This window comes from Rhodamnia argentea, chromosome 3, assembly GCF_020921035.1.
Source record: "Rhodamnia argentea isolate NSW1041297 chromosome 3, ASM2092103v1, whole genome shotgun sequence".
Lineage (NCBI taxonomy): Eukaryota > Viridiplantae > Streptophyta > Magnoliopsida > Myrtales > Myrtaceae > Rhodamnia > Rhodamnia argentea.
Genome location: NC_063152.1, coordinates 10,382,038 through 10,594,788, shown reverse-complemented (window position 1 = coordinate 10,594,788; position 212,751 = coordinate 10,382,038). Strand labels below are relative to the sequence as shown.

General features: G+C 40.8%; 17 protein-coding genes and 1 long non-coding RNA gene across 34 annotated transcripts; 13 read left to right on the top strand and 5 right to left on the bottom strand.

The window, feature by feature from the left end:
- Positions 1 to 4,675: 4,675 nt before the first annotated feature.
- Positions 4,676 to 7,239, bottom strand: LOC115726869 (GDSL esterase/lipase At4g18970-like). Its single transcript, XM_030656937.2, has 5 exons — positions 6,787 to 7,239; positions 6,428 to 6,552; positions 5,607 to 5,846; positions 5,211 to 5,451; positions 4,676 to 5,082 (listed from the first exon to the last, which is right to left on the bottom strand). Exons 1-5 carry the CDS (start codon positions 7,022 to 7,024, stop codon positions 4,826 to 4,828), a joined length of 1,101 nt encoding a protein of 366 aa, XP_030512797.1. The 5' UTR covers positions 7,025 to 7,239; the 3' UTR covers positions 4,676 to 4,825.
- A 9,994-nt stretch (positions 7,240 to 17,233) lies between these two features.
- LOC125314265 (cytosolic sulfotransferase 12-like) lies at positions 17,234 to 18,710 on the top strand. The gene is made up of 2 exons (XM_048276186.1): positions 17,234 to 18,277; positions 18,371 to 18,710. Exons 1-2 carry the CDS (start codon positions 17,283 to 17,285, stop codon positions 18,519 to 18,521), a joined length of 1,146 nt encoding a protein of 381 aa, XP_048132143.1. The 5' UTR covers positions 17,234 to 17,282; the 3' UTR covers positions 18,522 to 18,710.
- Positions 18,711 to 27,305: 8,595 nt separating this feature from the next.
- Positions 27,306 to 28,410, top strand: LOC125314199 (cytosolic sulfotransferase 12-like). Its single transcript, XM_048275736.1, has one exon. It carries the CDS (start codon positions 27,355 to 27,357, stop codon positions 28,375 to 28,377), a length of 1,023 nt encoding a protein of 340 aa, XP_048131693.1. The 5' UTR covers positions 27,306 to 27,354; the 3' UTR covers positions 28,378 to 28,410.
- Positions 28,411 to 36,324: 7,914 nt separating this feature from the next.
- On the top strand, positions 36,325 to 37,673 carry LOC115750369 (cytosolic sulfotransferase 12-like). The gene has a single exon (XM_030687668.2). The coding sequence runs from the start codon at positions 36,325 to 36,327 to the stop codon at positions 37,348 to 37,350; it is 1,026 nt and encodes a 341-aa protein (XP_030543528.2). The 3' UTR covers positions 37,351 to 37,673.
- A 25,775-nt stretch (positions 37,674 to 63,448) lies between these two features.
- On the top strand, positions 63,449 to 64,924 carry LOC125314197 (cytosolic sulfotransferase 12-like). The gene has a single exon (XM_048275734.1). It carries the CDS (start codon positions 63,475 to 63,477, stop codon positions 64,630 to 64,632), a length of 1,158 nt encoding a protein of 385 aa, XP_048131691.1. The 5' UTR covers positions 63,449 to 63,474; the 3' UTR covers positions 64,633 to 64,924.
- A 10,602-nt stretch (positions 64,925 to 75,526) lies between these two features.
- Positions 75,527 to 77,606, top strand: LOC125314084 (cytosolic sulfotransferase 12-like). Its single transcript, XM_048275538.1, has 2 exons — positions 75,527 to 75,614; positions 76,220 to 77,606. Exons 1-2 carry the CDS (start codon positions 75,527 to 75,529, stop codon positions 77,266 to 77,268), a joined length of 1,137 nt encoding a protein of 378 aa, XP_048131495.1. The 3' UTR covers positions 77,269 to 77,606.
- A 10,318-nt stretch (positions 77,607 to 87,924) lies between these two features.
- LOC115750370 (pentatricopeptide repeat-containing protein At2g13600-like) lies at positions 87,925 to 100,005 on the top strand. The gene is made up of 2 exons (XM_030687669.2): positions 87,925 to 88,118; positions 98,916 to 100,005. The coding sequence occupies exons 1-2, from the start codon at positions 87,925 to 87,927 to the stop codon at positions 100,003 to 100,005; spliced, it is 1,284 nt and encodes a 427-aa protein (XP_030543529.2).
- A 642-nt stretch (positions 100,006 to 100,647) lies between these two features.
- Positions 100,648 to 102,048, top strand: LOC125314198 (cytosolic sulfotransferase 12-like). The gene has a single exon (XM_048275735.1). It carries the CDS (start codon positions 100,756 to 100,758, stop codon positions 101,788 to 101,790), a length of 1,035 nt encoding a protein of 344 aa, XP_048131692.1. The 5' UTR covers positions 100,648 to 100,755; the 3' UTR covers positions 101,791 to 102,048.
- A 16,243-nt stretch (positions 102,049 to 118,291) lies between these two features.
- On the top strand, positions 118,292 to 119,790 carry LOC115750398 (cytosolic sulfotransferase 12-like). Its single transcript, XM_030687717.2, has 2 exons — positions 118,292 to 119,387; positions 119,481 to 119,790. Exons 1-2 carry the CDS (start codon positions 118,396 to 118,398, stop codon positions 119,629 to 119,631), a joined length of 1,143 nt encoding a protein of 380 aa, XP_030543577.2. The 5' UTR covers positions 118,292 to 118,395; the 3' UTR covers positions 119,632 to 119,790.
- Positions 119,791 to 125,238: 5,448 nt separating this feature from the next.
- Positions 125,239 to 128,508, top strand: LOC115750397 (pentatricopeptide repeat-containing protein At5g04780, mitochondrial-like). Its single transcript, XM_048275732.1, has one exon. The coding sequence runs from the start codon at positions 125,358 to 125,360 to the stop codon at positions 128,139 to 128,141; it is 2,784 nt and encodes a 927-aa protein (XP_048131689.1). The 5' UTR covers positions 125,239 to 125,357; the 3' UTR covers positions 128,142 to 128,508.
- Positions 128,406 to 133,643, bottom strand: LOC115750405 (MACPF domain-containing protein NSL1). Its single transcript, XM_030687731.2, has 7 exons — positions 132,937 to 133,643; positions 131,675 to 131,913; positions 131,352 to 131,556; positions 130,825 to 130,899; positions 130,518 to 130,701; positions 129,989 to 130,155; positions 128,406 to 129,244 (listed from the first exon to the last, which is right to left on the bottom strand). Exons 1-7 carry the CDS (start codon positions 133,195 to 133,197, stop codon positions 128,546 to 128,548), a joined length of 1,830 nt encoding a protein of 609 aa, XP_030543591.1. The 5' UTR covers positions 133,198 to 133,643; the 3' UTR covers positions 128,406 to 128,545.
- A 9,633-nt stretch (positions 133,644 to 143,276) lies between these two features.
- On the bottom strand, positions 143,277 to 155,908 carry LOC115750396 (ethylene-responsive transcription factor 12). 2 transcript variants are annotated; one of them, XR_007197872.1, is made up of 2 exons: positions 155,187 to 155,908; positions 143,277 to 143,297 (listed from the first exon to the last, which is right to left on the bottom strand). XR_007197872.1 is itself a non-coding variant. In XM_030687714.1 (1 exon), exon 1 carries the CDS (start codon positions 155,829 to 155,831, stop codon positions 155,280 to 155,282), a length of 552 nt encoding a protein of 183 aa, XP_030543574.1. In that variant the 5' UTR covers positions 155,832 to 155,908; the 3' UTR covers positions 155,076 to 155,279. The 2 variants fall into 2 exon arrangements, 1 of the variants encoding a protein (XP_030543574.1); XM_030687714.1 differs by lacking the exon at positions 143,277 to 143,297 and having other exon boundaries at positions 155,076 to 155,908.
- LOC115750420 (ethylene-responsive transcription factor 4) lies at positions 143,598 to 144,663 on the top strand. Its single transcript, XM_030687760.2, has one exon. It carries the CDS (start codon positions 143,693 to 143,695, stop codon positions 144,362 to 144,364), a length of 672 nt encoding a protein of 223 aa, XP_030543620.1. The 5' UTR covers positions 143,598 to 143,692; the 3' UTR covers positions 144,365 to 144,663.
- Positions 155,909 to 162,972: 7,064 nt separating the features above from the next.
- Positions 162,973 to 173,604, bottom strand: LOC115750386 (receptor-like protein 4). The gene is made up of 9 exons (XM_030687701.2): positions 173,420 to 173,604; positions 171,290 to 172,342; positions 169,612 to 169,759; positions 167,059 to 167,130; positions 166,806 to 166,877; positions 164,027 to 164,098; positions 163,866 to 163,943; positions 163,581 to 163,762; positions 162,973 to 163,305 (listed from the first exon to the last, which is right to left on the bottom strand). The coding sequence occupies exons 1-9, from the start codon at positions 173,490 to 173,492 to the stop codon at positions 163,184 to 163,186; spliced, it is 1,872 nt and encodes a 623-aa protein (XP_030543561.1). The 5' UTR covers positions 173,493 to 173,604; the 3' UTR covers positions 162,973 to 163,183.
- LOC115750388 (auxin-repressed 12.5 kDa protein) lies at positions 173,398 to 192,651 on the top strand. 3 transcript variants are annotated; one of them, XM_048276529.1, is made up of 4 exons: positions 173,398 to 173,415; positions 191,485 to 191,619; positions 191,867 to 192,092; positions 192,384 to 192,651. In XM_048276529.1, exons 2-4 carry the CDS (start codon positions 191,508 to 191,510, stop codon positions 192,418 to 192,420), a joined length of 375 nt encoding a protein of 124 aa, XP_048132486.1. In that variant the 5' UTR covers positions 173,398 to 173,415; positions 191,485 to 191,507; the 3' UTR covers positions 192,421 to 192,651. The 3 variants fall into 3 exon arrangements, with proteins under 3 accessions (XP_048132486.1, XP_048132485.1, XP_030543564.1); XM_048276528.1 differs by lacking the exon at positions 173,398 to 173,415 and having other exon boundaries at positions 191,401 to 191,619; XM_030687704.2 differs by lacking the exon at positions 173,398 to 173,415 and having other exon boundaries at positions 191,432 to 191,619; positions 191,873 to 192,092.
- Positions 178,232 to 186,824, top strand: LOC115750368 (protein FRIGIDA-ESSENTIAL 1). Of its 10 annotated transcripts, XR_007197865.1 has the most exons (8): positions 178,233 to 178,638; positions 180,390 to 180,882; positions 181,032 to 181,267; positions 181,347 to 182,932; positions 183,032 to 183,156; positions 184,028 to 184,179; positions 186,057 to 186,104; positions 186,361 to 186,824. XR_007197865.1 is itself a non-coding variant. In XM_048276454.1 (5 exons), exons 1-5 carry the CDS (start codon positions 178,353 to 178,355, stop codon positions 183,059 to 183,061), a joined length of 2,631 nt encoding a protein of 876 aa, XP_048132411.1. In that variant the 5' UTR covers positions 178,233 to 178,352; the 3' UTR covers positions 183,062 to 183,422. The 10 variants fall into 10 exon arrangements, 1 of the variants encoding a protein (XP_048132411.1); XR_007197871.1 differs by having other exon boundaries at positions 178,232 to 178,638; positions 180,393 to 180,882; positions 186,057 to 186,824; XR_007197869.1 differs by lacking the exon at positions 184,028 to 184,179.
- A 2,837-nt stretch (positions 192,652 to 195,488) lies between the features above and the next one.
- On the top strand, positions 195,489 to 200,969 carry LOC115750389. 5 transcript variants are annotated; one of them, XR_004016473.2, is made up of 9 exons: positions 195,489 to 195,798; positions 195,888 to 196,072; positions 196,641 to 196,726; positions 196,861 to 196,972; positions 197,539 to 197,943; positions 198,064 to 198,925; positions 199,201 to 199,424; positions 199,609 to 200,325; positions 200,481 to 200,969. It is a non-coding gene; the product is annotated as an uncharacterized LOC115750389 (long non-coding RNA). The 5 variants fall into 5 exon arrangements; XR_007197875.1 differs by having other exon boundaries at positions 196,641 to 196,711; positions 199,201 to 200,325; XR_007197876.1 differs by having other exon boundaries at positions 198,064 to 198,898; positions 199,201 to 200,325.
- Positions 200,970 to 202,747: 1,778 nt separating this feature from the next.
- LOC115750367 lies at positions 202,748 to 207,489 on the bottom strand. The gene is made up of 9 exons (XM_030687666.2): positions 207,312 to 207,489; positions 207,041 to 207,143; positions 205,383 to 205,441; positions 204,627 to 204,708; positions 204,345 to 204,490; positions 204,005 to 204,178; positions 203,440 to 203,913; positions 203,148 to 203,368; positions 202,748 to 203,077 (listed from the first exon to the last, which is right to left on the bottom strand). Exons 1-9 carry the CDS (start codon positions 207,409 to 207,411, stop codon positions 202,748 to 202,750), a joined length of 1,689 nt encoding a protein of 562 aa, XP_030543526.1. The 5' UTR covers positions 207,412 to 207,489.
- Positions 207,490 to 212,751: the final 5,262 nt, after the last annotated feature.

Genomic DNA, 212,751 nt, shown 5'->3' with positions numbered 1-212,751 from the left:
TTGAAGATGATCTTTAAGCAAATGCAGATGTCTTTAGTCTCGGTGGCTTTAGGGAAAGGCAAATGGTGTTTGGGAAAATATCCTTTGAAATGCAAATTTGGGTTAAGTAATATTTGGCCAAAAAAAATTTGCAAAAGGCTATTAGCTGTATATTTCTTTATTTTGAAAAAAATCAAAGCCTTTCATTGGCCGGCTAATGGCTCCAACCGTTGGCAAGCCGGATCTAGCGCCAGCGCCCTCTCCGATCTTTCGCCGATCCTTCGCCGATCACCCCGAAAAAGAAGATGAAGGGCAACAATATAGGGTTTCACTTTTAAAAAGGGATAAAAATGGATTTTTAGTAAGATTTTGAGAGAAAAATAGACAACTCACTAATTTTCATTAACGGAGCCTTCAGCATTTCGAAAATGCTTAAAGCCCAATACTGGTCCCTACCAGATTTTCAGCTTTTCCAAGGCTAATATTTGGCCAAATGCCCCTTGAAAAGGCTTGCCAAATACCTCAGTATTTCCCCAAGAGGCTTTAGAGGCTCAAAGCTCATTGAGAAAGTTGAACCAACCGCTCCCAAACTTGAGCTACTCGAATATCCCGTTGTGTTAACATCAACAATTCTCAACTCTACATACTTACAAGCCTCATTCAGGCTCTTTTTTAAATAAAAGAAAACTTAAGTTGAAGATACACGGAAATGTCTTCAGAATTACATAATACGCCCACAATATTATTCGAACTGTTTACAAGATTTTTTTTCAAAAGTGGAGTTATGCATCCGACATCATGTCTCTATACGCCACAACAAAATGGGAGAGTTGAAAGAAAACACCGACACATCCTCAATGTAGCACGTGCACTATGCTTTCAAGTGAATTTATCAATTCGTTTTTGGGGTGAATGCATATTAACAGCTGCTTATTTAATCGATTATACTCCAACTACATTATTATATGGAAAAACTCCTTTTGAAATTTTGTTTGGGAACCTCCGGATTATAGTCATTTGCTATGCTCATAAGCCGTCAAAGGGCAGAGATAAATTTGAAGAAAGGGCAAGAAAATGTGTAATTTTGGGATATCCATATGGCATGAAGGGTTGGAAGGTTTTTGATTTGGAAACGTAAGAATTATCAGCATCTCGTGACGTTGTTTTCTATGAAGAGAATTTCCCATTTGCTCATAAACCCGCGAATGAGGATTGAGACTCTCTTCCCCTTTGACAACAGCTCATGTGGTGGGTCCTATTGATGAGGGGGAGGAAGACAAGGTTCCAAGCCAAGTTTGTGAAGAAACCGGGCAGACAGTGATACAAGATTGTGATATTGCAGTCCAAGTTGAAGAGCAACCCAGCGAGTTGCTAGATGACCATATTATGATCCCAATTCGTCCTACACAACAGAAAAGACAGCCAGCTCATCTGCGAGATTATGTGTGCCAAACACTCCACACGAAGGCCCTAACTCCTCAGCCCACTCCATCGATATCTTTAGGTACGGTCTATCCTATCGAGAAGTTTATTTCTTATAAACAATTTATTGAGCCTCACATCGCTTTTTTAGCTGCTGTTGATTCCGATATTGAGCCTAGGAGTTATATTGAAGCTATTAAAAATCCTTTGTGGAGAGAAGCGATGGCTGCAGAAATTAAAGCGTTAGAAGATACAAGACTTGGACTTTAGCAACTTTACCGGAAGGTATGAAACCCATAGGGTGCAAGTGGGTTTACAAAATCAAGCATGGAGTCGACGGCAGTGTTGAGCAATACAAAGCTCGTCTTGTTGCAAAGGGATTCACCTAGATAAAAGGCGTGGACTTCCATGAAACCTTCGCGCCGGTGGCTAAACTAGTCACCGTACATTGTCTTCTTGCGGTTGCATTGGCTCGCAATTGGGAGTTACATCAGATGGATGTTAACGACTTAACAATGCATTTCTCCATGGCGACTTGGATGAGGAAGTTTATATGAAGCTTCCACCGGGTTTCGGGAAAAGGGGCCATCGCGTTTGTCGATTACAAAAGTCCTTATATGGTCTTCGACGGGCATCTCGAAACCGGTTTTCAAAATTTTCTGATGCATTGAAGGAGTATCGTTTTACTCAATCATTAGCCGATTACTTGCTGTTCTCATAATCTCATGGCGACACTTTTCTCGCTACGCGAGTATATGTTGATGATCTAATCTTGGTAGGAAATAATTCAATACTGTGCGCAGCGCTGAAACGGTACCTTGACGAGTGTTTTCATATCAAGGACCTAGGACAATAAAAGTATTTTCTAGGAATTGAAGTAACACAAACGACTTCGGGGTTATGTTTGTGCCGGATAAAGTATGTACTTGACATCCTATCAGAATGCGGCATGCTAGCGGCTAAACCGGTGACTACCCCGATGGAACAACAACACCAGTTAGCTACGGTTGTTGGACCCGCCTTGATAGATCCAAGTCGCTATCGACGATTAGTGGGACGTCTACTCTATCTCACTATCACTCAGCCTGAATCATATTATTTTGTCCATGTACTTTCCCGGTTCATGCGAGAACCGAAGGAGCAAGACTGGGAAGCAGCTACACGAGTTCTTCGATATGTTAAGCAAAACCCGGGATAAGGGATTCTATTATTAGTCCCAAATTCACTTCACTTGACTGCCTTTTGTGAGTTCGATTGGGCAAGTTGCCCGATCACTCGGCAATAAGTTAGTGGTTACTTTGTCATGCTCGGTGGTTGTCCCTTATCCTGGAGAACTAAGAAGCGGACCACGGTTTCTCGATCCTTTGCTGAAGTTGAATATCGCTCTATAGCACTTGCGACCGGTGAACTGATTTGGTTACACACTTTACTTGTCTCCCTTGGAGTATTGCATGACAAACCGATGAGTCTTTTTTGCGACAACCAAGCAGCTTTATACATTGCGGCAAATCTGGTGTTTCACGAAAGAACAAAGCACATCGAGATTGACTGTCACTTTGTTTGTGAATATGTACAATCGGGCGATATTAGAACCGAGTATGTACCCACTGGACTTCAATTGGCGGACATTTTTATGAAGGCATAAAGTTGACATCGATTTGAATTTCTTGTTAGCAAGCTGGGCATTCGTAACCTCCATGCGCCATCTTGAGGGGGAGTATTACGGAAGATTGCTAAAGATTACATTCTGTTTAGTGTATCTCTAGGATTTACTTTTTATTTTTTGTTAGCATATTATCTAGTATATCTTTTATAATTAGCTGGAGATATTTTGTAAATATTCTCTTTTCCCTTTTTTTGTTTAGCGATATGTTATATAAGTATCTGTATTCCATGTCAAATATATATGAAAATGAAGCAAATTGCGCTCTCACAAATTACTTGCAGTCAAGTTCCTATATCTTTTTTTTTTTTTCTAGTTGAGTCGAGCTTCAGTGCAAATTCTAATGCTCGAGTCAAGTGACGAGCGTCGGATGTGTGAATCGAGTCAAGCTTGAGTTTGATACTTCATAGGCTCGGCTCTATTGCGTTGGGGGAACACTTATGTAGCTTTTCTCCAAGATTACTTTGCTAGGAAACTTGTGCGATAATGCATTCATTCTTGGCATTAAACTTTTGGTCCCCATGTCGGTGTGTTGGGCGAGACATCAGTACAAGTCGACTAGCAAGTTAGCAAATTATTGCACGAAACGACTTTCCCAATTTGGATAGTGAAAAGTCTTGAGTTTGTGACACGAAAACCATTGTGCACCTCTTTTAGATGTGCTTCAACAACTCTCTGGATCACATGACTTTGATTTGAGATTTCCAAATTCCAATTGATTCAACTCAGTTTTACTGTTCAAAGAGAAATTATTGTTTATATTAGTTTATCGGTGGCCTGGTGGACAGAACTAATTACGTTATAACTATTGAAAATTTGTGTTTAATAGTGATTGATTTGGGTAGCACACTTGCTTAATATGTGTTTAGTATGGTCTGGTAGATGTCTATAAGTATGCAATTCAGCCGGTGGAAAATTACAAAAAAAAAATCCTAAACTTATTACAATTGTGTTAATTCAATCCAAAACCTTTTTTTACTAATGCAATGGCAAACCTTTTGCATTCGTATTAGTTCAATCCTAAACATCTTAAACATCTTGCATTTATGCCGATTCAGTCTTTTCGTCCAATTTTGGCCAAAAATAGGCGACATGGCGCGGTCAACGCTAATGTGGCCATTTTTTAATTTTTTATTTATTAAAGGGTGTCCTCGCCTTTGCCGGCCGATGTCAAGCCTCACATGAGGCCGACCTCCCCCAGAGACGACAAGGCCGGTGGCGAGAGGCTCGACCTCATCTAGTGACGGTTGCCGGCGAGGGTGAGCTTCACCGGCCCTCGCTCCGGCCGGCCGCCGGGCTCGGTCGCCTGCTGTAGGAAGAAAAAAAAATAAAGAGAAAGAAAATAAAAAAATTTATAAATACTAAAATATTACTAAAAATTGGCTACGTCGGCGCCGATCATGCCAAATCAGCGATTTCCTACCAATATTGGCCAGAAGAATTGGATTAGCATAAATACAAAAGGTTCATGATTTAATTGGCAAAGTGTTTAGGATTGAATTGGCACAATTGCAATAGGTTTAAGACTCTTTTGGTAATTTTTCTCTAGTTTTGTACAATGCAATTAAAACAAGAAAGTAAATCTAGCTACATTTTCATTAAATGATGATATGGGATGACGATTCATATTTCTATTGATTACTCAAGCCATAAGATTATGACACATTGCACCTTATTGAATTTTCTCCGACGAAGCCTTCTCTCTCTCTCTCTCTCTCCAAATGATGAACAGCAAAATGATAGGGCTAATTACATCGCGAGCTACTTGTCGGATGTGATCGAGCCAACAGTTGGCAACGCTGTAAATGACGCTATGTCGAGGCCAGGATCAGAAGGGTAAGCATCGGAAGCAAGCAAAGCTCTGTAACCAATTGCCGCAACTTCCATATGCACCGTCTCTGTAGGGTGGAATCCGTCGTAGTACGACTGCAGCGACCTGTCTAGGCATGGAGTTCTGAAGGGGATGCACTGGTCATCCTCCTTAACCTCACAACAGGTTGAACACGTAACTGGGACAGCTGAAATTCAGACAAACGCGAACAACTCGTTTAAACCAACCAATCATTGATATGTTCCTAGCATTGCTCGAAAAGGGTTGTCTCAACACAAGACTGTTAGAGAGAGTGAGAGAGAGGCGCATAGATACCTGGAACTGCAGTAGTGGAGATTCCGTAAGTGTTCACGTAGATGAACCTAGCACCGGTAAGATTGCGATTCAATTCATGTATGAGGGGTTTGAGCCTGTCGTTGAATGGCATAACCTCACCGTCGAGCTTGTCGACGCACAGAGACCCTTCGGTCCCATATTCTGATATTTCTGCAGGGGTGCAACCTATCTCACTCAGTCCAAAAATTGCCAACCTCCTTGCTCCATAGGAATACAATGTCTGGGGTTTGAAAAGGGTAACAGAAAAAATCAGATCCAGTGAAACTTTCCATGTTCCAAGTAATAACCAAGTGAAACTTACTAAAAAAAAAGTGAATAGGTGCTAATTTACCTTAGAATTGAAGATATCCAATCCGTATTAGGATAAAATATTACCTTCAACTGCTGTTCGTATTGCTCGATCAGTACAACGGCGTATTGCTTGGGCGTGTAAAGCTTGCTGGTCGGGTATATGTCCGGCATCCAGTAGTTGTTGATGTAATCGTTGCTTCCCATCCATATAGTGTACACGCACTTGTTTAAGTATGTCGCAGCATCCGCTCCCAACATTTCTCTGATGCGCGAGATCGTGACCATATGGTTTTGCAATTGATGGTTCAAGCTAATGCGATCGCCCTATTTGAAGAGCGTGTACAAGATATCAGTTTGAATATAGGTATAAATAAAAGAGGCAGACCTAAGGGGAGCGGGCAGACGTGGCCAAATGGACCCGTGGGCCCGTTGACCGGGCCCATGGTTCCAACCCGGAACCGCCGGTTACGATCCGGTTTAAAAAAAAAGAAAAAAAAAGGAAGGAGGCCGGGTGAAAAGAGCAATTGGGCCTTGGAACCGGCGGTTCCGAACCGGAACCAGAACCGGCGGTTCCGTGGAACCGGCCACCTCTAGGAGCGGGTGTTGACCATCCTAGCCATCAGATACTTAGCACAATCTTCATAACCGGTGTAGGTGTACTGCCCATTTGTGAAATTTTGTTGTAAAGTTTCTTAATCCTCTCCTCCCACGCCAAGATTTTACAACTTCGTTGTTTGCTTCTTTGGCCGATATAGTCAGCAAATTATATCTGCTTGTGTCGAAAGATTTGCTTCGATCGTGTCGATTATTTGCATGCTTGAACCAAGGACAATTTATTAGCCTCTAATCTTAACTACCACAAACTGAAATGCGTGCTAAGTATGTGTGTCTGCAAATTTGTTTACCAGTTGTCGTCCCGTTTCATCTCGAATGCCCGCCCCACCAGATGCATAGTTCACACCGCGGAGTATGTCGCCACCTTTTGCAGTAGCAAAGGGTGGAATGTACTCATCAAACCCCAGGAGTTCAGCTGCAACTCACAATTAACAAAAAAAATGAAGGAAAATAAAATGAGCAGCAAGCCCATGATCGCATGCTTCTGATATAGCTCCAGGATTTGGAGCACTGTGATCTTAAGAAAAGCATGAATTTCCATGGGAAATCACGATACTGTGTTCAAGCCACGTTCACATTGTGCTTATACAAGATTTGACGTGATTAGTTATAAGGGCCAATGGGAAAAAAGAAAGGCAAGAAATCGGACCGATGATGTCTACGAAGTTTCGACCGTTGGTGAACCGCCCGGTTGCGCCCTCGTGGAAGTCGATCCCATAGGGAGGATAATTCGCTTTCGCATCGGTGTCGAGATCGTTGTTGTTCCCGTTATCAGCGAGCGAGTCTCCAAATATGAAGTAGCAAGGGACTTGAGGAGCTCCGACAGCAACGCTTCGCGGAATCGACGAGATCAGAAAGAGAACAGATAGAATAACTCTCCATGCCATTTTGGGGAAAAGAAATTGACGCTTTCTTCATGAACAACACGTGAACATATTACATAAGTGGCAGGCAAAGAGTAAGGACTAAGGAGAGGTTTTAAGCTGAAAGTGCTTGGTGACTGGCGGTGATGAGCAGAAAAGAAAGCAAGAACATTTTGCACATGGCAAGAAAGCAAGATAGCCAGCGGTCGGTCAGTCCATCAGTAAGTCAATGGCTGGGGCGTGACTTCGTGCATGCCAGAGGCTGCTGCTTCTTATAGTCTCGAATGAACTGGCTACTGAACTAGTCTTTACTCTTTTTACTTTTCTTTTCATTCAAGCAAGTAAAACCATTCTCAAGGAAGAAATCTCGTGACGAGAAGTGAAGGGTATTAAATTTACGGCTCGGTTTTTTGTTTTGCGAAATATTAACAGCTTCGAACAAAATTTTCCTAATTTTAGTCGTCGTTATCGCTTATAATAATAAGCCAACAAAAAATGTTTTAGTTTTAGCAACACCTCATGCCTAAACGTTTTTTATGTTAACGAGACTATCTTCCGTTACCTCTTTTCCTAAGAGATTTAGATGATCGGAATTATTAGAATTAATTCAAAATTATTTATTTTCCACGAAACAGACGGACTGATAACAACTCTTGCCTAAACGTTTCTGTCGATAATGAAAATATTTTCCGTTACCTCCAATCTTTTTCAAAGTATTCATTTTCGGAGAAACGAATTCTCGAGAAAATGATTGATTTGAAAAACATTTTGCTAAAAACGATCGCCTGTCTCACTTGAAATATCAAGTCAAGGAAAAATGTTTGTCATTGACAACAATTCATATCTAAATTTTTTCATGGACGATGTAAATTTTTCCGTTCGTTTATATTTGTAAACAATACTATCCATCATGTCTAGAAAAAAAGATTTTGAAATCACCGAGCTACTTTTGTCTTCGACTGAAAATATCTCTGTATACTTCGTGCGCATGGGGGGTCAATAGTAAACAACGGATCCAATTGGTTCAGGGGAAGGACCATAGAGTCCGCCCATTGAATGTGAAATTAAATGAACTTGAGTTCTTCAACCTCCTCAACGACCGACAGCCAATTGAGAATGCCCGAAAGGTCTCCTTCAATCGCAACCGCACATGTCTTAAAACCACGACGTGTGCTTCCTACTCAATCAGAGGACAGATAAATCCACCATAAGTCCAATAATTTATCGCAAAAATACAATTAAGTTCTTGACCTGCAGAGAGAGATGGTTGTTGAGCCTGATAATGCTGGCGGTGAGAACGCGAAGCCTGGACTCGAGTCCAATAATTGGGTTAGCCAAAATCTTAAAAAAAAAAAAAAAAGAACAAGTCTACTGAAATCTTAAAACTTGTCAAAAAAGTGTAATTGAATCTTAAACTTTGAAAAAGTGCAATCAAATCTTAAAACTTTTCATTAAATTGATTGAAGTCCTAAAATATTCAAAAGGTGCAATCAAATTTTAAACTTGTCTTTTCCTTTAAGTGAAAAGTTTATCAGTTTGAGTCAGAAAAATGAGAATGGACATCATTTATATATAAGGACCTGAGCAGGTCATGCTCAAAGGGAGATAGGGGAAGGAACTCCCAAGTATGATAGAGGAATCTTCCCATAAGTTCTCTCCGTAATCAATCTCTCCACGAAAGAAAAATGTTTAGAGAGAATTTAGGGGCCTCTGGCTGGGGAAGGTAGACCTCAGGTTAGCTTTGGCTGGTGACTGCTAGGTAGGCAAGTATAATAGACTTCCTCACCTGGAGTCACGGGGGGAAAACTTCAGTTTCCTGCTAGATGAACCAGTACTTTGCACAGTGTCAGTTATCTGCTTGTCCACCTAGTACCCCCGATTACTGAAATCCTGAAATATTTAAGAAGTGTAATCAAGTTTTAAAACTTGTCTTTTCCTTTAAGTAAAAGGTGTATCAGTTTGAGTCACAAAAATGAGAATGGACATTCTTTATATATCTAACGGCAACTTGTTGGTTGGTGCACCAAACAACGGAGAATGAAGTTCCTGTTTTCTTGCCATAAGCTTCATTATCGCTATATCGCTAGTAAATATAATTGCTCGGGATACATGAGTTCTGGGCCATGGCGGACACATCTTGTAAAAACTCTGAGCATGTTGATAATCACAATTTCATGCTTGCAAAGCCAATCTTTGACAATTGGCCAAAACATGGAAAAGCCACTTCGGCAGCTTCAGTCAATGCAATTTTGCATCCTATGATTACTCGAGCCAATCTTGTTCTCCACATGTTTGTTTCTTTTTCATATCTTCATAGACTTAGGCTCCACTTGTTTTGCGAAAAACATTTTCTGGTAAAATATTTTCCTCATTTTCCTGTGATTGGGACATGCAAAATGAGCGGTCAAAGAAAACATTTTGCGGTCAGCGGAAAATCCTTCTAAAATTGAGAAAAATGACTTTCGATTCTGATTTTAAAAAAAAAAGGAAATCATTTTACACGTCATTCTCACTCCTCCTTTCCCCAGGAGAACTCTCCATCAGCGAATTTGGTCCTCTCTTTTCCGAGCCTTTTCTTCTGTCTCTCCCTCCCCCTCTTGAGGCTCAATCTTCTCGAATATAATCTCTCTCCAACGTGAAATCTGCTGGCGGAAACAAAATCAGTGTTGTCGATCTCGGCCATTGCGCTCTCGAGCGAAGATCGATGCGGCTCACTCGTGGCTCTTTGACGATTTACCTCGTTCCGTGCCTCGATGAATGGAAGCAGAGGAGTAGTAGCGGCAACGGTGGCTCGATGTCGGAGGTGAATTGGAGATTGATTGCGTGGCGTTTGATTGGAAGATGCTCTACTTGAAGCAACTGAGCTTGGTGTTGTGCATGGGGACTGGGCAGTAGTGATAGTTGTTGTTTCTATTGTTGTTCTTCGTTGTGTGGTTTGGTTGTAGGGTGAAGGTGAGGTCCTCGATTCCGCATCTCGTGCATGCTTTTCTGATAATTTTCCTATGGCTCGGGGAAGGACCTGAACGGAGGTCAACGAGAGGTGCCGAGATTGAGAGCTCATTTCGCACTTTCTGACAAGTTTTAAAACTTAATTGGTCTTTTTGAAAGTTTTAAAGCTTTATCGTATTTTCGTGATAAGTTTTAGGACTTCTAAAGCATTTATTCCTAAATTAAATGTGGAGCCGATCATGAAACCGCACATGGTCAAAAAGCTGCCAATTCTTCAAAAATGACAATTTAAGGAGAAAATTTACTGTTAAAAATATAGCGCGCAGAAACTAATTAGGATCTTTCAAATTAAGCCAATACGAAAGCACGGAAAAATAATGAGGAATTATGAAGGATACTAGAGATTACGTGGTCCAATCAGAATATCGATATCTACATCCATGGGGAGAGCCAACAATAACAATCTATTATAATCGGAAAATCGAAATTACAATTTCTTAATACGCTCGTATTTTTCGTATTTAGATTATATCCAAATTTAAAGTGTGTACGGCCGAAAATGAGAACGTCGGTACGTTCTCCTCTCTTTTCCGTCGTGCGACTGTTTTCTTCTAAGTTCTCGGCTTTTTTTCTTGTGCGGCTCTTGGTCTCGAGTACTGTGTTCGTGCGACTGCGCCAGGTAAAAACCCAAAAGGAATAAAACCCTACATTTTTATATAATTTACTTTCCTCTCCTTTTTTGTTTTTTCTTTCCTGAGCCCCACCTTACTTTCTTTCTCCTTGTTTGCAAAGGACGACTGACACCAAAAGTAAGTGAAACCCTACGTTACACTTCCTTTTCTTTCCCTAGCCAAAAGGCATTTTTAGCCCCACAACAAATATTATGATAAATGGTGTATGGGCCTTCTTTTGTCCTGTAGCGCCCCACGTTAATCCTGTAGAAGAAGTCCACCGAACGCCGTATGAACAAAAATTATCTTTTAGTTAGTCGGCTCAAATTCGAGACATCATATGACACTACCTTGACTCGAATTTTGAAGCCAAATCATAATGCTCTTGATCCATGCTGCTCTCCCAACGCCCGAAGAGCGCTCATTCTCTACAGACACCAATTGTGCTCAAGCAGAGCTTGAACTTCGCTAAAGGAACATTCTTAGTCATCATGCCCGTAGAGTTCTCCGACATTGCTATCTTCTTCACAACAATCTTACATTTCGCTAAGACATCTTGGATGAAATGGTACCCAATGTCGATATGCTTCGTTCGCTCATGATAAATCGGATTAAATGTTAGATAAATCGCATCTTGGTTGTCATAGTGTATATAACACTTTTCTATTCTAACATAAAGTTCAAGAGCAAAACTTTTAGCCATATCACCTTTTTCGCTATAAAGGTCGGTGCCATGTACTCCACCTCAATTGATGATAAGGCAACGTGATTTTGTAAGGACGCCTTCCAACTAACTGCTCCACCTACAAGCGTAAGCACGTACCCTGCTAAAAACCCGCATTCATCCAAGTCACCTGCATGATCGAAATCCACAAAACCAGTGGTCTCTCTACTATTATTGTTCCTCTAGTACACAATACCAACGTCTGTTGTCCCCTTCAAATATCCGAGGATCCATTTCACGGTTTCACAATGAGTTTTACCATGACGCTTCGTATAACGACCGACTATGCTCACTGCTTGTGAAATATCAAGCCTAGTGCATACTATAGCATACATAATACTACCCACGGCACTAGAATAAGAAACACGAGACATATGCTCCTCCTCTTCCTCAATCTGCGGTGATAACTTAACCGAAAGTTTAAAGTGCTTCGTTAATGGAGTACTCATAGATGCTGCTTCTTTCCATTTATAAACCCATTTACTTTCGACAATCTTCTAGCTCTTGAATACTTTAACTAGCTCTCATGTTTGATTTCGATGGAATGATTCCATATCTTCACTCATAGTTGCTAGCCACCGAGACGACTCAAAATTGGCCATCGCCTCGGAGTAAGATAAAAGCTCATTTGTTTCCACCTCATCACCTATAGTCAAAGCATAAGAAATATTTGTATAACCATAACGTACCGGTGGTTTAATTTGCCATATTTGTCTGCGGCTATACTATGCTGTGGTTGTACTAGTTGTTCACTATCACCGACTTCAAAAATTGCGGTCTCATATGTAGTTTCAACATCTATTACCTTCGAGATCTCTAGAGTCTCCACTTGAAGGTCCACCTCACTACTAACATCATGATCTATCCGCTCTGCGGGTTGTGTCTCAGAACTCTTCTCTCGAAGCATTACGGTCTCGTCGAAAATCACACTTTTGCTGATTAGAAAATCGGGTGATCCGGGATCGATGCACCATAACCGGTAGCCTTTCACCCCATGTGCATAACCCAAAATATGCACTTCTTCGACCTAGGCTCAAGTTTACCATCACTCGCATGAGCATACGCAGGACATCCGAATACTCGTAATCCGGAGTAATTAACGGGTTTTCCCGACCATACTTCCTCTAGAGTCTTCCACTCGATAGCAGATGATGGAGATCGATTAATCGAGTAACAGAGCATGTTCACCGCTTCGGCTCAAAATTCCTTGCCTATTCCAGCATGCAAAAGCATGCTCTGAGCCCACTCAAGTAAAGTTATGTTCTTCCGTTCTGCTACATCATTCATTTGTGGTGTCCTACATACTGTGCAATGTCTCACAATCCCTTCTCTCTCGCAGAACTCGATAAAATCTTTACTACAAAACTCCATGCCGTTATCGGTTCTCGGGCACTTGATCTTTTTATCTAACTGATTTTCAATCAATGCCTTAAATTTTTTGAACCGATCAAACACATCAGATTTGTGCTTTAGAAAGTATACCCATACATTCCTAGAATAATGGTCGATAAATGTCGAGATATAACGAGCACCTCCTTTCGAATGAACCGAAAACGGGCCCTAGACGTGTGAATGAAAATATTCTACTGGTTGCTTGGTCGAATGAATTCCTATAGTAAACTTAATCATGTCTTGCTTCCCAAAGATGCGGTGCTCACATAAGTCTAACTTACTTGTCTTCTGACTCTTTAACAACCCCTGTCACTCAACATCGTCATACATGCCTTACTCATGTGCCCAAGACGCATATGCCATAACTAAGTTAAATCAGAATCTGACTCACCCGATGAAACTACGGCGGCTCTTGTCACGGTCTCTCTAGTAGATGATAAAGAGAACTCACTTTCTTCCTTTTCATCGTTGTCATGGCACCGCGAGAGATCTTCAACGCTCCACTTCGGCGGTATACTTACGCTCGATATCATCGAGCATCCCTAGAGAAATAAGGTTCTTCTTGAGCTCTAGTACATATCTCACGTCCGTCAATGTGCGCACTACGCCATCTCGCATATGAATCCGAACCGTCCCTATCCCACAACCTTGCAAGCTGCGTTATTCCCCAACGTAACTCTACCAACATTTGTAGTCTAGTAAGTAGTAAATCAGCTTTTATAAGGCGTCATCTAATAAGAACATCCCGAATCTAGCACCCATTCTTCTCCCGACGAACCCGTAGTCACATACAAGACAGCTTACGCATCACTTGTGCTCTCCTCAATAACATTTGCCACACTGCTTGTGACTTTTTGCTTATCGCATCCGTTTATCAATTTAGAACAATCTCTAATGATGTGGCCCTTCTCGTGACACTCAAAGAACTTCACGCGTCCCTTGGACCTTCTATAGCGTGATGTAGACCTGCTTTTACCTCTACTACTACCGGACGCCCGTTGTTGGTCTCTACCTCGAATCACCGGTTCCCGCACTATATCTTGTGCTAGATAGTCGTCTTGCAACTTTTTCTGCCACTCCTTAGAAAATAAGATAGACTTTACCTCTTCCGAGGTAATCGTAATACGCCCCTGTAATAGTGAATCAGTAAAGTGCTCCCATGACTCTGGTAAAAAAGCCAACAACATCACGCCATGCTCTTCATCATTAAGTGTCTTACCGATTTTCTTCAAATCCATCATGAGTTTATTAAATTTATATAGACAGGGTTCGATAGACGTACCCTCAATATATCCGAACTAAAATATCATCTTCAATATATATATATAAGCGATTGTTCAAACCCTTCGTTACATAAAGCGCCCGAAAGCTCACAATGTTGCAGTATCCTTCTCATCGCAACCCAAAGTTGTTCCTCCCGTTAAAATTTTCAATTTCAGCTTTTACTCCATACATAATTGCAATAACATGATATGCAGATAATAATCAAATAAGCAAAAGTTTCAAATCACAATCCGTAATATCCGAACCCAGCTACGATACCAATTGTTGAAAATATAGCGCGCGAAAACTAACCTGGATCTTGCAAATTAAGTCCATACAAAAGTATAGAAAAATAACGATGAACGATAAAAGGACACTAGAGATTACGTGGCTCGGTCCGAATATCAGCACCTATATCCACGGGGAAAGCCAGCAAGAACAATCTACTATAATCGAAAAATCGGATTTACAATCTCTCAATACGCTCGTATTTCTCGCACCTAGATTATATTCAAATTCAAAATATTTACAGATAAAATAATTCAGTTTGATATAATAAACTCACTGCACAAATTGGCAGGTTCAAGCCCAAACAAATCGCACACTTACGGCCGAAAATCCGAACGTCGGTGCGTCCTTTTCTCTTTTCCTTCGTGCGACTGTTTTCTTCAAGTTCTCGGCTTTTTTTTCCTGTGCGGCTCTTGGTCTCGAGCACTATGCTCGCACGACTGCAACAGGTAAAAAATTAAAAGGAATAAAACCCCACCTTTTTATATAATTTACTTTCCTCTCCTTTTTTTTTTCTCCCCTGGGCCCCACCTTACTGTCTTTCTCCTTTTTTACAAAGGTCGACTGACATTATTATTAACACAATCAGGACACTGCAAAAATAATAATAATAATAATAATAATAATAATAATTTGATCTCTAAACTTTCGAAAATATTGATCGTGAATAACATGAAACGCTACGATCCATCTAAAATCGTACGGCCCGAGCTAAGCAATTTAGCGATGCGAACAATTCGCTTCTGAAAATGTTTTTTTCCGTTCTTTCATATAATAAAAGCGTTTCAAGTACTGCCCCTTGAAATATCTACATGCGCGTACAATTGTATGTATACGAGGTTAATTAATTCGCGACTTCGACATGTTAGGTCGATGATGCGGTCCAAAATGCGACATTTCCATTTCAGCAGCGTGCTTAAACGGGGGTAGGGTAGGGATGTCTTGAAATAATTTTGTAACAGCGATGAAGTGAAGATAAGGGAAAATAGTGTGGGGACAGAGAGAAGGGATTATTTAATTAGATGGATAGAGATGAGCACGTTTCCCCTGGGAAGAGATAGAGATAGAGATAGAGAGCGAGGATAAGGTTTGGTTTTCGTCCAGTGTTGGGCCAAAAGACATTTTTACCCCCACAACAAATGTTATGATAAATGGTGTATCAGCCATGGTTCTTTCCCCTAATCCAGAAAGGTTTCTCCTCATCTGCATGTCTGCATCAGCCATGGCTCTGACCATTAAGTTAAGAATTATCTGCTATTACTTCGGCAACGTGATTCATGGCGAATCAATTAAATTTATGTGATGTGAACTAGATAAAAGCCTCCACTTGTATCAAGAAAATGACAGATTCTTTTAAGTTGCCTCAAATAATTCCGAACAATTATCAACAGATAACATCATTGATCATGACTATTATCGCGTTATTTTCTTGCGAGAAGTAAGTTGTAATCACTCTTTAAGAATGAATGTATTTTGTTAAATAATGATTTGAAATTGAGGCAAAGAATTCTATCTCTTGGTACACACAAAACAAAAAAAAAGGTGGCAGAATTCCGTGCTAGTTTAATAGTGTCCGGAAGAAAAATAGTTTACTGAAAACTTGATCCTTATTTGGTTTTTGATAAGTACCGTAGTTATTTTACCAATGTCCTATTCAGCCATAGAATAAGAACTACTTTATGTTTTACTAGTAGGTTTGGCCGGTTAGTAATATCAAGTTGTGATTTTCTCACTTTTGAATTCCATAATAGACTACCAAGTGTTCTTCAATTTCACAAGTCAACCCTTTTCGTTCTCGAGTAATTTGAAATACTGACCTCTTTCAAGTTTCCAGTAGATTATGAGCTGCTCTCTATTTGAGAAGGATCAAAGCCGACGTTGCGACTTTCCGGGTACGTTCGTTTCGAGAAAAATGGGCGACATGAAAATGATTGCTTATACTGTTTAGAAATATTAATGAACAGAAAATATTTTCATCATCGATAACCACTTATGCCTAACTATTTTCGTAAGCGACAAAAAAAATTATATTTTTTTGTGAGCAATATAAGCGGTTATTTTTAAGAAAATATTTTTTAAATTACTCATTTTTCGCGAAATAAACGCACCCTCAGATTTACGAATATATTATGAACAAATTTCCAATTTCACGATGGGGTCCATTTCTTGTCGGTTAATTACCAGCAAAACTATTATTTTACACATTTCCAATTGGAAGGTGTTACAGCTTTGATTATCCATAAAATTTGGATTCTGTGAGTACGCTCGTTTATTGGTCAAGCTATTGCCGCCAATATAATGGGTTTATACCTTTAAATCACATTGTACATTATCGATTGCTTTCAGTTTCACAAAGGGGCCATTGTGTTACCATTTATCAAATTTCATACTTGGGCTCCAATTGTTTTCCACAAAATAAATAATTTGGAAAATAATTTTCTAAAAATAATTAGTCAATAAGAAATATTTTTATCATCGGCAACAACTTATATATAAATATCTTCGTAGATGATAAAAATATATTTAGGATCGTTTCTGAAAAAATATTTTCTAAAACATTCATCTTCCACGAAGCAAACGATGCTTGGATTTCAATTGCTTTTAAGGTTCACAAGTGGATCCGTTCACTCGTCGGTGAGTTACCAACAAAATAATGACTTTTACGTATTGTTTGGTAGTAGATTATCGGCTATTTTTTCTTTAATTTTACAAGTGAGCTTGTTTAGTTGTTAATGAGTTATCGGAAAGCATTATAATGGCGGGAGTACTAAAAGTTCTTAATTCAAATTTGTGGGACAAATGTAATTACACAACCTTTAACGTACGTACAAAATAGCAGGTATGAGGGGATTAATGTAATACCCAACATACCGTCTTCATATAAGATGTTTCAAGCTTCAGACCTTATCCCAGCAACGATCTTTCTCATCCAAGAGGCCTCCACTAAATATCAACAGACTCTTCACTCCAATTCTCCACCTCCGCCGCCGCCGCCATGCAACCCTCCCAACCTCCTCCTCTTCCTCCTTCTCCTTCTCCACTCTATTTAAAGTACTTGCGAGAGGAAGACATGCCGCAAGCGTTCCCGGACTTCCTCTCCTCTCTTCCTTTAGAAGAAGGCTGGTTCCCCACCTCTCTCCGCTCGTACCAGGGCTTCTGGCTCCCCTCCTGGATCTTGAAGCCCATCCTCACTTGCCAAAACCATTTCCAAGCTGACCCCTCCGACGTCCTCCTCGTCACCAGCCCGAAATCCGGCACCACCTGGCTTGCGGCCATCCTCTTCGCTCTTGTGAACCGTGCCAAGTACTCCGACTCCTGCTCGCAACGATCCCACCCTCTCCTAACCCAAAACCCTCACGACCTCGTGCCCTCCTTGGAGTTCAACCTCTATCTTAAGGAAGAAAATCCCAACCTCGCTGCTTTAGCGCCCCCGAGGCTATTCGGAACCCACATGCCTTATTCCTTGCTTCCACAGTCGGTGAGGGACTCCAACTGCAAGCTGGTTTACCTGTGCAGGAACCCCAAGGACAACTTCGTCTCGCTGTGGCACTTCGTCAACAAGCTGAGGCCGGAAGAGAAAGGCCAGATTCCAATCCAGGAGTGCCTCGACAAGTTCTGTCGAGGGCTGACCCCTTGTGGGCCTTACTGGGACCATGTGCTAGGTTACCACAAGGCGAGCTTGGAGATGCCGGAGAAGGTGCTGTTCATGACGTACGAGCAGATGAAAGGGGACCCGCATGTTCAAGTGAGGAGGTTGGCCGATTTCTTGGGGTGTCCGTTTGGCGAAGAAGAATTGAGAGACGGGATGGTGGAGGGAATACTGAGGATGTGTAGCTTCGAAAATTTGACCGCGTTGGAGGTGAACAAGAGCGGGAAGCTGTCGACCGGAGAAGATAGCAACTGGTACTTCAGGAGAGGCGAGGTCGGAGATTGGGCGAACTACATGAGCGCGGAGATGGGGGAGAGGATTGACGGCGTCACGGAAGAGAAGTTGCATGGCTCTGGCTTGAAGCTTTGAAGTTCTGCTAAACAGAAAAAGCATCAGCAGGCCATTGACTAGGCTCTGTATCTCTCATGCTGTAGGATGGAAGGTCTTCAGCGGCACTGTCAATGGTGGGGCTTAATCTCCATAGAGAGATGCTTCAACTTCAAGGTTGTGATTCTAGTCTTCATTAAGAGCTGTTTTCCTTCTCGCTGGGAGCTTATGGATTTTTACCTTCTGTTATTCTTCTGAAATTCCGTTTTCTTTTTTATTTTTTATATTTTTGCTGTGTGAAGCTTCAGGGCATATGGCCTTCTATATGTGTTGTAGTTTAATGAACATTCTAGTTCATATTCGTATGTGGTCGGACTGATTGTGTTGCTGTAGACGAAGGATGTTTCGTGTCTTGCAGAAAAAGAAGAAGAAGAAGAGAATGCCTCTATTTTGTTTTGCCCTCCAAGCCCCGAAAAGAAATGAAAGATAAATATTCGGGCTGGCAGAACGGCAATTTCAAGCGATACTCACGATTATTTTTTGGAAAATATTTTTCTAAAATCATTCATATTTCACGAAACAAACAGAACTTAGATGTCAATCCTTCTTCTTTTTTTTCTTTCTTCAGTGTGAAGCTTCCGGGCATATGGCCTTCTATATGTGTTGTAGTTTAATGAACATTCTAGTTCATATTCGTATGTGGTCGGACTGATTGTGTTGCTGTAGACGAAGGATGTTTCGTGTCTTGCAGAAAAAGAAGAAGAAGAGGAGAAAGCCTCTATTTTGTTTTGCCCCTCCAAGCCCCGAAAAGAAATGAAAGATAAATATTCGGGCTGGCAGAACGGCAATTTCAAGCGATACTCACGATTATTTTTTGGAAAATATTTTTTTAAAATCATTCATATTTCACGAAACAAACAGAACTTAGATGTCAATCCTTCTTCTTTTTTTTCTTTCTTCAATGTGAAGCTTCGGGGCATATGGCCTTCTATATGTGTTGTAGTTTAATGAACATTCTAGTTCATATTCGTATGTGGTCGGACTGATTGTGTTGCTGTAGACGAAGGATGTTTCGTGTCTTGCAGAAAAAGAAGAAGATGAAGAGAATGTCTCTATTTTGTTTTGCCCTCCAAGCCCCGAAAAGAAATGAAAGATAAGAAATGAAAGATAAGGATTCGGGCTGGCAGAACAGCAACCTTTGAAAAACTTGTAAGGACGCGCTCCGGAGCACACACATAAAAAATCTGTTGGTGGGGCCCACATCCTTCAGAAAACATGTGGCGTTGACTGCGTCGAAGAAAGCACCCATGAAATTTTTCACCGACACGGATTGAGCCTGTGCAGTCTGGCTAGTGCATGCATGGCCAGGAGTAATCCTGTCCAAGAATGGATAGGATCGGATCAAATTTAAATGGCACGAAAATCAAAGAAAAAGAAAAAATTATTTAAAAAAATAATGAATTTGAAAAAATTGAAAAATTTTTAAATATTATGAAAATTTTATCATGTCAGCGACGGCCAGCTAAATAGACTGAATTAGCATAATTACTAAAGATTTAGGAATCAATTGACCAAAAAAAAAAATTGAGACTAAATTGACATAATTGTAATAATTTTAGCATTTTTTTTTGGTAATTTTCCCCATTCACTTGCGGTCTTGAATTTTGCTGAGCACAAATTCCCTTGTTTGCAAGAAATGCTTTGGTCCCTTGAATTTTGTCTAGTCGAACTCACCATTGCGCGCCCGATCAAGCTTCTGTTTTCAAAGAAAATTAAGTTAAAGATAAATGTATTTATCTTGGAAATCACATAATACAATGATAATATCATTTGAACTTTCCAAGGTCAAGTTCGAATTCTTTTGTAAATTAATTGTATCGGTATCTCAATCCATAGTCGAATCAAACTCGAATATAAGTATTAATGCTCGATGGAGCTCGAATCGAGTTTCGAGCATGTGAGTCAAATCAAGCTTAAATTTGGTATTATATTGTCTCTCTCAACTCTCTAGACAATATGAAATTCCAAAGGATGCGACCCAGTTTTTCCATTCACACATGGAGAGAAAATATTTAATTCATCCAATAAAATTTCAAATACAGTCCATCCAACCAATTTAAGTAGGAAATTGATGACATAATAGTCTAGTCAACGCATGCCGTCCTACATGGAACGATTGACGATCTAATGAGTCCGACTCCACTCAAAACGACACCGTTTTTTAAGAATTTTATAATAATATTTTTCTTCTCTTCTCTTCTTTCCTTTATTTCCTTTTTTTTTTAATGTTTTTCTTCATTTTCCATACTATTCATCTTCCTGGAAAAAGCTCAAGGGATAGTTGGGGCCTCAACGATGATCGGCAACCCTCATGTCCGGCTCGCGAGGATGTCATGGTAGCAAGGGTCTTGTTTAGACAAACAATCAATGTTGTACAGCCTTGCGAAATGAGGGATCGAAAGAAAAATATGTACATCTAGGTCGAGCCTTGGTTTATACTAAAATGAGTTGAGAAATCTGCCCATCGATGCTGCCATGTCATTTCATAGGAACCAAATCCAAGCTCATCTTCTTCTACTTCAACTCCCCCAACCTCGGAATCTGCAGATCCCCCCACGAAACTTCCCGCCAAACCCTAATTTCTCTGCTCACACGAGGGTGGCAATGCCTTCGTTGGCCACAAAAAGGGTCGCCGGCCATTACTAAGGTCTCTACAAGCCCCATTGGCTCTTTTCAAGAGATGAACAATGAAGAAAAGGAAAAATAAATAATAAAAATGTCAAAACAACATTTGGAGTGAAGTAGGACACGTCAAATCACCGACCATGGCATAGAGGATGGTTGACACTTACTAGACGACCATCTTCAATCTAAATTGCCCAAATGGACTACACAGAAAAACCATCAAAGGGTTTAGGACTTCATTAGCTAAATTGGAAAATTTTAAACTGAATTAGCTCCCGAACAACATGTTTAGGACTTTTTTTGACAATTGTTCATATGTTGTGGTGGATATAACTAATTAAAACATATATTGTAAGGAAACTTGTATATTTTTTAGTGGGATTTAATGTGGGTAGAATAGATATTCAAAATATGATTGATGTAGTCTAGTAGATATCATTACCGTGCAATACTTTATACACTGGACAATTTTTGTGCTAAAGGGAAACCAATACAAATGGTCCCGGAACTTTAACTCAATGTACAATGTCATTCATAGACTTTTAAGTTGTACAATGTGGCCCCTAAACGATAAAAATATTCAGTATCATTCCTCCATTAATTCCAGTTAATGAAATCTATTGGCATACTTTCCAATTTGTTAAATTTGAACGGTGGACAAATAAGAATTACACATTGGCACCTTAGAATTTTTTTTTTTAACACATGGGCAATAAACGAATTACGACCGAATTGACATAATTGTAATAAATTTAGGACTTTTTTGGTAATTCTCCCAATTCACCAATGGTCTTGAATTTTGCTCAACACAAATTCCCTTGTTTCCAAGAAATGCTTTGGTCCCTTGAATTTTGCCGAGTCGAGCTCACCATTGCGAGCCTAATCAAGCTTCTGTTTTCAAAGAAAACTAAGTTAAAGATAGATGAATTTATCTTGAAAATTACATAATACACTCATAATATCATTTGAACTTTTTCAAGGTCAAGTTCGACTTCTTTTGTAGATTAAGTGTAATAAATTTCGGTATCTTGATCCGTAGTCGAGTTGAACTCGAATATAAATATTAATACTTGTTAGAGCTTGAATCGAGTTTCGAGCATAGAAAGTGCATGTTCCTAGACTATGCATAAGGTGAGCGGCATTATAGATTGTGCTACCCATAATTAAATTCACATGCTATTAGCAAAGAAGTTATATTTATCGAGTCTCTAGTACTTATAGATAGGAGTGATTATGGCGGTGCTCATACGAGATAGATTCCGCATCACTAGTGCTCTCCTCAACAATGTTCGCCACATTGCTTGTGACTTTTTGCTTATCACCTCTATTTATCAATTTAGGACAATCTCTCCCGATGTGGACCTCCTCGTGACACTTAAAGCACTTCACACGTCCCTTGAATTTTCTATGGCATGATGTATACCTGCTTTTACCTCTACAGTTCTTGGACGCCCGCTATTGCTCCCTACCTCGAATCACTAGTCACCGCGCTATATCCTATGCTAGACTGTCATCTCGCAACTTTTTCTACCACTCCTTAGAAAATAAAGCAAAGTTTACCTCTTTCGAGATAATCATAGTACGCCCCTACAACAGTGAATTAGTAAAGTGCTCCTATGACTCTGGTAAAGAGGCTAACAACATCATGACCTGCTCTTCATAATCAAGTGTCTTACCGATGTTCTTCAAATCCATCATGAGTTTATTAAATTCATCTAGGTGGACTCTGATAGATGTACTTTCAGTATATCTAAACCGAAACATCATCTTCAACATATATAAGCGATTGTTCAAACCCTTCATTACATAAAGAGCTTGAAATTTTGTCCACAATGCTGTGGTATCCTCCTCTTTGCCTACTTCTATTAACACTTCATCCGATAAATTCAACATAATTAAATTTCTAGCTTTTCTCATTACCACATCCTTTTAGCATCTATCATTGTTTCAAGTAACTCAACCTTGTCTTCAAATGCTTCTGTTAAACCTTGAGTTGTCAATAACGCCTCTATCTTGAGACTCCACAACCCCAAGTTATTCCTCCCGTTAAACTTCTCAATTTCAGCTTTCACTCCAGACATAATTGCAATCACAAGATTGTACCCAAATTCAAAATATTTACTAATAAAATAACTCAATTGGATATAATAAACTCAGCGCACAAATTGGCGAGTTCAAGTCCAAACAAATCACACACTTACGGCCGAAAATCAGAACGTCGGTATGTTCTTTTCTCTTTTCTTTCGTGCGACTGTTTTCTTCAAGTTCTCGGCTTTTTTTTTTCTTGTGCGGCTCTTGGTCTCCAGCACTATGCTCGTACGACTGCAGCATGTAAAAAATTAAAAGGAATAAAACCCCACCTTTTTATATAATTTACTTTCCTCTCCTTTTTTTTTTCTCCGCTGGCCCCCACCTTACTGTCTTTCTCCTTTTTTACAAAGTTCGACTGACATTATTATTAACACAATCAGGACACTGCAATAATAATAATAATAATAATAATAACAATAATTTGATCTCTAAACTTTCGAAAATATTGATCGCGAATAACATGAAACACTGCGATCCACCTAAAATCGTACGGCCCGAACTAAGCAATTTAGTGATGCGAACAATTCGCTTCTGAAAATATTTTTTTTCCATTCTTTCATATAACAAAAGCGTTTCAAGTACTGCCCCTTGAAATATCTACATGTGCGTACAATTGTATGTGTACGAGGTTAATTAATTCGCGACTTCGACATGTTAGGTCGATGATGCGGTCCAAAATGCGACATTTCCTTTTCAGCAGCGTGCTTAAACGGGGGTAGGGTAGGGATGTCTTGAAATAATTTTGTAACAGCGATGAAGTGAAGATAAGGGAAAATAGTGTGGGGACAGAGAGAAGGGATTATTTAATTAGATGGATAGAGATGAGCACGTTTCCCCTGGGAAGAGATAGAGATAGAGATAGAGAGAGAGGATAAGGTTTGGTTTTCGTCCAGTGTTGGGCCAAAAGACATTTTTACCCCCACAACAAATATTATGGTAAATGGTGTATGGGCCTCCTTTTGTCCTGTAGCGCCCCACGTGAATCCTGCAGAAGAAGTCCACCGACCGCCACATAAACAAAAATATCTCTTAGTTAGTCGGCGTTAATCCTGAAGAGCGATTGACGAACCGATGTTTTTGGTTGGTGGGACAACGCATGAAACATGGACCGGTTTGATCGGGATAAGTATATTGACGAATCTACGTTTATGGTTGGTGGGACAACGCATGAAACACGAACGGGTTTGATGATCGGGATAACTATATTGTTGCTTTGGTAAAATGCGAACTCCTTTGACATTCCGAGGAATTGGTTTGAGGGGTCCAAGCAAACCCCTTTAGCCCAGGAGCTGGGCAGGCGGTCCGGGAATTTCCAATTCAGGAACCGGTAGTCGCTCGTTAAAGGCGTGCTAGTTGCGTGCAAACTGCGACCACCTGCGTTGGTAAAGACACAGACTCAATCAAGTTTTTGAGACTTGCATGTGTTTCGTGAGTTTCTAAATAAATAGGTGTGCGCTCATGCCACTAAATTAAGCAGACGGATATTAGCACGCATTACTTACGAAATATAGTAAAGACCAGTCAATTTAGAGATGATTGACCTACATCAATGCTAAGTTGATTTGGATCAGTCACTTGTAAAGACAATTTAACCATTACTTATAAGTGCTCTATCGGCCTGCAGATATCTTTTATTCCCTCATTTCTACTTTTGCTGATTATTTTTTTTTCTTAATTTAGAAATCCCATTCGGTGGGCGGGGCAAACCCATTAACAAGATTCCCGATAGACGGGGGCAAAGGATCCCATTCAAGCATTTTTCTTGTGCGTTTATTAGGGCCTCATTCTTATCTTCATCGTGGGGCAGAGCAAATTCAAAATCTCCGTAGGCATAGCAAATCATTAGTTCCCAATCATGAAGCGAATGGAATCCGATACATAAATCAGTTAATAAAAGAATAGAAAAAGCTTTTATTGTGTCACTTAAGTTATATAGGAATCCATCACACTTTCACTTTCCAAAAATTAATTTCTATTTCTCTTTTCTTTGCCTTTTCAACTAGGACTTTTCTTTTAAAAAGATCTGATTCTATCCTATCATATTCTATTTTACAAGCATTGTGCACTACGTCTAGGTTGTGAAACCTTGTTCCGTCACACACACATCCCCACCCCCAAGTCTGCCTGAGATGGTAGGGAATCGAACTTCCCACCTCCCCTTTCCCAACTAAATTTCTAATGGTTGGTTTTTGCTTAAATCGACATCACCAATATTTATTTTTGGATTAAGTTTTAGATTTCGGTGATGTTTATCAAGGTAACCCACCAATCAAAAAGTTGATGAGAGAAAAATAGGGCCCTTACATGACTACCATGGAGTTGGATAGGAATAAGGTTAAAAAATAGTTGAAAGTTCTAAATGTTTCATCGATCGGTCGGTTGAGTTCTAAGTGTTTAATATTAACTAGGAGAGTCTTGAATTTTTTTTTTTAAAATAACATGCAATCGCTATCCTTAGAATGTGCAACGATTGACAAATTCAAATCTGCTACTTTCCCCTAATCCGAAAAGGTTTCTCCTCATCTGCATGTCCGCATCGGCCATGGTTCCGACCATTAAGTTAAGAATTATCTGCTATTACTTCGACAACGTGATTCATGGCGAATCAATTAAATTTATGTGATGTGAACTAGATAAAAGCCTCCACTTGTATCAAGAAAATGACAGATTCTTTTAAGTTGCCTCAAATAATTCCGAACAATTATCAATAGATAGCATCATTGATCATGACTATTATCGCGTTATTTTCTTGCGAGAAGTAAGTTGTAATCACTCTTTAAGAATGAATGTATTTTGTTAAATAATGATTTGAAATTGAGGCAAAGAATTCTATCTCTTGGTACACACAAAACAAAAAAAAAGGTGGCAGAATTCCGTGCTAGTTTAATAGTGTCCGGAAGAAAAATAGTTTACTGAAAACTTGATCCTTATTTGGTTTTTGATAAGTACCGTAGTTATTTTACCAATGTCCTATTCAGCCATAGAATAAGAACTACTTTATGTTTTACTAGTAGGTTTGGCCGGTTAGTAATATCAAGTTGTGATTTTCTCACTTTTGAATTCCATAATAGACTACCAAGTGTTCTTCAATTTCACAAGTCAACCCTTTTCGTTGCTGAGTAATTTGAAATACTGACCTCTTTCAAGTTCCCAGTAGATTATGAGCTGCTCTCTATTTGAGAAGGATCAAAGCCGACGTTGCGACTTTCCGGGTACGTTCGTTTCGAGAAAAATGGGCGACTTGAAAATGATTGCTTATACTGTTTAGAAATATTAATCAACGGAAAATATTTTCATCATCGATAACCACTTATGCCTAACTATTTTCGTAAGCGACAAAAAAAATTATATTTTTTTGTGAGCGATATAAGCGGTTATTTTTAAGAAAATATTTTTTAAATTACTCATTTTTCGCGAAATAAACGCACCCTCGGATTTACGAATATATTATGAACAAATTTCCAATTTCACGATGGGGTCCATTTCTTGTCGGTTAATTACCAGCAAAACTATTATTTTACACATTTCCAATTGGAAGGTGTTACAGCTTTGATTATCCATAAAATTTGGATTCTGTGAGTACGCTCGTTTATTGGTCAAGCTATTGCCGCCAATATAATGGGTTTATACCTTTAAATCACATTGTACATTATCGATTGCTTTTAGTTTCACAAAGGGGCCATTGTGTTACCATTTATCAAATTTCATACTTGGGCTCCAATTGTTTTCCACAAAATAAATAATTTGGAAAATAATTTTCTAAAAATAATTAGTCAATAAGAAATATTTTTATCATCGGCAACAACTTATATATAAATATCTTCGTAGATGATAAAAATATATTTAGGATCGTTTCTGAAAAAATATTTTCTAAAACATTCATCTTCCACGAAGCAAACGATGCTTGGATTTCAATTGCTTTTAAGGTTCACAAGTGGATCCGTTCACTCGTCGGTGAGTTACCAACAAAATAATGACTTTTACGTATTGTTTGGTAGTAGATTATCGGCTATTTTTTCTTTAATTTTACAAGTGAGCTTGTTTAGTTGTTAATGAGTTATCGGAAAGCATTATAATGGCGGGAGTACTAAAAGTTCTTAATTCAAATTTGTGGGACAAATGTAATTACACAACCTTTAACGTACGTACAAAATAGCAGGTATGAGGGGATTAATGTAATACCCAACATACCGTCTTCATATAAGATGTTTCAAGCTTCAGACCTTATCCCAGCAACGATCTTTCTCATCCAAGAGGCCTCCACTAAATATCAACAGACTCTTCACTCCAATTCTCCACCTCCGCCGCCGCCGCCATGCAACCCTCCCAACCTCCTCCTCTTCCTCCTTCTCCTTCTCCACTCTATTTAAAGTACTTGCGAGAGGAAGACATGCCGCAAGCGTTCCCGGACTTCCTCTCCTCTCTTCCTTTAGAAGAAGGCTGGTTCCCCACCTCTCTCCGCTCGTACCAGGGCTTCTGGCTCCCCTCCTGGATCTTGAAGCCCATCCTCACTTGCCAAAACCATTTCCAAGCTGACCCCTCCGACGTCCTCCTCGTCACCAGCCCGAAATCCGGCACCACCTGGCTTGCGGCCATCCTCTTCGCTCTTGTGAACCGTGCCAAGTACTCCGACTCCAGCTCGCAACGATCCCACCCTCTCCTAACCCAAAACCCTCACGACCTCGTGCCCTCCTTGGAGTTCAACCTCTATCTTAAGGAAGAAAATCCCAACCTCGCTGCTTTAGCGCCCCCGAGGCTATTCGGAACCCACATGCCTTATTCCTTGCTTCCACAGTCGGTGAGGGACTCCAACTGCAAGCTGGTTTACCTATGCAGGAACCCCAAGGACAACTTCGTCTCGCTGTGGCACTTCGTCAACAAGCTGAGGCCGGAAGAGAAAGGCCAGATTCCAATCCAGGAGTGCCTCGACAAGTTCTGTCGAGGGCTGACCCCTTGTGGGCCTTACTGGGACCATGTGCTAGGTTACCACAAGGCGAGCTTGGAGATGCCGGAGAAGGTGCTGTTCATGACGTACGAGCAGATGAAAGGGGACCCGCATGTTCAAGTGAGGAGGTTGGCCGATTTCTTGGGGTGTCCGTTTGGCGAAGAAGAATTGAGAGACGGGATGGTGGAGGGAATACTGAGGATGTGTAGCTTCGAAAATTTGACCGCGTTGGAGGTGAACAAGAGCGGGAAGCTGTCGACCGGAGAAGATAGCAACTGGTACTTCAGGAGAGGCGAGGTCGGAGATTGGGCGAACTACATGAGCGCGGAGATGGGGGAGAGGATTGACGGCGTCACGGAAGAGAAGTTGCATGGCTCTGGCTTGAAGCTTTGAAGTTCTGCTAAACAGAAAAAGCATCAGCAGGCCATTGACTAGGCTCTGTATCTCTCATGCTGTAGGATGGAAGGTCTTCAGCGGCACTGTCAATGGTGGGGCTTAATCTCCATAGAGAGATGCTTCAACTTCAAGGTTGTGATTCTAGTCTTCATTAAGAGCTGTTTTCCTTCTCGCTGGGAGCTTATGGATTTTTACCTTCTGTTATTCTTCTGAAATTCCGTTTTCTTTTTTATTTTTTATATTTTTGCTGTGTGAAGCTTCGGGGCATATGGCCTTCTACATGTGTTGTAGTTTAATGAACATTCTAGTTCATATTCGTATGTGGTCGGACTGATTGTGTTGCTGTAGACGAAGGATGTTTCGTGTCTTGCAGAAAGAGAAGAAGAGGAAGAGAATGTCTCTATTTTGTTTTGCCCTCCAAGCCCCGAAAAGAAATGAAGGATAAGAAATGAAAGATAAGGATTCGGGCTGGCAGAACAGCAACCTTTGAAAAACTTGTAAGGACGCAATCCGGAGCACACACATAAAAAATCTGTTGGTGGGGCCCACATCCTTCAGAAAACATGTGGCGTTGACTGCGTCGAAGAAAGCACCCATGAAATTTTTCACCGACACGGATTGAGCCTGTGCAGTCTGGCTAGTGCATGCATGGCCAGGAGTAATCCTGTCCAAGAATGGATAGGATCGGATCAAATTTAAATGGCACGAAAATCAAAGAAAAAGAAAAAATTATTTTAAAAAATAATGAATTTGAAAAAATTGAAAAATTTTTAAATATTATGAAAATTTTATCATGTCAGCGACGGCCAGCTAAATAGACTGAATTAGCATAATTACTAAAGATTTAGGAATCAATTGACAAAAAAAAAATTGAGACTAAATTGACATAATTGTAATAATTTTAGCATTTTTTTTTGGTAATTTTCCCCATTCACTTGCGGTCTTGAATTTTGCTGAGCACAAATTCCCTTGTTTCCAAGAAATGCTTTGGTCCCTTGAATTTTGTCTAGTCGAACTCACCATTGCGCGCCTGATCAAGCTTCTGTTTTCAAAGAAAATTAAGTTAAAGATAAATGTATTTATCTTGGAAATCACATAATACAATGATAATATCATTTGAACTTTCCAAGGTCAAGTTCGAATTCTTATGTAAATTAATTGTATCGGTATCTCAATCCATAGTCGAATCAAACTCGAATATAAGTATTAATGCTCGATGGAGCTCGAATCGAGTTTCGAGCATGTGAGTCAAATCAAGCTTAAATTTGGTATTATATTGTCTCTCTCAACTCTCTAGACAATATGAAATTCCAAAGGATGCGACCCAGTTTTTCCATTCACACATGGAGAGAAAATATTTAATTCATCCAATAAAATTTCAAATACAGTCCATCCAGCCAATTTAAGTAGGAAATTGATGATATAATAGTCTAGTCAACGCATGCCGTCCTACATGGAACGATTGACGATCTAATGAGTCCGACTCCACTCAAAACGACACCGTTTTTTAAGAATTTTATAATAATATTTTTCTTCTCTTCTCTTCTTTCCTTTATTTCCTTTTTTTTAATGTTTTTCTTCATTTTCCATACTATTCATCTTCCTGGAAAAAGCTGGCGGGATAGTTGGGGCCTCAACGATGATCGGCAACCCTCATGTCTGGCTCGCGAGGATGTCATGGTAGCAAGGGTCTTGTTTAGACAAACAATCAATGTTGTACAACCTTGCGAAACGAGGGATCGAAAGAAAAATATGTACATCTAGGTCGAGCCTTGGTTTATACTAAAATGAGCTGAGAAATCCGCCCATCGATGCTGCCATGTCATTTCACAGGAACCAAATCCAAGCTCATCTTCTTCTACTTCAACTCCCCCAACCTCGGAATCTGCAGATCCCCCCACGAAACTTCCCGCCAAACCCTAATTTCTCTGCTCACACGAGGGTGGCAATGCCTTCGTTGGCCACAAAAAGGGTCGCCGGCCATTACTAAGGTCTCTACAAGCCCCATTGGCTCTTTTCAAGAGATGAACAATGAAGAAAAGGAAAAATAAATAATAAAAATGTCAAAACAACATTTGGAGTGAAGTAGGACACGTCAAATCACTGACCATGGCATAGAGGATGGTTGACACTTACTAGACGACCATCTCCAATCTAAATTGCCCAAATGGACTACACGGAAAACCCATCAAAGGGTTTAGGACTTCATTAGCTAAATTGGAAAATTTTAAACTGAATTAGCTCCCGAACAACATGTTTAGGACTTTTTTTGACAATTGTTCATATGTTGTGGTGGATATAACTAATTAAAACATATATTGTAAGGAAACTTGTATATTTTTTAGTGGGATTTAATGTGGGTAGAATAGATATTCAAAATATGATTGATGTAGTCTAGTAGATATCATTACCGTGCAATACTTTATACACTGGACAATTTTTGTGCTAAAGGGAAACCAATACAAATGGTCTCGGAACTTTAACTCAATGTACAATGTCATTCATAGACTTTTAAGTTGTACAATGTGGCCCCTAAACGATAAAAATATTCAGTATCATTCCTCCATTAATTCCAGTTAATGAAATCTATTGGCATACTTTCCAATCAGTTAAATTTGAACGGTGGACAAATAAGAATTACACATTGGCACTTTAGAATTTTTTTTTTTTTAACACATGGGCAATAAACGAATTACGACTGAATTGACATAATTGTAATAAATTTAGGACTTTTTTGGTAATTCTCCCAATTCACCAATGGTCTTGAATTTTTCTCAACACAAATTCCCTTGTTTCCAAGAAATGCTTTGGTCCCTTGAATTTTGCCGAGTCGAGCTCACCATTGCGAGCCTAATCAAGCTTCTGTTTTCAAAGAAAACTAAGTTAAAGATAGATGAATTTATCTTGAAAATTACATAATACACTCATAATATCATTTGAACTTTTTCAAGGTCAAGTTCGACTTCTTTTGTAGATTAAGTGTAATAAATTTCGGTATCTTGATCCGTAGTCGAGTTGAACTCGAATATAAATATTAATACTTGTTAGAGCTTGAATCGAGTTTCGAGCATAGAAAGTGCATGTTCCTAGACTATGCATAAGGTGAGCGGCATTATAGATTGTGCTACCCATAATTAAATTCACATGCTATTAGCAAAGAAGTTATATTTATCGAGTCTCTAGTACTTATAGATAGGAGTGATTATGGCAGTGCTCATACGAGATAGATTCCGCATCACTAGTGCTCTCCTCAACAATGTTCGCCACATTGCTTGTGACTTTTTGCTTATCACCTCTATTTATCAATTTAGGACAATCTCTCCCGATGTGACCCTCCTCGTGACACTTAAAGCACTTCACACGTCCCTTGAATTTTCTATGGCATGATGTATACCTGCTTTTACCTCTATCATTCTTGGACGCCCGCTATTGCTCCCTACCTCGAATCACTAGTCACCGCGCTATATCCTATGCTAGACTGTCATCTCGCAACTTTTTCTACCACTCCTTAGAAAATAAAGCAAAGTTTACCTCTTTCGAGATAATCATAGTACGCCCCTACAACAGTGAATTAGTAAAGTGCTCCTATGACTCGGGTAAAGAGGCTAACAACATCATGACCCGCTCTTCATAATCAAGTGTCTTACCGATGTTCTTCAAATCCATCATGAGTTTATTAAATTCATCTAGGTGGACTCTGATAGATGTACTTTCGAGATATCTAAACCGAAACATCATCTTCAACTTATATAAGCGATTGTTCAAACCCTTCATTACATAAAGAGCCCGAAATTTTGTCCACAATGCTGTGGTATCCTCCTCTTTGCCTACCTCTATTAACACTTCATCCGATAAATTCAACATAATTAAATTTCTAGCTTTTCTCATTACCACATCCTTTTAGCATCTATCATTGTTTCAAGTAACTCAACCTTGTCTTCAAATGCTTCTGTTAAATCTTGAGTTGTCAATAACGCCTCTATCTTGAGACTCCACAACCCCAAGTTATTCCTCCCGTTAAACTTCTCAATTTCAGCTTTCACTCCTGACATAATTGCAATCACAAGATTGTACCCAAATTCAAAATATTTACAAATAAAATAACTCAATTGGATATAATAAACTCAGCGCACAAATTGGCGAGTTCAAGTCCAAACAAATCACACACTTACGGCCGAAAATCAGAACGTCGGTATGTTCTTTTCTCTTTTCTTTCGTGCGACTGTTTTCTTCAAGTTCTCGGCTTTTTTTTTCTTGTGCGGCTCTTGGTCTCCAGCACTATGCTCGTACGACTGCAGCATGTAAAAAATTAAAAGGAATAAAACCCCACCTTTTTATATAATTTACTTTCCTCTCCTTTTTTTTTTCTCCGCTGGCCCCCACCTTACTGTCTTTCTCCTTTTTTACAAAGTTCGACTGACATTATTATTAACACAATCAGGACACTGCAATAATAATAATAATAATAATAATAATAATAATTTGATCTCTAAACTTTCGAAAATATTGATCGCGAATAACATGAAACGCTGCGATCCACCTAAAATCGTACGGCCCGAACTAAGCAATTTAGTGATGCGAACAATTCGCTTCTGAAAATGTTTTTTTCCATTCTTTCATATAACAAAAGCGTTTCAAGTACTGCCCCTTGAAATATCTACATGCGCGTACAATTGTATGTGTACGAGGTTAATTAATTCGCGACTTCGACATGTTAGGTCGATGATGTGGTCCAAAATGCGACATTTCCTTTTCAGCAGCGTGCTTAAACGGGGGTAGGGTAGGGATGTCTTGAAATAATTTTGTAACAGCGATGAAGTGAAGATAAGGGAAAATAGTGTGGGGACAGAGAGAAGGGATTATTTAATTAGATGGATAGAGATGAGCACGTTTCCCCGGGGAAGAGATAGAGATAGAGATAGAGAGAGAGGATAAGGTTTGGTTTTCGTCCAGTGTTGGGCCAAAAGACATTTTTACCCCCACAACAAATATTATGATAAATGGTGTATGGGCCTCCTTTTGTCCTGTAGCGCCCGACGTTAATCCTGCAGAAGAAGTCCACCGACCGCCACATAAACAAAAATATCTTTTAGTTAGTCGGCGTTAATCCTGAAGAGTGATTGACGAACCGATGTTTTTGGTTGGTGGGACAACGCATGAAACATGGACCGGTTTGATCGGGATAAGTATATTGACGAATCTACGTTTCTGGTTGGTGGGACAACGCATGAAACACGAACGGGTTTGATGACCGGGATAAGTACATTGTTGCTTTGGTAAAATGCGAACTCCTTTGACATTCCGAGGAATTGGTTTGAGGGGCGCAAGCAAACCCCTTTAGCCCAGGAGCTGGGCAGGCGGTCCGGGAATTTCCAATTCAGGAACCGGTAGTCGCTCGTTAAAGGCCTGCTACTTGCGTGCAAACTGCGACCACCTGCGTTGGTAAAGACACGGACTCAATCAAGTTTTCGAGACTTGCTTGTGTTTCGTGGGTTTCTAAGTAAATAAGTGTGCGCTCATGCCACTAAATTAAGCAAGATGATATTAGCACGCATTACTTATGACATATAGTAAAGACCAGTCAATTTAGAGATGATTGACCTACATCAATGCTAAGTTGGTTCGGTTCGAGATCTTTTAAAAGATCCGATTCTATCCTATCATATTCTGTTTTACAAGCATTGTGCACTACGTCTAGGTTGTGAAACCTTGTTCCGTCACACACACATCCCCACCCCAAAGTCCGCTTGAGATGGTAGGGAATCGAACTTCCCACCTCCCCTTTCCCAACTAAATTTCTAATGGTTGGTTTTTGCTTAAATGGACATCACCAATATTTATTTTTGGATTAAATTTTAGATTTCTGTGATGTTTATCAAGGTAACCCACCAATCAAAAAGTTGATGAGAGAAAAATAGGTACCTTACATGACTACCATGGAGTTGGATAGGAATAAGGTTAAAAAATAGTTGAAAGTTCTAAATGTTTCATCGATCGGTCAGTTGAGTTCTAAGTGTTTAATATTAACTAGGAGAGTCTTGAATTTTTTTATAAAAAAAAAAAAACATGCAATCGCTGTCCTTAGAATGTGCAACGATTGACAAATTCAAATCTGCTTCTTTCCCCTAATCCAGAAAGGTTTCTCCTCATCCGCATGTACGCATCGCCCATGGTTCTGACCATTAAGTTAAGAATTATCCGCTATTACTTCGGCAACGTGATTCATGGCGAATCAATTAAATTTATGTGATGTGAACTAGATAAAAGCCTCCACTTGTATCAAGAAAATGACAGATTCTTTTAAGTTGCCTCAAATAATTCCGAACAATTATCAATAGATAGCATCATTGATCATGACTATTATCGCGTTATTTTCTTGCGAGAAGTAAGTTGTAATCACTCTTTAAGAATGAATGTATTTTGTTAAATAATGATTTGAAATTGAGGCAAAGAATTCTATCTCTTGGTACACACAAAACAAAAAAAAGGTCGCAGAATTCCGTGCTAGTTTAATAGTGTCCGGAAGAAAAATAGTTTACTGAAAACTTGATCCTTATTTGGTTTTTGATAAGTACCGTAGTTATTTTACCAATGTCCTATTCAGCCATAGAATAAGAACTACTTTATGTTTTACTAGTAGGTTTGGCCGGTTAGTAATATCAAGTTGTGATTTTCTCACTTTTGAATTCCATAATAGACTACCAAGTGTTCTTCAATTTCACAAGTCAACCCTTTTCGTTCTTGAGTAATTTGAAATACTGACCTCTTTCAAGTTCCCAATAGATTATGAGCTGCTCTCTATTTGAGAAGGATCAAAGCCGACGTTGCGACTTTCCGGGTACGTTCGTTTCGAGAAAAATGGGCGACTTGAAAATGATTGCTTATACTGTTTAGAAATATTAATGAACAGAAAATATTTTCATCATCGATAACCACTTATGCCTAACTATTTTCGTAAGCGACAAAAAAAATTATATTTTTTTGTGAGCGATATAAGCGGTTATTTTTAAGAAAATATTTTTTAAATTACTCATTTTTCGTGAAATAAACGCACCCTCAGATTTACGAATATATTATGAACAAATTTCCAATTTTACAATGAGGTCCATTTTTTGTCTGTTAATTACCAGCAAAACTATTATTTTACACATTTCCAATTGGAAGGTGTTACAGCTTTGATTATCCATAAAATTTGGATTCTGTGAGTACGCTCGTTTATTGGTCAAGCTATTGCCGCCAATATCATGGGTTTATACCTTTAAATCACATTGTACATTAACGATTGCTTTTAGTTTCACAAAGGGGCCATTGTGTTACCACTTTTCAAATTTCATACTTGGGCTCCAATTGTTTTCCAGAAAATAAATAATTTGGAAAATAATTTTCTAAAAATAATTAGTCCATAAGAAATATTTTTATCATCGGCAACAACTTATATATAAATATCTTCATAGATGATAAAAATATATTTAGGATCGTTTCTGGAAAAATATTTTCTAAAACATTCATCTTTCACGAAGCAAATGATGCCTGGATTTCAATTGCTTTTAAGGTTCACAAGTGGATCCGTTCACTCGTCGGTGAGTTACCAACAAAATAATGACTTTTACGTATTGTTTGGTAGTAGATTATCGGTTATTTTTTCTTTAATTTTACAAGTGAGCTTGTTTAGTTGTTAATGAGTTATCGGAAAGCATTATAATGGCGGGAGTACTAAAAGTTCTTAATTCAAATTTGTGGGAAAAATGTAATTACACAACCTTTAACGTACGTACAAAATAGCAGGTATGAAGGGATTAATGTAATACCCAACATACCGTCTTCATATAAGATGTTTCAAGTTTCAGACCTCATCCCAGCAACGATCTTTCTCATCCAAGAGGCCTCCACTAAATATCAACAGACTCTTCACTCCAATTCTCCACCTCCGCCGCCGCCGCCGCCATGCAACCCTCCCAACCTCCTCCTCTTCCTCCTCCTTCTCCTTCTCCACTCTATTTAAAGTACTTGCGAGAGGAAGACATGCCGCAAGCGTTCCCGGACTTCCTCTCCTCTCTTCCTTTAGAAGAAGGCTGGTTCCCCACCTCTCTCCGCTCGTACCAGGGCTTCTGGCTCCCCTCCTGGATCTTGAAGCCCATCCTCACTTGCCAAAACCATTTCCAAGCTGACCCCTCCGACGTCCTCCTCGTCACCAGCCCGAAATCCGGCACCACCTGGCTTGCGGCCATCCTCTTCGCTCTTGTGAACCGTGCCAAGTACTCCGACTCCTGCTCGCAACGATCCCACCCTCTCCTAACCCAAAACCCTCACGACCTCGTGCCCTCCTTGGAGTTCAACCTCTATCTTAAGGAAGAAAATCCCAACCTCGCTGCTTTAGCGCCCCCGAGGCTATTCGGGACCCACATGCCTTATTCCTTGCTTCCACAGTCGGTGAGGGACTCCAACTGCAAGCTGGTTTACCTATGCAGGAACCCCAAGGACAACTTCGTCTCGCTGTGGCACTTCGTCAACAAGCTGAGGCCGGAAGAGAAAGGCCAGATTCCAATCCAGGAGTGCCTCGACAAGTTCTGTCGAGGGCTGAGCCCTTGTGGGCCTTACTGGGACCATGTGCTAGGTTACCACAAGGCGAGCTTGGAGATGCCGGAGAAGGTGCTGTTCATGACGTACGAGCAGATGAAAGTGGACCCGCATGTTCAAGTGAGGAGGTTGGCCGATTTCTTGGGGTGTCCGTTTGGCGAAGAAGAATTGAGAGACGGGATGGTGGAGGGAATACTGAGGATGTGTAGCTTCGAAAATTTGACCGCGTTGGAGGTGAACAAGAGCGGGAAGCTGTCGACCGGAGAAGATAGCAACTGGTACTTCAGGAGAGGCGAGGTCGGAGATTGGGCGAACTACATGAGCGCGGAGATGGGGGAGAGGATTGACGGCGTCACGGAAGAGAAGTTGCATGGCTCTGGCTTGAAGCTTTGAAGTTCTGCTAAACAGAAAAAGCATCAGCAGGCCATTGACTAAGCTCTGTATCTCTCATGCTGTAGGATGGAAGGTCTTCAGCGGCACTGTCAATGGTGGGGCTTAATCTCCATAGAGAGATGCTTCAACTTCAAGGTTGTGATTCTAGTCTTCATTAAGAGCTGTTTTCCTTCTCGCTGGGAGCTTATGGATTTTTACCTTCTGTTATTCTTCTGAAATTCCGTTTTCTTTTTTATTTTTTATATTTTTGCTGTGTGAAGCTTCGGGGCATATGGCCTTCTATATGTGTTGTAGTTTAATGAACATTCTAGTTCATATTCGTATGTGGTCGGACTGATTGTGTTGCTGTAGACGAAGGATGTTTCGTGTCTTGCAGAAAGAGAAGAAGAGGAAGAGAATGTCTCTATTTTGTTTTGCCCTCCAAGCCCCGAAAAGAAATGAAAGATAAGAAATGAAAGATAAGGATTCGGGCTGGCAGAACAGCAACCTTTGAAAAACTTGTAAGGACGCGTTCCGGAGCACGCGCATAAAAAATCTGTTGGTGGGGCCCACATCCTTCAGAAAACATGTGGCGTTGACTGCGTCGAAGAGCCTATGTGGTCTGGCTAGTGCATGCATGGCCAGGAGCAATCCTGTCAAAGGAATGGATCGGATCAAATTTAAATGGCTCGAAAATCAAAGAAAAAGAAAAAATTATTTTAAAAAATAATGAATTTGAAAAAATTGAAAAAAATTTAAATATTATGAAAACTTTATCTTGTCAGCGCCGGCCAGCTAAATAGATTGAATTAGTATAATTACTAAAGATTTAGGAATCAATTGACCAAAAAAAAAAATTGAGACTAAATTGACACAATTGTAATAATTTTAGAATTTTTTTTGGTAATTTTCCCCATTCACTTGCGGTCTTGAATTTTGCTCAGCACAAATTCCCTTGTTTCCAAGAAATGCTTTGATCCCTTGAATTTTGTCTAGTCAAGCTCACCATTGCGCGCCTGATCAAGCTTCTGTTTTCAAAGAAAATTAAGTTAAAGATAAATGTATTTATCTTGGAAATCACATAATACAATCATAATATCATTGGAACTTTCCAAGGTCAAGTTCGAATTCTTTTGTAAATTAATTGTATCAGTATCTCAATCCATAGTCGAATCAAACTTGAATATAAATATTAATGCTCGATGGAGCTCGAATCGAGTTTCGAGCATGTGAGTCAAATCAAGCTTAAATTTGGTATTATATCGTCTCTCTCAACTCTCTAGACAATATGAAATTCCAAAGGATGCGACCTAGTTTTTCCATTCACACATGGAGAGAAAATATTTAATTCATCCAATAAAATTTCAAATACAGTCCATCCAAGTAATTTAAGTAGGAAATTGATGACATAACAGTCTAGTCAACGCATACCGTCCTACATGGAACGATTGACGATCTAATGAGTCCAACTCCACTCAAAACGACGCCGTTTTTTGAGAATTTTATAATAATATTTTTCTGCTCTTCTCTTCTTTTCTCTTCTTTCCTTTATTTCCTTTTTTTTAATGTTTTTCTTCATTTTCCATACTATTCATCTTCCTGGAAAAAGCTGGCGAGATAGTTGGGGCCTCAACGATGATCGACAACCCTCATGTCTGGCCCGCGAGGATGTCACAGCAGCAAGGGTCTTGTTTAGACAAACAATCAATGCTGTACAACCTTGCGAAATGAGGGATCGAAAGAAAAATAAGTACATCTAGGTCGAGCCTTGGTTTATACTAAAATGAGCTAAGAAATCTGCCCATCAATGCTGCCATGTCATTTCACAGGAACCAAATCCAAGCTCATCTTTGTTGACACGTGATTTTTGATCAGTTTTTCTTTTGAAAAAATCTTTAAAAATCCATAAAAATTCATAAAGTTGGAAAATCAATTTTGGAAGCCTTGGCCAAGGTTAAGGATCCATTTTTGAACAAAAAGTATTTTTCGGCATTTTTCACAATTTTTGATATTTTTGGTATATTAGAAAAATACCCAAAATTCACAAAAAAAAATAGCATTTTCGGCTTAAAAAAAAGGTGGGAAAATATCCAATATTTTTCTTTTAATTCCCTCTTCATTTTGGCCATTGAAAAATTGGAAAATTCAACTTGGGGTCACATGAGCCTTCGCAAATGTGGACCCAAATTGAGCAAAAAAATCATTTGAGGTTTTTCTTTTGTTTTTCTTACTTTGAGTCAGTTATAACATTTGATTCTTACACCTTTAATTGCATTTTGGTCCAATCAATTTCAATTTTTGAGCAGATGGCAAAATGGACTTCTTTGCATTTCCAATATAGTCTGCGATTTTCGATTAGTATCAAATTGATCATTTTAAGAGTGAACCCATGCACATGTGAACCTTGACCCACAAGTTTTTCATCATTCTAAGCACATTGGTGAGGTCAGATTAACACGAATCGGTCGTTAAGAGCCCTAATTGAGCACATCTACATTCGGATTAATATCGAAAATTAGGGGGTTTCGCATAATTCTAAACCAATTCAATTCGAGACTGCCGTCTTTAAATGAAATGCATACTATACGTTCTAATTTTGACGTTAGGTTTAGGGAAATGGGTCAAATAGATGGTCGATTAGGCTTAAAAATACGAAACTGAGTCAACTGGGTCGGTTTAAACCAACCCAGTCGATCCAGTCAACCCATCAAACTAAAGACCAGAGCTCGCCTTCCTGCTCTTCTCTTGGACGCACACATGACACAGGCAAAGAAAAACATCAAATTAGAGGGCCAATTTGCAAGACCCAAGCGACAATTTTTCGCCAAAGGATTACCTATTGACTTTGACGCCGTTGACCGAGAACCACAGAAGCAACTCTGTTCTGCAAATCTCTCGCACGCACAGGGATAGGAGAGAAAAACAAAAAAAAAATCTGTTGGGGAGGATTCACATTCAGTTGCAACAGAGCCACAACAAATAAAAAGGGGGAGAGACAGGAGAGGGGAGAAGGAACACAACAGATCGGAGAGGCTCTCTAAAAGGAACTTCCGCCATTGTCGAAAAGGAAGCTCGAGAACTTGCAGCTCATTTCAAGGCCGATCCAGACGTTGCCGGACACCTCGACTGGTCCTGTTCGATTCCTCTCAGTCCGAAGAACACGCGAAGTATATCCTCCTTCGTCGGAGATCGCCTAAAGGTAATGTTCACCGCTCATCCCGAATGATATGCTCTCATGGCGTAGCTCGTGTCGATGGTCATTTGTTCGAGTTTTCTAGTCCAGATTTCTCTAGAGCTCCTTCTGATTACGTCTCTGTGTTTACCTTGCATTTTCATCCCCAAAACCACCGAGTTGATTTCTCTGAACATTCTCGAGATTGCTGCAAGCCCGTTAGCTCATTTCGCATGAAATAGAACTCGTGCAATCATCAGGTAAGTTCTCCGATCCTCCTACGGTGTTGATGGATAGGTTAGCTTAAGAGATTGATGTATGCTTTAACTGGTTGTTTTCTCGCCAAGACATATATGTTCGGATGGCTCTGGTTCATAGAATTCTAGGTTAGTTCTTGGTATATAACTGAGATATAACGGCTTGGAGAATTTGAGGAGTAGATGCGCATAAAGATCGTCGAGTTTCGTAGATGTTTTTGACTCAGTTTCAAGCTCGCCGGAATCTACATTTTTGGCCGGAAATTGCAGGTCCGGTGAACGTAATTCTGCTGTGATGTGGCTGAGATATGTTGTAGATCTAGTCAAGACGAGTTGATTGGAGTTGTTTTCGTGTTGTTTGGACGTCGGACGGCCGAGATATGGCCTTCCGACAAGGCGCCGGCGAAAATCGCCGGCGCCGGTCGTCTTCTACGGTGAAGCATTGACCGGTCAACGCATACGTGGTGCTGACGTGGTAATCACGTGGCGGCCACATCAGCAATTCGGTTATAAAAGAAAATTAAAAAAATAACAAACTTGATCCGACGGTTAGCATGGTGCCACGTGTCATGATCTGGGATTTTTGGAAAATAAAAAATGATTTTTCAAAATATTCTGATTTTTCAAAAATAAAAAAATATTTTGGGATCGCGCGGCCCAGGTTTGGCCGCGTGTCACATTCCTGATCGTTAGATCGATTTTCAAAATTCAGATAATAAAGAAAAAAATCATTTTTCGAATAAAAATAATACTTTTGATCTGACGGTCATGGACTAGCCACGTCGTCAGATCCCGACCGTAGATCTGATCTAACGATCAAACGACCGTGGATTAGCCACGTGTCTTTTTCCTGACCGTCGGTTTGCTATCAGATCAGAGAGTTGTGATTTCGCCACGTGGCGAATCCTAAGCTGTAGATTTTAACTTCTGATCGGAGCGTCCAGAGAACGCCACGTGGCGCAATCTGAGACGCACATTTCATTTTAGGTGGGAATTTAAAAAATTCGAATGAAAATGTTGGTACGACGTCGTTTCGGTGCCGCGTGGGTCCGGGTGTGAGTTTGGACCGGGTTGACCGATCCGTTGACCGGTTTAACCCGGTCCGATAAATAAAAAATAAAAAATAAATCAAAAAATCATAAAAAAAATAAAAAAAATTTAGGAAAAATTGTAGAAAATTCCTAAAAAAATTCTCAAAAATTGAGGAATAGTCACAATCAACTGGCCAATCCTATTTTTTTAAATTTCTTTTCCCGATCTTTCCAAAATGACATTTCTACCCTTTAGGGGTAATTTGTCTCAAAAAAATTCCAGAAAATTCCAAAAAAATGTCGGAAATTGGGAAATGGGCCAGTTTACGTGGCAATCCTATTTCCGATGATTTTCACTCCGGGTCTTTTCTGAAATGACGATTTTGCCCTTTTTGGCAAATCGTCCCCAGATTTTCTCAAAATTACGATTTTGCCCCTCATGAGCGAATCACTTCCAAATCACTCATGATCTCTTCTTATGCTTTGAATGTCCCTTCCCTAAGCTGATAGAGCTATATTAGGAATGACATGCCGATTTAATGCGATTTATTCACATGTTATGGATTCCTTAATTTGCACATTTACTTTGATTGATTGTGATTGCTAGGATAATCACTCCCATCCGCATGAACTCCTAGATTTAGGATTCGTACCCCACTCATATGCATGAAATCCGAGGTTAGAAAATTCAGTCAACTTAGGTACAGAAAGGGCGTCAACTCTGATAGTTGACGTAACTAAGTCCCCGAACCTACTTCTCTGGTTCTCGCAGAATCGAATAGAAACTCCCGACTATTCGATAGGGTTTCCAATCGTACCTTCCAAGAAACGATTGGTGGCGACTCCTTGACATGCACACATAGCACATGTCACTAGACCGCACCGAAAGGTCGATCCGATTTTATCCTCCGTTGCGATTTGGGTAATGGGCCTTGGGAGAGGCCCGCGTCCGAAGGTCCACACGCAATCGGGCCGGAAGGGCGACCCATTAGCCCTCCGATCCGAGGAGGGTCACGACAATCTTCTTCTACTTCAACTCCCCCAACCTCAGAATCTGCAGATCCCCCCACGAAACTTCCCACCAAACCCTAATTTCTCTGCTCACACGAGGGTTGCCATGCCTTCGTTGGCCACAAAAAGGGTCGCCGGCCATTACTAAGGTCTCTACGAGTCCCATCGGCTCTTTTCAAGAGATGAACAATGAAGAAAAGCAAAAATAAATAATAAAAATGTCAAAACAACATTTGGAGTGAAGTAGGACACGTCAAATCACCGACCATGGCATAGAGGATGGTTGACACTTACTAGACGACCATCTTCAATCTAAATTGCCCAAATGGACTACATAGAAAAACCATCAAAGGGTTTAGGACTTCATTAACTAAAATGGAAAATTTTAAACCGAATTAGCTCCCGAACAACATGTTTAGGACTTTTTTGACAATTGTTCATATGTTGTGGTGGATATAACTAATTAAAACATATATTGTAAGGAAAGTTGTATATTTTTTAGTGGGATTTAATGCGGGTAGAATAGATATTCAAAATATTGTTGACACCTAAATTTTGATTTTTAGAAAATCATTCATAAAAATGAGAGTTATTCATAATTCTCACAAAAAATAAATTTTCGTGCATTGCATATTTTTCGTCATGTCGGGTAGGTCCAGAGATGAGTCAATTAAGCATGATTCCAACGAACGACCGAGTTAAAATCTACCCGAAAGTCATTAGGGAGGGTGTGGAATTTTTACTATGATTTTGGACTCAAAACAACCCGTTTGAGATCTTAAAATTGCAAAAAAGGCCTTAATTAATTACCCATTTTATTAGTTAAGGTCTAGGTGAGTCCGGAATCACAAAACGAGCCCATAAAACATTGAAAAATAGCCCATTTCTCCCTCCTCATTCATTTGGCCGAAAATTGTAAGAGTCTAAGTCCAATAGGACTCTTCAAGATCAGAATTTTCGATCTAACGATCGATTTCTAATTGGAGCTTTTGATCTAACGGTTTAAACCCTACAACTCAAAGCCCTAGTTTTCTCTCTATAAATACATCTTTATGCCTAGGGTTAAAGAGGGATTTTTGGATTCAAAAAATTGAGATTCACGTGAGATTGAGGGAGACCAAGGAAAAGGCACACATGGCTGAGAAAAGGCAAGCGCAAGAAGAGGAGAACGAGGCGCGATCGAAGCTGCTGTCCATAGGCGTTTTTGCATCGAATTGGTCCGAGTTTTGTCTCGCGAACTAAGGTAATCTTCGTATACTTTCAGCCTTGATTCAAGCATGTTTTTTATCTTGTTTTTGCTGCTGTTTCACACTAAAAACCATCGCTGTTTCATGCTGTTTAATGCTAAATTCGCCATGGTTTGATGTTTGATTTAGACTGCCATTAACGATACAAAATTGCTGCTGTTTTTGCCTCTGTTCAATGCTGCTGTTCGCTTTATTCGCATGATGTTTCGCTGCAATTTTCTTGCTGAAATCATTGTTGTTTTCACGTTGAAATCACCGTTGTTTTAGCACTTTTTTGGCTACTGTTTTAGGGAGGAATTCCTGCTGTTTAGGATGTTTTTGCATGCTCTTAAGTACTGGAACTTGCTGCAGTTTAATGACGGAAGCTACAACCGTTAAATGTAAAAACTTGTTGCTATTCATGGTTAAAATCAGCCGCTGTTTAGGGTTGAGGTTCGCTGCCGTTTAGAGTTCGATTTGGCCGTCCCTCGTGTCGTTTGTTTGCCGATGATCATTTTTTTTTTTGGCACTTGATTTTCTGATCATATGCGACCTTTTGCTTGATCCGTCGATATGCTGAAGATTGTTTGTTTGATTTGTTTATTTGGTGAATCCGATCACTTAACTTTTTTTCGAAATTGAGAATATATTGAGCATGTTATCTTCGGTCGATATATATTTCTGGATTTTAATTATCTTGCGGTTCGGATTTCGAAGGATCCGAACCACAATCTTTATCTTGAGCATTTCTGTATAATCTGATGATCCTTGGAAAATTCGAAAATTAGAGTATTTAGGGATAAGAACACACTGGATTTTGAGGCAATCATATCTTGTAGAATATTGATATATTTTCGGAATATTCAAATAACTCAAGATTCAATCCGATTTTTTTTTTTTTAGATATTGAACGCATCTTTAAAATTCGGGAAATTATCTGATATACTTTGAAAAATTTCAGAAGATAATCTTTCTAATTTTTAAAAGATGTTGATCCTTTTTGGATAGGAGCTTATCTCCTTGAAAATTTCAGAATCCCTTAAGGATTTTAAAAATTCAATAAATATTTGCACATCTTTAAACAAAACTGCCCATAACACATGCTCCCCAATTGTGCATTGTCCCTCGGAAAACGTACATTAAAGGCAACATATGACTTCGATCTCGAAGTACGATCGTGCCCGTACGTGTGAATTAGATATCAAATCCTCAATCTCGAGGAGCGGATCGCTAATTCCTAAATAGAATTTCAAGGTTTGCCCTATGTATATAGGGACGACGGTAATTCTATAATACATTCACTTGCTAACCCTAATCTTAGGGGATGTTGTGAATAAAAATCGGAATTTCGGATTTAAAGGTGTTTTATGGGTAATATTGTTTATTTTTGTTCAAATTTCATTGTTTTCATGGTTTAAATAAATTCCTAAAAAATCCCAAAAAAAGATGTCACGTTTTCTTAAGCTAAATCACATTTCTCTTCACTTTTTGCATGAAAATAATGTCTAATAAAATTAGGGCTTTGAGAAATCAATTTCTTAAGTTAAATTAGATGTTACTTCACATTAGAGTAGTTTTTACCTTTATTTTTTCATGAATCCGAAAATACACAAAAATATACCAAAAAAATACCATCCACGTTGCATAGCATTATAGTTTAGTTTGCATTATTATATTTTCCTTGTCATGCATATTTGCCACATCATTATGCCATGTCACGTATTTTTGCCATGTCATTACATCTCACATGTCATATAGGTAGGTTGCATTAGCATTGCATTTAATAAAAGAAAACCCCAAAAAAATTAATTCAAATCATCAAACTAAGGATTTTTCATGAAAATCGGGTACCGAAAGGGCATTAATTGAAAAGTTAATGTAACTAAGTCCCCGAATCCATTTAATCTCCGGTTCGTATGAAATAAAGTATTTTCTCCCTAATACTTTATTTAGGTTTCTAATCTACCTACCATAAAAGATTAGTGGCGGCTCCAATTTAAAATATTGGCATGTAATTGAACCTAAATTGCGATTCGGTAGGACTTGGGAGAGTTTGAATTAGGTTAGTTAATCTAATTAACCTAATAATCCGTTAACCCGAAAAAATCAATTTTTAGGTCGTGATGACTTGGCGACTCAGCTGGGGACCGTAATTTTTTTTTTTTGGAAAAAATTCTGGTGGACTTAAGCCTAAGTGATTTTCATGTTGATTCTCCTTGATTGATGATTTGGATTTGTAATTTGTTCATTTTTTTTTTTTGGTGTTAATTGTTATATTGATTTTCCGACTATCCGACCTTTGTTTTGAATGATTGATAGCTGTGTCATATTGTAATTTAATATCTTGGGAATCATAAACTCTTATGCATGAATTTTCATTTGTTTGCACTGCACCATTTTCAAAACCTTAGTAAAATTTAGGATGGTATCAAGATTGGGAATCTCCTTAGCCTCGATCACGAGGAATGGGTGACCCAATCTTCAATCCCGAGCTTTGGTACGGAGGATCACCCAACCTGGCTATAATCTCATAGCATGGAATGGACCCTCGACCTAAATGAAATTCTTAAAGGCCGAGCATTGACCAATCTAATTTGGTATGGTTCGTCTATAAGATTTCGAACTTTTTAAAAAAAAAAAATCATAAAAAGGGCACACACCTGACACCCGTCACGCGCATGTCCGTGTAATGTCATAATGTTGGTGGGTAAGCTTTCCGATCCTTTTCGTGCAAATTACTTATCCTCATGTACTATTTCGGTCGGTCCATGGCAATTAGGTTGGTCGCGTCTCGATTTACTACTTCATGGAGCGCATGGAATGCAAGAACATCCGAACTGTTCCAATGCCCAAGAAGGGACTAGGCAGTTGGTTTACCCACCTGGACAGCATATCTCGAGATTATGTGGAGCGCAGATTGGGGCGTTTGGTGCACTTTTGTGAGATACGGGTCCGTACCGGGCTTATTCAAGCGATTGCTCATTTTTGGTGCCCCGAGACCTCGACGTTTATATTCGGTAAGCATGAGCTTACCCCTACTTTAGAGGAATATAGCATGCTCATTGGAAAGTCCCTAGATCCGGAACCTATTGGTCCATATATCGGTACTAATCCTCCACTCTTGCTTGCTGAATTTTTGAATATTGGAATAGCTGAAGTTCAAAGAAATTTAAAAGCTAATTACGGGAATTGCTCATTCTCGTTCTTGACCGAATGTTTTAATCAAGCTATTTCATTGCAAAAAGGGAAAATTTTCTTGCTGGCTTTCTTTGGATTAGTAATCTTTCCGCATTGTAAAAATTCGATTAACCCAAAGATAGCTTACTTTGTTCAACAAGTTTGTGAAGAGAAAAATTTCGTCAACGCAATATTGGCGGAAACTTTTAATGTCTTTGAACAAGTATAAGCAAGATAAATGTGGTACTTTTAAATGTTCGGCTGAGCTTTTGCAAATATGGTTCCTTTCTCATATTAAAGGATGTCAAAATCTTGTAACAATCGAAAAGCTCAGAAATTTTTCCTCCCAATCATGGTTTTCAAAGAAAAACAGGATAAAATTCCAGATTACCATTTTTGTGAGTGGATAGGATTGTTAGAGGATCCGGAACCTAGGGGTTTCCTATGGCAAGCTAGTTGGTTCAAGATAGGTATGGCTCGTTTGGCAAGCGCTGGTGCAAGACCAATCCCTTTGCTCGGATTCACCGGAGCTACCGAGTATTATCCACTACGGGTGGCACGTCAATACGGAGTTGTCCGGACCTTACCACCACCCCTAGAGGCCGAAGGTGTTCGGCTCGACTTCACCGTCAAGGTCCCGGAGCCCGAACAATCGGTGATTACCATCCGCTCATTGTGGAATTTTTGTCAGCCATCCAAGCTCAAGTTACCGAGGAAGGAGTTGCTGGGCAATGAAAAGATATATTATGCCACCCCTCAATACATCAAGAAGCATTCAATTCCTGAAGCCTTACAACCGGTAATCCCAGAGGTGCGACCTACGGCTACTCTTCATGCTCAAGTGGAAGATCTCACGCAGGAATTGGAGCGGGTAAAGAGGAAAGCAAGAGAGGCGACACAGGCATTGAAATGGTTGAAAAACAAGAATGCTCTCTTGAAGTAGTAAATCGAGATCGTATTGTCATCGAGTCGTTCAATTATTGGTCTTGCATTTAATTATTTTCTTTCCGATGTCTTGTCATGTTTTTTATTTTCCTAGGTCTTATGTTAAGGGAATCTCGTCGGATGTCAGGCTTGTTATCCTTTGATTACACTCTTAGATTAATAAAACGGGTTTGTTCTCATTCTGACCTTGCTGAGTTGTACGAATTTTTACACCCCTTTCGAGTTAGATTCAATTTCTGCACTCCAAATGAAAAATTCTTCTGAGATCTTGAGCCATCTATTCAAAAAATTTCGTGATGATCCATTGTGTTTTCTATTTTTTATGGAATTAATGGCCGGAGTCAGGCAGGCTGGAATTTGACACGTTCTCAGACTACAGATTCATTTTACGATTTACTACTAGTAAACGTGCCGTATTGTTAAATTTCCAAACATGAAAGTTGTTGATCTATGTTTCAATTAACAGACTGAAAAATTTCGGAATCAAATTCATCATTTAAAGGGGTCCTTCGTTCTTTTAACAACAGGTGGACGAAACAGTTTTCTGAACATAATTTTTGGCAAAGATGCATTAAACTGATTTGATCCATTTAGATCTAGCTCGATCGTCCAACACAAAAGTTGTTAATCAGCCTCTTGGCTATAAGCTGGTAAATTTTCACACCATTTTCACAATCGGATGATTTTTCATGAATAATTTCCCGAAACCCGACGAGGCTGGAACCTGCAGGGCAAGGTCACGAGTCAAGTGCTCATGAGTCTAGTATAGCCATGGATCGACTCGACGTCTCTCACGCATTATACTCATCATATAACCCTCCTTTGCAGGTAATTTATCATGGATTCCCCTCACTTTGCTCAATTGAGGATAACAAAGACAACCGGCAAGGCGGAAGTCATAGCTGTGTTAAGAGAAAAGGTTGAAGAGCTTCAGGCTGTGATGCAGGCGTGGAAGGTTGCCATGAACAAAATAATTGCCATCATGGAACGAGTCGCTCATCTTCTGCAGTCTCAACTTGAGATGATTCAATCTCACCAAGAGCATTTTACCAATCTTTTTATGATGCCTCATCACGATCAACTCCCACGTGATGAACCTCCGGAGCTATTTGGATGGGAATTTACTACACTCCCCACATCTATGACAATCATATGGCCAATCCTTTTGAAGAAAGGTGTGTTCCAGTGGGAACAAACTATCTCTTGGTTTGAGAGCCTCCGGAACTTCAGCTCGTGCAAATTTTGTGATTTCCATTGTGGCCAAGAAGGACACTCCATTGAGGAATGCATCACACTACGTTTTTGGGTCCAGAACATGATCGATGCTGGCGACCTCATGTTCCGCTCATGGGAGTATTGTGGCGGAGACCAAGATATGCTGGTGGTCCCAAGCATGCGTTTGCAATATCCTCATATGTTTAAGGACGAGATACTCCCGCCGCATCATTTTTATTCCCGTGGTGTTACTTGGGACACATGGGATGATTAGCATGACTGGAAGTCAAGAGACCTCATCATTGAAGAAATAGGGCATAGACCCAAATAGAAACCCATTCGATTTTATGCAATTCCCTGCGTGGGATATTTCTTGCTTTGCTTTAGATGTCTAGGTTGCATCGCTTTCTTAGGATTTCCTTTTTCTCGATGTCGCACTTTAGGATTTCCCTTTCAATAAGATGTAATTCATTGATTTACTATCAATAAAATTACAGATGTCTTTCATTAAATTTTTGAATCTTGTCTAAGCATCCCAAACCAACCCGATGACGATAACCAGCGATTGAATAATTTATCATCTATGGTGAGCACCGAGGGTTGGGCTTCTCAAGAATTCTTGTTCCAAGTTTTTCGAAAACAAAAGAGTTTTTCAAGGAAATTCTTCAGAATTGGTTAACACGTGGTTTAACCCTATTTGTCTTACTGATCTATGTGCTATATGTTTCAAAATTAATCTAGGGGCAAGAGGCAGATTCACAACCCGAATAGTGCATGAGGTCCAGCCGACCACCGGGTAACCTCACGTATAAGTATTGAGCCACGAAGCGCATGATCGAGTTAAAAAATCCTTAGCCGATCCCAGTTCTTCGACCATATGAGGCAGACCCATGCTTCGCCCTCATCCATTGCGTGCGGTAGCTCCATAGCCGGACGTTCATCGATCGTCGCCGCCGATCAAATGTTCGACGACCCTTGTATCGGTTGACATTGCTTTTGGCTATCCCCCGATAAGCCCAAATGACGATCCTTGGGGCAATCCTTAGCCGCTTGCTCGATCAATTCATCGGTGCGTCGCATTATTCGAAGGAATATGGAGCCGGTCTAATATATCCGAGAGTTCATGCGCAGATGACCTAGGCCCATAGAGGACCATTCACAGAGTCCCCATTTTCCTAGAGAATTCAAGACCGGAGTTCACCTAAGCATGAAACAAGGGGCATCCTTGATCGTCGAAGCTTGATCGGGGAATGCCCAACTATATGTGTCGGCCAACATGTACGCCAGTCCATCACCGATCGAAGCAAATCCATACTTCGCTCTCGACTGTTCCTTTGATCATGCTTTGTCGCCTTACAAAAGACAAGACGAGCCAAGGCTGCCCAATCTCCAAGGGAGTATATCTTACCTTGACCGATCACTTTTGAAACGATCTTCTATTTCCTTTCTTGCAAGTGCCAAGTTAGGAGACACGTCTTTGATAGCTACCACTCAAGTAGGTCGATAATTGGAGCTTCTCAAATTCTCACCTCGTTTTTTTTTTAGATCCTATTCATGCACATTTTTCTTTGCAGGATCAAGTGTGAGAAAAGTTGTTTGCCAAGGTTTGAAATCGAGTTCCCAACACCGGCCATGTCAGGGGCGATCTCACATTTTGCCAAAGCTATACTCACCCCGATTGAAAATGAGGCAAACCAGCAGCGGACCCCAACTTGAAAAAGGGAATATATTTCTCTATATCATGTTGTTTTCAAGGGAACACTTTCCTTTTTGTAGGAACATGCGACCGACCATGACGGCCATCACCATTGAAAGGGAGCAATCGGAGCATCCGAAGTCTTCACTCAACTCGTTCATATATGTTCTGGGGCATAGATGGAAACGAGCTGGTCCTCGATCCAAGGATTAAACTCCTTGATTTGACCCATTGACATGTTCCGGGGCAACTCAAATCCCCCATCCACAAAAATTTACTTTTATACTTGCATGGTTTGTTTCCTAAGCAAAATGCATAAGATTTTCATGAAACATGATTGATGCTTGGGAATTGCCACATTTGCACGTTTGAAAAATGTTCTCACTTTGCATGATCTATGCCTGATTGTTTTTCATGTTTAATTTACCAACTCTGAATAGGGAGTGTAAGCTATATATGACGCATCGAATGTACAAAATGGGGTATAACAGGATGATGAAAGGCAAGCCATTTCTACACACGTTCCGCTTTATAATCCCCAATGAGTTGAGCAGTAGCTAAGTTCCGCATTCACAAGGCAAAGGGTTTTCTCGCAAATGGTACGATAGCTGAAATGACAGAGGCATTCAGTTCTCTATTCCAAACACTATAGGTTAACCCTTGATTAACCCCTTTGAACGGTGGTCTTATTTCTTTACCCCTGTCAAGAATCACCCCACATCGGGGTCCGGACGAGTTAGTTCCCAAAGAAGAATACGAGGTAAATGGTTAGAAATTTTCTTGCTCGGACTAACATTAATCTTCGGGTGTTTCTTTGCATTTTACTCGAACTTTAACTCAAGTGCCTTAGGATGACGAAGAGCATTCATTTCTCTAGCCTATACATTTCATTCTTTGCATAGCCCACTTGAGCCTGCAAATTCATTTCTTGAACCCCCGTTGGTGATCATTTGCTCATTCCAAAGACAAAGATAGCTTTTTCCCAAGGATTAGAGTTGGAGATGGTCGGGTCAACAGAGAATTCCCAAATGGACTCATTTCTTGTATGCTAAATTTTTATATTTTACATAATTTTTGTTTGTAAATGTTTATTCTTGTTGTAATTCCCGCCTCAAAATCATGGGATTGTAACACAAGGAGAGGCAAATTCAGCCTAAAGGAGAAGGGCCCGCTCTCGAAAAAAAAAAAAGAAGAAGAAAAAAAAAAGAAAGCAAAACAGAGAGATGTCGAAGAGCTCCCAAAGAAAAAAAAAATCTCTTCTCGGAAAAAAAAAGAAAGAAAAAAAAAAGAAAAATGAGAGTCGGGAGTAAGAAAAGCAAATTCCGATCTCATAGAAAATTTCAAGCATAGGAAAAGCAAAGTTCCCGCCAAAAGTATGGCCAATGCCCATTCATTTGTAAAGTACTTCTGAATTTTGAATGTACATTTTTGCATGTTAAGTTGTAAATTTCATGTACATGTTTGCATTGTGTCTCTTGCAAATCCCCGACGGACACTTGTTGTGAAGAAGACTCCCCAAGAAGTCGGTTTGCAAAGTGCAATTTTCAGTGGAAAACTACTATCCCTCATTCAATGATGGCATTCTTTCTCAAGACATTTCCGGAAGACCAAGATCGGTGACTAGTCGGCGATGATCACCAACGTCAAGCCCCTTCTCATATAGTTTCTGAGCCAAAACGAGCCTTTTTGTTCCTCGGTCCCCAATCCTAGCCTACGTTACAACCCTTCAAAGTCTATTCTGATTAGGGCACTTGAGTTGACGTAGAGTTAAATGATTTTAAGCATTGCTCGAAGAAGTTCGAGCAAGATTATTTCTCTCTCATTTTTGCAGGGTTCTTGACTTGTAAACCCGGAGCGGATGACGAAGAAATTCATTTCAGCAACCTTGACTCAACTAGAGTCCCCTTTGTAAACCTTTGACCTAGCTCTCATTACGGTCCTAATCAAGACCTCCCGATCGGCTCGGTCGTATCAATTGCGAGATTACTTGGATCCTTGTCGAATGCGATGATCATAAGATTGAGTGATTTTCATGAATCCCGCAGACAAGATAAATAACTTTTCTTGAGAGTGAGAGAAAGCCCTTTCGGACCGGAGTCCTCCTTTCAACTTACATTTAAGGTATTCATGATGAGATAACCTCCCCGAACAGAGTTGGTAATGCAAACTTGACAGAATAGTTATGCATAAACCATAGTATGAGTCATTGCATCATACACATGTTATTTCCGATATTTGCAAACTTAGCGGGATGGTTTTGCATGAAACCACTAAACAAATTTCAGCATGTATGCTTGCACATGTTATTTTTGACATTGCCCGAACAGATGCATTCTCGATGTTCGAGTCAACTCCCGAGGTCTCGAAATTCATCCAAGGATTATTGAATGAGCAAGTTTTTTTTGGCAACTACCCACCAGGTAATCTTTCAAATCCTCGGGTAAGTATATCTTCAACTTGAACCTTTCCATGAGATTGAGTGGAAGTCCTTTCTGGTTAAAGGTTCCTCATTTGATTTGATCAAACTCGTCAAAAGGATTAGACCGATTTCCTTATTGACAAATCCCCAATGGAGCTTTGCAATGTAAACAAAAATTCAAGAATTTATGAACGCGCCATGTTGCGTTAGCAATTGATCATGTTCATCTCAAGTGATTAAACAAGTACGATACAAGCAATCTACCTCGTTCCTTGGTTATTCATTCGGAGAACCTAGGTAAGTTTTCTGAACCCCTTTGCAAATTAACAACTCTTCCGATGATAGTTGTTATGATTCAATTCAGGCATCTATGCCCCTTTCGTACTTATCGTTTCCGTTCGGTGGTACTCCTCTCAAATATTGTTCAAATCAGGCAATATGCCTCTCCTGTCAGGTCGTGTAGACATATGCACCGGCGATCTCGACATCTTATCAAATCATAACGACGTAGCTCTTATGATTGCAATCTCGAATCGTGTAGACATATGCACTGGCGATCTTGACATCTTACCAAATCATAACGAAGTAGCTATTATGATTTCGGTCTTAGATCACGAAGACATATGCACTGGTGATCTTAATCTTTAGTCGGCTCATAATGACATAGCTCTTATGATTCTCGGCTCTTTTATCAAATCATGACGACATAAGCACCCATGATTTTGATTCAAACCAAAACATAACGACGTAGCTCTTATGATTTTGGTTCCCCTTTGTCAAATCGTGAAGACATATGCACCGGCGATTTTGACATTTTATCAACTCACAACGACGTAGCTCTTGTGAACTTGATTTCACTTCTTTCGACTCACAACGACGTAGCTCTTGTGATCTCGAAGGACACATATATCTTGCGTTGTCTCGCATCGTGGGAAATCTCCGGTAACAGATGGGCCCAGTACCTTAAGATCCTCGCATCAGAAACTTGGAAATTAAGGGAATCATCCGCATTATGAGGTATTTGGTACAACAAGTATTCTCATATGCTATTCATGTGCAGATTTCACATGTTATTTATAGTCTCGCATTTCATGCATCATTTATTTCACATAAAAATGGGATTCAATCCCACCAAAAATTACTATCATTCGCATTAGCAAAATTTAGGTTGCAATCTTTGGTCTTTGAGCGAAACCTCTACGAGCTTCCACTCAAAGAGGGGCAGCTGTTGACACCTAAATTTTGATTTTTAGAAAATCATTCATAAAAATGAGAGTTATTCATAATTCTCACAAAAAATAAATTTTCGTGCATTGCATATTTTTCGTCATGTCAGGTAGGTCCAGAGATGAGTCAATTAAGCATGATTCCAACGGATGATCGAGTTAAAATCGACCCGAAAGTCATTAGGGAGGGTGCGGAATTTTTACTATGATTTTGGACTCAAAACAACCCATTTGAGATCTTAAAATTGCAAAAAAGGCCTTAATTAATTACCCATTTTATTAGTTAAGGTCTAGGTGAGTCCGGAATCACAAAACGAGCCCATAAAACATTGAAAAATAGCCCATTTCTCCCTCCTCATTCATTTGGCCGAAAATTGTAAGAGTCTAAGTCCAATAGGACTCTTCAAGATCAGAATTTTCGATCTAACGATCGATATCTAATTGGAGCTTTTGATCTAACGGTTTAAACCCTACAACTCAAAGCCCTAGTTTTCTCTCTATAAATACATCTTTATGCCTAGGGTTAAAGAGGGATTTTTGGATTCAAAAAATCGAGATTCACGTGAGATTGAGGGAGACCAAGGAAAAGGCACACACGGCTGAGAAAAGGCAAGCGCAAGAAGAGGAGAACGAGGCGCGATCGAAGCTGCTGTCCATAGGCGTTTTTGCATCGAATTGGTCCGAGTTTTGTCTCGCGAACTAAGGTAATCTTCGTATACTTTCAGCCTTGATTCAAGCATGTTTTTTATCTTGTTTTTGCTGCTGTTTCACACTAAAAACCATCGCTGTTTCATGCTGTTTAATGCTAAATTCGCCAAGGTTTGATGTTTGATTTTTACTACCATTAACGATACAAAATTGCTGCTGTTTTTGCCTCTGTTCAATGTTGCTGTTCGCTTTATTCGCATGCTGTTTCGCTGCAATTTTCTTGCTGAAATCATTGTTGTTTTCACGTTGAAATCACCGTTGTTTTAGCACTTTTTTGGCTACTATTTTAGGGAGGAATTCCTGCTGTTTAGGATGTTTTTGCATGCTGTTAAGTACTGGAACTTGCTGCAGTTTAATGACGGAAGCTATAACTGTTAAATGTAAAAACTTGTTGTTATTCATGGTTAAAATCAGCCGCTATTTAGGGTTGAGGTTCGCTGCCGTTTTGCGTTCGATTTGGCCGCCCCTCGTGTCGTTTGTTTGATGATGATCATTTTTTTTTTGGCACTTGATTTTCTGATCATATGCGACCTTTTGCTTGATCCGTCGATATGCTGAAGATTGTTTGTTTGTTTTGTTTATTTGGTGAATCCGATCACTTAACTTTTTTTCGAAATTGAGAATATATTGAGCATGTTATCTTCGGTCGATATATATTTCTGGATTTTAATTATCTTGCGGTTCGGATTTCGAAGGATCCGAACCACAATCTTTATCTTGAGCATTTCTGTATAATCCGATGATCCTTGGAAAATTCGAAAATTAGAGCATTTAGGGATAAGAACACACTGGATTTTGAGGCAATCATATCTTGTAGAATATTGATATATTTTCGGAATATTCAAATAACTCAAGATTCAATCTGATTTTTTTTTTTTAGATATTGAACGCATCTTTAAAATTCGGGAAATTATCCGATATACTTTGAAAAATTTCAGAAGATAATCTTTCTAATTTTTAAAAGATGTCGATCCTTTTTGGATAGGAGCTTATCTCCTTGAAAATTTCAGAATCCCTTAAGGATTTTAAAAATTCAATAAATATTTGCACATCTTTAAACAAAACTGCCCATAACACATGCTCCCCAATTGTGCCTTGTCCCTCGGAAAACGTACATTAAAGGCAACATATGGCTTCGATCTCGAAGTACGATCGTGCCCGTACGTGTGAATTAGATATCAAATCCTCAATCTCGAGGAGCGGATCGCTAATTCCTAAATAGAATTTCAAGGTTTGCCCTATGTATATAGGGACGACGGTAATTCTATAATATATTCACTTGCTAACCCTAATCTTAGGGGATGTTGTGAATAAAAATCGGAATTTCGGATTTAAAGGTGTTTTATGGGTAATATTGTTTATTTTTGTTCAAATTTCATTGTTTTCATGGTTTAAATAAATTCCTAAAAAATCCCAAAAAAAGATGTCACGTTTTCTTAAGCTAAATCACATTTCTCTTCACTTTTTGCATGAAAATAATGTCTAATAAAATTAGGGCTTTGAGAAATCAATTTCTTAAGTTAAATTAGATGTTACTTCACATTAGAGTAGTTTTTACTTTTATTTTTTCATGAATCCGAAAATACACAAAAATATACCAAAAAAATACCATCCACGTTGCATAGCATTATAGTTTAGTTTGCATTATTATATTTTCCTTGTCATGCATATTTGCCACGTCATTATGCCATGTCACGTATTTTTGCCATGTCATTACATCTCACATGTCATATAGGTAGGTTGCATTAGCATTGCATTTAATAAAAGAAAACCCCAAAAAAATTAATTCAAATCATCAAACTAAGGATTTTTCATGAAAATCGGGTACCGAAAGGGCATTAATTGAAAAGTTAATGTAACCAAGTCCCCGAATCCATTTAATCTCTGGTTCGTATGAAATAAAGTATTTTCTCCCTAATACTTTATTTAGGTTTCTAATCTACCTACCATAAAAGATTAGTGGCGGCTCCAATTTAAATTCTTGGCATGTAATTGAACCTAAGTTGCGATTCGGTAGGACTTGTGAGAGTCTGAATTAGGTTAGTTAATCTAATTAACCTAATAATCCGTTAACCTGAAAAAATCAATTTTTAGGTCGTGACAAATATGATTGATGTAGTCTAGTAGATATCATTACCGTGCAATACTTTATACACTGGACAATTTTTGTGCTAAAGGGAAACCAATAGAAATGGTCCCGGAACTTTAACTCAATGTACAATGTCATTCATGGACTTTTAAGTTGTATAATGTGGCCCCTAAACTATAAAAATATTCAGTATCATTCCTCCATTAATTCCAGTTAATGAAATCTATTGGCATACTTTCCAATCTGTTAAATTTGAACGGTGGACAAATAAGAATTACACATTGGCACTTTAGATTTTTTTTTAACACATGGGCAATAAACGAATTACGACTGAATTGACATAATTGTAATAAATTTAGGAATTTTTTGGTAATTCTCCCAATTCACCAGTGGTTTTGAATTTTGCTCAACATAAATTCCCTTGTTTCCAAGAAATGCTTTGGTCCCTTGAATTTTGCCGAGTCGAGCTCACCATTGCGAGCTTGATCAAGCTTCTGTTTTCAAAGAAAACTAAGTTAAAGATAGATGAATTTATCTTGAAAATTACATAATACACTCATAATATCATTTGAACTTTTTCAAGGTCAAGTTCGACTTCTTTTGTAGATTAAGTGTAATAAATTTCGGTATCTCGATCCGTAGTCGAGTTGAACTCGAATATAAATATTAATACTTGTTAGAGCTTGAATTGAGTTTCGAGCATAGAAAGTGCATGTTCCTAGACTATGCATAAGGTGAGCGGCGTTATAGATTGTGCTGCCCATAATTAAATTCACATGCTATTAGCAAAGAAGTTATATTTATCGAGTCTCTAGTACTTATAGATAGGAGTGATTATGGCGGTGCTCATACAAGATAGCTTCTGCATCACTAGTGCTCTCCTCAACAATATTCGCGACACTGCTTGTGACTTTTTGCTTATCACATTTATTTATCAATTTAGGACAATCTCTCCCGATGTGTTCTCGTGACACTCAAAGCACTTCACACGTCCCTTGAATTTTCTATGGCGTGATGTATACCCGCTTTTACCTCTACCGCATCTGGACGTCCGTTGTTGCTCCCTACCTCAAATCACTAGTCACCACGCTATATCCTATGCTAGACTGTCATCTCGCAACTTTTTCTACCACTCCTTAGAAAATAAGGCAGATTTTACCTCTTTCGAGGTAATCGTAATACACCCCTACAACAGTGAATTAGTAAAGTGCTCCTATGACTCTGGTAAAGAAGCTAACAACATCATGACTTGCTCTTCATAATCAAATATCTTACCGACGTTCTTCAAATCCATCATGAGTTTATTAAATTCATCTAGGTGGGTTCCGATAGATGTACTTTCGAGATATCCGAACTGAAACATATCTTCAACATATATAAGGGATTGTTCAAACCCTTCGTTACATAAAGAGCCCGAAGTTTTGTCCACAATGTTGCGGTATCCTCCTCTTCGCCTACCTCTATTAATACTTCATCCGATAAATTCAACATAATTAAATTTCTAGCTTTCCTCATTACCACATCCTTTTAGCATCTATCATTGTTTCAAGCAACTCAACCTTGCTTTCAAATGTTTCTGCTAAACCTTGAGTTGTCAATAACGCCTTTATCTTGAGACTCCACAACCCCAAGTTATTCCTCCCGTTAAACTTCTCAATTTCAGCTTCCACTCCGGACATAATTGCAATCACAAGAGTGTACCCAAATTCAAAATATTTACAAATAAAATAACTCAATTGGATATAATAAACTCAGCGCACAAATTGGCGAGTTCAAGTCCAAACAAATCACACACTTACGGCCGAAAATCAGAACGTCGGTATGTTCTTTTCTCTTTTCTTTCGTGCGACTGTTTTCTTCAAGTTCTCGGCTTTTTTTTTCTTGTGCGGCTCTTGGTCTCCAGCACTATGCTCGTACGACTGCAGCATGTAAAAAATTAAAAGGAATAAAACCCCACCTTTTTATATAATTTACTTTCCTCTCCTTTTTTTTTTCTCCCCTGGGCCCCACCTTACTGTCTTTCTCCTTTTTTACAAAGGTCGACTGACGCCTCGTTTCACGCCACTTCCTTTTCTTTCCCCTAGCCAAAAGACATTTTTACCCCCACAACAAATATTATGATAAATAGTGTATGGGCCTCCTTTTGTCCTGTAGCGCCCGACGTTAATCCTGCAGAAGAAGTTCACCGACCGCCACATAAACAAAAATATCTTTTAGTTAGCCGGCGTTAATCCTGAAGAGTGATTGACGAACCGATGTTTTTCGTTGGTGGGACAACGCATGAAACACGAACCGGTTTGATCGGGATAAGTATATTGACGAATCGATGTTTTTGGTTGGTGGGACAACGCATGAAACATGAACGGGTTTGATCGGGATAAGTAGATTGTTGCTTTGGTAAAATGCGAACTCCTTTGACCTTCCGAGGAATTGGTTGAGCGGTATAAGCAGGAGTTGGGTAGGCGGTCCGGAAATTTCCAATTCAGGAACCGGTAGTCGCTCGTTAAACGCCCGCTAGTCACGTGCAAACCGCGACCACCTGCGTTGGTAAAGACACGGACTTAATCAAGTTTCCGAGACTCTCATGTATTTCGTGGGTTTCTAAGTAAACAGGTGTGCGCTCATGCCACTAAATTAAGCAGACAGGTCTTAGCGCGCATTACTTATCAAATATAGTAAAGACCAGTCAATTTAGAGATGATTGACTTACATCAATGCTAAGCATGGTTCGGGTCACTGACTTGTAAAGACAGTTTAACCATTTAAGCACTTCGGCGTGGCTTATAAGTGCTCTATCGGCCTGCAGATAATCAAATGATTAAAGTGAGACTCTTGAATTACACACGCCAAAATAACCCACCCACCCAAAACCCAAACAAAAGTAAAAGTTCATTGGGCTCTTTTGACTTTAATTGCACAAAGATAAGTGTTACTTGACTATTTATTATATCGGTGAATTTGTACTTTTTACATTGGGGGTATAGAAAAGTTCTCGAGAGAAATTATCCAATCAGTCATAAACTAATTGTATGTATGTATTTTCATTCCTAAACATTTTAATTATGCCATTTTAGTCTTAAACATTTGCATGCAGGTCCAATGTAGCCATTTCGATCAATCTTCGTCGGAAATCGCCGGCGTGATAGTTCAATCAACACAAATCATCCTATGGGACACACCGCCACATCGTCGATCTCCACTGAAAATTTGGGGGAGGGTCGAGACTGCAAGTATGAAAAATGTGTTGCGATGGTGCTGTTGACACTAGTAATCCAAGATGCTTAGTTCATTCTTTTTTTACGCTTAATGTGACAATATTCTACGTTAATGATGGTAATAAGTTTCTTCTTTTATTCCCTCATTTCTACTTTTGCTGATTATTGTTTTTTCGTAATTTAGAAATCCCATTCGGTGGGCGGCCAAACCCACTAACAAGATTCCCGACAGACGGGGGGAAAGGATCCCATTCAAGCATTTTTCTTGTTTGTTTATTAGGACCTCATTCTTATCTTCATCGTGGGGTAGAGCAAATTAAAAATCTTTGTAGACATAGCAAAGCATTAGTTCCCAATCATGGAGCGAATGGAATCCGATACATAAATCAGTTAATAAAAGAATAGAGAAAGCTTTTATTGTGTCACTTAAGTTATATAAGAATCCGTCGCACTCTCATTTTTCCAAAAATTAATTTTTCTTTCTCTTTCTTTTTAGGCCTCCTGTAATGGTTCATCTTTTTCTTTTCTTTACTTTTTCAATTAGGATTTTTTTTTAAAAATTTGGTTCTGTCCTATCATATTCTATTACAAGCATTGTGCGCTACGTCTAGGTTGGGAAACCTCGTTCCCTCACACACACATCCGCACCCCCAACCCCGCCCGAGATGGTAGGGAATTGAACTTCTCACCTCCCCCTTTCCCAACTAAATTTCTAATGGTTGGTTTTTGCTTAAATGGACATCACCTATATTTATTTTTGGATTAAATTTTAGATTTCTGTGATGTTTATCAAGGTAACCCACCAATCAAAAAGTTGATGAGAGAAAAATAGGGCCCTTACATGACTACCATGGAGTTGGATAGAAATAAGGTTAAAAAATAGTTGAAAGTACTAAATGTTTCATCGATCCGTCAGTTGAGTTCTAAGTGTTTAATATTAACTAGCAGAGTCCTAATTAAAAAAAAAAACATGCAATCGTTGTCCTTAGAATGTGCAACGATTGACAATTTCAAATCTGCTTCTTTCCCCTAATCCGTAAAGGTTTCTCCTCATCCGCATGTCCGCATCAGCCACGGTTCCGACCATTAACTTAAGAATTATCTACTATTACTTCGGCAACGTGATTCATGGCGAATCAATTAAATTAATGTGATGTGAACTAGATAAAAGCCTCCACTTGTATTAGATCAAGAAAATGACAGATTCTTCTTTTAAGTTGCCTCAAATAATTCCGAACAATTATCAATAGATAGCATCATTGATCATGACTATTATCGCGTTATTTTCTTGCGAGAAGTAAGTTGCAATCACTCTTTAAGAATGAATGTATTTTGTTAAATAATAATTTGAAATTGAGGCAAAGAATTCTATCGCTCGGTACACACTACACACACACACAAAAAAAAAAAAGGTCGCAGAATTCCGTGAGTTGAATAGTGTCGGGAAGAAAAATTGTTTACTGAAAACTTGATCCTTATTTGGTTTTAGATAAGTACCGTATTTATTTTACCAATGTCATATTCAGCCATAGTATAAGAACTACTTTATGTTTTAGTAGTAGGTTTGGCCGGTTAGTAACATCAAGTTGTGATTTTCTCACTTTTGAATTCCATAATAGACTACCAAGTGTTCTTCAATTTCACAAGTCAACCCTTTTCGTTACTTAGTAATTTGAAATACTGACCTCTTTCAAGTTTCCAGTGGATTATGAGCTGCTCTCCATTTGAGAAGGATCAAAGCCGACGTTGTGACTTTCCGGGTGCGTTCGTTTTGAGAAAAATGTGCGACTTGAAAATGATTGTTTTAATTAGTTTAGAAATATTAATCAACAGAAAATGTTTTCATCATCGATACCAACCTATGCCTAACTATTTTCGTAAGCGACAAAAAAAATATTTATATATTTTTGTGAGCGATACAAGCGATTATTTTTAAGAAAATATTTTTCAAATCACTCATTTTCCGTGAAATAAACGCACCCTCAAATTTACGAGTATATTATGAACAAATTTCCAATTTCACGAGGGGGTCCATTTTTTGTCGGTAACTTACCAGCAAAACTATTATTTTACACATTTCCAATTGGAAGGTGTTAGAGCATTGATTATCCATAAAATTTGGATTCTGTGCGTAGGCTCGTTTATTGGTCAAGCTATTGCCGATAATATCATGGGTTTATACTTTTAAATCACATTGTACATTATCGATTGCTTTTAGTTTCACAAATGGGCCATTGTGTTACCACTTTTCAAATTTCATACTATGGGCTCCAATTGTTTTCCAAAAAATAAATAATTTGGAAAATACTTTTCTAAAAATAATTAGTCCATAAGAAATATTTTTATCATTGGCAACAAATTATATCTAAACATCTTTGTAGATGATAAAAATATATTTAGAATTGTTTCTAGAAAAATATTTTCTAAAACATTCATCTTCCACGAAGCAAACGATGCCTAGATTTCAATTGCTTTTAAGGTTCACAAGTGGATCCGTTCACTTGTCGGTGAGTTACCAACAAAATAATGACTTTTACGTATTGTTTGGTAGTAGATTATTGGCTATTTTTTCTTTAATTTTACAAGTGAGCTTGTTTAGTTGTTAATGAGTTATCGGAAAGCATTATAATGGCGGGAGTACTAAAATTTTTTAATTCAAATTTGTGGGAAAAATGTAATTACACAACCTTTAACGTACGTACAAAATAGCAGGTATGAGGGGATTAATGTCATACCCAACACACCGTCTTCATATAAGATGTTGTTTCAAGTTTCAGACCTCATCCCAGCAACGATCTTTCTCATCCAAGAAGCCTCCATTGAAGGTCATTGTCCCACTAAACATAAACTAACTAACTCTTCCCTCCCATTCTCCACCTCCACCACGGCTGCCACCGCCGCTACCGCCATGCAAGCCTTCCAACCTCCTCCTTCTCCACCCCATTTAAGGTACCCGCGAGAGGAAGACATGCCGCAAGCGTTCCAGGACTTCCTCTCCTCTCTTCCTTCAGAAGAAGGCTGGATCACCACCTCTCTCCGCTCATACCAGGGCTTCTGGTTCTCCTCCTGGCTCTTGAATGGCGTCCTCACTTGCCAAAACCACTTCCAAGCTCACCCCTCCGATATCCTCCTCGTCACCAGCCCGAAATCCGGCACCACCTGGCTAAAGGCCATCCTCTTCGCTCTTGTGAACCGTGCCAAGTACTCCGACTCCGGCTCACAACGACCCCACCCTCTCCTGACCCAAAACCCTCACGACCTCGTGCCCTCCTTGGAGTTCAAGGTGTATCTTGAGCAAGAAAATCCCAACCTTGCTGCTTTAGCGCCCCCGAGGCTATTCGCCACCCACATGCCTTATTCCTCGCTTCCACAGTCGGTGAGGGACTCCAACTGCAAGCTGGTTTACCTGTGCAGGAACCCCAAGGACACCTTCGTCTCGCTGTGGCACTTCGTCAACAAGCTGAGGCCGGAAGAGAAGGGCCAGATTCCAATCCAGGAGTGCCTCGACAAGTTCTGTCGAGGGCTGAGCCCTTACGGGCCTTACTGGGACCATTTGCTGGGTTACCACAAGGCGAGCTCGGAGATGCCCGACAAGGTGCTGTTCGTGAAGTACGAGCAGATGAAAGGGGACCCGCATGTTCAAGTGAGGAGGTTGGCCGATTTCTTGGGGTGTCCATTCAGCGAAGAAGAACTGAGAGACGGGACGGTGGAGGGAATACTGAGGATGTGTAGCTTCGACAATTTGAGCGCGTTGGAGGTGAACAAGAGCGGGAAGCTGTCGACCGGAGAAGAGAACAACTGGTACTTCAGGAGAGGCGAGGTCGGAGATTGGGTGAACAACATGAGCGCGGAGATGGGGGAGAGGATTGACGGCGTCATGGAAGAGAAGTTGCATGGCTCTGGCTTGAAGCTTTGAAGTTCGGTTAAACAGAAAAAGCATCAGCAGGCCATTGACGAAACTCTGTATCTCTCATGCTGTAGGATGGAAGGTCCTCAGCGGCACTGTCAATGGTGGGGCTTCGTCTCCATAGAGAGATGCTTCAACTTCAAGGTTGTGATTCTAGTCTCCCTTAAGAGCTGTCTTCCTTCTCGCTGGGAGCTTATGGATTTTAACCTTCTGTTATTCTTCTCAATTCCTTTTTCCCTTTTATGTTTTTGCTGTGTGAAGCTTCGGGGCATATGGCCTTCTATATGTGTTGTAGTTTAATGAACATTCCAGTTCATATTCGTTTGTGGTCGGACTGATAGCGTTGCTGTAGACGAAGGATGTTTCGTGTCTTGCAGAAAAAGAAGAAGAAGAAGAGAATGTCTCTATTTTGTTTTGCCCTCCAAGCCCCGAAAAGAAATGAAAGATAAATATTCGGGCTGGCAGAACAGCAACCTTTGAAACACTTGTAAGGACGCGTTCCGGAGCACACAAATGAGAGTTCATGTGGCGTTGACTGCGTCGAAGAAAGCACCCATGAAATTATTCACCGACTCGGATTGAGGCTATGCAGTCTGGCTAGTGCATGCATGGCCAGGAGTAATACCGTCAAAGGAATGGATCGGATCAAATTTAAATGGCTCGAAAATCAAAGAAAAATAAAAAATTATTTTAAAAAATAATGAATTTGAAAAAATTGAAAATAATTTAAATATTATGAGAATTTTATCACGTCAGCGCCGACCTGCTAAATAGACTGAATTAGGATAATTACTAAAGATTTAGAAATCAATTGACAAAAAAAAATTGAGACTGAATTGACACAATTGTAATAATTTTAGGATTTGTTTTGATAATTTTCCCCATTCACTTGCGGTCTTGAATTTTGCTGAGCACAAATTCCCTTGTTTCCAAGAAATGCTTTGGTCCCTTGAATTTTGTCTAGTCGAGCTCACCATTGCGCGCCTGATCAAGCTTCTGTTTTCAAAGAAAATCAAGTTAAAGATAGATGTATTTATCTTGGAAATCACATAATACAATCATAATATCATTTGAACTTTCCAAGGTCAAGTTCGAATTCTTTTGTAAATTAATTGTATCGGTATCTCGATCCCTAGTTGAATCAAACTCGAATATAAATATTAATGCTCGATGGAGCTCGAATCGAGTTTCGAGCATGTGAGTCAAATCAAGCTTAAATTTGGTATACACAAGGATATGCGAATATTGCATTCTTGCCCATCAAGCTAGGCCAATTCTCTCTATAAATACAAGGTTCTAGTAAGAGGGGAGGGGGGTCTTCCACGTTATTTGAAGGATAGAAGGGCAAATACATTGAGAGAGAGAGAGAGAATCGAAAAGAAATAGGAGAAAGAGCTCTTCTGTGGGTGCTCACCAAGTCCTTCGTCAAGGAATTCACCACCGCGTGTCAACTGTTGGTGGTCTAAAAAAAGCTTTTACTTGGGTTTGACGGTCCACGGTGCATCTCTCAGCCTTCTTACTGGTCTGCTGGTGTTCAACTTCGCATGTCATCAAAAGCTTGGCCTCAACGAGCTTTGCACCGAAGGCCATCGCAAACCCAATCCAAGACATATGCTCGGACACGTGCGACCCTGACGAGCTGAGACCTCCTCACAAACTCTGATCTTATTTTTTTGTGCAGGTTCAAACCAAGAAAGCAAATCATTCCACGTGCAAGTCCACACTCAAAAGAAGATCACATAAAAGCAAAAGTGAACTTGGGTGCACATCAGGAGATCCTCCACATAGTGATGAAGCAATCCCCACATACCTTACGTCCCTAGCCGCGCGTGAGTTCTCCCAATCGCCGGCCACCCATCATTGAGCTTGGTTCACTAATCGGTCTAAGCTTCGAATTAGGAAACACAATCTTCAGATAAGGTAAAATTATAATCTTGAAATTAGATATTCACTTGCCTATTTTGTGATTTTTGCATATCTTACTATATCTTGCATATCAAGTCATACTTGCATATCTTGAATATTGCATCAAAGTGGATATCTTTTCAAAATACAGGTTGATTAGGAAAATTTCCTTTCCTAATTCACAACTTGTCATATGATCGAGAACGTCCGTCTTTAGGATTATTGATGGAATACTCGATTAGGCAAGGATTTGGGTTCAATCGTTAATCGTAGGATTACGAATTAAAGATTGACTCAAATATTCGCAAAATATTCCAAAACTTGATTGATATATCCACTTTCTTGTTTGACATTGATTGACATATTCACTTTCCTTATTTGATTTGAATTACTTGATTGTCATTTTTTTTTAGAATATACCCGTCGCATGATGTAATCTCAAAAATTCTAAAAATTGGCATTCGTTCACTTTGCATATCTGAAAATTGCATCTTTTAAAAAATAACATCATGTAAATATTGCATATCTAATTTTTTATTTAGGTTAGATTGCATACTAGAATAGAAATTGCATGTTTAAATAGAATCTTATGTTTAAAATAATATATCTTCAATATATTAGGGTTTAGGTCAATGTAAACTCTAAAATATACAAGATAAAAATTGTTTTGACATAGTTCTATTTTAGGAAATTAATTCATCCGAAAATATAAAAAAATCATTCTTTCTTGCCATGTCATCCATGCCATGTCATCCTTGCCACGTCATCTTTGCCATGTCATACTAGGTTGCATTTTAACTTAAATTGCATATTAGAATTGCATGTCTTCGTTTTAATTAATACACGTGTCACGTAGTTAATTTAATCATGGTCCTACTTGTGCATTCCTTTAGTTTGCATGTAATCTAGTTTAGTCTTGCATTTAATCCATGCCATTGCATATAGTATAGTCTCTCATACATTCATATAAAAATCGAAAATTAAAAAAAAAGAACTATCTTGTGTGGCGCATGCTCCTTTGATTATATTGACTTATGGATGTTCATTAATTGATTGTGCACCCGCATGATAACCTTTGTTAGTGACTTAGGTTAAAATCAATTAATGTTGCCTTCTCTAATGATTTTTCATGAAATAAAATGGTACCGAAATGGCGTTAGAGTAATCTGACGTAATCAAGTCCCCGAACTCTTAATCTCCGGTTCGTAGGAATAAAATAGTTCTCCCGCTATTTTATTTAGGTTTCTAATCAATCTACCATAAATGATTAGTGGCGGCTCCAAAATTAAAATATATTGCATGTTAATCAATTGAACCTCAAGTTGCGATTTGGTATGGACTTGGGAGAGTCCGAGTTAGGTTGGTTAAATAATTAACTTGATAATCCATTAGCCTGGAAATTTTCTGAATTTTTAGGTTGCGACATTTTGTTCCCAGAAACAATTTTAGAGCAAAAACAGGAACAAAAAAAAAGTTGGTTTTGAAAAAAAGAATCACTTTTCAGAAACACAAAATAGTAAAAAGTCCCACATCTCTCACTTTTCCTTTTTAGTTCTCTTCTCAATTTCCCTCAACTTAGAATAAAAATTTCGTACAATTACCAAATACGTTCTTATTTTCTAAAACTCATCCAAGAAACAAGATCGAAAAAAATCAATTATAATTAGAATCACTTTTTGAATCAAAATCGTTGCCATGCGGGTTCTAAGTCATCGCATCATCACACTCTCGGGGTGCGAATAACAACTATTCTCTTTTCGGACTTTATTTTTGTCCATTCTATTTCCGTTCTCTATATGAGTTTTTGAGCAAAGATATGCGTTTGATAACAAAACAAATTTTTTGTTCCCGAAACAAAAATTCATTTGATAACAACATAAAATCTCTATGGTTGCTAGCCACTATTAGGGCGTGGTTCATACTCTCCGTCAAGGGGAAAGCATGGATCCTCGCTCCCCGGTGAGCAGTAGGGTCCGAGGGAGCCTCCCCAGTAAGTGTCTTAACGAAGCAACGTCCACCGGTCACTAGAGAACTTTTATAGTTTGAGCTCATATTTTTTCATTGGTACTTTGAGTTTGGGCCCATAAACAACTACTGCTATATATACTTTTTTCCTCTTATAATTGAGGGATGCAATGAGAGATGCGATAAGCTAATTATAATGGAATCCTTTGCTCGACATAACCCTAATTTAAGGATGAACTGGGATAAAATCTTGTGTCTCGATTTTTCTTTAATGCTTTATTTCGTTGTGATTGTGTGTCGAATCTTAACAGCCGATGGGCCTCGGCTGGTGACCGATGGAGGGCAACCGAAGACCCGTGGACAGTGAATGGCAAACGGAAAAGGACCAACGGGAGCCGGGGACCAGCGACCAGCAGCCGGCGAACGGCGACCAACATTAGGGACGTGAGAGAGAGGGAGACTACACGCGAGATCGAGGAAGCGAGTAATGAGAATAATTCTTATTTCTATTTCTATTCTAAAAATGAAAAAGTAGAAAATTTCTACTTCTTATTTATGTTCGGAACTTATTTCTAGGGTAAACATTTATCCTGAAAATAGAAAAATGAAATTGCGTTATCAAAACGAATTTCTCTTCCAACTGTTCCTCCAAATAGAAAAATAGAAAAATGGAGAAATGGAATTGTTGTCATGCATGCCCTGATTTTCCAAAAATTAATTTCTCTTTCTCTAACCTTTTGGGCCTTCTGTAATGGTTTATTTTCTTTTTTCTCTTTTGGCTTTTCCAACTAGACTTTTAATTGTTGGTTTTGCTTAAATGGACATCACCAATATTTATTTTTTATTAAATTTAGATTTCCGTGATGTCTATCTAGGTAACCCACCAACTAAAAAGTTGATGAGAGAAAAATTAAAGCCTTTACATGACTACCATGAAGTCAAATAAAAATTAGGTTAAAAATAGTGTCGAACTTCACACCAAATCATAAGGCTAAATACGCCAAAAGTTCTAAATGTTTCGCCGGTTGGTCAATTAAGTCCTAAGCGTTTAATTAACTAGTAGAGTCATAACACATACAGTGATAGACACTTTTCCACAACAAAATAAACCACGTCGGACCACTTATGAGTTAAATGACTTCTTTGCATAATTTTAAAATGTGTTTGTTTCAATTTGACAAAAGTTAAACATTTAGGACCTTCACCGTACTTAGACACCATTTGTTTCACGGAAGACCGATAATTTGAAAATCATTTTAAAAAAACGATTGCTTGAACCAAATTTGTCAATGGAAAGCATTTTTTTTTGTCGGTAGCAATTTATATCTAAAACTTTTCATGAACGATGAAAATGTTCTTCATTCATTTATTTTTGAAATGATATAAGTGATTATTTTAAGATATATATGTTCAAAATCATTTATCTTCAATCAAATAAATGGACTATCTCAAATATGTTTCTTCCCCCAAGATGAGAAAGGTTTTTCCTCCTCCACATATTTGCATCAACCGACCTAGATAAAAGCCTCCACTTGTATCAGATCAAGAAAATGCCAAATTCTTATTTGTTAGCCACGATAATTCCGAACAGCTTATCAACCAATTCCAGCAACAATCTTTCTTGTCACGCCCCGATCCTCGGGCTCGCCACATCCCTACCAAACTCGCCTCGGATCACTAATGATAGCATCCCGGGTACACTATCGACCAACAAAATTACGGCGCATGCGGAACGTGCAACTCTCCCAAACAAACAAGATCAGTGGAATAAAATAGTAGGAAAAACACTACAATTCACAAAATACGATTTCAATCATAAAGCAAGAGCAAATGAATTTTAACCCTACTGAGTTACACTAAACACATACAACCCCATGCTTAGGGGCTGCTCACTAGGACCTCAAAAAGAAATATGGTCGAGTAAGGTTAAACCCTCATCTACTCCGAAAAATCCTACAACGACCTTTGCCTTAACGTCCACGAGCTCCCCCACTACCTAAAAATGGTTAACAACGACGGGGTGAGAAATAAATCTCGGTGTGTCAACGCCTAAGTCCCGCTAGAGCATTGATTCGCTTAGACGTCCTAACAAATAGTTACGTCAACAAAGAGCAGATATTTCAATCACATGCACGCTTACCCTCAAGGCACACATAATGCGATGCAAACTCGACTCAATAGTCAAACCAGCCAAACCAATTCAACCCATTGGCAAAGCATCACAATACTTGTATGCACAGGACACCACACGTAGTCCATTTATTATGAACAACGACCCGTAGCCAGCACACTAGTCGGTTGGTGCTCTCCTGGTAGGACCATACATCGTTCCTTACTTATGGCGACCGCTTTTGATAGTCCATGTGATTGTCTTCCGGTTGGTCGAGCGGAGTTACATGGACTATCAGAAGCCGTCGTAGGAAGTAAGGGACGATGCCCGGTCCTACCAGGAGAGCACCAACCGACTAGTGTGCTGAACCTACGGGTCGTTGTTGATAATAAATGGACTACGTGTGGTGTCCTGTGCATACAAGTGTTGTGATGCTTTGCCAACAGATTGAATTGATTTGGTTGGTTTGACTGTTGAATCGAGTCCGCATCGCATTATGTGTAGCCTGGAGGGTAAGCTTGCATGTGGTTGAAATATTTGCTCTGTGATGATGTGACTATATGTTAGGACGTCCGAGTGAATCAACGCCCTAGCCAGGTTTAGGCGTTGACTCACCGAGATTTTTATCTCACCCTACTGTCGCTAACCATTTTCGGGCCCTTAGCCGTGGAGGACTAGAAGTGGACGTAGATCTTATTGGAGTAGTTTGGGAAGTAACGTGAATCTCGATCCGGTAGCCTTGAGAGCTGTAGAAAGTGACCCGAAGAATGGGTTTGTAGATATTTCACTTCCTTGGGTTAACAAAGATAATTAATTATAAGTGGTATTTGCTGAACTGTCATGATTTGATTGATATAACTGTCTCTTTAACTATCCCCGATGTTCGATTTGATTTTTGGGAGTTAACGTTCCGCATGCTTAATTGAAGATTAAAAATTAAAGGGGTCGATGACATACCCGGGACGTCATTCTTTTTTACCAAAGGCGATTTGGTAGAGTTGTCGCATGCCCGGAGATCGGAGCGTAGCATTCCCGCCTAAGGTGGTATTAAAGCAAGGTCACCCGGATCCATCCGGTCATGGTTTGGAGTGATAAAGAGCATTGGGATTTGGGATAGTTAGTAAGATTGAAAATCTCGTGCATGTATTTGTTATTTAAGTTTTAAGGCTGTATGCCCGAGCCCTCGTTAGTGTTACTTTGGGGTGAGCAGGACCCCATATGGTGTTTGCTAAGAGTGTAGTTTGTTAAACTAGTTAGATTGAGTTAGGAATCGTTGAGAACGGCCTTTAGAAATTCGACGCCACTAAAAAAAAAATAGGATAGTGTCTACTATAGGATGCTCTGTGTGTAAATTGATTGTAAGTGGTCTCGAGGAGAGAATAGATTTGATCGTACTTTGATGTTATCATTAAGATGAATTGTCCTAGAGCTAAGATGAATGTTGTCATAAGGCGATGTGGTTTAACCCGTTAGATGGGGTCAGTTTAAATTTGATAGTAATCGAGGAGGAACCTTAAGTCTTTTAGCTTCATCGAAGGATGGCGACTCGCCTATTGGAGAGTGGATATCAAGGGTACTTGGCAACCGTAGTGGATGTGTCGGTTGAGGAACCGAAGATGGTGGACATCGCGGTAGTTTGTGAGTTCCGGATGTCTTTCCTCAAGAGTTGCTAGGGTTACCGCCAAAAAGAGGAATAGAGTTTGTAGTAGAATTGGCCCCTAGAACGGAGCCAATCTTTAAGGTATCGTATAGGATAGCGTTGTCGGAACTTAAGGTGCAAATGCAGGAACTATTGGAGAAAAAATTTATCCGCCCAAGTGTGTCGCCATAGGGAGCACCAGTGTTATTCGTTAAGAAAAAGAATGGGTCTATGAGGTTGTGTATAGACTACAAGCGCTTGAACCAAGTGACAATTAAGAACAAGTACTCACCGTCGAGGATTGACGACTTGTTCGAACAGCCGCATGGAGCGTCAGTATTTTCTAAGATTGACCTACGGACGGGATACCATCGTTTGAGGATTAGGAAAGAAGATATACCAAAGACGGCATTTAGTGACTGCCGACGAAGGAATTTTAGTGAATCCAGCCAAGATCGTGGCGGTCATGAAAGGGCCAAGGCCGCCGATAGTGACAAAAGTTCAAAGTTTCTTAGCATCGGCATACTATTATAGACGTTTTGTGGAAAGATTCTTTGCAATAGCCAAGCCCCCGATGCAATTACCTAAGAAGAACGATGAGTCGAAATGAAAAAAAAAAAAAAAAGGAAACGTACCGTTTGGCCGGACTCATGAATATGAGTTGTGAAGAGACGACCGATATTTATGGATTATATAAGTTTGAATTGGTGTGGTATTCTAATGGTTTTAGTTATTAACTTTTATTGATAACCATGAATAGTGGCAAGATGGAGATTCGCAAAGAAGTGAATGAGAACAGGAAATGTTATGCATAGAGTTGAACTGGTGAATGTGCTTGAGATTTAATGATTTACTTGTGAATGATAAGTCACAATGGAAATGATATATTGATGACCTTAGATGTAAAGTTTGCATATTGATTTTGGTGGGTTATAGGTTTGAAATTATGTTGACTTCCGGTTGTTTTAGATATCGATGATGGTGGAAGGGCCCCAACTAATTGATGATGTGAGGTTTGGGAAGTGAACAAGAAATGCTTGGACGATGAGGCAGTTGGATTGTATGATTGTACTTTTGAATTGTCAATGACTAACTTGAGGATGTAGTATAGTGGTCGACAGTAGATGGGACGATAAGTTCGGAAGGTGAGGATTTAAATTTAAATTGCTGGATTTGGTGGTAAGTCTGTTTGGAATTGTGGTGATTGATAATCGTGGATTATAGGTCTGAATTTGTGTGCCACTTTGAAGGTTTAAGTTATTAAATTTTTATTGACGGCTCTGATCAATGAGAAAAGGATCGCAAGGCAGTGAATAACGAACATTTGGACTAAAGGCCAATGTGATTGAATGCATATGAGAATCGTCTGGATCGCAATCGGACATTAGGTTATGGCTTGATCTTAGGAAATGGATCTCCGAGATATAATGGTCGCCCGTGGAGTTGGAAAGTTCGAAATGATAAAGATTGAAGTGGACATGAGTGGTGTGTGAAGAGTAGCGAGAAGGATCATGCACTGCACGTGTTCATGGTATTGAAGTTGGTTTTCAAAGTGAAAATATTTTCGTTAATGCATAATATTGTATTTTGAGCGACCGATAAAAGATTGTGAGGGGATTGAGATGCCGCAGTGAAGTGATACTTCTGCGCCTTGTGGTATTAATGAAGGTTGGCTTGAGCCCCTAATGTAGTCTTAGAGAGAGTCCTCTGCGGTGTGACTAGGATAGTCTTGAAATGATTTGAGGTCCCTATGAGCTAGTTGACCAGCGATCCAACGATATCATGGGGAAGTGTTTATGATTTGAGAACTATAGAACAGTGAGTGGTAGAAACAAATAGGAAAGATTCGTAAGGGCAAGTTATGAGGGAAGGAAGTAGCAGAGCTCACCGCACAAATTGTCGGTCCTCGAGTTTGATAATGACCCAAAATAAGATTAATATTGCGATATGTTGCGATTAAGGGAAATTAGTGATCAGAGTGGATATTGGAAGCATAGTAAGGCTACATAGTTTATCGCGATATTGACTATAGTGGTCTTGCTTGTGTTAAGAAGAAAATCATGTCGAAACCCATCACAAGTAGCTATAGTATCAATCTAGAAAGCACAAGGATATATCGAATTTAGAGCAAGTATTACTAGTGGTTTGGTGTGAAGGCCGGCAAAGCCAAGCACGTGGCGAAGGGTAAGTCAAGGTGCAAGATTATAAGTTTGGGCTTAGGCATTGACTTACCGAGATTTTTATCTCACCTTGCTGTCACTAACCATTTTCAAGCCCTTAACTATGGAGGACTAGTAGTGGACATAGATTTTATTGGAGTAATTTGGGGAGTAACGCGAACCTCAATCTGGTAGCCTTGAGAGTCGTAGAAAGTGACCCGAAGAATGGGCTTGTAGATATTTCATTTTCTTGGGTTAACAAAGATAATTAATTAGAATGTGGTATTTGTTGAACCGTCGTGATTTGATTGATATAACTGTCCCTATAACTATACTTGTTGTTCGATTTGATTTTTGGAAGTTGCACGTTCCGCATGGTTAATTGAAGATTAAAAATTAAAGGGGTCGATGACGCACTTGGGACATCATTCTTTTTAACCTGAGACGATTTGATAGGGTTGTCGCGTGCCCAAGGATCGGGCCGTGACATCCCCGCCCAAGGGGCTAGCTCACACAAAAACAGGCGGTCGAAAACGAGTCGGGCAATAGACTTTTAGATCGAGCCGGTACTGTTCACGGGTCAGGTACTGTTCATGAGCATTGTTCACGATACTATTCACGAGCATGGTTCACAGGACACTATTCACCGGTACTGTTCACGGATACTATTCACGATACTGTTCACCGAACGGAAATTTTGACGGCACGCTCTCGGGACGACGGCGGAGCTGCGATTCCGGCGGCCAGAACACCCAGATCTGGTGGGTCTCGGGTGGCGGCTGGGGAGTCGGGTGAGTAGAAGGCGAGGTCGACGAGGCTCGGGCTTCGGGTCGGAGGCCGGGTGGCGCGGCAGCACGCGACAAGTTGGGTCGGGGTGGGGAGCTCGACGGAGACAGACCGGACGTGGTGGTGCAGGTGGCGGTTGTGGTTCGGGCGGAGGAGGGCCGTGGGTCTCGGCTGGCTAGCGCTCACGGGTCCAAGGTGGTCGACGGCGGAGGATCTCGGACGGCCGACGGGTCGTGAGGGCCCGGCCTCGGCCGGCGGGGCTGACGACGCGACGACCAGGCCGTGCAGCGGCAAGCGGCGACGATTGCGAGTGGCTGAGTGGTGGCGACCGAAGTAGTGATGCAGTGGCTGAAGTGGTCGGGTGAGGGCGCGACACTTCCAAATAGAGAAAGAAGAAGAACAGAGGATGAAGAAGAAGATGGAGCAGGTATTGTCCCTCGCGGTCAACCAGTCAAAGAAGAAGAGAGAGAAAGAGAGAGAGAGAGAGAAGGAGGGGGGGGGGGACAAAGAAAAAGAAAAAGAAAAAGAAGAAGAGATAAGAAAGAGAGAGAAAGTGTCGTTGAGGGGGTGATTTGACTTGGGTTAGGGTTCACCTTGGTCAAATCACACCTTTTTAAATTTGTCTTCTAGCGAAAATATCTTATGGCATTTTGATTATTTGGCTAATTAGGATAAATTAATATATCGATATTAAATACTGAGGACAAAATTAATAATCTAGCAACTAGGATTCGGTCGTGACTAGGTTCAGGCGCAAAGGACTTCGACACTATTACGTGGTGACTAAACTATCGGACCGTAAGCTACTCTAACGGACGTTTCAAGAATATTCAATACCTTCTCTTAAATCTTCAAAAAATTCAGATTTATTCACCAAGTTGGAATTCATGAATAAAAAATTTATCAAGTCCAATTTTTTTACGAACATCGAAATTTCAGGACGTCACATTTCCCATGCAAGAAGCCTCTAGTTAAGGTCATCGTCCCACTAAGTATCAACTGACTCTTCACTCCAATTCTCCACCTCCGCAGCCGCCGCCTCCGCCGCCGCCGCCGCCATGCAAGCCTCCCAACCTCCTCCTCTTCCTTCTCCTCCTTCTCCACTCTATTTAAAGCACTTGCGAGAGGAAGGCATGCCGCAAGCGTTCCAGGACTTCCTCTCCTCTCTTCCTTCAGAAGAAGGCTGGTTCCTCACCTCTCTCCGCTCGTACCAGGGCTTCTGGTTCCCCTCCTGGATCTTGAAGGCCGTCCTCACTTGCCAAAACCACTTCCAAGCTCACCCCTCCGACGTCCTCCTCGTCACCAGCCCGAAATCCGGCACCACCTGGCTAGCGGCCATCCTCTTCGCTCTTGTGAACCGTGCCAAGTACTCCGGCTCCAGCTCGCAACGATCCCACCCTCTCCTGACCCAAAACCCTCACGACCTCGTGCCCTCCTTGGAGTTCAAGCTCTATCTTGAGGAAGAAAATCCCAACCTCGCTGCTTTAGCGCCCACGAGGCTACTCGCAACCCACATGCCTTATTCCTTGCTTCCACAGTCGGTGAGGGACTCCAACTGCAAGCTGGTTTACCTGTGCAGGAACCCCAAGGACACCTTCGTCTCGCTGTGGCACTTCGTCAACAAGCTGAGGCCGGAAGAGAAAGGCCAGATTCCAATCCAGGAGTGCCTCGACAAGTTCTGTCGAGGGGTGAGCCCTTGTGGGCCTTACTGGGACCATGTGCTAGGTTATCACAAGGCGAGCTTGGAGATGCCGGAGAAGGTGCTGTTCATGACGTACGAGCAGATGAAAGTGGACCCGCATGTTCAAGTGAGGAGGTTGGCCGATTTCTTGGGGTGTCCGTTTGGCGAAGAAGAATTGAGAGACGGGATGGCGGAGGGAATACTGAGGATGTGTAGCTTCGAAAATTTGAGCGCGTTGGAGGTGAACAAGAGCGGGAAGCTCTCGAACGGCGGACAGAACAACTGGTTCTTCAGGAGAGGCGAGGTCGGAGATTGGGCGAACTACATGAGCGCGGAGATGGGGGAGAGGATTGACGGCGTCACGGAAGAGAAGTTGCATGGCTCTGACTTGAAGCTTTGAAGTTCTGCTAAACAGAAAAAGCATCAGCAGGCCATTGACGAAGCTCTGTATCTCTCATGCTGTAGGATGGAACGTCTTCAGCGGCACTGTCAATGGTGGGGCTTCGTCTCCATAGAGAGATGCTTCAACTTCAAGGTTGTGATTCTAGTCTTCATTAAGAGCTGTCTTCCTTCTCGCTGGGAGCTTATGGATTTTTACCTTCTGTTATTCTTCTCGATTCCTTTTTCTTTTTATATTTTATTTTCTTGCTGTGTGAAGCTTCGGGGCATATGGCCTTCTATATGCGTTGCAGTTTAATAAACTTTCTAGTTCATATTCGTATGTGGTCGGACTGATTGTGTTGCTGTAGACGAAGGATGTTTGTGCCTTGGAGGAAAAGGAGTACGAATTCGGCCATAGCATAACAACACCCTTAAAAACTTGTAAGGGTGCAAGAAGGACCACGCGTTCCCCAGCACATTGCACACACAAAATCTGTCGGTGGAGCCATCACTCTTCGAAGAGTAACGATGGAGTCAACTCATCGATTTCCAAAAGTTAAAGATAAAGAAGAAAGCACCCATACAATTATTAAGGGTGTTGAAGATGGCCCAACCTAAAATTGATTGATTTATCACCACCTTCTCAAAGGTAAACCACCAAGACAAAGCCCATGGATTGCTAAGCAAACACTTAGTGCAGACTCTCTCAAATTTATATCAATCGCAACTTTATGGTGTCAATTTAATCAATTAAACATACAAATCAATTCATTCTGAGGTTGCCGCTAACCTATAACAGGTCAATCAGAAACTCAAACAAATGTTGGAAAAATATTTTACTTTTGCAAACAATAAAATAACACTAGATAATCAAATGCTATACAAGACCCAAAAAAAAAAATCACAAAAACAACCAAAAAATTGGCCAGAATCGAGTAAAATTCACTTGAACGCAAACCCTAACCATCGCGACTTCCATCACTCAATTCACTTATGGCGATCATCTTAATGCCGAATTGACTTAGGATTTTTGTTGCCCTGGGGGTGCGACCCTTTAGGTCCGAAGGTGGGGGGTGGTTCGCTGGAATATGGCCGAAATCGGTGTTTTTTTTTTCTTGGCCAGAAATTTCCTAATTTTCAATTTATTTAGAAAACACCAAAAATTCATCAAAAACTGACGAGAATTCATCAAACCTTCCCACATGCACAGACGCATAAGGCATATAATAGAAAAATCATGAGATCGCAAATCATGCAGAAATTCAACCTCAACGAATCCTCGGCCAATTTTCATGATAAGAATGATGAAAATGTATCTTGATCCAAAGAGATAACTTCAAGGATGATTCTTGCAGCATAACGGGAGACAATGAAGAATTCTGATTTTTGTCTTTAACCCTTTTTTTTAGGTTATTGAGATACAACTATACGTCGTTATTCGGGTGGACAGATAACCAGACTCTTTTATATCCATCAATAGGTGCCTTTTCAAGTGGTGTCTTCCATCAAAGCATATTAGTTGCACATTTTCATAATCAATTGATTTTTGGCATTTAATTAACTATTAAACCATCAATAAAAAATATCATGTGGATCACATTATTCTTACATTGATGAGTTTTTTTTTTTTCCCTAAAGGTAAACAATACAAATGATCCTTGAACTTTGGCCTAATGTATAATGTCATTCCTAGTCTTTTAATTTATTCAATGTAATCCCCAAGTTAATGGTATATATTTAATCTAATCCCATGACCATATGAAAATATTTAACATTATTTTTTCATTAGTCCAAGATAACGAAATCTAATGAAGTGACTTCCAACATCTTAAATTTGACCGGTAGATAAAGAGAGTTACACGTGGGCACTTCAGATTTCTTTTTATCCACCTAAGTGTACCCGTGTAGAATCTGCCTTGCTTAGGCACTTCGGATCTGAGGATTCTGGAAGGAGAGAGGGATAAATGGTTGACAAGCTTGCTTGCACGAAGAGGGTTTGATGGGTTAAGGCTTATTCGGGCGACTATGTAACTTACATTCCCAAAGGATTAGTGCGTTTTGGTTTTATTTTGGGGGAATGCAAAGCCATTTTCCCACGACTTACCTCCTTATTCTTCTTGTCCTTACACAGCTTTTGGGGGACCAGCAACCCAGAACCAAAGTACTGAGAGCATCGTTGAAAGTGAGAGAAGGAAGAAAAGAGACTGGCCTCTGTTTTTTTTTTTTCAATGACAATATCCCACTTTGAATTTTCTGTTCCTGATTAAAGATAAATGTTTTTACTCGAACAATTCATGTATAACTTTTTTTTTTCCTGATTAAAGATAATTGTTTAAGCTGAATGAATTGACAGTCACATCGGCTAATTATGTTAACTTGAATTATCATAAGGAGGGTATTGGATATTCATATAAATAGTTGTTGGCACTCAAAATTATCCGCCCAACAAAACACGTGCTACACATGTGAGAAATCGACACACATGCAAAACACGTGAGAAATTGACACGCGTGATGAACATGTGAAGGGCAAACATTTCAACAGAGCATGAAGAAACCATGTGCAAAGCGCGTGAAGCTGTCTGTAGGTGTCGATTGATACAAAGCGATAAGCAAGCTGTTGATATCATCAAGAAGAAACATGACTTGTCCAAGTAGCAAGGATAATGCCGCATTGTGAAGCACATCAAGGACAGATAAAGCAAGTGTGGAGCTATTAACATGGGTGCCAGTGAAAGATAATCCTGCCAAAGATTCAAGAACTTTTCAAGAAGCGCAAAAGAAGACGAAAATCTCTCTTTGAATTTCTTGTTGAGAGAGCAATTTTAGAGAGATAAAGATGGAGTAAGTCTCTAAAAATATGGCCCAAAAGTTCATAAAGTATGGAGGACGTGAACATAAGTCGCACAAATGAAAGAAGATTAGCTGATACCCCTATCAATAGTTATTGGGATTTTGGCTTAAAAGTCCAGAGAATTGGAGAACGTGAACACAACCGGCCCGAGTAAACAAGTCAAGTTAAGACTAGAGTATGGACGGTTATTTAAAGCTAAATAACTGCTTGAAGACCTTATCAAAAGGGTTCGTGAAAGGTGGCAAACATGGCAGCTATTGGTGCGCTAAAATCATAATCAACGAAGAGCCCTTATCTCCTCAAATATTATAAATACCACCAAAGAACGACGGATGAGCCCTCTTGCGCGTTAAAATCCTTCGACAAGGCTTTGCTGGTTATGGGTTCTAGGCCCAAATTGACTATGGCCCAAAGAAGGTTGCTTGCGCGAGAATCTTTTATCGAACTTAATCCGTTCGTTTTCCGAAAAGGAGTTCCGGGTCGATTTTGGACAGAGAGTGTCAAATGCAATAGATTTACACAAAAGGGCGCGTTACAAACGGGCTTTCGACAACTTCGACGGCCCAATGCGCAATAGTGACAGTACGTTGACAGACTTCGACGTGACCCCGGAATTGAATCGACAGGATCGGGGAATAACGTATGACACAATGCTGGAATTCAATCGACAAGACTGGACGGGGAATTATAGGACACAATACCGGAATTGAATCGACGGTATTGGACGGGATGGGTGAAGGGTGCAACACCGGAATTTAATCGACGGTGATGAACCTAACGAGTAGACGCCGGAATCTAATCGACGACACCTAACTCTGGATATGATACTCGCCGGAATTGAATCGACGACGGGAATCTCAAAGCTACAGCTAGGCTAGGCTAAAGGCTAAAGGTTAAGAGCTAAGAGCTAGTTTGATAATGCAGGTGTTTTGGATTTGTTGTGTGTCCCCGTATCTTTGCTATTGCGAGGTATTTATAGGCAAGCTCTTTAGTAACCGCCGAGCGGTTTCTTCCTTTGGCCCCACGCTTTGCTTTTTTCCATAAGCCACGTGGATGACGGTTTCCTAGTCTTCGCGCCTTTTCTTTTACCTCGTGGGGATTACCGCCAACCGCTTTGATTGTGGCCTCCCTCCGCGCGCTTTTCTTGTTCTAAAAGGAAGTGGCGCCAGAATTTATCCCGACACGTGGCACCTTTCTGATTGAAACGTTCCTTGCTTCAGTGTTTCTTCCCGTAGCTGATTATCGCTTCCTCACGTGCTTGTCACGAGTCTCTCTTGGATTATTTTAAGTGTCAACATATGCCCCCTTAAAAGATGTAAATCAAAGATTTACCTCTTTTAAAATATCTTCCTCTAGTTTGGTGATCTCCAACTGTACAAATGATGATTACGCTTTCCTTTTGATCTCTTTTCCCGAAACGCAACCTTTTCGACTTCGTACCGTCCATTGGCCCTTTTTCATCTTGCTTTTTAAGGATCTTAAAAAAGCTCCCAATTGTCGTCTTTCTTCATCAGCGGTTTTCCCTTAAACCCTAAACCCTTTTCTCTGAGCATTCCAAGCTTTCATGGCGACCGAAACTCCCGAGTTCCTTCCTCACCAACTCATCGCCCGCTTCGATGGGATCATTAATAGTGATGACGCTGATCATTGTTTCCTCAAGTTGTTGAACTCTCGACGAGAGCACGCCGGTCTCATTCTCGGGCCTAGTCTCCATGATCACCACCATATTCCATCATCTCTTCGGTCTTGCTTTCCAATGCGGGCCGATGAGCAGCTTCTCATTCAAGCTTCTTCGCTAAAGGACATTTGGTCCATGCCGGCTCAGCGATTTAGGAGTTTTCCGTCATTTGATGACAGGGCTTATACTTGGTTCCAAAGGCTTCAAGAGGATACTCCAACAGTTGGCCTCCGGGAAACAGCGCAAATCGGACAAAGACTTGAGGTCAGCATGTTGTCTCATGATTTGAATAGAGTTCTGCTAGGGTCCGTTACAAGCTTTTGGTCCTCCTCCACTAATTGCTTCTTCTTCCCGTGGGGTCCTATGTCTATAACCCTTCTAGATACTTTCGCCATAGCTGGTCTCTCTCCTTATGGGGCCTCGGTCAAGAATCTAGGAAAAACTAAGGATTGCCCCATTTCTGACGATTCTCTTGCTTATGGGAAGTTCATCGATGCCCATAGTAAAACGTCCGGGGATGTTTCCTCGAGGAACGAACAGCCTTCCTTCTTTTAAGTTCTGTCGAAATATCTATTCTTTAGCCCAACACTCAAAGTGTCCAAGGACTATTACGATCTCGCCCTTCTTCTAGCAAAAGGGAATCTTGTTGCCCTTGGCCCTCTTGCTCTTGCATCTCTGTATAGGAGTGTTTCTTATGCCGCTCGGCTAATGTCGAATTCTCAAGAGGATGGTGTATTGTCGGGGCCGCTCTGGATTCTTCAATCTTGGATTGCATTTTACTTCCCTTTCATGTTTGAGAGCGTCCCTTCCTTCAATCCCAACATGGTTCCCTTGAAGCTTGGCATACGACTACTCCAAGCTGTCCCCTTGAAGGTCCCCGGTGATGTTCGACCTTTTCGGTTCTTTCTTCGACAACTTCTATCTCTCGAGGCTGATTGAATAGATTTCTTTCCTTACCGCTCAGGTGAATTCGATTTTTGTTTTAACTCTCGAACCTTAAAACGGTTCAACCACCGTGATTTTTGGACCTTTGTCCTCTTCCCTCGGGACCTTCCAATCAAGCTATGTCTCAAGGGAAGGTTCTATCCTGATTTTGAACCATACTCCCCCCAATACTGCGCTAGGCGGTTTGGCCTTTGACAAGCAGTGCCCATGCCCATCCCTTATCTCATGGATTTCTCATCGATGGACAAGAAGATCTATAACATCAAGATTGATGGGCCGTTCACCTGTCGTGCCGAAATTACCACCATGATGCATCGCCGGTTTTCGTGGGATATCCCAACAATACTTCGCTCCAGCCCTGGCGTGACTTCCGAGTTTACGACCCGGTGGACGTCCTTTGCCTTCGAAAGCCCTTTCGAAGATGCCATCTCATCCATCCTCCAGAGCAGCCGGATACAGCCCTTCGGTCCCGCTTTGAAGAAAACCGGGAAAAAGGGTGCCACCAGAGCCCTCTCGATTGGTGGTCGCAAACGTCCGACGACTGTTTCAGGTGGGTCTTTTTCTTCCCGGTCTTCACAAGATATCTGGCCCGAGGTGATTTTTGCTTTATTTTCGCCGTTAGGTGACGATTCCGACGACGGAGCTGATGAGGAGACGCTCACTTCTCTTAAACGGCGAAAGATGATAGCGAAGAAGAACAAATCTCCGGTGGAATCTCCGATAGTCCCTTGGCCTGTCGAAGCGTCTCCAACTGTTTGTCCCGAAGATCCTTTGGTAGATCTTGATCCACCCGCCGGGGTGTCTAGCAATATTGCCATTGCTGAGGATCTGTTTGCACCCGCGGCTCCTTCGCCTACGTAGCCTCAAGGGGAACCTATTTCGATGACCCTTGCTATTGTCCCGACCCCGATAGTCGAAGCTCCTTTGATAGCTGAAAGTTCCTCAACACCTGAAGATCCTTCATCTCCGGATATTATCTGGGATCTTCCCGCTGCTTCTCTTCTTCTGTCGCCCATCGAAGACGTTCAAGCTCATCCCGCTGGCTCTTCTCGCTCTTCAGATCACCCGAGTATGCCCGAATCAAGCAACTCACCCGACTCAGAGATTTTCAGCAAACTGGGAATCATGTTATCTTGCTCCCTCGACCTTGTTCATTTAGGGGTAGCCTCTTTTGTTGACAACCCATCGAATATTCGAAACATCCAATCCGTGATGGAGTGGTCGGTCAAAGAGGAAATCAGCGCGAAGCTTCCCGAAAGCTTAGTCCGCCGGCTGAAAGCATTCTTGGAGCACTTTCTTACTCCCTTCATGCATTTTCGACGGTGTCGGGACAAGGTGCTTGCTCTGTCGAACTTTCCCGATCGGCTCTTTTCTCCCGGTTCCGAGACCCAAGAGGCGAGGCAACTTGTAACTCAAGGAGAACAATCCCTTCAATCCGTCGTCGACGAGCTTGCTGCTTTAGATAAGAAAGAGGCTACCCTGGAGCAACAAAGGCCGGCGATAGAGAGAGAACTAGAGGAGACTCGAAGTCAGCGATCGACAAGACTTTCTCGTCGATCCTCTATAGAAGATCAACTGAAAACGCTCGCAGCTTCGTTAGAAGAGAGGAAACGAGCCGATTGCGCTCGGGTTATGCAGAGCGAAAGTAGACCGACGTCATACTAGGAATATGTACATAGATAAAAATAAGAAGTTTGAACGTTTACTCGTGAACCGCTTGAGGGAATCAAGGCGGCTTTGTATCCCGATTTTCGTCAATAAAATTTCCCCTTCTTTCTCCTTATTTTCCGTATTGCATTCCGCCACGATCCATGTAATTGCCCACGTCCGAGTAACCGCCATCACAATCCCGAGTCGGTTACTTCAAAATCCCTTATAAATAATGATTGCCTCCAAATGAACTCTGCTATCAAGTTCACATGAGTACTGCGCAGCTCCACGCTTGTCGCGCTTCGACGCCTTCTCTCACAATGAGGCCAAAAGGGAACTTTCTTTATCCTTCATGGATCACCAACCCAAAGAATGGTCACATAATTTTGGGTCCGCATTTCACAAGTTTGCCACCTCCCTCTTCACCGATTAATTGCTTTCCCCGCTTCTCCCAAGAAGTCTTACCCTTCGAGCAATCTATTATCCGTGCCTCGCTTGGTCGTCGAGTAACTATAGATTTTCTTCATACCCAAGCTTCGACCATCGTTTTACAACCGGTACAAACGATTAGAAGGAGAAGCGGCTACCACGTGGGCACAAGCCAGGATAGATGTCCTACTGTCCTTTTGCGGTACATTCATTGATCCTTCGGAGTATGGCCTCGTCGGTAGTTTGTGTTGCTTTTGGTCACCGTCATCGAACTGTTTCTTTTTGCCTATTGGTCCAGTGACCCCTACCCTTCTTGATATTTGGTTTCTGACTGGTCTTTCTCCATTTATCGATGGTGACCCTCAACCTCCGGACGACCAATTTTCCCTTGATATGTCCCGTTGCATTGACCCGCCATATGGCGAATTCATGGATCGCCATGCTAAACCTTCGGGACCCATTCTTCTCGAGGAACATACAGCCTTCATTTTATGTTGGCTTTGCAAATATGTCTTTTGTCTCCCCACATGTCGAATTTCCTCAGAATTTCTTGATATGGCCTATGAACTGGCATGTGGTGTTGATGTTGGCCTAGGCCGAATGTTCCCGGCTGCATTATATCGGGGATTGTCGGATGCTCAATCTTCGCCGATGGATAATCATCCCGCCCCCTTTTCGAGTCATTTATGGATTCTACACCATTGGGTCCGAGTGTACTTTCCTCATATGTTTTTTAATCAAGCGCTCACTTCGACGACCGAATCCTCAAAAAGGGGTGATGTACCCATGGCGTTCAATCGGGCCCTTCGCTGTGCCCCCGACAATCTTACCGCTTTCGATGACTTCCTTACCGAACCGTTGTCTCTCACCGGTTTTGATTTCTCCAGGCTGCACGTCGATAATGATATCTATAGCTCCTCCAGTGCAGATCTCGATTCTTGTCTTTTCCGGATGAGCGTGTTAGCCCCGGCTGACTTAGCTATGAATTTGTCCGGTGGGGGCAAATTCTCATCGAGACTTGAGATTTATAATCCTCATTATTGTGCTCGCCAATTCGGGCTTACTCGGGGGATTCCAATGCCGGTGGTGTATTCCATGAATTTCCCTTTCTCTGGCCGCAAGAAAGAGGTAACCGACATGATGGGCCATATCGAAGTTGTTCATGCCGTTCTCGGGCGCTTTGTATTTGTCCGCTTCTCTGACCATCCTTGTAGCACCTCATTTTTCGACAAGTGGTGGCTCTCCTATCGCTCCTCTTTGTTCTCAACCGGTGCAATGGACGTTCTCTCGAAAGTCTGTCGACACTCATTGGGCTTATCGCATCCTCTAAGAAGACCCGCTTCTTTCATTATTCCGAGCATTATACTTGAGCAACCAATTGATGAAGGTAAACCCTCTGTTGTTATAAGCAATCTGATAATGAAAGTGAGTACTTCCCGCATTCTTGCTTGATGTAATTATTGATCCGACTTTCTTCCCGGATGATTCACCGGCTTCTGATGGCCGCACGGATGACTTACCCAACAAATCGTGGGTTGTTCATATGAACATGGCAAGTGCCTCGACCGGCCCATCGAATACTCTTTGCTGCGACTATTCATACCTTCGCGGCAAGTGGTCACGCCCGCATGACTTACTAGGAGGAGGATATGCCTACATATGTAACCAAGCGCCCGTCGAGGATGAGATCAAAGCTCTCCTTGCTTTTCCGGCCCATTTGCCCTATCCGGTCCAATGTCGTGCCCTTGGATTTGCCATTAATGAACTTTTCCTCACATTTAGCTCGACTTTACGGTCCTTCAGGATAAGGCAGCGTGAACTAGCGATTATCGACAAGTTGGAAACAGATTCCCTTCTTGCCGACAATGAGCCGGCTTATCGACGTAGTGTTCTTGATACCCTGGAAAGTGACGGTTGTACCACCCCGCAAGTACTATCTGCACAATTGAAGGCAATCAAACAGCAAGAGGCAATTTGCGAATCATCGCACCTTAATATGATGCAAGCCAGCCACCGAAAGGAGGCAATTGTTGACGCCAACCGCAACAGTGAAATGCTACTTCATAGTTTCGTCTTGAGTCTTGAACAACACGTATTGTAGTCCGCTGTTGCTAGTTCCATATTAATGCCACCTGTCCTTATCATCTTGTTCTATCATTGAACTGCCGGTCTTAGTGTCAATTCTCCAAAGTTCATCATGACGCGATCTTCTCAGGATCACCCTTTTTCCATGCGGCATTTAATGAAAGGCGTCGTTTCCGATTTCTTCTTCCGAATTCAAATCGTCATGACGGTTCGTCATGGTTAATAGCCAGCGGAAAACCCGCCACTTGCGCCATTATGGTTGCTTATGTGTTTCACCAATCGCGATATACCTTCTCGCCTCGATAACCGTCCACTATCCTTTACCGCCTCGATCGTCGGAAGGTCGTGGGCGGATACTCAGCATCGTGGGGCGAACCGTTCCTTGGCCTTCATCTATAAATAGGGTTACTTGCCCGGAGTGCGTCTTCATCCAAACCCTTCTGCCCTTTAATTCTTAGAGAAAACTTCCTCAAAGCCTTAATGGAGCGTGCTTCTTCTTCTACGACTTCGTCTCCCCCTACATACTTCAGCCGTGAGTTCTCGGCTATCCGGAGGGAGATTATCTCCCTTCCGAGTTACACCTACACCATGCTGGTGGTGAAACCGCGAGCCCTCGATAAACTTCACAACCTGCTCAACCGCTCTGCGCCTCAAAATCTTCCCTCCGACCATCCGTTCCAATCGGACTACGAAGAGTTTGTTACGCTCTTCGACTAAGGGCTGGATAAGTTTCGCCGGAATCTGGCAACCATGTCTCAGCATGATCTCACCGAACATGAAGTTTGGTGTAAGATCGAAGAGATTGAGAACGGAGAAGTGGTGCACAAGGAACTCTGCAACGTCCAAGAAGCCCTCCATGCCTCTCATGCTAGCGTCCTTCAACTTCGGAACATTGTTTCCAACCGCCCGACTACCGGCCAGCGACACCTGCGAAGGCCTCCCAAGGAAACCGAGCAACAGGAACATGAACCGGCTGAAGCCTGTGAGACCCATTCCTTGGCTTCCATTGGGCCCCCTTTGAAGGGTCTCAAGGCCATGTTGGACTCTACCAATGGTCTTCTGCGGGGTCAGAAAGAGCACCTTCGCCGGCTGGAGGGCGAGAAGGACAGCCTGGAGGCGACACCGGAAGAGTTGGCTGAAGCTCATCACCGCCCGCGGGAAGAGAACGACAAGTTGGAGTGCCGGCTGCGGAGCTTCGTGGTTCGTTTCGGGGAGCACTTCCAAAGAAGGTTTGCTGGGGCGAGCGTAAGAGAGAGAGGAAGGAAGAGAGAAAGAGAGAGAAAGAGAGAAAGAGGGGGAAAGAGAGAGAGTGAGGGATGTATTGAAGTTTTATGAATGAATTGGATTTTCTCACTCCTTGTCCTCTAACCCTTCCCGCATTTCCCACATCGATGGGTAGAACTTTTTTAAATACTTCCCGTTGATTGAGCGTTGTAGTTCTCTTCCATCAATTTCCATTACTCGATATGCATTTCCCGGGAGGGCGTCTACTATCAAGTATGGTCCTTCCCACTTCGACGACCATTTGCCGAATTTTTCGCTGTCGAGGTTCATAGGCAAAATAGTCTTCCACACCAAGTCTCCCACGTCGAAACGCTTGGCTTTCACGTGTTTGTTATAAGCCTTGGCAACTCTTCGCTTCTGAGCCATCAATTTTTCCAAAGCTGTGGCTCGGTTTTCTCCCAATTCATCAATATTGGTGTACATCATTTCATCGTATCGCTCTTTAGCCATACCATCCTGGAGTTTTACTCTTAATGATTGCACCGTAATCTCCAGGGGTAACACGGCCTCTTGTCCATACGTTAGCATGTAAGGAGTGACTCCAGTGCTTGATCTTTTGGAAGTTCGATAAGCCCATAACACCGTCGACAACAATGAGTCCCATTCCCTTGGGTTGTCCTCCAAATGCTTTTTAATCAATCCGATGATTATTTTGTTGGAGGCTTCTGCTTGGCCATTAGCCTGAGCGTAATAGGGCGTCGAATGAATCATCTTGATACCCCTCGACTTAGCAAAGTCTCGTATTTCTTGGCCTGTGAAGACCGTCCCTTGGTCGCCAGTAATAGTCTCCGGAATTCCAAATCGATGAATAATTCGCTCTTCGATGAACTCCCTAACCGCTTTTTGTGTCACGCTTTTATATGACGCCGCTTCAATCCATTTTGTGAAGTAATCTGTGGCTACTAAAATGAAACTATGCTTCTTCGACGAGGGAGGATAAATTTTCCCTATTATGTCCATTGCCCAACCTCGAAAAGGCCATGGCTTGATAATTGGGTTCATCAGTGCGACAAGTACTTGCTGGATTGGTCCATGCCTTTGGCACGATTGACACCCCTTCGCGTAATCGATGCGATCTTGGGTGATTGTTGGCCAAAAATACCCATGTCGTCTTAACAACCACTTTGTTTTCAATCCAGCCTGATGTGCACCACAGATCCCTTCATGGACTTCCGTCATGACTAGCATTGCTTCCTCCCGCCCTAAGCACTTGAGAAGCAGTCCGTCGATTGTCTTTCGATACAACTCGTTGTCGATCAACAAATATTTTAAGGCTTTCCTTTTGAAGTCCCTACTACCGTAACCCGGGTTCTTCAAGTAGTTTACCAAAGGGGTTCTCCAATCTTGTTGGCCGCTGGTTTCTCCCGAGCTTTCAGATTGCTCAATCATCATTACCCGGGCATCTATTGATGGTAAGGTCCTTACCCGAGTAATGATGTGGTCCGCTAATTCCTTCGATATACGATATCCCGACGCCATCCGAGCCAATTCATTAGCCTCTGAATTTTCACTCCTCTTGACATGGATTAGCTCGTATTCGACGAACTTCGACAACAATTCTTTTGCCAGGTGGTGATGCCTAATAATGTTTTCATTCAAACATTGATACTCACCATTTAGCCGTTTGATCACCACCTGAGAATCGCCCTTCACTTTAATTGACCTGATCCCCATGTCAATTAAAACATTCAGACCCACGATCGGGGCTTCATATTCGGCTTGATTATTTGAGCATTCAAAGTCAAGCCTGAATATGAGTTTTGTTTTCTGTCGAAAAGGTGATATGACCATGATTCATGCGCCCGCTGAACCGGATGCCACCGACCCATCGAAATATAATATCCAAGGCACAATACCCGGATAATTTTCATCATCCTCGACTTTTAAACCCGAAGGGTATTCGAGAATGAAATCGGATATTGCCTCGCCCTTTTATCGCTTTGAGCGGCACATAAATCAGATCGATTTCTATTAGAGTAAACGCCCATTTTGCAATCCGGCCCCTAATGATTAGCCTGGACAACATGTACTTAATCACGTCTGTTTTACAAATTACATGTACCGTAGTCGGCAACATATAATGTCGTAATTTTGTACAGGCGTAGTACGGTGATAAACATAGTTTTTCGATGGACGTGTATCTTGTCTCGGCATCGTTGAGCATCCTACTTAGGTAGTATACGGCCTGCTCTTTCCCTTCGTCGTTTTCTTGAGCCAAAGATACTCCCGATCGTTGTATCGCCGGCCGATAAATACAACTTTAATGGCCGTCCCGCCTTTGGTGGCGTCAACACCGCGTGGCTTGATGAGATACTCTTTTAACCTGTCGAAAGCCACCCGATGTTTCTCTTCCCACATAAACTCTCGCTCATTCTTCAATTTGAGCAACGGGGAGAAAACTTCGATTTTTCCCGAGAAGTTAGCTATAAAACGCCGCAAGAAATTTAATTTCCCGATTAACATTTGCAGCTGTTTTTTATTATCGGGAGATGGCAATTCTGAAATAGCCTTAGCTTTGTTCATATCTACTTCTATACCTCTCCGATGAACCAAAAAGCCAAGAAAGTTGCCAGCTTTTATCCCGAAAGCGCATTTCAAAGGATTCATTTTTAACTTAAATTTGTGCATTCTCTCAAAAACTTGCTCTAAGTGGTCCGGATGACTTACCTGGTCCGTCTTGACGATGACGTCATCGATGTAGACCTCCATAAACTCCCCAATCATATCGTGGAAGATATAATTCATTGCCCTTTGATACGTAGCACCAGCATTCTTCAAACCGAAAGGCATGACAACCCATTCGAACGTACCAATGGCCCCGGGGCATCTAAATGCTGTCTTGTGAACATCCTCCGCCGCTATGAATATCCGATTGTACCCAGAATGCCCGTCCATGAGGGACATCATTTCATTATTGGATGCCGAATCGATCAACATATCGGCGATGGGCATCCGGTACTCGTCTTTAGGGGTGGCCGCATTAATGTCTCGGAAATCAACGCACACTCGAAGTTTGCCGTTTTTCTTCTTGACAGGCACGATATTTGACAACCATTCGACATACCTTGCTGATCTTATGAATCCGGCTGAAAGGAGACGCTCGATTTCCTCCTTAACTTTAAGGATCACTTCGGGAGCGAATCTTCTAGCGGCCTGTTGGTGTGGTCGAAATCCTCTTTTAATTGGTAATCAATGCTCAACTATGCTCCTCGAGAGACCAGGCATTTCATGGTAATTCCAGGCAAAACAATCCTTATATTTTTTCAATAGGTTTACCATTTGAACCTTGTATCTCCGATCGAGTAGTTGGCTTACATAAGTAGGTTGAGGACGGGCCTCATCTCCGAGATTGACCTCTTCCAAAGGGTCTTGAGCTTGAATTATCTTGTCGTCCTCCTTAATTAGTGAGTCTTCAAAATCTAAAATGCCGTCTGCAAGCTGTCGGGCTTGATCACTTTGCTCGGCCTCGTAGGCCGCATACCTCTCGCCGAGGTTTTGCGCAAATGACCGACTTTCCATCGGAAAACCGGTTGATCGGTTCCACCGGTTCCTTTCTTGGGATCCACTCGGTACTCCCTTTGTCGAAACGGCAGAATGCAATATCTCTTGGGTCCACTTCAGGCGGCTTAGATATGCGAAGGCAATCATCCGGCATCACTTTGTCCCCGTCGGATATACGGGTCCAGGTAACACAAGTCCGGGGATTTGCTTTTACATATTCCACTTTGTCCCCATTCCAAAATGCTAGCATCTGGTGAAGTGTCGATGGGACACATTGGTTTCCATGTATCCAATCCCGTCCCAACAGCAAGTTATAAGATCCGTCGGCGTCGACAACGCAGAAAGACGTCCTCGATGTTTTAGATCCGACGGTCGCCGGTCGACATATACTCCCTTTACTTCAGTAATTTCGCCAGGGAAATCAGATAACTGTATATTCGATGGGATTATTTCGTCATCATTCCTCCCGATTTTCTTGAAGAAGCGGTATGGAATGAGATTTAACGTTGAACCGCCATCCACCAACATTTTCATTACCGGCCGCCCGTTGATCTTGACATTTATATTGAGCGACCTCAAGTGATTTGAGAGATCTTCCATGGGTTTCCTGAATTCCATGGTCTCTTCATCGCTGAAGCAAAACCGAGCCCCTTCCTTTTCTTGCGTCGTTTCTTTATAGCCGCCGTCACCTGAGGTCGACTCGAGTTGAAACTCGTGTGGTAACTTAACTCGTACCATACAAGAGCTTAGGGGGGAAACCGACTCGCTAGCAGGGGTTTTAAATCGAGATTTGGACGCGGATGTTTTCCGTGTCTTTGTATCCTTGTCCTCTTTTTCTTGAGCTGGGTGTGTCTCTTCCGGTCGTCGTCGCCAAACCAGGTTTCTCGGCCTCCGCAGTTTGGTGTGGTTAGGAGCTGCCGCCCATCGAGTCATGACCGGGCCGGAATCTCCTGTTGCCGTAGTATGCGGACCCCTGTTCTTTCTTTGCACCCTTCTCTTCTGAGTTCGGGTCAAAATTTTCTCCTTTTCTTGATCTTCCGTCACCTCATACCATGACCCTTCTACAGGGTTGCTTGGTATCTTAAGAGTGCGTCGACGATGTGGCTCATGAAGGCCTTGTCGAAAATCTCTGTCGAACTCCTTTCCCCATCCATAGTGGACTCTTTCCTGGGGATGTGGGGTTGATGGACCATAGCTTACGTAATAATCAAACTTGCCACTTGGCTCGCCTAAAGTACCAATTGTAGGATCCCCTTCATCGTATCTCTGCTTAAACGACTTTTAAACTCTCCGATGATTGGAACTTCTTCGAGGTCCGGCACTTTCAATGTGAAAAGGCGTCTTATTGCTATGACCGGTTCGACCGCTCTTCCGGTACCGTTCCTCGGGTGTACTCATGTTTCCCAATTTTCGCCTGCAATAAGCGCATAAATTTGTTGGCGTATGGCTTTTACTCGATCGCTTTAAAGATACCATTCCGGTCATCACTGGAAAAGGATCCGCGTCTACATCCATCGGGGGTTTCCCTTTGTCTTCAGCAAATTTGATCTTTCCTTGTCGAATCGCTTCTTGAATGTTCTTTTTAAGGACTAGACAATCCGATGTGTTATGGCTCCATGAGTGATGCCATTTGCAATACTTCTTCCCCGCTAATTCTTCTTTGGACGGTATCTTACGCCCTTCAGTCGGCCTGATTTGTCCGTCGGCCAGTAGTATGTTGAAAATTTCTTTTGCCCGATTCGCATCGAATGAATAGTACACTGCTTCTTTTGCTTTAGCCATTATAGTTGACTTTTCTTTCATCCTTGCTGGCTTCAATGCTTGGCAAGTGTATGGCTTATCGATGGTTAATTGGGCGACGGCCACTTCGACGGGCTCCGTTGATTCTTCGTCGAAATCGGGTGGCTCGACAAAACTTACATCTCCTCTTCGGGTGTGCCTTTTGTCTTTTTCCTTGAGCAGACTTTCGTGCTTTGTTGCCATCGTGGATAATTCGAATAGATCCGCACATGGATGTCCCACCATCCTATCTCGTATTTCGAATTTCAACCCGTTGAAAGCGAACTCAGCGAATGTCTTTTCTGGTAAATGAACTAAACATTTGTTCCTAGCCCGTTTAAACCTTGCAACAAACCGGTCGACCGTCTCGTTTGTCATTTGCTTCATTGTCGACAAATCTACTACCGACAAGTTCGACACCGCTCTTTGAAACCGGCCATGAAACAAACGCTCCATCTGTTCCCATGTCAACACCGAATTGGGTGGTAGTGCGAGATACCATGTAAAGGCTGTTTTCGACAAGGATAATGGAAAGAGCCTTAATTTCCAGTGATCCGCATGTGTAGCATCCCCACATAGTGCTAGAAAACGGTTGATATGTTCATACGTGGACTGATCATCCTCCCCAAGAAAAAGTGTGAACTCGAGTATTTTAAACCCTCTTGGATATAGGATCGTATCCATCCAATCCGGGTACGATTTTCGGTAAACATTAGCCCGGTATCCTACCATTGGGTCAATGTATACGGGTGCCTGGTCAAACACCGGCTGATGGTACTGCGGTTGATATGGCATTTGATATCCAGGTTGTGGAGGATGATATATGGGTTGCACAACGGGCTGAAACATTGGCTCAGGACCTGGTGGTTGAAGGGCCCGATTCATCTGCCGATATCCGGGTCGTATGGCCCGGTGTCCATACTGTCCTTGCCCCCTGGCTTGGGGTAATTGATCTTGCCCCCTAGCCTGCCATTGCCCCCTAAAGGGTATTGCCCCCTGATTTTCGACAATCATGGGTACCGGTTGTTCATTGATAGGGACAGGGTTATGTTGGGCAGCTACTTCCCGACGAGCAATATTCTCGTCTTGTCGAACAGGGTGTCCGTGAAGCATAACAATATCTGCGGGTATAGGATGTCTAGGGAACATACCCGTGTCTGCATTTACCGAGGGTCCGGGTTCGTTAGCCGGTAACGCCTCTCCTCGTTGCAGAATCCGCGGAGGTGCTAAAGGCTGAGTATTCCGTCCCGCAAGGCCTATATTTGGCGGTGTTGTTCTTGGTAAACCGCCACTTGCTGCTGGTACGAAACCATTCCCTTCCCGAGCATAAGGTAGGTTAATTGTAATCTCATGTTGTCCTGCAGCACATTCGTGATACGTGTTGATGATTAATGGCCCGACAACCTCGGTCATCCGCTGTACCATGTGATCAGAAAACTCGTTCTGGACTTCTTCGATGGTCCGCCTTATCGATGTTAGCATGACAGGCGTCATTTCTGGATTTCTCCTTGGCTCCTCAACGTTCTGTCGAGAGACCTCGACGTCTTCTTGATGGGCCGTGGATGACTCCATTCGTTGTATTTCTTCCCGGGGCTCGTCTCCACCACCGTCTATGTTGTTACGTCCTCGTGTGCGTGGCATAGCACTTCTCTCGAACCGACACCAAAGGTCTCACCGGGCGTGCCAAAAAAGATTGTTGCCCGTTAAAATCCTTCGACAAGGCTTTGCTGGTTATAGGTTCTAGGCCCAGATTGACTATGGCCCAAAGAAGGTTGCTTGCGCGAGAATCTTTTATCGAACTTAATCCGTTCGTTTTCCGAAAAGGAGTTCTGGGTCGGTTTTGGACAGAGAGTGTCAAATGCAATAGATTTACACAAAAGGGCGCGTTACAAACGGGCTTTCGACAACTTCGACGGCCCAATGCGCAATAGTGACAGTACGTTGACAGACTTCGACGTGACCCTGGAATTGAATCGACAGGATCGGGGAATAACGTAGGACACAATGCTGGAATTCAATCGACAGCACCGGACGGGGAATTATAGGACACAATACCGGAATTGAATCGACGGTATTGGACAGGATGGGTGAAGGGTGCAACACCGGAATTTAATCGACGGATGCGAACCTAACGAGTAGACGCCGGAATCTAATCGACGACACCTAACTCTGGATATGATACTCGCCGGAATTGAATCGACGACGGGAATCTCAAAGCTACAGCTAGACTAGGCTAAAGGCTAAAGGTTAAGAGCTAAGAGCTAGTTTGATAATACAGGTGTTTTGGATTTGTTGTGTGTCCCCGTATCTTTGCTATTGCGAGGTATTTATAGGCAAGCTCTTTAGTAACCGCCGAGCGGTTTCTTCCTTTGGCCCCACGCTTTGCTTTTTTCCATAAGCCACGTGGATGACGGTTTCCTAGTCTTCGCGCCTTTTCTTTTACCTCGTGGGGATTACCGCCAACCGCTTTGATCGTGGCCTCCCTCCGCGCGCTTTTCTTGTTCTAGAAGGAAGTGGCGCCAGAATTTATCCCGACACGTGGCACCTTTCCGATTGAAACGTTCCTTGCTTCGGTGTTTCTTCCCGTAGCTGATTATCGCTTCCTCACGTGCTTGTCACGAGTCTCTCTTGGATTATTTTAAGTGTCAACAAGCCCCCTCAAACAAATTAACAAATTTATCTTATCTTTAGTTATCACACTGCACTTTATTTTCCTTAGTTGTAGTCTTCGGATGGTTGAGTCAAACTATAGCGTTTATCTTTATCATAAATATTGTGCCATCGAGTCAAACTCTGGTGTATTATCGAAGCGTGTTCAAGGCTTTATCATCGAGTTAAATTCCAGCATTGTTTTGGGTGTGTTGGTTCGTTGTTTCTTGAGAGAAGTTGTACTCACTAAGCCAATCTATCGAGTCAAACTCCGATTTGGTCTACGTTTGTGTATTTTCTTTCTAACCTATCCGTATCGATTTCTTTTGAGTTGTACGTACGAAGTTTCTCTATAGAGTTAAACTCTAGTTCGGATAACATTTGTGTTATTATATTGGAATCTTTGCAAATCTCAAGTGTTGATTTTTCTGATTCTTTGAAACTCTCTTGTCCAAGATCGCTACAAGACCCTCTATCACATTTAAAAACCAAAGAACGAATTTCGGTGAAAGATATTTTGTCGTAAAGAAATTCCGACGAAATAATAAACTAAGGATTACATTGAATATGTACCAATAGTTCATAGACTACATTGAAAAAAAAATTAAATTTTATGGACAACATTACACATTGTATCAAAGTGAAAAGACGTTTTGTCATTTTCATGAGTTTTGCATCTTGTGATGTAATGGCTCCATACATACAATCTATGTTAGCAAAGAGGTTCTTCTACGACATTTCGGCAGCTAACCTTAATCCCCGAAACCGAGGATGGATTTAAGGAGGGCCTAAAAGTTGTCGTATCTCATGTTTTGTACGGAAAATTACCCTGAAAATTAGCTTGAATGACCACGTATAGTATAGGGATGAGCAAATCGAACCGCCCGAACCGGGACAGCTCGGACCGATAGTCCGGTTCTCGGTTCTAGAGGGCGGCGGTCCGGTTCCCGGTTCCATGGATACAGGACCGGACTGGACCGCGCAAACCGGATCGGTCGATTTTAATATTTTTTTTAACTTTTTAATCGTAATGCTAAATCCAATTTTCCCTTCTTTCGTTCCAAACTTTCTTTCCATGGCCTCTTCTCTTCTCCATGTCTTAGGCAATCACGCGATAATTTTTAATCTGAAGTGTTTTTTTATCACAAAGGGCAAAAATCAACTGAAGAAACATAATGTAACAAAACAGTCAAAGAAGAGGAAGGTGGGGAGGAGGTTAAAGAAAGTGAAGGAACCGAGGAAGCACAGAAACTCATCTTTGTTGGCTTTATTTGCTTTCACGTGATGACCTTAAAATCTTCCTCCTCTGCAAAAAAAGAAAAGGCCAATGACCCTATTCCCATGCTACTTGTTTCTTTCTTCCTTCATGAACGTACAAAATATACATCGACAATTTAAAGACAGACAGTGGGAGAGATGCAATGGACCAACCCCCATTTGGTGATTGGAGCATGAATATTATTCAAAAGTCAACATAACAGGTCCCATAGAACCGCCCGAGAATTGGACCGGACCGATGGTCTAGTCCGTGGTTCCGAAATTTGGGAACCGAAACCAACGGTCCGGTTCCCGGTTCTTGAGGAGGACCAGACCGGGACCCCCTCATCCCTAGTATAGGAGCATTTATCCTCGGAGAGATCACCACGGGGCCTTTGAGTTCGAAACCTGATCCCGAGGGTTGTCTTCTTAGCAGCTACTTCTAGGCTTAATCTTTAGGAGCTCCTTCAAAAGCTTTCTCGAATTCCGAATCATAAGAGATCAAAATAGAAATAAGAAATGAAAAATATAATTTTTTCACGTTTCTATTTTTGAAATATAAACAGAAAAAAGAATTTTTCGAGAGAATTACCAAAAAAATCTTAATCCGGTTGCAATTGTGCCAATTCAGTTCTAAACCTTTTTTTTTCCAATTGAATCCTAAATCTTTTGCAATCATGTCAATTCAGTTTATTTAGCTGGCCGGTACTAACGTGGCAAATATTTAATAATATTTTTAATATTTTTTGAAATTATTTAATAATTTTTGTTGTCTTTCTTTTTCTTTTCTTTTTTTTTTTTTGTTGGTTTTGGTAGGCAAGAGGCTACCGGCCATCTGCCGAGGGTCGCCAATCGCCACCCGCCGGTCTTTGGTCAGAGATTGCCGATCACCGCTCGCCAATCACCAAAGAGCCGCCGGTCTTTGGTCAGAGGTTGCATATCACTGCTCGCCAATCGCCAACCGCCGGTCTCTGATTTGACGATCGTCGATCACCGGCCGCCGATGACCGTAGAAATTTTATACTGCTATCAAACGAATTTATATTTCGAGAATAGAAATTTTATGTCGTTATCAAAAGCGTTTTTCTGCTCAAAAACTCGTCCAAAGAATAAAAATAGAAAAATCTATTTCTATCAAAAATAGCTCCCGGGAACAGAATGGTTATTATTCAAACCCCCAGAAGCAGAAGCAGAGAGTAGAGAAAGCATCATAAAAACTGAGAGAAGCAAGAAAAGAGATTGTCCCTTTTTTTGTTTGTTTTTGGGTTGGTGGCCTCTATTGGAGTGCTTGGGCTTTAGTTCTGACACCATAATATCCGAGGTAGAAATTTCTTTTCCCCGACTAGAGATGAATACTTTGCGCTGGCGTGTAATATTTTTTTCTCCACCGTACAAACTTAACAAATTGGAAATCACATTAGCATATTCCGTTAACTTAAATAAATGAAATGTGAATATTTTCACACGGTCTAGGGATTAAATCTCGGAGACTATTTGTATTATTTTTTTCTTTCGTAAGTCTGAAGGCTCCATGCATACAATCTTTGTTTGCGAAGAGGTTCTTCTACTGCATTCCGGGGGCTAACCTTAATCTCTTCAAGCGAGTTTAGTCTGTCTCGCATATTAAATGCGTGTGCAGGTTTGGGGGATTGTAGTCAAGGAAGGAAAGCTCATGGATATTTGATAAAGCTCGGATATGAATCAGACCGGTTCTCAGAAAATGCACTTGTTGATATGTATGCAAAAGCAGGGGATCTTGAAGATGCAATAACTGCCTTCGAGGAGATATCGCAACCTGATATTGTCTCTTGGAATGCTATAATTGCTGGATGCGTCCTCCATGAACAAAACCATCAGGCTTTGGAATTATATATACAGATGAATAGATCAGGAATATTTCCAAACTTGTTCACCTTGTCAAGTGCTCTTAAAGATTGTGCTGGTATGGAGCTAAATTATTTGGCCAGACAGTTGCACACCATTGTGATGAAGCTTGACAAAAAGGCAGATAGTTTTGTCAGGGCTGGACTCGTCGATATGTATTCTAAATGTAGGTTAATGGAAGATGCAAGAATGGCCTTCGATTTGATGGCACAGAAGGGCCTAATTGCATTGAATGCTCTAATTTCTGGATATTCACAAAACGGGGAGGATGTGCAAGCTGTGTCCATCTTTGCTGAGACATACAAAAAGGAGATAGGTTTTAACCAGACAACTTTATCGGTCATTCTTAAGTCAGCCACCAGCATCCAGGCTATTGATTTTTCTATGCAGGTTCATGCCCTTTCTTTAAAATTGGGTTTTGATAATGACAGTCAGGTGGCGACAAGCCTCATTGATGCATACAGTAAGTGCGGGAACATAGGAGAAGCAGCAAGAGCTTTCGAGATTTTTGCTGCTGGAGATTTAGTGGCTCTCACATCTATGATTGCTGCTTACGCACAAAGGGGACAAGGGGAAGAAGCTGTAAAGCTATACCTGGAAGTTCAACGCAGAGGCCTCAAGCCAGATCCGTTTGTTTGCAGTTCTCTTTTAACTGCATGTGCAAATTTATCGGCATATGAGCAGCGGAAACAGGCACATGTTCATGTCCTGAAGTTCGGTTCATGTCAGACGTTTAAAAGAGTCATAACACATACAGACTAGTAGAGTCATCACACATACACCAAATCCTAAGGCTAAATACGCCAAAAGTTCTAAATGTTTCACCGGTTGGTCAATTAAGTCCTAAGTGTTTAATTAACTAGTAGAGTCATAACACATATAGTGATCGACACTTTTTCACAACGAAATAAACCACGTCGGACCACTGTTGAGTTAAATGACTTCATTGCGTAATTTTAAATTGTGTTTGTTTCAATTTGATAAAAGTTAAACATTTAGCACCTTCATCGTACTTAGGCTCCATTTTTTTCGCGAAAGACCAATAATTTGAAAAGCATTTTCAAAAATCGATTGCTTGAAACAATTTGTCAATGGAAACATTTTTCTCGTCGGTAGCAATTTATGTCTAAAACTTTTCATGAACGATAGAAAATGTTCTTCATTCATCTATTTTTGAAACGATATAAGTGATTATTTTAATATATTTATTCGAAATCATTTATCTTCAATCAAATAAACGAACTATCTCAAATATGTTTCTTTCTCCCCAGTACAGAAAGGTTTCTCCTCCTCCGCATATCTGCATCAACTGACCTAGATAAAAGCCTCCACTTGTATCATATCAAGAAAATGCCAAATTCTTATATGTTGGCCACAGATAATTCCGAGCAGTTATCAACCAATCCTAGCAACGATCTTTCTCATGCAAGAAGCCTCTATTTAAGGTCATCGTCCCACTAAACATCAACTGACTCTTCACTCCAATTCTCCACCTCCGCCGCCGCCGCCGCCATGCAAGCCTCCCAACCTCCTCCTCTTCCTCCTCCTCCTCCTCCTCCTTCTCCACTCCATTTAAGGTACTGGCGAGAGGAAGGCATGCCGCAAGCGTTCCAGGACTTCCTCTCCTCTCTTCCTTCAGAAGAAGGCTTGATCACCACCTCTGCCCGCTCGTACCAGGGCTTCTGGTTCTCCTCCTGCTGGATCTTGAAGGCCGTCCTCACTTGCCAAAACCACTTCCAAGCTCACCCCTCCGACGTCCTCCTCGTCACCAGCCCGAAATCTGGCACCACCTGGCTAAAGGCCATCCTCTTCGCTCTTGTGAACCGTGCCAAGTACCCCGACTCCAGCTCACAACGACCCCACCCTCTCCTGACCCAAAACCCTCACGACCTCGTGCCCTCCTTGGAGGTCAAGCTCTATCTTGAGGAAGAAAATCCCAACCTCGCTGCTTTAGCGCCCCCGAGGCTATTTGCAACCCACATGCCTTATTCCTTGCTTCCACAGTCGGTGAGGGACTCCAACTGCAAGCTGGTTTACCTGTGCAGGAACCCCAAGGACACCTTCATCTCGCTGTGGCACTTCGTCAACAAGCTGAGGCCGGAAGAGAAAGGCCAGATTCCAATCCAGGAGTGCCTCGACCAGTTCTGTCGTGGGGTGAGCCCTTGTGGGCCTTACTGGGACCATGTGCTAGGTTACCACAAGGCGAGCTTGGAGATGCCGGAGAAGGTGCTGTTCATGACGTACGAGCAGATGAAAGTGGACCCGCATGTTCAAGTGAGGAGGTTGGCCGATTTCTTGGGGTGTCCGTTTGGCGAAGAAGAATTGAGAGACGGGATGGCGGAGGGAATACTGAGGATGTGTAGCTTCGAAAATTTGAGCGCGTTGGAGGTGAACAAGAGCGGGAAGCTGTCGACCGGAGTAGAGAACAACTGGTTCTTCAGGAGAGGCGAGGTCGGAGATTGGGCGAACTACATGAGCGCGGAGATGGGGGAGAGGATTGACGGCGTCATGGAAGAGAAGTTGCATGGCTCTGGCTTGAAGCTTTGAAGTTCGGTTAAACAGAAAAAGCATCAGCAGGCCATTGACGAAGCTCTGTATCTCTCATGCTGTAGGATGGAACGTCTTCAGCGGCACTCAATGGTGGGCTTCGTCTCCATAGAGAGATGCTTCAACTTCAAGGTTGTGATTCTAGTCTTCTTTAAGAGCTGTCTTCCTTCTCGCTGGGAGCTTATGGATTTTAACCTTCTGTTATTCTTCTCAATTCCTTTTCCTTTTTCTTTTTTTTCTTTCTTCAGTGTGAAGCTTCGGGGCATATGGCCTTCTATATGTGTTGTAGTTTAATGATCAGTCTAGTTCATATTCGTATGTGGTCAGACTGATTGTGTTGCTGTAGACGAAGGATGTTTCGTGTCTTGCAGAAAAAGAAGAAGAAGAAGAAGAGAATGTCTCTATTTTGTTTTGCCCTCCAAGCCCCGAAAAGAAATGAAAGATAAGGATTCGGGCTGGCAGAACAGCAACCTTTGAAAAACTTGTAAGGACGCGTTCCGGAGCACACACATAAAAAATCTGTTGGTGGGGCCCACATCCTTCAGAAAACATGTGGCAAGTGCATGCATGGCCAGGAGTAATCCTATCCAAGAATGGATCGGATCGGGTCAAATTTAAATGGCACGAAAATCAAAGAAAAAGAAAAAATTATTTTAAAAAATAATGAATTTGAAAAAATTGAAAAAATTTTAAATATTATGAAAATTTTATCATGTCGGCGACGGCCAGCTAAATAGACTGAATTAGCATAATTACTAAAGATTTAGGAATCAATTGACAAAAAAAAATTGAGACTGAATTAATACAATTGTAATAAGTTTAGGATTTTTTTTGGTAATTTTCCCCATTCACTTGCGGTCTTGAACTTTGCTCAGCACAAATTCCCTTGTTTCCAAGAAATGCTTTGGTCCCTTGAATTTTGTCTAGTCGAGCTCACCATTGCGCGCCCGATCAAGCTTCTGTTTTCAAAGAAAATTAAGTTAAAGATAGATGTATTTATCTTGGAAATCACATAATACAATCATAATATCATTTGAACTTTCCAAGGTCAAGTTCGAATTCTTTTGTAAATTAATTGTATCAGTATCTTGATCCATAGTCGAATCAAACTCGAATATAAAAATCAATGCTCGATGGAGCTCGAATCGAGTTTCGAGCATGTGAGTCAAATCAAGCTTAAATTTGGTATTATATCGTCTCTCTCAACTCTCTAGACAATATGAAATTCCAAAGGATGCGACCCAGTTTTCCCATTCACATATGGAGAGAAAATATTTAATTCAGCCAATAAAATTTCAAATACAGATCCATCCACCAATTTAAGTAGGAAATTGATGACATAACGATCTAGTCAACGCATGCCGTCCGATATGAAACTATTGACGATCCGATGTGTCCGACTCCACTCAAAACGACGTCATTTTTTAAGAATTTTATAATAATATTTTTTTGCTCTTCTCTTCTTTTCTCTTCTTTCCTTTATTTCCTTTTTTTTTTAATGTTTTTCTTCATTTTCCATACTATTCATCTTCCTGGAAAAAGTCGGCGGGATAGTTGGGGCCTCAACGATGATCGGCAACCCTCATGTCCGGCCCGCAAGAATGTCACAACAGCAAGGGTCTTGTTTAGACAAACAATCAATGATGTACAACCTTGCGAAATGAGGGATCAAAAGAAAAATAAGTACATCTAGGTCGAGCCTTGGTTTGTACTACAATGAGCTGAGAAATCTGCCCATCGATGCTGCCATGTCATTTCACAGGAAATAAATCCAAGCTCATCTTCTTCTACTTCAACTCCCCCAACCTCGGAATCTGCAGATGCCCCCACGAAACTTCCCGCCAAACCCTAATTTCTCTGCCCACACAAGGGTCGCAATGCCTTCGTTGGTCACATAAAAGGGTCGCCGGCCATTACTAAGGTCTCTACGAGCTCCATCGGCTCTTTTCAAGAGATGAACAATGAAGAAAAGGAAAAATAGAAAAGGAAAAATAAATAATAAAAATGTCAAAACAACATTTGGAGTGAAATAGGACACGTCAAATCACCGACCATGGCATATAGGATGGTTGGCACTTACTAGACGGCCATCTTCAATCTAAATTACCCAAATGGACTACATAGAAAAACAATCAAAGGGTTTAAGACTTCATTAGCTAAATTAGAAAATTTTAAACTGAATTAGCTCCCGAACAACATGTTTAGGACTTTTTTTACAATTGTTCATATGTTGTAGTGGATATAACTAATTAAAACATATATTGTAAGGAAACTTGTATATTTTTTAGTGGGATTTCATGTGGGTAGAATAGATATTCAAAATGTGATTGATGTGGTCTAGTAGATATCATTACCGTGCAATACTTTATACACTGGGCAATTTTTGTGCTAAAGAAAAACCAATACAAATGGTTCCGGAACTTTAACTCAATGTACAATGTCATTCATGGACTTTTAAGTTGTACAATGTGGCCCCTAAACTATAAAAATATTTAGTATCATTCCTCCATTAATTCCAGTTAATGAAATCTATTGGCATACTTTCCAATCTGTTAAATTTGAACGGTGGACAAATAAGAATTACACATTGGCACTTTAGATTTTTTTTTAACACATGGGCAATAAACGAAATTACGACTGAATTGACATAATTGTAATAAGTTTAGGGCTTTTTTGGTAATTCTCCCAATTCACCAGTAGTCTTGAATTTTGCTCAACACAAATTCCCTTGTTTCCAAGAAATGCTTTGGTCCCTTGAATTTTGCCGAGTCGAGCTCACCATTGCGAGCCCGATCAAGCTTCTGTTTTCAAAGAAAACTAAGTTAAAGATAGATGAATTTATCTTGAAAATTACATAATACACTCATAATATCATTTGAACTTTTTCAAGGTCAAGTTCGACTTCTTTTGTAGATTAAGTGTAATAAATTTTGGTAGCTCGATCCGTAGTCGAGTTGAACTCGAATATAAACATTAATGCTTGTTAGAGCTTGAATTGAGTTTCGAGCATAGAAAGTGCATGTGCCTAGACTATGCATAAGGTGAGCGGCGTCATAGATTGTGCTGCCCATAATTAAATTCACCTGTTATTAGCAAAGAAGTTATATTTATCGAGTCTCCAGTACTTATAGATAGGAGTGATTATGGCGGTGCTCACACGGATCCGAATAGTATTCAGCTTGAGGTAGAGTTGCAATCAGAAGCTCCTAAGGTAGCGGATACTATCGAAGCAATCAACATAGATGGTGCTTGTAGCGATATGAAGCTCGTAGAGCCAGCAATTGCTATTACTGCTGATATTGATAAGGAGTGTATTCAGTCTCCCGACATCTATGGATGCAATTATGGTTTTACTTTGTCTATGGTAAAGGAAATTGTGTTGAAAAATTCTTGTAGAGCGATTAAAGGTGCAGTGCGATTAATGTCCCGATGAGCTCTACGGTTATGGCGAAGTTCAAGCAAGGATTGGACTTGGAAAACGTCTGTGGCAATTGAGCCCATAGTGGTTGCAAGAGAGTAGCAATGAAGTTCGTATTATTAGCGAAGCCGGTATAGCTTGGTTTAAACGTTGAGCCAAAATGGAGATTGTTGACAATATGTCTCGAGTTTGAACCTGTTTAATGAATCGGGCCCGAATTGAATTATTTGGTATGTGAAACTGACCCGGAATAAGGAATCCGTCTTTTGCGTTGTGAATTGGCATTGATAATTTCTCACGTTGAAAGCCACTGTGGAATTGGGAGTTTGACTAGGAAAAGAAAACAAGAAAAAGGAAATAACTCCAAAGGCGAAGTCAGTCAAAAAAAGCGAAAGAAGGAAGTTACTTCCAAGAGGATTTTGCTAAGATTGCTTCAATATATATATATTGGACTTCCATGAGTTTAGCAGTCAGAAGAGGGTGTGCCAAGAGTGATGCAAAGTTGCGTGATATTTAATTTGATACTTGAGGCTTGGTTGGTATTTGTGAATTGCTTTCAAAAGACTAAGTGTTTAAGCCGATTAAATCTTGTTTTTAGATTTGTGTAATTTTTTCATGAGATCGAGAGATTATTTCATGAGAAATATGGGGCTAAATACTGCGTGAGTTATTGGCACTGAAAAATACTAAGAGTGTTTGAATGACTCGAGTGTGATTTGTAATCTCCGTCGTATCGCTTGATCTATAGCAAAATTTATTACTGCTCTTCTCGTGAATGTAGGTCTCTACGATCAAACCACATAAATTTGATGTTCGATTTTATTTTAGTTTTTATCCTGTCTATTTTATTATTCAATCACTTGTTTCGCGCAACACAATGGATGAAGAAGCGTTATGGATGAAATAAGTCTTCAACGATTGAAGTTCATTAGCTCTCGCACTCGTACTTGAAAATGCTTTGACTCCTTGTCATGGCAGCACAATTACTTAAGGGAAACAAACAATTAGATCAAGTTGTAAAGAAACTGTTTTACCCTCGCCACGTCTGCACAAACGGGAACCCCGACTGCGACTTAAGCCTCACCACTGGTGTTGTCAGTAATGGCAGATTCAGAGTGAAGTGGAGGTCCTAAGCTTCGATCAACATCACCTGCAAGTACCACAACTTCGGAGACTAGTAGACCTAATAGCACGTGGGAGCCACGCACAGCGCATCCAAGCTCTGAGCCTTAGAGAACCCATCGCCGGAGATGCGGCTCTTCTCTGCCACATCACCACCGTCAAGGTGGTGCCATAGCGGAGCCAACTATCCGGCGGATCGAAGCATGGCACGCCAAAGAGGTCGAAGCAGATGCTTCCTAGGAAGGCCTCTATCGGTGAGTTCCGAAAGGAGATCTCAAGCGTGGAACCTCACCAACTCAGGCTTTTTGTGGCCTCACAACCCTCACGATGCCACCCTCTGCATCCTCCTCAACTCCACCCAAGGATACCACATTTTACAAAATGCAGAGAGAAGAAAGAAGAAGAGAAAGGAAAGTGAGATATGCAAGAAAAGAAGGGAAGAAACCTAAGTAGCTCTCGGATGCAGAAAGGTGGAACCCATGAAGGGCAAAATGGTCAGAACACTATGTTGAGGAGTGTTTTAGCCAAAGGAGGAGTCGAAAAAGCACGATCCATGAAGCTCACATCTACTTCTTCATGCTAACAATCAATCGGCTGGATTTCACTAATGAACAGCTCAGAGGTTACAACTAGGTGATGATTCTTCAGAAAAGGAACAGATGAAAGAATAGGAAGATATATGTTTAGCAAAAGCAGTATAAGGATTCACAAGAGGTAGAATAGTAGGTAAGATCTTCTCAACATCATTGAGGTAGGATACCTCATAAAGCCAATCGATCTTGGAGCTTCCAACTTACGAAAAGAATTTAATGTGGCCAAGGTAACTGAAATATCTACTATGGGAGTTGAAATTGGTTCAGTCTGGGTGTTTTCACTAATCATCTGGTGATACCTTCTCTTCAAAGTTTGCTGGTATTATATGGGTGTAAGTTTGAGGTTTTTGGTGTACCAAAAAAAAAATTAAAATAAATATATCACGCGAGTACAAGTTTGAGATTTTTGTGTCACAAAAAAAAAGTTTATAGTAAGTATGTCATAATGAGCATAATTTAAGATTTTTTGTGGTTTTTTCCCAAAATCTTTTTGGACAAAGCCACTGTGATTAGATCATGTGATGATTAGCGCGGTGGTGTGTGTTCAAGGTTGAAGAAGAATATCTTCAAGCTCACTGCCCTATTCTCTCCATCTCTTCTTCTTAGCTCCACCTTTTTTTTTTTGGGATATTTGGCGTTTGTATTTTTATTTGCAAAAATTATGTGGAGCCCACTTTGCACCACATCAGTGCCAAGCATTCTTGAAATATATCGGCATTTTCCGTTACTTAATTTGGACAGCATTAACGGAAGTACTTGATTATGTTAATTAAGCAAGTGTTAAGACTTGATCACACTTTTCAAAAGATTTAGGACTCAATTGCATTATCGCTATAAGTTTTAGGATCTCTGCTGCACTTATCACCGAAACAAAATGCAAATTATCGTGCAGATTCCGAACTATGTGAAAATATTCAATATTGTCCTTCCATTAATTCAAGTCAAAGATGACATTGAATATTTTCATATAGTTCATGAACTAAATTAAACATGTACCAAAAGTTCATGTACCATATTGGACAAATTAAAGTTTGGGGACCACATTACAAATTGGGTTATAGTTGAGCGACTAAAATGAACATGTACCAATATTTTAGGAATCACGTTGAACAAATTAAAAATTCAGGGACCACATTGTACATTTGGTTAAAGTTCAGTGACCATATTAAACAAATTAAAAGTTTAGAGATTACATTACATATTAGATCAAAGTTTGGACATCATTTGTGTCATTTTTTCATCAGTTTATTTTTACTCACGTCAACGTGCAAGAATTGAGCTTTTCCCCTTGTCCTAACCGTGACTAATTTGCTTCAGTCTTTCTGATTGCCATGTGCTGAAACTTCATCTATATTAGAAAATGAGGAAGTTCATAGCACCTGGATCTCATATCTCGACTTAGCATCACGAAGGCTAGTCTAACATGATGCGACTCCTTTGACCTTCCGAGGAATTGGTTAGCCAATTGTAAAGACTCTTAACCATTTAACCGCTTCCTGTGGCTCATGAGTGCTCCATTAGCCTCCAAATAGCCGGAGATTAAAGTCATGCTCTTCTTCCGACCAAAAAAAAAAAGAAGTTATTGGTCTCTTTTGACTTTAATTACACAAAAAAATAAGTGTTTACTTTTTTTATCAAAAAATTATTGGATATTTCAATAGTTTTGAAATATTATTTTACAATGGTTTTGATAAAATTATGATGACAATGATTAGCCATCAATATTTCCAACGGTCGATTTTCTAATGGTCGTATAACGGCTTTCTAACGGTCAGATTTTTAACCATTCATTAATGGTCTTGTAACGGCTTTCTTAACGGCTCTTTTCTAACGGCTATTTCCTAACAGTTCTTTTTCTTTGAATATAAATTCTCAAATCAAACAACTACAAAAGTGTGTCTTAAAAATTACAAGAAGAGAATTCTCCCTTAGTTTACTTTTTCTTCTTCGCTGGGTTATATACATAACGTTGTTCCCGATCCGTTCAATATTCAATACGGAGTATAGAAGAAGGTCTGTTGTATATTGGGAGGATAGCCGCTAGAAATCTTACGCACAAAGTTTCGTACTCCAAGGGGCGGAATTACCATTAAGGACAATGTTTGCACGCCTCGGACAATTATTCTTACTTTTCTCATCTTTTCCAATATTTTTCCTACGATTGTTATTTTTATATGTTATCTAACATTTTTCCAACAATCTTAAGGATAATGCCTCATGGATTCTCAACCTGAATTGCTGTTGCTACCAACACTTTTGTAATTGAACGAGGAATTAGAGATATTGTACGATGAGTATCACATATTGGTGGGATGTTGTCATGGGACATTTTCGCCTTTCAAGAGACATTTAGAGATCGAAAGGGTCGCTCTCAACTATGGTAAGCTTATCATGTTCATCGATATTGGCGTTCGGAACCAGGTATGCGCTCCTCCTCTTTCTCATTGCAAGCTTTAAATGAACTTTTTTCCATGGCTGTGAAGTATTCCGATTTTCTAGAAACTATGTCTTCTTCTTTAAGAAAATTGATTGTAAGAAAATTGATCTATTATGAGAATCGTGGTAATCAGATTGGTAGATGATTGAGTTACTTCAGTACATGCTCTTCATTGCTTCTATAATATTATGATCCTGTCTAATTTTTTAAGGCTGCATTTTATGTAACGAAACTCTTTTACGATTGTGAATATATGGTGGTTTGATGAAGTTTCTGCAAATTTTTGGGGGATTGGTTCTTGTTTGTCTCATTGCACTTTCCGTACAAGAGGACGTCCAAACATCGCATAATAATCGTTCGAAAGAAATTAAGTTAGGAAATTTAAGTTATTGGAATGATGTGATTGTGTTCAAAAGATTCCTTGAATTGCTTGTGCAGTCGCGTAGTTTCGACTCTGAATGGCTACATGGTACTTATGAGGCTATCATCGAGTTAATCTACTTGAGCATATTTATTTATCAAGACTGTGACGAGCTTTGTAACATACGGAAGCTAACTCCAGGTGACGAGAAAATGATTGTCGTCGTTGAGTAAAGCGCTATTTTTTTATGCTTTCAGCTTCTGCCTATTTCTCTCAGTATATATATAAAAATACGATTAAAAGCAACTTTTCTTGTTGAATCCGGAAAGATAGAAGGATTTCGAAAAGTGAAACGTTGGCCTTGCCCATTGAGATTTATAACTTTGATGCGGATTATTTATGCATTCATGCATTATCCTAGTGTCACTTAGTCATTAAAAGTATGCATGATGGTAAAGGCACAAGTTATGGATATTCTTCACTGATATTTATTGTGTCATTTGCTTGCTACATGTGGTCTAGTATATGCTGCTAGAATTATGAAAAGTAAACTTTTCTTAAGCATATTTTATATTGTGGAACCACAAGCTATGACAGCATGCATAATGTTGACACCTAATTTTGTCAGCCTTGCACTTTATTTTTCTCCGCAAAATAGAATAGACCAATTCATGTAAATACACCCATTGTGCCTAAAAAAAAAAGAAGAAGAAGAAGAAAAGATAACAAAGCAGAACAAAAAAAGACGTCCACTTTAGAAAGAGAGAGTACAGTTGCAAATAGAGAATATCTCGAAATATCATCTATAGCAGAGAATATACGAGGATATCGACTGCAACATGAATAATATCTGTGCCAGTAGATAATATCTACACCAAGAGATAATATTTGCAGCAGAGAATGTTGGATATGGTAGGAATCATATCTGCAGCAGACGATAACATATGCAGCAGGGGGCAATATTGCAACAGAATTTGCAAGCGTAAGTTCAAGCTGATACATACGCTGTATCAGAGAAATTGCGTAGCCATCAATTTGTCGCTGAATACGCTGCACCTAGGGAGTTTCGGCTGAAAAGCCAAGGAGCAAAGCACATGGGACAAAAAAGAATGATGACCAGAGAAAGATAGAGGCAAGTTGAAGCTGATTAGTTCTTAGACGCTAATTTGGGCGGCTATACAAGGCAAAAATAGCAGAGATTTTCGACTATGCATAGCAGAAAATCCAGCAGAGAATTTCAGTTGCAGTAGAGGGAATGATGATTAAGAATAAGAAGCAAGTTGCAGCTTGGTTCAGCCAACTCCCAAGGAGCCGCAGACCCATCGCTAGAGAGAGGAGGAGACACAGCTGCAAAAGGAATATTATAAGGTATAATATCTCTGCAGCAGAGAAGTTTGGTTGCAACATGAGATAATCTCTACAGCAGAAATATTTACAGCAGTGGATAAGAAGCAAGTGGCAAGAACCAAGTTGCAGTAAGTTCAGCTTGTTCCCAAGAAGCTGAGGGCCTACCGATTGGCTAACAAGAAGGCAAGCAGCAGAAAACTTCGGCTAAAGACTAGATGCAGAACACCTTCAGCAGGAGAGAGTGATGATTCAACGCAAGTAGCAAGTTTGAGATGATGTGGAGCTGATGTGGACGGCTTTTGGAGCCAGATTGAGGCAACTGTTTAAAAAAAAAATCTGCAGAGAATGAGCAGCAGAATATTTTCGGCCGAAAGGACATCGAAGCAGAGGATTTGGAGGGAGTTGGCCTTTGCAGTACAGGGGAGTTGGATTTCTAAAAGGATGAGAAAAAAAAGGGGAATAGCTGTCAACTATGAGACTATAAAAAGAGGAGGCAGAACGTGAAAAAGGGGGTTGGAAAGGGATCGGTCTCTCTTTAAAAAAAAAACACCACAGAAGGAGATAGAAAAAAAAAAGAGAGAGAATGAGTGAACACTAATTGTATCGGTGAACAGGGAAGGCTGTGGCCGTTGTTTGCTGTTTGAGCTCTAAAACAGGTGGTTCATCCTCCCCTGCTCCTTTTCTCTTTTTTGTGTTCAAGTATTCATATTCGCCGGGCTAAGAGCCATGATTTCCTTGATCCGGCGAACTCATAGTCAAGTTAACATTGTAGTTCGAATAGTATAGAATCTGCTCATGCCATGTTAAAACCGTACATTTTGCTGTTTTTCTTGATTCTGGTTGATTTTCGTTTTTACTTGTGGTCTTGCTGTTTGCTGTTCAAAAACCATGTAGTCGGTCAGTTGGGGTCTCTCGCGTGACCTGCTTCGCGATGCTTTTCTATGTGTGTATATAATCGTCCCTTGAACCGATTGATGCGTTGGAAACTACGTGTAATCTAGTTTCATCTTGGTCGAGCACTTTTCTTCTTCGTAATGCATCCGTGAAAGTTTTCTGACCTGAATCAAGCCTATTCACTTGTTTGGATACAAGCCCAGCTTTTCTTGAAATACGTCAAACTCTTCACTTGGGGTTGGAGTTTCATCATGATTTTGTTTAGCTCAAACTATTCTGTGCATATATTAATTTGCTTCCCTTTTAGAATTTTGCTGTTAGCGATCTTCGAGGTTCGAGATGCGTGGCCATTGAAAACACTCTGTAAGACAGTTTTGAGCAACCTCCTGTAGTACGAGCGTTCGCGGAAATGCTTCAAAAGGGGAACCCTCTTGGTTTATAATCCAATGTTGTTTTAAAACGTTCCATTGGACTTGTGACTTGGATGCTTCTGTTTAACTTTTTATCTTACTAATAAAGAGCCTCAAATTTTTAAGAAAAATAACATAGAATCAGAAAAACGTTTTCTTTTTGTATATATAAAAAAAACTGAAAGGGGACATGAAAAAGAAAAGCAAACATAGGGGTAATCCGCTTTGTGCAAACTCACGTCGTTTTTTATAATTCATACTTGACCTTGGTTTTACATTCCTGTTTCATACTTTTCTATTGCGAAGGCTTTTTTTTCTTTTATATAGCATAGAGTCAGAAATGTTTTTTTTTTTGTTCATAAAAGAAAAGTAAAAAAAAATTCAAAAGGGACGCAAAAAAAATTGGAAGAACCAAACAATCTTTGCTTTTGCATTTCCACCGAATTAGTTTCTTTTATCGTTATTTTGCAATAGGGGTTGACCGATGTCCATTCTTGTTTAGTTTGTTATATACCCAATCGTGTCCGATTATTCGAGTTTGCAATTCATCCGCGTGTTTACTTTTTTTTCTATAAATAGTCTTTCTTTCTTTTTTCATATATATATTTGGTTAACGTCCATTCCGGTTTAGTTTGCTATATACCCGACCACGTTTCATGTCCGATTATCCGAGTTTGCAATTGATCCGCAAGTTTACTTTTTCATTAATGGATAGTCTTTTTTTTCTTTTTTCTTTCCTTTTAGTTAACGTCCGGGATCTCGCTAAAATTGCATTGACATTTCCTTTCTGGTTAAAGCTCCTTCTTATGAATATTAGCCTGAGAACTAAATAGATAATTACATGAAAATGACAACAACAAAAAAAACATCATGCCTGGTCACCTAGTTCCGGTTATAAGTCTTTAAGTTTCGATGTAATGGGTAAAATGCATGGTCATTTTAGGAATACCAATGATTAGGTACCGAAAGGGCGTTAGTTAAAATAATTAGCATAAATAAGTCCCCGAACCTAGATGCTCTGGTTGCATAGAAATTGAGATAATACTCCCGTATCTCGATTGGTTTCTAGTCGACCCCAAAGGCTAGTGGCGACTCTTAATGGTTTGGAATGTCAGTTCATAAAAATGAATTCCAATGTCACACGAGGTAAGATTTGGGAGAATTTGCGCCTAAACGGATAGGTAATGCCTCTAAACCTAAACAATCCTCGGAGGGGAAAGGATAGGTCGCGACACATAGTTAATTTTCCGTTGTATTAAAAGGATACAATGATGCTTGAATCTGTGATTCAACAAAGACAAAATCCAAGAATGGATATATATGTTTATGTTGGTGAAGATACTGTAGTTTGGAAATCAACCAATCAAAATTGTGGGGGAAATGACAATCTTACTAAACCAAAAATTGACTTGGTTAAAGTAGATGATCCCACGACGTAATGGTTATGGTCATTCCTCGAGCCAATATTGTGGCCAATGTGAAAGAATGAGTGGTAGACTAAGGTTCTACCAAGCATATATGTGAAAACATAATGCTTTATCCTCCTACACTTTAATAGGAGAAGAAGGATGAAAATATTTATCTTGGTGATTCAAGAACTACTCAAGTTCTTGAGAAAGGCAATGAAACCTACACGTTATGTGTTTATGCATTATGATTGCCAAGTGGCAATAGCCATTGGAAATAATGAAATGTTTAATGGTTAAAAGAGAAACGTCCGATTAAGACGTGATGTAGTAAAGCAATTGCTTAAAGATGAAATTATGTCAACCGATTATATAAAGTCAAAAGTGGATTTGGCCAATCCTCTGACTATGCATCGAGGGGAATGGGACAAGTCGGTTGAAGAAAATCAACGGTGATGGTAACCCAACCTATGTGATTGGCGATCCCATGAATTAGGTTCATATGGGTAATAACAAGTCACTTGTGGATTTGGTGATGCATTATAAAAATTTATGCCCCTCCCAAGGTGAAAATAGTGCAAGACTGCAAGAAAAAAGATGTTGAGCTAAGCTCTTAATGAATTTCATAGCCATTATTGATGGTGTATTAAACTGCAAAATACACTTGATGGAATCACCTATATAAGTGTGGAGTGGGACCGCTCCTATGAGAATTTTTGGCGAAAATCTCTAGAGAACTTATAAATAAATCAAGCACGTGCATGGCCTATTAGCGCAAAACTGTGTTGAACAACAAACCTTGTGGGAGGGCAATGTGATTGATGAAAATCATAATTCACAAAAAGGAATTGTTGGTTCATAGAAGTTTCAAACTTCACCAATGATTTCGTGAATTGTATTTCATTCTTTCTAGAACTAGTTTATAGCCTAATCAGCACCAGGTCCGATGCATTATTCTCTAATAACTCAACATTATTCTATTTTTGATTTTTCAAAAAATTTTGAAATATGTGAGGGGGTTGTTGGATATTTCAATAGTTTTGAAATATTATTTTACAATGATTTTGATAAAATTATGACGACAATTATTAGCCATCAATATTTTCAACGGTTGGTTTTCTAATAGTCCTATAACGGTTTTCTATCAGTCAGATTTTTAATCATTCATTAATGGTCTTGTAACGGCTTTCTTAATGGCTCTTTTCTAACTGCTATTTCCTAACGGTTCTTTTTGTTTGAATATAAATTCTCAAATCAAACAACTACAAAAGTGTGTCTTAAAAATTACAATAAGAGAATTTTTCCTGAGTTTACTTTCTTTTCTCCGCTGGGTTAAACACATAATTTTGTTCATATTCCTTATAATATTCAGTATGGAATATAAAAGAATGTCTATTGTATCTTGGAAGGATAGCCGCTAGAAGCCTTATGCACAGAGTTTCGTACTCCGAGGGGCGAAATTATCCTTAGAGACAGTGCTTGCATGCCTCAGATAATTATTCTTACTTCTGTCATCTTTTGCAACATTTTTCATACGATTGTTATTTTTATATGTTATCTAACATTTTTCCAACAAAAATAAGTGTTACTTGACACAATGTGTGTGTGTGTGTGTGTGTGTGTGTGTGTGTGTGTGAATTTTCACTTTTTACATTGGTCAATGTAGAAAAGTTCTTCGAGAAAATTACTCAATTAGTCTTAAACTTATGGTACGACTCATGATTCAATCATAAACTCTTCGATTTTGCCAATTTAGTCATAAATCTTTGCCCAAAACTTCAATGTAGTCATTCCAATCAATTTTTGCCGAAAATCATTGACGTGGCAGTCCAGTCATCTATGTGGTACACCACTATGTCAGCGATTTCCAGTAAAAGTTTACTAAAAGAATTACATTGAAATTTTGCACAAAGGTTTAGGACCAAATTAACAAAGTTGAAAAGTTTAAGATAGAATTGACTTGTATATAATAGGTTTAAACCTGTTTGGACAATTTCTCCATAGTTTTTCTATAAGCAGAGTTAAGATACTAACATTCAAGTTTTAGTCTTTCGACAATTGTGTCCTTTTTATTAGATTATGAAATTTTCTTTCACGATTGCAAGTATGAAAAATGTTTTACAATAATGCTGTTGACAATAATAATCCTAAATTTTTTTTCTTGAAATAAAGATGCTTAATTCGTTCATTTTTACACTTAATGTGAACATACTCTACGTTAATGATGGTAATAAGCTTCTGTTTTTTTTTATTCTGTTATTTCTAGTTTGGTTTATTATTATTTTTTGTTAATTTAGACTGGCAAATCCACTCGGGGCTTGCGTGGAAACGATTCCGATTCTCCGATTTTGTTTTCCGGAATAAAAAAGGATGAGAAACATGTTTGATAACGTAAATGATGTTGATTCTAATTATGTTCCCGAAAACAGTTTTGGAGCAAAAACAAGAACAAAAAAAAAGTTAGTTCTAAAGAAAAGAATCACTTTTCAGAAACGCAAAACTGTATAAAATCCCACATCGCTCACTTTTCCCTTTTAGTTCTCTTCTCACTTTCCCTTAATTTAGAATAAAAATTTTGTACGCTTACCAAACACGTTCCGATTTTCTAAAACTCATCTAAGAAACGAAATCAGAAAAAATCAATTTTAATTAGAATCAATTTTTGAATCAGAATCGTTGCCATGCGGGTTCTAAGTCATCGTGTCATCACACTCTCGGGGCGCGAATAACAACTATTCTCTTCTCGGACTTTATTTCTAGCCATTCTATTTCTGTTCTCTAGATGAGTTTTTGAGCCAAGACACGCGTTTGATAACAAAACAATTTTTTTGTTCCCGAAACAGAAATTCATTTGATAACAGCATAAAATCTATGTGGTTGTTGGCCACTATTGGGGTGTGATTCATACTCTTCATCAACGGAAAAGCACGGATCCTCGCTCCCCAGTGAGCGGGAGGGTCCGAGGGAGCCGCCCCGGTAGGTGTCTTAATGAAGCAACGTCAACCGGTCACTAGAGGGCTTTTATAGTTTGAGTCCATATTTTTTCATTGGTACTTTGAGCTTGGGCCCATAAACAATTACTGCTATATATACTTTTTTTCTCTTATAATTGAGGGCTGCAATGAGAGGTGCAATGAGCTAATTATAATGGAATCATCTGCTCGACGTAGCCCTAGTTTAAGGATGAACCGGGATAAAATATTGTGTCTCAATTTTTCTTTATTGCTTTATTTCGTTGTGATTGTGCGCCGAATCTTAACAGCCGATGGGCCTCGGCTGGTGACTAGTGGAGAGCAACCGAAGACCTGCGAACAGCGCATGGCGAACAGCAAAGGACCATCGGGAGCCGAGGACCGGAGACCGGCGACCGACGTCGAGGACGTGAGAGAGAGGGAGATTGCACGCGAGATCGAGGGAGCGAGTAATGAGAATAATTCTTATTTCTATTTCCGTTCCGAAAATGAAAATGTAGAAAATTTCTACTTCTTATTTATGTTCTGAACTTATTTCTAGGGTAAACATTTATCCTGAAAATAGAAAAATGAAATTGCGTTACCAAACGGATTTCTATTCCAACTGTTCCTCCAAATAGAAAAATAGAAAAACGGAGAAATGGAATTGTTGTCATGCGCGCCCTGATTTTCCAAAAATTAATTTCTCTTTCTCTAACTTTTTGGGCCTTCTGTGATGGTTTATTTTCTTTTCTTTTTTTTGTTGGCTTTTCCAACTAGACTTTTAATTGTTGGTTTTGCTTAAATGGACATCACCAATATTTATTTTTTATTAAATTTAGATTTCCGTGATGTCTATCTAGGTAACCCACCAACAAAAAAGTTGATGAGAGAAAAATTAAAGCCTTTGCATGACTAATTGACTACCATGAAGTTGAATAAAAATTAGGTTAAAAATAGTGTCGAACTTCGCACCAAATCCTAAGGCTAAATACGCCAAAAGTTCTAATTGTTTCGCCGGTTGGTCAATTAAGTCCTAAGTGTTTAATTAACTAGTAGAGTCATAACACATACAGTGAACTGATGAGTTAAATGACTTCATTGCGTAATTTTAAAATGTGTTTGTTTCAATTTGACAAAAGTTAAACATTTACGACCTTCGCCGTACATAGGCTCCATTTGTTTCGCGGAAGACTAATAATTTGAAAAGCATTTTCAAAATTCAATTGCTTGAAACAATTTGTCAATGGCAAACATTTTTCTCGTCCGTAGCAATTTATGTGTAAAATTTTTCATGAACGATGAAAATGTTCTTCATTCATTTATTTTTGAAACGATATAAGTGATTATTTTAAAATATATATATTCGAAATCATTTATCTTCAATCAAATAAACGGACTATCTCAAATATGTTTCTTTCCCCCCAGCATAGAAAGGTTTCTCCTCCTCCGCATATCTGCATCAACCGACCTAGATAAAAGCCTCCACTTGTATCAGATCAAGAAAATGCCAAATTCTTATATGTTGGCCACAGATAATTCCGAACAATTATCAACCAATCCCAGCAACGATCTTTCTCATGCAAGAAGCCTCTATTTAAGGTCATCGTCCCACTAAACATCAACTGACTCTTCACTCCAATTCTCCACCTCCGCTGCCGCCGCCATGCAAGCCTCCCAACCTCCTCCTCTTCCTCCTCCTTCTCCACACCATTTAAGGTACTTGCGAGAGGAAGGCATGCCGCAAGCGTTCCAGGACTTCCTCTCCTCTCTTCCTTCTGAAGAAGGCTGGGTCACCACCTCTCTCCGCTCGTACCAGGGCTTCTGGTTCACCTCCTGGCTCTTGAAGGCCGTCCTCACTTGCCAAAACCACTTCCAAGCTCACCCCTCCGACATCCTCCTCGTCACCAGCCCGAAATCCGGCACCACCTGGCTAAAGGCCATCCTCTTCGCTCTTGTGAACCGCGCCAAGTACTCCGACTCCAGCTCACAACGACGCCACCCTCTCCTGACCCAAAACCCTCACGACCTCGTGCCCTCCTTGGAGTTCAAACTCTATCTTGAGGAAGAAAATCCCAACCTCGCTGCTTTAGCGCCCCTGAGGCTATTCGCAACCCACATGCCTTATTCCTTTCTTCCACAGTCGGTGAGGGACTCCAACTGCAAGCTGGTTTACCTGTGCAGGAACCCCAAGGACACCTTCGTCTCGCTGTGGCACTTCGCCAACAAGCTGATGCCGGCAGTGAAGGGCCAGATTACAATCCAGGAGAGCCTCGACAAGTTCTGTCGAGGGCTGAGCCCTTACGGGCCTTACTGGGACCATGTGCTGGGTTACCACAAGGCGAGCTTGGAGATGCCGGAGAAGGTGCTGTTCGTGATGTACGAGCAGATGAAAGTGGACCCGCATGTTCAGGTGAGGAGGTTGGCTGATTTCTTGGGGTGTCCATTCGGCGAAGAAGAACTGAGAGACGGGACGGTGGAGGGAATACTGAGGATGTGTAGCTTCGACACCATGAGCGCATTGGAGGTGAACAAGAGCGGGAAGCTGTCGACTGGAGAAGAGAACAACTGGTTCTTCAGGAGAGGCGACGTCGGAGATTGGGCGAACTACATGAGCGCGGAGATGGGGGAGAGGATTGACGGCGTCATGGAAGAGAAGTTCCATGGCTCTGGCTTGAAGCTTTGAACTTCTGCTAAACAGAAAAAGCATCAGCAGGCCATTAACAAAGCTCTGTATCTCTCTTGCGGTAGGATGGAAGGTCTTCGGCGGCACTGTCAATGGTGGGGCTTTGTCTCCATAGAGAGATGCTTCAACTTCAAGGTTGTGATTCTAGTCTTCATTAAGAGCTGTCTTCCTTCTCGCTGGGAGCTTATGGATTTTTACCTTCTGTTATTCTTCTGAAATTCCGTTTTCTTTTTTCTTTTTTATATTTTTGCTGTGTGAAGCTTCGGGGCATATGGCCTCCTATATGTGTCGTAGTTTAATAAACATTCTAGTTCATATTCGTATGTGGTCGGACTGATTGTGTTGCTGTAGACGAAGGATGTTTGTGTCTTGGAGGAAAAGGAGTATGAATTCGGCTATAGCATAACAACACCCTTAAAAACTTGTAAGGATGCAAGAACGACCGCGCGCTCCCCAGCACATTGCCCACACATAAAATCTGTCGGTGGAGCCATCACTCTTCGAAGAGTAACGGTGGAGTCAACTCATCGATTTCCAAAAGTTAAAGATAAAGAATAAAGCACCCATACAATTATTAAGGGTGTTGAAGATGGCCCAACCTAAAATTGATTGATTTATCACCACCTTCTCAAAAGTAAACCACCAAGACAAAGCCAATGGATTGCTAAGCAAACACTTAGTGCAGACTCTCTCAAATTCATACCAATCGCAACTTTGTGATGTCAATTTAATCAATTAAACATACAAATCAATTCATTCCGAGGTTGCTGCTAACCTTTAACGGGTTGATCAGAAACTCAAACAAACGTTGGCAAAATATTTTACTTCTGCAAACAATAAAATAACACTAGATAATCAAATGCTATCCAAGACCCAAAAAAAAAAAAAATCACAAAAACAACCAAAAAATTGGCCAGAATTGAGTAAAATTCCCTTGAACGCAAACCCTAACCATCGCGACTTCCATCGCTCAATTCACTTCTGGCGATCATCTTAATGCCAAACTGACTTAGAATTTTTGTTTCCCCCAGTGGTGCAACCCTTTAGGTCTGAAGCCGGGGGGTGGTTCGCTGGAATATGGCCGAAATCGGCATTTTTTTTTCCTTGGCCATAAATTTCCTAATTTTCAATTTATTTAGAAAACCCCAAAAATTCATCAAAAAGTGATGAGAATTCATCAAACCTTCCCACATGCACAGACACATAAGGCATATAATAGAAAAATCATGAGATCACAAATCATGCTCTAATACCAACGGTTAGAAAACATACGTGAATCTTTTATGCAAAAATTCAACCTCAACGAATCCTCGACCAATTTTCACGATAAGAATGATGAAAACGTATCTTGATCGATAGAGATAACTTCAAGGATGATTCTTGCAGCATAATGGGAGACAATGAAGAATTCTGATTTTTCTCTCTTAATCCTTTTTTTTAGGTTATTGAGATACAACTATACGCCGTTATTCGGGGGGATAGATAATCAAGCTCTTTTATATCCATCAATAGGTGCCTTTTCAAGTGGTGTCTTCCATCAAAGCACATTAGTTGCACATTTTCATAATCAATTGATTTTTAGCATTTAAATAACTATTAAACCATTGATAAAAAATATCGTGTGGATCACATTATTCTTACATTGACGAGTTTTTTTTTTTTTCCCTAAAGGTAAACAATACAAATAATAATTGAACTTTTGCCCAATGTATAATGTCATTCCCAGCCTTTTAATTTATTCAAGGTGATCCCTAAATTAATGGTATATATTCAATCCAATTCCGTGACCATATGAAAATATTTAATATTATTTTTTCATTAATCCAAGATAACGAAATCTATTGAAGTGACTTCCAATATCTTAAATTTGACCGGTGGATAAAGAGAGTTACACGTGGGCACTTCAGATTTCTTTTTATCCACCTAAGTGTACCCGTGTAGAATCCGCCTTGCTTAGGCACTTCGGATCTGAGGATTCTGGAAGGAGAGAGGGGGATAAATGGTTGACAAGCTTGCTTGGGCGAAGATGGTTTGATGGGTTGAGGCTTATTCCGGCGACTATGTAACTTACATTCCCTAAGGATTAGTGCGTTTGGTTTGATTTTGGGGGAATGCAAAGCCATTTTCCCACGACTTACCTCCTTATTCTTCTTGTCCTTACACAGCTTTTGGGGGACCAGCAACCCAGAACCAAAGTACTGAGAGCATCTTAGAAAGTGAGAGAAGGAAGAAAACAGATTGACCTCTGTTTTTTTTTTTTTTTTTCAATGACAATATCCCACTTTGAATTTTCTGTTCCTGATTAAAGATAAATGTTTTTACTCGAACAATTCATGTGTAATTTTTTTTTTCCCCTGATTAAAGATAATTGCTTAAGCTGAACGAATTGACAGTCACATCGGCTAATTATGTTGACTTGAATTATCATAAGGAGGGTATTGGATTATCATATATATGGTTGTTGGCACTCAAAATTATCCGCCCGACAAAACACGTGCTGTTCATTTGAGAAATCGACACACTTACAAAACACGTGAGAAATCGACACGCGTGATGAACATGTGAAGTGCAAACATTTCGACAGAGCATGAAGAAACCATGTGCAAAGTGCGTGAAGTTGTCTGTAGGTGTCGATTGATACAAAGCGATAAGCAAGCTGTAGTTATCATCAAGAAGAAACATCACTTGTCCAAGTAGCAAGGATAATGCCGCATTGTGAAGCATATCAAGGACAGATAAAGCAAGTGTGGAGCTATTAACGTGGGTGCCCGTGAAAGATAATCATGCCAAAGATTCAAGAACTTTTCAAGAAGCGCAAAAGAAGACGAAAATCTCTCTTTAAATTTCTTGGCGAGAGAGCAATTTTAGAGAGATAAAGATGGAGTAAGTCTCTAAACATGGCAGCTATTGGCACGCTAAAATCATAATCAATGAAGAGCCGTTATCTCCTCAAATATTATAAATATCACCAAGGAATCACAGATGAGCCCCCTTAAACAAATTAACAAATTTATCTTATCTTTAATTATCACACTGCACTTTATTTTCCTTAGTTGTAGTCTTCGGATCCTTGTCGTTGAGTCAAACTCCAGCGTTTATCTTTATCACAAATACTGTGCCATCGAGTCAAACTTTGGTGTATTATCAAAGGATGTTCAAGGCTTTATCATCGAGTTACACTCCAGCATTGTTTTGGGTGTGTTGGTTCGTTGTTTCTTGAGAGAAGTTGTACTCACTAAGCCAATCTATTGAGTCAAACTCTGATTTGGTCTACGTTTGTGTATTTTCTTTCTAACCTATCCGTATCGATTTCTTTTGAGATGTATGTACGAAGTCTCTCCATAGAGTTAAACTCTAGTTCGGATAACATTTGTGTAATTATATTGGAATCTTTGCAAATCTCAAGTGTTGATTTTTCTAATTCTTTGAAACTCCCTTGTCCAAGATCGCTACAAGACCCTTTATCACATTTAAAAACCAAAGAACGAATTTCGGTGAAAGATATTTTGCCGTAAAGAAATTCCGACGAAATAATAGACTAAGGATTACATTGAATATGTATCAATAGTTCATAGACTATATTGAAAAAAAATTAAAAATTTATGGACAACATTGCACATTGTATCAAAGTGAAAAGATGTTTTGTCATTTTCATGAGTTTTGCATCTTGTGATGTAATGGCTCCATACATACAATATATGTTAGCAAAGAGGTTCTTCTACTACACTTCGGCAGCTAACCTTAATCCCTGAAACCGAGGATGGATTTAAGGAGGGCCTAAAAGTTGTCGTATCTCATGTTTTGTACGGAAAATTGCCATAAAAATTCGCTTGAATGATGACGTATAGGATAGGAGTGAGCAAATCGGACCGCCCGAACCGGGACAACTCAGACCGATGGTCCCGTTGTCGGTTCTAGAGGGCGGCGGTCCGGCTCCCGGTTCCATGGATACGGGATCGGATCAAACCGTACAAACCGGATCGGTCGATTTTAATATTTTTTTAACTTTTTAATCACAATGCTAAATCCAATTTTCCCTTCTTTCTTTCCAAACTTTCTTTCCATGGCCTCTTCCCTTCTCACGTCTTAAGCAGTCACGTGATAATTTTTAATCTGAAGTGTTTTTTTTATCACAAGGGGAAAAAATCAAGTGAAGAAACATAATGTAACAAAACAGTAAAAGAAGAGGAAGTTGGGGGGCGATTAAAGAAAGTGCAGGAAACGAGGAAGCATAGAAGCTCGTCTTTGTTGGCTTTATTTGCTTTCACGTGATGACCTTAAAATCTTCCTCCTCTGCAAAAAAGAAAAGGCCAATGACCCTATTCCCATGCTACTTGTTTCTTTCTTCCTTCATGAACGTACAAAATATACATCAACAATATAAAGACAGAGACAGTGGAAGAGATGCAGTGGACCAACCCCCATTTGGTGATTGGACCGTGAATATTAATCAAAAGTCAATATAGTTATAGGTCCCATAGAACCGCCCGAGAGCCGGACCGGACCGGTGGTCCGGTCCGTGGTTCCAAAAATTGGGAACCAAAACCAACAGTCCGATTCCCGGTTCTTGAGGAGAACCGAATCGGACCGAAACCGCTCACCCCTAATATAGGAGCATTCATCCTCGGAGAGATCACCGCGGGGCCTTTGAGTTCGAAACCCGATCCCGAGGGTCGTCTTCTTAGCAGCCACTTCTGGGCTTAATCTTTCGGAGCTCCTTCAAAAGCTTTCTCGAGTTCCGAATCATAAGAGATCGAAATAAAAATAAGAAATGAAAAATATAATTTTTTCACGTTTCTATTTTTGAAATATAAACAGAAAAAAGAATTTTTCGAGAGAATTACCAAAAAAGTCCTAATCCGATTGCAATTGTGTCAATTCAATTCTAAACTTTTTTTCCCCAATTGAATCCTAAACCTTTTGCAATCATATCAATTCAGTTTATTTAGCCGGCCGGTGCTGACGTGGAAAAATTTAATAATATTTTTAATGTTTTTTTGAAATTATTTAATAATTTTTGTTGTCTTTCTTTTTCTTTTCTTTTCTTTTTTTCTTTTTTTTTTTTTTTGGTTTTGGCCAGCAAGAGGTTGCCGGCCATCTGCCGAGGGCCGCCAATCTCCGCCCGCCGGTCTTTGGTTAGAGATTGCCGATCACCACTCGCCAATCGCCAAAGAGCCGCCGATCTTTGGTCGAGGTTGCGAGATCACCGCTCGCCAATTGCCAATCGTCGGTCTCTAATTTGACGGTCGGCGGCCATCGAGGACCGTAGAAATTTTACACTGTTATCAAACGAATTTATATTTTGAGAGCAGAAATTTTATGTCGTTATCAAAGGCGTTTTTTCTGCTCAGAAACTCGTCCAGAGAATATATTTCTATTTCTCACAAAATAGCTCGGGCTTTAGTTCTTACACCATAATGTCCGAGGTAGAGATTAGAGATGAATACTTTACGCTAACAACTCGCGTGTAATATTTTTTTGTCCACCGTACAAACTTAACAAATTGGAAATCACATTAGCATATTCCGTTAACTTAAATTAATGAAATGTGAATATTTTCACACGGTCTAGGGATTAAATCTCGGAGACTGTTTGTATTATTTTTTTCTTTCGTAAGTCTGAAGGCTCCATGCATACAATCTTTGTTTGCGAAGAGGTTCTTCTACTACATTTCGGGGGCTAACCATAATCCCCGAAACGGAGGATGGATTTAAGGAGGGCCAAAAAGTTGTCGTGACTCATGTGTTGTATGGAAAATTGCCATGAAAATTAGCTTGAATGACGACGTATAGGAGCGTTCGTCCTCGGAGGGATCGGCGCGGCCGCTTCTGGGCTTAATCTTCGGAGCTCATCCAAAAGCTTTCTCAAGGTTCGAATCATCCGAGGCCGACCAGACATCACGTTAACTGTCCACGTCGAACCCCGCGTGCTTGCCCGGACGAATGACCAGATGGGTCCTCTCTCAACGACTTTACCTGCCATTTGAATCCACTGCTCTCTCGAACCGTTTCCCAAACTTCGCCAAATCGCTCCGTGCATACACCGGATTCGTCCAGAATCCACAAAACGAGGGCAGTGTCCTACTCGCCTCCTCATACTACTCCAGGCTGTTATCGCAATGTTGTGCGTCCAAATCTCTGGTTCAGGGCAAGTTGGCTCATACCCAGTTGACCAAATTCGGTTTGTCCGAGGACCCGAAGCTCCGTATCCATCTGATTACATTGTACTCGAAGTGTGGGGATTTCGGGTATGCCCGGAAGCTGGTCGACGAAAGTCCGGAACCAGATTTGGTTCCTTGGTCTGCTCTGATATCTGGGTACGCTCAAAATGAGCATGGACTGGAGGCCATTTTGGCCTATCGTGAAATGCATGGAATGGGTGTTAAGGGCAATGAGTTTACTTTCCCTACTGTTCTGAAATCATGCTCCATCAGAGTGGATCTGGTGATGGGGAAGCAGGTACATGGGGTTGTGGTGGTGACTGGTTATGACTCGGATGAGTTTGTTGCAAATGGCTTAGTCGTCATGTATGCAAAATGTGGAGAATTTGAGGATTCAAGAAGAGTTTTCTGCTCGATTCACGTGAAGAATGTGGTTTCGTGGAATGGCTTGATCTCCTCTTATGTGCAAAGTGACTTTTTCAGAGAGGCAAAGGAAATGTTCGACGAGATGATCTTAAGTGGGACAAAACCAAGCGAGTTTAGTCTGTCTAGCATATTAAATGCATGTGCAGGTTTGGGGGATTGTAGTCAAGGAAGGAAAGCTCATGGATATTTGATAAAGCTCGGATATGAATCAGACCGGTTCTCAGAAAATGCACTTGTTGATATGTATGCAAAAGCAGGGGATCTTGAAGATGCAATAACTGCCTTCGAGGAGATATCGCAACCTGATATTGTCTCTTGGAATGCTATAATTGCTGGATGCGTCCTCCATGAACAAAACCATCAGGCTTTGGAATTATATATACAGATGAATAGATCAGGAATATTTCCAAACTTGTTCACCTTGTCAAGTGCTCTTAAAGCTTGTGCTGGTATGGAGCTAAATTATTTGGCCAGACAGTTGCACACCATTGTTATGAAGCTTGACACAAAGGCAGATAGTTTTGTCAGGGCTGGACTCGTCGATATGTATTCTAAATGTAGTTTAATGGAAGATGCAAGAATGGCGTTCGATTTGATGGCACAGAAGGGCCTAATTGCATTGAATGCTCTAATTTCTGGATATTCACAAAACGGAGAGGATGTGCAAGCTGTGTCCATCTTTGCTGAGACATACAAAAATGATATGGGTTTTAACCAGACAACTTTATCGGTCATTCTTAAGTCAGCCACCGGCATGCAGGCTATTGATTTTTCTATGCAGGTTCATGCCCTTTCTTTAAAATTGGGTTTTGATAATGACAGTCAGGTAGCGACAAGCCTCATTGATGCATACAGTAAGTGCGGGAACATAGGAGAAGCAGCAAGAGCTTTCGAGATTTGTGCCGCTGGAGATTTAGTGTCTCTTACATCTATGATTGCTGCTTATGCACAATGTGGACAAGGCGAAGAAGCTGTAAAGCTATACCTGGAAGGTCAACGCAGAGGCCTCAAGCCAGATCCGTTTGTTTGCAGTTCTCTTTTAAATGCTTGTGCAAATTTATCGGCATATGAGCAGGGGAAACAGGCACATGTTCATGTCCTGAAGTTCGGGTTCATGTCAGACGTTTTTGCGGGGAACTCTCTGGTTAACATGTATGCAAAGTGCGGCAGCATAGATGATGCCATTTGTGCTTTTGATGTGATAACCGACAGAGGAATAGTTTCTTGGTCAGCAATGATTGGCGGATTCGCCCAGCATGGACATGGAAAAGAGGCCTTGCGATTGTTTGATCAAATGCTGGAAGACGGGATCGCACCTAATCATATAACTTTGCTCAGCGTCCTCTGTGCATGCAATCACGCAGGCCTGGTAGATAAGGCCGAACGCTATTTCAAATCCATGGAAGAGTTGTTCGCCATCAGACCTACACAAGAACATTATGCTTGCATGATTGATATCCTGGGCCGTGCAGGTAAATTAGAGGAAGCGGTGAATCTCATCGAAACAATGCCATTTCAAGCTAATGGCCATGTTTGGGGGGCCATTCTTGGTGCTGCGAGAATCCATAAGAATGTCGAGCTTGGGAAACGGGCAGCAGAGATGTTATTTGTTCTTGAGCCAGAGAACTCAGGGACCCATGTTCTTCTCTCGAATATATATGCATCCGCTGGAATGTGGGGAAACGTTGCCGAAGTGAGGCGACTCATGAAACACAGCAGAGTCAAGAAGGAACCAGGAACGAGCTGGGTCGAGTTGAAGGACAAGGTTTACACCTTTATAGTAGGAGATAGAAGCCATCCTAGGACCGACGAGATATATGCAAAGCTTGACGAGCTGAGTGAGCTTATGAGTAGAGCCGGGTATGTGCCTACAGTGGAGATAGATCTCCATGATGTAGAAAGAAGTGAGAAGGAGAAGCTTCTTTACCACCATAGCGAGAAACTTGCCGTGGCTTTTGCTTTGATTGCTTCTCCTCCTGGAGCTCCTATTAGGGTAAAGAAGAACCTCCGCATTTGCATCGACTGCCATAACGCGTTTAAGTTCATATGTAAAATAGTCTCGAGGGAGATTATCATAAGAGACACCAATAGATTCCACCATCTTAGGAACGGTTCTTGTTCATGTGGAGATTATTGGTGAAACTAAAATCTCAGAGACATGCTTCTCGATTTTGTTCCGGGCAAGCAACATCATTGCATTCTTATGTCCTGAGTGGATCATAAGTTGAAGCTGAAAGCTCATGGCAGATTCTTTTTAAATTTGTCCCTGCTACTTCTATGGTCAATATCAAGTGATGGTTGAAATTTCTCTCGTCTCTGCCCGCTCTCTGGAAGATTTTAAAGCAGTGTAATTGCTGCTAATCATGAGATGGTGTAATTCACTAAAATCGGAACAACAAATCTCCTCGAAACAAGATAAATATGATTGCACTAAAAATTGACTTGATGCCGGACCGCTTCTCTTGCAGCACATCTTATCTAAGACGTACATTGAACAAATTTACAATGGGTATAAAAAGAATCGTATCTGCTTACTCAGTTTAATCACATTAGCATCACAGACTCTTCTGACATTATCGTCAACAAAGAATACTTGGCCTTGACCGAAATCCTCCCACCTTCTATAGACAGCTTGGCTCCGGTCACCACCCAATACCCAGGAGGGTCTTCCGGGCCCCTCACCATTTCTTTCGTGTCGACAAAATTCGTCATTCTCGGCATCTTCAACGGCAATGGCGGGCCCCCAGGATAAACCGCTGAGTTCAAATCCACCTTCACTGGCCTCTCTGGTGGGATTGGATTCAGTCCCGCGCTGAACCTCGTGCTGATGAATGACGAAACTACTCCAGATTTACGAGATAGACTCGACGGTCCATCCCATTCAGATCTCCGGATCTTTGCAGATGCCACCATAGAGAATCCTAACCTTAGGAACAGAACCTTCTTCATGCCTAAGACCCTAACTTCAAACCTGGCCTTTGTCACGATAGAGGCCGAATCATCGATCAGCGAGCCATTGTATTGCACAGGAGCTGTGCACACATGCGAGAAGATGCTCCACTTGACAGGTTCAAAGAAGGCTCGTTCATCTGGACTACGGGTGGGCTCATAAGTGTGGTCGTCCGAGATCTCAAGGGTGTTGGGGAGATTCGTCAGGTGTTGGAGATGGATGGCTAGATGGTCGCTTTTCTTCCCCTCCAGGTACAGGCGAATACCTGTCACTGGTCGGTTTCCAGTGTCCACCTGCAAGTTGCAAGTTAGAGACACCATTCAGCGAATGTAGTAGTTTACTGTGGCTTGTATTTTGTCAAAATCACAAATACAATATTCACTACATGTAATCACATAAATTAACAGCAGGACCAATCCAAGTTATTGTACAACATAGACAATATGTCTACACCACCGGATTAGTGCCATATCGTTTAGTTGTAAAAGTTAATAATATAGATGGGATTGCCAAAATTAGCAGTCTCAAAGTAAGCAGATTCAAAATCAAGATGATGAACTGGACTGCTGTACTCGGATCCTTCTTTTGCAGATTCAAGTATGTGAAATCCAAAACGGCTCAGCGATATGATGTTCATGAATATAAAGATAATCGAAAGCACTAACTAAAGAATCAACATAAACTGAAAGCAAGGTAGGTGGACAAACATAAGGACGCTGTCTAAAGTAATTCATCATTTCAAGAAGCTCGAGTTGGAGAAGGAATAAAAAGCGACATCTTCATTAGGGTTCTCATCAAGACTTCTATGCAATGGACCGAAATGAAAAATTTGTGGAAACTACATTAAACATCCATAAAAGGAGGCACAGAGCAAAACATGATATTGCACAATGCTACGTCATCATGTACAGACTTAACTAGTCTCCGCTCTCACGATGTATGCTTCAATTATGAAGAGGCATCCTGCATGCACGAAACTGCAATTTTTGGAATTTAGGCATGCGCCACATCTGTATACTTTTTGCAGAATGAATTACCTGAAAGGTGTTAACATAGAGTTTAGGACCCATAAAAGTGAACTGAAGTGATGGAGATAGGTGCTTTCTCCTTCTCGGTCCAAGGGGAAGATCAGCATATACAGGGGCCCATTGCCGAGGCAACTGGAACTCTAGAAATTGATGGAGCTCCTCTATGGGCGGCTTGTCTGGACAATTTAGCAAAAGTAAAACAAGGATTCAGTTAAAACTGACCAGAAGCACTGCCGAGCAAATCGGAGGTAGATGATGTAGCATGTGAAAGACTTTCTCGGACACACAATAGTAAAAATCAAGCAAACACGACCTTCTGAAAGACCATAATAAGATTGACAACATCACAATAGAAGCAAATCAGATGAAACCAAACACAATGAATGGTAACGGATGAACAATACTGTAATTCGGCTCAAAATCAGTTGAATGGTTCAGTTGCCAATTGATACCAGGTCAAGGACATGACTAAAAACATTGGTTCATTACTCTTTAAAAGACATAATAATAGGCTAAGAATTCAGAGAAGTATACACACATCGGAGGTACAGATTGACCGCGTGGCCTAGAAATCCATTTCCTCGTACGCCAGTCAGCAGCGAAGTTACAGGCACGAAGCACATTGATATAACATTGGGAGACTGAGATATTGTCGAGAGCCACTGGTTATGACTTTGACCCAAATCAATTCCGCCCTTCCTGACGCATATACTCACAACGTCCTACGTGAAAATTAGAGATGTTAATGAGCACGAGAACAGCAGAAACCTTATTCTTTTTAAGGCAAACTGTTCAGTGAGTGCAGCTCTAGACATGATCTCCGACAAAAGTATAGAAATGCTTACTTTGTTTTTTGAAGGAGTAACAATAGGCGACCTAACATATAATTGATGTAAATTCCCAGGTATGAGGTCTTCACCCTGCAAAACCATACATGAACATTAAGCTAGGATAGGGTCGGATCACCACCTAGGATTTCTCCGTGACTAGACAAGCCCTTCTCCTGGAGCACTATTGGTTCAGAAAAAGTAGGGCGGAGATTATGTCTTGCACTGCACTGCCTCAGTGCAATCAAATTCAGAGGAAATTAAAGAAAACAAGGAAGTCGATACTAAAGCAACTCAATGTCTAAGCAACAACTTGCTCACAAATGTCCTTCTTCACAAACGTACACTTAACCTAATGAAAAACATCTTCATAGTCCCAAAATGAAGAAGTTCAATTATACAATATTGGTCGATTTCTCACAGAGGGCCAACATTCCATATGAAAGCAATTGCGTCCTTCTGGTGCTCCAGGAGACACATTTAATCATCACTTCATAATGGAAATACTTGAACACGGTCGTGTTGATTCAAAAATTTCTGTGTACCTTCAATTTCGCTGATAATTGAGCAGGATCTGGTAACAAAGTTCCAGTAGTATCTTCAGAAAATCTCTGATCAGCTAATTGCTTCAGGTAGTTCTGAATGTCAGTGGGCTCAAGATGTGAGTTCTGCAACTGCTTCAGGTGAACTACATCTTTACCTCCCATCTTTACCCCGATCACAATATGAGTACCGTATTTCTCAATAAACCTGGAAAATAATGTCGTCAAACACCAGCAATATCTTTGGTATGAGAAATATCATAAGGTCTTTTGATACTTTTGAATTAGACGGTGCCAAAGCAATCTCATGCAGATTAGAACATTACCCGGCAAGGGCGACGGGGTCCCACGAATTGGGCACTTCTTTTTTGACTTGCTTAGAAAGTGTCATCTGAGATCTCTCCAACTCGATGCTATAGAGGGTCATGAACCAACCATCCAAAGCAAGGCTTTTTACAGCTGACGCATCCTTCTGCCAGCAGCCCTTAAAGTCGAACATGGCATTGAATATGCCTGAAGGTATTTTACCAGATAAAGAAAGCTCCTGATTAAAATGCTCCGACATCTGCAATTATAAAGAAGGCGAATTGCTTACAAAACAGAATGCAACAGCCAACCTAAGGGCACTACCTTAGCGCAACAGCATTGCGAGGTCAGAAATCAACATGAAAGTGAAATACCGCTCATGCTTCAATGGTGGTGATGCTAAAATCTGTTTCCTCCACCACTGCTTTACTCTTACTATAATATTACACCACGAGACCAAAAATGCGCAATGATAAGTCATTAACAAGGTCGTCATTCTTAATGGTTCTCATTAGGAGATTTGCGACAGCAAGCTTAACAGTATGAGTAAGTAATGTAAAGAAAATTGCACGGTTGATACGTCAAGCAGTGACCTCAGGCAGGACATAAATTTAGTGATTCGCAGAGTGAGTAAATCAGCTGTCCTACAACAGTTGTTTAACATTTGTCCCGGAAATTCAGTTTTTTGGTTATCCCTTTCACTCCAAGCGACACTTATTCACAATCAATTGCAAACCCTCAAGATCAAAAGGCACCCTCTTGCGAAAACCAGACTCAATAGTAGTCACGGTCCCGAAAATGACATGAAGGCAGGCAAAATTTTTCCTCTTTCCCCAATCAAAACTCCATGGCAGGACATGAATACTCAATCACATTTATTTCGGGAGAATGCTCTTGCATTATGTTAATTTTCGAAAGCTGGAAGTATTAGGAATGGTCAGATGATCAACATGTTGACTAGCCCCAACTAAAAGCTAATTCTACTCGATTTGAACAAACGACAATCTATTCATAAGCGCCCCAAATATCAGTCATCGCTTCAACAGGCTCTATCCCCGGCCAACGTTTGAGAATCAAGTTTTGCGCTCCGGTCAAAGGTCAGCCACTCGAATCATGATGCTTCAACATGACAAAATATGAGCAGAAGCAAGTGTATGCACTTCTCACGAAAAATAAAGAACTCGAACAAGTTCAAATCTTCACTGAAACTCAAATTCATCACCTCACCAGCAAAGTCATGAAGAATAAAAGAAAAAAAACAAAGACCCCATTTTTTTTTCACCTTATTAAACGAGAGCACGTCGGACCGAAACCTTGTGCGCTCGCCCTTATCGCACTTGATGCAGGTGGGCACGTCGTTGACGACCACCCCACCAGGGACCACGAGGTCTCTGACCTCTCTCGCCTCGAGCTCGATCAATCTCGACCCCGAACGACCCGATTTGCAGTAATTCAACCGGACGTCGAACGCGAGGTCGTACCCGAACCCGATCACCGACACCGCCTGCTCCGCGGCCGACTGCGGGTCCATCATCTGAGGCATCAGAACAAAAAAAGAAAGATGCTTCCTTTCTTTTCTTCGCTTCAGCTTCGCATCATTTGGCACTTTCTTTTGAATGGCTTCCCAATGAAGTGTTTCTGGGTTTTGACTCAAAATTCCACAAAGAGAGAGAGAGAGAGAGAGATAGAATTTGAGCAAGAGTCTTCGTAGCGTTTCTTTTATGCTACGCCCGTGAGAGAGATTCAATTCAACTCACCTCGACCTTTTCAAAGTTCCCCAGGAAAACCCAGATACGGAAAACGAAAAAGATGCTCCCTTTTCAAAGTTCAAAGATCTGAAGGAGCTGTCTGAGCAGAGTCGTTCATACTCCAACTCATAATTTCCTGGGGATTTCTCCATCCGTCTAACGCGATTCGAACGACCCAGACTCGTTGCGGGGCTTTGACATTTCCACACACTGTTCAACCAAGATGAAGGCTTATCAGTGTTTTCCATTGGGTGATTTTTTTAACGACAGAACGAGAAATAAAAGATTAAAGTTCGGACAGACAAGACCACGTAGGTGGCTGGCGGCTGTCGTCTTTCGGCAGTCACGTGGCGGCTCGCAGTGAAAAGTTTCTTTTTTTTTTGTTCCGTGGCATGTTGGTCGGCCAAGTTCGTTAAAGGCCAATGACAAGGAACAGCCGCCGAGCCGTTTGGCGAAACGTCGTCGTCCAAAAGCCCGATTTGGTGCGGCTGCAAGTAATCGGCCCCCGAATAAGAAAATATCATTCGCAGTTCCTTTTTTTGGGGATCAAGTTTGCCTTAATAAAGTGAAATTAGGCTAAGAGAGAGCAGTCAAAAAAAGGTACTCCCGAATAAATCGGGAAGCGACATCCCGCCCTTACACGTGGCAAATCGTCTACTCAACAATCAGAGATGGCGTGCATATAATTTAATTTTACTCTAAAGATGAGGCCTCCTAGACCTCCCCTTTTGACACGCCTCGAGCCCTCTATATGCACGCCGCCCATGCGTCCCTCGAGTATGTATGTTTCGCCTCATTGATGACTCCAGTTTTTTTTTTTGTGCCTAAATTATCGTTTATCAAAAAGAAAAAAAAAATAAGTGATTGGCTGGTGCCAAGACAAGAGCTAAACTTCACCCTAATAATGGTTAAGGAAGATGAGCTTCTAGATTCTATTAATTCGGTTCACGACTTTTTTCTTTTTTTCACATTACGCATCTAAGATAGGAACAAGCTCACTAATCCTCGTCCTCCACGGTTAAGAATGGACTTGGTCATGATTTGCTTATTGTTGACTCCGATTGACTTAGGCTTAAGCTCGAATTGGCCTTTATATAATTGCAAACCCCGCATTTAGTGAGTGATTTTTCACGTAAAACAATCGATTAAGTAGATGTTTTGGAGGTTATCAAATGCACTTGACAACATTAAATATTGATATGTTCAACTTTTAGCGCGATTATTAACCAATCACTACCTAACTTTTACTTGATTATTAGCTTCAAGGAGTTGTTAAAGAAACGTAAAATTTGATGGTATGGAGAACAAAAAATGTAAGAAATAGAAGCGAAGTTCCTTGCCGTGGTTACGTAGACGAAAAAAAGTTTTGATTTTTCTTAAAGAATTTTTCAAAGTCACAACTTTGACTTGGTAAAATGTAGTGGCTTGAAGACAGTCATCGTTGATGTAGTTGTTGGAGGTCGGAGGGATTTCCACCTGGGACAATGAAGGCCATCGCCCACAATCCCATCAAATGTATGCAAACTAGTCACTGTCTGGCTCATTTGCATAGAAAAAAAAATCATGGACTTGACCGGTTTATGAGACGCGTAAGGTGTTTTTATAGGTTTTTAGGTAGCCGGGCCTCTTTAATTTTGTAAAAGAATAGTCCTTTTGGTATCTAAGAAATGATTCAAAATTCGACATTAATTTTTTTTTTTCCGTTTGGAATCTACGAAATCTAACGATTATTTCTAGGATCGCCCTTCTAGAGAGGTTTCTTTAATGTTGTTTTTGAACAAATTGTGTTGTCACACACCTAAATCAATTACATTGCACATCGTATTAACTTTGTAACATAAACTAAGAAACTTCGTAACGCTTGACAATTGATGATCCACAAGACATCGTATTTGAGGAATACCTCGTCGCGTGAGGTAAGGATTTGGACCCGACAGTTGTTTGCTTTCTTAATTGAGATTAGAGAGATATAGATCATATGAAATTTTATAACTCGAGGTGACTAACTGTCATGTTTTAGTTTCTTATGCTATAAGAAAATCTCTAACTACAATAAAACGGCAAACAGATTCTCTATCACGCAGGGTGCTTCTATGGATATATTAACTTATCTTAACCGTGTAGCGGATAGAGGAATGTATGGTATTACCATAAATTTGTATTATGGGTCGCTTTGTTTGATGAAAAAATAATTTCCAGAAACTAGTTTTCGAACTTTCAGGCATTTGATTCATGAAGAACTAGGGAAGTGTTTTCCATGGATTTAAAGCAACAAGCTTCGATTGGGGGAAAAACGAATTCATCTTTTGATAAGAAAGAAATCATTTTTCCTGTGTTCGTGCAGCGCGTCCAAGTGAGAAGGATAAGTCCATTTATGTGTATGTTCTATCTCTCATCGATTTCTTTCTTTTTCTCAATACTTCTCATCTTCTTCTTTTTTTTCTTTTTTTCCATAAACTTGTCTAGCATCTCCTAAGTACAGTTCATTAATGTTCATGTTCTTCTACATCCCAAGAGGCAATATTTACAAATATGTTTTCCTTGAAAAAAAAATTCTCGATGTCTTTGTAATTCTTGTTATTTTGATAAATTACAGAATAAAGAGAGAAGATGTTAATTCCATTTCTCGGTCATCACGTGCCATTTTCATCGACGCACGGTATCGATATCGAATTATAGTATTATCAAACAGCATAAGATCAATTTTTCCAACTTGATTTCAGCACCAACAGAAACTAGAAAACGGTTTGGTTCTTCTAAAGCTGAAATTCCCAAAAACAAATTTTCGGGGACAAGAAATTTTCAGCGAAACAAACGGACGGGAACGTGGTTTCGTTAGTCAAATCTCGTTAGTTGCAGCTAGCAATGTCCCACCAGTCAAAGACGCTTCGAAAGGCTCCTAATTTTGTTGAAGTCTGAAACCTTTTGTCCCCATGAGTCCCAAGCAAACATATTGAATGTACGGTTGATGTAAAGGTCAAGGTCACGGCACGCGGGGAGAGTGGAGTGGCGGCTACGTGACGCTCGTGCTGTTTGGCGTCCCTCGGCTTTGTTTGGGGCACGCCGTTCACACCTGCGAGGCTGCGACACGCCCGATCAAATTTAATGGACTCCAGGCCCATCTTGTAATGCCGTAGAGTAGGGCAATAGGGCACGTGTATTAGCTAAGGTTAGGTTTGCATTTGGATTGCCATTTGGCAAAATTAGTAGTCTCTCCGGAACATTAAACGGAGGTCCGGATATTAGAGTTACGCTTTCATCCAACAGCTTGAGTTTTTGGGATAGTTTGATCGTGAGTCCATAAAATTTCAAGAGCTATTGGAGCCGGTGTTATTCCTTTCGTGAATGTGCGTCCATTCCCATTAGTTAACTTTCTTAATGGCGAGGTCAAAAAGGATTCAGCTAGAATTGTGGGGATGAAGTCCCATTTAATACAAACTTATCTCACAACGTGGGCAAGGAGAGGGTTCTTCGTGCCTATAACTAGCATTGATGTTGCTCGAGAATGTTTTATTCGCTCGAATTTGCTCAATGGTTGCTCACTTATGAGCGGTGCCCATGATCGGAACGAACGAGCAATCTTTGGACCCGTCAAGTGGAGCATCTTCTCGTGCGTTTGCACAGCGGATGTTCATTACATCGGCTTGCAGACCAATGATTCCGCCGCAGTCGTGACCAAGGCCTGGCTGGAAGTTAAGTTCTTAGGCATGAAGAAGGCTCTGTTCCTCCGGTTAGGATTCTCCATGGTGCGGTCTGCAAAGATCCGGAGATCCGAATGGGATGGACCGTTGAGCCTATCTTGTAAATCGGGGTTACTTTCGTCGTTCATCAGCACGAGTTTTAGCGCGGCACTGAATCGGATCGCACCAGAGAGGTGACCGGAAGACCCTCCTGGATATTGGGTGGTGACCGGAGCCAAGATGTGTATAGAAAGGTGGAAGGATTTCGGCAAAGGCCAAGTGTTCTTTGTTGACGATATTGTCAGAAGATTCGATGATGATGCTGCTGTGATTAAACTGAGGGAACAGAATCCGGTTCTTTTCCTACCCATTGTAAATTTGTTGTATGTACACTACAGATTAGATGTGCTGCGAGAGAATCGGTCCGGCGGGAAGCTGTCCTTTCATGCAGCCAGAATTTTCCTGTTCGGAGAAGATTTGTTGTCCCTTTTTGGATGATTTACATAATAATCTCATGATTAGCAGCAATTACTTTGCTTTAAATTCTTCCAGATAGAGCCTGCACAGACCAGAGAAATGCCAAACCTCACTTTGCTTTAACCATAGAAGTAGAAGAGGCAGAGCTGAAAAGAATCTGCCATGAGCTTTCGGCTTCAACTTACTATCTACCGAAGGACATAAGAATTCAATTAAGTGTGGGGGCTAACCCACATCGGTGGTGAAATGTGAAAGGTGCTAGTTTTAAAAACTTCGTCCTTTGAACTAACTTTTAGGATGAGATAAGTCCATGACCATCCAAATACGGGTTATTGCTCCTTCAATCCTAAATGGGTTTTAAATAAATCATAAATGAGTTTGTTAAGATAACTATCTTAAGTGAGTTATATATAATTTTTTGAAAAATATTTTTAAAAAATTTTAATTTGTTAATAATTTATTATTCTGTTTTATTTCTTTTTTATTTTTTATTTTTTTGGTTCTCTTCGTTTTTCTTTTTTCCTCCTGTTCCCCCTACCTTCGCCTACTTCACCACAACGGCCATCGGTGAGCTCTAGGTTGCCGACATCGGGCGAGCTTGTGCTCGTCGGGATCCCGGCGACCTCGACACTGCCGATTACCAAGCTGCCGCCGATCGTCGAAACCCTGCAGTTGACGAATGAAGGATGAAGGAGGAAGGAGGAAAAAAACTAAGAAAGAAAAAAAAGAAAAGAGAAAATATAATAAACATAAAAAAAAATACATTTTAAAAAAATTAAAAGAAATTAAATTTGTATCGTACAAAAATGTTTTAGCAATATCGTTTTTTTTTATCAAATTATAAGAAACAAGTATTCTAGGATTTGATTAAATATAGAAATGTTTAAGTACTACGGGTCGGGGTATGAGTCGTTAAGTTTGTATTGCATGAAATTGGGTCAAAACGGATTAAATTGATCAATATGAGTAGGACCGTATTCGATCCGACCCACCCCGTTTGACATCTCATCTTACGATGCCACGATCTTGTTCCTTAACGGCTACTCCTCCCAAACCGCATGCCGGCTGGCCCAAGGTTGTAATCACTCTGTCCTTTCTAGCGGCTCTGATAGGTATGTTGGATCGCGACGTTTTCACACGCATAAATCAATGGGAATTGCACATCAGCGCTATCATTTTTTGAGTAAAATAAGAAACTTCCAACGATACTAATACAGAACAGCAACTCGAGGCCCACTTCTACTTGGGCGCAGGACCCCATCCCTACAGATCGAAGAAGACGAAAGCTAAAGAAGACTGTACAGACGAAGCCCACCATCTGCATCATCGACGACCAGTCAAAGAACACAGAAGAATCGTTCTAGGGTTTCCACGGAGAGAAGGCTCTGAAATCATGGCTATGCTCCTGAAAAAGCCCTCGTCCGCTTCTGAAGTTTTTCCTCAGTCCGACGTCTCCAAGCCGAGTCCAACCAAAAAACAAAGGGGGTAAAAAGGGAGACATATTAAATATGGTTTGATGTGAAGGTCAAGGTCAACACACGCAATGCTGCTTCGCGTCCCTTGACTTTGTACCAGAGCCAGCCAGCCGGCCATTCATGGCGTCAACCGTTCACACCTGCGACGCGCCAGATCGCTGCACGCTTGTAAAGAGATCAGAGGAGTGTAATAATGGTAATGGACTGACTCAGTGATCGAGAGCGTGTGGGATTAGTGCCTAAACTAGGGTTTTGAATTGAGTCCTTCCGAAGATCCGAAGGCTTCTTCCCTCTTTTCGGATTCGTCTTGCGCAGCATGAGCAGATTAAAGCTTGATCTCGAGCGACCGAGCTTATTGGCCCTATCGGTGTTACATAAGCTCGATTAAGGCTCCGTTTGTCTTGCGAAAAAAACGGAACAGGTTTTGGAAAATATTTTCGGAGACGTTATTTTTCAAAAAAAAAAATTATCATATTTTTCGGTGTTTGACCAAGACTTGAAAATGAATCGGAAAATATTTTCCATCGTTTGATAAGGAAAATCTCATTTCATTTTCTGCATCGCCGGAAATTGTCTATGTGGACTCGGCCATCCTACATGGCCAATGACAAGATGAAGAAAGAAGAAAAAATTATTACAAAATTCAAAAATAAAAGAAAGGAAAATAAAAAGAAAGAAAGGAAAGCTAAGAAGAGGAAACCATTTTCTTCACTTTTGAATGTGTTTTTCTCATTGGTGGAAAATATTTTCTATAACAAAATTATTTTATGTGAATTAAACTCTGAAAAATTCAGAAAATCTTTTTTTGAAAATTGTTTTCCACGAGTTTCACGAAAAACTCCATGAAAAAGAATTTTTTGAGAAAACAATTTGTTTGGTTATATGTTACCAAAAACGTTTTTTGGTGTTTGGTTTCATTTGGAAAATAATTTTAATCTCATAACTTTATTTTAGGAAAAAAAAAATCAATTTTTTTCTTTTTCTTTTTTTTTTTCTTTTTTCTACCTCCCCCGAGAGAGCTCGAGCTCGCCAAACCTAGCGAGGCTTGGCCTTGCTCAATACGCCATACAAAACTGCCCTTACTCATTTCCAAAAAACTTAAGATTTACTCATGTAATTTTGGGAAAAGTATAAAAAAAAAAATCTTAAATCTATTCGGTTCTCAACCTTTTAATTCGGTCAATTCAATCATAAACTTTTTGCATTTATGCCAATTAAGTCCATCCGGTCAATTTTAATAGAAAATTGCCAAGCGAACGCCAACCTTTCTACGTGGAGTGACCGGCATCGATGTGGACATTTTTAGATATTTTTTAATTTATTATTTTAATTATTTTTTCATTTTTTTTCATTTCATTCTAGCCGGCAAGAGCCGTCACGCCCATGACCGACAGGGCAGCAAAAGCCCTAGGCTAGGGCCACCTCACCTGCGACCGCGATGGTTTCGCCCCGATCTAGTTAGGGCTTGATGGCCCTCGCCTGCACCCTCACCCAAATATAGCGAGGCTTGCTAGCCTTGGCACGATCGGCGAGGGCCGGCCTTGGCGCGACCAATGAGGGCAAGTTAGCCAAAATGAAATAATAAAAATAGAAAGAAAAAAATTAAAAAATTTATTCAAAATTCACGTCAACACCGACCGTACCACGTAGAATGACTAACGTTCACATCAGCAATTTTCAATCGAATTAGCCAAGTGGACGCAATTGGCACAAATACAAAAGGTTTATGACTGAATTGACCTAATTAAACGGTTTATGACTAAATTGGCACTAATGCAGTAGGTTTAGCACTTCTTTTATTCTTTTCTCTGTAATTTTGTAAGCCAAAAAGCAAAAATTAGTTTTAGTCTGCATTTTTTTTTCTGCAAACAAATACTCCTTCACGCGTAGCTTCTAATTTTAGGATCCCTTAGTCTTAAATTTAATGATCGTTTGATTTTAAAGTGACCTCTTGCTTTGCAACTTTGCAGATTTTCTTATTGAAGATATACAAAGGTTTGGAGAATATGGTTATGGTCGCATACTTAAAATATTCGTCATTGTTTTGTCAGAAGGGTATTCTTTATTTTGCTCGAAATGGAGAGTGACAATGTACATGGATTCATTTTTCATAGACTACTCACATGACAGGAAAAGCTGAAAAAGTCCTAAGCTTAATTGTTAATTCAATTTTCACTTTTATTCTCTACTTTATAGAATGCGAAAGTCGAACCCGGCACTTATGATACTAACGTCCCCACCTCACAATTCCTTTACCAGTAGGGCTGCATGCCTATTGACAATTGTATCAATTAAATCATAAATTTTTTTTATGATTTGTCAATGCAATCTATCATAAAAAAATTTTGACCGAAAATCAACGATATGGATGACAACCATCCAACGGGCACGACCGATGCTGACATTGAGAAATTATATAACTTTTAAAGTTTTATAATTTTTTTTTAATATTACTTTCTTTCTTTGTTTTTTTACAACTTTAGGCCGAAAAGGTCCCTGGGCGATCATCGCCCGTCACAGGAGCAAGGCTGTCAGGGCCCTTCGCATGGATCTGTTCGAGGTCGCGGAAGCGCTCACTCGTGGCCAAGACTTTTAGCCAAGTCCCGCCCCGCCCCGTACCTTGAACTTCGGCCTTATTCGCCGCATCCTTCCTTTGCATAGTAATGCAAATCCCCACGAGGCCAAATTTTTCATGTAAGGAAATTGATTTTTAAAAAAGTGAAAAAAAATTAAATTACTTCAAATTAGTAAATTGTTGTCACCTCCAAAGTTCATCTCCGAATAAATTTCAAGATTTTTTTTTTCCTTTTTTGTTACGTAGAATATACAAAACAAAACACTCCATACCACAAACTTTGAAATATGAAGAAAAAAATAATAACTATAGAAACAACAACAACAAAATATATGAATGGGGTCATGCAGGGTGGTGTCGTGGCAAATCTCGCCAGTAGGGTCTGATCGTGGATCGTCCTGTGCTAGAGTGGCTCGATCAAGTATGAACCCATATCACGCCACGCGTAGAATAAAGAGTGGAGGTGATTAATGGGTGAGTCGGATCCTATTCTCAGTCTCTCCCAGGGCTGCTCCGACCGGTGTGGGCCGGAGCGGTCCCCGCGGGAAGGGGACTATGGCCATCATGACATTGAACCGGAAATGCGCGGGACGACGACGGGGAGAACGAAACGTCGAAGAACCACCGAGCGACACGCGCGCGGTCGCAAGGACGCCCTCAAGTTCTCGAGCACGTGCCATAAATGCACGCGGTGAGCGACACGACAGGTTCGTGTCCCCACGGCATTTAGCTTACGAGCGCGTGAAATTCCCATACACCGCCCCCCACCTGCACTCGATTCCACCGGCCGTAGCCAGCTGCCGGTTCTCCTCCCCCACAAAGGCGCCTCGCCCCCAACAGCTAAAACACACGCGCCGGGGCCCACCGAGTAAGTTATTTTATTTTATTTTATTTATTTTGGGGTCGAAACCGGGTAATTGATTGAAAGTGGCCTTGGGGGAAAAGGTCGTATGTGGTGCGGAGATTCCGCAACGTGGTGCACGTGAAGAAATCAACCAATGTTACGACAAAAAGGGTATCGGAATTCAAGCAGGAAAATTAATTGACACGCGTGCCGCGAGAGCAGTGCTAACGACCGATTATGTTATGTCAATCGCAAGTTATTTTCTCGCGATGCTGCTCCTCTTATTTCAGAATCATCCGATGACCCATTTCTACAAAAGCGGACGGTTAAATCGATCTGGACGAAAGCGGATGCTCGACCTGTGAGATCAGTTACGTGCACCCGCCACCCGGACGTGGACACCTGACGTAGCGAAATTCGACTTGTGAGATCGGTTTTTTGAGCCATCGTTAGAATATTTGATGACGTGCTACGGATGAGATCAACCCGGATAAGGGAGGAGGACGGAGAAAACGGAGCATGCGAGGTTTCGGATTCGACAATGAGATGCCCATAAAGTGGAAGCAAAGGGGAAAAAAAAAAGAGCTTAGGAAAGATTTTCTCCTCAAAATTTGAGAGGAATTTCTCTGCGGATAATCAGGACCGTCGGATCCAGCGAGCGAATCGAGGGGCATAAAATGAGTCGGGATCGAGGAACGAACAAATCCAGCCGCGAAGCGGGGCGGTGCAGGACACGCGCGCGCCGGCCAGGGGGGAGCGCCGAAGAGGTCGTCCACATCCGCGCCCACCGCACGCAATCCGAGAGCTGCTCCCCCCCCCTCTCTCTCTCTCCCTCTCTCTCTCTCTAGAAACCAAACAAACGTAACGGAAAAATTAAAAAGGAAAAAGAAAAAAAAAGAAAAGGAAAAATAATAAATTCGTCATCGTCCACTACGGCAGCAGGAGCAGCCGCGGGGGAGTGATAATGATACCCTCACATCGGTGAGACACAGTCCTCGTGCCACGTAACCACCCAGCAACAGCCGCCCTGGTCAAATTCCTCGTTGACCAACTCTCTCTCTCTCTCTTCAATTACTCGCCGAACCCTCACCCTCTCCGCCGCCTATAAAAATGCCTCCTTTCCCAGTGTCTCTTTGTCAGAACTCAATCCCCACCAAAACAACTCTCTCTCTCTCTCTCTCTCTCTCTCTCTCTCGAGATTCAGCAAAGAGACCGAACGAAATCCATCCCTACGACCTAATGGCGATGAAGGAGAAGGTGAATTCCGGCGCCGCCAGCGGCGGCGGCAGGAGCCTCGCCAGGGAGGCGCACTACAGGGGCGTCAGGAAGAGGCCGTGGGGGCGGTACGCGGCCGAGATCAGGGACCCCGGTAAGAAGAGCCGCGTCTGGCTCGGCACCTTCGACACGGCGGAGGAGGCCGCACGGGCCTACGACGCCGCCGCCAGGGAGTTCCGCGGCTCCAAGGCCAAGACGAACTTCCCCTTCCCCTCGGAGCAGCACCCGGTCCTCCTAGCGGCCGCTGCCAACAACCGCGACAAGAAGGGTGCTACCAACAAGGCCTGCAGCCGCAGCCCGAGCCAGAGCAGCACGGTCGAGTCGTCGGGCCACGACCCGGCGGCCCCGATGGCCGACTCCCAGCCGCCGGATCTCAACCTCGCCTACCCGGGCGCAGGCGGGCTCCCGCTCCCGCTCCAGGCCGCCGCGCCGTACCAGCTCTTCTACTTCGACGCGATGGCGAGGGCGGAGGCGATGAACAACCAGCTCTATCAGCGGCTGATCTTCGACCGGGGCGCGGCCGACGGATCTCGGAGCGACTCCGACTCGTGCTCCGCCGTCGTCGACGTCAACCAGATGCCTGCCCGGGTGCTGTATCTCGATCTCAACGAGCCGCCTCCGCCGGAGTCAGCCTGACGGGGTTCGGCCGGTTCTCGAGGGACGAAACCTAGTCTCGATGGTTCTTCTTTTTGTCGATTTAATTTTAGAAGAAATTAGACAAAAAGTCCCAAAAAAAAAAAAAAAGGGAAACTAGATCGGAAAACGTTCGATTGATCTGTCGGTGGGTGTTGATCTCGGATCGGATCTCGATGTGAATAGAGGCAGATCGGATCAAACTTTTTTCATTTTTTTTTTGCGACGGAAGAGAAAAAAAAACCGACGGTTTTATCTCGTCGTTGTTTGTAGCTTATTAATTACAATAACAATGTTTCATCCTAACTCTCTCTCTCTCTTGCTCGATCAAGACGGATCGGCTCGATTCGATTCGTAAATTCGATATCTCGCGCAGAGGCAAAAACACCTCGGCTCGCCGGATCCGCATGTCGCCGGCCGACGCCGATCGGCTCGACCTCTGCTCCTCACTTCATGTTCCCCTTAGCTAATCGGCGTTCAACAGTCAACAATCTTATTACCACCATAAAAATGTATATATATATTAAAATAAGTCAACAATCTTATCTCTTTCTCCAAACATGGAAATATGATTTGACGAGAATGCCCTTCCTCCACAGAAGATTACGTGTTCAGGTTATGCGCCACTTCTCTTCGGTGGGTCAGGTCTGAGATTCGAGATTAAGCGATGATCTTTTGATTAATTAAATGCGGGATTAGCGAGGGGGTTGGCGATTCTCTAATGTTAATTATTAATGAGAACAGTCAAAAAGTTTTGTCTCCAAAAATCAGTGCAGATTCGGCGGACATTGTTGGATGGAAATCTGTCGTTCAACTTTTGCGGTGAATGTAATTAGTCGGGGCGGATACGGTCCTTACCTTAATCGCGTTGCGCTCTCTTGTCTGAAGATGGAAAGGCAAAGGCTATTAGTCTCTTTGAAGCTCTTGCAACTTTGTTAGCCGAAACCCTTTGGATTAGAAAAGTCTCATGTCAGATAATTAATGTGGTGTTGAGCAGTTAATGTATTTAAATTGGCCCATAACTCATTGGATTAAACTTTTGAGTAAATATGAGTACAATAAAATATCCTAACGGGCTCGGACTTAGTCCCAAAGAAGAACCGGCATGCACCGTTCGAGTTCCAAAGCAAAATACTTAGTTTTCGCGATCGAGAATTCTTCCCGATAATGAGAAGAAAAAAAAAAGGCCTTATTTTTATTTGGGTCCATTTCAAAGAATTAATCCAATCGTATATCAAAAAGTCGATCTAACTCCGAATCTCGTTTCTTTCGACCGACGAATTTCGGTAAAAACTTCTCTATATGTACCCTATTCTTTCACCCATGTTAGTTTGGGAATGGCATCTTCAAGTTGGCCCTTTTGACTAGAGAGTCGTGGCAACTTCACCTTGTACCTATGAATGCTCCAATTATTTACCTACCCAAAATCAATAATCTTTACAACAAAAAAGTAAGTCTAAATTCCCCTTCCCTTCCCTTCCCTTCCCAGTCAAAATTCGATTTACCCAAATGCCCACAATGGTAAAAAGAATCGTGTCATTGGTAGCGGTCCAAATTGACTAGCCTTGGCCTATACCCCAGTGATTCGTGACGTCATAAAGGCACGGGCAGGTGACGTCATCGTGTAGAGATCTTAACGAATTGGTCGGAGCGATTGCTTTTGACGCAAGCCAATGCCAACCTTCCTTCACACGATTCTTCAAAGACTATTAAAAGCTCCCAGACCCATCACGGTACATTTAAGGAAACGGGGTTAGTGCCGAATCGTGCTGGATGGAAACGGAGGCTTCAAATGTGGTAAAGTCGATTGGACTCTCAAAAATGAATCTCTCCCGAGTATTTTGATACTTCTCGAAAAAACTATCCAAAAAGTCATAAGCTTATTGCGTTTTTTTTTTAATTCAGTCATAATTTTTTTTAATTATGTCAATTGAGTCCCAAACATTTTTCACGTTTTGCAACCGAACCCATTCGGCCACTGTTGATCGAAAATCGCCGATGTGGACGCTGGATATTCGTTCGCGGCACGATCGGCGTTGACATGGACGATTAATATTACATCAATATTATATATGTTATTTTTTTTTCTTTTTTCCTTTTCTCTCTTCCGACCTCGGTCAAGGGCACCCTCGCCTGGCCTCAACTTAAAAAAATTAAACAAAAAAGAAGAAGAAGAGAACACAATATTAAAAAATTCAAAAAAATTATTAAAAAATTTACCCACATCAGCATTAGCTATTCCATGTAAGATGACTGGAGCTCGTGTCAGCGATATTCTGTCGAAATTGGCAAGGTGAACTCAATTGGCAAAACGTAAAAATACACAAAACTCAATTAGCATAATTAAAAGGTTTATAACTCAATTGGCAAAAATACAGTAAGGTTATGACTTTTTGGATAATTTTCCCCGTTACTTCTCTATCTAGCGAATAAGCTGTAGCATTTACTTAACTAGGCAGGCTAGCGGATTTTCGATTACGAGAGAGAGGTAGTATGAAACGAGTGGTAGGCAACGAAATCGTCCTTTGTCGAGTTTCAAAACCCAAATTTAAAAATCTATCTAGGTAGTGTGTTGGGTCGAGGATCGCGTTGAGACTGAATCAACAATCCTTACATACCCCGCAATCATCTTTACTTGGACTGGCCATATCTCGGAGCAATATCTTGTAATTAATTACAAATAAGTGTAAAGGAGGTTTGATCTCGAGATTTATTCACCTTACGGAAGGGTTAGCGTCGCACAGTAATAACACTATAAGCGAACGACATTTACCTTATAACTTGAATGCGATTTTGATCTCACCACAAGAAGGAAAAAAAAAAAGAACAGAAAAGATGATCTTAACACAAATCATCTACTAATTTCAAATCCACCAGGTGATGGTCCAATCACTTCAAATTTTCTCCACCGTATAATTATTGCACCTGGACGTCAAATTCATCACGTGGGGACAAAAAAAAAACGCGCAAGGCGCGTGAAACACAGACGCCCACCGAAAGCGCGTGGGGGGAGGGGGGAAGGACGACATCGACATCGACATCGACATCGACATCGACATCGAGCGGGCTTTTTATGTCGAGGAGGCGGGGTGGGGGGACCGGTCTATTTCCCGCGTTGACCGCGAAAAGTCGTGCGATGCCCTAGAAGAACGGCACGTGTAGCATCGCCGTCCATATTTTTTTTTTTCCGTGAGCTGCTTTTCTTGATCTCGATTGTTTTATGTAGGTTTTACATTCGGCGGTATCTAATTTATATCCAATCTCGAATTAAGGACGGAACAATTTCAGTTATCCAAAAGTAAATTAAAGTCATCACTAATATTCTTTTATCATAAATTATCGTATTATCTCATTAACATAAACGTGCTTATGCACGAGTGACGTGAAATTCGATAATCGGGTCTCGAAAAGCGCGCAAATGAAGAGATGCGGGTTCTATTGGTTTTTTCTTTAATTCGGGCTTAAATCTATGTGCGCCCGACTGTTTTGCACGTTCAATTTGTATAAATTTATTCATTATCATTTAGGAGGTAGAAAGCTAATAGATAAACGGTCTTACTGGTAAAGGGATTAGAGGTAGGGACGTTAGCATCATAAATGCGGGGTTAAAGTCAGAAACGATGATATACCCAAAAAAAAAAAACCGATCCGACCCGGACCAAAGAGGGTTGGGGTCGGGTCGAGCTTGGTAGTGTTTAGTTTTGGGTCGGCTCTAGCCGGGCCTATGCCCGGCCCGTTGACACTCTTGAGTGCGGGTTTAAAGTCAGAGACGATGATGTACTAAAAAAAAAAAAAGAAATTCCATGGGTAGATATCGATTTTAAAATTTTGATTTTATTAGGTTTAGTTTTTTTTAATACGAAATTAAGGGGCTATTTTGTCTTTGCAATCAGATAAAGTGGTCGGTCTAACCGTCAAGAAAAACGTTTTCTCCTACCAAATGGAAAGGGTAAAAAAAAATCATTTGCCGCTTTTTTTTTTTTTTCAAGGTGGGCGCAAAAGGAGGGAGACAGCAGTGGGGCCCAATGGTGGGAGGGGAGGAAAGTTGGGGGGGGAAGCGCGGCGGCCGCTTTCGGTGGGGCCCACGACTTGGTCGGCGTATCTGTGGAGCAGATTTCGCTTCCTATTTTAATCGTGATTAAATTAATATAATCGAAAAAAATTTGCAAAAATAAAATGAATTTGTATTTTTTTTTTTTTGTGGTTTTGGTTCGGTACGGCGCAAATAATTGTCGTATAGACTTAGGAGAAACATTGGTTTAGCGAGTTTGGTGGGACCTGGTCGAGCCCGCGGTTTGCACACCCTTTTACTCCAAAGTATTCTATGAAAGGGCATTAAAAAAAACCTCCCCTTCTTTCTCCGTTAATCATCAAATTCTTCTCGTCTTTCTAACTCTTGTTAAAATAGTTAGCTTTTTATAAGTAAATGATAAAATACATCGATTTTGAAATTATATTTTCTCGAGCAAAGTGATCGTCGAAGCCGCACGTAGTTTATAAGGGCGGTCGGTTCCTCATCGAGAATCTAAAACCTACCGTGTTGGAGTGGGTTTCCTATTTTTTGAATCAAGAACCGAACCGATCGACCCAAAAATCGGCACGACACCGAACCGGCCGATTCTAGAGTCGCCCCAGCAAACCGAGCAACCTTTTCTTCTATTTGATTAGTTTTTGTGAATTAATCATATTTAATTGTACTTATAATGAAATAATCATTCATGAAAAATAAATATAATACCAAAAAAAATGTGAAAAGCGTTTTAAATAGAGGAGATTTAGGGTTGACTTTAAACCGATTCGCAATCCACGCGGAATTGAACCGAACAAAGTGGGCTTCCAAATTCTTTTGCCTCGAGTCTCAGTGTGAACAAGCCATTAATAGGTTGGAAAAAGCGCGCTTCTATTCGGTTCTCAAACTGAATCGGCCTGATTGCTCACTCCCCGGCAATTTGTGCTCGCCGGACGATTAAGTTTGGATGGTAACGTGTCGAGTGGATCTCACTTTTCACGAGATTACGATCGCACGGTCCTACTCGAAAATTTCCGGCCCCCATATCGAATCTTCTAGACATAGCTTGCCGAACTACCCGTGTCCCATTTTTTGCCCTATTGACATTGAATGACTAGTTTTGCTTTTCTAGATTGAGAGGATGCGGCGGCCATGGAGGCGACAGGAATGCGAACGTCCCCTTAATCATTGAGAAGCCGATTTCCTATTCTAGTGATTTAATTTGTGGTTAAATGATAATTCGTCAATAAATAAACTTCGGAAGCGCCGGCAGCAACATGGCCACTCTTATTTAGTGGCGGTCGCTTCGTGTATATTCGGTAAGATCCCACCAACTATTTATTTTTGGAATAAATACGTTAGAAGTCATAAAACTTGTTATGAAAGTACAATGTAGTCCTAAAAAATTTTAAAAGGTGTAATTAAATCTTAAAACCTAACAGAAAATACAATTGAGTCCCGAAACTTCTAAAAGTGCAATCGGTCTTAAAATTTATCAAATTGGTAAAATCAAGTCCTTTCGAATCTGGTTTTCTAATCAATACCAAGACTTGATTGAACTTTCTGAAAGTTTTAGGACCGATTGTGCTTTCATGATAAGTTTTAGGACTTTCAAGGCATTTATCCATTTATTTTTTATTTAGTGCTCCCTTTTTTTTTTTTTTTTTGCATTGAGTTAAATGAAAACAGCTTGACAAAACAGTGGATATCGATTTCGTCTATTAAAAATGATTATTTTTCACACAAGATATAAAAAAAATTTAACAAATGTTTTTCTTAAAATAATGGATGCCGAATTCGCACGACAAGACACCGTGTCCACGCGAATTTGATAATTCAATCCGCACGAATTTCCAATTATATTATTGACTAGAGACAGCACATTCATTGGATTTGGAGGTGCAAGCAAGGAATTTTCTTTTGGTCAATATAATTATTCCCGCATGCAAATTTTTATAATTATTTCCCATATAGTGTAACTTGGGCAATCGCGGATATGATTTTCTAATCAATATTATCTGGTCGACAATCGCTGATGATCTTTGAGCGAACTAAAACATAAATATTTTACTTATGATCCTCTTGACGACCATGCCTCTCGCAAGTGTAGGACATCAAAATAAGTTGATGTAAAATTTTCCTTTTATATTAATCGAGATTTTCACTGGAAATTTGACATCGAGTTTTTTTTTTTTTTTATAATCGAAGAAAACTAAGTAAATATTGAAACAATTTCTTTAGGGTCCATTTCGTAAATTGGAAGAAAAAAAAACCGAATCAAAGCGAAGCAAAAGCGCATTTTAGGAAGTGTCAAGAGCCGGTCAAACTTCCAGAGCCCAAAATTGGTTCCGTCATCGAGGCATCGCCATCAAAATATAGGCAGCGGCGCCCAAAATGGACGGCCACGATGAGTTGTGGTTGCCCGCCATGATGGTGATGATGGTGGTGGCGATGATGGTGGTGGCGATGATGGCGACGCCATCCATGGTGCCGGTCATGTCATGCACATTGCATGAGTTCTGTGATCCCCGGCCGCGATGATTGATGATGACGCGACGCGAGGGACGAGGACGCCGAAGCTTTCCCACGCGGCTCCGTGCGCGCGCGTGTGCGAGCGACTGCGCGTGAGAAGGAGGCGGAGGCGGAGGCGGCTCCGAGTGACGACGGCCACACCCGGACCTTCTGGAAAACGACAAGACGAGCAGACAGGCAGCCCCGTTTCTGCCGAATTTTTTATTTATTTTTTATCTAATTCTGTTTAACGTTGGGGGAAAAATACGTGTCCGTGTTTTCTGGGACGTTAGACCGCCGTGACGCCTCTGCTGCCGACAGATTCGGTCGTGCGGGGGGCGGGCCCCGCAGATTCGCGGGACGGAAAACGACCCCCCCTCCTCTTCTCCCGCCACGTGGACAGCGGGCCAGATCGGCCATGCCGCAGCACTTTGCGACTTTTTTGGCGAATTTGGATTGTAGGACCACACGGCGACGATGCTGCTTCCCCACCCTGTCTCTCACGGGGGCCACTGCCACGTCATAAAAACCACCCAGCAAATTGGTATTTTGCTTTGACCCCCAAAAAAAAAAAAAAATTGATATTTTGCTGATTGAATCATTTCAAAAACTTAAGATTTTGAAAAATATTTTTCGAAAATAATTGATTATACTACTTAAAAAAAACTACCCAACAGAAAAACATTTCATTATGAATAACATTTTATGCGTAAATATTTTCGTGGGCAATGGAAATATTTTTCATTTATTCATATTTTTAAGCGATACAACCAACCATTTTTCGAAATATAATTTTTTAAATCTTGAGTTTTTTGCGAAACAAGCGAACCCCAAGCGTGTTTAACAAATGTTCAGGACATCTGTTAACATGATTCACAAAGACAAATAAAATTTTAAAGAGTCAACAAAAACTCGGGTAACTTAAAAAGTCAAATATACTCGCATATGTCTTTAAAAGAACGTGATTCTCCGCGTCAAATAAAAATCCGGTTCCGTAGAAAAAAGTGTTAAACCGGCGAAAAGATTTGAAGATGTCAAAGTCTGGAACACGCGGGGATGCTCGAAATCAACCTAAGCACCGACCGGCTGCAACTTATCTCGTGTGGAAAGGCCTCCCGATTGGTAAACGTCTCGAGAAAGTTACAGCTGTGAGCTTTTTCTGCTTTGAACCTTTTGAATGGCAAGTGGTGATAGACAAAGGAGAAATTATCTTAGTGGGATTTTAGTTTTTATTTTTATTTTTTTAAAAATCTCTTTCGAAATGCTTTTTAGGGAAAATGGAAAGCAAAGCATGGTTGGGACGAGGAGTCAAGGAAAGTGGGAGCGGGCTGGCGGGCGGCCCGGGGGGTGGGGACCGAAGCGAAGAGCAGGTCAAAATCAACGGTGAGTGATGATGACCCCACGGCCGTCTGATTTCCGCCGCTGCGTCTTCTGATGAACGACTCTGATGATCTCTCGGTCTTCTGATGACGCGAGGAAGCGGACGCGGTTTCGTGTAGGCTTCTCTCCTATTTTACATATCAATTTATTTTCCCCCAATTTTTTTTTAAATTATCGCTCCGTACAATAATCCGACAAATTTCAAGGGCATTAAATAAATTAGTTAATAAAACGATTAAAATAAAAAACGCTGATATAAAATTCAAAGTGAGGAGGACCACGGTCGCTACAATCCAGTGGGTCCCACCGATCCTGCGTTTCCTAAGCACACAATAAACGCGCTCCCATTCGATGTTGATCAGTTAAATTTTTATTTTTTTGGGGTAAGTTTTATCTGTAAGGATAGAATAGATTCAAGTTTCAATATCAACATTAGTGAGAGATAAGAGGAAATTACTGATCCATGTCGATAAGAAATTTTGCAATAAAAATTCCATAATTTTTACGATTTAACCCCGCCCTCCCTCGTTGAGAGGATACCTTTTTTTTTTTTTTTTGCTCGAGGGTGCATTGAATAATTTCGGGGACGAACACCGAATTTCAAAAATTTAACTCGCTAGAATTGATAATTCTTTCAGAAAAAAAAAATTAATTGGGATAGCAACATAAATGGTCCATGAACTTTCACTCAATGTACAATGTGGTTTCCGAACTTTTAATTTGACCGATATAATCCTTGAACTTTAGCTCGATATGTAATGTGGTCCCTGAATTTTTAATTTGACCAATATGGTTCCCGACCTTTTGGAACACACGTTAAACTTAATACAATATAGTCATTCCATTAATTCAAGTTCATAGACAACATTGGATTTTTTTTATAGTTGAGGGACCGAGTTGAACATGTTTCAACAAGTTCGGGGATTGCATCTAATAATTCGAAAATTCATGGACCAAGTTGCACATCGAACTAAAGTTCGTAAGTCATATTGGTCAAATTAAAATTTTAGAGATCATATATTTTTTTCAAATTAATAAATGCGAAAAAGCGAGCCGTCCACGAAAAAGGCCACCACCCCCTCCCCATTATTGAAGGCCCAGAGGGAATCGTGTTGATCCAAAAGGTGACAAACTCGTCCGCGCTTTGATAGGATTTATGCTAACAATCTCTATCGCCTGTCCCTTTCTTTAACTAAAGTACTGCCCCCATTTGCCGTCCAACATCCCATGGGCTGTTCGGATTAATTAATAATTGCCAAGGATGGTTTTTTTTTTTTTTTTTTTGGGTCAGAGCCAAGGTTGTTTAAACATTCTCATTTTTTCCTTTTACTTTTTTGGACAGACAATGGTCGTGTGGGAAGGGACTGGATCGGGGTCATGTGAAAGGACAAAAACCTCCTTTGCTGGGCCCAATTGAGGCGACCCGACTTGAACCGCCTTTATAAGTTGCTTGGTTCGAATCATACGTTTCGGTTCTGTTCGATTTATGCTCGGCTAGATTTCTCCATATGTCTTCATTGAAAATGGAGAGGTCATTTTGTCCCAATCTTCCAATTTGGGCAGCACGGCGGACTAGTAAATCGGCTTCATCAAAACCCGCTTTGGGTTTCATTGTGCAGTTTGAATAATGAAAGATCACGCGTGGTAAGACAGATTTCCAAAATCGAACTACGTGTACATTTGCCACGATAAAAAGCTCCGGGCATCATATACAATATTTTCACGTCGCGAATCATTACTTTTCGATAGCCCATTTAATTAATCTCTTATACTCGTAAAAAGGGGGAAAAAAAAAGAGAGGGGAAAACTACCCATGAAATTTCTCGATCTATTGTTTTCGGTTTCCTTGTAATTACAGTGTTGCGCTTGGCGAGATCGAAAGAAGTTCTCCGCGAAAGATCTTATTCACTCTTAATTCGACAATTACCGACGGGGGCGAATGGTGAAAAGTGAAAACCCCTCGAGTAAAATATGAATTACATCATCGGTAATAAACTTTTATAAATGGAAAATTGGTGGGTGAGTGGGGTGGGGCATTAAATGGAGGGTCCGAAACCGGGGGAAACCCGAAACCAAGTTCCCCCACGGATTCCGAAGCGAAAAGCAGAGCGGGCGGACGCGAGACAGCGACCCCAAAGCCGGCACAAGAGCAGCGGCGCCCCATTTCCTTGACAAACGCACCCCAACAAACAACGACCCCTTTTTAATTAATTAATTAAATCAAATCAAAGGGAGTTAAGTTAAATCAAATTAATTAAAAGCCGCTTTATCTCCCATCACGTCACTCCCCCACGTCTCGCTAAACAAATCCCCCGACCCCACCGGACGGATGATGTCACGTTCGGAATTAAATAGAATTAGATTAATCCCCCTCGACCATGGGGTTCGGGCAGCACTGCCCGAGCGTCGCACCCACGCGCTCCCACCCCCCCCGCGGCTTCTGGACACCTCCCCATGTCCACGAACTCAAAAAATAATGCGAAATAAAAAATAATAATAATCGTAAAACATGGAAGCTGGATCCCTAATAGATCTGTCTATCTATTTATCCGATTAGATCGCCTTTTTTTTTTTTTCAATTGTTAATTTAAAAAAATGAAAAATGAAAAAGCGCACACGCTTGCTTCCTCGTACGCTTTTCCATTGTCCCCGCGGCAGCGGGCCGCCGTCCCACGCTCTCCCGTCGCGGCGCGTGCGCGGCACGGGTGCTGCCGGTGTCGCCGTTCGGCCCGACCTGGTAGGATCGCGAGTAAGGAAAGGGACGACCGGGACTGTGTAGATTAGATTAGATTTCCAGCTGTCTAAGCAAACGAGTAACGAAGAAAAAATCGCCGGTTGTTTTCCACGTGGGAAGGAACCACAAAAGAGAAATGTATTTACAAGAAAAGGGCTTCGTCTACTCCGAATTTTCTTTTTTGGCCCCTCCTCTCTCTCTCTCTCTCGCTCTAGCTCTGATGAGGACAGATGGGATAGTAGGGAAAAAATGGAGGTGAGGGAGGAGAAAACATGGTAATGACTTCACAGCCATAGCGGAGGTGGCTCGTTCAGGTCGATGGGCAGTCCGCGCGTGGCCATCCCCAGGAACGACGCTCCGACGGGCCCTTCAGCCGCCAGCACCGGGACTCCTACGCCTCCGCCTCCGCCGCCGCCGACGACAGTCACCTCGCGCTTGACGCCGCCGTCGCCGCAGGTCAGGACCGCGGCAGGGAGGAACTCGTTGAAGACGAACCGCCGGTGGTGGTGGAGGTGGTGGTGGTGGTGGTGGGGCGAGGTGGGGGGCCAACGGGGGTGGTTGTCGGAGGGGAGGTTGAGGTCGAGGGAGAGGGCGGCGGAGGGAGGAGGGGGAGCGGGAGTAGGAGGAGGGGGGAAGTTGGTCTTGGCCTTGGAGCCGCGGAGGCTGCGGGCAGCACCGTCGTAGGCGAGGGCAGCCTCCTCCGGGGTGTCGAAGGTGCCGAGCCAGACCCGGGTCTTCTTCCAGGGGTCGCGTATCTCGGCCGCGTAGCGCCCCCACGGCCTCTTGCGGACGCCCCGGTAGTGGCCCTCCCGAGGCGCCGACGACGGCGACGACATGAATGAGGAGGAGGAGGAGGAGGCGGCGGCGGCGGAGGGAGAACTACAGCAGCAATTGATGGAGAGAGAGAGAGAGATGTGGGGGGGGGGGGGGAGAAGAAATAGTGGGGGAGAGAGAGTGTGGGGGCGTATAAAAAGGGAAAGAAGGGCGGGACCCACGTGCAGTCCGCACCCGTAATCGTCGGGTGGGACGGCAATCAGCCTTGGTTTTTATAACACGAAACGTCGTCCGAAGCAGCCCAAAGTCCATTTCCTCCGCCATTTCCACCACTTCGTTTTGCTAATGGTCCAGTAATTTACAGAGCCGAACCGGCCCCGCCCAGCCTGCCACCGTCCCGAGCACGGTGGTTATGGCTGGCCGGGCCACTACTTTGTCGGGTCGCGCCTTTTCGACCCATTCGTGGTGCTACCTATGATTGGATTATGCTGTTCTTATTATGCTTTTTAGCCGTTTATTGATAATTTACCAAAATATAGCGACAAAATGAAACATTTTGTTTTCTGTAACGAATAACTAATAATGGATCTATTAATGAATCGAGTCATGTCGTTTCCGAATTCCTTCAATCTTTTGAGTCTCTTATTTGCCCATTGTCAATGCATGAAAGTTTAATATTTAAGAAGTAAAATGAGTATATTACACGATAGAGTCGTATTCTATGACCAATCAATCAAAAGTAAGATGCGCACACGGATGCTTTCGATAGTACGAGAATCATCAAATGCAGCAATTATGATTGGTCGATCATGCTGCGTGGTCGCTATTACTTGGAATGTCCGTGGCCTAACATAAACTAGCTCTTGATGCAAAAATCGAGGGATCAAAATGAAATTTAGCCAAGGGTTAAAAGAAAAAATAATAATAATTGTCGGAACGTTTCGAAAGAAAGAGTACCGAAAACCAGAAGTGGATTCCCCCTTTTACCCCCAACCTTTGTTTTTTTGGCTGTCGGACTGCAAATTTTTCGAAGTTACACACGAGCCGATCCACCGTCCGATTCACGCAACAGCGCGGTGCAGGAAACGAACGGCCGCAATTGAAACAGAGCTGCGCACGTGGAAGCCGCCGCCTGATTAGACGTGAGGGCGGAAGAGGTCATGTGACTGCTCAACGCCCCGCGCAGTGATGATGACGTCAGCCCTACCCCTTCCCCCTTTTTCTTCCTCCCTTTTCAGTGCTTTGTACGGCGCTGGTGAGCGGCGCCTGCTCTTTTCCCAGAACAACCCCACACCCCCTTTTTTTTTTTTTTAATTTATATTTTCTTCAGCAAATCATCAATAAATAATTAAAATAATAGAATAAATAAGAATATCACAACGGGTATAATTTATCGAAATCAAATTTTCTTGGCTTTCATATACGTATAAATTTACAACATGCCAAATGAATTGCTTTTTTTTAAATCCACTCATCACACACCGACCTCATAAAAAAACTACAAAATTTTCGTTCAAATCCGATTCATCTGTACGGAATCTTCTTCCGACATAGGAAGATCTTCGATCAAATCACTAATCAAGACGAAGGGCCACGGCGCCGACGTGACTTGTTCTTAAGACCGGAATATGAATATCTCGGTCATTGTGAATATGAGCGATTATCTTTTTTTGGATAGTTTCGAAATCTTTTTTTTTCTTTTTTTTGCTAATTATTGGAAGAAGTAAAAAAAAAAAAGAATGTCAGTTTTCAAAGCTAGTGACGCATTAACATTAAGAGCAGAAATTTTAATATGTTTTCACAAAAAAAAGAAGGAAAAAATAAAAAAGAGAGAGAGTAATGATTATAATAATAAAGCGAGTCAGTAAAAATGAAAAAAAAAGGAAGAATCTGAGAGTGGGGCGGGGGCTGATTGGCTGACTGGGACGAGGGACTGAAATTGCAGGCGGGTGGGAGGAGCTGGCGTGTCGACACGTGATTGGCTGGCTCTGCTTTCCTTGACCGCAGAGGTTTTCTACCTCCGTCCCCCACGTGGCGGAGCGGACCCCACCGTTGGTGTCTCGGCGGCAGGAGACAGCTTCAACTCCTGCCTCCTTTTTAATTTTCTTTCCTTTCTGTATTTCCCCCACTTTATTTAGGGTTTTCTTTTATTTTCCCTATGAATCGCTCATTACCGTTTTTTTTTTCCCCTTTTCTTTTTAACCTTGTTAGGCGATAATTTTTCAGTTCTTATGAAAACTCGCGAAGACCTATGGGCGCGAATGGCGACATTCTCTTTACGGGCTCTATTTCTGACAAAAAATAAAATTTTTTTTAATTTCTATTTCGTGAACGAGTTTGTAACACGAAATTTCCGTTCCCGAAGCGTAAGTTTGTTTGATAATAGCATAAAATTTTTACGATTGGGCGATCGGCGACCGATCGCGAACCGCGAACGGTGACGACGATTTGCCGCCTGCAGCGGGTGAACGGCAATCGGGGGCCGGAGATTGGCGATCTGCAACGAGCAACGATGACATGAGAGAGTTGATCGGCAAATGGCGAAACCGGCGACAAGGACGCGACAAAGGCGATCGGCCGTCAACGACCAGTAGCTTGGGACAAGCGGCAAGGATGCAATAGAGAGGGAGACCGCACACAAGAGGGAGGGAGTGAGTAATGAGAAGAATTCTTATTTTTGTTTCCGTTCCGGAAATAAAAATATAGAAAATTACTATTTCTCATTTACGTTCCAAATCTAATTCTGAGCAAAAAAAAAATTATCCTGAAAATAGAAAAATTGAAATTGCTTTACCAAACGTATTTACGTTCCAAACATATTCTCCAGAACAGAAAAATAGAAAAAAAAATAGGGGAGTAAAATTGTTGTCATGTGCGCCCTAACTGATCAAGCCGATCTGATCGAGGGAGACATACGGGTCCGTGCTCTCGAAACGACCCCAAGAGAATGCATGCGCAAGTGTGATTATTCGGACTAGACCTTGGGAGAAGAGGTCGAAAACGCTTATCGCTTAAGCAACCCCTTGGAGTTTGGTTGTTCCATCATTACCCCTTTAGATTATTCGTCGGAAAACTTAAGGGCCAAAATTGGAAAACTCACAAACACAATTAATTCTTTTGGTCGATGTCCAATTCATTAGATGATTGAATAATAAATAATATACTCCAAATCATGGAGTAAAACAATCTTTAAATGCAAGCAAGCAAAGCATACTAAAAAGAGAGGATGGAGCTCGACTCATCTAGGAAACAGATCTTACCCCTAAATTTCTTCCCCGTTGGATCCGAGTAAAGTCCTTAAACCGCTTTTTCTGAACTCTAGAGCATAAAATTCGAGGGGTGTTCCCCGAGATAAAGGGAAGAAAAATATTTTCTCGCAACTTAGAGGGAAGTGATGATGGAAAAGGCAAACTCCACGTTATCTTCGAATGGCTACCGCAAGATAGGGTCATATAATAGCGTCCCACGCCTAGAGTGAATCATAGGAGCTTCGGCTCCTGCGTCGTCGACTTGCTATGTAATTTCCTCCTTATTATGTAATTTGTCTTTTTCTTGCTTTTGTAAGTCAATTGGTATCCAATTCTTCTTCTGCCTACATGATCGTCACAATCATGATTTGTTCAATAAGATTTGTTACATTCGATTTAACAGATACTAAAACTATGATAACTTTCTACCCTTAACTTGTGCCAATAATATATTATTGGGAGATGAAAGCACAATTGAATACCGGTTTTTCTAAAAAAAAATTTGGATTTGCTTTTCTTTTTCTCATTTTCCATGATTTCTTAAGTGATTTCTTTTAATTATTTAATTTACGGATGTTGGTAATCGGGCCAAGTTGGAGATTCTCGAGCCGAGATAAGTCGACGCGAACCGATATATGGATTTATGTGGAGCGGGCATAACACGAGCGGTTCATACTTAAGGAGGAAGGAGGAGATCTGTTTAAGGTGCATGTATGATGGCGTTAGGCTGACAAAGTCCTATGTCGGGGACACGTGCCGTGACTTGGAGCACTCCATATCCCAGTCGATCCATATCTCTGATGAGTTTAGTTTCGAAGTGAATGTGAGTCCGACTGGATACATCTACAAGCTCCTTCAGGGCAATGCGTTTCGTAAAAAAGAAGAAGAAGAAGAAACCTATTTACAATCATGTCGTCATAATTGAACTTCTTAAGATCAATCTCGTTAATTAATCCATCTTTTTCACAATTGGAAAAAGAAAACGAAAAAGGAAAAGACAATTTGAGATTCTTACATTCCTGCATTTGCAGACATTGGGGGAGGGGGGGGACCATGCACATTAAAAACTAGCAGCAGGACTGCCCTGAACTGAACTGAGAGGTGTGCAAACAAAGCAAAACCAGACACTGATTCATACTTCTTGGTCGTATTGCAGCGTAGGGTAAGGAAATTAAAGGTTGGCGTGTTTGACTGGGTTTTTGCTCAGACTCACTCAGAACAAAGGCAAAGACAGAGAGAGAGAGAGTCTGTGGTCCACGAGTGGGGCAAAGAAAGGCCAAGATTTAAGGGCTCAAATCGCCAAAAATTACAAACTTCAAATTAATTTTTTGATTATCAAAATCCCGAATTAATACATCAATGACAAATTTACCCTCTATTAGTTTTTATTAAATTTTGCCGTCAAACTGTCAAGTCAGATAACACGTGATGGCAACTGACAAGCTCACATGTTTGGGATTTTTATCTTCCGTCTGTCACGGATGTATCGATTTGGAATTTTTCGTGATATTAATTCAACTTAGCGAAAATTAACGAAGAATAAATTTATCACAAATGTACCAATTTGAAGTTTCAGTGATGGAAAAAAAATATAGATTTGACATAAATTCGTAATGAGCGTATCCGTTTAGAATTTTTGATGGTATTAATTCAAGATTCAAAAGGAGGGGGAGGGGGAGAAGAAGAAGGTACAGAATTGGAAGAGAGAGAGAGAGAGAGAGAGAGAGTCTGACTTGTGGTGGAGTGTGGTGGTGGGCGAGCGGTAATGAGGACGGGAGGAGGTGGGCAGGGCAGAGAGAGACCCCTTCCCTTTCCTTCAATGCTGATGTTCACGTGAAAGGAATATTTATTAAATTCTTTTTCCTCCCTTTCTTTTTTTGGATTTTATTTATTATTATTATTATTATTATTTGGCTTTCTTTCGTTTTCCTTGAGACCCAAAATGGAAATAGACTTGGCCCTTTTTTTAAGGGCATGTCTGATTTGCGAGCTTTAAATCGACATAGCTGTTTTCAGATGGTTGTGTCCTTGAAATTTATCGCATGTTCCGTATTTAAACGGATGCGGTATTTTCGGGGAAGATGCAAGGAAAGGAAGAGCGAAGAAGGGGAGATTAGACGAAAAGGCACGTCGCCTCTCTCGAGAGGAGATCTTAGATCCCGCCGGGGCGGGTCGATTGGGCTTGTTTGAATCCGGTCACGCCGGATGGCGCGTTTTTTAGTGAGCCTAAGGCAAAGGTATTTCCTTCTTGGACTCGACTGCCTCTGCTCGATGTATAGATTCCGAGTCCAAACCTAGGAGACCTTCAGTTCAACAAATTCGGACTCGTTTTAATCTCGAAAGATCGAGTTACACCAATGAAAAGAAGCCATAACAGGTTAAGGACCCGTTATCCTTGTGAAGCTTAAATGACAATAAGCAAATTCGAAAAATAAGAACCTAAGGGCCGCCATCCTCGACTTTCCTTTTGGATATATATTTTTCGCTCCCTCGACGCAAAACCTGCATTTTTCAAAACCATTTAAGTTCACAGTCCTACACTTTACTCATGAGAGCTTTTTAAGAAATGTCTCTAACACTTTGAACACAATTCTCTTCCACAATTTCTTAATAGTCGAAGATGAAAAGCACAAAATCTTTAAACGCTTCGGTTGCGAGACGCATAGTACATGATGCGAAGTGTAGGATAAGAGGAAACCAAACATGCTTATACAATTTCCTCCATCGAAAGACAAAATGACGAAACGAAATCAAAAATCACTCACGTACGATCTTATACACTTTTTTTTTCATATCCGATTACGGCCTCCCTCAATTTCAAGATTAAAGTTTTTTTTTTGTTTGAAATTTTCTAACATGGTATCCTAACTGGCGATGCCGGCTTTTGAAAATACATTGCATCGACCTGTTTACGAAGAAGTTTACATGCTCTTTATATACAAATACTCTTCTTCCACTTAATCGAATTAAATTACTATATGTACAATTGGATATGATAAAAGATAATTGGACACATAAATGGGCAGAGGCCACCAAATAAAGCTGGCCATTGCATTATTTCGTGTAGTTGCCATCACGCAGAGTAAATACTGAGAAATGGGCAAGCACGGAAAGCAATGAAATAAAAGCTACCCGTTATGGCAGAAAATAAAAATCATTAAATTCGAAATGAATAAATATACAAAAAAAAAAAAAACGACAGAATCAAATCCCAAAATCGTGGTGGTGGTCTTCTCCCGAGAATTGCTTAGGTGTGCTGAAACCACGACATAAAAGGAAAGTTTATGATGTCATTAATACCATCTCGAAGAAAAATATTGCTGTCAAGATGTCATAAAGTCTCAGCAATCGTTATTAAAATCCTGACAGCGTAGATCTGAGTCTGGTCGTCCATGTCCGTAGAGCAAATAGCGTAGAATAGAATAGGATAAGATAGGCCGGGAGTTCTATATAAGAAGAATCCTAAGAGACGGCAACCACATCCTAGCGATCGCAACCCTTAGGCCCGAGTGATGGCCATCTAGACGATCACCATGCCAATGGTCCTCGAATCCTGGCCTCGACCATCGTGTGATGGCCACTATCCTCGGATTCGGATGGTTGCCACCCGATGCCGCTCTCTTTCCTCGACTTCTCCCCCTCCTTCGGACAAGAATGATCTCATGGGGGAATTTAATCCGAACTAATCCGGATTTATTCCAGTTGGAGGATCACCATTTGCATGTCGGAGAGGATAATTTTTTGTGATCCTACTCACGAAATAGAACTAAAAGTAGCAAAGATCACGCAGGTCTAGAATCCTTCAGCAAGTGCTGCTAGCTTTCAAGGTCTGGCAGGCAGTTCAATTTATAGTATCGCTTCCAAACATTACAAGCATACATGTCGCCCACAATAACATGAGGAAATCTAGGGGTTGGGCCTCCCATCATCCTGAAGGAACTGTGCCAAATTTTACGACTTTACCTTGAATTACTGAACACCTCTGGAAACCTCTACTTATAAAGGTAATGTAAGTTACAGAGACGGAGGTAATAATATACAGTCAGTTCATTGCAACACTATATCAACAGCGACAAAGACATTCAAGCTTTCTATCACATTTCCGAGGCTTTTCGAAGGAAGACGAAAGGGGAAAAGTGGGAAACCTGATGGAGATGCTGGTCCTGTCAAGAGAGCAAGCTAGGTCCGTTTTCAACAGCAAGCCGGGCTTGGCCTTGGCTATTGTGTCTGGACAGTTGGATATCACGAGTAGACTGGGTTCTTGCTTTCGCGTAGGGAGCTTCTCTTGCTGTGCAAAGTACAGAAATTTAGCGATAATCAGTCAACAACTTGTATTAAGTGATCCCAACTCTCTAAATAAGTAGGTCGATGTGATATTTTGCTGCTTTCCACTCAACTCACTATCATGAAGAGGAGATGCTAAAAAAGCTTCTTCATCGCAAAATTTCCTTTTTCTATGTGAAAAGACTATGCCATATGACATGCTGAGTACTAATAGAAACTACCCATATGTCCAGCCGTGGGTTCTGCATTCAGATTAATATGGCTTTGCAATGGTGTTACCTGCAATCTGCTGTGCACGAACAATATTTTGCCGCCTTTTCCAACAGATTATCAACAACATAACAAGAAGAAACAAAGCCAGCAGAGCGCCCACGGCAATTCCAACCTTGCCACCTGGCGAAAGATGAGGTCTGCATGTAGGAAGTCCGGGTATACCGCAAAGCCCATCATTATCTGTAAAACTGCATGTATCCATCACGAAGCAAGTTAGAACATTGCAATTAACAAAATCAAGATAAATTTGAAACCTCCTACAAACTCTGAACATTGCCATTCATTACATACTTGAAACTGGCTCTATGCAGAAGCCTTCCCCCTAAAGTTGCCGGGATTCTTCCAGATAACGAGTTTCCATTGAGATTCCTGAGCAATGTAGATGTCGATCAAAACCCTTTGTCTTGTGGTATACTCGAATTCATTGTGTTCAAACGTTTAAATGATCTTACAGCCTTCTTAATGATGTCAGCTGCCCAAGGCTCCCAGGAATTGATCCATTGAGAAAATTGTAAGAGAGGTCCCTGCAATGAAGCAGGATCTCTTAGCATTAAAACATAATGTGGTCCTAAAAACAAAAAGCTAAAAACCACTCATCATAAAAAACATGGAAAGTAGGAAACTTTGAGATTTTTATGCCCACAGACTAGATATACAGTCCAAAAGTCATACTTGCAAATTTTGAAGGTACTTGTCAGAGAAGATCACTCGCATGAAACAGCCACACCTTGCAGAACAAGCAGAAATTCTTTAAAAGCGAAAAAACTGTTATCCATTATTTTGCCTATGGGGTAACTGCCTTCATAGTCCAACACGATGAACTTTTACTAATATGACCACATTGAATATTTTGTTGACTAGTTCCTTCATTTTACCAGATAGAGCAAAATTCCATAGGCATCTCTTTTGTAATTTGTGAAGTTTAAAGCACCTCATCATCAAATCATCATTTGTAAAGACAAATCAGGTCACAGGATCCATTGTTCTTTACATCCCTTTCTCAGAGAAACCTTCTACACAAGAATAGCATGGACGTCGTACAGACTACATAAGGCAAACTACAGAGCATAACTCAAAAATGACTATCTCGATCTAAATGTGATGGTCCCAACACATATTTCAGCTTCCTTGGTAATGCCATGTGTGCCTAAATAAGTTTCCAGTGATTTTCCAAACCATTCAATTCATAATTTAAATCAATCTCTTGCTTAAATTATCAACTTTCAAATGGATACATACTAACATAGAAACGCGATAGTACTCCATTAAGTCAAAACCTCATAAACAGAGACAGAAAATAGAGGTCAAGACAACCTGGAAGACAAGCGGCAACCAAATGGAAACATAAATCATGTGGAAGATGTGACAAAACAGTAGAACACAAGTACATACTTTCATACTTCAGAAAATCATAGTCTCCGTTTGTTGAGTGCATGAATACACGAAAGCATCAATCTCATTGTTTGCCACTCTCAAGATTATACAACATATAAATGTCTTTTCTTCTTCGTTTCACCCAAAACTGATACTTGGAGGAAATGAAAGAAACCTATGAGCATAAACAAACTAAGACCTGTAAAATTTTGAACCTTTAGTGTAATGTTGGGTGTTGATTTCCCGAACTATTCTGGCAGGGTCGTCTTTAACAATGTGGATACTATCCTCCGAATAATATTGTCATATTGGAAAACACAATAGCAGGAAGGTTATCAGAGAGTGGTCAAGCCAATGTATTGCTTTGGAAGAGCCAGTCCTCCCATGGAAATCGTTTAAACTTTCCTCTCTTTGGGTGTTAAAGTAGGTACTAAATCTCAACATACTTCACTATCAAGAATTGCCAATTGGAAGTCTAGTAATGCATTTCACAAAATAGCCACATTAAAAAAATCTCGGACTATATTAGTGACATCAAATGTGAGGACCTGCATATTTGCTGTTATTCAACCTCAGAAGGTTAATGAGATTTTTTTTAGAGAGTGTTTGATTATTCTTAAACAGATAATATTTCTTATGATGTCTCTATTTTTTATCTTTCACAAGTTAAATTTGTTTGTACATTGTTCTTGGCTTGCTATGTTTGTCAAGGATAAATATAGAGAGTTCTCCAGGAACTTTGGCTTCCTAAGAGTCTTCAAACTGTGATTACTACTTTTTAGCATATGAAGGTAATCGCTGCAAAAAAATATTCTAGCAAACTACGACAATAAAATAGGACGGATGGATTTTATATAAATAAATTTTTGGGAGCAAAGGTGGTGTTTCTTAATCAACAGTTAAAGAAATTAACTTGTTACCCATGATTTCAGCATCGACCATGAGAAGTTTCACTTAAAAGATGACAGATCATGAACTTTTTTCATATCAAAATCAATTGATTAACGGATTCACCAAATCAACGAAATCCATAAGAAAAACCACTTAAGTTTTGTCTTTGAGAATATACTAATACTACATGAGGCCCGAGAAAATCAGCGAAAGGAGAATGACAAGGCAGCATCATCTTCTTAATCTGGGCATTGCAGTGTCCTAAACATTATATTAGCGGCTTCTTTTGTCGACGATGCTTGGCAGCACTTGGTCACTCTTGACGTCAATCAAGTCGTTAAGGACCAAATGAGCTCTATTTCAGGAGAACAAATTTCCTTGTCTGAAAAATAGTTGACTCAACATATGAGTTGTATTATAATTTGATAAATACCCCACTCCCCCCACACATAACCAAAGAAAAGACAACATAAAAGAAAAAGAAGGAAAATAGAGCTCTCAGAATTTTCAAAGACTCAATAATTCATAGTCTCTCACAACTTATCTGGACAAGGTTGGCATCATGGGTAATAAGCTTCACTAGCAGAAAGAAGCGTAATATCTTCCCGTATGGTTAAAAAGAGAAATGGCCATATTTGGACCAAAACAAGCTTATTGCAGCACCAAAGAAGATCATACATAAAGATCTAAGGAGACACGGCAATTGGAGTAAACCTGAAGTTAACATCTGTAAGTGGCACAGCAACTGAATAGTGAAGAGGTGCCTTTTTTTTTTTTTCTCGTTCTGGATTTAAAAAAAATGTATAAAAAAATGGTGCAAAGAAAATACAAGGATGAGAGCATATGGCTTGGGAAGAATTAGTTGCACAAGAAATGGACACTAGGACTCTGGAATTGTCTGTGTCCTTCAGAGGGAGAACATTTAAAAGTATAAACAAGGCATACATGATGGCAATCATTACTTACAGAATTTGCAAGCCAGATATGGTCCCTAGAGAGGAAGGTATATGCCCTTGAATGCTGTTTCCGCTCAAGTTTCTGATTGAGAGAAAAGATGAACAAAACAAAAGAGATGTCATGGCTGTGCAGCCTGAATTTCTACTTAGCAAATTAAACCTAACAAATGACTGCAAAAAAAGAATAAAAGTTATTTACAACACAATCTAGCTGCTGAATATGCTGAAAAGGAACTCTTAAAAGACAATATGTTAAAACTCACATGCTTTGCAGATGAGTCAGTCTAGATATCTCTTTTGGCAAGAATCCCCTCAGACCCTGGTTGTCAAGACCACTGAGAAATGCAGGAGGTGAACAATTGCGTCAGGGATTATACTAACCTCAAGGTCAATGCTGTACTGTAGAAAAAAAATCTTCTAACTACATGAAAGTGTATAATTAAGCAATTAGAGCTTATATCCAGAGTTAATAACTTTCCAAGTAACTCTGATACTGTAAGGGTTGAAGATTTGGAATGTAACATTAGTGTAACAAGAAAAATGCTCAGCACCAAAGGAAGCCACATTAGGCAGGCATACGCTAAACTGGGTGCTCACCAAAGAGATGCCGAGCTGAGATTAGTTAAACCCTAATCCAGGAGCTCAATTCCAACAATTCATGAAAACGCTCGCTTATCCTTAAGGAACCTTAAATGTGTTTATGTAGACACAGCTTGGAACAACCTTTAAATATAGGCAAATCCCAAGACACTACCCTTTCTTTCCCTAGACATAGACCACCAATCCCTAGACAACATGTAAATAAGAACATTGACTGTTGACTCGAACTACTCTAGAAACAAATACAATGCATAATACTTAATAAACACAGAAATACTAAAAGACTCATTCTCGGATTTCCTGACCAGCAGTTGCTATTGGGGCACAACTTCCTCTAGAAGACTGCAAATTGCTTGAAATCTGATTCATTTGAACCTAGAAACATAGGGTTTTCCAACCTTAACTTATTTGACCATATTGAAGCACGGAAGCCCTCTAGAATATCTGAACAAACTGACACTAAAATTCTGCTAAAATGAACTTATTCTTTAAGCAAAATTGCATTAAGTGTTGGATAAGGCTCAATCCTCTCGAAATTATCCTACATGATACTCCAAATCCTCATTCACTTATCTTTTTGGTTAGCATCCCACAGAGTGTCACTGCCCATCAAATAGGAAACTAAAGGTAGGCTGACTTCTGGTCCATTATTACCCCGAAACAGATGGATTGTATGTACGATTTAAGACCAATGCATGGGGCAATGGCATTTTCAACAGGTGGAAGTTCATTCTCACTTTTCACCATCACACAGAAAATGCCAATCTAACAATTGTCCATCACCTATAAAAAGTATAAATGGCGTGCACTTTGCCTTATGAGTATCCAACGATTTTCAGAGAACCAGCTCCCATAAGAGTCTCATTAACCTTCTTCAAGCGAGCTTATGACTTAATTGTCTGCAAAGCCTAGTCCAGCATTCACAAAGACAGTTTTCGCAGGAAGGAAATGGCTATGATACTCGGAAGTTTGCAAACAATTAGATGGAAGGGGATAAAGTATTCCACTATATGAGAGGCGAGTAATAAAGAGTTATGTGATTACACTCAACACATTTGTTAGTTGCTTTAGTCAACAGCCAGAATAAGAAATGGCAAGACAGTGAAGCTGTTCACTGCCTCCAAAAGTGACATAAAATTCCAGCTACAATACCGGTGACTGAGGACAATGAGGAGCCTGGACAAGATCAGAGGGTTGGCAAGGGAAGGCATGGTCTGTGGAGGACATTTATAGCCAGGATGGGGACAGGATCCATCCCAAGATTAAGGAAAGACAAGAAGGCAACATATCCATAGACAGCAGCAAATAAAGACAATGAGGAGCCTGGACACGATCAAAGGGTTGGCAACGGAAGGAATGGTCTGTGGAGGACATTTATAGCCAGGATGGGGACAGGATCCATCCCAAGATTAAGGAAAGACAAGAAGGCAACATATCCATAGACAGCAGCAAATAAAGACAATGAGGAGCCTGGACACGATCAAAGGGTTGGCAACAGAAGGAATGGTCTGTGGAGGACATTTATAGCCAGGATGGGGACAGGATCCATCCCAAGATTAAGGAAAGACAAGAAGGCAACATATCCATAGACAGCAGCAAATAAAGACAATGAGGAGCTTGGACACGATCAAAGGGTTGGCAACGGAAGGAATGGTCTGTGGAGGACATTTATAGCCAGGATGGGGACAGGATCCATCCCAAGATTAAGGAAAGACAAGAAGGCAACGTCATGGACAGCAGCAAAGAAACCTTAGCAAACTTGTGGACTTTATTGACTGAACAATCAGCAAGAAGCCATAAGATTAGAAGGATGAAGCTTTTCTAGCCCTGTCGTAAGAATGGCCACACACCACATTACATGTAAGAAAGGCCACCATCTGAGTGCTAATTGGTCAAAATTATTGAATTTGCACATGGATTCTTTGCGCACTGCATTAATGGGATTCAGATGAATCAAAATATAACATTACCATACGAAGGGAGAACACGATGTCATTGTCACCATTCATAGGAACTATGAGTATTAACTACTTGAACCGAAAGCCAGACTTACAGATTTGGATAAATTCATGACATATTAAGCTTTTTCATAGACATTTATGAAACTAAGCCAGACTGTTCGAAACATCAAACACAATTACTATAGTGCAACAACTAAAGTACAGCTGTAACAGGAGAAATTTTAGCGTGCAAAGAGGAAAAGATTAGTGCATTACAGTCCATCAATGACCCATTTGCCTATTGTCTGATTAAATTGGCAGTCAGCTCCGCTCCACGGATGTTGTTGAGGGATACATGGGTCACCATTCCACCCAAATCGACGGGGGAGTGCTAGTGAAGTCTTTAGTGCCTGTAAAGCCCTAACTAGTATGCAGAAGGATGATTAAGTTCGCATCACCTAAAATATATTCCAAGTCATACATAATATATAATCGACAACAACTGAAATTTAAAACTTGGGAAACACAAAGTTGAGGTTCCATCAGAACTCATCAAGAAATCAGCACTAAAGTTTCTATGCTGGAATTCATCCACAAGCTAGCTCAAACTTTGAGTGACACACAATAGAACAGCTCAAGCAAAGCACAATACGAGTATCTGATGTTTCCTCTGATTTGGCAGTGCTCGAATTTCTTCATTATGTGTGGCTTTCTTTAATTGGCACTTTAAAGCTGTAAAAAGTTGCTAAATAAACTTAAAAAGAAAAACTTTTTAGCTGAAAAGAACATACGACTTAACAAAGGGCATGTTTCGATTTCCTATTCCATTACTAGAGACCGGCTCAACTAAAAACCATTCTGAAATCATTACATCCCAAGGTCCCAAGAAAATCATCTGAAGCTCTTCTCACCAGATATCATCTCTATTTACTAGAGTAACATAGTATGCAATGTTACATGAGTCAAAGTCAAGATATGTGGGATTCATCTAACTTGACTATATATAGACAATAGTTTTCTTCACTATGAATATCAAAATGCAGTTCAAACAATTACCATGAATATGCATATTTTAGATTAGAACAGAGGCTCAATTTGTTTAGAATAAAACGTAAGTCTACTCCATTTGAAAGTTTTTTTTTCCCGGTTCAACTTGGCCTTCCCAAGTTGTCCCGTCCTTCCCAAGTCCTCCCATCTAGCTGCCCCCAAACCCATTTGATATCTTCCTTAGAATTGCACGTGAGAGCCAGAAAAACCCTTGAGGTTTTTTCTCCGGACAAAAAGCAACTGCTTTAAATACTGGCCAGACACCCAATACAGATTTTCAAAGCAGAGATATAGCAGGAATTTAAGAAAGAAAGGTCCCCTATGGGGCACAAGTACACATTGAAGCGTAGCTAAGGGATCCAAGGCATAGCACTGACTGAACATTTTTAACGCATAATTCAAAGATACATGATAGAGCAGTGAGAGATGGCCATAATTAGAAATTCATGTTTGAGAGATTGTTCTTGTAACTCCTTCCTTCATAATTAATTTCATGTTATCTCTCCTGCGCATAGGGCACAGATCAACATGAAAAGACTAACATTCTTTCCTCCATTATCTCCTTTTGTGATAGAAGTATGGCCAGTAAAATAAAATGAATCCTGCTATAAGTATAGATATATTTTTGTGCAGATGGCTTCGATGCCTAATGCACCATACTGCCAAACAAGCAGCAAACCGCTTTGCATTTTATCTTCAAAGCCAAAAACCGCGAGAAGCATATTTAAGCACAACACTTTCAGCTGTGACTAACTGTGTCGTGACTTGCAGAGAAACATAAAAATGAACCTGCATAAATGAAATCGACCGGAATGATATGTACCTACATATCTATGTAGCAATGTCAATGAAGAACAGTCATGGCTGAAACAAGCTTAAAATCTACATTAGTAAAGTCTTTCCGCACCTTCATCTGTTAAAGTTTTAGACTCAGCCGTGATAATTTCAAAGACCTCAACAGCATTGATGACAGCTTTCCCCTTTTTAGGTTGCACTGTTACCGTCAAGGTCCTACCATTCACAGCAACAGTTCTGTTTAATACCAGAGCAACATGTCGATCCCCGCTCATCTTAATGATGTCCACATCTTCAAATACAGAGTCGCCGTTTATCAAGATATTGAACACTCGCTGCCCTGCGCCTGTAATGGAAGAATCAATCTCTGCAAAATGTAACCAGACTGAATAGTTCCTGTTAGGATCGACATCCATTATGTACTCCAACTCTGGCTGCTTATCAGTTCCAACGAGCGCTGACTGATAAAGTGCTTCCGGATAAAAGTTTGGTGCAATGGAGGCTTGTTTGATGCTGCTTTCAGTAGATATCTCTTTGTCAGAGCCCACGCTAAAAGTCGAAATAGGCTTCCAAAATCTGTCCCCACCCCAATGATCACCCCTGTAATCCTCATCAAATTTTGGTTTCCCAGTACCGCAGCTTAGTCTTGTGGCTGTTCTAAGGATCATTCCATGGCCCTGATCAGATCCATGCTTATATGCATTCTCATCGACTTGAAGAATTTCAATGGAGAGAATAGCGGGATCTCCGTGACCAGTGCTATGGAAGCATAAAGAGGCAGAACCATCTGTAAGAAACACAATGGCCTCAGCAAATGCTTGCTTATCATGGTTGATCCAACCTGGTTTCAGGGAAGAAATCAAAGTGCCTTCAATTGAAATGTCAAATAGGGGTTCGTCATCGAAGTTGGGATGTGCAACCAATCCAAAGAAAATCCTCACAGAGTAGCGTCCCTTCGGCACTCTATTGAATACATAGCAGTTTTCAGGACCTTCAGAGAGAGGAAAATAACGAATTGTCTTAAGAGGAGGGCTGATGATACTTGTACGCGTTGCATTAGTGGGTATTCCTCCAGTATACCCAAAGTCTTTGAACCAAAGTGTGTTGGTTGGTGGAGTATGGACATTCTGACGAGCTCCACAGCTTATGCGCATAACAAAAGGTGCTGCAGAAAAAGAATACAACTTAGATATTGATTCAAACAATTGGATGAGAAAGAGTCGGAAAAAACCAGTAAGAGAAATGGCTTTCCTATACAGAGCACAAATGCTTCATTATAAAAAGAAAAACTTGAACATCTCTCGCCTCTGCTCTATCATTCTCTACTTCTTTTTCTAACCAACATCAACACGCATCTGTGACTTGTTAAGGTGTTGCTACATAATTTATCAGGACGCCGTTAAGTTTCTCACTGCCTGGAGTGAATGAAAAGGCAAACGTGGTGTTTATTTTGAAATCAAGGTCAAGATTATTTGGGAACATAGAAGAAAATGAAATATCTCGTGTTGGAAGGACACAACAGGGAATGTCAGTTCCAGCCCACTATCATAGACAGTTGGTCTTACTCGTCTTGCTTTGATACCGTCTAGTCTTGTGACATTTTACTTTTGTCTGCTTGTTTTTGATAAAGGAGCAGTGGATATATCCAATTAGCTCATAACTTAATGCCTTCATATTATTTAGCGAATTGAATCTAACTATGTATTATCGGGACAAGTAATCTCAGATTAGGAATCTCAGTGTCTTACAGCCGCTCGCTAATGGTTTAAACTGGGAAAGCATGCATGTCGCTGTCGGAAATAAAACAGACAATCAAGTTTCCAGAGTTCCCGTGGGTGTTTCCCTTCTCAGCAAGCTCAAAGATCCAACTGCAACTCATCTCATTCTTCAGCTCAGCTGAGGCAGCTGAATCAACGCAACCGAACCGCCCATGACCATTCAAACTAAACCAATGCGAATCTTCAAGCGAAACCGAACAAATCGTCCCGGATTAAGTTCCTAAACATCACAAAACAACCAAAAACAAAGAAAAGACAAAAACCCCGAGGCAACACTGAAGCGAAAGCACGGACTCCCACTGGATCGAACTCCCATCCTCCACCACCCGCACACTCCGCCGTCGCAACCGCGAGACCCGGCCCCCCTCACCCTCGCTTCAAAACCTCTCCATCACCCGCGTTCACGACACCCGTAGAAAGAGTACCGCAAAGGGCCGAGAGAGAGAGAGAGAGAGAGAGCTCACCGTGTCGAGCGAACGAAGTGGAGAGAGACAGCAGGAGAGTGAGTAGCGACGAGAGGAGGAGGTCCCTCGACATTGCGGCCCCTCCCCGGTGCTGCGCCCGCCTCGCTGTATAGCGCTGATGCTACCACATTCTCACTCACGCTCCATCTCGATCTTAGAGAGAGAGAGAGGAGAGAGAGAGAATGTCTTTTCTGGTTGGACTTCTTGGACTGGCGTCGCCTGTGAACTGTAAACGGTCAACATCTTGGAAGAGTGGTTCATACTTCATAGTTTAGTTACCAGCTCTCGCTTACCTTAGTGAGGAGGGGTCACACTGGTTTAGTCGAAGAAGTCAAAGATTTGACCAAAAAAATAAATATATAAACTATATATGTATATATATGTTCGATGAAACTATTTATATATTTTATTCAGAGAAAAGATGGAGGGCAACTTGAGTCTGAGACTCCAAAAGCAATGGCATATTTTTCTCTTTTTTCCTTTTTTTTTTCCCTTTGCTTGTGAAAGGGGTTACAAAATATACTAAGATCTAACTAGTGTGGATGCCCGGGGCGATTGAAATTTACACATCAACGGTTCGTTTTTGTCGGTTAAATTTGTCCTAAAAGTGAATTGCGAAGTATTTAGAATATTATAAATTTGATGGTGACTTCGCTGCTAGTAGTTTTGACGGAATCGGATAATCGACCTTATAAAGAAACACGCATAAGTCGAATTTATACACAAAAAAAAAAAATCTTGTGCCAATGCCTTTATCTTGATTCTCGTAATGATAAAATTATCGATAAACCTTTCTAAGCATTAGAAGGGGAGAAGGCTTAAAAGATTCTTGAACTTTTTAAAAATTTATCAACCAAGTCCATAATTTCTTTTTTTTTTATTGGGTACTTAAAGTTGTGTTTTTTTTTTCTTGTTGAAGTTGGTCCTTTTATCAAAACAAAAATTTGGAAATGTCGATGTGGACTGACACGTAAGTGCCACGTCAATGCTAATTGGATAAGTTGATGCTTTCATGTAATTTTAGGTATTGAGTACATAAAATATTAACAAATTAAATAGTACAAACCCTAGAAGACGGAGAAAGGGAGAAGACGTGGAAACCCAGATGGGCCAGTGCAACTAACGAACCCTTGCTAGGGGTTGCGGAGTCGCGCGACCTCAGCTAGGTGGCGCCAAGGGTTGCAAGACCCTAATTACCAATCACTAGGGTTGCGCTACCTCAACATCGCTTATTCGGGATCGCTCGATTTGAATCAAATCTCGCCTAAAGTAGTGCAACCCTCCCATGCAATGGTAGGGATCGTGCGACCCTACATCTTTCTTGTTTTAGTTTTCTTTTTCTATTTTTTAATATTGTATGACGCCACGCTAGCATTTTCGTTCATAATTTTGACAGAAGAACCTACTTCGATTTGAATTAAATTTCGCCTAAGGTAGTGCAATCCTCCTAGACCATGGTAGGGATCATGCGACCCCACCAATGACACTTGGTCAAGGGTGGCCCGCATCTTTTTTGTTTTAGATTTCTTTTTTCTATTTTTTTAATATTGTATGATGCCACGTCCATATTTTCGTCCATAATTTTGATGGAAAGACCAACTTGAAAAAAAAAAAAAAGGACATGTAGTTTACTAATCTAATTAAACCCCAAAAACATTAGAGGAGAAAACTAAAAAGGCGAATGATAAAATGAGGAAATGATTTTCTTTATCAAGAGGAAAAATGGTTAATAACATGAAAAATCTCAAACTGGTATATTTGTGAGTCGAACTCCGTACTTATAATATTAGCGTCCTCACTCTCCAATCGCATTACCAGCAAAGCCGCATGTCTATTGCCACTCTAGAGAAAATTGGACATAAGTTTTATTTAATTTTTTTTTTTTTTTTCTAATATTTACTAATCTATATACTATATCTCGGTATTAGCACTCATGGTCATGGTGGCCACTCAGCTACCGACTCCGAAATTACAAAACTGAAAAAGAAAATTGCTTACAATTATGTAGGATGGATGACCGGTGGCTTGGTGAATAGGCTAGTCAATTATCGTAAACCTCATTTGTTATTTCAACTAACCTCAAACTTTTCTAAAAAAAGTTCACTCAAATTCATGTCAATCGTGTACGATCATTCATATTTACATACATATTCCGAATTTTATTTGCTTAATTATAAGTACTGAATTTTCAAAATATGATCTCCAATGAGGTCTTCCAGAAAATGAAGTGTTGTGTCATATGTTATCCTAACTCAGCAAGTTGGCAAAAAAAACGTGTCGGATCGATTTTCAATAAATGACGAACTTCCTTTTATTTTGTTGCTGTCTATTCTCTATCTTTTAGATCCCTTTTCATCTCTTTGGCTAGTGCTACGATGCCTTGTTGCTGCCATCGGCATCACCCCTAGTGTTGCCGCCATCTCCATTGCCGCCGTCGCTGAGTCTCGCGGCGTTTGCTCGCGATGTAGCCTGGCCATTGCTAGTGGTGTCGCTTATGTCGGTGGTGAATGGTGATGGCAAGCGCTGGTGTTGTAATGACCCGGTTCGATGAGGACAAAAAGTGATAGTCGGTGCCACCAGAGGGCTTAAATAAGAAGTTGTTCTTGACAGGCAGTAATGAAGCAATTTTTGTAAATTGTTGATAAAAAGAAATGACCGCTGACTTTTTCTCATGTAAATTGTTGGAGGCTCACCAACACTTTTGTGAAGTTACGAAGTTCTCTGTATGACTTGTGAATTAGCAATTTTTGTACTGACTTACCATCTTTTATTTACGTAACTCACTGATATTTCGATTTTATCAATTCTCATATGAGATTACCGACCTAAATTAAAGTGACTTATCAATATTTGTCATATTTTATTGAGTTATCAACTATGAAGCATGGACACTATCCCGAGGACTTCGTGTCGTGTTTGATACCGGCATGCGTTCGACAATCTTCGACATGCGACCGATAACATAGTCAACAAATGTCAGATATTTGATGTGTGGTAAGCGCTCCGAACACGCCAGTAATACACAAGTCCAGCATCTTGATATACTATTTATATACCCACGGGATCAATTTTAAATATTTTTCATAAATTAGGGATGTAGATCTATCAATCTCTCTCTCTCTCTCCCTCTCTCTCTCTCTCTCTCTCTCTCTCTCCTAGATCTTATACGCACTAATCCCAAAATTCATATAGCCAGCCAGCCAAAAAAATAATAATAATAATAATCATGAATCCCTTATAGAAAAAGAAAAAACTCACCATTGAATTCTTTATATATACATGATAATTTACCTTGTGTATATATATAAATATACATTTAATATACGTGTCGAAATTATCTATTTTTTGAGAAATAATGTATCGGCGTATCGTGTCGTGTTGTGTCGCGCGTCGCATGTCGGTGCTACTTAGGTTACCAACTTATACTTGCATTGATTAGTAACTCCGTACATGTACTAACTCTTGTCGGATGATTACCAAATTAAATTAGCATGACCCTACCATGCAAGCAAAATGCGAATGATTTGTCTATTGGTTAAGTATACACTTGAAAACTTTTTAGGTATAACTTGTTTTTTCGAAAAAAAAGTGTCAACCCGCTTTTAATAGGGTTGGATATGAATTGATGAGATCTCCTTACATTTAGAATAAGGCGGACTCGTATTGACCCGAGCCCAACCCAACCCAGTCGAAACCCGCCAAATTATTGGATCCATTGGTTAGCCGTGCCCAAATTTATCAACGAAGGGTTGACTATACATGTTGATGGTCAATAATTGCAGGAGCATGAAAGGTTCCGAAAGTGGTGCGTATTATGTTATGAATCATTAGCATGACAAAGGCATTTTTGACGAACTATATATTATACAATAACATTTAAATAATAAATGACGTCTCCATTTAATACTTTAAGCTTTTTAAGCATTCTAACAGAATAACTTGCCATTAAATTAGTAAGATTAAACAGGGTAAGACACAGGCACAAATGTTTAAGAAATGAAGGGTTAAAATTCATACTCTATGCCTATCCATTATTTATAAATTAATTGAGAAAGGAAGGGTTGCCAGATCCATCAATTTTTTTGCTTCGGCGATTGCTTGTCAAAGCTTTACGATTAAATTAGCCAAATTTGAAAAACTTAGGACCGAATTGATATTCATATAATCGGCTTAATTTTTTTTTTTTTTGTAATTTTTCCAAGGTTGATAGCCGAGGTCTTTACCACCCTTTCCTCGTCGTTGGCGGTGGCCCTCGCCTACCATGCCCACCGCGGGCGAAGGTTACCAATCCCGGCCATGCATCGGCAATGTTGTTGATGCCATCAATCACGGAACGGCATCGTCCCTCTTTTCTTTTTTATAGAAAATTGTTCTACTTTGATCGACTGATCTCCATACGCATAATCACGTTTATCTTGAGGACTCGTTACCATACTATAACAAGTAATATCGTTGCCACGTCAATTTTACCGCGAGTGCGCCTTCAAATCGACCTGCTTCTGAGTGAAACGTTGACCAATTTTTTTTTCAAGCGTATTGATCCATCGCGAATCTGGACCGGCCGATCAATCTCTGAAAAAGGAGCAACGAGCGACCGGTAAAAAATGGACGGTGGAGATTACACTGTCCTTTTCAAATCCAGGGTTGGGGATTTAATGACATTGCCATACGAAAGGGTCCTGAAAAAATCAAGAACTTACGATTTTTCACGCCCCCCGATTTTGTCCCTTTTCCGTAATTTGCTTGAATGTTGGGGTGGAAAACATGAGCAGAATAAAATAATTGACCTAGGAGAATCCCGAGAGTGCGAACTGTGGAGGAAAGAGACGACGACGACTGACCTGTCACGTCAGAGCGACCAAGCGCTCCCCAAGTCTCCCTCCGCAGCAACAGCAGAAACGAGCTCGGAATTTGCTTCGCGTCTCGCGCGAAAATGCCATCCCCACCACCACCTCCACCGCTACCGCCGTCGCCCCCGCCGCCGCCGCCGCCATTGTCCCCCGCGGACGCCCGCGAGGGCGACGATCGCGAGGACGATGAGGAGATGATCGAGGAAGCGGAGGAAGGAGAGGGCGAGGGCGAGGGAGAGGGAGAGGGGTGGGAGATCATGGTGGAGGAGGAGGAGGAATATGGGGACGAAGGACGAGAAGAAGCGTTGGAAGCGGAAGGCGGAGTAGGCGGAGGAGGAGAAGGGGAAGGAGCTCGCGTGGGCCGAAACGGTGAGTACTCGAACTCGATTGCTGACCTGCTTTATGGTTGCGGGATTGTCTCTGCATTATCGCTTCGTTGCTTTGCTGCTAAGATTGTTCGATAGTACACTGCTCTGCGTGCTCTGTTTTGGCCGCAAGTATCTGAATGGCTGCGCTGTTCTTTTTTCCCCATGAAGGCGCATACATGTGTTTGAGAGAAAAAGTTGGAGACTTTGAGTCGCGTGTCCAAATTCTAGCGTCGGGGTTTGCGTCCTTTACCATTTCCTGTTCGTTGAAAGTGGAAAATTGACATCTTTTTAAGCAATTAAACGGCATTTGACTTGAATTTTGTGCGCCCCTGGTCAAATCCGGAGTAGTGAATTTATCTGGATTTTGTGGTGCCGTTCATAAATTAGTTTTTCATTTGATATGTTTTCGCGTATAGAACAGCATTTTGAGCGCAATTGTGTCTTGAAATGAGCGCGATGATCTGATTAGGATAATGCTGCTATGATGATAATCACTTGTTTCTTGATTCGCAGTTGATCCACCTATAAACCGTTTTTCAGTTTTAAGTATATCTCTATGAAAATTTAGTGCCTTACATAAGGGAAAACCACCTTGGTCAGCTAAAGCGGACAAAAATGGTTAATTATGGAAGGGAAACGATAACATCGTGTTCTTAGCATTTTAAGCATTTGTAAATCTACTAATAATTTTGAGGCGTTTTATAATGGAAATCGGCTTGACATGTATGACCAGATCATAATTAAGGTAAAGGGTCTCATGACAAATTCTATCTAGCAAAGCAAATTAGTCGTATGAAGCAAGTTTACGCATCGTTAGTTTCCCACATAGCATAATCCCATGTCTTTCATTCCACTAATATCATCCTTTTTTAAATAGTTCTCACTGTGACAGAACAAAAACTACTTCTCTGACTTTATAAGTTTTCCTCTTGAAATATGATAGAAGGAATAATCTACGGTTTTATGGATTATTTGTTGCTTCTTTGTTAATATTCATTGCTTTTAAATAGTTCTCACTGTGACAAGACAAAAACTACTTCTCTGACTTTATATGTTTTCCTCTTGAAATATGATAGAAGGAATAATCTACGGTTTTATGGATTATTCATTGCTTTTAGCATGGGTGCAATGTGATTCTTCATGGAGGACATTGAGGCTTCAGCCAATTACGTATGGTTGGATGCTCTCCATTCTCCATTTGTACCAACTCATGGCTTTGGTTTGCTACTCAAACCGTATGTTGTCGATCTCTTTAAGAAACATAATGTCTAGAAGCTTCACTTTAGGTGCCAGCACGTTTTCATCTGTAATATTGTCATAGTTACATGTATCAATGAACGATTTGCTGGAAGTATTGAGCTATCTACCACTCATTTCCTCTGCCTAGTTGAGCTTTCCGTCACTTTTCAATCAGCCATGATAAGCGGTTACCCTTCTTTTTATAGAACGTTCAATCATTTTTTATACACTCAAGGTTCTTTGTGTTTTTCGGAAAGATTGCGAAAGTCAGCTCTCTTAATTACATTTTATTTTGTGGAAAGTTCTTATTCTTTTACTACAAATCACATAATTCACAACTGTGTGGTCACTAACTCTGAATTAAAATTCATCTGGCTTAATGATACACTATTTGGTCTTCTAGACAAGGATTCATATAGAGGGACCTTATTGGGTAGTGATGTGTTGGCTGCTAGAACCCTTATCAGACAACCACTTTGTATTATTGCTAATTCCCTTCATTATTCCATTTAGAAGCTAGTCAGGATGACAAACTTAAGAAGACATTTGGGCTCTTGAGATCATGCTCTTCTGCAGCAGGAAAATCTAAAGCCACTTCATCATCTAATAGAACTTCAGAGGACTGGAATTGCGGTTTTGGAGCTGCTGTTGTCTTGGATGGACCAGTGGGAGAGCCAGTGGAAAGGTTTGATTCAGCTGGCAATTATTCTACTGCTCCAAAGCTTGGAAAATTTCGAGGTCCTCCTGAAGATGTTGAAGATCCAGAGTCTGCCATGGATGGGGATAGTGATGGGGTTCAACTACAACTGCAGAGGAAAGTTCCTGGTGGCAGCAGTGGACTTTCTAAAATCCATGCTTATTTCAACTGTCTTGGGACTACTCAAAACCAAGATGCCTCTCTTCCAAAAGAAAGCCTAACTGTTCCTTATAATTATGCTGTTCCTTGTTCTGAGAAGGATAAGCAAGTGGACTTGCAGCCCAGGGATGGCGTGCAAATGTCATCAAGGTATGGGGGTGTTGGCTATTAGTACCTTGAAATTTAACAAAAAGAGAGAAGAAGAGATATTCTTGGATTTGCCAGCTAATTGTCTTTTTCTCCGCCAAAGCTCCATTACCTCTCATGTTGTATTTTGAGTGAATCCCTGCTGATTGTAGGTGTTCGAGGTTGATCGCTTCTAGTGCAAGGCTGAGAAGTTTGTCTCCAGGAGTGGAGTTGTCGGAACGAAATAAACGAGCGGCAATAATCTGTGACTTTTTTGCAAAAGGATGGTGCATCAAAGGGAGTTCATGTAGGTTTCTGCACATTAAAGATAATGTCAATAGTACTCCTGAGCTGGTGCGCAGACATGGTACTGCTTCAAGTTGCATAGAAGAAGCTGCGCTCGATGAAGGTATGCTATTTTTAGTTTGTAGTTGTTATTTCTTTAGCCAGCACCTCATGTTCTTTACGAGCTTCATATCTTGTGTCAGGACGAAAAGATGATTTTGAGAAATCAAAATCACCAGGGTTGCCAAAGCAGTGTGCTTCTTCAGTTGCCAATAATTCTGTATTATGTTCTGGTTCTTCTTTGGAACAGATTCAGTCGCAGGTGGTTAGAGAAAATGACAGCGTGCACCAAATCCATTCAGTAGCTGTTTCCAAACCCCTTGGTGTTGAAGATTTATTGTTTAGCACTCCAACTGGTTCCCATCAATTGCCTCCATTCAAGCATCACAATGGATATATGTCTGCAGATATGGACAAAGGTAGAGATTTGCAGGAAAGAAGTTGGAGTGCTGATGATTACAGAATGCATTCTTCAAAGCTTAGTATTGGTGGTTCTGGTTCAATGAGGGATTATTGGTTACCTCCCTCAAGTGGTTCCTTAGGATCTTTTAGTTTAGGCCAAGATCAGCAACCCCATTCTCATGGTTCCTTTACAGAAGGCCAAGGTACTAATCAGGGCAAATTTATTGGCGATTCTTCACCTATCACAAGCCACCCTCTTAATTTAAGTGACAAATATCCTTTGAATACTACAGTATTGCCTTCCCAACACACCTCAAGGCTGACAGGTTCTTCAAGGATCTTTGATTCTTTCTCTGAAGCCTCAAATCCTCTTCCTGCTCAGGGTAGTCTTGACGTTGACTATGCTGGCAATCGATCTTCTTCTCTCTTGGGAAGTTCATCCGATCTAGCTCGTTCTGATCCAGGAAATTTATCTAAAGCAAATGTATCTGCAGATTCACGCCCATGGTTCGGAAATAGGAGGACATTTTGTTCTTATGATTGGGAGCCATCTGAACCTTTTCGACCATCTGTCTTCATTACTCCGACGACTATACCATCTCCAGGGAGTAAATGTGAGCCTTTCCGTGATAGCATTGAGCAACATAAAACAAGAGATGAATCTTTCAGATTGTCGTTTTCCAGTCAGGGAGCATCTGTTCTTAATACGGCAGAGCAGCTGGTTTATAGCGATTCAAAACGGAACCTAGTTGAAGAACGGGGAAACAACTGTTATTCAGTATCTTCACATCATAGATTCAATGCGCATGGGTTAGACAAGGGCAGTTACTTACATGGAAAAGATGTAAATGGATCTGCAGTTGAGACGGCAGAGAATTCAGTTGTTGACAGCCAAACTGAAAATGACATGTCCAAAGAGAATGACCAGCAGTCAGATCATGGCAAGGATAGTTCCCACATTGGTGGAAGTAGTATGGATCTTGGCTCTGCGCTTGGAAGCGATGTAGCTGGCTACAGAAAGGACGTGCTGTCTGACAAAGCTAGACAAGATATTGAAATGGATGTCACACAGAAGAAGGCTGCAGATGTGAACGAGGAGTCGAAGGCATTGAGACATTTTCGAGTTGCTCTTATAGATTATGTAAAGGAACTATTGAAACCGACTTGGCAAGGGGGTCGTCTCAGCAAGAATGCACATAATTTGATTGTTAAAAAAGCAGTCGACAAGGTTCTTACCACCTTACAGCCGCAGCAAATTCCGCCTAACCCGGAGTCAATAAAGCATTTTCTTTCTTTTTCACAGCTCAAACTCAGAAAGCTGGTTGAGGTGAATAACTTGATTTTGGAGATGTATTTACTGCAAAAAAGAATGAAAGGGCAGACATGCTTAACACTGAAGTTTAACATTTACTTCTGTTACTTGCAGGCATATGTTGAAAAGCATGGGAAAGATTGAAAGGACCAGTCCAAAGCATCTTATTCAAGTTTTGCTGTGTTTTAACTGCTGGAAGCCATAGTAGATGGTTGTACATTCTTCTAGTGCGAGTAAAAGTGAGATTTTCTCTGGGCTGAATAGTTTCTGTGACAGTATGCATACTTTCAGGGTAATTTGGGTGTTGATGTTTGCCTTCCGCTGGGTATTTATATCATGGGACAGGAGAAAAATGTATTTAATTATTTCATTAGATATCAATGTTGTTAAGATTGGGATCATAATTTGGATTGATGATGGCGCCTAAATGATAGGATTGGGAGATCCTAGACTTTCCGAAAGAAATATATGACATGCCAATACTCAATAAAAACTTTTTTGGTAAGATCCAAACGTCAAAGGAGTATTAGCCAGTATCACTATAAAAACCTATATCATCTCCAATACTGGAAATGATGCCTTTTTTTCTCTCACCTAAAATCTATAGATATAGAAATTTAAGTGTAAAATCTCTGAATGTAGACATTCAAGTCTAAATATATTAGATTCATATGGCAATTTAAACAATCAATTCGGTAAGATCGTATCAATCCTATGATTTTTTCAGTTACAATGGATCCACCGAAAAAATCCTCGTAAGAAAGATCTATTTTTAAGATCAAACCACTTCTCAAATGTTAGATCATAAAGTTGTAAGGTAAGTAGATTCATGTTTGGATGTTGACAACTGTGATTGATGTACTCATTCTGGAAGGATAGTGATCTGGATAATAAATGCAAAAAAATCTCTCAAATGATGCTTAAATGGTCGTGTCGAGCCTTGTCTTGTATGGTTAGTATTCTTAGTAAACGTGAGATCCGTGGTTCCTTCTGATGAAAAGCTGGTAAAACAGACTTTTGGTTATTCATCTATCGTCTTTATTTCACTCTGTTTTCTGCATATTAATCCATTCTGATTATGTCGTCCATGTCGTATTTTGCTCCAATTAGGTGTTTCCCCTCACTGATTGCCAGAAGATGATGGCAGTTGTTCTCTTGAATTAGCAGTTGATGGCCTCAATTTGTTGTTTGCCATCATATTGGGGAGTTGATAAGAATGAAATGTGAAGTTGAATGACCTAGTTGGAATGACTTTAAACATGGTGAGGAAAATTTAATTTAAGTGCTGAATAAAATGTGTCATGCACTTGGGTGAAGCATCTTATGAACATGGTTGGCTGTGCTTATTATAAGGGAACCTATAAACGCATGTCCTCTTCCCTTGTAGAAAGAGGACAAATTATGCCTAGGTTAACCTCACTTGGTTCATACAGTTTGAATGGTGGTGGCAGAAAGAATTTTTCAAGCCTTCTAGTATTAAATCCAGTCATCAGCATAATTTTGTCCTGTATGCTGTAGCATTCCTAAGGAGGTAAAATGCATTTGAGAGTGTCTCTGGTTATAGAAAACCATTCTGCGTGAAAGAAACTGCAATATGCTTTTGAAGATGTAGACTACAGAATGAATCCTTATCTCTAAGAAACCGGAAGTCCAAGGACTTATTTTTTTGTGAGCAAAGTTTCTCGCCACTTTGTTGTGCAAAAAATGGTGTCTTTTGCTCTCCCCGTATTATTACCCCTGTCAATCTATTTGTGAGATCACACTGCAGGAGTCTTCTCACATGCCTGAAACCTGCCTATGTTGGTCAGTGCTTTTCTCCCCATGAGGAATCTTCCATTTCTCCTTCTCCCTTAATGCTCAATGACCGTTTTCACGTCTTAGAAATAGACGTTTCTCAAGAGTGTTTTGGGTGGTATCCATCCACCTATTTGTCAGTATGATTCTAAATTAAGGGTGAGGTGGATACACAAGGATATTTAGGAACTAAGTCATCCCAAAGGAGTCTCCTTTGCATGTCTTATTTGTCTCGGTCTTACAAGAAAGTGCTGGAAAGGTTCTGCAAGAAGTGGTCATTGCGATTGAGATGATATATAATATAGTAAGCTCTCACTCATACAAAAGATGATTGGAGATATGCCAGAGTTTTTTCTTTGCAAGAGTAAAATTTGTGTATCTTTCAATAGACTGTAGAACTGTATATATTCATATATTTGTCAGCTTCTCTAGCAATATTTGCCCGAAGAAGACAGTACTTGGTTCCCCTTCCCATTCAATCTTATCAAGATGCATGCCTCTCTGTTGTAATGAGTCTGCTTGTTTCATATTCTATCAATGCTACTCTTTAACTTGAGCCAAAATTTCTTTCTTAAATATTTCAATCTACAGTGGCTTGGTGGAAGTCACATTGGTATGAATTACATGAGATACTTGCTTTGATTAATTAAGCTAATCCGCATTAATAGTCTTTAAAGAAAAGAGCGTTTGGGACCAAACTGACTGGGCCAACCAGTTTTTTGAGGTTTGGTCCTGTTCAATACCATACCGAACCTTTTCTTTTTGTTTTTCCACTTTGATCTTGCTAATTTCATGAACTTATATCGGCACCAAATTGGAATAGCTTAGAAATACTAGTGTTTTTTTTAAAAGAAATAAAAATGGAGTCCCGATAAATCACTCGTTTATACAAACTTAAAATACAAATATTATCTATCCAGAATCCGAATGACAAAGATAATGAAAAATTTAGAACAACATGCAACATTGCTCAATTTCATGGATCTGTTTAGTTTCAAATAATTGGGTCTAGAGCTAAAAGTTAAAAATTGTTCGGTCGACTTGTGGAATATTTCTGAGAAAAAGTCCTTTTGAATCAAACTAAACCTGTTTGAGCCATTTTTTCCCTCATGGTGCTTCTGATAAAGGATCCTTTGATATCTTATTTAAGTCATTGCATTGACCATGACTAAAACTAAACGTACCTTATGACCATCTGTAACTAACACTCAATCTCGTATTTGCAGAAATGAATAGTTGATAAACACAACAATGTGACCAGAAAAAACTCCACCCGATCTACTTTCTCTCTCCTTGCTTGGATTTAGCCTTAGCGATTGGGTTGATGGCATGACATTCTCTGCAGGGGAATATGACACAATGCATTTTGCGGCCAAACGACAAGCTTGAAGAGGTGTACTCCTTAGTTGCTTGCTCTTTTGTTCCTCGATTTGCTTTACGTATATCTTCCGTGCAGCCCTTATTCTTCTTATTGAAGTTCTTGTTGTTCTTCTGAGTTTCTTGTGGTGACCCTCTGGAGTATGTGCTGTTGTCTATCTGAGATTGCTGTGCCTGAAAGAGAAGTGCGTGCGGAACAAGCTGGCCATTGGAGATCAAGATGTCTGCCGGGGAGTGGCTTAGTTGATCGAGTGCAGTTCTGTCTGGTGCAGGGGGACTGAATTTGAATTCTCGATCGTGTTTGGCATTGTTGGAGGGGAGCTTTGTTTGCTGATCTTGAATGCACACCAGGCCTGCGAAGGAGAGTGAATCGAGTGAACTGTTGTCAGCTGCAACATCCACGGAAATCTTGTTTTGTAGGCGAGTGCCCATTGTTCCTGGGATAAGTTGCGTCTCAAGTTTGCTATTTATATATGGAGAGATTTAACAGTATTTGGATGCACATGCTTGTTTGTACTGTTTGTTTCTTCTTTGCCTTTTGCCCTGAACAGCTATCTAATATGGGAAAACATAAATATTTTCCTGCCTTATTCTGATATGCTTTGAGGGAACATGTGTGATTGTAGGGAAAAAAGGTTAATTTCCTCTGTGTATCAAAGTAACTCTAGTGAGCTCCGTAATCCATTGTAAAGCATAATACTAAATGAAGAGAAATTTCTTGGAGTTGCTTTCAGTGTTCTGCGAGGTGCAGTTAATTTAGTCCTGAATGCTAAATATATGAATTAGTTACGTGAAAATACTCTTAACACTGATTGTGCTTCAGGATTGGCACGAGCAAGCTGAAGTGGCTGATTGGAAGTCAGAGCAAGGAGAAATCTTCTTGCAGTCCAGGTAGGATGGTACATGTAAGGATAGACCTCTATCTTTTTTTATTGAAGTCCTTTTCATCATATGCAAGTGGTAGAGATTTGTCTGTTCGCATGGTGGACATTAAAAAGAGTTGTTCTGGTGGACATTAAAAAGAGTTGTTCTGCAAATATAAAAATAGCGAAACCTCCACTTATTGCCCTCATGCCCGAGCAGGCGTTGATATCTGTCATATTTTTGTCCTGGATCTTGTAGAACTCCAACCTCCGCCTTTCCATATTGGATGCTTTTACAATTATCTGATATGTACGAGGATGGCTGGCCGTTCTAGTGAAACAACGCGGCTTGTTTCTCATTTGATAGCGGTGGCCTCCTTTGCAAAATGACATTGCCGAGACTTGGGGTGGTGGGAATTACAAAGGTCGATGATGTATTATAATGTACCACAAATTTGCCAATCATTTTGAAGGGGCTACTTTTAAGTGTTCCCTCATCCTGAAGATACCTTCCGTCCTGGTCTGCATTGTCATTTTGCGTCCCATTACATTTTCATTGGACCTTACATTAGGGTATCTACTGAGGAGGCTTAAGTTGTTGAGCTACTCTGGCTGCTATTTGCTGATGTCTTGGACCTTATACCTGAATTGCCGTCCATGCATTTTACTCTATTATCAGGCATTGGGCAAGCTGATTCCAGAACTCACGTTCCTAATCTAATGTTGGATACTCGAGAGGGAGTTGATTTTCAAATGGTTGTCTCCGTGCCGACCACTTGATAAAGTAATGTGAGCACGGATTGCATATTAAAATTGTTGATCTCATTCGTATCTTGTATGAGGGAATCTAATCGATTCCTAGATTATCATCTGGTGTTGGAACTTAAAATACAGTCGCTGATGCAGGGATGGACGGGATTGCATTGGAAGCAGCCGGCTGGGTGAGGACGCGCCTGGAACTCGGCTGGCTCTTATTCGCAACTCGAATAGGGGGCTACCAAGCTGAGCGTGCCCAGGCACTTGTTGAGAATGTCCGATGGCGAAAGCCCTGTTTATGAAGTTGCTGCTGCATCGGATCGCCTGAAAAATCTCAAGCTTTGTATTGCTCATCAAGTGTAAAAGAGTGATCTTTTGAGATCACCCCGTTGATGAACTCCTAATCCTTTGTATATTCGTTCGGGCCTTCAACCAGAAATCAAGAGACCAGAAACCGTATCGGTCCGATAGAAAGATTCAGCGGATGGGCTAGTCCAAAGGTTGACGGGGCTCGGCCCGTAGCGAAGTTGGCCCTTCCGTTTTCTCGTATTTTGTTGTTAAATCTCGCGATTCTCGGTGCACTCAAAGTTGAACCAAGTCGAAGTTATGGCTAGTTCTGCTTGATTGCGAGTCTGAACCAGCCAGAACCAACCAGTAATGGGGATCTGCAAGGGCCATTAAGGCAATTCCCAAATTGGCAAAGCCCTCCTCAACCACCACTGCTCTTGATGTGGATTGGCTGATGGGGCGATTTGGGTCTTTTGTCAAGAGCAGAGCAAATCGAAGGAGCGTTGGTGGAATGGTGATGGTATGGAACCCACGTTGGGCAGAACCAAAACCACTCGGAAAGGGAAGAAGAAAGAAGAACAGGAGCGGTGGCAATAACGACATCAGGGCTGTGAAAAATTAGGAGTAGGGTGTGCGGGTATTAGGGGGGCCCTTCTGGGCCTGTCTCCTCAGAAAAAATCATATAGAAGAGAAATCAACGATCCAATCCGGATGGCTTAGGTAGGCGGTTCCATACATGGAACTAGAAATCAAAATGAAAATCACCATTTCACATTTTTAAAATTGAGAATCGAACTGGTGCCTCAGGGAATCCCCTTGAACAAACCGATTGGGTCTAGTCTGTGGGGGCTTCCTTTTGCTCACCCCTACCTAACCTTACTAGCTTGTTCTCGGGCCATAATAATGCATGTCTATGAATTGAAAATAGTGTTTTTTTTCTAAAAGGGTAAAAGTGAACTTTTAATAAGATTTTGAGGGCTAAAAGAGAACTTGCCAAATTTCATTAATTGATGGAGTAGCATCCCGGAAATGATGAAAGCTCAAGGCTGGTGGGGACTTACCTTGAGCTTTCAGTTTACCAAGGATAGCATTTACCCAAATGCTTAATCAAATGCCTCGTTTTTTTTTTTCAAGGGGCTTTGAGCCACCAACGCCCCTTGGGAAAATTGAACCAAATACAACCATAGTAGTATCGTAGGAAAATTATCCAAAAAATCTTAATCCTATTGCATTTTTGCCAATTCAGTTATAAACATTTAAGTTTACTAATTCCGTCTTAAATCTTGTCATATTTTGTCAATTAAACCCATTTGGCCAATTTTGGCTGGAAATTGCTAACGTTTATGCATGCCATCCTAAGTGGCACGACCGATGTTGATGTGGACAAATTCTAATAGTATTTTAATACTTTTTGAATTTTTTAATAATCTTTTATTTTCTTTTGTCCTTTACTTTTTTTTTTCTGGTTGTTTTTTTCTCAAGAATCGGCGAGGGTCACGACTCTTTGCCAATCGTAGGCAATGGTCACGGCCCTCGCCCGGATCTAGACGAGGCCATTTGCTGTCTCATATGAGTCCGGCCTCCTTGGTCGAGGGCGAGATAGCCTTGCCTAGATTTGGGCGAGGGTAGCTAAGGAAAAAAAAAACCAAGAAAAGAAAAAAAAAAGGAAAAAAAGAACAATATTAAAATTTGTTCAAATTAGCGTCGGTCATGCTGCGACAACGTTCACCTCGGCTATTCCCTAGCAAAATTGGCTCGATGGATTCAATTTGAAAAAAAAAAGTGAATAAATTTAGGACTAAATTTGCAAACTTAAAAGGTTTAGGATCAAAGGTATTGGCTTTCATTTTCATTTCTATCTTGTTTGTTAAAATTAAGTAACAAATAATTAGCTTAACTAATTAGCAATTAAACGCTACTCTTACATCAAATTGAAAGTTTGGGTGTTTTTATTTGGAATTAATTCGAGCAGAGCCAGCCTTTTCTATTTAGTTTGAAACCATCACTAGTCCGATCCGTATTTAATTTTTCTAAAGTCGACTCCCAAATGCAAACCATGCTCACCATCCTTAGTATGGTCATCGTATTTTTTGATGCGGTAAATAGTTAGCGATGCACCTATATCTTATCTTATACTATAGTAATTAGGAGTGAGCGGTTCCATGTTCCATACATATTCTACTTGGAACCAACCCATCCAAACTTGTTCCTCATTTTTTTTTTGAACTTGGAACCTACCCTATTATAGGTTCCAATGTCGGAAAAATTGTCAAAAAAATCTTAACCATATTACAATTTGTCAATTCGGTCTTAAACATATTGCAAAAGAGTTGGGACTGAATTAGCAAAAATGCAATATGTTTAGGACTTTTTCAACAATTTTCCCTTTCAAGATCTAAATAGGTTCCACCTATATTTTAACCGAACGATTGTATTGAATTATCACATTTAATGATCATAATTTACTACTACAATGCATTGACCATAACTCATATTTACAAGCAAGAATAAATACGAAACATTAACGAAGTAAAAGTCTCAGTCATAAATGTCGCCGAAAATAGAAGCTCAAACTAATGGTTCCGGATTACACGCTTATCACCGAACGTTATGGAATATCGCATTATCATGCAGAGAGAAACACCAAGAAGAACACAGAAACTTGTTATATATTGCATTACATGTTTCAAATTTCAAATTTCACCTATTTGAAATTTGAAACCTACACCGACGAACGGGTTTCTCAATTTTTTGAACTTGTAACCCACCCTCTATATCTAGGAACTTGGACTGGACATGTTCTCCATCAGTCCATTTTGAAATTTCAGATTCTTTCCTGAAATTATGCTCATTTCTAGTAGTAATCCGGACCTTCATTTTAATATCATTCCTAAGCGAGCCTAGCCTTTCTAGGTGCGCGCTCGAGCCATAATAATGCACGTCCATGGACAAGAAGTCATGATCGGCCTCGGTCATGTCGCGATGCACCATTCTCGTGTGTCGTCTTTCATTAACTTTAAATTTCATCACATGAGCTCTTAATAATTGGATTCTATAATTAACCGAAATCGATTTATTTACGACCAAAAGATAATTATAAAAAATAAAATAAAAATAAACGGAGGCTCCACTTGGAAAAGCGACCATCGACCTAACTCTCTCATCCAATCCCAATAAAAACGCCAAAAGACAATTCCATCCTGCGGGCCCCACGATCATACCTTCATCCTTATCCAAACCACCCCTGAGATTTTCTATCTTTCTTTTCGACACTTCCACTCCCCATGATTTTGCTATTTCCACTCTCTATCCCCTCCAACTCAGAAACTCTCGCGCACTAGAAAACAAACCCGGCATGGAAATAGCCAAAACAAGAAGGGGACGGGAAGCCATCTGATCTCATCGGCTCGATCACCGCGCATTTCCCATTATTTATAAGTCAAGAAAGCAACGCAGATATTTGCACTGAGCTCTGTACCTAATTCTAGAGAGAGAGAGAGAGAGAGAGAGAGATGGTGCTGCTGGAGAAGCTGTGGGACGACGTGGTGGCCGGGCCTCAGCCGGACCGTGGCCTCGGGAAGCTGAGGAAGCTCGCCGCCGCCAAGCCTGTTGTCGTCGTTAAAGGTCCTTCCTTTCTGGGCTTTCGTTAAGACCATCTGCTTTGATCGACCCATGGATATGATAACTCGATATATAAAAATGGAAGGAAGCTCTTGATGTAGTGGAGTGAGCCGCTGTTCTGCGTGTTGTGTTGTGGTTTTTGTCTGGTTCCATCTTTGGATCGCGAGTTTCGACGCCGACATCGCACTATGAAGCGCAGTTTCATCGATATTCGTGGATTTTTTTTCATGTGGGTGTGTGTGTGTGTGTTGTGCAGAAGGGGAAGGGGAGAGTAGCAAGTACCAGAGGTCGATGTCCATGCCGGCGAGCCCCGGGACGCCGGCGACCCCGACGACGCCGACGACGCCCTCGACGCCGGCGAGGAAGGAGAACGTGTGGAGGAGCGTGTTCCACCCGGGGAGCAACCTGGCGACGAAGACCATGGGCGGCCAGCTCTTCGACAAGCCCATCCCCAACTCCCCCACCGTCTACGACTGGTACGTAAAATGGTCGCACCATCATCCCCTCCCGCCATGCACTGTGCATACCGACGCGCCGGCGCGTGCACGTCGCGTCACGGGCCACTGTGGGTCGCGCTCATCTTGGTCGTCGGTCATGATGTGGGATCCGCCTAATGAATAATTTATAGACGATCTTTCGATCTCTGTGATGTTGAGCATGAGGGTGACTTCGAGTTAACTTGTGCGTTCAGACGTCCTAATCAAGTGTTTGGTTTATGATAATTTTGAAGCTAATCATGTCCTCCCCATCCTTATCTGATCTCGCAGGCTCTACAGCGACGACACCAGGAGCAAGCATCGCTGAGGAACACTCTACTGACCAAACCTCTCATGGGATTGTAAATAGATCGTGGTTTTGCTTTTCCTTTCCTTGTCGTTTTCTATCGCTCCTGCTTGAGAGGACGTCTCTTTTAAGCTTTCTTTTTGAATGGAAATATGCTGCGAGTCGCTGTGATTTCATACTTTGCAGCCGCTCGGCTGTTGATCTAATGGTGAATCTGAGTTGGTTTATGAATAAACTTCAAGTTATCTGTCATAGCTATTGGCGAATACCTCTCGAATCCGGTCTTTCCGAAGACCCGAAGCAGAATATCCTGAAACAAAAAGCACCCTTTGGCAGGATAGAGAACTCCGCCCTAAAATCCAACTGAACTAGAAAACTCAGGACTTAAGAACCCAACCAAGGACTTGCACCGACGTCGAGCTTGTCCTCGCTGTGGAGGTCGATTTCACCTGAAGCTGCGGCCTCCGGAGTGTGGTCGGAAGCCATGTTTAATGGCGAGTTGGTGGCAAGAGTGAGGGTTAGCATCCTTACCAGGTGGTGCGACGATGAGAAAGGGTTTCCAAACTTGAAACCAGCATGGCCATTTGAATCCATACCACATTTGTCAGACCTATGAAAGCTCACCAGATATATGAATTCGTCTCCCTCGACGATGAGTGTCTACAGAATCGCCATGGATCTTCCGGCAAATTACAGCTGTGGAAGTGTCTTGGTGATTGAAGATTGGAGCTATCCAGAAGATTACGACATTGAAGAACAAATCACAAAGCACTTTGTGAAGCGAGCTAGAACAATTTCTACTGGGTCACGGCAAGAAGTGCATCGCCACTAAGCCCGAACGCGCGTTATCTTCTGCCCTGCTTAAAACTGAAGTTGGAAGAGACGCCGAGCCCAAAAACCGGCAGAGACACCGAGCCAGAGAACCGGCAGACGCAAGTTGAGAGAGCATTCACGCCAACTGGAGATGGAGGAGATGGATGTTAGTTGATGCAGGGAGTTTGAAAAGACATAGCAACATACAAAGTTCAAGCAAAAGCAACGTCTTTCTGCCATTCAAGGCAGCAAACGAAGCATGTCTTAGCAAGAAGCACAGACAAAAACCGGAAGAAGCGATGCTCCAATGACTAGCAATAGTACCATTGACATTTGGGAAAACTCAAAATAAGGGTACGAAATACTTTCATTTTCTCAAATAAGGGCTTGAAATGTTCAAATTATTTAAAAAAAAGGGTCCGGTCGAAGGACATTTTCGTTTTTTATTTTTTTCCATTTCTTTTTAATTTTTTCCTTTTTCCTTTTTTTCCTTTTTATTTTTTATTTGTTTGAAAAAAGAAAATAAATGGCCAAAAAAAAGAAGAAAAAAACTCAAAAAAGTTTAGGGCGAAAATGTCTTTTGGTCAGGCTCTTCTTTGAAATAATTTGAAGATTTCAGGCCCTTATTTGAAATAAAGTCCATCTTATCATGTCCTTATTTAAAAAAATGAGAGCACTTTAAGCTTTTATTTATAATTTTTCCTTACATTTTGTTTTGATCTCTTTAGAGGACCTTGTTCAGAACATCTTTCGCCAAACCTATGGATTCTCTCTCATAGCTTCTCTCTAAGTATTTCTAGAATCCCAAATCTTCCAAGGACCTGAATGGAAGCTCTTGAGATGAAAGCACCCTCATAGCTGGAATGGAATATTTATATGTTTGAAGACATAAATTCAATTGCATTGCAAATTGCAATTTTGTGTTATTTAAACATTCAACTTCTTTAGCAATGGAAGTGAGGCGCATTGAAAATTGCATTATTTGTTTATTATTTTTTTAGGATATGTTTTTATATTTTCTTTTCCTTTTGTATTAAAAATTTCTTTCTCTAACATATGGGGCATAAATTATTTAAAAATTTTGACACTCAACTGCTTATTACACCTTGCTATGTAATTCGAAGAGGAGGGAAGTGAAGATCTAAAGTTAATCAAAAAGTATCTGCATCTTGTCGATTTTACATTGTCAAATTAGTGTTACAATTTACAAAATCACGGAGAGCTCGCCTTGGGATTAAACAAAAAATGGCATATAGATGATGGGTGTCCATACATTTTTCCTTGTTCTCAATGAAATAGTAATCTCGTCAAGTCGAACTCCAACGGACTATTTAAATCAAATGTAAATTTTCTTTTTCTTATGCATCAGGTCGAACTCCAACCTTTTTTCCTCTTACTGCTAAACCTCTTTTTTCATTTGGTTTTTCTTTCTGCTTTGTTTGCTATGTTTTTCAGATTCTCCCACAGTTGTAATGCTCCAGCTCCCCCTGCCTTCCGCTGGACTCCTGGTGGTACTGCACCTCCTGTTGGGCCTATCCTTGGCTACTTGGAAGCCTTCACTAACACTGGATCCGGCTGTCGATGCTGCCTTCTTCTTCCCTATGGATATTGCCGCATTCGACTTCAAATTGCAACTTGGACTCCTCTACTTTTGGACGGATGCTGTTCCTTTTTCAGGAGTTCTTCCAACCTCGACACCCTCACATCCACAGCTATTGTACTTGCTGTTGCCCCTCTGCCCGAGGTCTACTGGCTCGCTGCTTAGGACCTTACTCTTCTGCTGGTGCTTGTTGGATCCATGACCGTTGCCTGATGCTGCCTCCACATGCTGCTATCACCGCTACTGGACGTTTAGATTCATTTTGTACTTTCATTTCTGTTGCCTATCTTTCGGCTGTATGTTTAGCCTCTTTGTCACTTCTTTTGCCTGGCTTTGCCTTGGGTACATGTGTCCTTGACGCTGCTATTTATTTTACAACCGGTTCACCATTGAATCCTCTCCGACACTCATGGTGTCACTCATGGTTCATGATTTTTATGTCTGGTTTTTTTCTACTTGTACCTAGCTTTTTGAAAAGTTTAATACACACTTACCTTACCCCAAAAAAAAAAAAAAAAAAAAAAAAAAAAAAGGATTTTCAGTCAGGTTAAGCCAAACCAAACATCGTCAGGTGAGAATAACATTTTCCTCAACAGCTCAGCAAACCGTCTTTCCTTCGACCAAAGGAAAGACAGGTGTCCATCCAACTTTCTTCTTTTTGACCAACCGGTCTTTTGAGCTCTGCTTTTTACTGAGTCACCAGCGCGAGTTATGGCAGAAACCAGCAGCAGAGCACCCTAGAAGAGGAAGAAAAGTGGGTGTCGAAAAGATGGGATCTTGCGGATCGGCGATGCGCGAGCCGGAGAAGGCTTCAGCCGGCTGAAGAGGCGAGAGAGATGGCCCGTGGGTCTGGGCGTGGCTCTTCACCCCGTGTTACATGGTGAGCGTATTCGACATCTACTTCAAGACTGCCGTCGTCCGCGGCACGGATCCCGTCGCTCCTCGCTTCTCCGCACCCGCCGCCAAGCGCCTCGTTCTTGTCGTGGGTATGGCGTCGCGCCCGCCACCTGTTCGGTGTTTTGCGTGTTGAAAATTCGACCTCAAGTTTGCATCTTTCTCTTTGATTATTCATCAGGTTAACAGCTTCACCGAGTGGGCGCTCTTTACTTGGGGTTTCCTTTTGCGGGGGTTACTGCCTCTTCTTATCTGTTCTACTTGATTCCATGGAGATCTGAGATACCAGCTTTTGTTTGCTTGGCCAGTTGGTTCCTGTCTGGATTTACACAGATGCTGGCTGAAATTCCTCATGTTAATCCATTGGTATATGTCACTTTACCAAACCATGACTGATTTTTCAGAGCGTTATAGTAGCAAGTCTGCACTTGTTCTTTCACCTGCTTCTAAGTTTGTTTTCCGATCTCTCTTTTTTGGAGGGGCTGGGCTTTGTAATCTCTCTCTATCTACTGTTTTTCTTCAATGTCCGCAATTTGAAGGTCCTGCTTTGAGATTTTGGCTATTATCAAGAACCGCATATATTAATGTGAACACTCTTTCTCTAAGCTGCATATTCTATTTGGAGCATCTGCAGGTTGCTTTTGCATGCTGAAACTACCATGAAAAAGTCTTACTCTTGTCACTGTCAATTAGGAAAATGGAAGGCTTGTCATCTTTGGTGTAGTTGTTCTAGGATGTGCTGATGATTAGCCACTGATATTAAGTTGTTCAAGGCATTGACATGAAGAACGCAAAGTTCATTATTGAAAGAGTTAAAAAAGATGCCTCCACCTGTCTATGCTTGTCTTGTCATCCTCAGTTTACCTTAACTCTCTTTTGCATTAACACCAGCTGAGTTTGCTTCTATGTTGGGCGTTGTGACTATTTTGTGCAGGATATCTAGCGGAGTTATGATCATTGCTGTAGGAGTAGCTGCAAGGTCGCTAGACAAGCATGCCGAAGGCAGTATGTATAGATCAGGTATCTGTGGTTGTGACATGAAAAAATCAAAGTTGTCCATGCTCTTCCTCTTGCAGGTGCATGTAGTTATGTCTACCTTCTCTTTGGAATTTGTATCAGTTTTTCACTGGATGGATTTTCTTACCATCTTATAGGCACTTTTGGCGGGGTTGTCCTCAATGATGTTTATCACTCTCAACATCTCACAGTTAATGCAGACCCAAAGAACTGCACATACTTCACCAGCACCTGACTGTTTCATGGCTGGTATGCTTCGGCCTCTTCTTTCCATTCGCCGGAACTTTTAGCTCTATTGTGCAGTTAATATTAAAGATTAAATACTCCTTCCATTTTCAGTATCTTACTGGCATATACTTATTTACTTATTTGCCATTGTTCTCTGATTATAATCTCCAAGGTCGAGTCGCTTGTATAACAATCATGACCTGGTCCCCTGGGTACTGCTGCTACAAATGTGCCAAACGTCAGAATTGGGACTAGACATATTGACTTGTTGGTATTGGCTGGTGCTTGCCAGGATCATTTTATAGATAGAGGAGGCCTTTGTGGAAGGATTAAGGTGTGTTTAAAATGGGTCCATGATCAATACAATGTAATTCAACTACTGTTCACCTAAAATTAGATATGTTGTGACATAGCATAGCAAACTTGTTAACTGAACTCAAATTTTTGCCACATGCTTATGTGTTATGTTTACTTGACTTAAATTCACGCTTCTTTTCTATTATTTGTTCAAATTAACCTATACTTCTATTGTTATGTGCGTTTTAACTCTATTTATCTCTAGTCATGGGGTATTCTCTCTCTTGTAGGTTCTTTGATTCTTCCTTTATTCAGAAAATGCCCTCTTATCTTGGTTGACTACCATATTTCTTGGTTTTGATTGACCTTTCCTTCTTCTATCTATCAGATAAACCTCTTTTATACCCCTTTCTGCCTATGTTTTTCTAACTTTGAATACGTACAAACTGTTAGAACAACGGTTCATGTATTTTAACTCTTTGTTCTTTTGTATGGAACATGGTAGATATGGAGCTGCCTTCTATGAGGCACATTTGCTCTTGCACTTATGGCGTGGTTGCTTTTTGAATACACACTTCTCTATTTAGCAAAACTGAGAAGATTACTGTCTCCAATATGAGCACGTGGAAAATGCGGTTCTTGAAACTGATGATAGATACTTGCGGCCCTTTGTCATGAGAATTCCTCCAAGTTCTGTAAGTTCATTCTCCTCTCATTTTTCCCATGAAATAATTTGCACCACATAATCTTTCTTTATGTCATTATTGAAATAGTTGCATCGCTGATTTGAAATTTCCCTCTTTTGCTCACTGTAGATGTTAGGGAAGGGATTGGTCGCTCAGTGTGAATCACCTCCTGTAGTTGGATCTTGGGATTGTTTCATCACAATCAGATCAAATATGGCCATTCGCACTTCATTTTGGGAAGAAAGTTTACTCACTAAAAGATTTTTATGCTTGAAAAGTATACCTCCTCGCTGTTAAGCTTGGAAAGTGCATTTGTGTGATTCCCTAACTAACTGCACTTTCGAGGCTTTTTGGGTCTTCCATCCTGACAATTTCCCCGCGGAACTCTTTTTGTTGATTTCGCATTCATAGTTCTTTGTTTTCTCCTATTTTGACCAAACATCTGTCACCAAGAAACTTGATTCGTCTTGAAGGGGAGTAACAATAGGCAATCCACATGAATGAGAGAAGTTTCTCATCCATTCCAATGAAAAACATGCCATGTCGAGAAATATTTGTCCCGTCTCTTCATCTAGAGAGCCATAGCTTAGCTTGAGCGCTTCTTTGATGCCATTTTCTAGCTTCCTTTTTAATTTATCCAATGTCTCTTGCCATATTTGTATTTTCCCCTTAATTCTCATATAAGTATGAAGCTGTTACCTCAATAGCCAAAGGAAGCCCTCCAATAATGTCGACAAACCCTTTGGACAGAGAATCATTCTCATATTCCTCTTTGGGAGAATATCCGATCCAATACATGATTTCAAAAGCATCGTCCCCATTTTCTATGGTGATAAGCCCGCTGATTTAAACCACCAACGTGGATGTGTTGGGAAGTCCTTCTATGAGTACATGAACCGTGGAATTGGCTGCAAGGACATTGCTAAATGGAAGCAGGCTCTCCAAGAAATTGCTGAGATGAAGGGTATGATCTGCTGAATGCACGCAATGGGTAATCAAGTTTGTACTGTCCTTTTAATGTTATTAGCTTTAACTTTATTAGAATTTTTCCAAGCACCATGCTTTTGAAATCATTTATTGGATAGGGCTAGAGTTGATTATGAGGTAAATGTACTTCCTGTGCCCTTGTTATTGCCCACTGCGCCGTCCATGTTGGTCAGTGTAGTACAGTTTAACTGGATTATATCCTTTCTAATTTTCTTAGGCTGGTGTTAGTTGTTTTTTAATCTCATCATTATTCCTAATTTTCAAATTCTCCTTTGGCAGGCATCAACGCGAACTGAAAAAAGAGAGTTGTTTCGGATATTGTACAGTGGCTGAAGAAGAATGATTTATTTGTAACTCTAGCAGTTTAGTGGGCATTGACACCGATACGGGAGGTTATGAAAAAGCTTGGTGTCATCTATCATAATGAGCAATCAGTGGAAGTATGTGGCGAAGATGCACGTGTTTTTGGAATATGCGGAATGCTAGGGACTGGCAAGACTACCGTTGTGAAGGTTGTGTACAAAATAAATCCATCATCTCTTGCAAGGTCGTGTTCTTTCAGATATTTGAGAAAATGTCAGATTGAATACTCATTGGACTGCAAGAACAGTTAATCTCAAACCTCCAAAAGCAAGAATGTAGAAGTCCAGGGACTCCAAATCGAGGTGTCATAGCAAATTCATCTAGTGAAATAGAAGTGCTTATACTTCTTGATGATGTGCATTATTTTGAACAAATCAAGCCTTCAGTTGGGAATCTCAGTTGGCTTGGCTCAGGAAGTAGCATTCACATGACAGTTAGAAAGAAAGGATGTTCTTATTTGTTATGGGGATGGAGTGGTTCATAAGTACGAGGTTGAACCAATGAGGCCTTAGAAAGCTCTTCAACTTTTCTGCGAGCATGCTTTTTGTGAATATCTCCTAAAGAGGAGAGTTGTGGATATCTCCTGGAGAGGAGAGTATGAATCTCTGTCCAAAAGACTTTTGTTGACATGATTGGAGGGCTTTTTTGGCTATTGAGGTAATAGCTTCGTACCTATATGGGAATATGGGTTAAATACAAATATGGTGAGAGACATTGGATAGATTAAGAAGGAAGCTAGAAAATGATATCGGAAGAGCGTTCAAGATAAGATGTGACTCCCTAGATGAAGACACGAGATAGATACTTCTCGATATTGAATGTTTTTCATTTGGATGGATAAAAGAATCCCCTCATACATGTGGAGTGCCTGTGGTTATTATCATTCAAGAGGAATCTTGATTCTCCGTGACCGGTGTTTGGGCAAAACAGGAGAGAACAAAGAACTATGGATGCATAATCAATTAAGAGAGTTTGGCAGGGAAATTGTGAGGATGGAAGATCTCAAAATGCCTCGAAAGAGCAGCTGTTAATGGAAAGGAGGTACACTATACTTTCCAGGCACAAAATCTTTTAGTGTAAGCACACAGTCAACTATCTTTGAAGATATTTCCTTTCCTTGATTTTTCTTTCCCTAAAGAAGCGTGAAAGGCCATATTTTGTTTTCCTTTCTATTCATTCAGTTCCTTGATTTGCAGAGTCCTATAAAGGAGGTGGCAAGCCCTTGGTCTCACGTTTGATGAGGGACGAAGTAAGATGTTTTAGCTGCGAAGGATTTGGCCATCTACGGAGTTTGAGGTTCTTGAGATTGGACCAGGCTACTATTGGAGGGAGTCCTCAGAGTGTCCTTTCCTAGTTGAGGTGGCTCGATTGGCAAGGGCGCAGCAAGGTCTCTGAAGTACTTATTCTGCGTTTGGAGATTCTTGATCTATATTGTAGTTTGGCTACTGGAGATTCACAAGTACGGAGATAAAGTGTATATTAGCTTTTACGTCCGAGATTATCAGAATAGCTAGCACCAACTGAGCCTTTTCTGTGCTCAAGAAGGCAAAGGAATTGGAAGTTTTGAACCTAAGCGGTTGTCGTCATTCTTGATCTATATCGTAGTTTTGATCATATCTAGAGAGATTAGTCCTGGAACGCTGTCCCTTATTTTCACAACTTGGTCGATCCATAGGTAATCTAAAGAACTTCGTCTCCTTAAATCTTAGCTTCTCTCGGAAGAACTGTGTCATATGAAAGCAGAAGTTCTGATCGATGGAACTTCCATTCGTATGATTCATTCCCGACGAGCCTCCATGGGGCGACTGAAGATTCTGAGCGCTTGCCAATGTTAAATTTTGGCTCATCTATCAGACTCTAATGGTCACTTGAAATCTCTTTCGTATATTGGACTGGATGGTGCCACTGTTGAAAGATCTCATATATTGTCAGAAGTGAGCTGAACTTCTTTATTCTATTGGGAATCTTGAGTTGCTGGAAGTCATGCATGGATCAGGCACCATGATCTAGATTACGTGGGTCTGTCAAGGATTTGAAAATTTTGTAAGTGCGGAAGATGGATTTTCCGGCAAGCCATGTTGGCCAATTGATAATAAATTGATCTCACTTCGGATTTTTCGATCATACAAATTGCGGATGACAACTGAAATGATTGATTTTGTTTGTTTTTTTTTTTTAATTTATAATCAAAGTACATTTCAAGTGATCGCTAAAAATCTTTGAATTGAGTGCCGTACCTAGCACTTGCGGTGTCATTTCCCTCCAAATTAATACCCATGATTTATCCAAAATTAATTTTTCGTCTCCGAATAAATCTCAAGACGGTACTCCTAACCCAAATTTACCCTTCGTGTTTGACGCATGTGAATTTTTCATGTCGTATTCGGTCATTTTGCATGTTAGATCCGTCTTGCAGTCGTTGATCACGTGCGTTTACACGTGTGTATCTTAAGGTAGTGGGTCAAAGAATGGTTCAGGATGCTTATCGATTGGGGAGGTGTGAAAATTAGAGATGGCTCTAGATAAAGCGGCTAAAGCAGCGCGGCGGATCCGACATTCAGCCCCACCGCAAAGGTGAACGCCGAGTCGCCGAATTTGGTGGAGCCGTAATGTCGAAGATCCGACAAAACACGAAGTGGAATGCTGTATGTTCTTACGCTGAAATTTCAACCCCGGACTGAACGAATTTGTTGAGGAAGGCATCATATCGAAGGTCTTCAGATGAAAGATCCACAAAGACATAAGGGCAGAACGAAAGCCTACCAATGAATGCAGTCTTCGAAAGGTGAGAAGCCAGGAAGAGCGTGAAGCCATGTGAGGTTCTAATCCAGGGAACCAAACAGAAAAACAGAAGGAATAAGTGCAGTCAAAGTCCTAAAACTTATCACGAAGATGTAAGTAAATCCTAAAACTGTCGAGAAGTATAATTAAGTTCTAAGACTTGTCAGAAGCAGATGAGTTTCAAAACTTTAAAAAGTGCAATCAAATCTTAAAATTTGCCAAATTGATAAAATCAAATCCTCCCGTTGATTGCATTTTTTGAAAGTTTTAGGATTCGATTGTACTTTCGCGATAAGTATTAGGGCTTGATTGCACATTTTGAAAGTTTCAGGGCTCAATTGCATTTTTGTGATAAGTTTTAAAACTTTTAGTACACTTATCCCAAAAAAGTTTTCGTGGAAGATAGGGAAACCTTCAAACCGGGAGTTTGAAGCCGACCAATTTCGATCGACTAAGAGACCCTGTTGCAAAGGAAGTAGCTCCTCGACGTGCCGTGGAAAGCATTGGCTTAAGCGGGAAGGAGGAGGAAGGGTCCTAAAGCTAGGACCAAGGATGACTTCATCCTCGGCATAGGAAGCAGGCTCCATAAAAGCAATCGAAAGGGTACCTCTTTGACTAGACAAAGTACTCGAAGACAGAATTCGAAGATAAGTACATCAGTTCATCGGCGAGAAATTCAAGTCTAAAGGGTGTCAAGGAATTTCTCAATGGAGTCACTAAATGCCGTCATGAGCTTAGAGAGGTATTGCACCTCGAACGAATGTTGGTGATCCCAGCCTGAGCTGTAGTCTCTGAATTCCTTGAGGTCTTGCCAAACTTGGGTCATGCGAAGTCTATTGACAGTACCGCAGTGCGCAGCTTCTGCTAGTTGCACTTTTAACATTACTACTTCCTCGAGAAGCCGGGCATCATTGTTGCTCAGCGCCTGATATTGTTTAGTAAGAGATATTAATTCCTCGTTTACTTCCGTTGAGGATCCCGGAATCGTTGAAGTAAGTACTCTGCCGCTGAGCTGTGAACAACACTGTTGAAACAGGCAACCAAAGATGATAGGCAAAACTGGAGATTTCAGAGATGCATACCTGAACAGAAGGCGACACAGAAGATGGAATGGCTGCTAGTTCTGATATGGCGGCCGAAGTCGGATCAGAAGGATTGACATTAGTCATGGCCAATCCCTCGGCTATTGCAGACCCCGCCAGCACTGTTTCTACAGGTTCATTGCCAGCAGCAGAGTCTGCCAGAGGTGGAGCGTTGTCAGCGGCAGTCAAAGGAGGTGTTGATCGAGTGTCTGATAGAATAGCGGCAAAAGAATATTGAGTTAACAAAAGAGGCCAGGTATTGAAGATATCAGGGCGGTGTAGGTATCCGAACCTGATCCCATGAGCGAGTCAGAAATCGCAGGTTGATCATCTTGCCTTCGATTACTCATTCTTTGGGGATGGTCATGATCATCAGTGGGAATGTCAGAAGCAGTGATGCTCCTGGAGGTGATGATTTCTTGTCCAGAGTTAGTACCAATTATGGTATTGGTAATTGTAGTCATATCGATGGCCTGGGCAGTATCCTGATCGGCAGAGCTGAAAATTTGGGCATTGGACATTTCTTGTTTATTGACTAAGATGTCGTTGATACTGACCAGAGCGCCCATAACATCAGTGGATGGAGATTGGGCGACAGCAGTTCCGTGACCCAATTCCGTGGTGGGCGCCGAAGCCAAAGCCAAAACTAGCCTCCTGCATTTTGTCTGGGCGGACCTTTCATCCTTCTGTGTTTTTACAGTAGGCAAAGCGGTTGAACGTTTCTTGCTAGCGCCCTTGGTGCGGGTGTTATGAGATGATTCGGACACTGCAGCACAGCATCAAACATTAGAGATACTGAAAGGAACAGCAAAAATCATGCAAGTACCCACATGCCGTTGTCCTTTTTGAAGTCTTACGAGGGCCTGGAGAGGAATGATCCTTGGTTTTCTTAGTCTTGGGAGGAAAAGGGCTATTAGTCTTCACTGCAATTGATGGAGTTTGAGTAATGGCATTGGTAGTCCCTTCCAATTGGTTCTGTCTATTTACACTGGGAACGGTGGACGTATCCAGTGGTTTGGACCTCATCGAATCTATGACAATTAGCATCAATAAAGGATTCAATAATCAGCAGTATAAGAAGATATTCAATAAGGCATTGAATAATCATCAGTACAAGAAGATATTGACAGAAACAGCACATACGAAGACACTTAGCATTCTCGGCCAAAGGAGTTGGACCAGGAACGATTGACACACCTTCAAGAGACAAAAGATGAAAGCTGGAAACCATCTTAGACTTGCCAAAATCAGGATAAAAAGCTTCTATCAGAGCATCATATCTTGGATCAGCACGGAGAGAATTACTGCCACAATGTGTGCGGCAAGCAGGGCATTCATTACTCCTAAATGAGGAATGTCACCAATTAATTTCAATAAATTAAAAGATTACTCAAACGAGGAGTTCATGACGATCTCCAACTAAAGAGAACATTATGATGTTGTAAGGAGTCGAAAGGAAGCATATTGTGTATGGCACACCTGAGCAGCATATATTTGGCAATGCATTCTTGGCAGAAACGGTGTAGACATTCCTTTACTGCCCTTGTATTCCGTATGATTCCTAGAGCAGACAAAGAAATCATGATATTCTCCTATAAATTGAGGCTCATGCATAAACTAAATGAGCGAAGAAAGTTGCGTAAAGAAGGTTTATAAGATTTTATCCTTCATTCACAATTTAATTCACGAAGACAAAGAAACTGCCACTGCAGTATCTAGAACTCTCAAGTATGGCCATTTAATCACTTACTATTTTCCTTTTTTGAAAATAAAAGTCCCCATGATACCATGTTTAACTATTCATCTAGCTAAATGTCCAAGCACTTGTCCTTCTAAAGAATATTAAACCTACGCAGAGGTCGCACCTGAAGGAAAAAACTAAATTTAAACCTACTGCTTATTTAAATAGGACCTTGTAATCTAATCAAAGTTCTTTCGTTTTTAACTTTTGCCACTAGGATTTCTAGTACCAGAGAATCCTTGAGAATAAAGCAAGTGCTTACACAATTCACGCCAGATATGGTAGTTCTTTGTCTGAGTCAGATCTGACTGCTTGACAATAGAACCTTTGAAGAGATTTTGGGACTTGAACGTATTCATGTAGACAGGCAGTTTGTGATGGCTAATCGCAACTGTCTACTCAATGTATTGATCACTTTTGAAATGGAATTGCTAATTTAGCTTAAAAAAAGTGGATTTTAAAGCATCTAATGCATTTATGCCCCACATTCTCACCTAGACATATCGGGCATTGCACTTTTTCCCTTATTTCAGCCAATTCCACCTGAACATAACTGAAGAGAACTCAAGCAATCAGCATCACATATTATCAGATGACCAGAAATCGCAGTTTGCTATCAATAATTTTGTTGAAAGCTAAGAACATCCGAAACTCATACTGCCCAGTGCTATTATATAACGTGGCTATTATACCCTTAAATTCATGAACAAACAGATTTCCCTATACAGGATGCTTATGGAGAATAATTTTCTTGGTGAATGGATCCACTAAAGGATGTCTTAAAGAAACTAATGATGTTTTTCCATTCTAAGAAATATCTTCAAATGCAGCAACTTTTTTTTTTCTATTGTTCAAGATGCCATTGCGTAATTTTTGTTTCTAGAATCAAACTAATGGCCAACCCAACATAAGGAAAAAGGCTCGGTGGTTGTCTGTAGTGCTGCAGCTGCAGTCCCTATTACCAACTTAGTCGAGGGGAAGATGCCCCTCCTAGGATTAATTACACAGAAAAACATCGTGCCACTTAAAGTTTATTTGTTATAGTTGTAGCAATGTTATGGTTGTGCAATGAAGTGGTGTAACTTGTGTCCTTGGCAATAAAAGGTTGCAGCACTTCAAAACTAGGTGAGGCAGTTTCCTAAAAGCTGCTACAAGTTGTTGCAGTTTGAGTGTGCTGCGGTTGTGAGGAGATTGCAAGCACCTTACAAAAACTACAACACCGCTTTTCCCAGTGGTAATTGCTGTAGGTAAGCCGTACTAAAAAAGCATATGATTGGAAAGTATGCATTAAAAATAACATATAAACTAAGCCCCTAGCTTTGGGTTCAAATAGTGCTTGCACTACAGTTACAAGAAACTGTGTAATGCTAGGATGCAAAATGTTTGCATGAAAGCTTATGTAGCCATGTCACGTTTAGAATCCCTGCATCGCAAAATGACATGACCTGGGCCGAAAACCAGCACATGGCCCGAAGTGTTTTGATCTTTCTAGCTGAAGATTTTGCATCCCTGGCATTGCCAAAATTGCACATGAGATTCATTGGAAAGTAAATAATGAAGCAGTTTCACACGCTCGGATTATAATCCAAGCAGATGTTTAAAGCAGGGGGGTAGTTGAAGATCATGAAGGAAAGCATATTGCTTAACCACCAGCTCAACACTACTTAGATACCCATCGTCCAAACTGATGTAATGGGAAATTATTGAAGGCAAGAACTTTTACTCGTCTATCATGGGTTACTGTCTCAATTCAAAAAGTCCGGTCCATGGAAAATCCGTCTTATTAAAAATAACTCCGCCTTTTGCCAAGCAATCATTCCGCAATGTATCATGAATGATGCGGCCTGTTAACCAAACAGAAGTTCCAATATGATTCTGTCACTTCCGCGGAGTTATCAGGAATCCTGCACTGCAACCCATTTCTTGCACGTATAAATAAAATGCTCAAATTTATCCTTTATCCAGTTCCAACTAAACCCCAAAGCACACAAGGACACACATTTCAGAAACCTGACATTGCTATGCAGAGTTGCTAGTTCCATGGATGTAGTCTGAACAACTCAACTCAGAATCAAGAGTTTGCCCTGAGATATTCACACATGACAAACCCAATACCAGACAAAGTAAACACACGAAGCTCACGAACACGTACAGCGCATTTAGATGAAACAGAGAATGCCCAGAAAGAGAGACAAAGGGAGACCACTCATACCCGTCCTTGTCCAAGTCCCTGGATGAAGAGCTCCGACAAAACTCTAGAGACCCAGATGAAAAGCAGAGGAGGAAGGAAGAAAAAACAAAGAAGGAAACATTCATCAAACCCATCAACATGAAAACGAAAAACCTGACAAAATGAAGCAACGGCGGTATCGTGAGGAAAAATGGCGCCTTTTTGGGTCAACAGAACTCCGAGGAAAGTTTACCATGATCGTCTTGAGGCGATCCACCACCACGGTTGCTCGTGTCGTTGCGGTGCGGGACATCGTCCGCTGAAGCTCTGCGAGGGCGTTTTCGAGCACGCATTGTTCGTATTCGGAGGAGGGGCACAGAGAAGAAGAAGAAGAGACGATCTCTCTCTATCTCCCCGCAAAAAAAAGTTCGAAGCGGCAAGCTCATAGAAGACCAGGCACCGCGATCCTCGTCGATCATTGCACGGATGCACCTATGCTAAATATTGTAATAAAAATTAAACCGATGCCCAAACACGTATTTCCGAAATTAATTTTCATCTCTAAAAAATTTCAAACGAGTGCTCATAAGTCATAACATTCACCGGAAAATTTCAAATAAACACGTGAAATGTTATTATTTTTTCAAATAAGGATACGAGGTGAAATTTATTTAAAATAAGAGCTTGAAAGGCCTTCATTATTTTAAAAAATGGTCTGATCAAAGACATTTTCATTATTTTTAATTTTATTTTTTCCTTTTTTTGCCCTTCCTTTTTTACAGCGGCCAGCCGTATCGGTCACCAACGAGAGGTGGGCGAGTCCGGCCCTCGGCGAAGCCCTCGCCCTTGTCTAGGTGAGGCCACCCCAATTGAGGGCCGACCTCACTCGATCCGGCGAGCGTTGCCTTCACCGGCTGCAACAAAGAAAATAAAAAGAAATATGAAAAAATAAAATAAAAAAATCAAAAACGTAAATGACGAGTATATCTTTGGTCGGGATACTTTGGGACCTTATTTAAAAATACGGGCATTTCAAGTTATTATTTGAAATTTTCCCTAACATTCATCCCAAACTTTTCTTTTCAAATATCCCAAATGGAGGTTAAATTCATCTTGCAGTTGTTTGCCATGTGTATTTTATTTTTGGTCGAGGTCTATCACGTGTATTGACTCTTATGCATTTTTACAGGATATTGGAAGGAAGGCTGATTGAGTGTAGATTTTGGTATGGAGTACTGATTTGCAAATTTTTATGGGACGAAACTTAGTTTTGAATAAATGTGTCGTGGTACTAAGGGCGAATTTATTTCACAAAAAATGAATAATTTGAAAAATAGAATCTCTTGTTTCGCTTAAAATAATTAATCAATAAAAAAAAGTTTCATGATCGATAACAATTTTTGTCTTAATATTTTCGTGAACAATAAAGAAAATAAATTTGTTCATTGATTCATTTTAAGCGACACGAGTAATTATTTTTTAAAGAATATTTTTCAAACTATTCATTTTTTATGAAGCCTATTTATTCTAGAATTTGTCAAGATAATGCACGTGAATCTTCGAACCTTCATTTTATTCATCGGAAGCCTAAAACTTGTATCCCATGCACTTGCACAGCTCTACATCGACCGCCCCTATTAAATAAGACAATGTGATTTCATTATTCTATCCTACGTTATTTCGATTCCATTTTTATATACACAACTTCATTTTTGCTCTTCTACTTGTTTTTGTGCTTCAGCTAACTTCTGTCCAGGATTTTCGTGATGACCCACCTCCAATCAAAATTATAAAAGATGTACCTTCAACATATACAAACATGAGGAATTTCAAGGGACGAGTGTAGGAAGAGTCGAACCGAACAGTGCATATCAACTGGGGTTACGTTGTCAGCAAGCTGGTTAACAAGCGTTGTGCAAAGCACAAGTAGACAATGCAAGAACCGAAACTCCAACGACTCAACCCAAGCACGAGTCGCTACTATACGAGCCTACCCGGACGGTAGCCATCCAAAGATGACGTGAAGTCTACCTTCCTCACAGCCATCCCCCAAGTTGAGAGAATACCCTCGAATTTCACGTCTCGTAGTTCAGACAAAATAGTTTAAAGACTTGCTCAGGTCCAATTATAGGAAACATTTGTAGATTTATTCCAGAATTTATCTTTCTTGTTCCGCACAAAAAGCAATGGCTTAAAACAACTTATCTTAACGTGCGTGCGTGCATGTGTATATATATATTGAACATGACTTTCTTTTTTGGGTGAGAATCATGGCAAAAACTCTAAATTACACAGGAACTCTACCTAAAACTTCCATCAAACAGAACTTTTGGAAAATGCAAAAAGTTATGATATGAGCTTAATCTTTGGAGTTTGCAACTTTAACATTGGTCATGACAATAAAATTATTAGAGATTGAATTTTAGAGAGATGATTGTAAATGAATATTTCCTTAGACATAACAATGGAAAATTTAGAGACCGACAATCAAGCGGAGCCAAACCGCTCAAGTCTCCGATTTCTTCTTTCCAAGATCAGACCTTGAAATGGGCGTTGTCGGGGGATTTCTATGCTGTAGGCATTTTCATGAGCTGATTCAAATTCAATTCTCTCCCACAAGCGTATAAGTATTTTTTTCAAGTTAAATTCCTAAGCATTAAAATTACTATGGTACTCAAATCTTATAGAATTCCTCTGAAAGTAGTATGGAACACGTAAATTTCTCTGATTGGAACACAATAGAAGAAAGACAGGAAGAAGGATCAAAGAAAGTTGGAAGAAAATTATGAGATCAGTTGATCCACAAGATATATTTTTCCCTTTCATCAATCTTACCATTAATGAATTATTTTGGACCATTTAAAATTTAGGGTGTGATGAAAGCTATTGACGGGTAGAAAATATGTATATAAATATATATGTATATTGATAGTATAATTGAATATTAAGTCGCGTTTTCATATAACAATTTAAGCTTTTAAAACAGTTGGTAGTGTATCGGAGCAAGAACTCCCGAGTTGGAATCTTTTCAGATTCCTATTTGTCTCGTCAATTACATATTTCCACGCTTAGTGTGAGGGATAGTGATAGAAAATTGCGCCTTCCTCTAATGGCTTAAATGTTTGGAACAATTGATTATGACCTTACAAAATCTCACATGTTACGGGTAGAAAATTATTATACATGCACATGGATGAGCCTAGCTCACATCCACCATTGAATGATGTGGTCTCCACATGGAGCCCAACTTTTCACGGTGTGCATGACAAATTATGAAATCTAGAATTTATTCTTTATGTTGTGAATTCCCCTATAAATTGAGTTATCTTAGTCATTCAGTAGTAGAGGTGCCAAATAGGTGGATCGAGTCAAGTCGAGTTGAATATGATTTGACCTATATTGACCAATTTAATCCGTTTTAATCCATTTTCATGCAATACAAATTTAACAAACTATACTCAAATTAATTCATACGTATCCCATAGCCGACTTAACCCGACCCATATTGAACAATATTTAATCATCTTTAGGAAAATTCGTTTCTTATAAAATTTTGAAAAAAAAGTATATTCCTAAACCATTGTCGATAATTTTATTTTATTTTATTTTATTTATTTATACTTTTTCTTTTCCTTCTTCCTCCTTTCTTCGTCGATCACCGAACCTCAACGATCGTTGGCGGCCCGGCCACCAGCCACTAGCCACAGGCACAGCTGATTCTGGCGAGCTTGAGGCAGGCTAGATTTTAAGTGAGTCATAAATAGATTTCTTAAATTTAAAAATATTCAAAATTTTCAATAATTTATGATTTTATTTATTTTATTACTTTTCTTCTTCCTTTTTCTTTTTCCTCCAACCTCCGCCGTAGCTATTGGCCGGTGATGGCCGCCAGCAAGCTCGGGTTCGTCGAGATCGAGTGAGCTCGTGGCCGCCTAGATTAGTCAAGTCTCGAGCTAGCGTCAACGAGCTTGAGGCTCACCGGTGGCGGTCGCTAGCGGTGGTGGCCAAGGCTGGAGAAAAAATAAAAAAGGATGAAAAGAAAGAAAAGAAAAAATTAATATAAAAAAATAGTAAAAAATTCGGATTGTTTTAAAATATTCATAAAATATATTGGTGACTCAATTAAGATAGTTATTTTAGCTAACTCATTAAGTTTTTAAGTAACCCATTTATGATCCATTTAAACTTGTGTTTAAGACTTAAGCCAACCCATTTATGATCCACCGTCTTTAAATATGGGCTCTAGACCCGTTTGTCAAGAGTAGTTAAAGACAACTGGCTGTGATGTCCGGTTAGTACGCAAGTTGTGACGGCGGCGGCAGCGTTGGAATGAGTCATCCTGCGATGTTGCTGATGACAACGACGTAGCAGTGGCAGCGGCCGTGGGATGTTTTAACAGCTCTGAGATATTGGTTTACCCAATTTTTCTCTAACAACAATGAATCTGCATTGATATGGTATTTTTAGTTTCTGAATTTCTTCGTGAAGAGCGACAGAAGAACATCGGAGTAGCAAACCAAGTAAAGATGCATGGTAACACCATTTCCATTTCGAAATGTCCCATGTCTCAAAATGCAGGCCAACATTCTGAAATTTGCTGAGTAAAAGAGGAGAAAGTAGTAATGTTAAGATCCATTTATGTAATACAGCTTTAACGACATCGGAAGCAGCACTCACTCTGTCAGCAGTTTCTTGAGCGAAGCTCTAAAAGCTATCAAATCCTTGTCCAGCGCTGCTTGTCCTGCCATGAATCTGGCTCTGAGTACGGTTTGGTGATCGAGTCCGAAGGTATAAGCTGTCGCCTCTTTCAGGGCCTTGCTGAATTCATCGCCCTGAATATTGAGGGTACACCGCACTTCGGTCATATGAAGCCTACGGGAAATGACTTGGCTTTCGGCTTCGGCCAGCTGTGCCTCGAGAATTGCTACATTACTGACAAGGCGAGCCTCAGTGTCGCTCATGGCTTGATAAGTCTTGAGGAGCTCAGTTGTCTTCTCCCTCTTCTTTTCCACTATGTCGGAGACAGCCCTGCATCCTCATACTGTCAGAGTGAGACACTGCAGCTGGTCACAATTCCTTTTGAAGGTATCGACGCCAGATAGGAGCCTAGGCAGGAAATTTTCACATCGAGCCTTGAATTGAGGAGCTTTGTCGATACCCGGGACATGGCAGATTTCAGAAAGTATCAATTTCGCTCTGGCTTCCGAAGACAAGTCTGAAATGGCCGATGAGAAACCTCCACTGGTCAGTCAGAGAAACTCTTTGCATTTGTCTTTTATAGACTCGGCAGGAGTTTCATTGGTCAGCGGTGGCACGGGAGTGCGCAGTAGTTGCCTTATGCTGTTTAGCTCATCTTCAGGAGCGAGAGATATCCTGCTCTCGTCAAGCTCGGAAGTGGATCCGGTGATTGTTGGGAATGAAGGTATCGGTGTAGCCTGATAAAAAGGTATGAAATTAGCAGGAATCGAACAATCGGATCGAGAGAAGGCTGGCTCTGGGAGAAACTGGGGATTTCAGAGATGCATACCTGAACAGGAGGAGACCCAGAAGATGGAGTGGCTGCTGGTTCCGATATGGCGGCTGAAGTTGGTTCAGAAGGATTGACAGTAGTCATGGCCAATCCCTCGGCTATTGCAGACCTTGCCAGCACTGTTTCTACAGGTTCATTGCCAGCACCAGAGTCTACCGAAGGT

Excerpts from the sequence above, each read along its gene's own strand:
- LOC115726869 (XM_030656937.2), bottom strand. The coding sequence starts at position 7,024 with ATGGCATGGAGAGTTATTCTATCTGTTCTCTTTCTGATCTCGTCGATT. Across the intron at positions 6,553-6,786 it reads AAACTTCGTAGACATCATCG|CTGAACTCCTGGGGTTTGAT; the intron begins GTCCGATTTCTT and ends TGTGAGTTGCAG. Across the intron at positions 5,083-5,210 it reads CTCCACTACTGCAGTTCCAG|CTGTCCCAGTTACGTGTTCA; the intron begins GTATCTATGCGC and ends TCTGAATTTCAG.
- LOC125314265 (XM_048276186.1), top strand. The coding sequence starts at position 17,283 with ATGCAACCCTCCCAACCTCCTCCTCTTCCTCCTTCTCCTTCTCCACTC. Across the intron at positions 18,278-18,370 it reads GACGGCGTCACGGAAGAGAA|GATGGAAGGTCTTCAGCGGC; the intron begins GTTGCATGGCTC and ends CTCATGCTGTAG.
- LOC125314199 (XM_048275736.1), top strand. The coding sequence starts at position 27,355 with ATGCAACCCTCCCAACCTCCTCCTCTTCCTCCTTCTCCTTCTCCACTC.
- LOC115750369 (XM_030687668.2), top strand. The coding sequence starts at position 36,325 with ATGCAACCCTCCCAACCTCCTCCTCTTCCTCCTCCTTCTCCTTCTCCA.
- LOC125314197 (XM_048275734.1), top strand. The coding sequence starts at position 63,475 with ATGTTGTTTCAAGTTTCAGACCTCATCCCAGCAACGATCTTTCTCATC.
- LOC125314084 (XM_048275538.1), top strand. The coding sequence starts at position 75,527 with ATGCAGTGGCTGAAGTGGTCGGGTGAGGGCGCGACACTTCCAAATAGA. Across the intron at positions 75,615-76,219 it reads TGAAGAAGAAGATGGAGCAG|CCGCCGCCTCCGCCGCCGCC; the intron begins GTATTGTCCCTC and ends CCACCTCCGCAG.
- LOC115750370 (XM_030687669.2), top strand. The coding sequence starts at position 87,925 with ATGTTGGACTCTACCAATGGTCTTCTGCGGGGTCAGAAAGAGCACCTT. Across the intron at positions 88,119-98,915 it reads GGGGAGCACTTCCAAAGAAG|AGGTTCTTCTACTGCATTCC; the intron begins GTTTGCTGGGGC and ends TTGTTTGCGAAG.
- LOC125314198 (XM_048275735.1), top strand. The coding sequence starts at position 100,756 with ATGCAAGCCTCCCAACCTCCTCCTCTTCCTCCTCCTCCTCCTCCTCCT.
- LOC115750398 (XM_030687717.2), top strand. The coding sequence starts at position 118,396 with ATGCAAGCCTCCCAACCTCCTCCTCTTCCTCCTCCTTCTCCACACCAT. Across the intron at positions 119,388-119,480 it reads GACGGCGTCATGGAAGAGAA|GATGGAAGGTCTTCGGCGGC; the intron begins GTTCCATGGCTC and ends CTCTTGCGGTAG.
- LOC115750397 (XM_048275732.1), top strand. The coding sequence starts at position 125,358 with ATGACCAGATGGGTCCTCTCTCAACGACTTTACCTGCCATTTGAATCC.
- LOC115750405 (XM_030687731.2), bottom strand. The coding sequence starts at position 133,197 with ATGCCTCAGATGATGGACCCGCAGTCGGCCGCGGAGCAGGCGGTGTCG. Across the intron at positions 131,557-131,674 it reads GACCCCGTCGCCCTTGCCGG|GTTTATTGAGAAATACGGTA; the intron begins GTAATGTTCTAA and ends ATTATTTTCCAG. Across the intron at positions 130,156-130,517 it reads GGTCAATCTGTACCTCCGAT|ACAAGCCGCCCATAGAGGAG; the intron begins GTGTGTATACTT and ends TAAATTGTCCAG.
- LOC115750420 (XM_030687760.2), top strand. The coding sequence starts at position 143,693 with ATGGCGATGAAGGAGAAGGTGAATTCCGGCGCCGCCAGCGGCGGCGGC.
- LOC115750396 (XM_030687714.1), bottom strand. The coding sequence starts at position 155,831 with ATGTCGTCGCCGTCGTCGGCGCCTCGGGAGGGCCACTACCGGGGCGTC.
- LOC115750386 (XM_030687701.2), bottom strand. The coding sequence starts at position 173,492 with ATGTCGAGGGACCTCCTCCTCTCGTCGCTACTCACTCTCCTGCTGTCT. Across the intron at positions 172,343-173,419 it reads CACTTCGTTCGCTCGACACG|CACCTTTTGTTATGCGCATA; the intron begins GTGAGCTCTCTC and ends CTTTTTCTGCAG. Across the intron at positions 166,878-167,058 it reads CTGACTCATCTGCAAAGCAT|AAACTTGAGCGGAAACAGCA; the intron begins GTGAGTTTTAAC and ends TCTCTCAATCAG.
- LOC115750368 (XM_048276454.1), top strand. The coding sequence starts at position 178,353 with ATGCCATCCCCACCACCACCTCCACCGCTACCGCCGTCGCCCCCGCCG. Across the intron at positions 178,639-180,389 it reads AGCTCGCGTGGGCCGAAACG|AAGCTAGTCAGGATGACAAA; the intron begins GTGAGTACTCGA and ends TATTCCATTTAG. Across the intron at positions 181,268-181,346 it reads AGAAGCTGCGCTCGATGAAG|GACGAAAAGATGATTTTGAG; the intron begins GTATGCTATTTT and ends ATCTTGTGTCAG.
- LOC115750388 (XM_048276529.1), top strand. The coding sequence starts at position 191,508 with ATGGTGCTGCTGGAGAAGCTGTGGGACGACGTGGTGGCCGGGCCTCAG. Across the intron at positions 191,620-191,866 it reads GCCTGTTGTCGTCGTTAAAG|GTGCAGAAGGGGAAGGGGAG; the intron begins GTCCTTCCTTTC and ends TGTGTGTGTGTT. Across the intron at positions 192,093-192,383 it reads TCCCCCACCGTCTACGACTG|GCTCTACAGCGACGACACCA; the intron begins GTACGTAAAATG and ends CTGATCTCGCAG.
- LOC115750367 (XM_030687666.2), bottom strand. The coding sequence starts at position 207,411 with ATGCGTGCTCGAAAACGCCCTCGCAGAGCTTCAGCGGACGATGTCCCG. Across the intron at positions 207,144-207,311 it reads ATCGCCTCAAGACGATCATG|AGTTTTGTCGGAGCTCTTCA; the intron begins GTAAACTTTCCT and ends CTGGGTCTCTAG. Across the intron at positions 203,914-204,004 it reads TCATTCCTCTCCAGGCCCTC|TGTCCGAATCATCTCATAAC; the intron begins GTAAGACTTCAA and ends GCTGTGCTGCAG.